The sequence below is a fragment of the Felis catus genome, chromosome B3 (genome assembly GCF_018350175.1).
Source record: "Felis catus isolate Fca126 chromosome B3, F.catus_Fca126_mat1.0, whole genome shotgun sequence".
Lineage (NCBI taxonomy): Eukaryota > Metazoa > Chordata > Mammalia > Carnivora > Felidae > Felis > Felis catus.
This window is the reverse complement of record NC_058373.1, coordinates 19,559,230-19,847,587: the sequence shown is the minus strand read 5'-3', so window position 1 is coordinate 19,847,587 and position 288,358 is coordinate 19,559,230. Positions and strand designations below refer to the sequence as shown.

General features: G+C 45.9%; 1 protein-coding gene and 1 pseudogene across 2 annotated transcripts; both read left to right on the top strand.

Moving 5' to 3' along the window:
- Positions 1–7,057: 7,057 nt before the first annotated feature.
- LOC101084201 lies at positions 7,058–7,818 on the top strand (annotated as a pseudogene).
- Positions 7,819–88,713: 80,895 nt separating this feature from the next.
- PCSK6 (proprotein convertase subtilisin/kexin type 6) lies at positions 88,714–281,320 on the top strand. 2 transcript variants are annotated; one of them, XM_023254992.2, is made up of 22 exons: positions 88,714–89,007; positions 139,121–139,225; positions 154,765–154,875; positions 155,383–155,526; positions 157,134–157,210; positions 159,295–159,383; positions 190,028–190,200; positions 196,130–196,342; positions 200,127–200,227; positions 204,722–204,825; positions 206,752–206,869; positions 219,225–219,413; positions 223,266–223,402; positions 255,040–255,219; positions 255,386–255,424; positions 261,406–261,508; positions 262,468–262,664; positions 264,348–264,435; positions 267,921–268,024; positions 273,352–273,481; positions 278,082–278,194; positions 279,891–281,320. In XM_023254992.2, exons 1-22 carry the CDS (start codon positions 88,729–88,731, stop codon positions 279,986–279,988), a joined length of 2,892 nt encoding a protein of 963 aa, XP_023110760.2. In that variant the 5' UTR covers positions 88,714–88,728; the 3' UTR covers positions 279,989–281,320. The 2 variants fall into 2 exon arrangements, with proteins under 2 accessions (XP_023110760.2, XP_023110759.2); XM_023254991.2 differs by lacking the exon at positions 255,386–255,424.
- The last annotated feature ends 7,038 nt before the right edge of the window (positions 281,321–288,358 follow it).

Below are 288,358 nucleotides of genomic sequence, written 5' to 3'. Positions count from 1 at the left end.
TGGCTTCTTTCACTTATGCTTTCATTCAGCGTAATGTTTTGGAAGTTTATCCACACTGTAGCATGTATCAATGCTTCCTCCTTTTTGACGGCTGAGTAATATCCCATCAAATGTACATACCACATTTTGCTTATTCACTCATCCATTGATGGACATTTGTGTTATTTCTAGCTTCTGGCTATTATGAATAGTGCTGCTATGAACATGAGTGTGCGTGTACATTTTTGAATACCTGTTTTCAATTCTCTTGGGTCTATACCTAGGAGTGGAATTGCTGAGTCACATGGTAACTCTATGTTTAACTTTATGAGGAACTGCCTGCCTGTTTTCCACAATGGCTCCACCAGTTTACATTCTTGCCAGCAGTGCACAGGTGTTCCAATTTCTCCACAACCTTGCCAACACTTATTTTCCTTAAAAAAAAAAAAAAAGTACAACCATCTTAGTGGGTATGAAGTGGTACTTCATAGTGGTTTTGCTCTGCTTTTCTGAGAACTTTTTGAAGTGATAAATAACACTTTGTCCTTGATCCTTGAGGAGAATTCTGCCAAACAAGAGATGGACTAAAAGCTTGGTAGCGAGTAAATGTAATCCCAGTTCTTCAAACAAAGTGAAAGGTGGGTTCCAGAAACTCTAGCCTTCGATTGCCAGCCACATCTGAGAAGCATTAATAATCACATGGAAAACAGGAAGAGCATGGGGATCCTGCTCCCCTAGTGAACATACGGTCCTATCATTGTAATAGTGCATTTTTACTTCAGCATGGTCTGTTACTTAAAGTGTCACATCTTTGTGACAAGGGCAGAGGAATGGGTCATGTTATACCTAGGCAGGTTTACGGCAGGAAGCACAGTCACACCCTAAAACATGTTCACATCTGGAGGGGTCTGTGTAGGAGGTTGTCTGGGGCCAGGGCATTCTGGGGCAAAGATTGGGAAGAGCCAGTGTGCAATGCCCAGTGGCAGATTCAGTGAAGGTGCTCTGGGAGACAGGCTGCCCAGGGGTGGCCTGATTGCATAAGAAAGCAAGGTTGGTTGGGACTGGGTTCTGGGCTGAGTTCAAAACCGGGTGATACATGTCTAAAATGAGTGCCCTTTGAGCAAACGGCAGCGTGGGTGAAAGAAAATTGCCTTTTTAGCGGAGTGCTGATGTACATGAATGGAGGAAGCAATGTGACTCTCAAGGAGGTAATTTAGGTAATGTAGCTGTTAAATGGACAGCTCTCCCAGGGCCAGGACAGCTGCAATGGAAATGCTCTGCACCATCAGACTACCACCTTCTAGGAACAGTGAAAGCCAACCTGTGCTTGCAGATTCAGGGCAATAAATACTAGCCTGTAATGGGCAGGAGGGCAACATGAACCTCCTCTGCTTCTTGCCTCCCATTAATATCACCCATATCATGTACATTGCTCCTTTGCCCCTCCAGCTTACCTAGTGACTGCCTTTTTGGCTTCCACCTTCATTTCTGATTTCATCTTCTTGTTTCTTTGCTATGGAGCCTCCACAGTCTGATCATCAGTTAATGATTCCTCCCTCTGCTCTCCCATTCCCACCCCCTGCTTCCCCATTAAGTGGTGCAGCCCCAGAACTTTTTGCACCCATTCCCTGTTTGCCAAGCAGCTTCTCCAGGCACAGCCTGCACCATGGGAGGGTTTAAATGGGGTTCTCTATGTCACCTGGAAGCCAGAGGTGAAGACATTGGTTGGAGGAGTGGCTTTGCTACTATAAGGGTGGTCACATAACAAGGCCTCCATCTGTCTTCCCTCCCAAACTTCCTGGGGATGTGGGGCCTCCCCCACCCTTCCACCAGCTCTGGTTGGATGCATTGGCCCATCCCTGCTTGCTCAGATGCTCACTCAGCTTGAATGGACCTTGGAGACCAGATCAGCCTCCACATCTTCTAACCAGTAGAATATTTCACAACACTAACCCTTTCACTCCACTAAGTGAAGCACAAAGTGTGTGCAGATCCACTGGAAGTTTAACTCAGGAGTTTTTCCAGTTCTGGACATAAGGAGCTTAGAAGTTGCCATTCCATCCTCACAAGTAAAAAACAAAACAAAACAAAACAAAAATTGAACAGCCTGAAAAATCAACAACACCTCTTAGATCTCTAGGAAAGAACACAGGGAAAACCATTGCTGTCATGACCGGAGAGACAGGTGAATACAGGGAGTCACAGCTTACTTGAGCAAACCCACAGCTGGAAACCACTGAGGGAACCAGTGCCAGGGTAGAAAAACCTGAACATTACATGGTGAAGTGCTGGACAATTCAGTGTGGACAGTATGAGACTTAAACTCTGGAGGACCCAGTCAGGAAGGGTCCTCTGCAATTCTGTGAAATTTAGCTCCAGGATCTCAACCAGGTTCTCATAGTAAATATCAGAGAAGAAAAATTTCTCCATGCTTTTGGCAGGAGGAGGGGGAAAGGAAGCATTTTGATATATGCTACAGCACTCTCTTCTCCTTAACAAAGCCTGCCTTCAGGGAAAACTAGTTAACCAGAGCCTAACCTGCTGGGGTAAGGGAAATATCCAACTCCAGTGAGCTCTAGCTTTCCTATCCTACATAAGGGGGAAGATCATAACTGAGAAACTCTTGTGAACTCCACAGTCCAGAGGCATAGCTTTACTAAAAGACTGAGACCTAATCGTAGGACCATATAACACTTCTGCTCCCACCACACCTTACCACCACATTATTAAAGCCCTGTTTATAGCCATTCCTTTTACCTGGTACATCATGTCTGGCTATCAAGAAAAAAACTACAAGGCATATAAAGAGGTAAACACACACACACACACACACACACACACACACACACATACACCCCAAACCACAATTTGAAGAGACAGAGCGAGCTTGAGAATGAGATATGGCAGCAATGTTGAATTATCAGACCAAGAATTTAAACCAACTGTGATTAACATGCAAAAAGTTCTAATGGATAAAGAAGACAGCATACAAGAATAATTGGGCTTTGAAAGCAGAGAAGTAGAAGGCATTAGAAAGAATCAAAAAGAAATGCTTGAGGTCAAAAACACTAACAGAAATGAAGAATGCCTTTAATGGGCTTGTTAGTACACTAGACGTAGTTGAGGGAAGAATGTCTGAGCTAGAACACATATCAACAGAATCCACAAAAAGCAAAGAGAACTAATACTGAGAAAGGCAAAACAGAATATCCAAGGACTGTGGGACAAATACAATAGGTATAACATATGGTAATACCAGAATGAGAAAGAAGAGAGAGAAGCAAGATTTGAAACAAAAATGACTAAGAATTTCCCTAAATGAATGCCAAATACCAAATCACAGATCTCAGAACCTCAGAGAACCCCAAGCAGGATAAATGCAAACAAAACAAAACAAACAAAAACAAAAAAAAAAGCCTGCTTCTAGGCATATTATTTTTAAACTTTGTAAAATCAAAAATAAAGAAAAAAAAGCCTGCATGAAAGCCTCCAGATGGAAAAAACAAAAAACACCTTGCCTATAGAAGAACAAAGAATTACATCTGACTTCTCCTCAGAAACCACTTAAGCAAGAAGAACATGGAGTGAAATATTTAAAGTGTTGAAAGAAAAAGACTCTCAACCTAGATTTCCATATCCTGAAAAATTATTTTTCAAAAGTGAAAAAAGAAATAAAAATTTTGAAACACAAAAGTTGAAGGAATTTCTTGGCAGTGAATCTGCCTTGAACAAAGCGTGTAAAGTTCTTTAGAAAGAAAGGGGCAGAGGGTCTGAAGTGGGCTCTGTGCTAACGGTGAACAGTGGCAAACTCCATGCAGGGCTGGAACTCACAAACTGCAAGATCATGACTTGAGTCAAAGTTGGAAGCTCAACCGACTGAGCCACCCAGGTGCCTCTGTCTTATTCTTAATTGAACTAACAGATAAGTTTGTTTAATATAATAATAGTAGCAATGTATTTATGTATGCTTGTGTATATATCATGTCTGCTTAAATACAAGTGAAATGAATAACAGCAATAATACAAGGTATGGGAGGGAGGGATTAGGATTATTTTGTTATTATAAAGTATGCACACTACCCATGAAATGGTAGTTTTATTTGAAAGTGAACTTGAATTAGTTGTAAGTCTATATTTCAAATTCTAGGGCAGCCACTAAAAAAAGTTAAACAAAAGTAGTATAACTTGTATGTTAAGAAAGGAGAAAAAATGGAATCATGATAATCATTAAAACCATAAAAGGCATAAAAAGAATGGAAGAAAAAAATAGGAGCAAAGAACAAGCTCAACAAAAATAAAATAGTAATAAATATGGTACATATTAATCCAACTGTATCAATAATCACTTTGAATGTCAATGGTCTAAATGCATCAGCTAAAAGACATTATCAGAGTAGATCAAAACATAAGATCCAACTAGAGAGACAAATACCATGTGATTTCACTCATATGTGGAATTTAAGAAACAAAACAAACAAGCAAAGGGAAAAGAGTGAGAGAGAGAGATGAGCCAAGAAACAGACTCTTAACTACAGAGAACAAACCGATGGTTACCAGAGCGGAGGTGGGCAGGAAGATGGGTTAAATAGGTGATGGGAATTAAGGAGTGCACTTGTCATGAGGAGCACTGGGTGATGTATGGAATTGTTAAGTCACTATATTGTACATCTGAAACTAATATAACACTGTATGTTAACTCTACTGGAATTAAAATAAAATAAAATAAATAAAACATAAGATCCAACAATAGGCTGTCTACAAGAAATCTGCTTTAAATTAAAGACACATATATATTAAAAGTAAATGGATAGAGAAAAAATACTATACTAACACTAATCAAAAGAAAGTGGGAGTACTTACATTAGTTTCAGACACAGCAGATTTCAAATCGAGGAAAGTTATCAGGGATAAATAATAATTAAGGGGTCAGATCTCCAAAAAGACATAGTAATCCTTAACATGTACGTAGCTAACAACAGAGGGTCAAACTATGTGAGGTAACAACTAATAGAACTGCAACAAGAAATAGTTGAATCCATGTTCATAGTGGGAAACTTCAATACTTATCTCTCATAAATGAACAGATCCATCATACAGCAAATCAGTAAAGACACAGCTGAACTCAACAACACCTATAATCAATTGGATATAATCAACATCTGTAGACTATTCCATGTAACAACAGAAATGCACCTTCTTCCCAACTTCAAATGGAACATTCACCAAGACAAACCACATTCTGGGCCATAATACACACCTTAACAAATTTGAAAGAACTGAAATCACAACATCTGACCTCACACCACAGTGGAATTAAACTAGAAATCAATAACAGAAAGTAACTGGAAAATTCTGAAATATATGTAGATCAAATAACACGCTTCAAAATAACACATGGGCCAAAGAAAAAGAAATTTTAAATAGTTTAAGCTAAATGCAAATGAAAACATAACTTTAAAAATTTGTGGGATGCAGTGAAAGCAGTGCTTAGAAGGAAATTTATAGCATTGAATGCATATATTGGAAGAGAAGAAAGATCTAAAATCAATAATCTAAGCTTTCATCTTAGGATACTAGAAAAAGAAGAGCAAATTAAATGCAAAGTAGCCATAAGAAAAGACAGTAGGGAGCCTGGGTGGCTCAGTTGGTTAAGCATCTCACTTGGGCTCAGGTCATGATCTCACAGTTCATGGGTTTGAGTCCCACATCAGGCTCTGTGCTGACAGCTCAGAGCCTGGAGCCTGCTTTGGATTCTATGTCTCCCTCTCTCTCTGCTCTTCCCCCTCTTGTCTTCTGTATCTGTCTCCCAAAAATAAATAAACATCAAAGAAAAGAAAAGAAAAGAAAAGAAAAGAAAAGAAAAGAAAAGAAAAGAAAAGAAAATAATAATGATTTGAACAGAAATCAACAAAATTGAAAACAGGAAATCAATAGAAAAAAAATCAACAAAACCGAAAGCTGGTTATTTGAAAAGATTAATAAAATTAGTAAGCTTCTAGTCAGGCCAACTCTCTTTTATCTAAAAGAGAAGATACAAATTACTAATACCAGAAATGAAAGAAGGGGCATTACTGCAGAGCCTATAGACATTAGAAGAATAATAAAAGAAACACTCTATACTCACTTATGAACCACTCTATACTCACAAATTTGATAACCTAGATGAAATGGACCAATCCTTGAAAGACACAATTTACCAAAACTCACTCAAGAAGAAATAGGTAGTCCAAATAGGCCTCTATCTATTAAATAAATGGAATTAATAACAGATAGGTTCTGTTGGAAACAGATAGGTTCACTGGTGAATTCTACCAAACATTTAAGGAAGAAATGATATCAATTCCCTACAATCTTTTTCAGAGAATACAAGCAGAATAAATACTTCCTAACTTATTATAAGAGGCTGGTGTTACCCTAATACCAAAACCAGACAAACATATTACAAGAAAATAATACTACAGATGAATATCTCTCATGAACATAGATGCAAAATTCCTCAATAAAATATTCACAAATTGAATTCAACAGTGTATTTTAAAAATTATATACCATGATCAAGTGAGATTTATTCCAAGTATTGGAAAGCTACTTCAAAATTTGAAAATCAATCAATGTAATCCACCACATCAACAAACTAAAAAGAAAAAAAATCACATGATTATAACAATAGGTGCAGAGAGAGCATTTGACAAAATCTGACACTCATTCATTAAAAAAACCCTCAGTAAACTAGGAATAGAGGGGAACTTCCTCTACTTAGTAAAAAATATCTACAAAAACCATTATAGCTAATATCATATTTGTGAGAAACTCAAAAGTTTCCTACTAGGATCAGAAACAAGACAAGGATATCCCCTCTCACCACTCCTTTTCAACATTGTACTAGAAGTTAAAATAATGCAATAAGGCAAGAAAAGAAAATAAAGGTATACAAATTGGGAAGGGAGAAACAAAACTATCTTTGTTCACAGATGACATGATCATCTATGTCAAAAATCTCAAAGAATCAACAAAAAAATCCAGGAGCTGATTCACTGCAGAGCCAAAGGAGGAGGGGAGAGGCCTAGAGAACACCAACATGAGCAAGTTGAAATCATCACAGAAGGATAAAATTCATCACTTTATTAGCTTCACACACTCAAGTGAAAAAACAGTAGTAAGTTGTCTGTTTCAAAATGACTGGAGGTTAGATATTGCAACAGACTTTTTTTATCCAAAATCTTGAACTTTATATATGTGAGAGCATAAAAGGATCATTGGACAGGAAGAAGTTAGAACAGCTATACAATAGATACAAAGATCCTCAAGATGAAAATAAAATTGGAATAGATGGTATACAGAACATGTGTGATGACCTCGTACTTGATCCAGCCAGCATCAGTGCATTGATTATTGTGTGAAAGTTCAGAGCAGCAACACAGTGCAAGTTTTCCAAACAGGAGTTCATGAATGATATGACATAGAAAAACTAAATGCCCAGATACCCAAAATGGAACAAGAATTGAAAGAACCAGGATGATTTAAGGACTTTTACAAGCTTACTTTTAATTTTGCAAAGAATCCAACACAAAAAGGATTAGATCTAGAAATGGCAATTGCCTGCTGGAATTTAGTGTTTAAGGGAGATATACATTCTTAGACTTATGGAATAAATTTTTATTGGAACATGATAAATGATCAATACCAAAAAATACTTGGAATCTTCTTTTAGATTTCAGTACAATGATTGCATATAACATGTCTAATTATCACAAAGAAAGAGCATGGCCTGTTCTTATTGATGACTTTGTGGAATTTGCATGCCCTCTAATTGCTGGGACAGAAAGTACAATAGTGTAGCACTAAAGGAACCTTCTAGAATATACACAGTCTGTATAATAAATACAACAGAAAATTGCACAGTCAATTTCTGCTGGCTGGACTGAACTGAAGATCAGTCCTCACAATTCAGACTGAGGGTTGTGTCAAAACTTTAAGGATATATCTTGGACCATATGGTATTTCATTCATCTATTGGTGGTTTGAACTTATATTCTTGTCTGGGCTGATTTGAACATTCATAATTCCAATTTTGCAGATTTCATTTTCTGTCTGTGGATGGTACTAGTTTATTCTCCCATAAGTCTTAGAACATATAAAAGTCAATCACTTTCCTATATACCAGCAATGAACAAGTGGAATTTGAAATTAAAAACACAGTACCATTTATATCCCTTAGCACTCCCCCAAATGAAGTACTCAGGTATAAATATAACAAAATATGTACAAAATATAAGGAAAAATAAAACACTGTGATGAATTAAATTAAATAACAACTAAATAATGGAGAAGTATTCCATGTTCATGGACAAGAAGACTCAATATTGTCAAGATTTAGTTCTTCCCAACTTCATCTCTAGATTCACTGAAATTCCAACCAAAATCCTGGAAAGTTATTTTGTGGACATTGACAAACTGACTCTAAGGTTTATAGGGAGAGGCAAAGGACCCAGAATAATCGACACAATATATAAGGAGAAGAACAAAGTTGAGGGACTGACACTACCTGACTTAAAAGTTAATATAAAGCTACAGTAACCAAGACAGTGTGGTATTAGCAAAATAACAGACAACTAGATCAAAATAACAGAATAGAGAGCCCAGATATATACCCACATAACTATAGTCAACTTATCTTTGACAAAGGAACAAAAGCAATACAATGGAGCAAAGACAGCCTTTTCAACAAATGGCACTGGAACAACTGTACACCCACATGCAGAGTAATAAATTTAGACACATACTTTATAACCTCACAAAAATCAACTCAAAATGAATCATAGACCTAAATGTAAAATTTAAAACTATAAAATTTCTAGAATATAGCTTAGGAGAAAATCTAGATGACCTTGGGTATGGTGATGTCTTTTTAGATACAACACCAAAGATGCAATCCATGAAAGAAACAATTGATGAGCTGGACTTAATGAAAATTAAAATATCTGTATTGTGAAAAATAATTTCAACAGAATGAGAAGACAAGCCATATACTGGGAGAAAATATATACAAAGACCATCTGAAAAAGGACTGTTATCCATGATATACAAAGAACTCTTCAAACTCAAGAATAAGAAAACAAACAACTCAATTAAAAACTGGGCCAAAGACCCTACCAGACATCTCACCAAAGAAGATATACAAATGGTAAATAAGCACATGAAAATGTGCTCCACATCATATATCATCAGGGAAATGCAAATTAAAACAACAATGAAATACTGCTACACACATACTAGATGGCCAAAATTCAAAACATTGACAACACCAAATGCTGGTGAAGATGTGGAGCAACAAGAACTCTCATTCGTTGCTGGTGGGAATGCAAAATGGTATAGCCACTTTGGAAGGCAGTTTGGTGGTTTCTTACCAAAGTAAACATATTCTTGCCACATTATCCAGCAATTGTACTCATTGGTATTAATTTACCCTAGTGAACTGAAAACGTAAGTCTATACAAACACATGCACACAGATGTCTGTAGGAGCTTTATTCATAATTGGTAAAACTTGAAAACAATCAAGATGTCCTTCAAGAGGTGAATGGATAAAGATATTGTGGTTCATCCAGACAATAAAATGTTATTTAGCACTAAAAAGAAAAAGAGCTATCAAGCCATGAAAGGATAGAAGAAACCTAAAAGCATGTTGCTAAGTGAACAAAGCCAATTTGAAAATGCTACATACTATACGACTTCAACTATATGACATTCTGGAAGAGGCAAAACTATGGAGACATTAAAAAGTTCAGTGGTTTCCAGGGGTTGAAGGCATTGGGAGGGATGAATAGGCAGACCACAAAGGAAATTTACGACAATGAAAATAACTCTGTATGATTCTTTAATGGTGAATACATATTATACATTTGTCCAAACCCATAGAATGCGGACCACCAAGAGTAAACCCTATTGTGGACTTTGGATGATAATGATGTGTCAATTTAGGTTCATTAATTGCAATAAATGTACCATTGTGATACAGTGATAGTGGGGAAAGCTGTACAGGTGTGAGGCAAGAGTTAAACAGCAACTCTGTACCTTTTTCTCAAAATTTCTGTGAACCTAAAACTGCCCTAAAAATATAGTCATATTTAAAAAAAAGAAAGTTCAGCTTGTATTCTGGAATCACATTTGCTGGACTTGAAACCAGGCTAATATGGCCTTGTAACCTCCCCGTGCCTTAATTTCCACATCTATAAAGCAGAGATTATACTAATATTTTCCCACGGAGTGGTTGTGTTAATAAGACAATGCATGAAAAGTACGTAACCTCAAGCCTGTTGGAAAAGAGAGACAGATTTGAGTTATTTAAAACAGTTTTGTTGGGGCGCCTGAGTGGCTCAGTTGGCTGGGCGTCCCACTTTGGGTCAGGTCATGATCTTGCAGTTCACGAGTTTGAGCCCCACGTTGGGCTCTGTCCTGACAGCTCAGAGCCTGGATCCTGCTTCAGATTCTGTGTCTCCTTCTCTCTGCCCCTTTCCAGCTCACGCTCTGTCTCTCTCTCTCAACAATAAATGAACAACAACAACAAAAAAAAAACTGTTTTGTTGAACAGACTGAACCAGTGAAGAACAGGAAATGGCTTGATTTTCTTTCCACCCCGGCCTCCAGGTAAGTTCTTTCACATCTTCCTTGCCTTGATGACCTCTTAGTGAGCCAGCCCATCTCAGCTTTCCAGGCATTTTTAATGGTAAGAACTAGCCTCATTTCTGTAAATATGGCTCACTTTCAGGTATTCAGTCCAGTCCAGTCTCAATCAAAATTTGAATCTCATATCCAAGTCAAGCTCTACCCTGGCCCAGCGTCAGTGCAGGCTGGATCTGTGGTGGGGCCAGTGGTGGCAAGAGGCATCATGTGTCCTTTTCCTAGTTTTCTGTCTCCCTTACTCTCCCTCTCTCCTGGCTCTTCTAGGCTTAGGGAAAGTGGAATATTAAAGGGAGGGAGCAAAAAACCTTTTTTCTTTTTCACTGAATTCGTTCTGCTGTCATAATCCTTACATAGCAATGCTCCAAACACTGGCTCCTTCAAGGACTATATTTTGTGGATGCTTTAGAGGCTCTCTGAGGACATATACACTGCATCTGTCTTAATCTGAGAGATAGGGTTTTTGGGCAGTCTCTCGATCCTTCTCTTTGCTGGTTAATCTCCACTGCACTCTCTCCCCTGATCCGTGTCTCCTCCTTCCCTGTCTTCCTCTGTGACCCAGAGGCTGACTCCTGGGGACTGCACCTTTCAGAGCTCCTTGATAACTTCTGGTTTCAGCCAATGGAGGCTGCAGCAGGAGAAGGGAAGGTGGGAGGAGAGGGGGATTGGAAACTTTCTTTCCTGTCCATCCCTGCTAAAGGGCAGCACCTGACAGTGGTGTGGGGCTCATGACCATAGCTCCAGCTGGGCTTCCCCACTTTCCCAGCCCCAGCCCCAGCCCTTGCTTGGCTCAGGTAATACAATTTCATCCCCTTGACCTTCATCCTTAGAGCAGGAATGGCTACCGCTGTTGCCAGACCGAGGTGCTCAACATCCCACCTGAAGTTGTGCTTTCAGGAAAATTCTTCAAAAAACAATACATAGAATGGGATATTGGAAATAGCTGTTGGCAACATAGAAGTATGACAAAAGGCTTTTATGTAGAATACATACTTAACCCCTACACGCCAATAAGAAAAAGACATAACCTAACATAAAAATGAACATAACACTTGAATAGACACTTTATGAAAGAACATAAAATATCCTTTCATGTGTTTCATAAATATATGGAAAGGAGTTCAACCTTGTTAGCAATTAGGAAATTGCAGATGAAAAACTGCAATGTGATACCACTGCATACTCACTAAAATGGCTAAAATGAAAACGGTGGAAAATTCTAAGTGTCGATGACGTTGTGGAGCAATTGGAACTCTCCTATACTGCTGGGGGCCATGTAAAGTGGTATGAGCATTTTGGAACTGTGTTTGACATGTCTGCTAACACTGAACATACACAAAACCTACACACCCACAGTTCCATTCCCAGAAATACACCCAGTTAAAACATGTGTATGTTCACAATCATAAAAGCCCCCACATGGACATTACACACATGAATATTAATGAAAGAATGGATAAATGAATTGCTGTATGGTCATTCAGTGGAATGCAGAGCAACAGTGAGAAACAGTGATCTACAAGAAGAGGCAACAACATGCATGAATCTTACAAATATAATGTTGAGTTAAAGAACACGGATTTAAAAAAAATGTTATATAATCACATTTATACCAAGTTTAAAGATAGGCAAAACTAATCTTAGCTATTGGAAGTCAAGGTAGTGGTTATCAAGGGTAGGGTGAGGCTAGTGAGTAGTGCCTAAAGGGAATAAGAGGGTTTCTAGGGAGCTAGAAATGGTCTGTTTCCTGATCTGGGGTGTGATAACATAGATCTGTTCAGTCTGTGAAAATTCATTGAGCTACACACTTTATGACACACGTGCTCTTCTGCCAGTACTTTATTTTTCAATAGAAAAAGACTCTTTGGGAACACCTGGGTAGCTCAGTGGGTTGAACATTTGACTCCTCATTTCAGCTCGGGTCATGATCCCAGGGTTGTGGGATTGAGCCCCACATGGAGCCTGCTTGGGATACTATCTCCCTCTCTGTGCCTCCCCCAGTCACGAGCTCTCTCTCTCTCTCTTTCTCTTTCTCTTTCTCTTTCTCTTTCTCTTTCTCTTTCTCTTTCTCTTTCTCTTTCTCTCTCTCTCTCTCTCTCTCAAAATAAAATAAAAAATAAACATTTAAAATAAAAGGACTCTTTGCTCTTTTTGGCAAATGGAGTTGTAACAACTGGATATCCATTTGGAATGAACCTCAGCCCTCACCTCACACCATATTTTAGAATTCACTCTAAGTGGATCATGGACCTAAATATAAGAGCTAACATGTGTGTAATGAAACCTTGAGACAGAATGACAGGAAAATACCTGTGTGAATCTGCATCAGACATAGATTTATTAGCTACAACACAAAAAGTATAAAGTACAAAAGAAAAAATTGATAAATCAGACTTCATAAAACTTTGTAAGACTTTTGTTCTTCAAAAGACACTGTTTAAAAAATGAAAAGACAAGGCACAGACGGGGAGCAAATATTTGGAAAGTACTTATCTGACAAACGACTTGTAGTATTCAAATTATGTAAGAATTCTTTAATTCCATAAGAAGATAAGCAACTCAAAAATTGGCAAAATATTTGAATAAATACTTCACCAAAGATATGTAGAGGGCAGTACATGAAAGGATGCTTCACATCACTAGTCTTTAGGGAAATGCAAATTAAAACCTCATGAGATACTATTACACACCTATCAGAATGGCTAAAATTCAAAATACTGACAATGCTAAGTGCTAACTAGCATGGGGAGGAAATGGAACTCTCGTATAACGCTGACCAGAATACAAAATGAGACAACCACTTTGGAAAAAAGTTGGCCAGCTTCTCAGAAAGCTAAACATACACTTACCTCATGATCCAGAATTTCCACTCCTATATATTTATACAAGAGAAATGAAAACATATGTATACACAAAGACTTGCATGTGAATATTTATAGACATGTTATTCATAATTACCAAAAGCAGAGACAATCAAAATGCCATAATTTTTTGCCATTAACAAATGAATGAATAAACAAAGATGCATCCATACAATGGAGTACTATCCTCTGACTAAAAAGGAACAAACTATTTACACATGCAAAAATGTGGATGGATCTCAAAAACATTATGCCAGGTGAAAGAAGCTGGATACAAAAGGCTACATACTCTATGATGGCACTTACATGGTGTTCTAGCAAAGGCAAAACTCTAAGGACAGAAAACCTGTCAGTGGTACCCAGGGACCAGAGGTAAAAGAAGGGATTCTCTGTGGAAGGGCATGAGGACAATATAAATGTTGGACATTTATATTGTTGGACAATATAAATGTTCTATACTGTGTTTATGGTGGTTGTTACACAACTGCAAACATTTAGGAAAACTCATTAAATGATATGTCTAAAAAGGATGAATTTCATTTTACACAAATTTTACCTCAGTAAGCCCAATTTGTACAAACCTTTTCATGCCTATCATCTGGGGTGGATTTCTGCTGGGACCTTGACCAGCAAACACACTTCCCTTACCCCCAACACCTGGCGGGTCCTTCCAAGCTTCTGTTGGAGACTTCTTGTCCCAGCAGACCATTCCCTGGGACAAGGCACCTTTAAGACTGCTAGAGCAGACCACCTTCTGTGGCTACCCGCTACACCCTGCCATATCCAATGGCCTGAGGGCAGACTGCCCCACCACTGCCCACACACTGCAGCCTTGGACTGGTCTAGCTGGTCTCTCAACCTTGGAGTTTACTAAGAGAGAAGTAGGCATCATTCCCTCTGCCCATTTCCATTGTCAAACACCAGGGCACGCTTACCAAATATATCCCAGAAAATCTTCCACTAGGGACAGCTTGGTTAATTGCACCCAGTGGGCAAATGTTTAAACAGAAAATGCAATGGCCGTCTCCCCTTTTGGCAAGCACCCCGATCTCTGAAGATGTCTCTTGGCACCACTTGACATGATTTGAGGGACTCCTCTCAGCACCTCCCACCAGGAGATGACCCCACCACTCCTATCGAATACATCCCTGATTCCGTTCCTCTCAATACTCTGCAGTTTGTTGGCTCATGCCACTGTGGCAAGGGTTGCAAAACCAGTGTAGACTTAGCAAACCCTAGAATGGATTCCTGATAGCTGCTTGGTGCTCTTTTGAAAATAAGGGGGGTGCTTCATTCCTGTTGGCCTTGGTTTTGGGGCATTAGCCCAAGTTTAAACACTCTAGGGAGCACCTGCTGTTAACGGTCGGTCATGTGCCCTCATTTGCTCTCACCTGTTGATGCGTGCACAGAGGCTGATGTTACATAGTCATCGATTGCTAAACAGTTTTCAAAAATAGCTGTCTGGTCGGTTGAATCAGACTGGATGGATTTTTCTGGAGAGCTACAGGGAATACATAACAACCACAGCGCACCTGAAGCAAATCCTAACCATTTCCTGCCCAGCTTGCGAGGCTCGGCGACGATTCAAGAATTTGTGTTTATAATGTCTCAAATGCTCTGAGAGACCCCTGATTCATGCAGAGAATACCCTCCTACGATTATTTATCCTTTGTGGTCACAAGAGTATAATCCTGGAAAAGTTGGCTTTGTATTCCGTGGCAACATTCAGGGAGGATTAACATTTTTAAAGCTGAAGACATCTGACCACTGGTTCCTCAAAAAAGGCTGCTGTAGCTTATTAATGGGCCACTGGGAAGAGAGAATGTAGCAAAAGCTGGACTTTGTCACTTAAAATCTTTGTCCCTTACTTACTGCCAGAACCAATGCTTTCTCGAGTGGGGTGGGGAGGTGATCTATCTTCCAGTCATAAGCCCAAAGAGTGTGGCCAAGCCAGGGAGAAGGCCGAGAACAGATGTGGCCCCTCAAAGAGGCGTCCGTTCAGAACCCAGATGCTGGAGTTAGGGAGTATGAACTGAATGCCTGCATCTCGGGAAGCAGCGAAGGTTTTCCTCAGAACCACACACTGGCAGGGCCACGCAGCTGCCTGGAGAACCCCAGAGGCTATCAAGTGAGTGAGAGAAGTGAATTCACAAAGCGAATGCTGCAGCCACACACGTCCACAGGTCTGCTCCTGTGCACCAGAGTGCTTCCTTCACTGCTGAGCTGGAAGGGTCTGTCCTGTTCTTTCCAGGTCTGATAAGATATACGCAACATCCTCAAATGCTTCTAATGTTCATTGGTAAGCTGATCCATTTTAAAAACCACTCCTATGGAGTGTCTGTGTAGCTCAGTCGGTTAAGCGTCTACCCTCAGCTCAGGTCATCATCTCATGGTTCATAAATTCGAGTCCCTAATTGGGCTCTGTGTCGACAGTTCAGAGCCTGGAGCCTGCTTTGGATTCTGTGTCTCCCTTTCTCTGCCCCTCCCCTGCTCATGCTCTGTCTCTCTCTCTCAAAAATAAACATCAAGGGGCGCCTGGGTGGCTCAGTCGGTCAAGCGTCCGACTTCGGCTCAGGTCATGATCTCACGGTCCATGAGTTCGAGCCCCGCGTCAGGCTCTGTGCTGACAGCTCAGAGCCTGGAGCCTGCTTCAGATTCTGTCTCCCTCTCTCTCTGACCCTCCCCCATTCATGCTCTGTCTCTGTCTCAAAGATAAATAAACATTAAAAAAAATTTTTTAAATAAAAAATAAACATCAAAATATAATAAAAATAAAAACACACTCCTATTTCAAGTATTAATGGAGAGCTCGTAATGACCCAAAATAAAACTTCCTCCTTGGCCAACCCCCAGCTCCTCTCCAGCTCTTCCTGGAATTGGAGGCTGCCTGTTGGCAGATGGGACAGACTCTCTGCCATCATTGCTTGTCCTCGAAATTCCTGCTGCTTCCTCCCAATTAAGACCTGGGCTTGTCCAGTCAACACATTTGTTAGTTAACCAGTTCTTGACAACCTCTTGTACAACCAGCCATTATGACTTAAGACTGAAGTTTCTCTTTCAAGCGTAAATACGTCCTAGTAGGAGAACAATTCCAAATGGCACATAAAATCAAATCATTTAAACCCATAGGGATTTCAGTTCTATTCACTTTAGATTCCTTAGGATTTCCAAAGCTGGGGAAGTGAGGACCACGCCAGGGAGAAAAATGACACACTGCCTCACCGGTGGCTGGACACAAATCTGTCCCAGCAGTCTTCTGCTCAGTTGCTGGAGGTGCTTTCTGTTTGGTTTGTTTGTTTATCACTGGTCCGATCACACCCCGCTGTCCCTTCACTCATAATTTGGGGACTACGTCCAACTATCTCCGCAGGGCATTTGAAGCTGTTCACGACCAAGCTCAGATATGCTGATCCCACCCAACCATTCATCCATACCCCGCTTTCACCCCCACCTTGCTATGCAGGTTGCATGCCCACCAAGGGAATGAAAGCCACCCAGGAGCTGCCTGTGAGGTGAGTGCTTTCCTATGCCCTCTACCTCGTGACCCCCTCATCAGCTCTCTCTATCTCCCTGAGCCCCCTATTAGTTCCTCTGATACCCTGCTTTGGAAGGAATCCCTTCAAATTCCATTGGGGATAGAGCTACGCACTCTTTTGCGTGCCTACAGCAATCTCATTCTTCTGTGAAGCCCGAGTGTCAGCCGAGATCACCCTGTCCTTTGAGGTTCACAAAAATTGCCTTGTGCCTCCATCCCACATTTTATCAGACATTGAATGCTCTCCCCAAGGGGTTGTGTCCACACCTGTTTTATAAAAGGGCTCCAATTTCCTGATCCTGACCTGTGATTCCTCCTGTCACCTGCCGGAACTTCCTTCTGCCCCGCATGGCCCCAGAAGTGAAATACAGCTTCCTCTCTCTGGTTTTCCTCAGTCATAGGGGATCCATGCCATGTAGCTTTCTTTGTTGAAGATGTGGACCAAGCAAAGGTTCACACATCATTGTTTATCTGAAATTCAATCCAAATCAAATTTAGCTGGTGTCCTGTTCCCCCCGCCCCCCTAAATCTGACAACCCTGCTCCCAAGGGATATCAACACACACTCATTTCAGCTCCTCCAAGGAAGAGAAAATTCATCTGCCCTGGAGGCACCAGGAGGCTACCACTCAGACTTGTTCCTTTTATACTTCTTGTATCCCTCTGCTGGATGACGACCCACAGTCTGAGGACATACGATTATTCTCTCTGGAGGCTGTGTTCCAGTCTGTGTTGTGCTGTGGCTAAGCCAATGAACTAAACTCCCATGTCCACAGACTGTAGAGAAACCTTTCAGAAAGCTGAATAAGACCTGTCTCCCTCCAACAGATGGCAGCTAAGTCACTCAACCCCTCACCCCTTTTTAAAAGAAGGCCCAAGTGAAACCTAACAGCTTTCAGAAGCATTATTTGGGGTCTGTAAGTCACACAGAGCCGTGTCTGGTTCCATGGATAATATGCCAGTCTTGGCAAAATGGTGGCCCAAACCCCTGCCTCCGGTCGTGTAAGCTCATGCCTGACCCAGCTCAAAAGCTCCCCCAAAGGAGGAGGATTTTATAACCCTTTACAAACCCCACAGATTAAAAACAGTTGGCCAGGGTCAGGGTTTATAAGCAGAAATTCCCCCAGAAAGTTCTGGGTCTATTTTAAGGTTTTAATGTTGTCTTCAAACAAACAAATAAACAAGGGCGCCTGGGTGGCTCAGTCGGTTCAGCTCAGGTCATGATCTCACGGTTTGTGAGTTTGAGCCCCACGTCGGGCTCTGTGCTGACAGCTCAAAGCCTGGAGCCTGCTTCAGATTCTGTGTGTCCCTCTCTCTCTGCCCCTCCCCCACTCATGCTCTGTCTCTCTCTCTCAAAAATAAATATTAAAAAACATTTTTTTTAAACAAACAAACCAGTAAGTAAATAAATAGAGAAGGCTCACAATTCTCACTGACTTGTGCTCCTCCTGAGAATTAGCCTTGACTTCCAAATCATTATTCTTGGTCTCAGTTTCCTCATCTGTCCAGTGAAGATAAATCATGGCACCTGCCTCATGGGTTAAGTGAGATAAAGTGCTTCATTCAACATTGACAATAGCAATTACTCAACAAATGGCAGTGGTTATCATGGGGTAGGCAGAATAGGGCCCGTCACCACAGAAGATGTCCACACCCTTATCCCAGGAACCCATGAATATGTTAGATCACAGGAAAAAAGAGACGTTGAAGGTGTGATTAAGGTTAAGGACTTTGAGATGAGGAGATTATCCTTGATTTGCCAGGGTAATCACACAAATCTTTAGAACTGAGGAAGCTTTACCAGGTGTGAGCAGAGGAGAGCTGGGCCCTTGGAAGGAGGCACAGAGTGGTGCAATGCTGTTGGCTTTGGAGATAGAGGAATGGGCCAGGAGCTAAGGACTGTGACTGGCCTCTGGATACTGGAAAAGGCTAGGACATGGATTATCCCCTAGACCCTGCAGAAAGGAATGCAGCCTGCCAATTCCTTGGTTTTAATCCATTGATACCAATGTTGGACTTTGGACTTACAAAACTGTAGGTAATAAATGTGTGTTGTTTGAAGCCACTTTGTGGCAATTTGTTACAGTATCAAAATGAAACGAATATAATCAAAATGATTATTAATAGGACTATTGTCTCCTTAGAGATCAGAGCCACACATTTATATGTCTTTTGGGTCCTCCAAGAAATATGAGTGTGTAGTAAATATGTATCTGCTTGAAAGAGAGCAAATGTCATAACACAGTATTAGAGCTACAAGAGGTGCCCCCCCAAATAATGAAATAATCAGAGTGTTCATGACAATTTTTAGAAATATTACAGAAGAGAGTAAAATCATTGGGTGTCAATGGCAAAAGAATTTTCAGAGTAATTTTCAATTTCAATGCCCAACAACAGGATGTTTGCTCAGTTGAAATAATCCAGAAAATAGAATACTGTGCAATCAAAAGTATTGAAGAACATGTAATGATACGGAATTTTCATGAGATTGAGTGAATAAAGCAAAATACATGGCTATATGTTGGAAATAAGCTCAATTTTCTAAAAAAATAAATAAATAAAAGCTAACCATGGGTACATGTATACATAAGAAAATTCTCTGGAAGGCTAAATATCAACAGCATTGGGAGGGATTTAAGTTTTAGCTTGTTGCTTCCCCATGTTTAGAATGTTTTCTACTATGATCACATTTGTTACAAGTGGGCTGTCCCTGAGAGCTACAAATGGACAGGGTGGAGCAAGGTGCCCTGGTACATGGTGGACAGTAGGGGTCCTGCTGTGGGAATGTTGGAAGCTGGTCCAGAAGGGAGGGCCATGGAGCATCTCTCTTCAGGGCCTCTGTCCTGCGTCCCCTGGGTTGGAAAGAGGAATGATGGGATGTCCCTGTGGTGCCATCTTGCTTGAATTGGTTTTACTGATTTTTCTACACCCTGAGCAGAAGAGTCTCTGAGAGAAGGGACATTTCTGCTATTTTGAGGCCAAAATGCTGCAACATGGGTGCCAGGCTTCAGGAGTGTGTACCCGAGGGTCAAAAACAACCCTTGGCTCTCAATCTCAAGGGCCTCACTCTGAAGAACTTAGTTCTGTGATCTATTCCTTAAAAACTGCACATGTCCATTTCCTCTTCTCTTCTCTATATCCACTCTCTCTCCTTCAGCCTACACTTGGGTATTCAGACCATATATGTTCTCCTGGAGATTAAGTTCCCTGTGGAAGCAGCCAGATCTGCCCATTGTCACCATGTTCCTGCTCATGAGCAGGGAGCCCTGTGCCCCTGACACCCAGAGATTGGAGCCACTGCACTGGAGCACTGAATCTGGTCTTCTCAGGCTGTTCTTTGGAGGGAATAAAAGGAACCCAAAGTCCCAAGGCATAGCTTATCCATGGTGAAACTCCCTCTTCCCCTGGTTTCAGAGGGTCTCTGCAGCCAGCAGCCATGGGATTTTATAGTTCCCCCAGCCATGGAACTCAGGGGTGCAACGTGGACTCTGCCTTTATTCAAAAGATGCACAGGCTTTACTTGTCTCTGAGTTGCCTTGCTCCCAACAATTTATCACCAAGGCACGGATTACTGCTCAGGCTCCTGGGGATGCTCTGTGTGGCCACCCCCTGCTGCTGTTGGCTACTGTCTATTACCCCTGCTTGGCCCCACAGCACACCCACGTGGGGATACAGCCTGGCCAGATGCTCAAGCCCTTGGCCCTCACTCAGTCAAGGAGGCTGTGTTGTGTCCAAGCCACCACTTGTACAAGATGTAAACTGCTGAGGTCCTCTTTTGTCCTGGGCCCTGTGCTCCAACAATGTCCTGGAGTTCAGTCACTCTCCACCTCAAAAGGCCAGCTGTGTCAAGCCTGGGGAGAGTCACCACCACCTGCCCAGAGTTCACTCCTTGCATCTTAACCATGTCAAGTCTCCTGACTGCTTCTCAAAGATCTTCTGCACACCCTCCTAGAGCCAAAGCACTCTCCACCACTGACATGCCCCCACGACTTCTGAAGTCTGGAAGAGTCTACCTGACCAAAGGCTGGGTGGGCATCCAGATTGCTCCTCTCTAGTCCAGATGTGCCTCTTGGTCTTAAGGGGATAAACTTGCAATATCTCGTGTTTAAGTTTGATGTTTACAGTAGGAGTTTTTGTAGATACTCTTTCTCTGACAAGAAATTCCCTTCTATTTCAAGCTATATTATAGAGAGTTTTCATTATGAATAGGTGTTCGGTTTTATGAAATGCTTTTAATTTACACAGTGAGATAATTATAGGACTTCCTTCTTTATTCAGTCAACGTGGTGAATTACATTGACTTCTTAAATGGTAAACCAACTCTATATTCTTGGGATATCTTTTTATATATCAAAGACTTGGTTTACAAATATTTTAAGATATTTACACCTATGTTTATAACAATGATTTGTCTGTAGTTTCACCATTCTGTAACAATCTTGTCAGGTTTGAGTATCAGGTTATGCTTGCTTGATGACAAATCAGGTATTATTTCCTTATTTTCTATTCTCTGGAGGAATTTATGTGGGACTGGTATTCTTTCCATCTTAAATATGTTGGAAGAATGCACTGGGGAAGGAAGCCATCTGGACTTGGAGTTTTCTTTATAAGAAGTTTTTCTAATTATGTATTTAATACACTATTATTCATATTTTCCATTTCTTCTCATATCAGTTTTGAAAGTTGCTTTGGGGGAGGACTTGTCAATTTCATCTACATTTCCAAATTGATTGGCATAATTTTGTCTATAAAATCCTCTTTCTTTCTTTTCACAGGATCTTTAGCACTGCTCCCTGTTGCATGCCTTGTAGTGGTAATTTGTGACATTCTTTATTTCTTACTCACAATGTGAAGAGCCACCAAGAATACCCAGGCAGAAATGAATACCCACGCAGCTCGCTCCTGTCAAGCCCTTCTTAGGGTTGCCTTGACTGAAGGCAGGCACCTTACCCAAGACCACACTCCCTTACTAGGGTGGCCTGAAGGCCACAGCTGATCAATATGGGAAAGATAGTTCTCACCTCTGGCTCCAACTTGGGACAACTCTTCCATCATTCAGCTTCAGACTGGCCTGAATGTTTGGCTGAGGCCTGTTTTTAGACTGAATTGCACCTCATCTTCTCCCTCTGTCCAATTGTGCTTTCCTGCCAACCCTTCTTTCCCCAGGCTTGGCTCCCAGGAGCACCCCCTAATAAATCTCCCATGTGCTAATCTTCATCCCAGAATCTGTTTCCTGGGAAATCCAACTTGCTATCAATTTTATTCCTCATTTAAAAAACAAAACAAAACAAAAACTCTAGCTTTGTTAATCACCTGTAGTTGTAAATTTGTTTTCTATGTAGTTAATTTCTGCCATTGCATTTGTTATCCCTTTCTTTTTATTTTCTTTATGTTTACTTTGGTTTTCTTTCTTCAACTCCTTGAGATGGATGCTTAGCTCATTAATTAAATTTTTTTTTAAATTGTGGTAAATACATAGAACATAAAATGTACCGTCTTCATTGCCCTAAGTGCACAGCTGAGTAGCCTTCCAACATTGACACTGTTGTGTGACCATTACCAACAGCCACCGACAGAATTCTTTTCCCCTTGTAAAGCTGAGAGTCTGTACCTGTTAAACAACATCTCTCCCTTCTGCTTCCCCCAGTCCCTGGCAACCACCATGCTACTTTCTGTTTCTGTAATTAGGACTACTCCAGCTCTAGGTGCCTCACAGAGGTAGAATAGTGCAGTATTTGTCCCAGGTCATTAATTTTTAGCCTTTTTCCTTCTCAAACATCCATTTCAGTATAGCTTTAGTTTTGCTTCATAGGTTTTGTTCTGTCCTATTAATTACCATTCCATTCAAATTATTTTCTAATTTTCATTGTGAGTTCCTCTTTGGCCCCTGAGTTATTCAGAAGCATATTATTTAAGGTAAAATCGTTTGGGGATTTCTAGTTATTGATTTTTTTTTTTTTTAGTTATTGATTTCTGGCTTCATTTAATGTGGTTAGGCAATACACCCTGCATGATTCCAGTGACTGGAAATGTGTTGAGATTTACATCATGTCCCAGAATATGGTCATATTTAGCTACTATTTCATGTGCAATTAAAAATAATACACGTGTGCAATTAAAAAGAATACACGTTCTGCAATCTGGGAGTGCAGAGTTCTACATGTATCAGTTGGATCGTTTATTTGTTTTTAATTTTTTAATGTTTATTTATTTTTGAGACAATGCAAGAGACAGAGTGCAAGCAGTGGAGGGGCAGAGAGAGGGAGACACAGAATCCAAAGTGGGCTCCAGGCTCTGAGCTGTCAGCACAGCGCCCGACACGGGGCTCGAACTCAGGAACCGTGAGATCATGACCTGAGCCGAAGTTGGACGCTTAACTGACTGAGCCACTCAGGAGCCCCAGTTGGATCATTTATTAAATGTGTTGCTTTAATCTTGTATATTGTTACTGATTTTTGTTTGTTTGTTTGGTCTATTGTGTTTTCAGTTACTAAGAGAGGTGTGTTTCTCTCCCAGTATCATGGGAGACTTATCTAGTTGCTTTTTTCCTTTCATTTTAGTTCTGTCAATTTTTGCTACACAATTTTAAGGCTAATTTAGAATTGTTATGTCTTCCTGGTGGGTTGATCTTTCATAATTATGAAATGTCCTATAATGTCCCCAAAACATTAATATTGTTTTGTACAATTGGTCTTCTTTTGCCCACATTCTTTCCATTTCTTCTCATTCTTTCCCTGCATCTCTGTTCTTTCATCTATGACCATTTTCTTTCTGCCTCTTAATAGTTACTTTAACTTGTAATAGTTTCTTTAGTGCCAGCGCTTTGGTGAAAAACTCTTAGTTTTCACTTGTCTGAAAATGTCTTCATATCATCTTCACTTTTGAAGAATATTCCTACTGGACATAGAATTCTAGGTTGGCAGAAATTTATTTGCAGTACTTTGAAGGTATGCTTCCATTGTCCATTAGCTTTCATTGATTCCTTTGAAGGAAACAAGACTTTATTTTTTCCTACAGTTTCTTTCGGGATTTTCTTTTTGGTTTTCAAGATTCAACTAGATTGTGTCTAGGTATGGTTCCCTTTTCATTTCTATTGCTTGGACTTTATAGCTCTTCTTAAATATGTGGCTATCTGTCTTTCATCATTTTTAGACAATCCTCAACCCATTATCTCTTCAAATATTATTTCTTGCCCCCATTCTTTCTCTTTTCTCCTTCTGAGACTCAAATTACATATATTTCTCTTAAATTCTTTTCTATATTTAAATTTTTTTCTCTTCTTGCTTTAGTCTATATATATTTTTTCTCATGTACCTTCACTATCACTTATTTTTTTCAACTGTGTCTAATCTTTAAACTTAATTGGTGTCTTAATTTTAGGTACCATATTTTTAGGTTCTAAAATTGTCATTGATTGGTTCCAGGATGCTACTGAAAATATTCATCTCATCACTTAATTTGTAGAACATGTTAATCTCATTTATTTTAGTTTCTCAAAGCTTGACAATAGCAATATCAGAATTTCCAGTGGCTCTGTTTCTCTTGTCCACTTTTTTTTTCTTTTGGTGCAAACTTGTCATTTTCAGACCTGTTTATTTTTTACTGAATGTTGGACATTATGGATGACAATTGCAGAGAAAATTTGAGGCCCCAAGTGACATCTTTCTCCAGAGAAGATTTATTTGTGCCTCTGGCAGGCATATAGGAGGGGAAAAATTAGTTTATCTAATCAGGGACTTAGTCCATTTGAAACTGGACTTCAGTATTAGCTCCAGGGTGAACTGAGGGTGACCAGCCATCCGAGTTTGCCTTGGACTGAATGGCTGCCTGGTACAAGAGACTTTCAGTGCTAAAGCTGGACAGTCCCAGACAAACCAGGATGGTTGGTCCTGCTAGGTCGCTCTTCAGAGCTCCAGAATTAAACCTGGGATATCTACCTGGACTCCTCCTTTGCATACCCTCTACTGCATTTTTCTCCCTGTCCTATGAGACCGCCAGTAGTTCCGCTCAATTTCTCAGCTTCTCAATCTCTGTTAGTTGATCAGCTTCTCAATCTCTCAGCCACTGCTTGTGAGTTGGCAAATGCCTCAAGACAGAAAGAGGCACAAAAATGTCAGGCTTATCATTCTGTGTTTCCTTCTCTCCAGGACCTTCTCCAGGATCTTGAGTACACACTGTCCTGGGGTCACTCCAATGTTTTCAAGTAGGTATTTTGTATATTGTTGTCCATTTTTCTAGTTGTTCTTGATGGAAGGGTTGGTCTGAAACAAGCTAGTCCAACAGCATTAGAAGTACAAATTGATTTCTGTACTTTTAAAGCTTTTAAAAATACTTCCAAAATACCTTCTAGAAAGATGACAACAATCCTTGCTCATAGTTGTGGACAAGAAAGCCTGTTTCTTGGGGCACCTGGGTAGCTCAGTCAGTAAGCATCCAATTCTTGGTTTCGGCACAGGTCGCAATCTCACAGTGAGACTGAGCCCTGCGTCAGGCTCCATGATCACAGTGTGGAGCCTGCTTGGGATTCTCTCTCTTCCTCTCTCTCTGCCCTCCCTTGCGCTCTCTCTCTCTCTCTCTCTCAAAATAAATAAAATTTAAAAAAAAATTTTAACATTTATTATTGAGAGACAGAGACAGAGCGTGAGCAGGGAGGGGCAGAGAGAGAGGGAGACACAGAATCTGAGGCAGGCTCCAGGCTCTGAGCCATCAGCACAGAGCCCGTCACGAGACTCAAACTCACAAACCGTGAGATCATGACTCGAGCTGAAGCCAGACACCCAACCGACTGAGCCACCTAGGCACCCCTCAAAATAAATAAAATTTTTAAAAAAGAAGAAAACCTGTTTCTCCACATCTCACTAACATCGGATGTCACCAGCTATATTAAGGTACCTAATCTTTGACTCTTTTACAATATGCTATTTCTAGAATGACATGGAGTTTTAGGTGCTACCTCTCCTTGACCCCTAGTGAGGTGGAGCCTTATTTCTTATGCTTATTGGCCATTACTCAACAGAATGTTTTTAGTGTAAATGTTCACTTGGGCCATATATATTAAACATTGCCAAACAAAGCTGATGGATGGAAATTGGAAAGCTGTTGATGAATTTACACACAGGGATCCCTCTGTCATAAGTTCACCCACTGACCTGATTAATTAAAACATTTCCAAACCATCAGTGTTCACTCCTTGTTAAGGACTCCAACATCAGTGTCCTGGCTGATGGGAGTCTCTTCCTATTTGAGCTTGTTGGGCTCAACGAAATCCTGACCACAAAGACTGGGTCCTGACATGAGGGGGTGCCAGATTCTGAAGGAATCAAAGACTCTAATAAATGTAGTGGTTAAGGAAGAAGCAGGGTCAACACTCAAAATCCTGTGGAGAAATGACTCAGGCTCAAAATGGGAAGCATTCTGCTTTCCACTGGTTTTCATTTCAGTGGCTATCATCATCACGGACAAAGGAGAATGTTGCTTTTGCAAGATTATTTTGACCTTGACTACATCTTGTGCCAAGCAACCCATCTGGAATATGTAGTCTCAAAACCCCAATCTCTCCTGGCCCCTCTCAAGCAGAGGGCACGTAGACAGCATCTTCTGTAGCAGAGGAGTTTCTGTCTGGGCTTATTTTAGGTGTTTGCTTTCTAAATAATTCCCTTGGCATGTGCCAAAGCAGCTGTACTTGGGCATTTAATTAGTAATTTTTTTTTTTTTTAAATAAGGGGGTGGGTCAAAGCATTCTTAAGTTTCGGAGGAGAGAAAGAAACCTTTCTGTCCTCAATCCCACAGCAATCTCATTGGGTTCCCTTGTGGTCACAAAGGCAGTGGTTCAGGGGCCAGACCTGGGCATCCCACAATGGAAGGTTCTAAGAGGGATTTTCACAGTTAATGACCCCCCAGGTAGCCTCCATATGTTTCTCCAGTAAATGTGTAATTGGGAGTTCCTGCTTGGGGACTGGAGTTTCTGTCGACAAGAACTTGAAGACCAGCTTCCCACTGGTTCTAAATGGGCTTTTATAGCTGAAATTCCAGATACAGGGCTTTTTTCAAAGGCTTTATACAGCAATTAATGGCTTCAAGCAAATACCCAAACCTCAGATCCTGACCGAGTGCCAAATTCTTCACTGCTAGGGGAAATTCTAACAGCAGTGTTTGTTCTCTTAAGTTGCCCTAAACAGGGAATATTTTACAGCCATAAATAACTGCTTTGGGGGAGGGAGGGGGGACAGGTGAGCCACAGTGAGATATATATATTTTTAAGAAGAGGAACAGTAAACTTATTATGCCTCAAGAAATTTCCAAGGATGTCCCATATATTCCTTACAGGAAATAGCCTGTAATTTTCCTTATTTCCCATGCCAATTTTCCTTACTTTTTATTTTAATGAATGAGGCTTGCAGCGATGCCCTGTTTGTGCGTGTCCCTTTAACATTTTTTCCATATTGTTATTTGGAGACTGGCTTTCTCTGCAGACTTCTTTCCACCCACACATATGGTCGCTTGTAACTGGCCGTCCAGACAGTCTCCGTGGGCAGGGGGGGTCCATGACACGGGGATGAGGGGTGCGGGGGGGCAGGCTTCTGGCCACAGTGGCTGAGACGTGCACAGCAGCACAGACTTCTGTGGGCCCGAACACACATGGACGGACATGGGGTGGGGTATCAGACCTTCACAGTCTTGGTTATTAACTAAGGCTTTCTTTTTTTTTTTTTCCTTAAGTTTATTTATTTATTTTGAGAGAGGCAGAGACAGTGCAAGCAGGGGAAGGGCAGAGAGAGGGAGAGAGACAAAATCACAAGCAGGCTCCATGCTGCCAATACAGAACCTGATGTGGGGTTTGAACCCATGAAGCGTCAAGGTCTTAACCTAAACCAAAACCAAGAGTTGGACACTTCACTGACTGAACCACCCAGGCTCCCCAAGGATTTCTTGTCATCTTGCTAGGAAGCAGAGAATGCTCTTTGCCACCCAACCTCAGCCTGTGTGACAGCCACTTAGTCATGCAGGCAGCACTTGGGTAGGTGACAGGGACAGAGGGGAAGTAAAATCTGCCTGGAGAGTCAGTGAAGGGACTCCCCGGCAGGGGCATGTCTATATTAACTGAAAACTTCATAGGAAATCCCATCCCTCCGGCTTCAGGTGCTGCTGTGGACCAAGGAAGTGAACGTGGATGTGAACTTTTGCCAGGACTCAGTGCTTTGGGGCTCCAGATCGTTGTTAGAATCCTCCATTCCTGTTAGGTACCGAATACTCTTGGCTAGACCCCTGCGGGCTCCAGGGGGACATCTACCCAGGACCACAGGAAAATAAAAAGGCTATTTGTCATGGCCTCTAAACCATTTCCTTTTTTGAATTAAATAAGAAATATCCAGCCCCAAGCTCTGGGAAATGTGGGGTCTCGTTATAGCCTGGGGGTTCCAGTCTCTTTGCCTTGGCTATAGGGCTGCTGGCCTTCCTGGACTCGGTGTCCTCACCGGTAAAAGGTGACGTGGCTCTGGTGACACTGTGAGGAGTGAACACACTGAAGGGAAAAGGCCCAGCACACAGTATGTGGCCAACATGCAAAAATCAGGAACACAGCCTTGAGGGGATGAAACTCCTCAGAGGCAGCAGGGGGAGGGAGGTGAGGGTGAAAAGGATGTGGGGAAGTGTGGAGGCAGGACCAACACCGAGGGCCCTGTGAAGAGGCCTCCCCGCCAGGCTGCTCCCCAGGAACAAGAGGAGCCCAGTCCTTCCTGCACAGTTGGTTCTGGTTGCGGTTCTGAGTCCTCGCTCAGGTCTATTCCTTTCTGCCCCTTTTCAGCAACACCTGCCTTTCAGACCTAACCCATCCTGTCCTTCAGCTCCAGGTGGGCAGTGTTGCCCCCCAGCCCCTTCCCTCTGGTGAGCAGAGTCCTTCCAGAACCAACCTGGACTGGCTTGGCAAAGACCTGCCCCTTGGCCCTGGCTGCAGGCTCAGGTGAAGCCCTTCTGTGCAGACCGAGGACCCCAGGCTCTGGCAAGGGGTCCAGTGGCACAGCTGTGAGTATATGAGGTGAAGCTATTGGCACAGAGCGAGTCTGACCTATGACCAGAGCTGTCCCCCTCGGAACACCCATCAGCTCCCAGACATACCTCAGATGCACATGTTCCCTGGCCTGGGCACTGACTGGGGAGAGGGCTGCATTTAGAAGAAGACCGCCTGCCCCTCGGGGAAAGGAGCGGAGCATGGCCAAGGCCAGGGGATGAGCACCCCTCCTTGAGCCTTAAGACTGCCACCACCCAACTGGGTGTTTGCCCCAGTCCTCCCCAGCCCGGGACGCTGGTTTTGGGTGGCCGGCAGTACAGGGGAAGAAGGGAGGAGTGCTGAGGGGTGATGCAGGGTCAGGCCGGGCAGGAGGGGAGTTGGAATGAGGATTCTCTGGGCCCTGTGTGCAGACAGTGACTGTGGTCAGGACTGACACAGCAGAGCAGGGCGCTCTCCCTGCAAACCTGGGGTGGTAGGAAGTGGGGGCTGTGCCCACTTGGTCCTGGACAGAGTACAGCCTTGGGGGTTCAGGCAAAGGCCAAAACCCAGCAGAAGGGGGGGGGCGTCAGGAGGGGCAGGGAGGGTGCCTGGGAGGAGAAGCAGGGAGTAAAGGGGGGCATGAGGGTGTGCAAGGAAACCAGCAGTGGAAGGAAGGAGGCCCAGATAACCCAAAACCTGGCAGCTGGCCTCAGCCTGCCCTATAAGGGCCCCAGGTGTGCATATGCCATTCGCCCACCTCCTTCCTGCCCTTGGAAACCCTACTCAGGATCTCTGTGTGTGGCCCCCTCATGCCCACCCAGAGGCCAATAATTCGGCTGTCTGCAGGACTGACAGGGCTATCACACACACGTGGCACTGAGCCCTTCAGGACTTTTGTGGCCATATGTTATTTGTTACCACATCAGCAGCACCCACCCTGGGGTCTGGGTCACTCACTCATTCACCCTCCCCATGAACACGGGTGGTGTGAGCCCTGCCCAGAAGTGGGCACTGAGCTGGATAAGTGGGCAGTGGCTACGGACAAGAGGTCCCCGTCCCTGCCAAGATGACATCCTAGAGGGGAGATGGATGCTAGCAGACAAGTCCACCAGACAATTTCAGAGCATGGGAGTAGCCATGAGAACAGCAAACAGAACAGTAAACAGGACAGTGGGGTGGGGGTGACCTCCGCCTGAGGTTTGGCCTGGGCTAAGATGAGCATGGTGAGAAGGCAGAGAAGGTGCTCAATAAGGGGACCAAAGGGAACTGGTGACAATGGGCAGGACTTGGAGCCTCAGCCCTTTTACAGGGAAACTGCCTTCTCTACCTGTGCCTGCCTCCTGGTACCCAGCAGACACTCCTCTGCAGGGACTGCCCATCATCCTGGTTCAGGAAACAGTGACCTCAGCCAAAGGGGAATAGCAGACAGTCTCAGGAAAGGATGAAGGGAGGATGCCAGAATCCTCCAGAGAGCCAGTCTCAGACTATACTGCTCCCAGTGGTCTAATCAAGGGGAACTGGAGCAGTAGATAGGCAGTGCTTAAGGCCTCACCCCCTCACTGGGGTCCCCAGTGCCAGATTTCTGGTGCAGGAGAATGCATGACTCTTCACCTGCCTTCCCTGAGGCCGCAGATCTGTGCCCAATGGGGAAGAGAGACTCCAAGAATAGGATGCCAGGCACGGAGGGAACCTCGGGGGGGGGGGGGGGCAGTCATCACAGGATGAGGACATCAAATGTCTTAGGTGACTCAGCACCAGCATGACCAGTCTTCTCCCTGGGGAGGGGCCCAGGTGGTCTTGTCTCAGAGACCCCCAGGCCTGTGCAGGCCTGCCTCTTCCTGTCCTGCTCTCTGCTCCTTGGCCTTGAGGCCCCACAAGGGTCTGATGGTCTCTGTGCATGGGGAGATGCCTGCCCTTCATTAGGTTCTTCTTCCCCAAAAACATCTTGGAACCTTGGTGTTTTTTTTAATTAAAAAAAATTTTTAATGTTTATTTATTTTTGAGAGAAAGAGACAGAGCACGAGTGGGGAGGGGCAGAGAGAGAGGGAGAGACAGAATTTGAAACAGGCTCCAGGTTCTGAGCTGTCAGCACAGAGCCTGACGCAGGGCTCGAACCCATGAACTGTGAGATCATGACCTGAGCCTAATTCTGACGCTTAACCAACTGAGCCACCCAGGCACCCCTTTTAATTTTTTTTAATGTTTATTTATTTTTGAGAAAGAGAGAGAGTGCAAGCAGGAAAGGGACAGAGAAAGAGAGAGGAAGATAACAGAATCTGAAGCAGGCTTCCAGCTCCGAACTGTCAGCACAGAGCCTGACACATGGCGTGAACTCACAAACAGTGAGATCATGACCAGAGCCGAAGTTGGCCGCCCCGCCAACTGAGCCACCCAGGCACCCCGTGGATCCTTGTGTTTTCATCCAGTCTTTCCACAGATACTCTGGGCTACTTTGTTAGGACTGTTGGTGGGCATTTGGGAATGCCCTGGCCGCTCCACCGTCAGAGTCACCAGACTTTTGTGGCGCGTGGAAGGAGGGGGCATGCGGGTCCTGGAATTCCAGTTCTAGGTGGGCAGCCATTGGTGGGCTGCCTCCAATCAGCAATTCCTCCAGCCATCCCTGGAGCCCTTCTCCCCTCCTCACCCTCCCCCCCAGCAGGCCCGTCCTGATCGAGTCCTCGCTGGTTTTCTAGTTTCTGCCCTGGAGCACTACCACCAATGCAGATCCAGACCTACATGGATCTGGATCCCCAGCCCCCAAGCTGGCTCTGGGCCAGTGAGTTCTAGCTCCCTGCTCTCCTGCTGGCTCTCCAATGACCTTGTGCCTCAGCAGGCCTGTGGTCCTGCCCCAGGGTGGTCCTGACTCTGCCCCTTGCTGGAAGAGCTGCGGGGCAGGCTCCACCAGCCCCCTTGCCACAGTTGCTGCCCTCTGCTGGGCAGACATGACCCGTGGCCCTTCCACCTTTCTGCATCGGGGCTCCTGTGAAGAGCCCAGCACTGCTGGCAGCTAGCTGGCTGCCACTTACCTGCACCCAGAGATGGCCATTCTGGTGAGGCTTCCCCTTCAGCCATCACTGCCTTTTCCTCTGTGCCCCCCACCCCATATCAGTCCCTGTAATAAACCTTTGGAGCCACTGTTGGTAGAAACCAATAGTCTGGCAATCCTCTGGACTCCATGTTTCATCAGGTGTGTAGATCAAGAACAAAACCCACCTTGACTGCTTGAGTTTTTTTCAGAGAGTCCTGGTAAGTAAATAATTATGGGTAAAGAAGGAGGGAAAGGCAAGAAAGCCTCAACTCCCCTATTTCTACTGAAGTATGAATCCTAAGCCAAGTGGTCTTCTTCAGTTTAAAAACTTTGAATGAGGGGCTAATTTGAACACTGAACACAGAGGATGTTTTAGGGGAATTTAAGAAACCGGACATAGTGAGAGGGGAATAGGAAGGTATATAAAACGACCTCAGCTTGGGGAAGAAAGGCTTGTTTCTCCAGACACTGCAAGGCAGGCCTGACCTTGATGACGTTATTATTCCATGGCCAGGGATGTGCTGAACCCACTATTTGCAAGAAGGTCTGTTTGTCTCATTATCCGGCAACATACATTCCTACAACTCAGAATGTGGGCGTTTATATGAATATTTTAATACTGTTCTTAGATGCAGCATTTGAGGCAAGTCTCCTTAATTAACTGGATTTCTGGAAGGTGTTTGGGGAGAAAGAGTTTAGCCAGGAAAGCATTATTGGCCCAAAGGGAGCCCCGCCTGCCTTCACGCACGCACGTGCACACCAGCCCCTCCTTTGAAGGCTGAGCCCTGTCCAGCAAGGGCAGGTGTTGAAGCCGCTCCTGCTGGAGCAGAGGCTGCTTTTCCTTTGCCGGAGCTCACTCTACCCTTGGTGGTTGGAGTTGACCCAGTACCAGGAGGGCAGTAGGGCACTGGCTGACCTGGCATAGCACCCTTGAATATTTGTTGCAGCCCTGTTTCCACTTGAGAAATTCATCCATGTTGTTTAAAAATGTTTTATGTTATTTTATTTTTGAAAGAGAGAGAGTGAGTGCAAGCAGGGGAGGGGCAGAGAGAGAGAGAGAGAAAGGATCTGAATCAGACTCTTTGGGGCTGGAACTCACAAACCTGGAAATCATGACTGAGCCCAAGTCAGACGCTTAACCAACTGAGCCACCCAGGCATTCCTTGTTTTAAGTTTTCGTAACATTAATAATACCAGCTTATTAGAGAAACATTAGAAAATATGGGGAAACAATAAGTGAATAACGCTCTCATCCCTCTGTTCAGATATTCAGGAATTTCCTCCAGTTATACACACTTACACATAAACATCCGTTTCTAGTTGTTATGGCCATGGTCTGAAGGCTTGTGTCCACTCAAATTCATATGCTGAGACCTAATCCCCAATGTGATGGTATTTGGAAGTGGGGATTTGGGGAGATCATGCGGATGCGGACCTCATGAATGGGATTTGTGTCCTGACGAAAGAAACTGTGGGGAGCTCCCTCCCTGCTTCCAGCTTCCATCGTGTGAGAACACAGTGAGAAGTCACCGTCTATGAACCAACCAGGAGGTCCTCACCACCCACTGAATCTGCCAGCACCTTGATCTTGAACTTCCCAGACTCCAGAAATGTAAGAAATAGACATTGTTTATAAGCCACCCAGTTTATGCATTTTTTATTACAGCAGTTTGAACAGACTAAAACAGCCATGTAACAAACGATTACCTCAATTTAGTAGCATGAAACAGCCATTTATGAATCTATGGGTCAGGAAAAGAATTTGGACCAGGCACTGTGGGGATGGTACATCTTTGCACCATGATGTCGGGGGCCTCAGGAGGAAAACTGGAGGGCTGGAGGCTGGAAAGTCACAGGAAGGCTCAATCCCTCACATGGCCGGAAATTGGTGCTGGCCAGAAGATGCTTTTGGCCTTTTCAAGTACCCAGAGCTTTGTCACAGCATGGTGGCTGTGTTCCACATGCATGTATCCTGAGAGATAGAGACAGCCAGGTGAGAATAGCTTCTCTGACCTAGCCTCAGGAGTTGCCTGGCATCACTTCCAGTGCATACTATTAATGGAAGCAGTCCCAAAGGCCTGCCAGGTTCAAGGGCAGAGGAGATAAGACTCTAACTCCAGATGGAGTTCTGGAAGAACACACAGGAATATTGCTATTGCCATTTTGGGAAAATACAATCTGCCACATTAAATTTTAAAAATATTCATACTATACATATAATTTTGCGGACCATTTAGTCTGCTACTTTTTTTTATTGACGTATAACATTCACACAGTAAGTGCTCTAATCTCAACTATGCAGCTTAATGATTTTATAAGTGGAGACTTCCATGGACCCAGTACCCAATCAAGATAGAGAACATTCCCAGCAGCTGGAGGCCTCCCAGTGCCCCTTGCTTGTCAATACCACCCCCCCAACACCTCCCCATTATCCTGACATTATTACCAAAGATAAGTTTTTTTTAGTCTGTGTTTTTCCCAAATGTATTATTGGGATTTTTTTAAGTTTATTTATTTATTTTGAGACAGAGAGAAAGCATGAGTTGGGGAGGGGCAGAGAGGGAGAATCCCAAGCAGGCTCTGAACTGTCAGCATGGAGCCCGACACGGCGTTCGAACCACCAACTGTGGGATCATGACTTGAGCTGAAGTTGGATGCTTAACCGACTGAGCCCTCCAGGAGCCCCCCAGATGTATTATTAATGGCTTCCCATGCCAGTCTTCACTTTGGATGGTTACACAGTTCACAAATTTATTGAAATATTATAGTTTATTTAGCCAATAATCTGTGGCTGACCTTTTGGGGTGCTGTGATTTCCACCAAGGAAAATCAAATTATCCTGGGCTGAGGGCCTGCTTAATGCACTATTACTCTTGACCCAACTCATGAAAACAGCTAGATGCCTTCACCCCAGCCCTGGACTTTTTGGGGCAACCAGAAAACACTGTCTATGAACCACAAGGGGCCCTTTAGCCATGTGGATGGACCATCTTCGGGTTGGCCCAAATGACCTGGAAGGAGGATTTATTTGACACCATTTTAACACCTATGGGGTAATGAAGTATGAACAACATGACCCAATGGCTGACCATACGGATTTCCACGGCAGCTTGCTGTTCCCCTTTTCATACACGCTCTCCCGTGTTTCTCTGTTTGCTGATGGCAGATGGCACTTCCCACCTGTCTGTGCCGCCTTCAGAATGCTTTATGCTGAAATATGCTTCATAATTAAGTGGCAGTGATTCTTGCTTTATAGACTCTGATCATCTGATAGCTCTAAGTGTTTCCTGTAAGGTGTCTTATTGCCCACAATCACCAGAAAAGATGAAAGGGAGGAGAGGAGAGCACTGGAAGAAGAGGGAGACAGAGGCGGAGGCTTGGAAGGAGGAAGAGGGGGTCATTGTTCTCATTTTGCTGGGAGGGAAGCGCGGGTTTGTGGAGTCATATATCACCATGTTAGGTTTACAAATAAAGACATCAGAGGCCACTGGTGCTCAAACACAGGATGTAGACTCTCTGTCTGCAAGTCGTTTTTTTTTTTTCCTAAGGAAAATTAAATTCCAAAAATATTTTCACTGACTTAAAAAAAAAAAACTTACTCTCTTCACATCTCCCATTTTTAGCCACATTCCTCATTTGTATTCGAGTTTGAGTTGCTTTTTTAAAAGTTTAAATAAGAACGGAAGCTATCCACTAAAGCCGAAGCCAAAATTAGAGAAAACAACATGCAAATGGAAAGCAAACACTAGATGGGAAGACAGGAAAAATGGAAAGGAAACCCCTTCCCTCATTTGAATGGCCCTGAAGGCAGCCCCTCACAGGCCCCCCTCCCAACAGAGGGGCTCCCCTGGTGAGTGGGAATGAGGACACTGTCTGAGGGGTGCCGCTTCAGGACAGAGGTATAGGGCCAGCAGGAATGGGAAACCCATGGGATAACTCCATAATGGGGTGAGAAAGCCTCACCCATTAGAATGTCTGAGGGGGCAACAAGTGGCCAGTGAGAAAGCGAGTCTACATGTTTCCATCCTGACCCCCGTCCCTGCAGATTTGCAAGAAGGGCATCAGCAGGTAGCACCTTTTAGAAAATGCAGACCAGATCGATCCCAATTAGCAGGGAGAACAGCAGCAGGAGAGAATGCCTTTTGGACCCAAGGACTGGAGCTTTAGAGGGGGGCCTGGGCTCCTGCCTGCCCTTAAAGATATTGTCACATCCATCAGGGGTGGTCGCTGGATTGTGCAGGACCACAGCACCGCTGTGATGGGCCCCACCACCACTTCCGCCACCTCTGTCATGCTGGGCGGTCACCGTATCCCTGTCTTCCTGCAGGAGAGACCCCAATGTGGGCACCACCTGCCACATCACCCTTGGCTCATCACAGGAGAGGTTTGCTTGGCAGTCGCCAACCGGTACCTTTCTGCCATTCATAAGATGGCTCTAGGAAGCCTCCACAGTGGGCAGGAAGAAGGGACAGAGCCAGTGAGGACTGAGAGACATGGGCACTGGGCCTAAACCCCCAGCTCCCGAGTCCTGGGCCCATTGGCTCTGCCTTTCCTTCTGTCCACTCTCCGGGATTCCAACGCCTCTTTCTAGCCCCAGATTCCACTTCCTCGTTGCTCGAGGGCATCCCTCCAGTGGGCTCCCTCTCTGGTCCCAGGTATTTTGAACTCCCTCCTCCATCATGCTCACCAGCTGGAAACACGTGGTTATTTTTTTTTTCTTGTCTTAAAGACCAATGCCAAACAAACAAACAAACAAACAAAATCTTCCCTTGATTCACTTCCCCTTCAGTTACTACTCTCTTTCTCCCTTTTCTTTTCCAGAAAATTCCTCAAGGAGTTGTCTATACCTGTGGTCGTCTGTTCCTCTTCTCCATTCTCTCTAGAAGGCAGTTGGGCTCTCACCCCCCTGCGGCCACCAGCGGCTCTGGGTCAGGTGGATGCTGCCACCCATGCTGCTAACCCACAGGCTGGTGCCATCCTCCTCCTGCCCTCTATGCATCCTCGGACCCAGTGGGTCCTTCTCCCCCTCAAGCTCTTTCCTCATGGCCTTGACCTGACTTTCCTTCTCCGCCTCCCCTGCTGGCCCCTCATGTCCACAGTGAGATGGCCTCAAATGTCATGACCCTGAGTGTCTGTCTCCCACCAGCCGCTTCAATCTCCAGCATCAAGTCTAACCAGCTCGAGCTCAGTGTGTCTGCAACTGGCGCTCTGCAGTGCCCCTGCCCCTCAGTCTTACCCATCTGGGTGGTTAGCATTATGCAAACGACATGTGGGAGTCCTCTCGACTCCCCTTCTTTCAGACCCTATTACTCTGAGGTGCACTCACCCCATGAGAACACTGTCCCCACCATCATTGCCCCCATGCAGGTCCCTTCCATCACTGCCTCCAGCTTCACTCCCTCCTTCCCAGTCCCCATGTGCCTGGCAGTCCTGCTTCAACACACACAAAGAGTGGCCCTTTCACACAGAGGTCAACCTGTCCCACTGCTGTTCCAAGTCCCCTGCAGCTCCCTGGGTCATGCAGAGACAGAGCCAAAGTCCCTACAATCATGTGAGCTGACGTGACCTGGCCTTGCTCCCTTGGTGACATCACCTCCCCTGCTCTGCCTCCCTTGTCCACCCTCCCCCCCAGCCTCGATGGCCTCCTGGCTGTTCTCCACCTCAGCGCCTTGCGGTCCCTCTCAGGGCCCCTTGACACACTTCCTTCAGTGCTCACTCAGATCTCACAATCTTAGGGAGTCCCCACCCACCACCCACCTGCCCACCAAACTGTTTAAATTGTAGCTTCCCAGGGGGCAGGGGCTGGGGTGGGGTGGGGAGCACGTCCTATCCTCTTTTTCTGCTTCATTTCTCCCTTATCACGTATCTCTCTCCGTGTGTCTCTCGCTTAAGTGTCTTGTTTATGCCTGCCTCCCCCGTTAGAGTGTAATAGAATGTCTGCTCCATGAAAACAGGGCGTTGTGTCTGTTCTGTCCACCCCTGCATCCCCAGGGCCCAGATGGGAGCAGACACAAAGCCAGCTCCCTCCACAAGTGAGTGAACAGCAGCCCTCCCACCCTCGCCCTGCCCAGCCAGCAGCACCAGGTCCCCCCCCCCCCCCCCGAGCTCGGGCTCTGGACCATTACAGGGTATCAGACATGGAAGAATACAGCACAGCTCAGGGAGGACCCGCTGAAGAGCGGAAGTGAAGTGTGCGGGGCTCTCGAGTCACACACACAAAATCGTTCAGACTGAAGTCCGTGAGGCAGGCCAGCCAGCACTTACAGAGAGAACAGTTTCAAAGACGCTGTGTTCGAAGAGGCACTTGTGGTTTTGCAAGGCTGACCTTCGTCACAGTCATGTTGGAGAAGTCAAGCAGGAAGTGAAGGGTGCAACTGAGTCCAGGCGGGGGCACGCTGGGACTGCGTCCTCCTACCAGGGGCTGTGCGTGCCGGCAAGTCACTTAACCTCTCTGCGCCTCAGTGTTCTCATCTGTAAAGTGGAGATAGTAAAGGTATTTGTCTCATAGGATTATTCTTTGCATAAATGAGTATATATAGATAATATACATACATGTATATACATACAGTAGGCCAATCCATCTATCATTTACGTATATCCACAGAACATATAGAGCAGTGCTTGGCACATAGTAAATGCCATAGAAGTATTTGCTATTAACACTGTGCAGGCTTACAAAATTATGCCAAAAAATTAATAGATTCCTTCATCATTCATTCTAAGAAGTAGCTCATACTTGCATATCGAGTAATTTTTTTTAAATCTAGGACAAGATAGACTTTTCACTTAGGAATCTTTAGAAATGTTCACAATTGTTTCATTTTGAAAAAATTTTTTTTACATGTATTTATTTTTGAGAGACAGAGAGAGACAGAGCACAAGTGGGGGAGGGGCAGAGAGAGAAGGAGACACAGAATCAGAAGCAGGTTCCAGGCTCTGAGCTGTCCGCACAGGGCCTGATGTGGGGCTCAAATTCACAAGCCGTGAGATCATGACCTGAGCTGAAGTCGGACGCTCAACCAACTGAGCCACCCAGGCACCCCCACAATTGTTTCATTTTTAAAGAAGGTTCCAGCCAAGCCCCCTTTTTTCATTATTGACTGTGGAATGTGGTCTGCCTTTAAGTGGATTCACGTTAGATGACTGTACTCAGATCCAGTCATCCTCTGGCTGGCCAGGTGAGTCAGGACTGCTGGGGGCAATGTTTTCTCAGGAGAGGTCAGAGCCAGGGGTCAGGGAAGGAGGAGGTTAATAGGAGGTCCTCAAATAAGTGCAGAATGTGGGCTCAAAGGGGACTCTGTCTGCCGCTTCATCATATTCATCCAACCACCTTTATGTGTCTTTGCCACAGATGTGGAATCCAGCTGGACTTGGCAGAGGTCCAAGGACGGACAATGGGTTTCTGGGTCCAGACAAGATAGAGACCAAGCATGGGCTGCCCTCGTTCCCCCACCAGCATCAACCTTGGATACTCCTCAGGAGAGGGACGAACCCAAACCTGAGAAGTCCTGAGGAGATGCAAGGCTGATGGGAACTGTGTTGGGGGTGGGAGGTGATGGGGGTGCTGAGGGGCAGGCATAGCCACCAGGGCAGAGGGCAAAAGAGGAGGGGGTTGGGGGAAGCCAGAAGTTCTGTTTCTGTTCCTGCCCCACTTTGTCTTAGAGGGGGTCTGCTCCTCTGAGATAGAGACCATCAAGACCAGCAGCCCAGTCCAGCCACTTCGTACTGGGGAGGGTCTGGTCAAGACTGGCCCCAGTGGAGCCAGGTGAGGAGTTAATGAAAGCCGGGCACTATCAGATCAGCCTCTTCAGACACCTCCTCCTCACCTCCTACTCTGCTCCCCACAACTGGTGGCCACTGACATCTATGAGTTAAAGAAAATTTTGGTAGAGCAACAGCAAATAGGGCTCATGTCTCCCTCCTGTCAACGGCTCCAGGAGGGACACAGACACCCAGATCAGGGCCTGGGTGGCAGGTCCTCCCCATTAGCTGTCCCCAACCCACCCAAAGAACAGGAGCCCAGAAGCTGAAGGCACAAAGAAGCCCAAGAGGTACAGCATCTCTCACTCAGAGACTCTGCACTGACCACCATCGCCTCATGGAGCAGAATCTTCAGGCAGATCCAAAAATTTAAGTATAATAAATATTCTCAGCCCAGGGACGGTATTAATAACATGAAGCAGAAACAAGAAGTCATAAAAAGAAGCAAAGGGTGAGAAATATAAACATGGAAAGAAGGATAATGATAGATGGGATCCGTACACACATGTTTTTGGCAGGACTGCTTGTGGTGGGGAGGGGCTGGCATCCGTTGGCAGCTGTCACAGGGGAAGGGGTGAGTCAACTGTGGAGGTGCACCTGGGAGTCTAGGCCCTGGGCTCCTGTTAGAAGCAAAGGCCTCGGTGGGCACACAGAACAGGAATTAATCTTAAGGTCGAGCTACTGAGCAAAAGAAACCAAGCAAGGCCAGTAGAGGAACATTTCTTACATAAAGTAAAAATACAGAACAATGTTGTGTGTCAGCGGATGGGGAGAAGACCAAACTGTGGTCTAGTTGTACAATGGGATATTATTCAGCCCTAAAAAGGAAGGAAATTCTGACACAAGGTACACGACATGGATAAACCTCAGGGACATTACGCTGAGTGAAATAAGCCAGTCACAGGAGGGCAAGTGCTGTGTGATTCCACTTACGTGAGGTACTAGAGGAGCCCCGCTCCTAGAGACAGAAAGTAGAGTGGTTGTTGCTGAGGGCTGGGGGAGAGGGGAAAAAAGGGACAGGGAATCAGTGTTTAATGGGGACAGAGCTTCAGTCTGGGAAGATGAAAAAATTCTGGATGGGGATGGTGGCGATGGTCGCACAACAGCATGAATGTACTTAATGCCACCGAAACGTACACCTCAAAATGGTTAAGATAGTAAATTTTATGTTAGGTATATTTTACCACAATAAAAACCTAAAATTTAAGGGGCGCCTGGGTGGCTTAGTCAGTTGAGCATCCGACATCGGCTCGAGTCATAATCTTGAGGTCCGTGAGTTGTAGTCCCGCGTCGGGCTCTGGGCTGACAGCTCAGAGCCTGGACCCGTCTTCGGATTCTGTGTCTCCCTCTCCCTCTGTCCCTACCCTGCCTGCTCTCTCTCTCTCTCTCTCTCTCTCTCTCTCTCAAGAAATAAATAAAAACGTTTTTTTTTGTTTTTTTTTTTTTTAAAAAAAACTGAAATTTGGGTGACTCAGACAGGTAGGCATTGGATGTCAGCTCAGGTCATGATCTCATGGTTCGTGGGTTCAAGCCCCATGTCAGGATCTGTGCTGGCAACTCAGAGCCTGGAGCCTGCTTCAGATTCTGTGTCTCCCCCAGATTCTGTGTCTCCCCCTCTCTCTGCCGCTCCCCCACTCATGCTCTGCCTGTCTGTCTCTCCCAAAAATAAATAAACATTAGAAAAAAATTTAAACTAAAATTTAAAGATCTAATAAAGACATCCCATAAAAAACCACTGTGTTATGCATGGACACATGCAAACAGGAGGACATACATGGATCATGCTAAGCTATTGAGGGCATAAAAGGTGACAAGCAGGCAAATGAGCCAAAGGGTTGCAGTGCAGGGCACACAGAAACCCTCTGCCCAGTCCACCTCTCCAGGGAAGGAGCAGCTGGCAGATGGTGGGGGGACAGGATCATCTCAAGAGGCCTCGGGGTGGCTCATGTGAGATAGAAATGGCTCCCCTTTGTCCCAGCACATCACCTCCCACCCCAGCCCTTTCAAACTCAGTTCCCACAAACACCTTGACCTCTGTCTGGGGCTCCCCTTCTCCTCTGTGAGGCCGGGCAGCCAGGAGGAGCCCAAACAGCAGCTGCCCGGGGCCGAGCCAACTGGCCACACCCCCTCCCACACCTCTGTGCACCCTCCGCCTGGGGGACTCCCAGCGGGGCTTGTGCACAGTAGGTGCTGAGCGTGCTTCTGGTGCATGAGTGAAGGATGGGAATCAAAAAGGAGGGGACCTCTGCTGACCTAGAAAAATGACAGGATGTTTTCCATTCTGGGAGTCCCAGTGGATGACACCTCACAAATCCGGTCGGATAAATCTCACTCCCAAACTCAGGAGCATAAGAATTTCCACTTTTGCTATTTTTCAGCGCTTAAACTTGGTTTTGATTTTAAACCTTGATTCCACCTGGTGACGGGGCTTCCTCCCAAACAGTGGCGGCCTTAAGTGTTCGGGCCGATCTAGCCTTCTCTACATTGCCTCCTTCTCTGTTACAGTTTTCTGTTGCAGGAGGTTCGGCCAGGGACAGAGACACCCTGAGTAACCATGTGTGTGCTTAGTTACCCAACTAAGCATGAGGACGGTTGCTTTGGGAGACGTGCAGCCTGGACCTCTGGCCCTGACTCAGCCTTCAGAAAAGCCCTTCTCATACAGTGGCTAAAAACAGAAATTCACTGTGGCCCTTCCAGGTTTGCAATCCCCTTTCCAATCCACTGTGACAGACAGCATGCTGCCGAATTCTTTTTGTTGTTGTTGTGAATGTTTATTATTTATTTGAGAGAGATGGAGGCTGAAAGAGTGGGGTATGGGCAGAGACAGAGAGGGAGAGCGAGAGAATCCCAAGCAGGTTCCGTGCTGCTAGCACAGAGCCTGACTCTGGGCTCGAACTCATGAAACCATGAGATCATGACCTGAGCTGAAAGCAAGAGTTGGACATGTAACCGACTGAGCCACCCAGGAGCCCCCGCATGCTGCCAAATTCCGATTGATGTGTGCAGCTTTTGGAAGTGGATCCATCAGAATTCCCAGGTGGGAGGGGGTGGGAGGCAGTGTCAGACGTTGTGTCTCGCACAGGAAAAGAGATGAGAAGGTGAACATTATATCAAGGAGGCCCCTGGTGGCTTTGAATAAGAAAGCTGCCAGGACAGGAGGGGTCCTCTCCTACCAGCAATACAGGGCGGAACCGTGACTGCTGATAAGGGCTCCTGTCGCAAAACAACTCTGGATAATCATCAGGAGAGGCATTTGTTAAAAGGAGACTGCATAGCTGAAAATCAGTTTGGTGATATGGGCAGGATCCCAGAGGTGCTGGGTGACCACACCGTTTGTCCAAGTCCCTCTCCAGGGCGTGTGATTGGTGCCAAGTACTCTGCTGCTCAGTGGCCCAGGGCACTGCTGGGCATCTGCTGAGTCCGGCTCCTCTTCCAGGGGCTGGGGGGAGCACCTTTCTGGGCTTTTAGGTTTTTGTAAAAAGAAGAAGTGTCTTGCCTCCCACCAAAACGGCTGATTTGCCCAAAGTGAGAAGGCCATCCTGATGCTGGACAACCGTGAAATAAAAATCAACCCCAAGAATGATCGAGACCACTCAGTGACCATAGATGTTTCTAGACTCTGTGGGCCTCTCTTTTGCTGAGACAGAATAATTACTGACTGTGTTGGTATTGTTTTGATGTGTTTTATCCCCTTCCAGTATTCCTACAAATTTCTAGTTTTTAGAAGTAGGCTGTGGGGGCACCTGGGTGACTCAGTTGATTGAAAGGAGCCTGCTTAAGATTCTTTCTCCATCAGGGTGCCTGGGTGGCTCAGTCAGTTAAGCATCTGACTTTGGCTCAGGTCATGATCTCACGGTTGGTGGGTTCGAGCCCTGTGTCAGGCTCTGTGCTGACAGCTCTGAGCCTGGAGCCTGCTTCAGATTCTGTGTCTCCCTCTCTCTCTCTGCCCTTCCCTCACTCATGCTCTGTTTCTTTCTGTCTCAAAAATAAATAAGCATAAAAAAAAAAAAGATTCTCTCTCCGTCTGACCCCTCCCCTACTCACATGTTCTCTCTCTCATTTAAAAAGAGAAAAAAGAAGTAGGTGTTGAACACTGAAAAGATACTTCCAATACCTTAAACAGCCTTGTGCCAATTGTTCTCAGAATATAAAAATATATTTTTGCTGTGAGACCCAGGGCCAAGTATCGACCTAAACATTGGCTCTAATAAACTAAAAGTTATTTTAACAAGGATTAATATGCAGGGCCCCAATTCTTGTCCAGATTTGTAGGAGTGGGACAGTGTTTGGCATTTCATTCTTTATAATAAATGGCCAGGTGTGTAAACAACTGTTTGGAGAGTTGTCCATGGGTCAAAGTCAACTGTGGTTTGGGCAGGATGAGCAGTAACATGCCAGGAGGTGCGCAGGGTTGTGGGTTTATGGTTGGGCAACTTCACAATCGATGCCCTGGATGATGAAACAGGGAGTGTGTTTGTTACAATTACACATGGTCACCACCATGACACCTTGGAGATCAACATGAGAATTCAAGATGGCAGCATTCCTTGATCCTGAACTGGAATTTCACTTCCAGTTGAACCCCAGAGTGACCCATGTATAGGGGATCCATGTGGAAGGGTGTTGGGAATGATCAAATGGTGGGAAAAGAAGTCCAGTGGGAATAAGTCTTGAGGTAGGTGGATGATTTATCCAGACTAGGTAAAGGTAGTTGGGTTCACAAAGTCCTGGCACATGCAAGGTGGAAACTGTCATGAAAAAGACTCCCTGATAACAGGCTAGTTGTCATCTCTGGGAAACAGTCTGACCTGGTGTCCCTGAAGGCTCAAGTATGAACTGGAGGACGTTCAAACAAGCTTGGGATTCTTTCCACAAGTTAGAGCCTCTCCACTTGTGAGCACCTGCTCCTGGCTGTCACATGGTGTCTGCAAGGAGTCCTTCTGGGACAGCGCACGGGGCCAGAGACACAACCTCGCCAGGGGCTGCAGGGTGCAGCTGCCCAAGCGAATGGCCTGGCCAGCTAGCCTGAAGCCACCTCCCAGCCCCAGCTGCAGGGCTGGGTTTCCTGCAAACCACAATTCTGGAGCACGGCAGCCAGCCCCATGATGCGTGTTTATAGTTTTCACCGCACCCCAGGGACGGTCATGGGCCTCCCCGCCCCTGTGGCCTCGAGGCAGAGCGGGCCCAACCTCTAGAGTTGCTCTGATCTAGCAACACCGGCAGCTGCTGGTCCCCTACAGTCTCCCCTCCAGCTTTGAGCAATCTGGGATGTTTGTTAATCTCTCCTATAAACAGTCGTTTTCCCAGTGACGGCCCAGCCTGAGTTAAATATTAACAAAGAACCGCCTCCACAGCGGCTCACAGGGCGTCTGCTTTAAATATTTCAGTAATTGCCGCTCTATCCCTGAGCGACTGTTTGGCTCCAAGGGCTCTGAAACCGCTTTTGCCTCCCTGGCTATGGAGTAGTGTGAAATGTCAAACACTTCTATTTTTTCTTCACGCTGCTTGTGTTCTCTCCCTCTCCGTTTCTCTCTTTCACATTCTCTCTCTCTCTCTCTCTCTCTCTCTCTCTCTCTCTCTCAGTGAATAGGGCTATGAAACATGTGTGGCTGATCTCCCACCTCCAGGAACGCTAAGTGACACGGTTGGATCTAGGGCATTCTGCCGGGAGGTTGTGTGGGCACGCCCCGTGAGCAGAATGCCCTTCGGTGTTGACATCTCTCAGGCGCGTGGCAGATGGGAACAGCCAGGGCGCAGCCCTCTGCACTCTCTCACATCTGGGGGTGCCTGTGTGCCATGTGGGCACACGTGTGTGCTCCTGTGCTCGCGTGCCCAAGTAGGTTATGGAAACACCGTCACTGTGCACACAGGGTACTTGTAAGCCATTCTCATTGTTTGCCCTCTTGATTCCTGTGAGGGTTTGTGTGTGACATGTCAGCGTTCTTCCAAAGAAAAGAGGATTAAGAGCTCAGATTGTCGATGAACCACACAGGGCTGTGTGATCTTGGCCCCACAGCTGGAGAAGCTCAGAGGCCTCCCCACAAGGAGAATGGGTGAGATGGGCTGACCTTGGGTGGGTGGGTGGGAATGGAACACTGGGGGTCCTTGGGTGTTGGGAGTTGGGATCAAACTGGGTGTTTCTGTCCCTGTGTGGCATTGGGTCATAACCAATGACTTTGGAACATTCTCCTTAAAACCACAACTTTACCTGGACTTAGCCATGACAACTTCTGTGGATACAGCCCCAAACTGACACTATGGGGGGTGGGGGTGGGGGGCATGAGACAGTGAGTTTCTTCAGATTTCCACATTAATTGGTTGAGGGTCCACGATGAACACGGCCTTGATGCTCTCTATAGAAATGGGCAGGAAAGGCCCTGAATAGCTCAGGCGATTAAGCATCCGGACTTGATTTCAGCTCAGGTCATGATCTCATAGTTTGTGAGATTGAACCCCACGTTAGGCTCTTTGCTTACAGCAGGGAGCCTACTTGGATTCTCTCTCCCTCTCAAAATAAATAAATAAGCTTTAAAAAATTGGGGGTGGGGCAGGAAAGCCAATGACCTCCCTTTGCCCAGAGGAAGGTGGGCACCCTGAGTTTGCTTTCCCAGCAAGGAGCCTAAGAAAGGCCTCAGGTGGAAGATGGGAAAATGGAAGACAGGGAATCATCTTTCTCCACTTTGGGCCAGAGATTTCTAACCTAGTTTTGTGAGCTCCCAAGACAATTATGCATATCCCGAAAGCTACTGAGATCTTCTCAAAGCTAAACTAATTTAAATTCACTTTAGTTTATCTCAAGAGCTACGGGGAAGCTCTCAGAATAAAATGAACTTCAATTCCCTTTAATTTCCAAAAAAAGATGTTCTTTTTTTTTATATACACACCTTTTTAAAACAAATACCTTTTCGTTAACCCAGGAGAAGGGGTCTCGGTTGCAAAGCTGCAGTTCTAGCTTGACCCAGCTGGGGCACCACCTGCGGCCTGGGGCCGCTTCCTGAGTGAGCAGCCTTGTTCCAAGAGCACAGGTGTCCGGTGGTGCATGAGCCTGCATGGGAGTCCTGGGGTACCAGCTGTGTGACCTCTCGGCATCTCACCTCATTTCGAAAGGGAGAGAATGGCACTGCCTATCTCACAATGCTGTTAAGACGTTGCCCCAGACTGTCCGTGAAGCACGGGGCCTGCACACTGAAGCCAGCAGCATGTATGAAGCTAGAAACAGCCTTGTTTGGGGGGAGCTGGAAGGCATCCGGTACGCACAGGTGGGTCATCGGTGGAGGATGAGCGGGCTTCGTGCAGGCTGGCCTGGAGGCAGGGTCATTAGCAGTCAGAAGATTTGAACATATGATTCTGTGGGCTGGAAAGTGAACGGATGGGTTGTGGACGCAGGAGAAGGAACGGCAGAGCCCTCAGCACAGAACATTGTCAGATGGAGGCTGGGGGCGGACAGGCACCCCATCCCTCCCTGAACCCCAGAGGGGCACAGACTGTGAGCTGGCAGGCTTGGGAGGGTGAGGGAGAGAAGAGCCGGAAAGGGCAAGACTAATTGGAAATCTGTTTATGAAGCTGCTAAGTCAATCGGCCTCCCCACCCCCTCAAAGCACAAAGCAATTATGACCTCAGGCCAAAAAAGGTTTCTTTTTTAGATAAATTGAACAAACTTCCCAAGAACTAGATTTCCAGTACGGGCTGATTAGCCATAAAGCTGTGCTTCTCAAAATGTGTCCCTCCATCAGCTGCATCTGCATCACCTGGGAGCCAATTAGAAATGCAAATTCTTGGGCCCACCTCAGACCTTCTGAATCAGAAAGTCTTTCCATCAGGGCCCATCCATTCCTGTTTTAACAACGCTCCAGGAGACTGAGTTGAGAATCACTGATCCAAATAGAAGCTCTATTCTTGTTTGTCTATTGTTTGTCTACTGTAATCCTGGAAATTTTTTTTTTATGTTTACTATTTATTTTGAGAAAGAGAAAGCATGAGTGGGGGGAGGGGCAGAGACAGAGAGAGAGAAAGAGAGAATCCCAGGCAGGCTCTGCACTGTCTCAGCACAGAGCCTGATGTGGGGCTCGAACTCACAAACTATGAGATCATGACCTGAGCCCAAGTCAGACGCTTAACCCACTGAGCCAGGCGCCCCCTGGGAAAACTTTAAAATCCTGATGTCTGGGCCTCATCCCCACAGAGATTGTGACTTAACGGATTCTACATGTGGTCTGAGCATTAGGATTTTTAAAAAATGGAGAACCACTGGTCTAGAATAAGGCCTTCTTCATTTAGCCCATATCAGCCATCTACCCAACTGCTCATCCCAAAGTGGACCTTCTAGTCCACAAGGCCTATCTACTTATCTACTTATCTACTTATCTACTACCTATCTACTTACAAAGCTCCCTGTCACCTGCCCCAGGCAAGGGAGAGGCCGCATGGGGTACAGACCAACTACAACCCCAGGGGAACCACACACCAGACACCCAGAACTATCAGCCTGGAGCTTCACTCCCAAAGATAAAAGAAGGATCAAGGATCACCAGACACACAAGAGACCAGCAGCGTGAAAGGGAAATATGAACATTTGCAAACAAAACAACCACCCCATAGGAAAAATAAATAACTCAGGGATCAGAAGATAATTCCTAAAAATTCTAATATCCTCAGAGAGACATGAGAAGTTATTGCATCTGTAAAACAAAAACTGGATGCTGTGAAAAAAATAATTACATAATAAAGAAGAAATCTTAGAAATTAAGAATATGATTCTTTAAATAAAACATTCAATAAAATTGGGAAACTTCCCAGATTATAGGACAAAAATAAGAAACCGAAAACATGAGGGAGAAAAAAAGGAGTAGCAAATCAGTCCAAGATGTCCAACAACTGACAGTTGCAGTTCAGAGCAAGCAGTACTCAGAAAAATGAAATAATCTCAGATATTATAGGAAATATTTTCTAAAAGGCGAGGGGTAAAAGTCCTCAGATTGAAAAGGCCTAGCAGGTGCTATTCTGGATCAATAATAAAATGTCCACATCCAGACACAGTGTCTATATAGAAATTTCAGAGTACTAAGAAAAAAAAAGATGCTAAAAGCATCCAGGGAAAAAAATAAATAAATAAAAAAGGACTACCTGTAAAGGAATAAAAACCAAAGTTCCTCCGAGAGAGTGGGTTCTAGAAGACAATGGAGAAGGCCTTCAAAAGTTTGACGGAAAATATTTTGAACATTAATTCTATATCCAGTGAAATAATATTTCAAATTCTGCAAACTCAAATTCTGCAACATTTTCTTAAAATGTTTCTTGGAGAAGTACTTCCAAAACAAAGAGAAAAACTAATATGGAAGACACAGGATCCAAGAAACAGGAACTCTACAGAAAATTGTCAGTGAAGGGAAGTCCCCAGGTGACAAGGATGTGGCAGGACTGGGGAACATGGGGTCCAGATTGAAGCCTGAGTCCGGGAGGCTCTGACGTGGATGTCTCCAGGCAAGGAAGAGTCAGTGCAGTATGACAACATGTGGTCAGTGTCCAGTCAGGAAAACAAAAACTCCTCTAGATACTTCTAACAGAGAGGGTTTGTAATCAGGGAATGGCTCTAAAAAGTATTAAAAGCAACTTACAGTTTCCAGTCTGGCCCATAAGGAGCTTGGAAGTCATCACTTCTATCTTCACAACAAGAAAAAAGCTGAACAAACTGAAAAAACAACAACTCTTCTTAGATCTATAGGACTATTGAGGCCACGGGCAAACCACAAAACTGGAGCGTGGAAGACCAGGAGTGAAAACCTCCATGGAACAAGTACCCTGCCTGAAAAACCAAAACTGTCACTGATGAATTGCTAGAGACTCCATGTGGACAAATTTGAGAATTAAAAACTTCAGGCGCCCCGGTCTTAGGGAGGGTCCCACACTTTTATGAGTTTTACCTCCAGGTTCTTTATAGGTTCTCACAGTGAAGATCAGAGAAAAATTCCCTTATGCTTCCAGCAGGACAATTGGAAAGCAACCATTCTGAGATATTTCCAGAGCATTCTGTTCTTCTTAACAAGGCCTGTCCTCAAGAGAAACGATTTTGCTAGAGCCTAACCAACTGGAGTTTCACCAGAGTCTAACTAACGTGGGGTGAAATACTCAATTCCAGTCCCTTCATCCTTTCTGTTTCACCTAAGGGGGGTAGAGGGACTGAGAGGCACTCATGAAAGTCACAGCTCAGGGGCGTAGGCTTACTAAAAGAAACTTGACTACAGGACTATGGGATGCTTCCCCTCTCCTACACCTTACCACCACATAAGTAGGGCTCTTGGATAATAACCAAGGAATACAATAGAAAGAACAGCACATCTCAGATGGTATTTAAGAAATCTCTGCAGGGAGCGGGGGCAGCCCATTAAGTGTCTGACTCTTGATTTCAGCTTAGGTCATGATCCTAGGATTGTGGGATCAAGCCCCATGTCAGGCTCTGTGCTGACAGCATGGAGCCTGCTTGAGATTCTCTCTCTCCCTCTCTCTCTCTGCCCCTCACTGGCCTGCTTTCTCTCTCAAAAATAAATATTTTAAAAAAAGAAGTCTCTAGGGAGACCCAAAGACAACAAGGGAGACAAAAACAAGGACACCAGAAGACATTTTAGCCTCTGACCCCTATAGCTACAACAAGCAATAAACACAACCTAATTCCAAAATCTCACAGTACAGGCCTACCTACCTCAGTTCCTTTTATCTTATACATCATGCCTGGCTTTCACCAAAAAATTACAAGGCATACTAAAAGACAAAAAATAGAATTCAAAGAAGCTGAGCAAGCATCAGAACCAGACTCAGATATGGAAGACATTTTGGAATTATCAGATGAGGAATTTAAAACTATGATTAATATGAGGAAGGTTCTAATGGAATAGGTGGACACCATGCAAGTCCAGATCGATAATATAAAGCAAAGTGATGGAAAGAAAGTGATTCTAAGAAAGAATCAAAAAGAAATGCTAGAAATCAAAAACACCATAAGAGAAATAAAGAATGCCTTTGATGGGCTCATCAATAGACTGAACATGACCAAGGAAAGAATTAATGAGCTTGAAGAAATGTCAATAGAAACTTCCAAAACTAAGATGTAAAGGGAAAAGAAAATACTGAACAGTAGAGGAACAAAAATGGGCAATTGATATTACTCAATGTATTAGTTTGCTTGGACTGCATAAAAGAAGCTCCACAGACTGGGTGGCTTAACCAGTATTTTCTCAGAGTTAGGGAGGCTGGAAGTCCAAGACCAAGGTGTTGGCAGGTTTGGCTTCTGGTGAGAACTCTCTTCCTGGCTTGCAGACAGCCACGTTCTCACTGGGTCTTCACAAGGACTTTTCTCTATGCATGTGTGCAGAGAGAGAGAGATCTCTGGTGTCTCTTGCTCTTCTTATAGGGACAACAGCCATTTATATAAGGTCTCCACTCTTATGATCTCATTTAACCTTAATTGCCCTTTTAAAGACTCCGCCTCCATATACAGTCACATTGGAGGTTAGAGATTTAACATATCAATTTTGGGGAGACATAATTCAGTCCCTAACACCTAGAGATCAGTAGGTATAAGCCTGAAATAGAAAGTGGGTTTATCTAGAGCTTATGAGCATTGTGAGCACTTCTGCCACTCATCTGGAAGCCAGGAGCTAGCCCTCTGGCTATTGCTATTGCTGTTGCAGAACGTGGAAACCTACAGCTCTACAAATCTACAGGTTGTGGTCACATATGGTTGCTGCCACCAGAGCAGAACAGGGGAAATGCTTTCTCTCATCCAGCCTCTAGTGCCTTTCACTGGCAGAACCGTCCTGGGAAATATAGCTCACAGTCTTCCAGCCCTGGAAGTACAGATGGGAAAATAGAATGACAAGTTTGGAGCCATGCCCATGGACAAATAAACAGTGCAGATGGCAGGATTGAAAAGGTTGAGAATTGGGAGGCAGGTATTCTTTGTTGCCAAGAAAAAAGAAAGGCAATTAGAACATTGAGGGGAAAAAAACATAAAGTTGTCTACAAAAGGTATGGTTTAATCATAATCAAACTAAAAACGTGGCATGATCTTGAGCAAAATGAATGTGTATAAGAAAAAGAATCCATCTGACCTTGATGCTCAAATCATTCTCCTTTTGTGGCCTGGGAAAGCCATCAGGCCTTAGAAGGAAGCAACTTGTCTGCTAGGAATAGCACTTACAGAGTTATAAAAATGCAAATGCCATGTACTTGTTTTGACACACAGATAACACTTAACAAAGAACAGAAAACTTAATTATGGTTGTCAAACAGATTATTCTAAATCTTTGATATTGTAAAAGGAAAACCCAGCTGATGGAGGAAGAGAGGGAAGCAGGAGAGGAAAGATGGGGAACGCTCAGCACGGTCTACAGCCGACAGAAAAGCAGTATGTGTTCAACACTACATTTGTCACTGTCAGTGTCACAAATATGAAAACTGGCAATCATGATTTGGGGGAGGTAGGGTTAGGGTCAATGAATGAAATTCTCCTTTCTTAATAGTGCAGAATCAGAGGAGATTAAAGATGAAAGGGGAAGATGTAAAGATAAAGCATATTACCAGGAGTTATGGTGATGAATAAATGAATTTTTTTTAAGAATGGAAAGAAGGCCAAGAACTCCAGGACTATGTCACAGACTGCTATCGGTCCAGAGTCCCCTAGAGGGGGTTGGCTGCCCCACTGCCACTGAACAATTTTGTGCTCTCTTTTGTTTTTATCCTTTGCCATTTGTTTCCAAAGTTATTTACACAAGTTTTTGTTTCCTTGAGCTGTAAGAGGTTGCTGGGGAGTTTTCTGGGCCTGTTTGTCTTACTATAACCACCACAAGGCTGTGTGTATCTTGACAAATTAGATGTTGTTTGCTTTAGTTCTCAAATTTACACTTTTGGCCAAAGGTACATTTGCCTTCTCTTTCTTGCTTGTTCGGGGCAGGAAAGTGAGCCTGGGTTACAGTTTCAGACGCCCTGAGAAGAGCAAGCTGGTTGTTCCTCAAACCAGTGGCAGCTCTCTCCTGGGCTGTGACTAGTGTGCAGCTGGGTGTCCCTGGGCCTTGTCTAGCTAAGCACAGAAGCAGGAGAGCTGGGGTATGCCCAGTAGCCCATGTCGGGCCTGACAGCACCAGCAGCAAGGCCCAACCATTCCCTGGCACTCACATCCACCATGGCCCATAGCCATGTGACCCTGGACAAGTTTCCCTACCCTGCTAGTATTCACTTCCCATTCTGGTGGGGCTTAATGGTGCCATGCCCTGCACAGGCACCTAGTAGGCAGCAGCCCCTTCACTATCCCTTGTTTAGGGGTTTCCTTAAGCCCTCAACCTCCACCAAGGGCTGCCTTGGTTGTCAAGCACCTCCTGTTTTACCCTTTGCCAGGGAGCTGGCTGCTGGGCTCCACCTCTTTGTGCCTCCAGGTCTTGCTTGTCAGGACTTGCAGGCACCTGTTTTGTCCTCCAATATCTGAGTTCCAACCCATCCACTGGCATTTTCAGTACATTGTGTGTCCTGGTCTTACCCTGTACACACTTTGCTCTTGGCTTTTCTTGTCTAGCTTTGACTCCTGATCTTTTTATGACTCCAGATATGGCCTTGATCTTTCCAGCTATGTGTCCACCCATTTTCACTTTAAAGCAGTCCACTAAGTGACCCACTGGAGCTATGCTGTAAACAAGGGGACAGACAAGACATCTAGGACATGACAACCTTTGTTCTTAGCAAGAACCTACTGTGTGCCAGATACTGTCCTAGACACTTTGCACATGTTAACTCATTTACTCCTCATTACAACCCAATTTTATTTTCTACCTATAGATGGGGCTATTGAGGCACAGGAGAGATTAAGTGACTTACCCAAGGTCACATAGCCAGGACGGAGCAGAGAAGGGGTTTGAATTCAAGCTCCAGAGTCCAGGCTCTTAGCTCCTACACCTTACTGCCTCCTCCTGAGGGTTTCTGGCAATATTGGCTTGGGGTAAAGACAAATTCCACTGCGTTGCTCTCCTACCTGTTTCCTGGAATATGGAGGAGAACACAGACAACACATTGTCCTGCTAAGGTCTGGATATCTAAATATTATTATCTGTGTTGGTTTCTCTCTCTCTTTTTTTTTAATGTTTCTTTACTCTTGAGAGACAGAGACAGAGAGAGAGAGAGAGAGAGAGAGAGAGAGAGAGAGAGAATGAACAGGGGAGGGGCAGAGAGAGAGGGAGACACGGAATCTGAAATAGGCTCCAGGCTCAGAGCTGTCAGCACAGAGCCTGACATGGGTCTCAAACTCATGAACTGCGCGATCGTGACCTGAGCCGAAGTTGGATGCTCAACGGACTGAGCCACCCAGGCGCCCCTATATGTTAGTTTCTGAGTGCTGCTGTAACAAAGTACCACAAACTGGGTGGCTTAAACTGGGTGGCTTAAAACAACAGAAATCTGTTGTCTCAGACTCCTGGAGGCTAGAAGTCCAAAAGCAAGGTGTCTGCAGGGTTATGTTCCCTCTGAAGACACTGGGGAGAATCCCTCCTTCCTTCTTCCAGCTTCTGGTGGCTCCAGCTTCCCTACCTCCGCTGTCCCTTGGCCTTCCCCCTGAATGTGCCTGTCTTCTCCTCTTCTTATAAGGACACCAGTCATGTTGGATAACCACCCCCGCCCCCGCCACCCCAATTCAGTATGCCCTCATCTTGATCACATCTGCAAAGACCCTATTTCCAAATAAGGTCATGTTCACAGGTACTGGGGGTTAGGACTTCAACATATATCTTTTTTGGGGACACAACCCACAGTATGATGATCTTTGTGTTAGATTTTCTTCATGTGTTATAGATAAGTAACAATTTTCAGAACAGGCAGCAATGCCACCTCTGACACATGAGCTATGTTCCTAGTTTTTTTCACAACCTTGTCATTTTTGGAACAAGCTAACAGAGTTCCACTGGGGCATCTCATCTGGGCAGAGGGAACAGAAATTATGGAGCCATGACTTTCATGACTGGGAAGGATTTACTGGTTCTGCTGTCCAGCTGTACCATTGGAATGAAGAGAAGGTCAAGATCTCAAGAGACCTGCTCAAGGATGCACAGCAGTCCTGGACATTGGGCTCCTGTGTTCTTCACTGAGTGAACCACACTGGCTCTTGGAGGCACTGAGACAGTGCACAGAGGCTCTCAGATGTGCCAGCATAGTCTATTCATGTCCCTTTCAGCCCCAAAGATTAGGGAGAATGGCTCTGAAAGCGGTCAGATCCTCCCTTTCTCAACCTCCCTGTAGGTCAGGTGACCATATTTGGCCAATAAGAAATAGGGCGACATTTGCTTTTCCTTCCCTGAAAAAAAGCTGCTGAGGATTTGATGATATGATGAATAGCACCAATAGCTGAGGGGACAGAGTAGGAGAATGGAGAAGAGGCCCTCAGTGACCTTGCTGGGCACTGAACACACCTGGGAACCACCTGCCTCTTCAGTTCTTCTTTGTGTGTGTGTGTGTGAAGTAACATAATGTATTTATTGCCCAAAACCAGTGTTAATTGGATCCTCTGGTAGCTGAAATCCCAGGTAGGTCCGGGAGCCTCATCTTGACCAAAGCTCTTCCTTGAGCACTATCTGTAGTTCAGCTGGCCCCATGGTCACTCAGGCTTTCTGGTCCTTTGATTGGCCACTCGTTTGCAGGTCAACCCAGCCGGCTATCAGGCTTGCTCCCAGTTCAGGGAAGATGGGAGGTGCTTTATGAATTCATTCATTCATTCATTCATTCATGTATTGGTTCACTCAAGAAACGTGTTGAATAGTTATAGTAATACACATGAAGAAGCCCTTGCTGTGGGTTTCTTGCCTGCCCATCACATACGCCCCACCCTGCACTGGGTGGTGTTGACCCCATTGCCCATTTGTCTTCTGAACTTGGTTCTGAGCTTCTAGAGGACAGGACTGCAACCTGTCTAGGAAGTTGCTCACGGTCTGAGGTCAGCAGGGCAATGGGCCATAGTCAGAGCTCATAGGGGTGGTGATGGTGGTGTCAAAGCAAGACATTAATTGCTGTCCAGCTGCTTGGTGAGCCAGGTGGCCGGGGGCAGACTGAGACATGAAACTCTGAGGCTGCCACCTCTACCTGATGTCCCCTCACCCTACCAGGCCCATCTGACCAAGACTTATTTTCCCTCAGGGACTTGACATCGTGTGAAACTCTGCCTCTCCCACACCTCTCCATGTGAGCAGTGGTTACCCATCCCCTCTCACTCCTCTCTTTCTCCCACCACAAAGCCTTCACCCATCCTGGGGGAATGCTGAAAGACATCAGTGGGGACATCCCTGCTAGTCGTGTATGGCATTGTGTCCTCAATTCTAATACATAGGCACAAAGTTGCACTTAATTTACTTCATCTAATTTCCGGAGCTCCAGTTTCCTGTGCAGGAATATATGTAAAAAAGAGGATGCCCAGAGAGTGGTCATCCCTGGAGCCAGGGCAGGTCTTGACTGTAAGGGGACACGAGGAATACACGAGCCTTCTTGGGGGCTGCTAATATTCTACATCTCTGTCTGGGTGCTATTTATAGGGTTGGATTCAGTTTGTGAACATTCATCAGACTGTGCATGTATGATGTGTACACTTTTCTGGATATATGTCACATATCAACAAAAAGTGTTCTGTTTTGGGTTTAAATAAAGAGAACAGCCAGGTTTGCATTTCGCTTGGGCGAACGAGAACACGAATGAGTGATTTCTTTAAGGTCCTGGGTCCTGGGTGCCAATGTCTCTGCCCGAGCTGGGTTCCTGGTGTGGTGGCTAGAGGGAACCTGTGGGGACCTAGATGTCTTTGCCATTGTCCTTGCCTTTCTTCCTGGTGCTGCCTTCAGAGACTGTTGCTGGATCTGCACTCTGCCTGTTTACTGCCCTGGAATTTCCGTTTTGATGATTTTGTGGGGTGGTTGCTGCAGGGCTGTTGGGCGTGGGTTTCATCAAGCACAGTAATGTTAATATCCATCCACAGCTTTGCAACATTTATATGAAGAGAATTAAAACTGAAGTAACTGCCATGATAAACGTCCATACCCTTGGCTCCTACCAGACCTTCTGGTAGAACTGGAGCCTGGATCAGTTCCAAAAAGGATAAACTTAATATTAATGATAATAATACTTTGCACTTGGTCTAGTAAAAATATTTTGAATACAGCAGAGGCAAGGATATGAATGTTTGCTTGGCGCTATTTATCAGGAAGTGCTTCTGCTTGTTTATTATGTTAGGGCTTTGTATACAGAAACTATTTTTTCCTCCCTCACCACCGGGGGCCATATTTCTTGCTGGTTGCTACATCCAAAGTTTAACAGGAAGTTGCTGTTCATATTTAAATGGTATGTTTTTGAAACATATCTGTAAATAGCTGAAGACAGAACAGCTGAAGGTGTGGAGTTGTTTAATATCCTCCCTGACAGATATTTTTGCACTTGAAATTATATCTCAGTAGTTGTGAAACAGGAAATTTAAAAGCACAAAGTTCAGGAGACTGTGACATTTTAATGCGTATCCATCCTTAAATCTGTGGAGGTTCAGAGATACTCAGGGCATGATTTTTTTTTTTTAATTGGACGGTGGTTTGAGGAATTACTCTTACTTATATCTGAACATATTATATGAGATCAGGAGATGACCTGGGAGAAGCAAAGTGAGTATCCATATTCTCTCCTAGTTGATGGGCAGAGGAGGAGAAGACTTTTTATATTCAGCATGGTAGCTATTTTTTCTTCAGTAATTAAAGGAGTTTTCTTGCAGATATTTTATTTCCTCTGGGAGCCATCCCCCTGTTGTGTAATACCTCACCTGTGGGGACTCTGGCATCAGTGCAACCATAGCACCAGGATGATGGGTTGGAAGTGCTTACACCTAAGCAACAGGTCCCTTAGCTATTGCAACAATCCCCCTCCAGCACAGGGCCTCAGATAATGTAATATCTGTGGGATAGAATCACCTAAGGACCAATCTGCTCAGGCTCTACTTCAGTTTGATTCCCAGATGCAGCTTCAGTTTCCTTATGGGGTCTACACTGCAACAATTCAGTATTCTGTAATCCTTGAGAGTTACATATCTTGTTACAGCAAGTCTGGCTTCAGATCCATCCCAGATGACGATGCTTCCCCCCGCCCCCGCCCCCCCCCCCCCCCCATAAATCGGTGGACATAAAGTCCGAGCATCACAGACACACTACACTGGTTGGCTCAAGAACTTGGAAGGTTCATTGACTCCAACTTAGACATTTTCCTGGGGTAAGGAAAAAGCAATTATGTGTTTATTCTGTGGAAGCTTAAGGACTCATAAAACTAGGGGAAAACAGACTTCTGATTTAAGATGGTGGATTTTGCGCATGGATTTTTCTTTTTTCTTCCAAATCCCAATAAAGAGGTACAAAATGAAATAATCTCCCAAAACAGGAAGGGGGGTTGAAGAAGGGGTAATAGGTAAACAAGACATTAAAATGGATACAGGGCATAGATAGCCAATGGGACAGGGCCAAGCATGGACACTCAGAGAACACTGTGGTGGGCTCATAGCAGTGGCCAATCCTCCCAACAGAACATGTAGAGGCTGTGGGATCACAACCAAAAAGTGAAAAAAAGAAATCAAACAGGATGTTTAATTAAAGGTTTGTTAACAAAAACAGTTGTGTCAGTCCCTTCCCCGAACCCTTCCCCACTCCACAAAGAGAGACTGACAATCAGATCTTTAACCCTTAGGCAAACTAACAAACTAACAAAGCAGAAGGCTCTTCCTAAAGACATCTGACCAAGGAGAGCCAAGCTGTTTAGTGTAGGTATTGGTGCTGTCCTATTCTAATATCCAGAGATGATGCCAAGAGCACCAAAATGCTATTTGTGAACCCTAAAACAATGTCTACAGATGCACAGGTCTATCCCTACACATGTTTCCTCCATTCAAGCCTGTCATTAACTCAAGGGTATGGACTATGGAAGAGACACAACATACCAGTGTAAGTATGGTCCTTCATCCTAAAATATGAACAGAAGACCAAAGATAACCAGGCCCATGGGAAAACTGGTCATCTGAAAGAAAAATATCAAGAATACTGAACAGAATAGCTGACCTCATAGAAAAATAGAGATAACCCAGGAAACAGAGAGAACTTGACAAATCTAGTTAGTATCCTCAGAAATTTGGGGGTGATTTTGCATCCACAAAATCAGAAGCTGGGAGATAGCTGGATGAGTGGTAACTGTTAATAGACCCAAGAAAGGTGAAGCCTACATTAATCTCTAGGAAAATCCTGAAACTGAAGAGGACTCAGGACTTGTAAGCATCAGCTCTCAATGAAGGGATTGAGTGAGGCTCAGATGAGGAAGATTGGTTGAAAATCTATACAAGAAGTAGGGAGACTTCCCAGGATCCCCTCCTTCATCCTGTGCATTCAAGTCACCATCACCTTCCCTTTCCAGAAGATCAGAGCTTTCTTCTCCAAGAAGCTGAACCATGGGGACTCTAGACTCGGGAACACCAGGCACCAAGAAGGAAGGGTACCAAAACTAAAATGGGGAGGTTTAGACAGAGTCTACATATTGAAGGCTGAGACCTCTCAGTTTCCTTACTTCCCTCTGCTCTAGAAACACTGACATCCAAGATGATACAACAAATGCAGGGGAATGGAGACTTTTTCCTCCCTCTGGGGTCTCTGAGCAGAAAAAAAAGATAAGCTCTCCAGATATTGACAGTTGGGACTTCCCCAATAAAATAGCTCAACCAGGTCACCCATTGTGAATCCCAATATTTGGCAAGCCCTGTCAGTCAGAAGCTTAGGACCTCCTTCATAATATTATTGCAAGAAAGCAAGGATCACTCAACATATGAGGAAAAGCTCTACCAAGAAGACAAGCAGAAGCAGAAGGAAAAAGGAAACCTGGAAGAGAAACAATGCAATGAGCAGAAGAAATCTTAAAAATAATAAATGAAAACTCAAAAATAAATTCATCCATCAAACAAGATTGCTGTATGTATGTTTTAGTTGATGATAGTATAACAGGAACAAGATTTCTCCATTCTTCTGAAACAACTAAAACTCTGAAAAAATAGATGAAACTGACCTTCAGACGTTAGACATTAGGCAACATTGGGGGTGATAACTGAGAGAGGGGAAACAAAAGAAGTGAGCCCTCAGGTTGGCCCAGAGTACTACCTGCAGAGAGTTTCCAGATCTCAGCACAGGGAGGAGGAACCTAGGTTGGGCCTACTGGTCTCTCTGAGTTGAAGAGACAGAGCTGGAAGCCTATCATGGTCAAAGCAGCTGAGTTCACTGGGAAGATACTGGAGAAGAGAGAGCTGCAGGAGGTACAGAGCTTTGGAGATCTTCAAAGACCCCCAGAGTCTTCAGCTGAGTACTGATAAATGTATGCATATGAGGAAGTGACATGAGGCTAGGGAAGGACTGCCCCAAAAGAGCAGAGAACAACTCTGGAACTTACTTAGGGCTGGGAATAGTTCATATTGTCACCAGCCAGAGTAGAACACCTCATGATTCATGGGGAATTGGGTAGAGTACTCAAAAGGGTATTGCTTTAGTAGTGGGGCAAATGTTGTTCTGGTGCAGCCTAGCAAAGTTTAAAGCAAACCTCAAAAAAATCAAAATGTTTCCAAGTAACTTAAGTGCATCTAAGAATAAAGTTTAAGAATATTAATGCAAATAGGGGCACATGGGTGGCTCAGTTGGCTAAGCATCCAACTTGGGCTCAGGTCATGATCTTACAGTCTGTGAGTTCAAGCCCCACGTTAGGCTCTGTGCTGACAGCTCAGAGCCTGGAGCCTGCTTCGGATTCTGTGTCTCCCTCTCTCTCTGACTCTCCCCCACTCATGCTCTGTCTCTCTCTCAAAAATAAATATTAAAAATAAATAAATAAATAATAGAATAGAATAGAATAGAATATTAACACAAATAGAAAAACATCCATTATCCAATAAGGTACAATTCACAATGTCTGGAATCATCTAAAAATTTATCAAATATACAAGAAAATATAACCCATAATGAAGAGAAAAATCAATATAAAGAAACCCAGAAATTACTATGACGACAGAAGTAGACAATAGTTATTATGGCCATATTCCATATGTTCAACGAGATAGAGGAAAGATGTAACATGCTAAGTAGAGATATCAGAGACAGAAAAGAGAACAAGTCAAAATTCAAAAGATGAATTAGATGAATTCCAAAATATGAATTAGTATATTAGACACTGAAAAAGAAGAAGACAAATATCTAGGTGGCTCAGTCAATTGAATGTTCGACTTCAGCAGGTCATGATCTCACAGTTCATGAATTTGAGCCTTGCATCAGGTTTGCTGCTCAGTGCAGAGCCCACTTCAGATCCTCTGTTCTCCTCTCTCTCTGCATCTCCCCCATTCATCCTTTCTCTCTCAAAAATAAAAAAAAATTTAATTTAAAAAAAGAGGGGCGCCTGGGTGTCTCAGTCAGTTAAGCAACTGACTTGGGCTCAGGTCATGATCTCATGGCTCATGAGTTCAAGCCCTGCATCAGGCTCTAGGCTGACAACTCAGAGTCTGAAGCCTGGTTTGGATTCTGTGTTTCTCTCTCTCCCTGTCCCTCCCCCACTCGTGCTCTATCTCTGTCTCTCAAAAATAAATAAAATGTTGAAAAAAATTAAAATAAATAAATTTTAAGAAAATAAAAGGAAAAGAAGAAGAGTTTGATAACATAACAAAAAAAACTATCCAAATAAAATATAGAGGGGGAAAAAAGCAGAAAAACAAAACAAAAAACCCTGAATATAGCATCAGTGAACTGCAGGACAACTTGAAGAGCCTATTATATATGCAATTCACACTTGACAAGGAGATGATAGCAGGGTGGGGTGGGGGTAAGAGACAGAAAAAATATGTGAAGAAATAATCACCCTAATTCCCCGAAATTTGATGAAAATTATAAATCCATAGATCTAAGGAAGTCGGTAAATCCCAAGAAACCTAAAACTACACAAATGCACATCATAATCAAATTGCTTAAAATCAGAGATAAATTGCATTTAGATGCAACTATTAGCAACTTCTTGTTGGAAACAAAGCAAGCCAGAAGACAGTGGAGCAACATATTTAAGTACTAAAAGAAAAAAAATTGTCCAGTTAGAACTCTATATGTAGTGAAGATATCCTGCAAAAACAAAAGCAAAATGAGGACTTTTTTGGACATGCTAAAGCAGAAAGAATTTGTCATCAACAGACACACTATAGAAGTCTTAAGAGAAGTCATGGATATATAAAGAGAATAGTCCTAGATTCTAGGTCTGGAATAATCCCAAATCTGCACAAAGGAATAAAAAGCATCATAAATGATATATATGTGAAAAAATATAAGACTTATTTTCTTGTTTTAAAAGTATTCTTTAATTTTTAAATATGAAAATGGTAACCATAGGGGTAAAATTTATAACATCTGTAAAATGTAGGAACAATAGCATAAAGTTCAGGGAAGAGAGAATGGAATTATACTCTTGTAAAGTTCTTATTCTAAACATAAATGGTATAATATGGCTTTAAGTTAACTGTGATAAGTTAAAGATGTATGCTATAAATCCTTAAACAACCACTAAAATAAGAAAACTAAAAGCTATAGCTAATAAACCAACAAAGGAAATAAATTAAATAATAAAAATACTCAATCCAAAAGATAGAAGAAGAGAACAGGAACAAAGGAAAGATGGAACAAATAGAAAACAAATATCAAGGTGATATATTGAAGCCCAAACATATCAATGATCATTCTCAATGTAAATGGTATAAACATCCCCGATCAAAAGGCAGAGACAGTCAACATGGATAAAAAAGCAAGATTAACTATATGCTTCCTATAAGAAACCCATTAGACTACAGACATGAACAAGTTAAATATAAAAGTTGAAAGAAGGCATAAAAGGCGAAAAACAGACCTAAAAATACATTACTCTAATGCCAGTACAAAGAAATCGAGTGGCTATCAGATAAATTAGATTTCAGAGCACAAAATATTATCAGAGATAAAGAGGGTAATTTCATAATAATATAGGAGGCAATTTACCAAGAACATACAAAACAAACATAAACATCAATGTACCTCACAACAGAGCTTCAAAATACATAAAGCAAAAGTGGATATAACTGTAAAGAGAAATTGACAAATCCAAATTATAATTAAAAGATTTCAGCATCTTACTCTTAATAATTTGCAGAACAAGTAGATGAAAAATCAGCAAAGATATAGAAGATTTGCACAAGACATTCAACCAACATGACCTAATATATATTTATAGAACATCCCAACTAACAAAAGAATACACTTAATTTTTAGTGCAAAATTTTGCTAATATAGGCTATAGTCTTGGTAAGAAAAAGAATCTCTAGATTTAAGTCTAATAAAGTATATTCTCTGACCACAGTGAAATTAAGTGAAAAGTTAGTAATGCAAAGGTAGCTGGAATATCCCCAAATATTTAGAAAGTAAATAACATATTTTAAAATAACCCATGGCTCAAAAAAGAAATCCAAAGATAACTGAATCAAAATGAATGGAACACATCAAAGTTTGGGAGAGTCAATGAAAGCAGTATGCAGAGAGAAATTTGTAGTACCAGATACTCATATTTAAAAAAAAAAAAAAGTCTTGGGATAACAGGGTGGCTCAGTCAGTTAAGCATCTGACTCTCGATTTTAGCTCAGGTCATTATCTCACAGTTCATGGGTTCGAGCCTCGCATCAGTCTCTGCGTGACAGTGCAGAGTCTGCCTGGGATTCTGGCTCCCTCTCTCTGCCCCTCTGCTGCTTGCTTTCTATTCTCTCTCAAAATAAATAAATAAACATTTTTAAAAAAAGAAAGTCTTGAATAAATCAATTCATATCATAAGAAATAAGAGAAAGAAGAAAATATTAAATGCAAAGCAGAAGAAAAGAAACAATAAAGGTAAGAGCTTAATTAAATGAAATAGAGAATACAAAAACAAAAAAAATCAATGAAAGCAAAAGTTTTTTTTTTTTGATATAGACAAACGAAATTGATAAGCTTCTTGTCAGAAGTATCAGAAAAAAAAAGAGAGAAGATACAAATTACCAATATCAGGAATGGGAGAGGGGACATCACTACAGACTTTATAGATATTAAAAGAAAATTAGAAAATACTATAAACAACTTCATGTGAATCAATTAAAAATTTAAATAAAAGAGACAAATTCTTTGAAAGATAGAAGTTATCAAAACTCTCTCAAAGAGGAAGAGATAGCTATAACAAGAAATAAAATTCTGATAAAAGTTGCATTATGGATAAATCTTGAAAATTATATGCTAAGTGAATAAGCCAAATACAAAAGGACAAATATTGTATAATTCCACATGTATGAGCTACCTAGATTAGGCAAATTCATAGAGAGAAATAGAGATTACCAGAGAATGACAGGAGGTGGGGGAAAAAGGATTTACTATTTAATAGATACAAAGTGTCTATTTAGAATGATTAAAAAAAGATAGATGCATAGACATAGATTGTGATGATGGTTAGAGAACATTGTGAATGTGCTTAATGCCAATTAATTATATACTTAAATGCTTAAAATGGTAAATTGTATGTTATGAATATTTTATCGCAAAATATTTTTTAAAGAAATAATCTGAATCTGAAATAGATCATATGAATCATAAATACATAATCTGAATATGAATAGATCTATTAAAGAAATTTAATTTGTAAGAAAAAACCTTCCCCAAAAGATGACTGCAGGCCCAGATGGCTTCACTGGTATATTATGCCATACATTTAAAGAAGAAATAATACCAATTCTACACAAACTCTTCTAGAAAATTGAAGAAGAGGAAATACTCTCCAAATCTTTCTATGAGGCCAGCATCACCTTCATACCAAAACCAGACAAAGATATTGCAAGAAAATAAAACTACAGACAACTACCCTTTATGAAAATTGATGCAAAAATACTTAACAAAATTTAGCAAACTGAATCTAACAAAAAATTAAAATAATGCATCATTGCCAAATAGGGATTATCCCAGGAATGCAACATTTAACATTTGAGAATCAATGAGTGTAATTCATCATATTAGCAAACTAAAAAAGAGAAATCACATGACCATCTCGATTGATGAAAAAAAAAGTATTTAACAAAATCTAACATCCATTCCTGATAAAAACTCTCAACAAACTAGAAAGAGAAGAGAATTTCCTCAATCTCATAAAAGGCATCTAAGAAAAATCTATAGTTAGGATCAAACTTAATGGTGAAAACTGAATACTTAAAACAATGAGATACTACCACATACCTAGTGGCATCCAAATTTAAAACACTGACAACATCAAATGCTGGCAAGGATGTCAGGCAATAAGAACTCTTATTCATTCCTGGTGGAAAGGCAAAATGGTATAGCCACTTTGGAAGACAGTTTGGCAGTTTCTTACAAAACTAAATATACACTTACCATACAATCTAGCAATTGCACTCCTTGGTATTTATTTACCCAAATGAGTTGAAAAATTATGTCCACACAAAACTTGCACATGGATCTATAACAGCTTTATTTATCATTCAAAACTTGGGAGCAACCAATGTGTCCTTCAGTAGGTGAATGGATAAATAAACTGTGGTATATTCAGACAATGATATATTATTGAACACTAAAAGAAATGAGCTATCAAGCCATGAACAGACACAGATAAACTTAAATGCATATTACTAAATGAAAGAAGCCAATCTGAAGAGGATATTTACCATATGATTCCAACTCTATGACATTCTGGAAAAGGCAAAACAATAGGGACAATAAAAAGGCAGTAACAAATGTACCACTCTGGTGCAGAATGTGTGGACAAGGCTGTGCATGTGTGGGTACAAGAGGTATAGGTGACCCATGTACTTTTTACTCATTTTTGCTGTGGACCTAACACTGCCCTGAAAACTAAAGTCTATTAAAAAAAGAAAGAAGAAAGAAAGAAAGAAAGAAAGAAAGAAAGAAAGAAAGAAAGAAAGAGGAAAGAAAGAAGAAAAAAGGAAGCAAGCACAGTGTTATGTTTCAGTATACTGTGTTCTATTAGAAGACCTCACCTCACCCTCACAAAGTTTCTTTTATGATTATTACTTTGTACTTCCAATTAAATAATCTTTTAAATTAAAGAAAAACTGAATGGGGGCACCTGAGTGGCTCAATCGGTTAGGTGTCCAATTTCGGCTCAGGTCATGATCTCATGGTTTGTGAGTTCGAGCCCCGCGTAGGGTCTGTGCTGACAAGCTCAGAGACTGGAGTCTGCTTCGAATTCTGTGTCTCCCTCTCTCTCTCTGCTCCTCCCCGACTTGTACTCTTTGTCTCTCTCTCTCTCTCTCAAAAATAAATAAACATTAAAAAAAAAACTGAATCCTTTCCCTCTAAAGCTAGGAACAATTCAGGATTTTACTACTTCTGTTCAACCTTGTCCTAGAAGTTTTAGCCCATTTAATAAGGCAAGAAAAAGATAAAAGGCATCCAGATTTGGGGCGGGGGGGGGCGGGGAGGAGGCTGTCTTCTTTTATAAACATCATCATCTATGTAGAAAATCTTCACGAGGCTACAAAAAAACTACTAGAGTTAAGAAGTAATTATACAAGGGGCGCCTGGGTGGCTCAGTTGGTTAGGCGACCGACTTCGGCTCAGGTCATGATCTTACAGTTTGTGAGTTCCAGCCCCGCGTCAGGCTCTGTGCTGACAGCTCAGAGCCTGGAGCCTGCTTCAGATTCTGTGTCTCCCCCTCTCTCTGCCCCCTCCCCTGCTCACACTCTGTGTCTCTCTGTCCATAATAAATAAACGTTAATTTTTTTTAAAAAAAAGAAGTAATTATACAAAATTGTAGAATGTAAGATCAACATACAAAAAAATTAAGTGTCGGTGTGCCTGGTTAGCTCAGATGGTTAAGTGTCTGACTTGATTTTGGTCACGATTAGATCAGGTCACCATCTCATGGTTTGTGAGATTGAGCCCTGTGTCAGGCTCTGTACTGATAGCACAGAGCCTTCTTGGGATTCTCTCTCTCCCTCTCTCTCTGCCCCTCATCCACTCATGCACATGGGCACATGCGTTCATACTCTCTCTCTATAAATAAACATTAAAAAAATTAAATGTTTCCATATACTAACAATGAATAATTAGAAATTGAAACTCCAAAAAACAATACCATTTACAATAGCATCAAGAATACAAACTATTTAGGAATAAGTTTGAGAAAAACTGGGAAAGATCTTTACACCGAAGACAAGAAAACAATGCTGAGAGAAATTAAGAAAGATAGAAACAAATGGAGAGATATGCCTTATCCATGGATCAGAAGACTCAATATTATTAAGATGCAAATCTCCCCAAATTGATATATATTTTTTAACACTATCACAATAAAAATCCCAGAAGATTGTTTTGTAGGTATTGATGAGCTATTTCCAAAATTTATATAGAAATGCAGAGGACCCAGAATAGCCAAAACAACTTTGAAGAGAACAAAGGTCTTTCACTACCTGATTTTAAGGCTCATGATATAGCTACAATGATCAAGCAATGTGTGTTGGTGTAAAGACAGACAAGCAGCTCAATGAAAGAGAATACAGGGTCCAGACAGATGGGCAACTGATTTTTGAAAAGGATGCCAAGACAATTCAGGGGAAAAGGATATCATTTTAACAAGTGGCACTGGAACAATTAAATACACAAATGCAAAAAAATGAAATTGGTTCACATTGGATCCTAGACCTAAATGTAAAACCTAAAACTACAAAGCTAGATGAAGAAAACAGGAGAAAATTTTTGTGAGCTTGAGTCAGGTAAAGATCTCTCAGATAAGGCATCAAAAGCAAAATCCATATAAGAAAAAACTAATCAGTTTAATTGCATTAGAGTCAAAAAAAAGTCTTTTCTTTGAAAGATGTTGTGAAGAGAATAAATTAGACAAGGCACAGACTCAGGGAAAATATTTGGAAGTCCACATCGGATAAAGACTTGTATCCAGAATCTATAAAGCAGCCTCAAAATATGATAATAATCAAACAAACAGTCCATATTTTTTTAAATGGGCAAAAAATTTAAGAAGACATTTCACACACACACACACACACACACACACACACACGAAAAATACATGCACACAGAGATAGAAAATAAGCACATAAAAAGATGTTCAGTAGGGAAATGGATGTTAAAATCCCTGTTAGATGCCACTACACACTTTTTAGAATAGTTAAAATTACAAAGTCTGATGACTCAAAATATTGGTGAGGACAGGAGCAACTAGAATTCTCAGAGCTTCTTTTGGGAATGTAAAATGATACAACCACTTTGGAAAACTGTTTGGCATTATTTTGACAGGGCTCCAAATGATCCCCACCTCCTAGCAGTCTGGCTTTGTATAATTCCCTCTCTTAACCAATGTAATGCAACAGCACTGAAAGGATGTCACTTCCATGACTAGGTTACAAAAGATAGTGATTTCTATCTTGTTAACAGACTCTCTCCTTTGCTGGCCTTGATAAAGCTAGTCACTGTATCAAAGACGCCTATATGGTAAGGAACTGGGAGAGATCTCCAGCCAACAAAGAACTGAGGCCCTCGGTCCAACAGTCCTCAAGAAACTGAATCCTTCCAATAACCATCTGAGTGAGTTTAAAATCTGCTCCTTTCTCAACAACTCTTCAGATGAAACCTCAGGGCTGGCCAGCACCTTGATTGCACTCAGTTAAACTATGCTTGGATTCCTGACCCACAAACTTTCTGAGATAATAAATTATGTTGTTTTAAGCCAGAAAGATTTGGGGTAGTTGGTTACACAGCAATAGATTATGAGTACTGGCAGTTTCTGAAAAAGTTAAACACACACACCTACCATATGGTATAGCCATTCTCCTCTTAAGTATTTACCCAAAAGAAATGAAAGCATATGTCCACATAAAGTCTAGTACATGAATGTTCATGGCAGCTTTATTTGTAATAATAGTCTCAAACTGGAAACAACCCAAATGTCTATCAACAGGTGAGTGGATAAACAAATTGTGGTATAAGCAATATACAATCAAGCACATATCGCAATTAAAAAAAATGAACTATTGATATATAGGGTGCAAGCGAATCTCGATTTTTCTCTTCTGTTGAAGAGTTTGAGGGTGGATTTGTGACAGGCACATTAAACAACTAAACAAGTGCAACCACTCTAGAAAATAGTATGGAGATACCTCAAAAAATTAAAAATAGAACTACCCTACGACCCAGCAATTGCACTACTAGGTATTTATCCAAGGGTTACAGTTGTTCTGTTTCGAAGGGCACATGCACCCCAATGTTTATAGCAGCACTATAAACAATAGCCAAAATATGGACAGAGCCCAAATGTTCATTGACAGATGAATGGATAAAGAAGATGTGGTATATACATACAATGGATATTATTCGACAATCAAAAAGAATGAAATCTTGCCATTTGCAACAACGTGGATGGAACTAGAGGGTATTATGCTAAGCAAAATTAGTCAGCCAGAGAAAGACAAATACCATATAACTTCATTCATATGTGGAATTTAAGATACAAAACAGATGAACATATGGAAAGGGAAGCAAAAATAATATAAAAATGGGGGGGCAAAACATAAGAGACTCTTAAATACAGAGAACAAACTGAGGGTTGCTGGAGGGGTTGAGGGTGGGGGGATGAGCTAAATGGGTAAGTGAATCACTGGAATCTACTCCTGAAATCATTGCACTATATGCTAACTAACTTAGATATTAATTTTTAAAAAAGAAACAAATAGGAGTGCCTGAGTGGCTCAGTCAGTTAAGTGTCTGACTTCGGCTCAGATCATGATCTCACGGTTCATGAGTTCAAGCCTTGCATCAGGCTCTATGCTGACAGCTCAGAGCCTGGAGCCTGCTTCAGATTCTGTGTCTCCCTCTCTCTCTGACCCTCCTCCACTCATGCTGTGTGTCTCTCTCTCTCTCAAAAATTAATTAAAAAAAATTTTAATAAATAAATATGTAAACAAAAAATTGCAACGAGAACTAAAAATGTATAAGAAAGGAAATTTTAATGTGCTACAGGGCTACAGTCTCAAATAATATTTATGTAGTCATAACAGTCATAACAATATAAATTCTAAATATTAATTTGTCCAAAAATTATGATATAATTCTATTAGAAGAATAGGAAGGAAAAATATACTTAAGAGTATGGAAAGCTAAGCCCTTATTGTCCCTTGCCTGAAGTAAATATATTATATTTAAAACAAGCAAACAAAAAAATTAATAAACAGCAGCGTAAGTATGCTATTTAGAAATATGGACATAAATACCAGAAAGCTAAAAGCATTGAAAATAGTGGCTTCTAGGGAGTAGGAAAGAAACTGCTAGCTTCATTGTAAGACTTGTTGAATTACTCAAATTTTTAAATCATGTAAATGTACAGATTTTATTAAAATTAAAAGAATAAAGACATGCTAGGAAAAAGTTTCCCAGAACTGAAGAAAGATAGTTATTTCCAGACTAAAAGATCCTCCAAGTTCCAAGAAGGTGAAGAATAAAAGAGCCATGCCTTGATTCAGACTCAAGATATTTCAGAACATCAAGCATAAAGAGAAATTCCTAAAACTTCCAGAGAAAAGAAAAAGTCACCCTTAAAAGAGCAAAAATAATACTAGCCTCAGATATCTTATCCAGAACTTTGGATAGTAGAATAAAAAATTCTGGGAAATAGAATTAAAAACCCAATATTCTATACCCAGAAAAGTCTTATGTATGTGAGCAACATAGAGTTTTAGGTTTATAATCACTTAGAAAATTTGTACCAAAGCACCCTTTCTATTACTGTAGGATGTAGTCCAATAAAAGGCTTCAAGAAATAGTATGATTAAGAGGTTTATAAATCATGAAGATCAGGTAAAGGCATGTTTCTTTTCTTAACAAACAAAAATTCAGGCAAATAAAAATCCCAAGAAAAATGAAAAGTTGTCAGAAACTCATGTCTAAATACGAAGGAAACAAAAATGCAAAATGATTTTAACAAATGACCCTTCACATGACTTGTAGTTAATGACACAGGACCCACAGAGAAGGGAATAAATTCCTACCATACTGATTGACTTTTGAAGAAACAATATTTACAAAGTCATAATAACATAAACAGTATTTATTCTTTTTTAGAACCATCCTGTGAACAAAACATGAAAAGTTAATTATGTTCATAAAATAGTACATAAAATGATCAACTCTATCAAAGTGAAAGTTGTCATGGTATTGTTGAAAGAAATTAACAGATTGTCTGAAAATAATAGAACAAGAAATGAGATTTAGGTGTGAGATTAAAACTTACAAAGGTAACCAACAGAAAAACGAAAAATAATAACTGTTGGGGTGCCTGGGTGGCTCAGTTGGTTAAGCATCCCACTTCAACTCAGATCATGATCTCGTGGTCCGTGAGTTCAAGCCCCGCATTGGGCTCTGTGCTGACAGCTCGGATCCTGGAGCCTGTTTCAGATTCTGTGTCTCCCTCTCTCTCTGACCCTCCCCCACTTGTACTCTGTCTCCCTCTGTCTCAAAAATAAATAAACATTAAAAATTTTTTTAAAAAAGAAAAGAAAAATAATAACCTAACGTTTAGAGAGGATGTAGTGTGAAGTCCTCATGTTTCCCAGCAACTAGTGACTAGAGTCAGTAGCTAGTGCCTAAGTTGAATATCAAGACAGAGATATAAGTATGCTATTGAGAATTAGAATGCTAACCATCAGAAAAGCCAAATGCAGAAATGGTTCATGGTGGTGGCTTGTGGGACTAGGGGTGACAAAAGGGAATGGAGTGGGCAATTTTTGTTTTTCATCCGATGTCCTCTTCTACTGTGCATATTCAGCAACACATTTTAAAATGCATTAAATTAATAAAATAAACGTTGAATTATGGATACGTCCATGTTCTGAAAACTAGATATAAAAATGTGTTGATAGTGAAGCTCAGTTTCTTAGACCATCAGGACACAAGTAGTATATTTGGTATCTGTTATCAGTCTCCAGGATGGTGGCCTTGCTGTAGGTAGAAGGGACTGTCTCTTCATCATTAGTATTTCCTACCCCCAAATTAAGGATGAGCTTACAGTGGGCATGAGATACTGCCCTGACGGCCATGTGTGTGTGCACATACATGTAGGTACCAGGGGGTTACATGAAAAGTGAAGTGTCTGAGTTGCAAATCAAAATTGCCAAGTTGTTTTTCAATATGCAATGTGATTCAAAAGACCTAAGAAAAAAAGTCTCTGTACAAGTGAAAGTCCATGATTGTGACCTTTTGTGATACAGCCAACTGCCAGCTGGGACCTTCCATTCTGACAGATTTCTACATTGGCCTCTGGTTATAATGAGAGACCCTAAGATCATGTGTGCTGGTCTTAGGAGAGAATCATGTAAGAAAGCCCCATTTAGTCAAGAGACTTGGAGACTCTTTTTGCTTTCTGTTTCCATAACCATCCAGCCACCCCTGAGTCCCAACAGACAAACTCTCAGTTGAGCTGACTTTCCACTTGGCAGGTGCACATGGCCTCCTGTTCTCCCAGTTGTCCCTCCCCTTTAGCTGTGGGAAGAATTTCCTATTTTTGTATGACTTCTTACACACCAAGTAAAACATCCCATGGACCACATCTAACATCCCAGATCATGGGTACGGTGTCCCATAGACTCTGAAACTGGAGGCACATGGGTACAAGCCCTCAGAGAGATCTAACTCCCCCTGATCACACCTACCACCCTGATAGCCGAGTTGCCTAAGGACACTGTGAGCCACCTGGAGGACCCCTGAATGTCAGCATCAGTGAATGCTCTGGCTTTTCAGTCAAATCTGGTGTTTCCAGCTGATGGCAAAATCCTGACGATCACTTACATGTTACACGTGGAAAAATTCTCCCCTGGCCAAAAGTGCAGGCCATCTCACTAACTCCTTCAAGTTATTTTTAGTGTCATTGTCTATTCAACTAACGCTTAGAATCGTACTACAATGGCATTTTTCTTAGTTTTAATGGCCACTTGGCTATTCTTCCCTTTGGGCTGTGCGTTGGACCTTTTGCCTGGCATCTGTAGGAAAAGCCCTGAGTGAAACATCTTCCCAGGCAGGTCAATGAGCCTTGCTGCATCATGTAAAATAAGCGCCAACACTGCCTTCATGCGAAGCATACAGAAAAAATTAAAGCAGGATTGCAACCATGTGAGAGAACTACTGGGGCCAGGATGGGCTATTAATGTTTGATCTAAAAGGTGCCCAGACATCCCCTGACATGACACGTCCTAACTACTCCTCAGGTGCTAGGAATAATTCACCCTGTCAGAAGTTGGTCCTTGTCCCCGACGGTCAGCAAGGAGCCTCCCCTTGCCTGATGGAGCCAGGGAGGGGAGAATGTCACTGCAGATGCACTTGGCTGGAAAAGCATTCAAATGACGGGCTGGTAGCAAAAGTGTGTGACACTTCGATAGTTCCTTGCCTTTAAACATGCTCATTTGGGGATGGCCCTTTTCCCTACTTCTCGGCCCCGATCCATCCCTTTTCTTTGGGCAAAAGCACAAGATAATACAGAATGGAAAGAGTTCTGGGCCCGGTGGTGGCAGGTACAGCCAGGTACCTGTACAGACAGGTACAGTCTCTGTTAACCCGACAAAATGCAGATTATACAGAACGCATGCTTAGCACGTTACTGTGTATGGCAGACACAAACGACTAATTTCCGAGTAATTAGGAAACAGTTTGATAAAATACTCTATCACGGATTCTATTTAATCCATGACTCGGACAGCCCTGGGACTGCTTGCACCCTTGACATCGATGGCCTGAACGTTGTCATTATTCTGTAGACCCTTAAAAGGGCTGGTTCATTTAGAGCTACAGTTAATAGTCCACAACCCCCCCCCTCAAAAAAAAGAAAAATCATCCATAACCCTGACCTTTCCCCCTTTACCTCAACAACCTAACATTTGGAGCTAGAAGACAGTGCTGTTGACATTTTCTCCACTGTGCTGGATTCCTCGTTGCAAAGGGCAATGTGTGTCCCCGTGGCCTCCCGCCCGGTGTCTGCCCTAATGAATCATTTCTCACGTGCTAAGTGTATCTCATGCTGAGGGCAGCTCATGGGTGTTGCAGGGCAGCAGATGGGCATTCTGTTCTTACCTGCTCTATCCCAACACAGTGCACGGAAAAGTTCTGTCTTCCAGGTCAGAAAGGGCGACGGACTGGCAATTCACATTGGGTTACACAGGGAGGACAAGTGTCTCGCTGACCATCAGAAAACTATATTGTGGGGGAGGGGAAATAAGTCATGAGAAAATGGAGGAAAAACATAATGGAAAACTTAAGGAGGGCAGGTAAGATGTTAAGGGAAAGGACAAAATAGAAGAAGAACTGTTTGTTTGGGAGGGGTTCCCCTGACTTGGACAGCTGTCTGTTGTGCTGAGGTGACTGGAGTTGATGGTGAGAGCAGGGCGGGGTGCAGAGAGGAGGGTGAGGGCATTGGTGTTTGGTGCTGCTGACCTGGGCCCTCACAGGTGCTGGAGAACGGGCCCCTCTCAACTCTGCTCTTTCCCACCATGGAGCCCACTGAAGCCAGGGTGGGAAGGCAAAGGAGGTCTTCCCCAGGCCCTCCAAACTCTTCCAGATACGGCTCACAAAGCTTCCCTATAGTGTGCAGGCTTGGAGGGAGCCACCACCTCTCCTATGGATGCTGCTGCCCGCTTATTAAGATAGTCTCAGATGTCCCATTTAGTTGTGATCTCCCCTCCCCTCTGTCTCTTTCTTTGTTCTTATTTATTTTTGTTTTAATCTGTCTAGATGCCTAATGGGCCATACCTGAGCTCAGTGGGACACAGGCCTTGATTCCTAGCCCTGAAAAGTGTTCTGAATTTTAAAATTGAAACCTTAGCCTGACATTTTTCTTTTAAAATGTTAGTGAGATGGGTGTCTGCGTGACTCAGTAGGTAAACATCTGACTCTTGGTTTCGGCTCAGGAAACGATCTTGCGGCTTCATGAGTTTGAGCTCCGCACTGGGCTCTGCGCTGGCAGCGTGGCGCCTGCTTAGGATTCTCTCTCTCCCCCCTCACCCCGCCCCCACTTTCTGCCCCTTCCCTGTTCATGCTGTCTCTGTCTCTCTCAAAATAAATAAATACACTTTAAAAAAATTTTAAAAATAAAATGTTAATGATACATTGTGCTCCCCAATTCCAGTTGGAATATTTCACCCCCATCTAGGGCTGCCAGATTTGGCAAATAAAAGTACAGGAGAGCCAGGCAAGTTCTAATTTTAAATAACTAACAAATCATTGTAGTAGTGTAAGTATATCCCAAACATTGTGTGGGACATATACTCAATTTTTTTTTCATTATTTATCTGAAATTCAAACTCAATTGGGCATCTAGTATCTATCTGGCAACCCTGCCAACGAATCCCTCAACCATTCTCTGAAGACGCTTAACCCTATTTTCACAGACAACAGACACGTGTAGCTACATTCGTTCCCTACCAATTATCCATATTATTTGTTCCTGGTGTGCGTGTCTGTTTGCCTGGATGTATCCAGATATGTCTCAGTGTCGCTTAAAATGCTGCCCTCATAGTAGGGGGCTAATGACGCAGATGCTTTTGGAAGGTGGTGCATCTACTGGAGGGAAGGGAGGATGTGGGACACTCACCAGCTTTGTCAGAGGCGGGCGTGGGGTCCGTGGGAGAGGGATTTGGTGCTGCTCACACTACATTCTGGATTTGTGCAGCTGGCCCTGGGAGGCCCTGGGAGGCCACCTTCTTGGAGGATAGAGGAAGCCCCTCCTCACCGTCTCCAACAGGTCCCCCACGGCCCTCTTTGAGCCCCGCTCAGTTCAGGAGGCAAACCACATCACAGGCAGCAGGCTGCCACGGGTGGACACAGCACTGCCTGTTGGCGACGCCACCTTCCCGCCCAGGAAAGCCCAGCTCTGAGAGGCCGAGGGAGGTGCCCTCCGAGAGGCGAGTTCTGCCGAGGACTTCCCATCTGGAATCTTCCTCCTTTTCCACGCAGCTCCGCTCTTGCTTTCTTGCTCTCTTCCTGTCTGCTAGGAGACCCTAACCCCTTCTTTTCTCGTGTCAAAAAGGACATGTGTCCCGAAGACATGAGTAGAGGCCGTGCCAGGGCCGGGGTGGGGGGTGAGCCCGGAGAAGCCGGGTCGGGCAGCTCTCGCAGGTAATGGGCACATAGTTCCTGACGGCCCGCTCCCTGCAGCCTGCCGGCCTGTCAAGGAAGAGTGCGGTGACTGACAAGAGGCTTTATTTCCACCAGGGAGAGAATGGCTCATAATTTACGGCCCGCTGAGCCAGCTTCCAGCACGTCAGTTGAGCCTTCTTTTTGTAGACAGTAATAAATTGTCTTATCACCAGTGCTGACATAACATGCTCCTCTTTAAGTGCACCATAATTTTTATTTTTAAGAGAATATTCATATTGGATGGCAGAGCTCATGGGCATCTGAATGCCACCCTGGAGAGAAGACTTCTTCTTTTTCTTTTCCTCCTCCTCCTCCTCCTCATCCTCCTTCTTCTTCTCCTTCTCCTTCTTCTTCTTCTTTTTAAGAAGGTGTAATTCAATACCCAAATGCTATTGGCAGGGATAAGCTTGACTTCTAAACAGACATTGGGGGCAGGAAGAAGTTTCTAGATCCTCAGTAGACAGAGTGACTTATCCCTCAGCAGGGAGGTATCAAAAGAATGAAAGCGAGACACTTTTAATGGTTCGCGTTGCCTTGATTCCTGGCTGCATCAGAAAGTAGTCTGAATTTAAATCAAAGCCTCAGTTTGGCACTTCTTTTTAAATTATTAGTGATACATTGCCTTCCTCAATTCCAACTTGAGCATTTGATCCTCAGATTTAGCAAATAAAAGAACAAGACAGCCAGGAAAGTTTGAATTTTAGGTAAATAACAGATCGTTTTATCAGTATAAGTATATCCCAACTATAGTGTGGAGTATACTTATACTTCAACAATTTTTTTTATTGTTTATCTGAAATTCAAATTGAACTGGGCACCTAGTATTTATCTGGCAACCCCACCAGCAAATCCCTCAACCATGCTACGAAGACATTTAACCCCAGGCTCATAGACCATGAATGCCCTCAGATGTGGCAGCATCCCTGCTTCTGGAAGAGGGTGTTGGTGCATCTCGGGTCTTTCTATTCCAAAGGGCTGGTTTTGCCACCATGCAAGGGACTCACTTTCTTGAGTTCTCCCTGACAGAGAGGTCCGGAGAGTGACACAGACAGTCAAGGCAGCTCCTGAGTTGACAGTTCTTATTCCCAGCTCAGGTGCCCTGGCCTCCTTCATGAGCTTAAGGGCCAGCAAGTTCAGGCACACCATCCCCCTCCTTCTGTCTCCTCTAGGAGGCGACAGTGCAGCCTGTTGATCCCCAGGGAGCAGTTCTGGAGGGACTCCAAGGGCCCCAGAAGCACAGCCCTGGGATGAGGATGCCACAGATAGTCCCTGATGATCAGTGACTCTCCCAGGTCTGCCCTCTGTTTCTACTGACCCACGGGTAGATCAGCTTCCCCTTCCCTCAAGGCTTCTCGTGCCTTGATCGGCATCCAAGGATTTCCCTTGCTGTTTGGCAGGAAGAGACAGGGACCTCTGAGCACTGCTTGGCTTCCTCCCTCTGTCTTTTGTCTCAGACTTTCACAACCACCCCCTCCACCCCATCAGAATATTTGCTAGCTCACTTAACCTCAGGGGGTGGGAAGCCTTAGGTAAGGCCCTTCTTCCCTCTGAGTCTTGGCTTTTTTATCTGTAAAAAAAGGGAAAAGATAGCCACTGCACAGGGCAGTTTTAAAACCAAATGAGATGCAGATGCACAAGAAAGCCTTAGGGGGCCTCAGTAAGTGTGAGTGTGTTTCTCTTCCTTGGCCAGTCCTCTCCCTGGTCTTCCCCACCCCCCCCCACCCCCCAGCCCCCACCCCACCCCCACCCCCACCCCCACCTTCCTTGCCTGCTTTCCTCCTTCTTATCACGCACATGCTGGGAGGGAGCTGATGCTGCCTGGGCTGTGTGCTCCTTCTAGGCCTGGGATATGGAGCATCTTTCCCGGTTAGAGATGGGAGGCTAGCCCTCTGGGGACGGCTAGCCCAGAGCATGTCTGTGCTAACACAACTGCACATACACAGACACTTCTAGCACCATCTACATTTACAAGAAGCAGTTGGTTATCACCAAACCTCTGGTCTTATAATCATAGCTTTTACATGAGGCTGTCTAAGTGCAAGGCCCAAGTCAGACCACTTTATCTACACATTGACTCATTCTAGGTGAACACACATATTATGCCCATCTTATGCTCAATTGGGAAAACTGAGGCCCAGAGAGATTAATCGATTTGCCCAAGGTCACACAGCTAGGAAATGGCAGAGCTGGAATGAGAACCCCGATGGTCAGTTCAAGAATCTCTGCTCTAACCGCAGTGAATGCTGCCTCTCATATTCCTGCCTGGGCAATCCTACTCCATTTGGACCATTCCCTGTCTATTCCATGGGACGGTCACCTCCTGTCACGTGGCCTGTGTGCCATGAGCCCTCCATGAGCTTCGAGAGGCACAGTTTGGCCGTGAGTGAGAAGGTTCCCAAGGGTGAGGAATGAATTCGGTTTCCCTCTTAACGATGGCGACCACCTGTGACCCACATTGGCATGCTGCTTCATTTTACTGGTTTCTAGTGAAAGATCAATTTTCCAGGATGGAGGCGCAAAGGGCTTAGAAGGAGGAAGAAAAAGAGTAAGGGACTCAGCTCCAATCCAGAGGGAAAAGAGCCGGACACAAAATCACCCGAGCCACAGAATTGTTGTTTGGTTACCGAATTTTCCACCTTCAAAATTGACTGGGATGGCAGAAACTGGTAGCATTGTTGGAGCGCGTATGTGTGGGAGGAACCGGAGGGTGGTGTCGATCCTGGAAGAGACAGAGTGAGGGGCTTAGAGGGGCCACGGATCATGCAGCTGCCAGTGAGCTTGGGTGGAGAGAAAACACAGCGGGAAGGATTCTGGCGGCACTGGGGATTTGGGAGCGCTTAGACTATAAATAGTGAGGAGGATGTAAAAAGCCTCAAGTGGATTTTGGAAGCCCTAAATCCACCATGTAGATCCAAGCAAGATAACAGGAACCACTTAGGTTTTAGTAACGTCTAAATGTAACTCGGCATGGTGCCCCACCACCCCACGCTTCTGCTGTCACCACAACCCCCGCCAGCGTCTGCCAAACCAAGGACACATATCTTGGGGAGGTTTGATGCCAGCTTACGAGTGGCAAGGGCTGCCCTTATCCCACACGGATGACCTCACTCACTCTTTACAAAGAGGTGCCACTCTAAGTATCATGAACAGCGGAGGAAACTGAGGCACAGGAGCATAAGTGACCTGTCCAAAGTGACACAGCCAGCAAGGGCCAGGCTGGATTCCACGCTCAGCCCAGAGCCCACAGCCCTAACCGCTGCCCTACCCTGCCCCAGAGACTGGGCTGCAGGGCAATCCTGTAGGAAGTTACACCAAAATCAGGAGAAACCAAAGCAGCATGTGCAAAGGAATATGAATGCCTTTGTGTCTTGCTTCCTGGGGCCTTGTGGTCACCAGCCTTCTCTTATCTGCCTGGACCTTGTTTCACTTCATGCGTTGACTTGTCATAAAGCCACTTTGCACACGTGTGGGTCCCAGCTCAGCCAGCCTGAAGCCTGCCCCGATCACAGGCCTGTTCAGCAGAAACCAAGACCCAGATCTTATGGCCCTTGGCCCTATGTCTGCTGCTGGCTCCTGGATATCTACAATCAGCTCTTCTGTTCTTGACTCTCAAGAAAAATCACTGCCACCTAATCGTGAGGGAAAGATAACCTGGAAAGAGTGACATTTAGGATTATAGCTGGCTATCACATTTATGGAAAAGAATCCAGGGCTCTAACTGATTTTTTTTTATGTTTTTAAGTGTTTTTTAAATTTATTTTTGAACGAGAGAGACAGAGAGACAGAGCACAAGCAAGGAAGGGGCAGAGAGAGAGGGAGACACAGAATCGAAAGCAGGCTCCAGGCTCTGAGCTGTCAGCACAGAGCCCGAAGTGGGGCTTGGACCCGTGAACTGTGAGATCATGACCTGAGCCGAAATCAGACACTTAACTGACTGAGCCACCCAGGTGCCCCTCTAACTGATTTTTTTTTTTAACCTATTGCATTCCCTTCACAGCACAGCCTACCCAACATCAGACCAGCCAATCCCTTCCACAAGGTTCTGGAAGAGGAAAATACTAGACCCAGGTCCTATCTTGTTTAAACAAGTGTCAAGCAAGACCACTAGGGCTAAGGCTTCATCTTTCCAGGGAGGAAAGGGGGGCCTAGGGAACCCCACGAGATGAAAAGCGGCTACTGAGACCCAACACCAGTCGGGCACTGAGCTGGGCGTGAGAGATCCCATGACCAGTCATCATGGTTGGGCCACAACGCATAAGGCAATACAGTCAGGGTGAGCAATTCTGCCTGGGGACAAAGACGGGAGGGCTGGCGTGTGGGAGGGGTACTTTCGGTTAAGAAAAGCTTCACAGAGGAGGGGACGTGTGGTGGAGCCTGTGAGCATGAATCTATCTGTGTGTGCAGAGGGCTGAGAAAGGCATGCCCAGGAAGGAAGGTGGTGAAAGTCAAGCTGCCCAGGCCAGAATGGCTAGTCCAGCTGGGAACAGCGTTTGGCCCCATGGTGGGACAGGAAGAGCAAGAAAGATAGCAGCAGCTTGCAAAGGCGGTGAGGGCTGTGTCTCCACCGCTGAGACTCAGGGCTGAGCTTGGTCTCCACCCTATTGGCTGCAAATGATCTAAGGAAACTAAGCCTTGGGTCAGTGGTTGGGGGGGGTGGGGTGGGCAGCGGGTCGGAGCCAGAGATACCACATGGGAAGTGATCACAACACCTCATGTGTGCGTGATGAGGACCTCAACAGGGATGGGGAGGACGAAACAGGAAGAGAGGTCAGAATCAGGCAGAACTACTCGGGGTTGCTGATGTAATGGCACTTCTGTTGATGCCACAGAAGACCTTCAAGGCCAGGAGCTGGGCAGGTTGGAGGTGAAGAGGCTGATGTAGGTCACTGTGGGCTTAAGGGGCCAGAGACAATGAAGATGTTGAGTAAAGAGATAAAGATGTGGGAGCCAAGGTGTGACCTTCTGAAGACTGAGTAAGGCTGTAGACAGATATGGGTTTGAGAGCCACTGAGGAGAGGCTGGTTGGAACAGTGGGAGCGTTCCTCCTCAGCTTTCCATTCCTCTTGGGGTCAAGTCCAAATTCTTGCCAGGGTTGATGAAGCCATCACAGCCTAGCCTCTGGCTGTCCTTCCTGCCCCCTCTTAATCCATTCTTCTTTTAGTATCAATGCTTCCACCCCTCTGCCTCTCTAACTTTTCTACCACACCACCTCCCTCCAGCCTCAGGGCCTTTGCATATGCCGGTCCCACTGCCAGGTGCCCTGCCAACAGGTGGGGAACACCTGGGTAACACCCCCAGGGATGGAGGAGACTGTTAATCTCAGTTTGCTCCTTCACCCACCATCTTAGCTTTTCAATCACCTGTGTGACCAATTCCCTTTGCTCTAAATAACTGGTGTGGTTTCTATTTTCCCACTTAGACCTGACTGATGGTCCACTCATCTGGGTATTTCCTGTTGATTTCTTGGAGCTCAGCTTAAAAGTCACTTCCTTCAAGAAGCCTGAACCACCTCGTTCAACACTTTTCTAGTATCTGGCAGACCCCACAGGGTGTAGTGGGAGTAGATCATATGAGATCTTTGGGGCATCATAAGGACTTTGATTTTGCTGTGTGAGACCCGAGGCCTTGGGAGAAGTCAGAGCCAAGGAGCAGCCTGTCAAACCTTGGTTTTCAGGTGACCCTCTGTGTTGAGGATTATTTCAAGGGGGCAAGGGCAGAATAGGGTAGGTATTTAGGGGGCTGTTGAGTTCCACCAGGTGAGGGATGAGGGTGGTAGCAGTAGAAGTGATGAAAAATAGGATTTCCAAGGTAGAAACAACCAGATTCACTGACAGCCCAAGAGCAGGTTTGAGGAGAGGGGTCGAGAAGGCTTTGGAGTTGCCCTTTACTGTGGCAGGGGAAACAGGGGGTGGAGAGGTGGGGTGGAGAAGATCAGGAGTTCAGTTTTTGTGATGTGCCTTAGATACCCCAGTGGAGAAGTCATCAGCTGTCTGGAGCTCAGGAGCGAGGTCCAAGCCAGGGACACATGATGGGAACCATCAGCATGTACCAGGCACCCCAGTTACGAGAATGGCCAACATCACCCAGGGAGTGAGGGTGGAAAGGAGAGAGAAGAAGATCGAGAACTGGGGCTTGGGTACCCGATGCTAAGAAGAATGTCAGTGGGGGCAGAGAGGCAGCCACAGAGCCGGGAAGAGAAGCAGGCGGGTGGGGAGGGGTATCCTGGAGGCCACATGAGGAAATCTTCAAGGAGAAGAGGCACTCTGCATGTCATATGCTGCGGGGAAGGGCTCCTAGGATGAGGACTCAGAACTGACCACTGGACTTAGCAACTTGGGGGCTGCTGGGGACAGGGACAGGGTGTGGGGGCATGGCCTGATTGGAGTGAGTGTAAGAGATAGCATGAGAGAAACAGAAACAGTGGATGAAGGCAACTGTTGAGCATTTTGTTTTGCTATGATGGGAAGAAAGGAAATTGAAGGGTAGCTTCGGTTTTTTTCCAAGTTTTTTTTTTTAGGCTTATTTATTTATTTTGAGAGAGATAGAGTTCCAAGCAAGCTCTGAACTGTCAACACAGAGACCAATGCAGGGCTTGAACCCACGACACTGGATCATGACCTGAGCCAAAACCGAGAGTCAGACACTTAGCAGACTGAGCCACCCAGGTGCCCCCCAGGTTGTTTTTTAAAGGTGGATGGAAGGACAGCATGTTTGTAATGAAACAGAGATAATCCAGCAGGAGAAACTCATCTAAGTGAAGTGCACAGAGATAAGTCAGCAGTTGCCACAGGGACACCCTTGGTGCCTGAGGTGGGGTGGGGTCAGGCAGGACTGAAGTGGGGGTGTGCCACAGGGGCAGAGGGTGGGCAGAGCCACAGGGCAGGTGCAGGTGGGGGAGGGGAGAGGTCTCTCCTTGGGAAGAGTTTAGAAGGAAGCAAAGCAAGGAGGTGGGGGAGGGCGGGAAGGTAGACACAGTCACTGAGAACAGTGCGTTCTGGGTTTCAGCATGCCCGCAGAGGTGTGTGATGACGAGTGTCAGGGGAGACCCAGGGTGGTTTTGTTTCTTCTCCAACTGCACTGCAGGGTGCAGCTGCTGAGTCAGGAGGAAGCTGGGTCCAGGGCAACACTCAGGTGAAGAGCAAAGTGACCTTTTCCAGGACCTTGCTTGTAAAGGAAGGAGGAGAGGAAGAGAGGTGGTAGGAAGGGGCATGGGGTGGGGGTGGGGGTAAGTGTGCCTCTGTAGGGTGAGGGGCTCTGGGAAATCTGCTGCCGGGGAAGGGTCTGGGGAGAGGAAGCCATGAACTGCTCAGGAGTGTGGGTAACAGGCAAAGCAAGACCCCACAGGGAGAGGGATGCTGTGGGGACCAGCCAACAGGGGAGGGATGGCTTCGGAGAGGGGCAGGGAGACCCCTTTCCCCAGGGGCGGGAGGACAGAAGGGTAACAGTGTCCATGCCTCTGGCCTTTGTTTCTTTGGAGGAAGAGAGAAGCTGGGGCGGGGGGTGGGCACTTCCCAGGTAGAGGAACTTTCCAGGAAGACTCCAAACCGCCAATACTGCCACCCTATGCAGCCAGGTTACTTCATTTACGTCCCCCGGGATGCACTTTCCCCCACTCCCGATTTATACGCTCAGGTTCCCAAAATGATTCTTGTCTAGCTCTTCTCTCCTGGTCTGTGACTGCAAACCGCCCCCCTCCCCCACTCCCACCCCGTCTTCTGCCTCGCTCCGTTTGCCGTGACTATGAAGGGAGCCAACTTCTAATTTATTCTCACTCGGGAAGAGTACTTAGGCAACGAACCCAAAACTCATCCTGGAGTCAGAGTGATGTCTTCACACATACCCTGCTGCTGATATGCCAGACTTCGGTAAGAGGCAATGTGATCCCCAGGGTCTGCATGGTAAGGAGATGGGGGCGTGGCTTGGGAGCAACTCCCCGCCTCTTCCTTCCTTCCCTCCCTCCTTTCGATAAATATTCATTTGCGGCTGCCCTGTGCCCCGGGATCCACAGGAAGGTGATACAATAGAAACAGGAGGAGCCCGTAGACCCGCTGGGCGCCCACCCAACAGCCTTCCTAGAGAAGCCTCTTGCAAACAGATCTCGGATTTTGCTCAATCTGGGGCAGTAATGTTTCGCCAGGAGAGAAATCAAGATTGCTAGGAACCAACCTGGGTAACCCATTCACGTTGTCAATGACGGCTTGGCGGACGGGGTGAGCTTGTGACCCAGTTCTGATCCATAGGGCCTGAGGGGAAATGAGCTGGGTGTCCTGCCCTTCCTTCCTTGGATGCTATCTGGAGACAATAAAATGCTCCAATCTGAGCGCGTGATTTAGGCACAGGAGGAGAAAGCCAGGCAAAGTACAGAAAAGCTATCTTGAGCCCTGATCCCCCCGAGCTGCTGAATTAACATCCCTGGATGCACCTATCACCAAATTCCTGTTTGTGAAATAATGAGCTGTCCTTACTGTTCATGCTCCTTTTGGTTGAGCATTCTAGTACTTAAAACCAAAGGCATTCTAAAACTGCTGCATCAAGGACAAAATTAACAATTGTGATTTTTCTATCACATGTGACTCTGGGCCTCCTGGAAGCCAGGGCAAAAAGGGAAAGCAGATAAATTGCAATGCTCTCATTGTTAGTTGGGAAGAGCTTCTCAGGGAGCTTCTGCTTTTTTGCTCCTAAATTCCTTGTTTGACACTAAATTTCCCCGTGGGAGTTTATGAAAGGAACACTGAGATACATAATTGCAAGATAATTGTTTTGCCGGAGAAGCAGTTTTTACAAGGCTCTTTCTTAAGACAATGAGGACCTAGATATAAAGGGAAAGTCTAACCAGAGAGGGAAAGAGTGGGTGGGATGAGAATGGGCTTGGTGCCGCTCCATGCCCTCCCCACCACAGATGGTCAAACATCCCCCCAGAAAGGAGGAGAGCCCAACATGAGTCAGAGCCCGCACTGAGGAGATGACAAGATACATGGGCTTTAACATGAGTGGAAGGCAGAGCTCAGAAGGATGGAGAGGGAAAGACCCCTGACCCACCACTTAGAGGGAGGAGCTGTGGATGGGGCTTGGGATGGATGGAAAGGAGAGAAAAGAGAAGTGTGAAAGGGAGACAGTGGAACCAGCTGGGGGACCCCTAGTTTGTAGAAACCCAGGGCAGGATGAAGCCTTCTCTGGGACTGGGGTGAAGGGGCTGGAGGTAGGCAGGGGTCTGATCTTTCCCAGGCCCTCCCTTATGAGGGATGTTAAAATCTGAGAAAACATGCACGCAGGCATGGCCGAAGGGTAGAACATGTACATGCCTGTGAACCCCACAGAGGGACAGAATATGCAGCCTTGCCCATCCCATCTCACTACAGGGCTCCCGGGGCCCAGCGTGGTCACCACTGTTACCACTCTTGAGTGCTTACTCGGCATCAGGTGCTGGGCCAGGGGCTCTGCATACAACAGCTCCTGTCGGCCTCCCAGGGCCCTGCACGGGGACAGCATCATTACTGCCCTCTCCAGCAGAAGATGCCGGAGCAACTTGCCTAAGACTTCGCACAACTCGTGGTGAGGCCGAGCTTTGAGTGCATGCTCTTCTCCAATATCCTGAAGGTGGTGCCCATCAGACATTGTTTGATGGATGCCACCCTGGCTCACGTTTCCAACATGCGATTTTTCAATAAAGTGTTTGTTACTTAAACTAGAAACAACTTCTGCATCAAATTCTGCTTCAACACACCTCAGAAGGTTGTGTGCAGTCTTCTGCTATCCAGCGGTCCTGGAAGTACGGGGCGTTGCTTGGCCCCAGCTATGCAATCCTGTACTTGCTGCACAGGGGTCACGTGTGGGCATGAGAACACATAACTCCATAACATCTTCCCAGTGATGGCTCCTCCTCCTATTCTCTGATTTTGGGAGGATTCTAGTATAAATATCACATCTCTGTACTAGCATTTTCTAAAACTTCTGAAATATGGATGACCAGCTTCCAGTCACCTTTCGGTCCATCTCCAGGCCTTCTGACCTAGGGAAGCAGGATCAGCCCTCTTCCCACCCTACCCCAACCCTGGCCCCTGCCCCAAACTGTTGGACCCTCAAGGCCCATCTGGAGGGCTGGAGTTTAAGTGAGGAGTAATCTCCTCTCTTCAGGAAGACCAACCAAGTTTTATTACAGATTCTATCACAATACAAGGGCTGGTCCTTCTGTGATTGAGCTAATCCCGTCACCACATAAATCAATAGGAGACCCACAGTTGGTGATTTGATTTAGGATGTTCATTTGGGGAAGCTAGTCTTCCTAGAACATTGAAGCCAAAATAGTGCCTGGGCACTTCCACAATAAATGCCAAGTGTAGCTCACAAGGACCAGATCTGTTAATAAAATAAATTCAGATCCTTCCAAATAAAAATTCAGACACATTTTAGGCTCCTCAGTTCAGTGGGCTGAATCCCTGAATCTGCTAAATTATTATGGAAAAACTCTTATCTCTGCCTGTCAAAAATCACTGCTGTCTTGGTGGGGGTGTGTGTGTGTGGGCCCTCTGGGGAGGGACGAATTGCTTCATAATAACTTAGATTATGTGCAGTGTAGCATTATCTTGAAGAGCGCCACATACTTGAAGAGGCACAACACAGGATCTGCGACAGAGCCGACCCAGTCCAGGTGACAGGGGCCAGAAGGGAGACGGGTGTCTCCCACATGGATTGCTGAAAAGTGACAGAGTGAGACTTCTAATCCAGCCCCCTGAATCAGTCCAGCGTCCCTTCTCTGTGGACAGCTAGGCGACCTCTGGAAGAGACAGGGTGAGGGTTCTGGGTATGATTTTGGCTAAGAGGGGGGGGGGGTGTGACCTCTAGGATAGCCCGGCTTGCCTCAGGGCCTCCTGTCTCTTAAGTGGGTAGGGGCAGGCTAGCGTCTAGGCCGTCTGTAAGGGGGATGCAAGGGACCTGATTCTGCAGCATGGGGCAGGCCTTGAGTGTCTGCCCAGGGAGCTGATCACACTCAGCCAGGGGGAGTGAGGTGGGAGAAGTTGCATCCAGCGCAGAAAAGAGAAAAATGTGAGGGAAATGAATCCCCAGGTTCCAGGTTCCCTGGCAGAAGCCCTGTGAACAAGGATTTGGTTTGTCCCTGTGGGGCCTCCTACCATACCTCCCGTGCTCTCACCTCCATTCAGGGTGACTCACGCCTGCAGAAAGGATGAATCATGTCAGTTACGAAACCAAAGGGCTCCTGAGAGGGAGGCTGGAAAGGACCCGGGGAAGCCACCTCCACAGATCCTGCTTTCTCCCCACCCCTCCTGCCCCCTATTGCCCCACCTCTATCTGCCAAGCCACAGACTCGAGCGAGCTCTCCATAGGAATTTCTTCTGGAAACGGGACATCGGATCAGTGGTCGTCTTGCCTTCCCACCTCAAGGCCTTCTGGGACCTATGTTTTGTTTTCTCTCCTGTATTCATCCAGGTAAAGGCTTGCTTTCCACGTGTCGCTAATTGGGACCAAGGGGTCCTGAAAGTAATGGGAGAAGAGATCCTGAAGCAGTCCTCACCTCTCCCCACTTGCTTGTTCACAGTGTGAACACTTCCATAATTCTCCAGGGTGCACCAAATAATTACCTGCTGCATTCTAGGCTGCTCCAGGCAGCAGGGGCAAGGATGATTCAACTCACTTTCCCACTGACTGGTACCAGCTCACCGGGAGCTTTTAAGAGTCTACACGAGTGAACACCTACCATGTGGCAGGCCCTGGGCTCATAAAAACAAACGTTTATGGACAGCTTATCGCCCCGCAAGAGCTCATGTCATCCTCAAAACAGCCCTATGGGGTGGATACTGTTGTCATCCCCATTTGCAGGTGGAGCCCTGCGCTCAGCAGGGACAGCGACGTGCCCAAGAATCACACAGAAAACGAAGCAGACAGCTTGGGGATTCACCTGTACCACCTGCTTCTCCAGGGTCGGCTGCGCCTCGGGGTTTCTGCTGTGCACTCCTTGAGTCCGGCTAATCTGTCAGCCGTCTTGGCCCCACTTAACGTGCCTCTCCAATCAGGCCTCGTTCTCCACCGGGCCACGACCCTGTCTTTCCTTGGGGCTTCTTTCCTTTAGAACCCAGAGCCCTTGCAAACCCACCATCTCACACTGAGATGAGCAAGGCCACCCTTCAATGAGATTAAACTCGACACGGTGGGTGAGGCCTCCAGGCTGCCCGACGGGTGGGAGGTCTCGGGCCTTAGCTCCCCGGTCTGGACTCACCTGAGCTGCCCCAGGCGGGGGGGGGGGGGGGGGAGCCTCTCGGGGCTCCTGGTAGAACGTGCGGGGGGCGGACAGGGCCGCCGCTCGGGGCCGCCCTGGGCCTGTGTCCCGAGAGCCCTAAAAGTCTGCGAGAAGTTCCCCGGTGGAGGGCGTCTCGGGCCTCCCCTGCCGCCCGCCCGCACCGCCCGGTGCCCCCCTCCCCCCACCCCCCCGGCTCGCGCTGGTCCCGGTGCGGGCCGCTGGAGCGCGGGCCCAGGGGCGCCACCGGGCCGCGCGGGCGGGAACGCGCCGCGGCCGCCTCCTCCTCCCTCGCTCCCGCCCGCAGCGGCGGCGGCGGCGCTTCCCCGGCGCGGAGCGGCTTTAAAAGGCGGCACCCCACCCCCCGGCGCACTCGCCGCTCGGGCGCCGCGCGAGCCTGCCGCTGCCATGCCTCCGCGCGCGCCGCCTGCGCCCGGGCCCCGGCCGCCTCCCCGGGCCGCCGCCGTGGACGCCGTGGACGCGGGGGGCGCCGGCGGGCCCGGGCTCCGGCCGCTCGCGCCGCGCCCCTGGCGCTGGCTGCTGCTGCTCGCGCTGCCCGCCGCCTGCTCCGCGCCGCCACCGCCGCCGCGCCCCGTCTACACCAACCACTGGGCAGTGCAAGTGCTGGGCGGCCCGGCCGCGGCGGACCGCGTGGCCGCGGCGCACGGCTACCTCAACTTGGGCCAGGTGAGTGCGGCCGGCCCCGCGCGCCCAAAACTTTCCCGGCCGCCGGTGGGCACGGCGCGAGGGGGCGCCTCCTTCCGGCCCGCGGCGCGGCGGCCGCGCGCGGGCAGGGGTCCCGATCGGCTCGGCCCTCGCGGTCGGGGGGCGGCCGCGGCGCCCGGCGGGGAGTCGACTGGGGACGCGGGACGCTCGGCGGGACCCATCGATCCGGTGGCCCCAGGGCGCCCACTCGGGCCTGGAGCGCCGCGGGCAGTTCCGCCGGCCCGGCGGCCCGGCGCGGGCACCTGCCCGGCGGAGCGGGAGAGGGAGCCGGTCTCGGGCGCCGCGCTCTGCCCGCGGGCGCTGTCCTCAGTGCCCACCAAGCTCTCCCTGGCCTCGGATCCCCGCTCCGCCACACCGGACCCGCTGTCCTCGACGGGGGGCGGCGCGGGGCTCCGGACCCTGAGCGCGCCGGGGTGGCCCCGCGGCTCGGTGGTGACACGCGCGTGGCCCAGAGGCTCGGGGACCCGTGCTGACTCGGTGTCCGCGGCTCCAGGAGGGAGGGCGGCCCGGAGCCTGGAAGCAGCCGTCAGAGGCTTTGCAGGCAGCTCAGGACCCCTGCACCCGCGCGGTGGGCTGGAGGCAGGGGTCCTGCGTTTAAGACCCCTTCCGGCACCGGCACCGGGGAGTTGGCTTTGATTCTGAGCTTCTGTCGCTGTTCTCAGGGCTGCTCTCCACACTAGCTGTATGACCTTAGGCGAGTCACTTTCCCATCCCATCTTCAACTGTAGGGACGGTGGCAGTTTGTACTGGCTGCATTTGTTGGGAAGATCAGTGTTGTCGGCAGCAAAACCCCAGGCCGGGCCCTAACCCTGGTCAGTGAGCCCAGAGCCCTCCCAGGGCCTGGGCCATCGCTATCACTGTCAATTAGCAAGAGAGGACAAGCCCTGGGCACGAAGGTGGCATAACCCCAAAGGAGGCTGAGGCAGGTCCCTCCCCCACCTTCCCCCCACTGCGCCAACCCTACAGAATGGCAGCGGGGCAACGGATTGATTTGTGGCCCGTGGAGGGGCAACAGACTGAAGTGTGCGGTCCCACCAGGGGACCTCTCCGTGCAGTTAACAAATCTCCTACAAACTCCACACTTAGAGGGATGAAGCGAAGCGACAGGGAAGTGCCAGCTCATAACTCAAACCCTAGTGCCAGGCGGTGTTAAATTTAGTTTCATCATTATCCGTGACAGAAGCCAGCAAAGTGTGGTGTGGCCCCAATGTAAATGACATTTCTTCTGCATCCTAAGTCCCGCACAGAAGCTGCTAATGTGAGATGTGTGGCCTTCCGGAAAAGTCAATTTCTGCGGCTTGCTCTGTACTTCAGGCGGCAGATCAGAGTGTGTCTGAAAGAATGCCACCGTATCTTTTTGTGTATCTTTTATACAGTTTGCTCAGGTCTCTTCAAACACCCCGTGATGGAAGATGTTGCCTTTGGGTAGCACTGGCTTCATTTCTACCTGTGGTTCCTAAATCTCCCCAGCTGATGGTCCAGCCTGAAGAAGGTGTTCCTCGGGGCGCCATCCCCGTTGGTTGCTAGGGCCCCCCGGCTCCTGCTACACTTCGCTGCTCTGCCCAGGTGGCCTGGCAATTTGTCTTCAGCTCAAAGTGACTCTCAAACTGCACGGTAAATTACAAAGTGCCTGGGTTTCTGGCTCCTATAATTAAAGGAGCAGAGGGGAACTGACGTTGAGCCGTGAAGCTCCTGGACATGGCAATGAGAGGCACACACAGTGCCTCCCCCTCACAGTTCCTGACCCCCACAATAAAAAATGCCAGGGCTTTGAAACAACTTCTGTCAGACTCACTGAGCTGAGTCTCATACGCAGTGTGCTGTTGTCATTTTACCCACGGGGGAGGTTCCTCCAGGTACCTACCTGCCCCGACCTGGGACCTTCTGGGGAGTCTCTCAAGGACCCTCCAGTTCTGTCCAATGCAGCCAGGGTAGACTGCCGTGGTGCCTTCGCTCAGCTTGGGAGGCAGGGTGTCATTGGCAAACGGAGGGATTAGTTGGTTGGGGATCCAAGCAGTCTCAGCGGCTGTGTGTGTGTGTGTGTGTGTGTGTGTGTGTGTGTGTGTGTGTTTACTCAAGGAGAGCCTATTACTCTTTATTCCAAAACCAGCTTTTCTCCCTCCCTCCCCCAAGTGAACTGCTAATGTGGAAAAGGCCTGGAGCATTCCAACCTCTACCTATTCACTAAGAACTCTTTTAAAAACCTTATTTGCCTTTTTCAGCTGGGAGAATTCGTGACTCATAAATAAGATGTAGATATTATTAGGTTTGATTTATGGATAAGTAAACTGAGGGAAAACAAGGGATGGAAGCTGTTTGGGTCCACACAGTGTGTGTCACCTCTGATAACTTTGCTCCCTGCTCTTTGTCTCCTGCTGCATTCTCTGGTCTGTGTCCTTTGTGAGACCCTTTCCCCAAACCCTTAATGGGCAACTAGTGTTATGCTTCCTACCTGCCCTGACTCACAGCCCTGCTATGCTCATGGGTTTTTGTGATGCTCTAACTCCTGGCTCGATTGTTTTACTCTCTTTTATGCAACTGATAACCTGATTCCATGTATTTTAAGTGGTGCAAAAGTAATTCAGAGAGAGAGAGAGAGAGAGAGAGAGAGAGAGAGAGAGAGAGAGAGAGAGAGATGGATGCCTTTCAGACTGATAAAGGCTCTGGATCTTCTCCATTGAAAAATATGCATCAGCAGGAACCAAACTAGCCTCTTTTTTTACCCTTCCGTCCCAGATAATGCACCACAATGTTGAAAGAAAGAAAGAAAGAAAGAAAGAAAGAAAGAAAGAAAGAAAGAAGGAAGGAAGGAAGGAAGGAAGGAAGGAAAGAAAGAAAAGAAGGAAGAAAGAGAGATTTGGAAGAGTCAAATGTCATTATTGACAGGTGGTATAAGTAACTACATGGATAATCCAAGAGAATCTAGAGACTATTAGAATTAGTTATAGAATTGAACAGGGTGCTTCGTCACCGGTAGCTACCTATCCAACAGCAACATCTGAGAAGATAAAAGAAATGATAAAACACTGTAGCATAAAAGCTGTTAGAAACCTAGGAATAAATTTTTGAAAAAATGTGAAACAGGCAGAAAATTATAAAATATTGGAAAGATGTTTTGAAAGAAAGGTCTGAATAATGAAGGGATGAGCCATGTTCATGGATGGGAGGACTGATTATCACATGCCCCCTCCCCTGATTAATCTATAAATTCAGTGTAATTTAGTTGAAGTGCCAACAGGGTTTTATATGGGATATGAAGTCATACAACTGAATGCTAAAATTCACATGGAAGAGTAAGTTCCCAGAATCCCTGAGACGACTCTGAGAAGGGAGAAAAAGGAGGGGAGTGTGCTGTGCCAGGGAGTGGAACTTCCCATAAGGATGGCTTGACATTGGCCCAGGGATGGTCCCACCCATCAATGGGATCAACTCAAACCCGGGCACGTATGGGAACATGTATGTGCGAGTGGAAGAGTTACAAATGGGTGGGGAAGGGTGGACATTTCAGCCAATGGCGCTTCAGATCCTTACCTCACCTTGTACTACACAATAGTAAATTCTAGCTAGAAATAAACAGAGTGGAATACTTTTATGACATTAGGACAGGGAAGGATTTCTTTTTGTTTTTAATTTTTTTTTAACATTTATTCATTTTTTTGAGACAGAGAGAGACAGAGCATGAATGGGGGAAGGTCAGAGAGAGAGGGAGACACAGAATCTGAAACAGGCTCCAGGCTCTGAGCTGTCAGCACAGAGCCCGATGCGGGGCTCGAACTCACGGACCGCGAGATCATGACCTGAGCCGAAGTCGGACGCCCAACCAACTGAGCCACCCAGGCGCTCAGGATTTCTTAAGGATTTCTTAAGGATTTCTTAAGGAAAGGATTTCTTAAGACAGAAAAAGAACAAATAAAGGAAGAGATTGATCCATGAAAAGTTCTGTGTAACAAACACATCACTACAGTTTAAAAGCACATAGTAGACTAGAAAACATATTTATAACATATAGCACACAGGTTGGTGCCAAGATTATTTAAAAAGATATAAATCAATAACAGATAAATGCCACGTAGAAAAATGGGGAAATGTATGAATAGGGAATTCAATGAAGAGGAAGCCCAAACGGCCAATGAACATGAGGAAAGCTGCTGGGCCTCCTGGGAGTTATGAGGACAGTGCAACACGAGGCAGTGACAACATAGCACTTCACACCATCAGATCGGCCGATGTGGAAAAGTGTTAGTATCAAGTGTTGTCAAGGATGTGGAGCCACAGAACTTCCCGAGGCTGCTGGTCGAAGTGGAAATTGGTATAACTACTATGGAGAGCAATTTGGCCCTTGACAATGAGGTAGAATTGCATCAGCAGGTTCATATCTAGGCTTCTACTGGAGAGAAGACCTTACGTAAGTGCACAAGGAGCCTTGCAGAGGAAGGTCACAGAAACATTTTTTAAATGAAAGGAAACACGTCCTAAATATCCATCAGTAGGAGAATGGAGAAATAAATCAAAATGGTCACATGATGGAATATTATACAATAGCTAGAAAGGAACTAACCAGGGACACCTGGGTGCCTCAGTTGGCTTAGCGTCTGACCCTTGATTTTGGCTCAGGTCATGAACGCAGGGTTGTGGGACCAAGCCCCGAGTTGGGCTTCATGCTGAGTATGGAGCTTGCTCAGGATTCTCTCTCTCTCTCTTTCTTTCTCTCTCTCTCTCCCTTTCCCTCTGCCCCTCTCCCCCACTCACACACACACTCTCTCTCTCTCAAAGAAAAAAAGATAAGAAAGGAATTAATCAGATAAGTATCTACAGAGATAAATCTCTACATGTGAAAAGGCACATTGCCAGTGCACAGTGTAGTAGTATTTATGTAAACTTTAAAAAACACACTAAGTAATTCTGTATTATTTGTGAATGCATACACATGTAGGAAGCATCCACATCAAGTTCAGGTTAATAGTAGAAGGGAGGGAGGGGGGAGAAACCGAGAGAGGAATGTCAAACTTTATCTGCAGTGTTATAATTCATAATATACAGATATAGGGGCATACATGTGTGTATATATAACATATAAATTTGTGCTTTTGTGCTTTTCTTTGTATCAAAATTTATATATGGTGATGTGTACACGTGGGTGCAGACATGCACATATACATGCACATATATATATACACTTACGCACACACACGTACACGCATATATGTCGATACACATGAAATGTTAAAGGGGGGGGAAGAAAAGAAAAATGCACCTCACATGCACACATCGTGGTGTTCCTGGATTGTCTGAAGACTGTCTGTGGACACACAGGTGGAGGAAGAAGCCCCTATTTAGGCCTCCTGAGCTGGGCCAGTCTGCTTGTCAAGCAATTGGTGACCTAGAGAACCAGAATGCCTAGCTCAGATCACCAGGCTATTTGGGCAGAGCCAGACCCAGAGCCCTAGAACTCTGCTCTCAGCCATCACCCTCTCTCTTCTACCCTCTCTGTTTCTTTATTTTTTTAATTTTGTAATGTTTATTCGTTTTTTTGAGAGACAGAGTCAAAGCATGAGCTGGGGAGGGGCCGAGGGAGACCCAGAATCTGAAGCAGGGTCCAGGCTCTGAGCTGTCAACACAGAGCCCAACACAGGGCTTGAACTCATGAACCATGAGGTCATGACCTAAGCCGAAGTCGGATGCTTAACTGACTGAGCCACCCACGTTCCCCTCCTCTGCTTCTTTGTCTTTCAAACCATTTGGTGGCCCACATGGCCCTCACTCTAACCTATATACATTGTAACCTTTGACTCCAATGACTCCAGGAAAAGACAGGTTGTGCATGTGAAAGGGATGGCAACAAGATATTCTCACCAACCAAATCACAACATTTCAGCACCTGCAGCTTTTGGAAGTGATATTTATCTTAAAGGTGGTGCTTCGATACCATACTTTCCCTTGCATTTTTTGCTTTGCCTGGGGTATTGAGCTAATTTGTTGGTTCTGAGTCTGAACATAAAAAGGCAGGCTGGCTGCCAGGGCCCCTAAAAGATCTAAGAGCCTTAAATGATTTTGAACTTGCCTTAAATAGTTTTGCTTAAAATAGCTACAGCGCGGGACATACCTGGCCCAGAATTTCAGGTGGGTCTGCTTAATTCACTTGTCAGCAGAGGAAAATTGTCATGCTGCAGACAGCTTGTTCTTACAATCAAAAAAAAAAAAAAAAAAAGCTGAAGCTTTAGCCAGGTGTTAGAATAATGGGCCAGCATTTGTTCCGAGCAGAGTGTTGGGGGCTTGAGGGGGACAAGGGGAGGCCCAGAATAGCAGTCACCTGTGACCTAGTTATCTGGTTTTGATTTTCAGTCTGAGGCTGTCTTGTGTTAATACTCTGAGCCAAGAGCCATGCATGCAGGCTGGCCTGGGAGTAGAAATGGAGAGGTTCTGGGTGTGATGTGGTGGGGTGAGGGTGGAGAGAGAGATAAGATTGGGATTGTGAAGCTCGTGGTATCATATGGTATCATACCCTCTGTTTGACATCTTTCTTCAGATGGTAACAGTGTTAAGTGGACAGGGTTTTATTTGAATAGACTGCCCTCGTAAGTCACGGGGACTGTGGTGGAGAGAGATGACTGAAGCTGAGTGGCTGTGCGTGGAGCCAGGTGGCCAGGAAGAGACTCTGAATCAGGCCAGAGTGGATGCTCAGCCGAACGGTCCCCTGGAAGAGTTTGGGTCTCTCGAGGCAGAAACCAACAGCGCAAGTGAGCAACAGAGCTGTGGACGGGGTGGAGAGCCTGAAGCACCTGTCTGAGGCCTCTGCCTGGCCTTGGGCTTTGGGTGACCCCAGGGCCCTGCAGGACCGTTCACACACTGCAGAACACCCTGGGGCCTTTTGGGTCTTGAGCCTTTGCACAGATTTTTGCCTCTAAGTTGCAGTTCCTCTGAGCCTCCACAGCCCGGGCCAAGGGGGCTGATGCATCTCCCTCTCCTTCCAGGGCCCTGCAGTGGAGAGCTGCCTCTCTCCCTTCTGGCCTTTGGATTGTGGCTTGGCCTTGGCATTGACCAGGAGCCCTGGCACATGCTTGTGTCTAGCCAATGAATGTCTCTTCTGTAGGTGCTCCCACTCATGGAGCCCTCATGCCACCCCTGCAGAGAGGTGTCACCAGTCCTGTTTAATCATGAGGAGCGCTCAGGCCCAGTTCAGTTCTGACTTGTGCAGGTCACAAACCGGTGACTGACAGGCCAGGGTCTAAACCCATATACTCTGACCTGCCTTCCACTGTCATCACCTTTGACTGACTGACCTTGGACCTGTTTCTCAGATACAGGTAAGCCATCGGGCCAGAAAGCCATCAGCTCACTGCTGCCATTGACAAAGAGCCTATGTGGACCCCACTGGCCACTGTTTCTCCTTCTTTCCAACTGGCTCACATGCACACGCACACACAGTGCTGCGTGTCAGCACTGTTCCATCCAGAACACTTGGTGCTGGCTCCTTGTCATCGGTATTGAAACTTACATCTCTCCATTTGGGAGGGAAAAGTATGCCCCAATCCTTTTTGGTCCTTTGAGGACCAAACTCTGCACACTATGAACGGAGGAATCATCCCTCACTGTAAACCTTCTCCTCTCTGTGTGGTCCCTGTCTCCAGAAAGGATTGGCAAACCCGGTGCCTGAGCTTGAGGACCGGAAGTCACCGCCGCCTCCCCCTGCTTCCGTGCCTCCCATCTGGTTTGTAACTCAGCCTGTCTCGTGGGTCTCCTGGATGGCTCTCAGGTCCCCCTGCTTTCCTGCTGCTGTTGCCCAGCACAGGCCGGGGGGCCTCTATCACCTCTCACCTGTCCATCCTGCTACCGGGCCTCCTTCTGCCCTGGCCCCAACTCTCCTGAACCACTTCATGCTCTTGCTTCCCTTCAGGTTCCCTTATGCTATTCTTTCTCCCTGGGATGCCCTTCCCACCCCCTGGCTAGCCTCTTGTCCTTTCCAGACACCTGCAGGCCTGCCCTGATTTCCCCAGCACTCCTAGGCTCCCCAGCCCCCATCACCCCGACATTGCCTGTTAGCTTGTTCATTTCTGTCACCAGGCTCTGGGCTTCCTGGGTAAGTCAATCCATAGTTGGTCCTCTGGCTGCTCTTGAAGATCAGTTCCAATCCTGCCATTTCTCTGATCGTGGAGGGGCCACTCCAGGGTGGCCAGAGGACATGCCCTCACTTATTCTGTGTTTGCTGTGTGCTCTCACTGGTGCTGGGCCCTCAGAGGTAAGAGATGTAGCCTCTGCCTGACCAGAACCTCTTGGTTAGGGGGGAGGATGTGAGCGTTTGTGAAGGAGCAGGTGACACTCGTACATCTCCCTATCTGTTGGCTGAACCATCTCCACCCCTACTTTTTGAATTTTAATCCCTTGTTTTTTGGAGCCACCTGGCAGACGGGCACCTCCCGGGCTTGTGCCTGTGTTCCTGCATGGGGATGACCCCATGATGCCCTAGTTTGCTGCTAGGTGAGGTCAGCTACACAGGGCGCAAGGGCCAGCAGTGCCCCGCCCTGGAGACCACTATGGTGCTTCAGACCCTATGGGCCCTCTCATCCCATCAAATCCCAGCTCTTCCTGATGTCCTTGAGCCTGTACTGTTGGAGGATTTTGAAGACCCAGTGGCAGGCACAAGGCCCTCTGTCCAGTGCTGCGGAGAACAGGGATGAATAGCCATCAACTGTTGGAAGGGAGCCTCATGCTCCATGGGATGGGATCGGCAGCTCAGGTTCCCATGGTAACCAGCCCATCAATGCCCTTAGTGTCAAGACAGTGGCACCGCTGAGAGGAAGAAACAGTCTCATTGTCTCCCCCTTGGTTGCTTGGGTGCAAAGCAGCGATGCTCCGCGGGGCCCCACAGCCTCTGGCCCGACGTGTGTTGCCACCCTGCCGCATATGACCTGCTTGCGGAATTGGGGTCAGAAAGTGGCCATCGGCTTCAGCTTCCTACCCCTCCTTGGGGCCTTTACACTCCTGTCACTGGCTGACATCCAGTCATTTCCGGAGTCCTTGTTGGGTGAATCCGACTTCTCAGTGGGAAGAAACAGCTCAATGGATCAGACTCTTGAAGCTCTGGATGATGAGCCAGACTGCATTTGCCACAGGGGTGGATCAGTTTGCGCCCAGTGTTGGCAGGCGGGTTTCTGGAAGGGTCCTTGATTTCCAGAGGCTCTCCCCTTTGTTTCAAAAACTTGTGAGGATAGCTCTCAGAGATGACCTCCTGTGTTCATTCAACCAGCACCTCCTTCTTGCCCATGGGGGCCCGAGTCTACTCCGGTGACCTTGTCAGACTCTCCAGGGTGGACACAGTCTGGGGAGGTGGCAGAGAGGCAGGCAGGGCCACCCGCTTGCCACGTAAGGGCCTGCATGCAGTTGTCCCTGGCTAGGAGAAGGCAAAGCTGTCCCTTTGCTAGCCCTGTCTCATGCCCTGTTCTCCACGCTGGAAGCCGGGACTTCGCTCTGGATTTCCCTCATGTCCACATCCACTGGCCACGGCCCTGTCCACTCTGCCTCCTGGCTTCTCCCTTGCAGCCCTGCCTGCTCCCGGGACGCTCACACTCTCTGTGGTAATACCTGGGTTACTGCCTCGCTGTTCTCCCTGCCCCCTTCCAGGCCAGTTCCCACACTGCTGACTGGACAGTGCTTCAGGACCAAAATCCTCATGCCGTCCTTTCCCTGCTTTGAACCTGGCCAATGCTCTTGTGCAGCAAAGCCTCACTCCTTTGGCTCTTGGGGAGCCAACTATCCCTCTCTCTTGTTCTGGCCTCAACCCAGAGCCCTTCCCTTTTGCTGTTTTCCAGCCACCCCTTTGCCATTCTGGAAACTTTCCCTATACTTTTTCTTTCTTTTGCACCTGCTATTGGTTGCTATTATTTTAACCCCGGTGCCCATTCCCTGTATGTTCTGCCTGGCCAACACTGCTCTTCAGAATTAGCCAAAGTGGTGTTTCCTGACCTGTCTGCTGCCTGGCAGGCCTGAGCCCTGTGCTCTCAGAGCTCCACAGAGGGCCTCAGCTAGACCCCTGCCGTCCACCACACACACAGACATTGTGTGAGAGCATCTTGTCCTCATCTTTGTGCATTTCTGTTTCTTCAGGCCCTTGTCCCACTCACTGCCCCCACACCACCTCCCAGACATACCTGGTGACTGTGTTGCATTAGAGGGGGCATTTGAGTCACTGACATTATTGTCCCCACTGATTAAGAAGCACTGCTCTGATCATTACCCAAGAACCCTAGGAGTGACCCTGTTATACAGATGAGCAAACTGAGGCTCTGGGTATTTGAGTGACTTACTATAGCTTAGTAAATTTCAGAGCAAGGCTTTCAACTTGGACCACTTTGATTCCAGACCTCACTCACAGACAGTCCATGTTAGGAAAGGTTGCAGAGAGCTGGCGGCAGCTGGACTGGCTATGGAGCTTGAGTTGGGGTCCTCTAACTGGTAAGGTAGAGGGGTACAGTCCAGGCAGATGGAAGCTTGAGGAAGAAGGGACACTTAGGAAGGTGACTATGTAGTCCTATCCAGAAGGAGGATGACTGTAGGACCCTCCCTTCTTATCAGGTCTTGGCCTGGGGCTTCACTTCCAAGGTTTATCTTTGAAGGCGTAAAGGCTGCCTGCAGCATCCTTGACTTTGGAGTCCAAGAGTCCCAAGGGCAGGGAGCTTTCCTTGGACACCACTCCCCCCCCCTCCCCCGCCAAGGCTCCCAGGGACCTGTGTGTTTCCCACCCCAGGAGGAGAGTGGAACACCATGGAGCCAGATCTCTGACAAGAAGGTTGGAACCCCACGAGGAGAGAAGGGGCTTAATGAGGGGACAGCCTAGTTATAAAATTGTGTCATTACTTAAATTTTTTGGTGTAAGAGGAATACACACATGTATATTGAATATTTGAAACACATGAAAAAGAACAAAGAAAACTCCAAAAATCATTTATAATCCTACCACCCAAAGAGAATCACCGTTAATGTCTTGGACCGTGTCCTTTTCATTGTTTTTTTTTTTTAAACTGTGTATGGAGGTGGGGGCACCTGGGTGGTTCATTCGAATGAGTGTCCTACTCTTGATCTCAGCTCAAGTCATGAAGTCATGGTTTGTGGGATTGGAGCCCTGCATCTGACCGCCTAGAACCTGCTTGGGATTCTCTTTCTCCCTCTCTCTCTGCCCCTCTCCTGCCTCAAAATAAATAAACATTAAAAAAAAAAACAACTTTGTGTATGTGCACACTCATGCATGTACATGTGAGTATGTGCATACATATATTTATATATAAGTATGTACATATGCATATATGTATGCACACACACACTCACACATGGGTGTATGTCTTATACAAATAGAGTGTACAGTTTTGCACCCCATACCTCCTAAGCCTAGAACTACTCTATGTGTAATTTTTAAGGGCTGCCTCAGTGTATCATTTAGTGGCTGGCCCATACTTATTTAATCTTTCCCCTGACATTTTAGGTCAGTGGATTCTTTGCGACTTGTTGGGGAGTCTGGTCTGGAAGGTGAGCACCGTGCAGGGAGGCGGAAGGGGTTCCGTCACCGCCTCGCTCCCACTGACATGACTTGCACCCCTGGTCACAGTGGCTCATCACAGTTCCCTGTGTCTCCCCTGTGTCACCGGCCTTGCAGAGGGTCCAGGACTTGATGACATTTGTTCACTTCAACTCATAAAGATTTTATTGAGCATATTTTTTCTTATTTTATGAAGTTACATCTGTATTATGTAAATATTCTTCCATCGTAAAGAATTCAAACCGTGCAGATGTATAACGAGCAAAAATCCAAAATCTTCTTCCCCCTCCTCCCATCTCCAATTTCCTTCTTCCCCTAGATACCATCACACTTTAGCGTATGAGTGTCTGTTTCAGAAACGTACATGCACATAAAAGGTTTTATTTTTTTATATAAATGGGATCATGCTAAACATGTTTTTCTGCACCTTGCTTTTCTGAAGCCTAACCATGTATCCTGGAAAGGTTTCCACTCTAGTGCATAAAGATCTGCTCTGTTATGTGAAATGGTTTTAAGTTATTTTATGGATGTGACATTTTATTACATCATTTACCTATACTAATGCTCATTGATTTGCCTACAGTTTTGTTTTTGATTTTTTTTGGTATTATAAACAGCGTTGTGGTTATCATCCTTATGGATGCCTCTCTGTGTACGTGTATGAGAATTTCTGTACTGTACACAATTGCAAAAACAGTAGTTATAATAATAATGATCACAGACACCCCTCTGGCCCTCGTGTGCCAGGTAATTTTCCACGTGTTTTCCTGGTATTGACTCATTTACTCTTAGAAACTCTGTGAAGTAGGTGTTATTATTATCCTCATTTTACAGGAGGAAACCAAGGCACAGAGAGGTTGAATAACTTGGCCATGGATACACAGCATATACGTGTCAGAGTTAAGATTCGAGTCAAGATGAGGCAAAGTGTATATGCATGTTATATGATACTAGGGATCGGCAGGTGGCTCTCCGGGCAGGTGGTACCAATTGACACCCCCCAGAAGTGTCTGATGGGCCCTCACCAACCTTGGGTGGAGATAGCAGTTGCCGCAGTATTTGCCGGTTCTTACAGGTGAAAATGAGATCTCGTGGTTGTTTTAATTTGCTTTTTTTTTTCTGATTACTGTTAGAGTGAAATGCCTTTTCATAAAGTTATTAGTCATTTTAATTCTCTGAATTGCTTATTTGCATTCTTTGCCCGTTTTTCAATTGGGCTATTTTTCTTCTATCTTAATGATTTGTAGGTGCTGTCTCTATATTGTGGATATTAATCTCTTGTTTGCAACTATATTACAGATATTTCTCCCATCTGTCACTTCTCTTTGAACACTGTTCACAGGGTGTGTTTGCTTGCTTGTTTTCTGAAGTTAAACCTGCGGTCCCATCTGTCTGCAAGGCTTTGGGCTCGTCAGTGGGTATAATTCGGTGATGAACAATCAGGGTCCTTACCTACAGCAGACGGGAACATAAGTGAGGAATACTGAAATTAATATAGTGAAATTAATGGAAGCCAGATGCTTTAGGATAAGAGACGGGAGTGGGGCTGCTTTTCACCTGGGAAGTTCAGGGAAGGCTTTGACCCAGACCTCGAAGGGCCCACCGGATTTTCAGAGGGAGAGAAACAAGAAGTGGGAGTGGTGTTTCTGCAGGTGGATCCTGAGTGAGTGCATCAATCTGCATCCCACTGGGAAACAACTCACCCTGTTGGCTCAGGTAGAGACTCTCATGGGGGCTATTTATAGAGGCGTGAGTGGGGATAAGGGAACCACCAAAAGGTATTGAGGCATCTGAAGACCAGCAGTGGTGGGAGATCTGCTCCTGGCCTTGAGCTAAAGGGACCCAGGGAGAACTCAGGTCAGCAGAGCGCGGGAGGAGGAGGAGCTGCAGAGGAGGCAGCCTCCTTCTGGCCCCGCCCACTGGCCAGACCCTCCGGAAGTGTGGTCCAGGTAGGGTTGTTGGAGGGGCACGGGGCAAGGCAGAGAGGGAACAGTAACCAGCACAGTATGGATAAGGAGACAGACCATTTTTGGCATAGCAAGAGCTCAGCAAACACCCTGATGTCAGTAGAGGAGACAGGAATTCATCTGGGGGCTGGCTCGAAGCCTGGCGCTGCGCAAGATACCGAGTTGCAAGATGCGTCGGGCTGGCTTCGCATCCAGCGATGTGTGCCTCGGCGCCAGTTTTAGCCTTCCACGTGTCCTCTAGGAGGGTCACAGCAGAGGCGTGCGGTTTCGCGGTTGTTAGACCCCACGTACCTGGATCTGTGCCTCCTTGTTCCAGCCGAAGTTTATTTAGGTGTGTCTGTCAGAGGACAGACTTTTAACACGGAAAAATAAGTCCCCTTCTGGCCACCATTGCGTGCCGTCTAACACACATCTTGATCTTCCGCTGTTTTCTTAGACTTGAGCAAACAAACAAAAAAACCCTTTATTTGTGTTCCTCTTGACAAAGCTAATTTCTGTAAAAAGAAAAAGAAACCTTTCTAGCCGGCTATCAAAGTAACTGTTCATGACTGAGCTCATTAACAGTCTTTTGACAAACGTCTTTTAATTTCTCATTTGCAGGAATATGACACTATTAGCCACGGACAAGATTTCAGGGGCTTAAACAAGTTTATGTACCACGGCTTTGCCAATTCAAGACCCCCACAACCCTTCGTTGGAGCACAGGATGCAAAAGCCCATTTGTGGGAATGAATGTTTTCTGTTCCCGCAGAGTTTCGTGTTCTTGTACAAAACGAACTCGTTAGGACTTTCTAGGATTATTTTTGCAGGGCCAGGTGGGGGTGGGGTTTGCTTTTATAAGGACCGTGGTTTTCTACCTTCCTCTGATATCTGACCACACCGGGAACGTTGTAAAACCAAATTGATTCCTTCTCACGCTAAATAGTCTTCAAATCCAAACAAAACCCCAGAGGTAGAGACTTAGCAAAGTCCAGAAGACCATCTTTGTAAGGCTCATGTCGGGGGGGGGGGGGGGGGGCGGGACTGACCACCCCACATCATGATGAGCCACGTCTTTTGTTTTTATAAGTTTATTTTTGAGAGAGAGAGAGGGTGAGTGGGGAGGGGCAGAGAGAGAGGGAGAGTGAGAATCCCAAACAGGCTGTGCACTGTCAGTGCAGAACCCCATGCGGGGCTCGAACTCACGAACCCCGTGAGTTCATGACCTGAGCCCAAACCAAGAGTCGGACATGTAACTGACTGAGCCACCAAGGCGCCCTGTGTGATGAGCTGTGTCTTAACAGCATTCCTATTCTAAGTAAGTACCTATCCAAAACCTAACTGGGAGAACCCCTCTACTTTCCATTTTGGTAGTCACTCACAAAGAGCACTGGACTGGGTTCTGTTTTTCCCTTATGTCAGAAATTCAATGGCTGCATAAAACGACAGAAAATCCTATCTTCAAGCCAGTTGGTTTGGGTGACTGAAAGTTGGTTTTTCTTTCCAACAATTGGTTCCTTTCCTGCAGCTAGTCACTTACAGTGCTTTGTACTTGGTCTGTGCTGAGAGCTGTGCCAGCCTGGCCTCATCTTTCTGACAGGCAGCCACCCAGCCTCCTCCCCAGTTGCTCCTGCATGCTGACCTCCTCAGGGGGGTCTCCCAGTGACCAGCTGCTGCCATCAAGAGATTCCCCCTGACCCCATGCCCGAGGAAACATGTTTGTGCACTTTCTGCCACTTTTCTCCCCTCGTCATCCACATCTTATTTGAATTGTGTGGTCAGGCTGCAGGAATTGAATCGCAAGTCTCAAGGCAGGGCTGTGTTTCTGCATGTACTGTGGGCACAAAAATGAGGCTAAAAGATCACAGGATGATAGATGCAGCTGGATAGGAGCAGACATCTGGCTGAACCTTCCCAGTCCATTTCAAATGGTGTTCCTGTGTCCTGAGGTCTTCTGGGGAGGTTCCTTAGTGTTCAGCCCAGTTTGATTTCTGCATGAGCCTTCCATAGCAGAAGACAAAGGGTTGACTGCTATGACCAGGCCTTTCTGTGGCCAGGAGGAGCCAGTGCTGTGGCTTCCCTGGAAGGTCATGGTGCTTGGATTAGATAATCAAACCAACAAGTACTTGCATTGACCCAAACATGTCCCCAGTTTGTCTATTGCCCTGTTGGTTTTTCTGTAATTGGAAGTGCTGCATCTGTTTGTTTTTTTTCCCCCAGAGAGGATTACAAAGTTCCCTGAAACATTCAGCATGTTTATCATAATTTAAAAAAAATTTTTTTTCAATGTTTATTTATTTTTGGGACAGAGAGAGAGAGAGAGAGAGCACGCACCAGGGAGGAGCAGAGAGAGAGGGAGAGAGAATCCCAAGCAGGTTCCATGCTGACAGCACAGAGCCAGACGTGGGGCTCGATCCTGCAAATCGTGAGATCATGACCTGAGCCAAAATCAAGAGTCAGATGTTTAACTGAGCCACCAGGCGTTCTGTGTTTATCATAATTTTTTAAGTTCTTTAGGTCCATCAGTAGGAGAATGGGTAAATAAATGTGACATACTCATACAATGGGCCCTCTTTACTCAGCAGTGAAGAACAAACAACCATTAATGCCTAACAGCAGGGACAAACTCATAGACATAATATGGAGTAAAAGAAGCCTTGCACAAAAAGCTATCAGATTCCATTTACAGGAAGTTCTGGAACAGGTAAAACCAACTTGTAGCAGAATAAAAACTAATCTATAGGAGTGATGGACTGGGAAGGCACATGGGGAAACATTCTGGGGGTGGTGGCTATGTTGTGTCTCCTGATAGGGCTTTGGATCACATAGGTATCTACATTTATCAAAACTCAACGAATATATAATGAACATTTGTTCATCTCATCATATGTCAACTTTACTTCAAAGGGAGAAATCCATAAGCAAATATTGAACTCTCTGTAATGATGTGTATGTTGAAGCATTTTGGGAGAGAGTATATTGATACTGCCTGCAATTTACTTTGGAATGCACCAGAAATAAGACAGATGGACAGATGGCTAGAGAGACATGGATAGATGAAGAGAAATGTGATAGAGTAATTGCAGTAATTATGTTAATGGTAGAATCAAGGTGGTGGGTATGTGGGTGTCTGCTGTATAGTTCTTTCAACTCTGCTGTATGTTTGAAAAATTGCATAATAAAATGTTAGAAGAAAAAGGTTCTGAGGGTAGTGGTGGAGATAGGAGAGATTTGGGAGAAATCCACTGCCCTTAGAGACATACTTATAAGTTTGTGTTTGGAGGTGAAGATTAAAAACCTAGAGATATAATGGGGCAAATGATGCCATCCAAGAAATCCCCATAGACTCTGACTTGGGGGGGGCAGTAAATGCTTTTGTAAGGTGTGTGTTCTGGTCACACTAGCATCTGAAAGGAGTACTGTGGCTCCCTGAACCCCTAACCTGTTAGTTTTCCAGGGACAGAAAGATTCAGCCCTGGGGAGAAGCAGCCCAGCAAATGTAAATGAGTGGAGTCCCGCAGTTTAAGGACCTTCCTGCAGAGGAAAGATAAGCCTGCAGCAGATACCCCTGGCACAGCCCTGGTAGTCTGGGTTGCTTGCCTGCTAATTATCTTCTCTTCTTGCTCGGCAGTGGTTTTCTAGTTCCAGGATTTGAATTATTGACTTTATGTCGAATTTTCAGCCCCTCTTTATTTTTTTTATTTTTATTTTTTTCAACATTTATTTATTTTTGGGACAGAGAGAGACAGAGCATGAACGGGGGAGGGGCAGAGAGAGAGGGAGACACAGAATCGGAAACAGGCTCCAGGCTCTGAGCCATCAGCCCAGAGCCCGACGTGGGGCTCGAACTCACGGACCGCGAGATCGTGACCTGGCTGAAGTCGGACGCTTAACCGACTGCGCCACCCAGGCGCCCCATCAGCCCCTCTTATGTTGCCGAATGGGAGGGCAGGAATAGCACCCATTCCGTACAGAGTCCTCATGGGTGGGTGTCCTAAGCTAGAGTCTTACCCCTGTGTCACCTAGGGGCTGTCCCAGACCATCTGCAGCAGAGACAACGGCCATCAGAGTTCCTGTGGGAGAAACCCTGCCTGGGAGACGAAGCTCCTGGTCTGCTGGTAAATTTAGGGCATGTGTGAGAAGTTGGGGGTAGGGAGAGAGGAAAAGAATGAAAGCATTATTCTAAGAAGCTGCTTTTATTTATAGATTCTCCTAATTCTATTAAAATGAATGCCAGGGGGATATAAAACTTGGAACACGTAACACATAATAGAAATAAAAGGACGTTAAGCTAAAATAGGGAACAATGGCAAAATAAGAAGAGAGTCTTAGGACTGAGAGGAAGATAAGACATTTTTCTGAAATAAAATCGTCTTCGAGCACACTGTACAGGGAAAGTGAATTAAAATAAGGACTTGGTTAGGAGAGAACTTGGAAGGAAACATAAAATATTTCATAATGAAAAGGAGAAAGTGTTACACTGACTCCAGGGGAAAACAGAGACAGAGATTACACTAATTACATTATAGAGACAAATAAATAAAATGTCACTGTTGTAAAAGGAAATCAAACTAATTAAATACTTAATATGCGTTAAGAAGAGTTGGCAAAATAAAATGTATTAAATATGATAAAATATGTAAATAGACATCATTTGCCTGCTTTGTTCCGGCAGCCAGTACTGTGTCTTCCTGCCTATAAAGAGAGATTTTTGATTCCTGTGATAACACATTAATGGGACAAGACACTAAGTAAATAGACACTTACATTAGAAAGGCAGGAGTTCAAGCTCCGCACTGGGCAGAAAGCCTACTTAAAAGAGAGAGAGAGAAAAAAAAAAGGCTGGACTCAAACAAGCACTTTCAAATGAATGCATTGATGAATGAATGAGGATTCCTTAAAGTAAGGAGTTTAAAAACACACATGCAAAAGAGAGAGCAACAGAACTACCTTCCAAGATGAAAATTGAGTGCATCAAGGCATGAAAGAAGGTGCCAGTAACTGAACTTCTCTGTGCCTCAGCTCTTTCTACTGCAAAATGGAAGTTATCAGCACCTCCAACAATCAAATGCTTGGAACAGCGCCAGGCCCGAAGCAGACACTCAGTGCATATTAATGCTAATAATATTATCATCGTGGTGGTTATTAATACCAAAAGGGAGGGAAATAACACGTCCTTTCAATGTCAGGCATTGGAGACAGACTAGGAAAGCACTGTCTATTTTTAAAGTAGGAAATCAGAGCTAGTCGAAGGTGGGACGTGGAGAAGATTGCAGATAGGGTGTTTGTTTTACCTTTCATCTTTTTTTGCGGGAGAAGATTCACTGATGTGAAAAGTTTAAGATGGAAAGGGCAGAAGTTAAGCCAGGCCAAGAAAGAAGCAATGAACCATGGCTTACAAACCAGGAGATCCCGGGCTGCAGAGCGTGCTCCTGGGCTCCCAGCGAGGTGCCTGGCCCGTAGCCACTGCGGCTGGCAGCACGCGCAAGGTGCCCTCCTCAGCTCTTCCACCTCCCTGGCAAGCTCAGCTGGGCTTGTGCCCACCACCACTGTTGCAAAAGAGAGCCCTCTTGCTTGGAATTAATTCATGATCCTCTCTTGAGGATACATAAAATAAAACTTTGGATTAAGTGCAACTTTGCGTGTCGCTTAGCCTATGTGGGCATCTGGGAGCCACGTAAAGCTTATGAAGGAGTAGTCTGTTGCCCGAACGTGGCCAGATAGAGCCTGGAGCAGCTCTCTACAATGTGCATTTGCCTATTAATTACAGCTGACACATGTCCACGTTCATTCCCAAAGGAGAGCTGTGTGCCTGGAGATGCTGGATTTTTATGCTTTTTCCAAACTTTACTTAGTCTGGGCATCACTCAGGATGGATTGCACAGAACACTGACTCTCCTAATTAAATGAGCCAGAGTCATAATGGGACTCTGGAAACAGGAAGGCAGGAGATGGATTGTTTTTTCTTCTGTTACTCCCCCCATCATAGCCAAATTTCCCCATGATGTACGAAGACATGCATGTTTTTCATTATATAGGGCTATTTTGACCTGGTACCTCCTGCAGACAGAGCCAGTGGCAAAAATACAGACTTAAGAATTAGAAGGGGCGGATTCTAATTCCAATGCTTTTGTATACAAATTGTTCAACGGTTGGCGAGTCCCTTAATGTCTCTGGATGTCAAGTCGTATATTCATCTGTAAAGTATGAATGTAATGATCATTACCCAAATAGTGTTCTCATCTGGCTGTTGTATCACAGTGTAGACTTAAGCCTCTGTGTAACTAAAGGGGTCAGTCATTATTAGGGCAGACGGGAAGTGGGCCTTCCTGCGTGACAGACACTCTGTGCAGGCACCCCCGTGTGGATGTCTAACACCATCCATGCTGTGGCCACCTGCCCACATTTATAAGAACCCCCTACAGCCCTCTCCCTAACATTTTGCCTGGGTTGGTTCCATATTGGATTTTGGTGGACCTGTGGAAGGCTGGGTACTTAGGGAGTCTTGGAGTCACAGCCTGCCTTTGGATGTGAGAACTGAAATTTGGAATGGTCAGATTGCTGCAATCTAATTTAATCAGTAATCTAAAAGCCCCCTTCCCTCCTCTGAGAGTGGATACTTTGCATGCATTCTGCTGGGGAATAATACACCCTGTGCCATCAATTTCAAAGCATTGTCAGAAGGTAGAAAGGAATGCATTCAGATGCAAAACCAAAAGGTGGTGGCCAGGGTCGGTTCTTTCACACAGCAGGTCTGGAAATGGGTCCTCCAGGGTTGGTGCTGTGCCTGGTGACGTCTTTGGCTACTCCACCACACTAAGCAGGAGGTCTCTGCCCTTGTGACCATACAGCATGGTGGTTGATGCCCTTCAGGCTTCATGTTCAAGTTCCAGGCAAGGCTGAGGGTCAAAAGGTAGAAAAGGTCTTTCTACCTTTTTATTCAGGAAGGGTCACCTCCCCCAAAGAGGTGACATTTCATGGGGCAGACCTATGTCTGTGGCTATGCTAGCTTCAAGGCAGTCTGAGATATCAGGATTTTAGATTCTACAACCTCTATAGAAGAGGTGGGCAGCAGAGAAATTGTTGAAAATAGAGGTAGCATCAGCCAACCACACATCACACTGACTGTAGTATGCTTCCACTATCTTATGGATGATCAGGAAGGAGAGGGAGGAGAGCTTTGTGTTATTGCAAGAGAGTCATTGCCTCTTAATGTGGCTCAGCTTAAGCAGCAATTCTGTGAGGGGCAGGCCCTGACCTGGCTGCTGCGGGAAATGCAGAGGAGACCAAGACAGGCCAGCTAGTCCCATCCCCTGCTCTCTAGCAAGGGAGATGCCTGCACCAATAACCATATACCAGCAGAATGTGATGCAAGTGACACTGTAGGACCGGGCAGTGAGAGATCACTTCCATTTCGCAACAGAAAACAGTGAGGAGGAAGAGGAGGAGGAGGAGGAGAATGATGGCAATGAGAATGGTGAGGATGACGATGATAGGTGTAATGATTATGATGATGATAGTGACGGTGAAAAGGATGGTAAACTTTTACTGGGCTAGAAACTCTCATTTACTCCTTATAGCCACCCCACAAAGTAGGTATCTCTCCTTGACTCTCTGTCCCCAGTGACAGATGAGGAAACTGAGGCACATAGAAGTTACGGAGTTACTCAGGTTAGGAATGGCAGAACCGGAGCTGACGACACACGTTATTTCTCCTTCGTTGTCTTTGAAGCATGTTATTTGACACATATAAAATAGTTCCCATATGTGTCAGTTATAAAAAGCACAATAATAGCCCTTGTGAAGCCACCACCCTGTGCAGAAACTAGACAACCATCAATATTACCTATATATTTCTCTTCTGCCTTAACCACTGTTAAAAGATTAATGGAGGCATATTAAAATTTTTAAGAATTTGGGGCGCCTGGGTGGCGCAGTCGGTTAAGCGTCCGACTTCAGCCAGGTCACGATCTCGCGGTCTGTGGGTTCGAGCCCCGCGTCGGGCTCTGGGCTGACGGCTCAGAGCCTGGAGCCTGTTTCCGATTCTGTGTCTCCCTCTCTCTCTGCCCCTCCCCCGTTCATGCTCTGTCTCTCTCTGTCCCAAAAATAAATAAACATTGAAAAAAAAATTAAAAAAAAATTTTAAGAATTTATTTGAGCACAAGTCTGTTTGAATCGGGCAGCATCAAACCGGAAGTGGTTAGGAGTGCCCTGCTGACAGGAGCAAGAGAGAAGAAGGTACCCAGGTAAAGCAAGGAAATGATTTGATTGGCTGTAGCTTAAGTGGTTGCCTTGTTTGGGAAAGCCTTGTTGGCTGTTTGTGATTGGCTGTCCTTGGGTTTTGATTTCTTTGCCTTGAGGCATTTACAGGCTTAGGTCTTGGCTTGCTTATATAGGCTGCTAAGGAATTAGAGCCACCTCAGTCTAATGGCCTGTTGTTTAATTAATACCACCCTGCCACCACCTGTCCTGCTCCCCTGTCCAAATGGAGCATGGATCGCAGGTGTTATAGATACACTTAGATGATGTATTGCTCAGTTTTGTTTTTGAGCTCTATAAAAATGATGTATGTGTGCATGTGGCCTGGGACTTGCTTTTTTGCTCACTTAAAGTCATGTTTCTAAGACTCAGCCACAGTGTAGCCACCCTGTTTAACTTTGGTTCATTTATTTTCACTGCTGTACAATAGTAGTTGGCCAACAAGTCACAATGTATCTGTCCATTCTTCTGGCAATGAATGTGTGTGATTTTTATTAAGAATGTTGTTGCTAAGAATAATCTTGTACATGACCTCTGGGGCACATATACCAGAGTTTCTCTTGGGTACTTGCCTAGAATTGGGATGACTGTGTTTATATATTATGAATACCAACCCTTTGTCAGTTACAAGTATGGAAATAGCATTTTCCAGTTTGTGAATTTTTAAAAAAATTTGTATAGGTGTCTTCTGATTAAATAGGAGAGTTAACCTTTATCTATCTTTTCTCTTTTTTATACTAGTTTTATTAAGTTGTAATTCACATGCCATATGATTTCCCTATTTAAAATATACAATCCAGGGGCACCTGGGTAGTTTAGTCGGTTAAGCATCTGACTTCAGCTCAGGTCATGATCTTGCTGTCCATGAGTTCAAGCCCCACATCGGGCTCTGTGCTGACAGCTTGGAGCCTGGAGACTGCTTCGGATTCTGTGTCTTCCTCTCTCTCTGTTCCTCCCCCACTCACACTCTGCTCTCTCTCTCTCTCTCTCTCTCTCTCTCTCTCTCTCTCAAAAATAAAGATTAAAAAAATTTTTAAATATACAATCCAATGTTTTTTTTTTTTTGTATATTCACAGAGTTGTGCATCCGTCACTACAATCAATTTTAGAGCATTTCATCACCCCAGAAAGAAACCCCAGACCTATTACCAGTCATTCCCCATTCTGCCCCATTCCCCCAGCCCCAGACAACTACTAATCTACTTTCTGTCTCTATAGATTTGCCTATACTGGACATTTCATATTATGGAATCATACAATAGGTGGTCTTTTTTGTGACTGGCTTCTTCCATTTAGTGTGTCTTCAAGGTTCATTCATTTTGTAACTTGTCTAAGGACTTCACTCTTTTTATTTCCAAATAACATTCCACAGCGTGGATGTACCAGTATATAGATGTTTTGTTTGTCCATTGATGGACATTGAGGTTGTTTCCACCTTTTTGGCTATTATGAATTATGCTGCTATGAACATTCATGTATGTATTTACTCCTCTGGGATTATATCTGGGAGTGGAATTGCTGAGTCATATGGTAATTCAATGTTTGAGTTATTGAGAAACTGCCAGGCTGTTTTCCAAGGTGGCTCCACCATTTTACAATCTCACCAGTGGTGTATGGGGGTCTGATTTCCCACATCCTCATGAACACTTATTATTACGTCTTTTTTTATTGTAGCCATCTTAGTGGGTTTGCATTTCTCTGATAGCTAATGTTGCTGAGCATCTTTTCATGTGTTTGTTTCATGTGCCTTTTGTAATTTTTCTTTAGTGAAATATCTGTTCAGATCTTTTGTCCACATATATAATTGGTTTGTGTTTTATTATTATATATTCTAGATGCGAGTCCCTTTTCAACTATGTGATTTGCAAATATTTTCTCCCACTCCGTGGATTGTCTTTCTACTTTCTTGATGGTGCCCTTTGCAGCACAAAAGCTATTGTGTTTTTTTTTTTTGAAATCTATTCTTTCATTCTCTTTTAATTGGTGTACTTAGACATTCACATTTAAAGTGATTATTGATAACATTGAGTTAATATCTACCATGATTTTTTTAGTGTTTATTCATTTTTGAGAGAGAGAGTGTGCGGCAGGGGAGGGGAGGAGAGAGAGGGAGACAGAGGATCCAAAGTGGGCTCTACGCTGACAGCAGAGAGCCCGGTGTGGGGGCTGACAGCAGTGAGCCTGATGCGAGGCTTGAACTCATGAACTGTGAGATCGTGACCTGAGCTGAAGTCAGACACTCAACCGACTGAGCCACTCAGGCACCCCTTCCGCCATGTTTTCTATTTGCAGTTGTTCCCCACTCCTGCTTTTCTACCTTCTCTGATTATAATGGGGCCCTTTAGATACTTACATCTTATCTCCTCACTTAAGCGTATCAATTATATTTAGCATTGCATCCTATTCTCCTTGCCTCTGTCAGTTGTACCTGCCACTGGTCTCTACCTCTTAGGATCCCATGGTTCCCACTGACAGTAGGGAAGGAACCCAGGGCCATTAGAGCATCCCTTGGTTATCCGCAGGATAGAGAGGGCAACCACCGCAGAGCTCTTTGGGAATGCTGCTATGCCTTCCCTGGGCATCCTCAACTTCTTGGTCAAGTTTGTTGGGTTAGCTTAGGAGATTTCACATAGCAGATCCCTCCAACATTCTCATTCTCCCAATTCTCACCTGACCACCACCAGCAGCACCATTTAGGGCCATATTAGAGATGCAAATTCTTGGGCCCTACTACCTACCTACATCATTAAAAACTCTGGGGGTGAGCCCAGAAATAGGGGTTTAAGAGGCCCTCCAGGGCATACAGTGCTTGCTGGAGCTTGGAGAGCCATTGCTTCACAGGGATCAGGAAGTTCCAGCAGGTTGACCTTACCAGCTATTGGTTTTTGTTCCTTCTTGATGTCGGCTAGCCAATCTTGTAGATGGTAAACACCTCCTAGATATTTGAGTTATGCATGAAATAATCTGATTGTGGGGAAAGCACCCACATCCTCAAATTTGGCCAGATCTGGGCTATTTACATAACCTCCTCCTTCCCTGTACATTCATCGAATTTACTCCACATTTTCCAGGCTCCTGCAGGACACACCAGCCCTCTCCTTCCAAAGCTGATGCTGGACTTCTAGGACCCAACTCATTTTGTGGGCTTGGGCAGTGAGAGATGTGGGCTGGGTCCTGTGGAAAAAGGGCCCCAGCTTGTGAGACAGTGGCCCAGTAGCAGCCATTGGAAGGCCTTTTTTTTTTTTTTTTTTTTTTTTTTTTTTTTTTTTTTTTTGCAGAGGTCTCTCTCACATGTGGTGGGAAGGTTGTTTATACAGACAAAAGAGGTCAGAGTTCTCTGTTGCAGCCATTGTCTAGCTGTGCCTGATGGGCCCACTTCTTCCCCACCTTTCCTCATTGTAAGAGACCTGGGACTGTTGAGCATTTCAACAGCTTTTTGACTCCGGAACCTTAAAATCACACCCTGGGGCTGCCATGGGAGCCATCTGGTTCTCCATATGTGTTCTTAGTTGATTGTTTTTAGCTTCTCTTTTCCCCCTATATGTGTTCTGTAGGGCCACACACAGAATCTACCTAACCTTACTACCTTTGCAATTGCTGTTGCCACACTCCCTGTTCTCCCCATGCCTCACCCTCCTCCTGCACCTCATTCCCATGTATCATTATGTGTAATCATGAACGCTCTGGATTTGCATATAATCCACATGCTATGCATTATCTTTATTCACACACACACCCTTGCCCTCAGCAAGGTGATGATCCCAGTGCTCTTGTAATATATGGACAAACCCAGAATCCAATTTTGAGGATCTATTTTAAGACCACTTCCAGTAACAATGGCATTATCAATGAGGGTCTCAATAAGATCGGTAGGACACACTCAAATTAGGGCACTTTGAAGAGGGTTAATAGGTAGATTAACTCTTTTCAAAGGTGTGGGCAGAGTTTGAAGAAATCACCGGGTGTTATTAACAGCAAAGTTTTTCCCATCCTCTGGACCCAAAGGAATAGAGAGAGAAGGAGAGACTGTATTGAGCAGTGATCTCCAGGGAGAGACAAAAGCAGTCTGAAGTAACCCTGTAGGGAGTGTCAGGGGAGTAAATAAGCCAGCTTCACTCTCCTCCGCCTTCCCTCTGATATCTTCCCAGGGTGCTTCATTGCCAAAGCCAATTCACAGCCAGAGATCAAAGGAACCCACTGATGTAGTCCATATTCCTGGGGCAGAGAGCCAGGTAGAGGAAGTTGGAAAGTAGATTTAGAGTGGCAAATAGAGATATCTGGCCCACTTTCCTATGTTCTAAAAGTTTTAGTTTTGTCACACTTAAAAGTACTTATTCTAGCTCACATTTGTTTTTGTGTTTGATGCAAAGTAAGGATTTAATTTTTTTCTCATATGGATTCATCAGGTGATAAGTCCCTCCTTTCACCATTCATGTTTCATCATAGATCAAGTTTGTATCTGCATGGGTTTTGTCTCTCTCTTCTGTTCCATGGGTTTAATTTTTCTGTCTTGGACACAATGTCTCACAAACTTTAGTACAGTGGCTTTATAATAAGGCTTCCTATTATGTAGAGCAAGTATTACTCTCTTTCAGGCATATCTAGGCTATTCTTGGCCCTTTGTTCTTCCATGTTAACACTGAATCAATTTGACAAGCTTCACAAATAAAAACTCTGTTGACTCAACAAAAACTCTGTTGACTAAAATTTTATTTAATATATAAGTCTATTTGATACATCTGTTATATCTTTATGATGTGGGGTCTTCATATCCATGAATATGGTATGTTTATTCGTTTATTGAGGTCTCCTTTAATATAGGTTAGTAAAGTTTAATAATTCACTATGTACAGGACTTATACATCTTTTGTTAAATGTATAGATACCTTAAGCTTTCTAACAGCTATTGCTGGTATATAGAATGCAATTGGCTTTTTTTTATATTGACCTTATATCCAGCCACCCTGCTATAAATGCCATTGTTTTTTCTAATAATTTGTCTATAGATATTATGGTTTCCTATGTAGTCATTTCACCAATGAATAACATTAGCTTTGTTTCTTCCTGAGCAATATTTAAGCTGATTACTTAATTACTGCTGGTGGTGCTGGCTAAGACCTTCAGTATAATGAGCAGTAAAAGCATTGATCATAGATTATGTTCTTGATTTTACAGGGAATGGTTTCAGTATATTAAGCTTAATATTTGCTATGTATTTTTTGCAGATAACTCTTTAACAGGTTAAGGAAGTTCTCTCTTCTTTCTACTTGCTGAGAGTTTTTCATTATATGGGTTTTTAATTTTATCAAAATATTTTCCTATATCTCTAATTTGTTAATATAGTTAATTACATTTATTGATTTTCTAATGTTAAAATACCATTGCATTTCTGGAATAAACTCAACTTGGTCATGGTGGATTATCTTCTTTCATCACTGCTGAGTTTGGTTTTCTAATATTCTAGTTAAGAGTTTTGCTTTTATATTTATGGGCAAAATGAACTTAAAATCTTTTCCTATACTGTCTTTGTCTGGTGCAATATTAAGGATAATCTAGCCTCATTAGATTTTACCATTTCTATTCTCTGGAAGAGTTTATGCAAGACTGGGATTTTCTACACCTTGACATTTTGGTACAGCTTACCTGTAAAATTATCTAGGCCTGTTTTGTGGGAAAGAGAAAAGATATTTAATTAGTGCTTCAGTTTGTTTAATGAAAAGTCTGATTAGTCCTATAAGCATTTCTTCTTTAGTTAGTTTTCTTAAGTTATAATTTCCCGAAGATTTGTTCTTATTGTCTATATTTTCAGATTTGTTAGCTTAACATCATTGATAATGTTTCCTTATTATTATTTTTATCTGCTTTATCTTTAGTTGTATCTCTGTTTTTATTTATAATATTACTTATTTGTGCCTTCTCATTTTACTAATCAGTGTTGTCATGGGTCTGCCTATCTTGCTAGATTGGTTTTTTTTTTTATGTTTTTATTTACTTTTGAGAGAGAGAGTGAGAGAGACAGAGCACGAGTGGGGGAGGGGCAGAGATAGAGGGAGACACAGAATCCGAAGCAGGCTCCAGGCTCTGAGCTGTCAGCACAGAACTTGACATGGGGCTTGAACTTGTGAACCACAAGACAATGACCCAAGCTGAAGTCGGATGCTTAACCCACTGAGCCATCCAGGCGCCCTGCTAGATTGTTAAAGAACTACTATTGGCTTTGTTTAGTCTCATTATTATAAAATTATTTGCTGTTTTATAGAGTTATCCTAACTTTATTATCTCTTTTCTTCTCTATTTTTGTATTGCTTATTTATTTTTAAGAGAGAGAGAGTATGAGCAGGGGAGGGGCAGAGAGAGGGAGACAGAGAATCTGAAGTAGACTCTGTGCTGACAGTGTAAAGCCTGACGTGGGGCTCGAATCCACAAACTGAGATCAGGACCTGAGCTGAAGTTGGACACTCAACCAACTGAGCCACCCAGGTGCCCTCTAATTTATTTTCTTTTTAACTTTTTTGTTAGATACTTAATCTCATGAATGTTCAGCATGTCAACTCTTAATATGAGCACCTAAAGTTGTCACTTCCCTTCCAGTGTCATGGTCATTAATGCTCATGGGTTGTCATATATAGTATTGTCACTCATTCTGTTTGCGCGTACTTTTAAATTTCCAGTATGATATTTTCTTGGATCCATGAGTTATATATACATGTGCTTGCTAATTTCCAAACATGTGGGATTTTTAAACTCCTCTTTATGGTATTCATGTCTCACATCATCACTCCATGATCAGAGACCTATGCTGTCCTGATGAAACCAGTTCTTTGATATTTTGAGAAAATCAGTTATTTGCTTTAGACCTGGTACTAGGTCAGTTTTTGAAAATGTCCCATGTGTCTGGAGAATAGTATTGTCCTCTGATGTTGGATGCAGAGTTCTAAGTCTGCCAGAGCATGCCTCTGGATAGAGCTGCTCAGATCCTGTCCACCACAGTTGACTTTTTGTCTGTATGACCTCTGTTGTTTAAGGATACCCCTGTGCCTTATGGCCTCTGGAGTCCAAGGATTCCTTAAGGAGGAGCAGGTATTTGGGCTGTCCTTGGAGGATGAGGGAGTAGGAGGAGAGTAAGAGGGGGTGGGCAGAGGGAAGAACATAAATACTGGTGAGATAAGGGAATGGTGTAATCTCTGGGGAGAAGGCCAGAGGGAAGGGAGGTGATTGGGGCAAGGACCAGAGACTCTGGGAAAGGCAGTTCTTTAGAAAAGAGGCAGGAGGGAGCTGTCTGGGGGGGGGGGGGGTGAAGACAGAGAGGAGAAGTCTGGGTGGTTTGAGCTGGATGAGCCTTTATACTGACATGGTAATGGTGTGATTGCATGGTAAGGATGTCCTCAGCCATGCCTGGAGATTGGAAGAGCAAGGGTGACCAAAAGTGAAGGGACAAGCAGTCTGGGGTTCTGAAGAGAGCATGGTTGAAACAAACTGCCCCAAAGGCCCAGGACTGGGTGGGGCAGGATGGACCAAGAATCTGGAGTGCTCAAGGCCATCGTAAGTGGGAAGGGAAAATAGTGGTGAGGGAGGAGACTGAAGTCTGGGGGCCTGGCTGGGGCCATGCTCATGGTTGCTGGAATGGAGAGGTCAGAGAGAGGATAAGGGCAGTCAGGAGTATTGAGGCCAGGTGTCAGGAAGGTCATTTACCTGAATGTCAAAGTCATGTCTTGGTGGCAAAATGGTGACAAAGGAGAGGGGTGAGCTCCTTGATAATGGTAATGATGACTATGGCAAGGGACAGGGGTGGTGACAGCAGGTGGCATGGACTTGGGAAGGAGAAACACAGTGAGGCTTGAAAGCCTGGAGATGTCCTTTCCTGGGAGGATGACTATGGCTACAGAACTTACCATCCAGCCTGGATGTTTCTAAAAGTGAAAATGAGAGCCATGAATACTTAGGCAGGAAAACAAGGGTGAGAAAAACTGGACACATGCTATTTGTTAGGGAGAGTTATCAGGTAAATGAGAGCTTTCAACTAAGACAGAAATATATAAGCAAATACCAAAGAGGTATTTTCATTTGTAAAATATCTTAGAAGAGTTTTACATTTGTTTGTTTGAGGCCTTAGGGAAAAAAAAAAAACTGTGGTAAAATACATACAGCACAAAATCTGCCATCTTCTCCATTGTTCATGTACAGCTCAGTGGTGTTGATTACATTCATGTCATTCTGCAAGCCACCACGACAACCCATCTCCAGAACTCTTCATCTTGCAAAACTAAAACTTTGTATTAACTCTCTCCACCCCCAGGCCCCTGGCAACCACCATTCTACTTTCTGTCTCTATGAATTTGACTACTCTACGTGCCTCATATAGGTGGAATCATACAGTATTTGTCTTTTATGACTGGCTCGTTTCGCTCAGCATCATGTCCTCAGAGTTCATCCATGTAGAGGTGTTAGAATTCCCTTCTTTTTTAAAGCAAAATAATATTCCGTTGTATGGATATATCACATTTTGGCTGTTGGTTCATCTGTCAATGAAAACTTGCAGCTTCCACCTTTCAGCTATTGTGAATAAAGACTGCTACACACGTGGGTGTACCTAGATCTCTTTGAGCTCTTGCTTTCAATTCTTTGGGGCATATATGGTACTCAGAAATGGAATTGCTGTATCATATGGTAAACTTATGTTTGCCTCTTTTGATGAAGCATGCTGGTGCACCATTTTACATTGCCACCAGCAGAGCACAGGGCTGTGATTTCTCCACATTCTTGCCAACACTCGTTTTCTGGTTTGTGGATAGTAGCCATCCTAATGTGTGTGACATGGTATCTTACTGTGGTTTTGATTTACATTTCCGTAATGGCTGGTGATGCTGAGAATATTTTTAATGGGCTTATTGGCTATTTATACATCTGCTTTGGGGAAATGTCAAATGGGGACATTCAAATCCTTTGCCCATTTTTATTTTATTATAATTTTTTAAATGTTTATTATCAATTTTTGAGAGAGCGCAAGCGGGGGAGGGGCAGAGAGAGGGGGACAGTGGATCCACAGCGGGCTCTGCACTGACAGCAGCAAGCCCAGTGTGGGGCTCGAACTCACCAACCACGAAATCATGAGCCAAAGTCTGACATGCAACTAACTGAGCCACCCAGGTGCTCCTCCCTTGCCCTTTTTAAAATTGTTGTTGTTGTAGCTGTAGGAGTTGTTTATATATTGTGGGTATTAACCCCTTTCCAGATGAATGATTTGCAATTTTCTTCCATTCCGTTTAATAAAAAATTTAAATAATAGCAATTCTCAAAGGTTCGGCAGGAGGAGCTAGTGGTGGGGCTGGGTGAGGAGATTTGGAGGTGGCAGGTGGGAGAGGTGACCTGAAGGGGGTTTGAGTGTGTGGGATGAGTGAGTAGCGGTTGGTGTCTGAACTTGGGACTCACATGTGGGTAGCTGGAGTGAGGGAGGTTGGGCTGTGACACTGGATGGGCAGATGAGATAGCAGACTGGATGCCACAGGAGCTGTGTGAGCAGTAGCCAGCCTTGGGGCCCCCCAGCATGCTGGTAGGACCTGCAGGACAGTTAAGCTCTGGGATCTCCAGATGCTGGGAACAAGGTAGCAATGGTTTCTTTGACTTGGGGTCAAGATAACTTGTCAAACAAGTTGATTTTTAGTTCCGCGCCCCCCGCCCCCATCTCTTCTTCTATCCCAAAGCATTTCTCCTTGGCTAAGAGAAGCCACATGCATAACTTTTCTGTTTGAAGATGTGGTGTGCAAAACCACAGCAGCGGAACTGCTGGTAGTAAATAGCCAGGCACATAAAAGAATACCTGAGGAAAGATTACATGGGCTTGTAGGGGTAATCAAATGAAATGGAAGGCAATTTGTTCTTTTCCAAGTGAGGCGGATATGTAGGAATTATGTAGAAGCTGACGGAGATATAAGCAAAGCAGCTTAAACTTAGCCTGGATTTGGAAAAGAAAGAGGTTAGAGAGGTGGTGTGCTGAACAGTTAGACCCATTGCAGAGAAATCTGAGTGATCGTTTGACAAAGGTCATGTCTGCAGTTGTCACCAGGGAAAAATAAAACAGAACGGAAGTCTTGGAAAGACTTCTCGATCTACAGCAAATTCTGGAAACTTTGGTGGGGTAAAACACACTGTAGGATGGTGGAGTCCATTTCTGGCAGAGCCGAGACTCTGAGGGGGAATGGGTCATGAAATGCAGAGCATTTCTGGCCCCTGGAGATGGCTGATGGTCTGTAGGTGGGTGAGTCAACACTAGCCAGCAGCCTTGCTCAGGGCCACACTGAGGGCTCTCCAGGGAAGCCAGGTCACATGTGATCCAGGGAGATGTAGAGGCTCGGAGGTGTATTTTATGTTCACTAGAATGTTTGTAGAAAATTGGAATCGGGGGCACCTGGGTGGCTCAGTTGGTTAAGCGACCAACTTCAGCTCAGGTCATGATCTCGCAGTTTGTGGGTTCGAGCCCCGTGTCGGGCTCTGTACTAACAGCTCAGAGCCTGGAGCCTACTTCAGATTCTGTGTCTCCCCCTCTCTCCACCCCTCCCCTGCTCATGCTCTGTGTCTCTCTGTCTCTCAATAATAAATAAAAATGTTAAAAAAAAGAAAAGAAAAGAAAATTGGAATCGCTCTCAACATTTAAAAATTGGGAGATGTCAGATAGGAATTGGAATTTCTAGCTTCTCTTGAAAAACAGGAAGGACTGGCCCCTTCCCAACAGGGCCACAGGCAGGGCAAAGGGGGAAAGTGACCAGACTGCTGGTGTCATGTTGGATTTCATGACACACATTCCCCCTGCCACACCCTTGCTCAACCTCCCAGCAACATCTGATAGAAATAGTGTTGAGTGAAGGTGGGGGCAGGGTGGTGGGAATTTGCCGGTCATTCCCTGGGAGGGAGCAGATAGCAGCCCAGCTGTGTCAGGTCCTCACTGATCACCCAGCTCATAAAGTACAGCCACTAAGCCCTCTGAGAGCAGGTGTGTATCCATTGGGTTGTGAGTCACCAAAAAAAATTGCTGGATCCAGTTCCACCTGTCAAGGAGATGTGTCATCTTGAGTTATCTGTAGGTGAAGGTACACATTAGAAATACCAGTTCTCAGCTTTAGTAAGTGGTGACCATAAATCAGACAGAATCTCATAGAACCTAATGAGCATATCTCTTCATTTGAAGTGAATTTATCTTTGCAGACTTGGGAACATGAATGATGACATAAGGCGTGAATTCGTTTTACAGAATCAGAAGTCTAGAACCTAAAAAACATTTCAGCCTGGAATCGATCATGTATTGGCGGCTGTAGTTTATAACAGTTGATAAAAATGAAAGGGGCGAGAGAGAAGTTAGTTTCAGGGAACTGACAAATGCAGGGGCTGGCAGGCATGAGGCGGGGGTCACGGCCGCCTGTGTGGGGTGCTGCATCCCCGCGCGCCTGTGCCTTCCTGAGCACTCAGGGCACAGCTCCTGTTCCCACATGTCCCACAGGCACAGGCCTGGCCAGCAGGGCGATACTGTGTATACTGACCTTTTTGTTTCTGTTTTCCTCACAGGAACTACCAATAAGGAAGTCCAATATATATATATATATTTTAGTTATTTATTTTTTATTTTTTTAACGTTTATTTATTATTGAGAGCCAGAGAGAGAGAGAACATGAGCAGGGGAGGGGCAGAGAGAGAGGGAGACACAGAATCCAAAGCAGGCTCCAGGCTCTGAGCTGTCAGCACAGAGCCTGATGCGGGGCTCAAACTCACAGACCGCGAGACCATGACCTGAGCTGAAGTCGGATGCTCAACCGACTGAGCCACCCAGGCGCCCCTATATTTTTTAATTAGAATTAAAGATCAAATGGGATTTGTTCTTGAACCAGCTTTGCAACTAGCAAGTGAGATGCATTCGTTTTCTTTTCTTTGAGAAATAATATGAAAAGGGCTACCTGAACAACAGCTTGCCACGTGCCAGGCCCCATTTAGCCTCGTGACAACTGTGAGGGTGAGATACTGTTATTCCCACTGCATGGAAAGGGAAATAGAGGCAAAGAGAAATTAAGGCACTTGCACAGAGCCTCTTTTCTGTTCTTTACTGAACAGTTCTTACAGAACAGTACTGAACTGTTCTGTTTACTGTTCTGTTCTTTTCTGTTCTTTACTTTTTTTTTTAAGTTTATTTCTTTATTTTGAGGGAGAGGGGAAGAGAAAGAGAATCCCAAGCAGGCTGTGCACTATCAGCACAGAGCCCAATGCGGGACTTGATCCCATGACCTGTGAGATCATGACCTGAGCCAAAATCAAGAGCTGGACACTTAACCGACTGAGCCACCCAGACGCCCCCAGAAACTCTTTTCAATTAAACAGAGGGGCTGCAATTCAGATCTGGGCAGCCTGGCCCCAAGACCCAAGATGGCAAAGGGGAGTCCCACCGGAGCGCCCCCTGCAGTTCATGCAAGGGGATGGCTGGGGTCCGTTTGCGACCTCCTGGCTCCGCCTCCCATCCTCCCTCTGCCTGGTCCCACCTTTCCGCGAAAGCCTGGTAGAAAACGTTTGCTCCACCAGCGGGACACCAGCCTCTCAGAATGCAGGCACCGGTTTCTATCTCAGGATGCATTTGGGCAGGTCTCATAGTTTGCTATCCGAGCACCAGCTGGGCACAAGCTTCCCTTGGGCCTCCCTCTGGCCTCTCCCCCGGAGGCAGGTCCTGCACCCTATGGAAGCCCTGCTGGATGCCCTGGGTCTAGAACAGTGCCTGCGTCAAACAGCTGTTCACATACTTGCTGAGAGAAGGAAGGAGTGAATGGGCAGTCGCCCAGCAGTCAGTGTGGGCGTCACTAAGCAGTAAATACTCAGCAAGGTTACTGCAGAAGAGCCGGCGACCGTGGGTGGGTGGGTGGGTGGGTGGGTGTTCATCTGCCCCACGTTCACAAGACACTGTCGCATGCACTGTCTTCTGAATCATGGGCGGAGAGGAGAGGGCAGACTGGTGATGTTTTCTCCTGCTTTCCTTCAAACAAGTACTTCTCGCCTATGAATTAGTGCTTCTGAAGTTTTACTTTGAATACAGAAGTTCTGTCGAAATTTTTTATTGCCAAATATTCCACAAACCATAACGTTAGCATGAAAGGGAGAGAAAAGCTGATCCAGCCCCTCCCTTGCGAGGGGAGAAGCCGGGGCCAGTGAGGGGACAGAGACGGGCAGCCGCCTGGGTCCCCGGACTCCTCAGTGCAGCAGCTTTGCAGGAAAAGTCCCAAATGCCACAGTGAAAGGGCTAACTGAAAATTATCGCACAGAGCCCTGTTTTTCGTTTCCAAACCACGATGTGCTCTGCAACCGGGAAAGGGTGTCCCTCGAGTTGTGTTTTGGTGAAATCATGACAGCTGCCTCATCAGTAGCTTCTTCATTTTTAATTACCGGCTTGGGGTTGAGTCACACAAGCCAAATGATAGAGCGTGTTTCTCTTTACGTCTGTTGTTAATTGGCATTATTGAGTTTGGGCACTAATGCGGTTGGACTCAAGTTTTCCATGTCTTCACTCATGGAAGCTTGTCTCGGTAGGGCAAGCCCCCCAGAGGTCAGCTGATTTAGGCGGCTGGTACGGGGCTGCCTGGTCAGCAGACCTGGACGGCCACACCCCCAGGATGGACATCTGGTAAAAGGAAGCTGGGGTGATGGGGGTCAGGTGGACTTGGCCTGTTGCCAAGAACGTTCCTGCCTCCTCTCTGGTATCCTTTTACCCTGTGAGGGAAACCACATAATAGAGGGACACAGGAGGGGGATAAACTGCCTGGAGCCAAGAGTAGTTAGTAATTACAGCTGGGCAGCATTGCTGTGCTCTGGTTTCTGTTCTCTGCTCCTTGGGGCTGGCTACACCTTCTCCCTTGTAGGGCTCCCTGTCATGGGAGCTGACACCCAGCACCCTAAGTGACATGGGAGAGGAGTGAGTTTTAGGAGAGGTGGGGAGAGAATGTGGAAGAGATATATTTTTACTGTGGTAAAATATTCATTTATTATTGTTTTAATTTAATTTTATTTTTTTAATTTTTTTAACGTTTATTTATTTTTGAGACAGAAAGAGACAAAGCATGAATGGGGGAGGGTCAGAGAGAGAGGGAGACACAGAATCCGAAACAGGCTCCAGGCTCTGAGCTGTCAGCACAGAGCCTGACACGGGGCTCGAACTCACACACCACAAGATCATGACCCGAGCCGAAGTCTGACGCTCAACCGACTGAGCCACCCAGGCACCCCTATTTGTTTTAATTTTAAAGTTAATTTATTTCAAGAGAGAGGGAGAGCGTGAGCAGGGGAGGGGCAGAGAGAGAGGGGAACAGAGGATCCGAAGCAGGCTATGTGCTGACAGCCGAGACCCCGATACGGGCTTGAACTCATGAATGGTGAGATCATGACCTGAGCTGAAGTTGGACACTTAACTGATAGAGCCACCCAGGAGTCCCGTTGTGGTAATATATTCATAATAAAATTTACCATCTTAACCATTTCTAGGTGTAGAGTTTGGGGTCGTTAAATACATTCTCATAGTCACACAACCTTCACCACCACCTGTCTCCAGAACTTTTTCGTCCTCCCAAACTGAAACTCTATACCCATTCAACACTTAACTTCCTCATTCCTCCTCCCTCAGCCCCTGGCAATCCCCCGCAGTCCCCATTCTGCTTTCTGTCTTTATGAATTTGATGATCCTTGGTACCTCATGGAAGTGGAATCATAACAATATTTGTTCCTTTGTGACTGGCTCGTTTCACTCCACATAATGTCCTCAGGGTTCATCCATATTGTAACATGTGTCAAAATGTCCTTGCTTTTTAAGACTCAATGATGCTCCATTGTGTGCATAGACCACATTCATCCATCGATGGACACTTGGGTTGCTTCCTCCTTTTGACTATTGTGAACAGTGCTGATGTGAACGTGGATGTACAAATATCTATTCAAGTCCTTGCTTTTGCTTCTTTGGGGTATAGGAGCTATTTATTTTTAAAGGGAAAAATTTGAAGATTAATTTCTCTAAAATCCTTTTTAATTTCCCTCAGGATAACTGCTCTCTAGTGAGAGTGTTTTAGATATTAAAGTTTGAATTTTAAGCCTATCTTTCATAAGGACAAAAATCCTTTTTTCTTTTTTTCCCCAAATCGTGCAGCCTTTTGACCTTCCTCAGTGAAGTAGCCCCAAATGGCAGCCCATTGCCAGCCTCTCTGGAGATCCCCAGATGGACCCCACCTATTTTCCTGGGGTGCTTACTGTAGCTTTGCTCTTGGGTCTGTGGTGTAACCAGCCTGCCAGGTGTGCTGTGCACGGCCATTGGTGCTGAAGGTCACGGACATGGCTTTACTCCATTCACAAGCTGAGATGCTTTTTGCTAAGAGCACATCTGGGCATGCCCAGAGCTTCTCTGGTGAATTTTCCAGGTGAGACTTTCTAAGGATAAGGCCACATACTTAGGTCTTGCATACTCAGAGACAAGTGAACAGTGTACCTCCTCGAGTGAGGGAAATCTAAACCAAATTGTCTAGATCCCCTTGTTTCAGGGGCCGTGGAATCCCTGTGGTCCATAGGCTGCACCAGTGGTGGTAACATTTTAAAATTAGTTGCTAATGTTAAAAACTTGGGAGATCTCTTATAGAATTGAAGTGTCAACTTCTCTGGAAGAGTTCAGGAGATCTGGCAGAACTGGGTTCCCTGAGTCTCCACCTACCTGCCTCCTCCCCATCATAGGGTCCATGCCTGGGCCTGGAGGGCAGCGAGGGCACTTCTCCCAACTAGATCCAAACAGGGACAAGTGGCATGAACCTATCTGCAGTATCAGGCCACCACGCGGGAGGTGGGGGGCAGCCTTGGGGGCTGGGGTGAGGATCAGGGCCCGGATCCATAGATGGACGGGGCCAGGCCTCGAGCGGCCTCCCGACCCCAGTGGTCATCTACCCTTGAAATAAACCTCATTGGCTTCCTGTCTCTTTTACAAAGTAGTTGTGGGCCTGATGAGTTTCAGGGGAGGGAGGAAGACCGGGTTCCAAGGACCAACTCACCAAAGAGACGGTTGTTGAAGTGATTCAGGTTTTGACCTCAATTCTAGACTAGAAGGTCTTTAGGCTTTATTTGGGAAAGGGGGGCAGTGAGAACTCTAGTTACCCTGTTGTATTGCAATTAAAATATTCTTTATAGGAACACCTGGGTGGCTCTGTCAGTTAGGCGACCGACTTTGGCTCAGGTCATGATCTCTAGGTTAATGAATTCAAGCCCCGTATCGGGTTTTGTGCTGACAGCACGGAGCCTGGAGCCTGCTTCAGATTCTGTGTCTCCCTCTCTCTCTGCCCCTCCCCCACTTTCTTTCTGCCCCTCCCCCACCTCTCTCCCAAAAATAATATTCTTTTTAAAAAATATGATAACAGTCATGAGGTCTCAGAAATAGCTGGGACTGTAGTATACAACTTTTTCTGAACCGTTTGAAAGTACATCGCTGAGCTGACCTTATCACCCCTCATCCTTTACTGTGTCTTTCATAACAAACAGCACCATATTCTACAGAACTGTGGCACCCTGGAAACCAGAGGATTACAGATGGTCATTGCCACCATCTGGCCATCAAACCTCCGACACTGTTGCCAACTTCCCAACAGTAGCCTTCACAGGAAAGGATCCTGTTCAGAGTCAGGTGTTACATACAGCTATGGGGGTCTTTCAACTAAACTATAAGGGGATGGACGCCAGAAAAAAAAACTTAGCGGCCAAGAGAAATATCATTTTAATGCAACGTTTTAAAATTTGAAATTTGCACAGTGAGCAAAATATCAGAAAGTTAAATAAAGGCAAGTTCAGCATTGCTGATTTTTCCTTTGCCTCTGGCTTCAATATGGCTTTGCACAGCGCTGTTCCTTACTCTCTTGGAGTCTAGAATAGTTCCTCACTGTTCTCTTGACTTTCGTGACCTTGGCACTTGCCAGTGTCAAGCCAATTACTCTGTGGAAGGTTCCCCTTCATTGGGGGTTTGTCTGCTGTTTGTTTGCTCACGATGATTTGGGCTCTGCACTTCGGGCGGTGACACGGTGTTCTCGCTGCGTCTGACCCCATGGCCCACGTTTCAATTTGCCTCATTGCTGGTGGCCCACTTGTTGATCACTCTGTTAACAGGCTTTGTCTGCCTGTCAAGTTTCTCTTTTCCCCTTTATAATTAGTAAATATTTTGTGGAGAGGTGCTTTGAAACTATGTAAAAATAGCCGATTCCTATACAACTTAGGATTTGTTCTTAAGTATATCTGTATGGACTCATGGTTTCCTAGTTCATTCTTGGACTGGAACCTCCAAGAGGGATTATTTATTTTGATTTTCAACTGGTCTCGGTTTGGCCTTGTAGGTGCCTTTCAAGTCTGGCTCCCGTGTGCTGGTGATATGTCTCTAGAGTTCTTTGCGTCATTTCTTACTCTCTTCCCAAATGTGGTATTACAGATTCCTCTTGCACTTTCCCTGCCCTGACCCTGGAATCAGCCATTTTTCCAAAAGCCCTGGTTCCTTTTAGTAGAAAATGGTACTTAGAAGCCAAGACCCGGGCTCTGGGTGGGTTTGCCACTGTTTGAGTGTTGCTTCTCACAGGCCTGTCCAGTGAGGGGAGACACATGTGCACACGCTGGTGTGTCTGCCTATCTCTTTGTCTATCTATCTATCTATCTATCTGGAAAACTAAAATCGCATGGCTGTCCAATTCCAATCCCAGCACCACAGAGTTCTTTCTAGTTTTCTTGTCTAACAGTGAGAAATCTCTCCCACTACCCCAGGGTGTTAACTGTATTTGATCATTCTCCTGTGGGTAACCAAGGTGCCATGTGTTCTGTCTACGTCTCACGGTGTGGACAAGCTCCTCACCCACTTGGGCTCTGACACCCAGGCTGGGCTGCTCTCTCCCAGGGCAGACACTCTTGCAACCTGCTCAGGGCCACCCCAGGTCTCCCCTTATACCCTTGGTGCCCTTCCCCCACACACCAGAAGCCGTGCTGTGCCCCACATGGCTTTAGGACCTGCATTTTTTCAGGAGGAGGAGCCTTACTTTTGTATTTTTCAATCAAAATGAAACAAAAATAAATACAAAAGTAGCATTGGGTTTAGAAATCTGATAAAGTGGCTAATTCTAGATGGCTGCAAAGAAATCTTTAACCAGTAAATGGTTTAAAAAGAAGACCTTCAAAGTAAAGATTGTAGAGTTTTTCAGACAGCTCTTTGTGAGTGTTAAAGGTATATGTTGAGGCCAGATATATAATATAATATATATAAGCAATATATAATATATAAACATCCTCATAGGAGGCCAGACCATTCGGTTTGGCAACTTCAGGGAAGAGAAAATGAAGGCTGCTAAGTAAAAATTAATGATTTTTCAGGAATTTGTAGGAAGTTGAGCAGCTTAATTGCATGCTTTGGGTGGATATGTGTTGAAGAAAGTAATTTTAGGAGACTAGGAAATTGTGCAATAATCTTAACTTGGGTCAGAATTGTAATTATTGCAGTAACAGAATGTTGCTATGTGTATATGTGACCGAAATGGGAAGCAGGTTTTTTTCTTCTTTTTTTAATGCTTTAAAAAATAACAACAAAATGTCCATTCTCCCTCTTTGGACTTCCTTAATTATAAATACCAGGTAACTCAGTTCTGGCTAAATATAGGTTCAGTGGCCATCTATATTTATAACTTTCTTCAGGTAGGAGTCACCAGAGCAAGACAGAATTAATTTGGTGTGTAGGTTTTTTTTATAGGCTCTAATTAGTTATGTTTTTCTTAAGCAGACCAACTGGGATCAATACTATTATATAACTGAACTCTGATGCCCGTGACTTTTAAACATAGACTCTTCCCCAGAAGCCAGAGGCCCTCAGAAGAGGCCAGCCCTGAAGACCAGCAGGTCCGGAAGCCGGCATGCTGCAGCTGTGAGCGGACAGGGCTCGAAACATCTGTTTCCAGCCAAGGGCAGGCTTTGGGAGTGATAAAGTGAAGAGTTTTTTGCAAAGTCAGATGTCTCATCTACAGCCCATTCATTTCTGAGACCTTGGATCGTGACATTTCGTGGCTGCTTATCAGCTGTTCCCGTGAGGCAGATTTAACTGTGTGAGCCTGGGGAGGTGGGAGTGGCATTTTTGTGCACTGACCAAAGCGTGCATTAAGCCAACCCCCCAGCCCCCCAACCCAGCGTGCTGACTTGAGAGCTCAGGGAACCGCACCTGCATCTGAGGTCACGTTCATTGGAGGGCTGAGTGGGCGGCTAGACCTTTGGAACGATCCGATGTCATCTCGGGTGGATTTGGCATGCTCCTCAGTGACTTTGCTGCAAATCAAATGTAGTATATTAGATGGGGCTCTTCTCCACCATTCCTTGGGATCTGCAGAAAACAACAAATCATCTTCTTTTTCTTCAGGAAGGCAGGGTGCACCCCAGCCGCCAGCACCCGCAGATCCCTCGGGCCTCACACCTGCCCTGTATGAGCAGGGAGGTGATTTGAAGCTGGAAATACTCAAATTTACAGGAAAAAAAAAAAAAAACCAAAAAGCCAAAACGAGACAAGAGAGGCTCTTCCTGTCAACATCCCCAGCCCAGGCCTCTCCCCCGACACACTTGGCTTCTGCCTCTTCCTTGTTTGGCTTTGCAAGCTGTTTATACTCATCCCACCTGTAGTCCCCAAGAGTCTTCCTCTCCAAGGCCAGTTAGCTTGCCATGAATGAAGGGTGCCAGGCCACTTGGATGGAAGTGCAGAGTCCTGCATGGCCTCTCGCTCAGCCTGCACCCGTGGGAGTGGAGCTCAGAGGAGCTGCATGGGGCCTAGCCCAGGCCACACAGCAGGTAGATGGTTGCCTGACTCCACAGCCTCAGCACCGTCATGAGAGGGGAGGCTTAGAGAGAACCTGAAAGGCAAGACAGCAGTCACTGGGCTGAGAGGCACGGGGTCTTGATTGGCCCCAGGGCCACGCTGGACAACTATATGTAAGGCAGAGAGGGGAAGACGTGTGTGTCCTTCCAGTATCACTTGAAATCTGTTCATTTCACCGAATATGTTTTGAGCTTCTGCCATGCACCAGACACTGCCAGGGCCTGAGGATTTACAGATGACAGTTCCTGCCTTCGAGAGCTTACCGTGGAAGGATGGAGGGAAGGTGGGTTATGATAGCCACATGTGGGCAGACCTGATCCTGGAAGGTCCAGGAGGGCTTCCTGGAGGCAGTGATAGCTCAGGTGATGGTTAAAAATGGAGTGGGAGGTAGTCTTATTGGTGTGAAGGGGCTGACACACAACAGCAGCACCCAAGGACAGAGGTGATGCCACCAGGGCCAGGCCTTTGGCCAGAGAGGTGGCCTGGCCTAGTGGTGGAGATTCTTATGTGCCCCATGAGGGGCCAAGGCTTTGTTGTGGAAGGGAAGGCAGGGCTGGGGTAGGAATGGCAGTACAATGGTGCAGAAGAGGGTCAGAGGCCAGCCAGGGCCCTGCTTTGGTCCTAGTAGAGCAGTGGGGCCACCTACACTGATGTGGGGGTAATGGGGTTCAGCCAGGCTTGAGAAACTTTCAGCAGGTCACTTCCAGAGGGTTTGGTGACACTGGACACCTGTGGAAAGTGTGGCACCATTTACCAAGACAAGGGACTCCTCGAGAGGAGGAACAGATCTGGAAGGAGGTGAGGGTGGCAAGAAGATGCTGACCTCAAGATGGCGGCTCTAGCTGTGGCTCTGGTTGTGGTGGGGAGTCATCTGGGACGTACACATTGGGGGCTGCTCCCCTCTATGCTCAGCCTGGAATAAGGAAACCAAGATGGTGAGGGTGTGACCCTGCCCCCGCAAGACTCAGCCTGTACAGCACAGATGTGCTCCGGACCCAGGTGGGTGGGAGAGGCTTCCCAGAAGAGCTGGTGTGGAGCTAGCCTGGAAGGCCCAGCAAGGGAGGGGCAGCCTCCTGGAAAGGGACTCGACACAGTCCCTGGATACAGCTCAGCGTCTCCTGGGAAGAGGCTTTGGCATACCTGTGTGTGGCAGCAGCCGGGACCCCAGGAGCCAGAACCTTCATCTGGGGGTGGGCCTGGCTCACAGCCAGCATTCATGCTATCAGGTGATTCTGACAAAGGTAGTGGCCTTGGTGGCCCTCAGACCCAGAAGTTCTGAATTAGAGCAATTAATAGCAGCCTCAGGAGATCCTGTTGGATATCAGGGCTGTGGGAAAACCAAAGACTTTCCTGGTTGCATTTCAGAGCCATTTAATTTTTTTTTTTTAACATTTATTTATTTTCTGGGACAGAGAGAGACAGAGCATGAACGGGGGAGGGGCAGAGAGAGAGGGAGACACAGAATCGGAAACAGGCTCCAGGCTCCGAGCCATCAGCCCAGAGCCTGACGCGGGGCTCGAACTCACGGACCACGAGATCGTGACCTGGCTGAAGTCGGACGCTTAACCGACTGCGCCACCCAGGCGCCCCTCAGAGCCATTTATTTGTGAATCTTGCATAAACACCCCAGGCAACTGTATACATACATATACAAACATATCTGAATATGCACATACATGTATATACACACACCCACACATCTCTGTGTACATACATACACACTCATACATGCACACACATATACACACATATCTGAATACATACATATATATACCCACAAACATCCATATACATGTACGCATATATTGCACACTGCACATCCATATACATGTGAACATGCATGTATACACACATGTTTGAATGCGTACATATATACATGCGTGCATATATATGCATAAGCACACATATCCGTGTGTACACATGGGCACATACACTCACATGTGGACATAATGGAATAGATACGTGCATGGAATATATGTCTCTCAGGATTTCTGCTTGAAATGGAGAGTGGACGCCTGTTGAGCCACTTGGCCCTGTGTGAACACACCTGCTATTGAGGATGAGAACCAAGATGACTGGGACCCCCCCATGGCAACCAATGCTGTGAATGTGGCAAGAGGCAGAAGCCATGATGGTTATGAATGGGAACTCCGAGGTCACGTCCTCACTGTGCTACTCACTCAAGATATGGTCTTGAAGTAGTTACTTTACCACTCCGTGCCTCAGTTTCCCCAACTTCAGGGTGAGGATAGCATAAGGACGTCATGACAGTCAAACAAGTGAAGGCATCTAAAACTGCTCTCCTACTGCCTGAGACATGGCATGTGCTCAGCAAGTGCCAGCTGCTCTTGACGTGAGCCAGGAGCCCCCAGTAAATGTTGGGGACCCTCAGTGGCTGGGAGATGGGAAGGACGGAGAATTGCCATTCCCTGCGAACTCTGTGTGCTTTTGTACTATGTATATTTTGTACCATGTGCAGACATTATCTAGACTTTTTATTTATTTATTTACCTATTTATTTTAATGTTTAGTTATTTGGGGGGTGGACAGAGAGACAGGGGGACAGAGGATCTGAAGCAGGTTCTGCACTGTCAGCACAGAGCCAGACCCGGGGCTCAAACTCACAAACCATGAGATCATGACCTGAGCCGAAGTCAGACGCCCAACCGACTGAGCCACCCAGGCGCCCCATCTAGATTTGTTAAAATAGAGTACCCCATTAAAGAGAAACCATGCTTCAACCGTCTTCACTGTGGATTCTTTGATCTCATTTCTCCCAATGCTCTGGCCGAGAACGTTTAGCAGGGTTTTTAATGATGTTTTAATGATGTTACCAATTTTATCAACTAATGTGTATAATTACACATCAGTGTTGAGTAAAGAGACTTGAGTGTTACATATTCAGAAGATTGTTCACATTCTTGGAGGGGGTTACTAACAGACTGGCTCTAATTAATGCATTGTGCAAATACCATGGACAGGAAAGAGAAAAGGCACTGAAATTTTATGTTGTGACTTAAAAAACAAACAAACAAACAAACAAACAAACAAAACACCCTGCACACCAGAGATCAGATTCATTGATGGAGAGCAGATTGAGGTTCTGGAAGGGCTCAGAGCTGAGCAGGACAGGCAGACAGCCTAGGATGCTGGGGGAAGAATTTCTCTTTCATTGTCAAGGAGGAGAAGGAAGAGGAGACTGCCAGCACCCTCAAACAGCGATAGTCTGTGGAAGCCACTCACCCCATGTTTATAAAGGCAGGCTGCTTCGATACTGGCTTGAGAAGCGGTACACAGAGCACGTGAGTGGTGACTCCCAGAGGACAGTGAGGCCTGGTGTAAACACTGTCCCAGGCCGTGGCTGAGGGACAGCAGCACAGGATGGCCCAGACTGCCAAGTTGGGAGGAGCAGCTACTTAATATCAGTGCAGAAGTCATATCAAAATAATGATATTTCCTCACTTAGGAAAGTGAATTCAAGATCACCTTGAATTCAAGTCTTTATGCCGCCCCAGTTTTTCTATTTATCCTTATGGTTCCAGCTCTTGTCAATTTGACCCTGAAGATGTACCAAAAGTGTTGCAATAATCCTAAGCCCTAATTTGTGTGTCTCTTTGTCATTTGGTGTCAGATGTTGTCACCTATTCATCTGTGGCCAGGTGGGGTGGGAGGGATTGTTGGTTCAGGAATTGGGAAACCCTGAGAGTTAACAACTGGGGATAACTCCCTGGGCGGTTTCCCATTTATAAAATGGGACCATTCCCAAGGTTCTTTCCCTTCTCTGTAGGTCAGGACCATGTGACAGGGACACATGGGACATGTCCCTTACGTTTAACCAGGCCAGTGGCCATGTCCCCAATGATGCTGCTAGAGAATGGAGGCTTCCCAGCCATCCTGTCCTCTTAGCTCATGTAGGCACCTGGAGGTCTTAAAAAGCAGCTCCCTAAGCTGGGAGGGGCATTAACTGGGGTCGACACTGCCGTGGCAGGCAAGGTGAGAACCAGAGGAAAATTTAGATGGGGTGGGGGAGGAGAAGGAAGTAGGAAATAGCTCCTAAATCATAAATGCTGCATCAGCCAAGCGAGATGACTTTCGCTTGGCTGTGTTCCATGAGCAGTCAGGTGCACCCATCTCCTGCCCCCTCCTTGATCCTTTCTGACCTTTTGGCCATGATGAAAACCTCATATTCCTGACCCATGCCTGATACCAGGGGAGGGCCATGGTAGAGGGCAGGATAGTGTGAATCAGACAGATGTGAGTGACCTCCTGGGGCATCCGACAAAGAGGACTCCTGGAGAAAGGGCAGCTCAATGGCCACATGAGACGCCACAGGTGATGGGACAGCAGCTGTACCTATGTTTCTAAGCAGAGCCCCTCAGCATATGGACTGGTGGTCCCCAACTTTTGGAGAAGCCATGTTCATCATCAGAGACTTTGCTGGACTCCCAAAGTATGCTCAGCAGCAAATGCCATAAATCACAGGTTGGCAAACATTTTCTGTGAAATGTTTTGGGCTCCTGAGCCAGAGGGTCTCAGTAGCACACAATTCTGTCATTGTAATATGAAAGTGGCCATGGGCACTAGGTCAATGAATGGGTGTGGCTGTGCTCCAATAAAGCTTTATTGATAAAAACACAAGGTGTATATAGCATTGAAAGCAGGTTCATGAACAGGTATTTGCATACACATGCTCATAGCAACATTATTCACAATAGCCAAAGGGAGGAAGTGAAAATCCGTGTGTCCATGAATGGATGGATGGAAAACAGAATGTGGTATACAAATACAAGGGAATATTATTCAGCCTTTAAAAGGAAGAAAGTGTTGACAAATGTCACGACATAGATGAACCTTGAGAACACCATGTTTAGGGAAATAAGCCAGTCACAAAAGGGGAAATGATTCTACTCATATGAGATATCTAAAGCCATCAAACTCACAGAGACAGGAAGTAGCATGGGGTTTGCCAGGGTTTGGCGGGGAGGGGGGAATGGGAGTTCATGAAATGGGTGCAGTTTGGGGAGAGAGAAAAGTTCTGGAGACAGAGGGTGTCGTTGGCCGCACAACGTTGTGAATGTACTCAGTGCCACTGAACTGCACACTGGTAAATGGTAAATGTTATACTATGTATATTTTACCACACACAAAAAAAATAAGCTAAACAGGAGATAGACCAGATTTGGCCTATGGACCATAGTTTTCTGATGCCTACTCTGAATTAATGAGTATTTATTTATTTATTTATTTATTTATTTTTAAATGCTTGTTTTTTACAGAGAGAAAGAGAGAGAGAGAGAGGGAGGGAGAGAATAAGTGGGGGAAGAGCAGGGGGGGGGGGGAGGCAGAGAATCCCAAACAGGCTCTGCACTGTCAATGCAGAGCCTGATGTGGGGCTCAAACCCATGAACCGTGTGATCACGACCTGAGCTGAAATCAAGAGTCAGATGCTTAACTGACTGAGCCACCCAGGTGCCCCATCCTCTCCTTGTCTTACCCTTACAGTAATTCCAGTACTTTCTGTCCTGTGCCACCCTTTCTGTCCTGTGCTGCCCTGAATCACACTATCTGGCCTCAAATCTTTGGCCATGAGGAAGGAATGTGGCTGCTGCCCACCCACTCATGCCAACTCTCCATAAGGACCCAGAAGGTGGAGAGAGGTGTTCAGAATTTCAGGGACCCTTGCAGCTGCTGTCAGATTTATGAACAGCCAGTGATCTGACCCCCTCACTGGTTTCTCTGAAACACATTCCAGCTTATTCTGCAGCTAACCTTGTAGGGGCAGGAGGACAGCCTTGGCTGGTGTCCCCTTCTCCTCTACATTGGGAGTGGTCCTTCCTGAACCCCCCAGTCCCTATGCTGGGCTGGACATACACTTCCAGACAGATGTGGCACTGGTCACCACTGCCACTGGGGTCGGTTTGCCAGGTCAGCCCTGGGGAGCATCTGTTCCTCCCATGGATTGCTCGAGGAGAGCAGTCCTCATTAGCTCAGACCCTGGACACCATTGCTAAGGATGATCATGGTGGCTCAAAGGCAGGGAGCTGGGTGGCGGTGGGGTTGGCTACCTCTGGCCTGGCTTGGCTGCCCTGAGGCCAGGTGCTGCCCTGAATGGCCTCCAGGGCTGCCCTGACACGGGTTTGCTTAAGGTCAGCAGCTCTGCGAGTAATCCACCCCTTTGCCAGCAAATTTGATTCACCTCTTAGTTTCTCCATGTCCCTGGATGGGAATTGACTTGAATGCCCAGAGTTAAAAGGCCAGGAGTTGTGAAACATCTCCCAGGGATGGTGGCAGCTTAGAAGCAAACATGCTGATTAAATACTGCTGTAAGTTAAGACTCCATTATTGCTTATGGCTCTAAATCACAGCTCTGGCATGCGTTAGGAGGAGGCTTGACATATCTAGCAATTAACTCTGTTGAAGAAGTGAGCAAGGTGACTCATCTGTAGGAGAAATAAAAGTGCTTTTGTGCAAAATGGGGCCGAAATAACGAGGTTTATGATGGCAGAAGGGGTGTCTCGTGGTAGAACATGAACTGAGAATCTTAATTGCAGAAAACCATTTATTGAGCACTTACTACCTGCTGGGCACTCTGCTAGATCTTCCTATATTCGTGTAATTTAAGTCTTAGAGCAACCCTGCAAGGCAGTAGTTACTATTTTCACAAGGAAACTAAGACTCAGAGAGGGCCGGAAGCCCAGGTCACCCCGCAGGAAGGGATCGAGTTGGAATGTGGGCCCAGATTGGGCCAAAATCTAAAGCATCCTGGTCCTAGCGAGGGGAATGGAGGAGCCGTGGGGAGGAGCCAGACAGAGAATCCCGACCAGTGTTTGTTGAACACCCATGATACCTATTTAATCCTCACGACTATAATAGTATTCAGTATTCCATAGTTGTAAGCTGTTGCTTACAACTCAGAGCACTCAGGAGCAAGTTTAAGTGAAAAAGGAGGATTTATGTATTTTTTATTTTTTATTTAATTTTTAAAAAATGTTCATTTTTGAGAGAGAGAGAGAGAGCTCACACGCAAGCAGGCAAGGGGCAGAGAACGAGGGACAGAGGATCTGAAGCGGTCTCTGCACGGACAGCAGTGATCCCGATGCAGGTCTGACACTCACAAACCGTGAGATCATGACCCAAGCCAAGGTCAGATGCTCAACTGAGCCACCCAGGTGCCCTGGAAAAGGAGGATTTTTAAATGGGAATCTCCTGACACTTAAGAACAGGAGACAGCCAGGCAGCTGGGATTGCTGGAAACAAGGGCTGGAGGGCTCTCATCTTGTGGAAATGGCCACTCTGAGCATCCACATCCCCCCAGGTCTCTGCCTGGGCCGGTCAAGCCTCATGGGGTTAGGTCACAGCAGACAAAATGGCTTGAGTGAGGCAGGTGTAGCCAAAGGTTGTTGGGCGTTGCTCAGACTTTAGTTGTACTGAACTCCAGTGGCTAAGTAGTTTTGTCCCCATTTTACACATAAGGAATCGAGATTCACAGGGGGCGAATGTCCTTGCCCAAGATCACATGGCTAGTGGTGGTGAAGGGAGAGGGAAGGTTTTGAACCAGGTTCATATCGTAATCACCACACATGTGCCATCCTAGAGGACAAACTGTCTTAAATTCTCCCTTTGATCAGAAGCTGGAAAAGAAACTAGGATGGTTTAGGCTGAGAAGGGCAACTTGAAAGTCTGTATAATGTTCAGTCCAGCCTCTTTTAAGAAGCTCTGCTTTCAAGGATGGTGACCAACAAGCTAGTTTCAACAACCAGTGAAAGTCAGAACAAAAAACAGGTCTTCTGAGAACAATGTCCTGATACTCAAGGGTCACTGAGGCATGAGCGCCTGCCTGTCCTGAAGGCCACATCCATTGCTTCTCTTGGTTCTGTCCAGCCCTCAAGCTGAAATCTGTCTCGACAAACCACCCCTGGCAGAAAATTGGGACACCCTGGGGGTTTGGATGTTCTCATCTGACCTTTCCACAATCCCCAAGCAGATGGACGTGCGTGTTTTCTTTGGCTCCCTTGTTTTGCTTGGGAGTGAATGTTCATTCTTAGATCTTTCAGTTTACCCGTGGGGTGGAGAAGATGGAGTTTGTTTATAAATGAATATTTTGGTATAAGCCTGACTTGACACTAACTTAGCTACTTCAGGGATGCTTGGCCCTAAATGAACATGGATTCTTGTCTACCAAACTTGGCCGAGATAGTACACATTTTAAATGATAGGCACTTAATACAAGATTTGCTTCACTGGAAACACGACCCTGTGTTGTTTATCCCAAAAGGATTGTCTAAATCCACCGTCATGTTTGTAAACACCAACTATATGCCAGAGAGATGAGTGGGAAGGCATAACGGAGGGTATGTTTCCTTTGGGAGCAGAATGAGTCTCTAAGAGAAAGGGAAGATTTTTGTGGGATAGAGGATTTTTGAAGCTGTTTGTAAGGCTGTATTGACTGATAGTGTCCCGCTTCTTGTTTTGCAGATTGGAAACCTGGAAAATTACTACCATTTTTATCATAGCAAAACCTTTAAAAGATCGACTTTGAGCAGCAGAGGCCCTCATACCTTCCTCAGGATGGACCCCCAGGTACAGATCTCTACTCTCTGGACAGGACCCTTTCCTAAGGCCTAGAGCATTGTTTGCTTTTCGTGTGGGTCTGTGCTTCTAAAAAGGGCTGAGCCTTGATTTTAATATGGTTCTACATAGTCGTTAGTTTTCTTTGTCCACTTTGAATAAAACAAGACAGATGTGTAGCAACAAATCAGACCATCTGAATGCTCAGAATATTTGGTCCCTTGTCAGACTGGAGAATTTAAATTGGCTTCAGTTTGAAGCAACAATCAAATGAGTATAGATCTGTTGATATTTTACATCTTTAGAAATCAACAGAATGCACCGTAATTAGAGGAGATAAATATCTGAATATCACCCATAACAGCAAAAAGACCAGGGAATTCAAAGCAGTGTTTTAATGATTAAATTAGAGATTGGGCCGAAAGATGTTTTTGCGGTTGTCATAACACATGTCTTAATGGTTACCATGAATTTTAAAACTTGGGCAGTAAATATAACTTTTTTCCCCTTAAAAGTTCATGTGATCTTTGAGAGTAAGACAAATATAATTTGCAAAGAGGCTGACAGTTTAAGTTTTCATGTAATTCATGTTTATTGGGTGGTTAATGATACTTCCTTTCTGCATAGATTTGAGACTAATGTTTCACAAATGCCAGTCAAAACAGATCCTGGTAAGCTTACAAATTGAAGATGGTCAAGTTAGCTTTTGATGACTCCATTCATTCAGCAGGTGATTCTGGAATCCCAGCAATGTGTCAGGCTCTGTCCATAGTGGTGTCATTGGAGTGGGTGGTCAGGCTGATAGAAAATGAGGCAGTAAGTAGAAAAATATGTGATCTATCACAGGGTGATGAGTGCTATGAGGGAAAATGAAATTCATGTGAGAAGCGGTAGCAGCCCCAAATGAGGCTATTGGTAAATCATAGTTTTAGAACATGGAACTCGCCTTCTCGTGAAAGCAATGTGCTAAAATGTTAGTTTGAGCTTCCAAGCTGGCTCACGATACTATTTCAGCTATTCCCACAGAATATTTATAATAAAGTTTCCATGGAGAAATGGGTTCTTGGTGTTGTCCCAGGCCACCCCCAACTGACAGTCGTAGCTCCTTTTGTATTGGCTGAGCCACGGATGGATGGGAGAGATGGTTTATCCCTGGACACTGTACCCGCCACACCCTTCTCCAGGGCTTACCTTTGTGATGCTCTGATTCCGAGCACATGAGAAAGTGGTCCTCGTGGAACCCATTCATGTAATTGGACTGTGACAAGGCAGACATGTACATATTTCTGAGTTCATTTTATTGGTGTGTAGGTGAACAAATGGGTGGATAGATAGAAGGAAATAGATATGAGGCTCCTGGGTGGCTCAGTCGGTTAAGTGTCTGACTCTTGACTTCGGCCCAGGTCATGATCTCATGGTTTGTGGGTTCGAGCCCCATATCGGGCTCTGTGCTGACAGTGTGGGGCCTGCTTGGGATTTTCTCTCTCTCCCTCTCTCTCTGCCCCTGCCCTGCTCACACATGCATGTGCTCTCTCCCTCAAAATAAATAAACATCTGGGGCGCCTGGGTGGCTCAGTCAGTTAAGCGGCCGACTTCAGCTCAGGTCATGATCTTGTGGTCCGTGAGTTCGAGCCCCACGTCAGGCTCTGTGCTGACAGCTCAGAGCCTGGAGCCTGTTTCAGATTCTGTGTCTCCCTCTCTCTGACCCTCCCCCGTTCATGCTCTATCTCTCTCTGTCTCAAAAATAAACATTAAAAAAAATTTAAAAATAAGTAAATAAACATTTAAAAAATTTTTTAAATGAAGCAAGTAGATATGAAACATTATGCTAATCTCATTATTCCTTCCTAGCAGGGAAGAGAATTTGATGCTTATTAAGGGACTACTATGTGCTTGAGTACTTTAACATACATCCTCTCATCTGATCATAGGGGGCTGTGATTATACCTATGTGTGTTCACACCATGGAACTGGAAGGAATGTTTTTTAAAAAGGGGCTGGTATAGGGGCGCCTGGGTGGCACAGTCGGTTAAGCGTCCGACTTCATCCAGGTCACGATCTCGCGGTCCGTGAGTTCGAGCCCCGCGCCGGGCTCTGGGCTGATGGCTCGGAGCCTGGAGCCTGTTTCCGATTCTGTGTCTCCCTTTCTCTCTGCCCCTCCCCCGTTCATGCTCTGTCTCTCTCTGTCCCAAAAATAAATAAAAACGTGGAAAAAAAATAAATTAAAAAAAAAGGGGGGCTGGTATATATATATATATACATATATATATACATATATATGTATATATATATATATATATATGTATATATATATATTTACATTTACATTTTTTTCCCTCCTGGAAGCAGAGCCAGATTGTAGTTGCCAATTCCCACAGAATGGGCAGTTGGAGAAGGGTGAGCAGACTGGATGCCTCTGTCAGTATTACACTGAGTGGAAGGGGGTTCTCTGTGCTGGTCACCAAAGAAACTGGATTCTTTGAGGCCGCACAGGGGGTGCTGAGATTCACAACAGCATCACCTCTCAAAGCCTTGAGAAACTTCTGAGCTAGAAAGGGAGTTCCTGCCATGGCCCTCCACAATTTCACTTCTAAGCAAATGGTGCTCTGTCTTGTGAAGACGATGTGCTTTTTCTTCATCTGAAGCCTTGAGAGTTTGTGGTAAATTGCTACCACACAGATAGTTACAACAAGGGGCAAGCCATTTGAATAGGGGAGCCCCTGTACCCCAACATAATTATGCAATGAGAAGATACTGGGGCAGCGCCTTTCTTGGCCCCTTTCCACAGGTCCTTCTGAGGATTAAGCTGGTTTCTCAATTGTTAGAGAACTAAGGCAGAGTTGAAATAGGACCTGAGTTTTATAGACATCCTTTTTTTTTTTTTTAAGTGACTAAATTTTAGAACGGCTAAAGATATTCAACTTGGCTGCTCTTCCCTTCCTTCCCAAAAATATTAATTGTGCACCTGCTGGGTACCCCCGTGCCCAAGGGAATGCAGAGATGCCTGAGCGTCCACCTGGGTGAGTCCCCAGCAGAGCAGGGCATGGGAGCTGGTCATGAGATTGTTCGAGGCGTCAGAGAAGGAGTCCAGGCAGGCTTGAGCACCATGGGGTGGGAGTGTCCAGACCTGCCTCTGCTGCATCATCTAAGGTGCTGGGCTCGTTCACTTGAGGTGCACTCAAAGTACTACATTCAGTTTGGGACCGAGGGCAAACCATTCCCAGCGATCAGTTGTGTCCTTGAATGGAAGAGAAAGAAGGATAGACTTTCTCTGAGCAAAGGCTATGGCAGTTACATTTTTTCAAATACAAGTCCTTTTTACACAAGAACTTCTTAATAAGCTTTGCAGGGCTGCTATCAAAGCATCCTGCCGCTAGAGAAGAGAGAGAAAAGGTAAACAGCCTGCACATTCCAGCCCTGCCTATGACTTCCATGCGATTGGCCACTGCTTTCTCACAGCACTAATTAAATTTGTAGCCTCCGGGAAAGCATATAGACATCTGAACCAATTATGAATTCAGAATCGCAAGCGAAATCCCTCTGTTTATATCAGTCTAGTTGAATACAAACCAGATCAATTAGCTGTCAGTCTGGCTAACTAATATTTACTCTGCCTCGTCATTTCTGATTAAATATTGGGCAAAATTAGCTGGCGTAGCCACGTGTGTAGTGTTATCTTTTCCTCCCGGCGCGCCAGAACGCTTTCCTACGTGAGCGAAGCATTTCTGTGACACCTTGGCGTTTGGAGATGGTGTGATTAGTATTAATAAGAAAAGGACAAGATGAGTTAATATTATTCAGAGACACTGGAATGCAGAGTCGCCATTGGGTTCGAATGACCAAACTGGAAATGAATGTTACAGGGCTCGGGTACAGTCCGATCGAATGCAGATGGTATTTTATTTTAATTAGCTCCAGTCCCTATTGTGTAAGAGCACTTTGATAAGTGATGGAATTTACAGTCAACCCCTACCTCACAAAAGAGCTGAGAGAGTGTACATTTGTTAAAGCAAAGCAAAACACAAGCGGGGAGGGAATATTTAAGAGTTCCTTAGCCACCCCTGCGTGAGCACGCACATGCATTTATTAAGTATCTTTTTGCATGGATCGCATACCAGAATTGTACTGTTGTTTTCTTTGCATTCTTAATTACCTTCACTTGATGTTTTGGTGGGGTTTTTTTGCTTTTGTTTTTGTTTTTGTTTTTTTACCACCCTTGAAAAGGGCCATTTTACTCCAAGTGCTTTGTGGATCAGCCCTCTCCTCGGGAGAACAGCCCAACTGTTCTCCGCGTGCAGTATCAGTCACTGGGTTTTTCCAAGGGCTATCATTTAAGCAAACTGAAAGCATTTGTTTTTAACTTGTTCTTGTGCCAAAAGTCTGGAGAAGGGTGGATGTTACAGAAGCATCGGCCAATGGCTGTAAGGGCTCACAAATTTTTTTTAAATTACTTGTTCTGATTTCGTTCCAAGCTGGCTTATAGTTCAGCGTGGCTGCCTACATCTTCCAACCCTTACATTTTAGTGCGATGACTCGGGTACAGCCCTTCCCTTCCCTTCAGTTCTCAGCCAGATTGATGACAGAAATGGAAGGATAAAGATGTTATCAGGCAGGCCCTCAGTGGCTCCTTCCGGGGCGATGGGAACCTTCACTTTGAGGCTTCATTTCAGTGCTTTAAGCTCAGAAGTTGGAAGTGATTTCCATGACCAGAGTAGGCATTCTGTGTTGTCGGATGGGACTTTGCCCCCAGAGTTTAATCAAAGCTCAGGTTTCTTTCCAGCAGTGATGCAACGTTTAAGCAGATCTTTCCATTAACCACAGATGGAATTTTATCTGAGAGTTTTGTGTGCAAGAGCCATTCAAAGTGCAAACAAAAAGTTCCTGGCAAATTCAAGCACATAGACAGCAAATGACCAGATTGATCTCAGGGTTGATGAACTTGTTGTAGGCTGGGGGCAGGGGACAGCTGCCACCCAGGGTCCGATGGATTTGCCCATATGGAGACTAGAGAAATCTCCAGCTGTCTCTTCATATTTTCTTTATTTTTTTTAAACTATTTTATGTTTCTTTATTTTTGAGACAGAGAGAGAGAGAGTGTGAGTGGGGGAGAGGCAGAGAGAGAGGGAGACACAGAATCTGAAGCAGTCTCCAGGCTTTGAGCTGTCAGCACAGAGCCCAATGTGGGGCTTGAACTCATGAACCGCAAGATCATGACCTGACCCGAAGTTGGATGTTTAACCGACTGAGCCACCCAGGCGCTCCTGTCTCTTCACATTTTCTGTACAACCCGAATGGATCGAGTGGGATGGCCACTATGAATTGGTAAAAAGTTAGAATTTCAAAATATACTTTAAAAGATGGTGCTTTATTACTTCACTAGCACATTCAATGCTTCTGCTTTGATGCCTCATAGACATCTCCAAGTCCACAACCCAGCTGACCATCCCTGACTCTGCTCTGTCCCAGAGAAGAGTGTCATTGGCATCCACAGTGTGAGCAGCAGCTTCCCTCACACCACACTGGTTCTACACCCTGTACAGCTCTGTGCTGCCCTTGTCCTGTGTTGCCCCCTGCACCCCCACCCTCTCTCACGTGGACCACTGCACTGCCCTCCTTCCTGGCCTGTCGCAGACTTCCTTGCCTCTCACCAGTCTGCTCTTCACTCTCCCAGGAGGTCTTATGAAACACACATATGATGGTACCACTGTCCCTTAGGATGTACCTTCCAGGACTTTCTTCCTCTGGCCTCCCTGTGACCCCTGGGCCCCAGCCACACTGGCCTTTACAACCCCTCAGACAGCATGGGCTCTTTCCCCCTATAGAGTCTTTGCACAGGCTGCCTTTCCCCACTGTGTCTCTTCCTCACCCGCTTGTCTTGGCTCATGTGTGCCTGCTGCCAGAAGCTGGCTCAGAGTCCTCTGACTTTACTTGCTCTTCCTATAGTTGTATATTTATATTCTAGACTTGCGAGACTATTCCATTAGAATCTATCTTCCTCACTGGATTCCAGGAGCAGAGGCGTCATGTCTGTTTTTCTCATTACTCTTGTCCCAGCTTGACATTTGAGCATAGCAGTGGCAGGGCCATAGAGGGTCTGGGGGGCCTCCACATCCAGCCTTCATTCCGAGCTGACCGCTGTCACAGGAGATGCGCCATCTTGAAAAGTTTAGTGGTCACATAGATGTAGGAGAAATTGCACTGTCTTCCTCTTTGAAGGAAGGAAAGAAACCTGTCTAGCTCGGCAGCTATCGGACTTGTTTGACCACGGCCTCCTCCCTTTTGTTCCTGTAACATCTGTTTCCTGGCCATTTTGGAAATAGTGCCAAGATTGCGGGCCTGGGTGGGAGCACACAGGAGCATACGGCAACGTTTGGTGGGAGTGACGAGTGGTTTAGTGTGCTTGGTGACAGGGATGGGGTTGGTGGGAGCTGCAGATGGTTCCCATGGAGGCAGGGAGGCCTGGAGCATGAGGCTGAGGAGACTGTTAAGTTTTCTGGAACCCAAGGAGAGGCGATGGGGAGGTGAGCTGACCTGAGGTGGAGGAGCTTACAGTTAAAAGCATGTAAGCCCATCTCTTGCCAGTGAATTGTAAAGTTCTTGAGGGCCAAGGCACATCTTAGTTGTATTTATTCCCATGCAGGTCCAGCAGACTACCCAGCAAATAGTAGACAGACACTTCGTAAATGTTTATTGAAACATATCTCAATTTGCACAGAGTAGGTTCACATAAGCAAGTTATATCTGTTTTCATTTGTTTATCAGCTTCTTTTTATGTAACTACTTTAGATGTGACTTGTGCCCTGCCTTGGTAACATTATGACAAAAATCCTGGGGCATCTGGGTGGCTCAGTCAGCTGAGCGCCCGACTTTGGCTCAGGTCATGATCTCGCAGTCTGTGAGTTCAAGCCCCGCATCGGTCTCTGTGCTGACAGCTCAGAGCCTGGAGTCTACTTCGGATTCTGTGTCTCCCTCTCTCTCTGCCCATCCCCTACTCATTCTCTCTCTCTCTCTCTCTCTCTCTCTCTCTCTGTCAAAAATAAACATTAAAAAAAAAATAAAAATCCTAAAAAGGGCCCAGATGAGCTAATTAAGCTGCATCCTGTATCACTAAAGCCTACAATGACAAAAGTACAGACAATACTGGCTGGATACCAGGCGTGCTGACCAGTATCTGGTTGGTGAACGCGGGGGACCTAGGCTTTGGCTACCTGCCCCATTGTCCATGAGTAGAGGCAGGTGATGCTCAAGAGGGTCAGGGAGAACAAGGGTAACTCTCTTTCATTTCAGCCAAGTAAGAACTAACTTATAAATGAAAGAATAGACCCAATTTTCCAAACTACTTTCACACCTACTGGTCTCCAAAATGGGCAGAATGAGTACCATCATCTCTCACCAATATAAAGCAGTCATCCTTTGGCTCATGTAGTTCAGCTCAGATGGCAAGAATTGGAGAGATGGTCTACACATTGTTTCAGTTGTGGCTGTAGAATGAGGAAGTGGGGAAGGGCTAGGTTTCCAGGTGCCTCCACGCCACTGGGGGAGGAAGGAGGTAGGTTTCTACGCCAAGTTAGAATACCCTTTATTTTGTTGGTTCATCTTCCTTCTCCTCTCCCTCTTATGCTGCCCTGGCTGCTGGGTTTCCAGCTGAGCAACTGCCATAGCAGCTCAGCATCCCCTACCCCGCCCCAAGGTGATACCCTCAGGTGGGCTTGGGCATCTCACTGAGACAGGCTATAGTGAGGCTGTCTAATCATTGCTTGCCTGTGGGGCTGGTCCCCTCTGCTCCCCAGGAACATCAGTGCTGCTCTATTTCTCCATTTCTCAAATCCTCACATGGAAAGCCCCGATCCACTTTCTACTCCATGAGCCTAGCTGAGTTTAATGGTTCTTACCCATTTTAGAATCGTAGATCCCTTTTGAAAAGCTGATGAAAGTTCTGGATTCTCTCTCTCTCTCCAGAAGAAGAAAGAAATCATGTGCTCATATCCACACCACTTTGCCAGTAGTTTCTGAGGTTTCGTGGGACCATAGGCTGTCCTTCCATTCTTGAGGGACCCTGGGCCCTGGGGCAAGAAGGCCCACCTTAGCTTCCTGCTCTTGTCAGGTATGCATTAACCATTGCCTATCATGAGAGACGGTGACCTTGAAAACCGTAAGGTCACATGCACTTGTCAGGGAGCAGTGTTTTCCTTTCTTTAAATTCCTCACTCAGTGAGTTGGCTTCTTACTTAACTCTTCACCTGGTTGAAAGTTGGCCCAACAAGTGTTGGGACAAGGTGTTGAGAGGGGTCCAGTGTTGATGAGAATCAAGATCTAAGCATCACAGACCATTGAGTGCCAAAGGGTCTTCAGAGTGGGCTGAGCCGACCCGTTGACTTTGCAGATTGGAGGCAGAAGCTCAGGCAATCTCCCACAGGGGAAGTGAGTCAGAGACTTATCGCCTACTTTACTTCTGCTTCTCCCTGGAAGGAGGTCTTAGGATTTGATGGCACCTGGACCCTCAGGGGTCTGGACTTCTTCCACAGATTTTCCCTGGTCTACATTCAGAGGCTGGCTTACTCAAGGTGAACAGTAGAGGGAATGCCCTGTCCTTTAGCAAACTGTCCTTCCCTTTGATGATGCTAAGGGAGAAAGAGAAAGAAAACAGAGAGCTGGCAAGAATTGGCTCCCACGTTCTGGATACAACTGTGCATGGAAACCAGAACCTGTATAGAATTAACTTTCAACAAACTGAGCATACAAGGCATGTCAAGGATTTTAGCAGCTTGAGTCAAATACGTGCTCTTCCCCTTGAGGTAGTGGGGACATGAGAGGGGGTGGGGTCAAGGATCTCTGCAAATGGCCTTTGTTGCCTTAGCTCCATCTCCCAGAAAAGACTCTGGAGCCCCCTTCTAGGACTTTCCAGCTCCCACCAAGTTCCTGAGACTTCTCAAGCCCTAGAGGGGCCCCTTCTCAAGCCCAAGCTGTTGAGGGCTTTACGGCAGGACACGGGCACATGGTGGCTTCGGGTGGAATGTGGCTGGGTTTTCATGCTCTCCCTGGTGTCATTGGCTTATGGGAGGAAGCTACAAAATAAGCCCCTTTGTCACTTGTCAAACCTACAGCAGATGTGCTAGGCCAGCTTCTGGTCTGGCAGCATGCCTGTGGCCCCAGGGAAGAGAACATGACCAGGTCTGCCCAAGGCACGCCTGCCAAAACGCTTGGCCAATTCACAGCCCAGTAGCACTGATAACCCATGACACCCGCAGGCCATCTAGTGGGATCCTGCTCATTTCTGTTAGCTCTTTATACACATCTTTAAATTTTGTCTTATCTTATCTACAGAATGGCATTCACCAGATGCCTAGTTTTAATTTGACTTCTCCAGAAGAAAGCTGGAGGGGCAGGCCGGCAAAAGGGAGAAGTGCTATTCACATAACCTTGGGAAGATTATGAAGTCTTCTGCATGACTAGAATTCTCTCCCCCAGAGCAAATAACTTTCTATGATAAATATGCTGCATGTTTAGCAAGAAACGTACCAAAAAAAAAAAAATAGATAAAAAGAAAAGGGTCAGTGTGAAGTTCCACCTTCAAATTATGACTTTGAAGAAATCAAGACACTCTATACAGGTCTATACAGGTTTGCTAAGAGAGATGATTTGCGTTTGGGCCAGACGTGGCCTTTGGCAAACATTGCTCTGGCTCCAGATCATTTCCCGTTGATCTTCCACAAATGATCAACCAAGGTCATCGGGTGGTCCTTGAGACTCATCGCATTTTCTCCTCTGAAATATGTTTTTAAAAGTCTACTTGTAGTTATGCTATATTTGTAATCCGTAATGTAGTCACTTAACAGCACTCCTTTGTTCAAGAAAGCATTTAGTGAGCTCCCATTCTGTGCCACGCGTTGCCTGATACACTGAAATACAGGGGTGAGCAAAATCCAGGCCAGTGGGGAGCAGAGGGGCATCAGCCCAACCCCCAGGTATGTCCAATTACAGACTGGCCAGTGTTGGAAGAATGAGGTGCAGGACAAGCCCTTGACCTCTGGCAGATGCACACCTAAGTTTGTATTCAGCCTGCATCCGTTTTTAATCTGCCTTTTCAGTGAGAAGGAGGAGAGTACTTCGGTCCAGCCTATCTTTGCTGAGAAGTACGTGGTACAGGGCATGTATTTGCTAACATGACTGAGGAAATGAGGGCCCCTGAACAGATAATGTCCACATTGTGGGGCAAAGGCGCTGGTAAAGAGACATGCAGGGGAGTCTAGGAGCCCCTCAACAGCCAGCCTGGATGTCAGACAAGGTTTCCAGGGTGCATAATGGTTAAAAGATGAATGCAGAGGTGCCTGGGTGGCTCAGTCCATTAAGTCTCCCACTTCAGCTCAGGTCATGATCTCATGGTTTATGAATTTGAGCCTTGCATTGGGCTCTGCACTGATGGTACAGAACCTGCTTGGGATTCTCTCTCTTCCTCTCTTTCTGCCCTGCCTCAAAATTAATTAAAAAAAAAAAAAAAAAAAAGGTGAATACAGGGAAATGGCCCAGCAAAGGCAGGAAGCACACGCCAGTCAGAAGGCATAGAGCTTGTGGCACAGCTCAGCCTTGGACACTTGCTGCTGGATGTGGAAGACCAGGAGAGAGTGACCTGGGGTAGAGTGAGGGTCAGGGGGTCAGATTTGCATTTCTGCATTGGTCCTGGGGCAGGGACACCCTGACAGTCCTGTGACCACCCAGACACAAGGGGCACTGGCCACGGCCATAAAAAGAGGGGACAGGACCCTGACACCTCTAGCAGACTGAATGTGAGGCCCTCACATTGGGGCGGATTCCAGTTTTGTTCTGATTTGGAGAATGGGTGCGTTTTCATGCCACTGAGCTAGAAGGGAGAAATAGCAGGCCGAGTGGGGCCTGAGTGGGGAGCAGGCTCACTTTGGGGGCAGCTGGAATGTGAGAGGTGGCGGTGGGGAGAGGTGTTGGGTGCCCTGTGGCTTACCGGGGAAGGAGCAGTCGGGGCCAGAGCTCCAGGTCTGTGTGGGAAGTGGTTCTAGCCAGAGCTGGCCTCAGGGGGTGCACCAGGACAGCTGTTCCAGCGTTTAAAATACTGGTCAAGAGCCTCTGCCTTGGAGCATCTCTCCCCGGCCCAGTGCACTCGGCCTCAGCACCCAGCCTCGGCCACTGTGGTCCCTCCTCTGGGGTCCTGTGTGTTCTTGTCACCAGCAGCGAGAGGGGAGGTCTGGCCAAACCTGGGCTCTCAGATCCTCCTTCTGCAGGACAGCCTCATGGATTTTCAAATATTTAAAACTCTCAGCCCTGATTAAGGCCATGATTTAAACCTGTGTTACTCTCTAAGGACAGCCGTAACAAATGATCACAGACCGGGTGGCTTGAAACAATAGAAATTTATCGTCTCACAATCTGGAGTCCAGAAGTCTGAACTCAAGGTATCGACATGGCGGTAGCTCCTCTGAAGGCTCTCGTTGAGAATCTTTTCTTGCCTCTTCCAGCTTCTGGTGGCTCCAGCTGCTCCTGGGCCTGTGGCTGTGTCCCTCCCACCTCTGCCTCTGTCTCTGTCTTCCCAAGGGCTTGTCCTCTTGTGTCTCTAATCTCCCCTGCCATTTTTTTTAATGTTTATTTTATTTTTTTTTTGAAAGAGAGAGAGAGAGCAGGGAAGGGACAGAGGGAGAGGGAGACAGAGGATCTGAAGCAGGCTCTGCGCTAACAGCAGAGACCCTGATGCAGGGCTCAAACTCACGAACCGTGAGATCATGACCTGAGCTGACTAACTGACTGAGCCACCCAGGCGCCTCTCCCCTGTGTTCTTATATGGGGACATTTGTCATTGGAATTTAGGACACATCCAAATAATCCAGGGTGATCTCATCTGGAGCTCCTTAACTTTAATTACTTCTGGGTGGACATACCTTTTGGGAGGCCACCATCAACCCACTGGAAAACCTACAGAGGGTGAATTACAACAAGCAGGTTCTTTCTTGTGTGCAGTATTTCCCCCTTCCTTCAATCCAAAGATCTGAAGATTTAACGATCAGCCTGTTCTCTTCGTAAGGAGGTTGGGCTCAACTCTTACCAGGCATACATAGACACTAAATATATTTTATTGTGCTCCAGGTCCATTCATTTGCAGTCTTACTTGAGTTTAGTTTAGTTCTATGTCTGTGGCCTTGAAAGGTAGATCATGCATGCTACTGTCTCCTCCCCCTGCATCTTTCACCAAGAGAAAGGCGGAACACCTCCCAGGGAAGTTCTGAGGGATCTGGATAGGTGACAAGTGAAGCTTCAATGTAAATGGACAGCCCAGGTACACTACCAGAGAAATATTATGAAAAATACTTGAAACCCCGCAAAGGATCTTAGGTTGCCTTTTCTAATAAAGATAATCATGTGCATAAGGGAAACTAGCCTCAGTCTCCCTCCCAGGCTTGATACTCACCATCATGACCACTTCACTGTTCCACCATATTTGTTCTCGAGATCTGCAGGAGAATCTATTCCGTGAGTGATACCTCCTTGGAGATCCTAAACCATGTATCCCTTTCTCGTGAATCACATCACTCTTCATGGGTAACCCCTTTAGCAAGGACAGGTACAGATACTATTTGAAGGGAGAGCTAATGTTTCAGTCACATGGTTTGGGTCATCGGCACTCTGACCTTCCTAGCCAGGCCATTGGACCCTGGGTTCCAACCTGAGGGCCATCTACAGAACTCTGTATCTGAGCTGGGGGCACAGGGGAGGGTGCTTTGGTCCTGGATGGGACCCAGTGGTACTTATGCATCAGAAACACAGTAAAACTCAATGCAACTTTGTTGAGCAGGCAACTGAATATGCAACCACAGGGAAATCAGGGCAGGTAGACCTGGCAAAGGCAGGATACAGGAATCCAGGATCCTCTTGTACTTCTCTGTGGTTGGCTGAGAAACGAGGCAGTGATTGGAGCCAAGAGAAAGAAAATGGGAAGCCCAGACCAAGTGACTACTGGCTGAATCAGTCTGTGACAGTAGGGTCACCTGTGATTCCATCTGAATAATTTGTTATATTCAGTTCCATTGGCCTGACAGTGCCTCACTGGCTGTCAAAGACTCATAATGACCTGGCACAGGAGAGAGGTCTGTCCCTGAGACCACGCTAAAGAGAGAGCCCCAAACTGTGCCATGGAACCTGTGCCATCACAGCCTACTCTCAGAACTTGTGTTAACATTGGGTTATTACCCAGAGTCCAGTCATGATTCGAGCCAGGATGCCCATGCTCTTTCATCCCACTAGGGGACTGTTTTGTGACTTCTGGCGACATGCTTTCCCATGTCACCTGATTTGGGGAAGTCACCCACTCGGGCTTGGAAGAGAGTTCACTTCCTCCTTTGTAACTGCAGGTGGGGCCTGGTGACTATAGAAGTCAGAAGGTGCTGGGCGGTAGTAAGATGGGTGGTGAGTCAGTGGGGCAAGATGGATGGGAACATCCCAGGGAACTTGGAGCCATCAGTGGGATACATAACACCTTATTGTGTAATGGGATATTTAGCAGATTAGGAAATATTACCTTAGGTATTTTATACCAAGTCAATGTTTCTGGTTCAGGCAGTGATACTTGGGGAAGTTGCAAAATGCCATCAGGGAGTGTTATGAACAAAATATCTTATTGTATAGTTTTCATAGAAGTATCTCTCCATGGGAATTATACATTATCTAGGACTTGGGGTGGGGGTTAGTTTTAGTACCTGGTCTGAAATTGTTTTTGAGCTGCTTGTGGTGTTTCTTTCTTTCTTTTTTTTTAAGTTTATTTGTTTGGAGAGAGGGAGAGTGCAAGCAGGGGAGGGGCAGAGACATAGAGTTAATCCCAAGCAGGCTGTGCACCATCAGCATGGAGCCCCATGTGGGACTCAAACTCACGAACAGTGAGATCATGACCTGAGTGGAAGCCAAGAGTTGGGCACTTAACCAATTGAGGCACCCTGGCACCCCTGTTTGTAGTGTTTCTAAGGAACCTGGTCTACTGGGGTCTCATGGACAGAGCTCATTAGCGGTGGGACAGGCTGTGGTACTTCTTCGTAAGCATTTGGTCCTGTCAACGAAGGCTGCCTTGCAGATCAATCCCCACCCTTAAATATAAGGCTGGGTATGGGACTGTTTCACTTTCCTCCCTCAGGACAGTGTGGGGAAGTCGAGGCCAAGAGAGGTCTGAGGGAAGGTATCTTGCCCCTCTACCCTTGGGTGCTTTTATTCCCTTCAAGAGTTGCCTTGGGTGTGGCTCCCACAGTGGGCTGTGGCAGCCGTGGAGCTGAGCCTGACCATCTTTGCCTGGCCTCCAGGTCACCCTCGGCCTCCACTGCCCCACCCTTGAAGCTCCCAACCCCCCCTTTCCTCCTCTTCTACCTTCCCTGCCCTGTGCCACCATCTGCTACCTCAGAGCCTGCATCACACTCTGGGCTGCTTGATGGGGGGCCCCCAACTAGAGCACAAACTCCCAAGAGCAGGGCCCAGGCACCCTCATCCTGCCTGTCTCCACCCCAGCACCAGATTGAGCCCCAGAGGGAGCCATTACTGAATCAGACCATGGCAGCAGGACCAAGAAAATGCTTCACCTCAGGGCATGGGAATTCTTTTCCCCATGATCTTTTAAAAGTTAAAAAAAAAAAAAAAACCTCTTCTACCTTGAAGAACTCTTAAACACACACACACACACACACACAGATGTGAGCGCTTTATGTACACCAGTTCATATGCCAGTGCCCACTCATGACAACCCATTATGATGCCCATTGTACAGATGAGCAAACTGAGGCCAGAGAGGTTACCAGACCGCTCTAAGTCATACCACTGGTGAATATGGGACTGGGTTTTGAATCTAGGCAAGGAGGCTCCTAGATTCCTGCTCTTAAATACCAAGTATACTCCCTCTCAAACTATTTTCCTTGGTGGTGAAGGCAAGTTATGCCAAATGAAGATTTATAAAACCCTGAAAATAATTTAGAAATTTTAAATTAGCAATAATATCACCAACAAAGATTTGCTGCTATTAATGTTTTACTGTACCTCTTTCTAGATCTTTCTCTGTGCTTGTTTTGGTACCATGTTGCCAGTGGCTGCTAAAAATTCCAAAGTATGGATTACTATAATTTACTTATTCCTGTCCTTTCTGTAGAATATCTTGCTCCCAACTGCCAATAACCATTTGATCAATTGCTCTGCTCTCACCATTCTTATACATGGAGTTCCTTCATATTCTGGACAAGGGTCACCAGACAATTTGCTGGCAATTCCACAAAGTCTTTTTTTGCTTTTTTTTGTTTTTGTTTTTGTTGGATTTTTTTCGTTTTAGTAGAACGATTTCAAAACCTATGAGAGTGGCATTGTTTTCCCCGCCACATACACAGACGAGTTCTCAGATTTAAATATTGTCACTAGGAGTGAAAATGTCTCCTTGGTGTTTACCATCCAAGACCCCTATGCCACAGATATTCATGAAAAAGGACACCTGTAGCACCCACAGAGAAGCTACAGGTGCTCATGAGATCCTCTTTAAAATGAAGAGTAACCTCATTTCTCCCTGCCAGGTGAAATGGCTCCAACAACAAGAAGTTAAACGCAGGGTGAAGAGGCAGGTGCGAGGTGACCCTCAGGCCCTCTATTTCAACGACCCCATTTGGTCCAACATGTGGTACATGGTGAGTAGGGTGTGGGCCTTGCTGCCCCCAGGGCATCGGCAGCGCCGTGTTCCCGAGATGGGTTCAGTTCCCCCAGCAAAGCTAAATTCTCACAACTCGAAACAGACACACTTCATATGGGTGAGAAACCCCTACTTTAATGCTGGGTAGCACAAACTTTCTCATGAAAATTTTTTAGAAATTATGTGAAAGTCTCCAGGGGGTGGTGGTGGAGCCCTTGAGCAGGGGAGTGATTTAAGGCAAACTCAGGACTAATAGTGAAATGAGAGCCCCCCCCCCCAAAAAAAAAGGGAGATAATGCCCTAGGAAAATGGGCAGGTAAATTGCCAGGTGCAGAAAGCATGTGGAGTGCTTCCTGGAAATGCGTGGGAGAGTCTCTCTGCTAAGGCATGGAGAAATGTTTCCTCCCCTGCTGCATTTACATGGTATGGTATATCTATCTCATGCCACAGTATGGGCGCAAGGAGTGCCCATGCTGGGGGGGCTTTGTGTCTTCTGTGCCTACAGCACTGTGGCGACAAGAACAGCCGCTGCCGGTCAGAAATGAACGTCCAGGCAGCGTGGAAGAAGGGCTACACGGGCAAAAACGTGGTGGTCACCATCCTTGATGATGGCATAGAGAGGAATCACCCCGACCTGGCCCCGAATTATGTAAGTCAAACCCAGAAACGTGCAAGGATATTCAACCATGCTAGTCATTAAATAAATCCAGATTTTAAAAACCATAAAGTGCCATTTCTCTCTCCTCACCCACTGTATTAAACAATATAGAGGGACACCTGGGTTAAATGTTGGACTCTTGATTTCAGCTCAGGTCATGATCTCACGGTCATGAGACTGAGCCCTGCATTGAGCTCTGTGCTGAGCATAGAGCCTGCTTAAGATTCTTTCTCTCCCTCTCCCTCTGCCCCTCCCTCATTCATGCTCTAAACAAACAAATAATACAGAAAACCATGTTGAGAAGGATTGACAAACCATACTTCCCTCTGCCTCCTGGAGCCCAGGATTTCACAGAACAATTTTTTTAGATGTTTGAGGAGTCACATGTACTTCTGGGAATAGATCCTAAAGAATTCAGAAACACATGTGTGGATGATCATCATACTAACATGAGCAACAAGGAACAGGACGTGATTAAAGCCTGGGCTCTGGACCCAACTGCCTGAGTTCCTATTCTGGCTCTGCAGCTGATTAGCTCTGAGACCTTGGGCAGGTTGCTTCACTTCTCTGTGCCTCAGTGTCACCGTCTGTAAAATGGTATCTCATCAGGTTATCTTAAGGATTAAATGTCTTCATAAATGTCAAGAAGACAGCCTGGCGCATAGTGAGAATGAGAAATGCATTCAGTATCCTAAGGACACTGAGTACCTAACAATGGTTAAGTCAACCATGTCGTATCTGTTTCATAGACCTCATGCAGCCCTTTAAAATGATAGTTTTGAAGTCAACAACTGAGGACTTTTATGATGTGTTTTAGAAGGAAGATATGAAATTATATGAATACTATGATTATGGGTATATAAACAAAGACATACATATTAAAAGTATACGATGAAGGAAATTCTGATACATACCACAAAATGGATGAACCTTGAGGAATTCAGTGAAATAAGGGGCGCCTGGGTGGGTGGTTCCGTCAGTTAAGCATTTGACTCTTGATTTCAACTCAGGTCATGATCTCACGGTTCATGAGTTTCAGCCCCAAGTGGCCCTGAGGCGCAGAGCCTGCTTGGGATTCTCTCTCTTGCTGTCTCTCTGCCCCTCCCCTGCTTGTTCTAAATAAATAAATAAATACATACATACATACATACTTTAAAAAAATGAAAGAAGCCAGTCACACACACACACACACACACACATACACACGAACCCCAAATACTGTATGATTCTGCTTATCTGAGGCACCTAGAGAAGTCAAATTCATAGAGACAGAAAGTAGGGTGGGGGTTCCCAGGAGCTGGGGGAGGGGGAGGCTAGTGTCTGATGGGTGCAGGGTGTCAGTTTTGTAAGACGAAGATGTCCGGGGATGCGTGGTGGTGATGTTGAGTAACCATTGAAGTCTGATGCTATTGAACTTTATACTTTCAAATGGTTAGGGTGGTACATTTTGTTGTGTGCATTTTACCACAATAAGAATATATGTAAGATGATAATTATACGAGAGCACCAAGTGTGTTTTTCTCTAACTTTCTAATAGTTGCATAAAAACATTTAAAGCATGCTTTAATTTCCCTCAGTCATTAAATTTCATCTCTTAGGATTCCTACGCCAGCTATGATGTCAACGGAAATGATTATGACCCATCCCCACGATATGATGCCAGCAATGAAAATAAGTATGTCACTTTGTCTCCTCTTTCCTTACTTGCCTGTCCCTCTTCCTGCAGAATCACTATTGAACTGGCCCCCAGTAGGGATTCCAGAAGGGTGATGGGGCAGCTTGGCCAGTGTCTGGGACTAACCCGGGAGCCAGAAGCCAGACCCGCACAGCCCTTCAGGCCCAAGACACCTTCTGTGGACTTTGTGTCTTAGGGAAGAAGCAAGAAATGGATGTTCAGCTAGAAATGGATGTTGGCCAACATTGTTCCTGTTTCCAGCCTTTTTGGAATATTGGAAAGGAATAGCCCTTGAATCTAGTGGTCTCCATGACCAATTGTGTTAAGACAGCAGTTGGGCCTATTGGAACACAGAGGTCACATGCTGAGCTTTTTTTGTCGCCACTTGTGACCTTATGAGAGAGGTGGGGCATGCATGAGGGATGTTGGATAAATCTGGGTTCAAACCCCAGCTCTACCATTCCTGGCTGTGTGGCTCCTTCTCAGTCTCTTAGAGACTTTGCAGTGGAGACAGTGCTCCCTACCTCCCAGGGTTGTAGGCAGGGCGAGCGGACAGGCGAAGACCGCATACACATATTGTGAGCGCGCAGCCTCCATGGTTTTTCTCATCACTTTGCAAATGAAGGCGGCAGGATCTGGGGAGCGAGGTGACTTGTGTGCTGTTAGTGACAGTCCTGGGGGTAGCGTCCAGCTTCGCAAACCTGCTCCTGGGAGTTCACTTTGCTGCGTCCTGCTTGTATTCTCTCTGCTAGCGTGCCCCATGCAAGCTCTTACCATCCCTCCAAAAATATTTAGAGGAAAAGAACAAAAGCCCTTTTCTTCCCTCCCTCCTCTAACATGTTGCTTGCCAAGGTGCATTCTCCCTCCATATAGTGTTTTGCTTTTCTGTAGAGTCCCTGGTGAGGTTCAAATACTGGTGCCCTCTCTGTGCTGTGCAGGGAGGCTCGGCCAGGCTGATATGTTCAACACAACAGACACAGAGCTCCCCAGAGCCCGCCAAGGCCCCAGCCCTGAGGGCTGCTTTCCTGCCTCACGTCCCAAGGTGCCCCTTCCTGCTCAGCAGCGAGCACGCCTGGGGCGCAGGGTGCCTCATTTCCCCGCCACACATCCAGGGGGCAGGGAGGAATGATCCAGACGCGATGCAGTGACCCATGAAGGATAGGATTGAATCTGGGCGAGACATGGAGCTCCGTGACACTGTGAACAGCCCTGGCCGTGGGGCCGCATGAGGTCCGCAGAAGGACAAATGACCCCCCCACCAGAGGGTAGCACGCAGACCCAGGACTCTTTTAAAAGACGGTTTTAAATTTGAATCAATGATTCTAATCCCCTGTGGACTCTCCTCAAAGATGTGCTGTTTAAACTCGCCCATATTTTGGCCTCTGCTAGAGGAATTGCCTGGATGCAGCACGTTGGAAAATGGAGTCATTACCGAGGAAAGCAATTTGTTTTTTCTGGTAATTTCTTCATAGTCCCTCCGCTACTGTTGAGTGTCCAATTTCGAGCACTCTTCCTCAGCTCCAGCTTAAATGGCCATGGAGGTGAAGGGGGGGCTCTCTGGAGGTGAGCATGGGGGTGGCAGGTACACAGGGAACACATTTGTTCTTTCTTCCGTCCCATCAGCCGGGCAGATGTTTACACCACACCTGCAGTGTGCCAAAAGCGGTGTGTTGTCAGTCGTGTGAATGCATAGCTCGGGGTGGGGGAGCCCGGGGACCCTGGGTGTTGGGAGCAGGAGCCCCTCACTTCGGCCTGGGGGTTATGGGGAAGAGCCACCCCTGAGCAGGTGCTTGCAGTTTGCGGGGTGGCGGGAAGGTCCTGTTTGCCTGCCTGTCCGTGCCGGTGTGGCAGGGACAGGACCGCCCAGGTCTATGCAAACCCTGGCCTGGTGCCCCCTCCCAGAGGAGCCAGCCATGGGGGGCAGGGTAAGTGGTGTCGAGGAAAGAAGGAGGCAAGACATAGGCTTTCGTGTCCCATCTGGACTTAGGGATAACTGACTGTCCTTGTAGGAGACCCGAGCCTTGCACCGAACCTGCTACAAATCGGGGGGCTGAGCCCTGACTCTGTTTTCTGCTCTGCTTCAGACACGGCACCCGGTGTGCAGGAGAGGTCGCTGCTTCAGCCAACAACTCATACTGCATCGTGGGCATAGCATACAATGCGAAAATAGGAGGTAAGGTCCGGGAGCACACAGCCTGGGAGCTTCAGGGCCCGCTGCAGGGGCGCTGGGGGTCCCTCCCTGCAGGGCTCAGCAGCTGTGCCTCTGGCCTTGGCCTGGCCACAGCCTGAAGCCTCGTGCCCGTGTGCCGCGGCCAGGCAGCCAGCGCTCAGTACCCAGGACCTGGAGGCAGAGGCATCGCTCACTGTTTTGGCTGAAAAGCCATCAGAAAGGCACCCTCTCTCTCTTTTCCGATCCTGCTAGTCTGACTCACCATGGTCAACCAGACCACGTTGGTTCCCTGCTGGTCACAGCCCTATGGCGGCTCCCTGTGACATTCACAACACACTGTACTGTCTTTACCTGGGACCAAGGCCTTTCATTGCCCCAACTCCTGCTCGAGCCTGGTGGCCCACTTCTCCTGCCCCTGCCCCTGCCCCTCAGCATTAGCCAAAGGACATTTGTCATAGTGTCCCCCAGTCACACGTGCTCTTCCCAATTTACGCCTGGACTTGGAACATTCTTCCCATCACCCCAAAGAACTCTCCCCGCCTCTCCCTTTGGCTCAGTCCACTCATGACTTATGGGCAGCCCATGGCAACTCTGCTTCATGAAGTGTCCCCTGAATGTAGCTGTCCTGCCATCTTGTTCACTACAGGCAATGGGGGTCAGCTCTTCCAGGTCCCTGTAAGGAGCAATGTCAAACAGTTACGACATGGTTGACTTAACCGTTGTTAGGTACTCAGGATCCTTAGAATACTGAATGCATTCCTCATACTCACTATGTGCCCAGCTCTCTTCTAGACAGTTATGAAAACCCCAGGTGTTTCTGCTTCCACTTTTGGGCTTCCCCATTTGTGAGTGAAGCCACCCTTGCTAGGAGAAGGCTTGAGAACAGTCTGCCTTCCCCATCTGAGCCTGGCAGTTTGACAATTCAGACTGGCAGTCAGCAAGTACTCCGAGGTAATGAAATGGCTGGGAACTGAGCAGGTACATGCCACGAGTGTGAATGGTCCCTGACCATCCAGATGGTTTGGGGGCACCGCTGTCCTCACATGGGACTCTCAGTTTGGAGGTGCTCATGCTCATTCAACGGCATGCGAGGATGCTGCCTTCCCTGCTGCTTTGCCTTTGCTCAGATGACTTTGCCTTTTGCCTTTGACCCCCTCAGGTCTACTATGAGCCGCATAGGTGGAGAGGTTGGGCCACAGGTTCTCTGGATCACCCAGTCCTTAGGGGACTTCTTGAATTTTGAAAAGAGAGTCCTCAGCTTTTACTTAACTAGTATGCCCTGCCTGCCCTTTCCCTTGGAAATCTTTGAAGTGGCTCGGATTTATCATTTTATGATAGCATTAACCACCAAGGGTATGTCCGGCAGACCAAATCTGGACACTCTGTCACCTGGATGCTCCTTTGTGGACAGATGTTGAGATGTTTTAAGTTCTCCCTGGAGGTTCTAATGCATGAATACTCCTAAGAAGTCTCTCCATGAACTGTAGGACCAGGCTGACCCCACTCCTACTACCCACTAGCTGTGCGTCCTTGGACCTCTCTGAGCCTCGGTTCCTTCACTTGTGGAGGAAGAATGGCAGAGTCAGCTGGCCTGCTGGGTCTGTTACAAGGATGAAGTGAGATGCCATGCATGAAAGCATTGGCTCAGAGCTAAGTCTGCAGGGAGCCTCTGAACAATTCCATTCCTCCTTCTGGAACTCAGAGGCAGAAAAAAAGTGATTTGCGTTGTTGTGAGTGAGAGGTGAACCCCACCTTTGGGGTTGTCTGAGCCCTGCTCCCCCAAAGACCCTGGACTGGTACCACTGACATTCTCTGGGAGCTATTAAAAGTGCAGAATCCTAACCCCCATCCCAGACCTACTGAGTCAGGATCTACATTCTAATAAAATCCCTAGAGGGTGTGACAAAAATGACAGTTTGAGAAGTGCTGGTGTAGAGGGTTCTGGAGTCAGGCAGATAGGTAACACCTATATTGTGGACTGCGATGAGCAGCCAGCAGAGTTAACGGAGATAAAGAACCTCCAGAGAAGTACACATGAATATGGTTTGTTCTTGCTCAAAGAGATTTGCTCCATACTCATTACAAAATTGTATACCCAAGTTGCCCAAATTCTGAAGAGATCACTTCTATGACCAGGGCTGGAGGACAGGAATATATTTTAATAATGCATTTAATATCTTTGAGCATGAACTGTTCACTATGATACCGTGCTCGCCATCGAAGGGGAGAATAAGGATAAGACCGACACAACCCGGGACCCCCAGGAGCTCCACGGGTCTTTGGGATGAACAGCGTGAACACAAAAGACAGTATGGGACCAAGTACTGAAATGACAGAGGCAGACGGGGTCCCAAGCGTGGCAGGGCAAGCACCTAGTGAGGGAAGAATCACAAGGACACGGCACAAGCTCAACACGGTAGAATTCAACTGGGAATGGAGGAAGTGCAGATGACAAAATAGGATCTGCAGCATGGAGTGTGCCACAGAGGGTTAGGGGCCATGATGTGGGGCTGGCCATGGAGGGGCAAGCTGGCATTGACCTGGGGAACTTGTGGCACCTATGTCCCGAAAGATGCTTGTACACGGGCAGCCACCCCTTCTTCCTCCAAGCCCACCCCTGGACAGGGCAACCTTCAGGAACCCCTAACAGACTCCCTCTCTGAGTCTGCATACCACAGAATTTCTGTGAGATGCCCATGGAACTGACCATGAGCTTGGCCCTTTAACTTTTTGTTGTTGTTGTTAGCTGTTGCTCGAGAAATTAAAGTGTATATCCTAACTTATTCCAATCTACCTGGAATTACTAGTATACTACTTCATGTATCATGTATGAGCCTAAAACAGATTATTTGAATTCTGAATTCACACTCACTCTCATCCTTTGTGCTGTTGTTTTTATATTTTACTTCATGTGTTATAAACCCATATGCATTGTTATTCTTGCTTTAAACAGTTGACTTGGAAAATATTAATGGCAAGGAATACATTTACCTACATATTTACCATTCCCAGTGCTCATCCATACTTTCTAGCTTTGGATTTCTATCTGCTTTCAATTTTTCTTTAGCCTGAGAATTTCTTTTCATGTTTTTTGAGGTGCAGGTGTACTGGTAACAATTTACTCTGCATTTATCTGAAAATGTCTTTATTTTGTTCTCATTTTTTAAAGTTTATTTATTTTGAGAAAGAGAGGGAGAGAGAGAGCACACACAGGCCAACAGGGGAAGGGCAGAGAGAGAGGGGGAGAGAGAATCCCAAGCAGGCTCCGTGCTGTTACACAGAGCCTGACTCAAGGCTTGATCTCACAAACTGTGAGGTAATGACCTGAGCCGAAATCAGAATTGGACACTTAACCAACTGAGCCACCCAGGCACCCCCTATTTCATTCTCACCTTTAATTTATTTTTTAATGTTTATTTTTGAAAGAGAGAGAGAGAGACAGAGCACAAGTGGGAGACAGGGGAGCAGGCAGAGAGAGAGGGAGACACAGCTCTGTCAGCACAGAGCCTGACATGGGCCTCAAACCCGTGAACCATGAGATCATGACCAGAGCCAAAGTCAGACGCATAACCAACTGAGCCACCCAAGCACGCTGTATTCTCATTTTTGAAAGAAATTTTTCTGCACATAGAATTCTAATGTGACAGGTTTTTCTTTCAACACTTTAAAAATGTTCTTACATTGTCTTCTGGCATCCATTGTTTCTGATGATGAGCCCATTATAATCCCTGTTGTTGTTCCCCCTTTATGTAATGTGATTTCTTTTTTTTTTTTTTCTTTCTGTGTTTTGCCTGTGACTACAATGCCCTTTGGTATAATTTTCTTCATGTTTATCTAGCTTGGGGTTTGCTTTGCTTCCTAGTGGCTTGTTCTTATTTTTTGGTCTAAATCAAACGTGGAAAAATTTCTGCTATTGTTTAATTTTTTTTCAACCCTATTTTCTCTCTCCTCTCTTTGGGCATGGATTATAGTTGTTAGATTGCTTGATACACCTTACAGGTAATTGAGGCTGTGTTCATTTTTTTAAGTCCTTTTTTTCTCTGTGTGTTGCAAATTATATGATTTCTATTGCACTATCTTCAGGTCCATTAATACTATCTTTTGTTGTGTCTAGTCTGTTGTTAAATCCATCCAGTGATTTTTTTTTTTAACTTTCAGATCTTGTGCCTTCCTTTTGTCAAAGTCCATTTGACATCTTTTTACTGTTTCCAAATCTTTCCTGAGATTCTTCTTCTCTTCACCCATTATTTCTATCTTTTGTTTTAGATTCTTTAACGTATTTAGAAGAGTTACTTTAAAAACTTGTTCTACTAATTCCAATATCTGGGTTATTTGTGGTTATTTCTAATGGATGAGTTAGGAATAGGGTCATATGCTCCTGTTTCTTTGCTCGTGGCTGGTAAATTTTTACTGTGTGCTAGCCATTGTTGTGCTACATTGTAGAGACTACATTCTATGATCTTTGAATGCTGTACAGTTTTTTTCTAGCAGTCAGCTCAACTTGAACTTGTGATGGTTTGATTATTAATTTTTTTTATGGTTGATCTCTTTCTGATTTGCTCTTAGCCTTAGGGAAAATTCTTTATCCCAACCACATGGTCTTTACTCTTAGATTGTGACCCTTTGGGCATTTCAGTGGAAAGACTGAAATGTTTACCAAAACCTCTTACTTGGCGAGACTCAAACGCTAAATTGACTCCCCTGTAATGGGCAGCAGCTGAAGTATCTGCTCAGCTCATTCAGCTTCCAGCTGTTCTTTTCCTCTTGAACTTCTTAGAGTCTTTACCAAACATGTTTAGCTCAGGGGACAGCTAAGTGTTTGAGAGGAGTTTATATGTCCTCTTCTGTAGCTCTCATCTTTCTGAGATTTATCTCAATTTCCAGCTGCTCTAGCAGTCCCAAACTCTATCCCATACTCCCCAGGAGAGCTAGATTGCACTTTCCTGCTTGAGTTCTAGCCTCTCCATATGAAGAGAATTGGGGAGTTCCCCCAGAAGAAAAGTTACGTAAACTTGCATCATACCTCATATGGTTCCCATCTTTCAAGAACTGAATCCCGTGCCTGCCTCTGTCTTCTTCTGGTTGCTTTCCAATGACCTTAAGATGTTGCATTTCTATTTAATAACTATTGTGTTGAGAATTTATAATTATTATTTTTAGAGGAGTTAGCATGATAGAATCTACTCTGCAGTTATTAGAACTAAAACTTGTGATTTATATTTCTTTACCAAATAGATGGTGTATTAGGTATCTATTGCTGCTTGACAGTTACTACAAAATGTAGCTGCTTGAACAACAAACATTTGTTATCTCTGCCCCTCCCCTGCTCATGCTCACTCTCTCTCTCAAAATAAATAAATGAATAGACTTAAAAAACACTCATATATACAGATAGATGGATGGATGGATAGTAGATGGATGGCTATTATTTCATTGGCATTTGATCATTCTCTACTTGTTTTTAGTAAGATATGTACAGCTTAAAATAAATATAGCTTAATCTTACACAAACATAACACAATTAAATCAAACTGAATAATTGCTGGACTCCAGATTTAATTTTATGTTTACATTTTATTTGTTTAATATTTAATTTTATGCTTAATTTGATTGATGTAGATGTAACAGAAGAAAAAGAAACTTAACTTGAAATGAAGACATTGCTGAACTTCACATAAACATTTCATTGTAATGAAATATTTTCCAAATAGCCCTTTTCAGTTAGTAAAAACAAAACAAAACCCAAGATTGTGAAAATCTTTAAGAAGCCAAAGTTACTTTTCTAATGCCTAATTTGACATTATGTGAATTTAATAGAAAAAAACAAACTTAACTTGAAATGAAGGAATTGCTGGACTATACATACATATTTCATTATGATGAAATATTTTCTCAAATAATCCTCTAAGTTTTTTTTTAAAGAAAACCAAGATTATGAAAATCTTTTAAGAGTCTAGGGTTCCTTTTTTTTTAATTACCTGTTTCCCATATTAGATAATTAGTACTTCAGTTTCTTCTCACATTCTCACCCTCATACCTTGATTCAGATTTTTGTCATTGTCCTTACATTGTCAGGGTTTGATTGTAATCATCTGTCACTGTGATTCTCCCACTTGTTCAGTCTTGCCACCATCATTTTCAGCATGGCATCTCCATTCCCGAATTATTTTTTTAAGTTTATTTATTTATTTTGAGAGAGAGAGAGCACACCAATGCATGATACAGGGGAGAGGCAGAGAGAGAGGGAGAGAGAGAATCCCAATTAGGCTCTGTTTTGTCAGCCCAATGCAGGGCTTGGTCCCCCAAACCCTGAGATCATGATCTGGGCCAAAATCAAGAGTCAGACGCTTAACCAACTGAGCCACCCAGGCACCTCTCCATTCCTGAATTATTTCTTTTGATTCATCTCTTAGTTGACTGGATTTCATCACTGAGTGTTTTTCAGGAAAGGCTAACAGGTGCTGTCTCTCCCTAGTTCTTTCATCTTTGAGAATGCCCAAAAGTTGCCTTTACACTTGAATTATATCTGTGTTATCTATTATATCTTTATAGAACTTAGCAAACATCCCCCTGTTTGTCCGCTAGATTCAGTGTTGTTTGGACAAGTTTGAGGTCAGCCTGATTTTTCCCCCGGTAGGTGATTTGACTTTTTGGCTTGTGTAAAATTCTTCCTTTAAACATGAAGTCTAGTAGTTTTGCTGGACCACCTATGGATGAGGATTATTCTCTAGCAGCTGTTCTTGGGAATCAATATTATTGAAAAGATCTGGGTATTTTTTTTTTTATTTCAGGCAAATTTTCTTCTGTTATGGTTTTGAATATTTTGGGCTCTATATATGCAGTTCTACTCTTCATGCATACCATTTATACATATGTTGGATTTCTATTTCTTGGCTTCTATATTTCTTTCTGATCATATTTAACTTTTCGTTTCCTTTCCATTTTATTTATTTATTTATTGTTAATTATTTTTAATGTTTTATTTATTTTTGAGCGAGAGAGGGAGGGAGGGAGATACAGATTTCGAAGCAGGCTCCAGGCTCTGAGCTGTCAGCACAGAGCCCAATGTGGGACTCAAACTCGTGAAGCACGAGATCATAACCTGAGCTGAAGTTGGACGCTTAACTGACTGAGACATATAGACATCCCTACTTATTTATTTTTAATTTTTATTTTTTCAGTTTTTCTCAAGCTTGTCCTCCAGTTCTTTGGGAATTTTGCCAAAGTGTTTTTGCCTAGAGAAAACTCCAATAAAGGCTTTCATTTATTTTTCTTCTTCTTTTTTTAAGTTTATGTATTTATTTGGAGACAGCGGGACAAAGGGAGAGAGAGAGGGAGAGAGAGAATCCCAAGCAGACTCCACACTATCAGGGCAGAACCCAATGTGGGGCTCAAACTCATGAACTGTGAGATCATGACCTGAGCCAAAGTTGGACCCTTAAGCAACTGAGCCACCCAGGCACCCCAAGGCTTTCATTTCTAACATTGTTTAATATTTTCCTTCTATTTCTGTCCTAAGGATGAACACACTTTGGACCCCTTTCTTTTGTCTTGTCATGTCTTCATCGAATCCTTATATATCCTTGATCTCTTGCTTCAGAGAGAAATTACATTTTCCTTAAGTTATGGAGAAATGTTTGTTTATATATTTATCATTTTCTTGCACTTATGCCCCCTTTTTCCTTATTTCTTGCAGCATTGTTGCACAGATGTTATGCTGCTCACTTTCTGGTTATTAATAATGACTAGCTGGAGAGTAGGTGAAGGCTTTCTCTCTAGGTCGGTAAGATGCTAGAATATGGGGGGTGAGGGGTGGGAGGAGCAGAGAAGAGAGCAAGGCTGCAGGTATCGAGAACTTGTGTTTGTGGACCCAGATCCTTCTCTTCTGCCAATCTAGTAGCTGAAGAGCTCTCCTCCCCTCACTAGTGAATTAGCATTAACTCACATTATGCTCACCACAGTGGGGATGGGGCAGAGTTGGCTGTCACTTAACTTTTTCTCCTCCAACAAACCATGTCACAAAAAAAAATGCCTGTTCTTGGAAAGATGGTGTGTGTCTGTGTGGTTCCTGGTTAGACCTCACTGTTTCTAAAATAATAGACTTTTCATTTTTGCTGTGAAAACAATGCAGTGTGACAAAGAAACATCCCCCCTCCACCAGCCACCCCCCCCTCACCCTGCCCCCACCGCCACCCGTGTCCCAGCCACAAGGCCCTCAGGTGCATTACCTACTTTATGGAGAAATGATAAATCCTAGGGAATCACAGAGGCATGTGTCACCTTTATTGTTTTCAGAGAGGAAAGTGGGGGTACTCCAAATTTAATTGGAAGTCCCTTTCATTTCAGAGAAATTTTCACTTTTTTAAGTTTTAAGTTGTACATTGATGATTTGTGCCTTTTTTTCTATATGTAATATTTCAATAAAAATCTGTTTAAAAATTTTTATGTTGTTAGATTAATCATTTTTGTGACTCTTGGGTTTGGGCTGTTGCTTAGAAAAGCCCAAGATAATAGATTGATTGTCCTGTATTTCCTCTAAAACTTAGTTTTAGAAGAATAGTTCATCTTAAAACTTTTATGGTTTTGTCTTTTGCATTTAGCTTTTTAATTCATATGGAATTTATTTCTGTGCATGGTGTGAAGGAGAGATCTAACTTTATTTTTCTCCATAGTTAATATTTACTGATCTCCACATACCACCTTGATCCTCCATTGTCTCATTAGTTTCATTAGCCTATTTGTTCTTAATCCCTAAACAATACCTCACTTTTAAGTATATTATAGTTTAAGAAGATTTTTTTTTGATAACTTATAGGACAAATTTCTTCTTATGGTTCTTTTTCAAAAATTTCTTGGCTATTCTTGCACATTTTCTCTTTCAGATGAACTTGAGAATCTGCTTGTCAAGTTCCATAAAAAAATCCTGTTGGGATTTTGATTGGGATTGCATGGAAATTATAGATTAATTGGGGGAGAATTGACATCTTTACAATATTGAGTCTTCCCACCCAGGAACATGGTATGTTTTTATTTATTCAGGTCTTCTTTGACATCATTTAAAAGTGTTATCGCTATCTTCATATCAATCTGATGCATTTCTTGTTAGGTTTATATCCAGGTTGATTTTTTTAAATTATGTTTTCAATTGGTTATTATTGAAATGAGTATAGGAAAATGACTGATTTGTGTGTGTTGGGTATTTGTATCTGGCCGCCTTAATGAACTCTGTTGGTGCTATTATTTTTTGTTTTCTTGGCTTTTCCAGACAGATGGAAATGAAAGTTCTCTATAAATGTAATGGTAGTTTTTATCTCTTTAATAACTCTCGTTTCTTTTTCATGTCTTATTTCAATGTATAGGGACTCCTGATGAATATTAAATAGTGGTGGTTTGTAGGTTTTGTTGTTTTGTTTTCTGCTTATACAGGAATGTTCCTAGTATTGTGCCATTTGTAGATGTCTTCTGTAGGTTTTCTGTAATTATTTTTTATTAAATTAAGGAAATTTTTATATTCCTAGATTTCTAAGAGGTTTGATCAGGAATGGATCTATTGACTTTTATCACATGCTTTTTAAAAAGCATCTACTGAGGTAATTATATTGCTTTTCAAGTTTACTATTTAATCTGTTTAATTTAGTAAATTACAGTAATAGATTTCCTAACAATGGAAATTTCATTCTTCCATTCTTAGAATAAGTTCTACCTGATTATCAGTATTGTTCTTTTAATACACTGCTTGCCGTGTTCAATTGTTAATGTGTTATACCTGGTTTTTTAATCTTTACTTGTAAGATAGATTGAACTACAGTTACTGTGTTTTGTGATGTCTGTCTCTAGTTTAGGTATCAGAATTATGCTGGTTTTATAGAATGAGTAAGGAAGTTTTCTATCTTTTACTGTGCTCTGAAACAGTTCATATACTGTGGACATTGCCTGCTATCTTAAATGTTGCCAGGGCTGAAAAATCAGTCTGACCAGACAGGGTGACTCTTCAAAGGACTAAGTCTATTCAGGTTTTCTATTTCCCCTGAGGAAATTTTGGTAGTTAAATTTTCCTACAAAATTATTCATTTCCCCAGATTTTCAAATTTATGACCTATAAATTTAATATTGTATTCTTATAATTTAAAAGACATATCCTCCACATTCATACTTGTAATTGTTCTTAATCTTATTTGTGGCATCTTTCCTTTTTTCCTTGATTAGACTAGATAAATTTGCTATTGTATGAAATAGGTTTTTTCCCAAGAGCAAGATTTTGATCCTTATTATTATTATTATTATTTGAGTTTTTGTTTTCTAATTATGAATTCTACTTTTCTTTTCTTATTAATAATTCCTTTGGCTTTTTAATTTTTATTATTGGTGTCTTTTACTAGCTCCTTGAAAAGAATGCATAGTTCTTATTTTCAGGCTTTGATGTGCTCTAATAAGTAAATAAGTGTTCTATATATTTTCTTCTCATTACCTATCTCTGGCTTTAATTTTACAGTGCTCTGTAAAATTTTTTTCAGCTTTGATTTTTCTTTTCAACTCAAGAGTTATTTATAAGGGATTTAAATTTTTTTCCAACTGGATAGATTTTTTTTTGGCACTCCTTTTGTTGCTAATTTTCATTGCAACATGCTATGCTAACTTCATTGCATTGAGATCAGAGACTGTATTCTGTATAATTTCTGCCTTTTGGAATTTGTTGAGTGTTTCTTTGTGGTGTAATGCATGTTCAATTTTTGTAAATATCCCAGTGGGTTTTTGAAGAGTTTTTATTCTATGCTTATTGAGTACAAAAATCTATATAAACTAGATCAGAGGTTGCAACTGGGGGCCCACAGATTGCCTTGGCCTATATGTGTGTTTTGTGTGACCCACACAAATGTTTTTTTGTTTTTGTTTTTTAACGTAAGCGAATATTTACAAATCAAGGGATTTTACATTAAAATACAGATTTGGAGTTTGTCTTGAAAAATTAGAAGCTCTGGGCATGCTGGATCTCATCACTTCATGGCAACAGTTAGCTGGAACAGTGGCTGTTCTTTCAAAGAGCTGTTCATGTATCTCCCTCACTGCTTAGCTTGATAGACCTGTCTACCTCAGCCATTTGTCCTGCCTTCCTGGTGCCTGTAGGAATCTCTGTCACCTGTTTGCCTGATCAAACTCATTCAAAGGTTTGGGAGTCTTGCACTCCATCTGGCTGGTCAGTTTCTGAGAAGGGATGTTTGTCTCCATGGTGACTGTGGATTTGTTGGTTTCTCTCAATCTTTGGTGTATAAATTTCATAGCTATGTTACAAGGCGCACAAATGTTATCATCTCTTGTTGGTGTGATGAATCTTTCTTTAATCACTGTAAAAATCCTCTCTGTTTCATTCTCTTTTTGCCTTTAATTGTTCTTTGGCTTGTAATAATGCTGCCATACCTGCTAAGTTATTTTATGATCATTTTCCTTATATACTTTTCATTCTTTCATTTTTAACCTTAGTTTTGTAAGCGACATGTATCTGGCTTTATTTACATTTTTTGTGTGTGTGCAATCTAAGAATTGCTTCAAAGAGAGAACTTGATATATTCACCCCTGTTCTGATTTCAGATGTATTTAGGTTTATATCTGTTACCACATTTTCCTTTCTCTTAATTAACTTACTTAGTTTCTTTATTTTTTCTGTTTTTTCTTTCTTTCTGTTTCGTTACTTCCCTGCCCTTTGCCAGATAGATAAAGTTTCTTTCTCTCTTCTTTGTTCCCTTTCATCCTGATGGCTTGAAATTTCTGTCTTTCTTGTCACCTGAAGCACACCTACTTGAATTTATATTCTCCTACACTGTTTAGCATTAATCAGTACCTATCCCCCTTCTCCTGAGCAAAACAAGAACCTTACCATAGTTCTCCTTCCTTCTGCCATCTTATCTTCTCCTTCATCACCTCCCCAAATTGGGGACATCCAGGATTTTCACTCCTTATTGTTAAAAATTTTTTTTTCAACGTTTATTTATTTTTGGGACAGAGAGAGACAGAGCATGAATGGGGGAGGGGCAGAGAGAGAGGGAGACACAGAATAGGAAACAGGCTCCCGGCTCTGAGCCATCAGCCCAGCGCCTGACGCGGGGCTCGAACTCCCGGACCGCGAGATCGTGACCTGGCTGAAGTCGGACGCTTAACCGACTGCGCCACCCAGGCGCCCCTCACTCCTTATTGTTATTAACAGGTTTACATTATGCAACAACAGTTATGTCAGCTTAACCATAAAGGTGGACCAGCTTCTTTGGTCACCATTGTCTTGGGTGCTGGGAGAATCCCTAAACTCAGTCTTCCAGCTCTCTGATACCCTATCTATTCAGTTGGTAAATGTTGAAAATAGGTTCCCTTCTAGAACTTCTGGTTGATGTTTTAAATTAAAGTTTTATTTGAAATAATGGTAGATTCACATGCAAGTGTAAGAAATAATACACAGAGATCCAACGTATCCTTTACCCAGTTGTCCATAATGGCAATGTCTTGCAAAACAGCAGTACAATATTACAACCAGGATATTGACACAGATACAGTCAAGATACAGAATAGTTCCACCACCAAAAAGATCCTTCATGTTGTCCTTTTATAGCCACACCTACTCATGCTGTAACCCCATTCCTTAATGCCTTCACAACCAATAATCAGTTTCCCATTTCTATAATTTTGTCATTTCAAGAATATTATATAAATGAAACTATATACTATGTAGCCTTTGGGATTGGTGTTTTCACCTTACTGTAATTCTTTAGAGATTCATCTAGGTTGCTGTGTTTATCAGTCGTTTGTTCCTTTTTGTTGAAAAGTAGTGTTCTGTGATATGGATGTACCACAGTCACCCATTGAAGGACATCTGGATTGTTCCTAGGTTTGGGTTATTAAAATAAAGCATCTAGAAATATTCTTGTATAGGTTATGTGAAATTAGTCTTCATTTCTTTGGGATAAATACCCAGGAGTGCAATTACTGGGTTGTATAAGTTACAGGTTTATTTTTTCAAGAAACTGGCAAATTATTTTCCAGAGAAGCTGTAGCATTTTACATTTCCACTAGCAATATATGAATGGTACAGTTTCTTTGCATGCTTGCCAGTAATTGGTAACATCACTTTTTAATTATAGCCCTTCTGATAAGTATGTAGTGATATTAATTTTCATTTCCCCAAGGCTAGTTATATTGGAAATCTTTTCATGTGTTTGTCATATATATATATATATATATATATATATATATATATATATATATATGAAATGTCTCTTCAATATCTTTTGTTCATTTTCTAATTGTAATGTTTGATTTTTTTTAACTGTTTAGTGTTGATGGTTTTTTACATATCCTACCTACTAGTCCTTTGATGATTATGTTGCTTGTGAATATTTTCTCCCATTGTGTAGCTTGTGTCTTCATTCTCTTTAACAGGGTCTTTTGCAGAGTAAAAGTTTTAATTTTGATGAAATCCACTTAGCAATTTTTCCTTTTATAGATCGAGGTCTTTGATATCAAAGAACTCCTTGCCTTGTCTTAGATTCCAAAGATATTCTATTTTTTTTTGATAAAGGTTTTATGGTTTTATGTTTTACATTTGAATTCCATCTTTGAAGATCCACTGTGAGTTGATTTTGTATAAGGTGTAAGACAGGTCATGCTTTCTTGTTTTGTTTGCCTATGGATGTCCAATTTTTCCAGCACCTTTTGTTGCAATGCCTGTCTTTTTTCCATTGAGTTACTTTTGCACTTTTGTCAAAATTCAGATGGGCATGTTTGTGTGTCTTTCTGGGTTCTATGTTCAGTCCATTGATCTATGTGTCTGTCCCTCTGCCAGTGCAGCACAGTCTCGATTACTGTGGCAATATATAAGTTTTGAAACACGGTAAACTGATTGCTCCCACTTTCTTTTTGAAAATTATTTTAGTTGTTCTAGTTCTTTTGCCTTTCCATACAGGTTTTATCATTATCTTGTCAATATGTACAGAAAAATCTTGCTAGGCTTTTGGTAAGGATTGTGTTAAACCTATACATCAGTTGGGATAATTGACATCTTTACTAAGCTGAGTCTTTTAACTCATCCACTATGTCTCTCCATTTGTTTAGGTCTTTAGTTTCTTTTATCAGTACTGTGTGGCTTTCAGTGTACAAGTCCTATACATTTTTTGTTTATATTTACACCTAAAAGTTGCATTTTATTTTTAGTAATGATAAAGAGCATTGCATTTTGAATTTTGATATCCATGTGTTCATTGTTAATGTATAAAAATGTAATTGTTTTTGGTATGTTGATCTTGTATCCTGCGATCTTTCTGAACTCACTAACTTGTTCTAAGAGTAGATTCCTTGAGGTGTTATACTTGATAATGTCATCTGCAAATAGGGGTAATTTTATTTCTTCTTTCTGATCTACATGCCTTTTATCCTTTCTTGACTTATTGCCCTGGCTTGAACTTCCAACCTAGAGTAAACATCCTTAACTTGTTCCTGATTTTAGGAAGAAAGCATTAAGACTTTCACTGTTATGTATGATGTTACCTATAGGTTTTGTAGATGCCCTTTAGCAAGCTGACAATGTTTCCTTCCGTTTCTAGTTTTTGACAATTTTTTTAAAAAATGAATGAGTGTTGAATTTTGTCACTGCTTTTTCTTTAGTGAGTGATATGATTATGTGATTTTTCTTCTTTAGCTTGTTAATATGGTAGGTTATATTGGTTCATTTTTGGATATTGATCTAGCATAGAATCTATGGAATAAATCCCATTTGGTAATGGTATTTTCTTTTTATATGTTATTGAAATCTGTTTACCATTATTTTATTAAGGATATTTGTGTGTATATTCATGAGGAGTTTTGGTCTATTATTTTCTTTTTCTTCCTCTTTCTTTCTTTCTTTCTTTCTTTCTTTCTTTCACCACCTTTGTCTAGTCTTTTTGTTTTTGTTTTTTTAATCAGGGTGATGCTAGCTTCAGTAAAAGAATTGGCAAGCATTCCCTCATCTTTTATGTTCTGAGAGTGATTGTGTAGAATTGGTATTAATTCTTTAAACTTTTGGTAGAATCTTCCAGTGAAACCATAGAGACCTAGAGATCTTTGGGGGAGATTTTTTTTTTAATTACAAATTCAATTTCTTGAAAAGTTATAGGGCTATTCAAATTATCCATTTCATATTGAGTGAGTTGTACTAGTTTGCATTTTTTGAGGATGTGGTCCATTTGTCTAAGTTGTCGAATTTATGTGTGTAGAGTTGTTTGTAGTATTACCTTACATACACTTTTGATGTTTGTAGAGTCTGTGGTGATATCCTCTTTCATTCCTGAAACTGTTAATTTGTGTCTTTTTTTTTCTTTGTCATTCTCATTCTTGCTAGAAGATTATCAATTTTGTTGATCTTTTCATAAAACCAGCTCTTTGTTACACTTATTCCAGTGTTTTTGCTTTCAATGTCATTGTCTTGTGCTCTTATCTACACTGTTTCCTTCCTTCATCTTACTTTGGGCTTGCTTAGTTAGCTTTTCTTTTTCTAGGATCTTAAAGTGAATGCTTAGGTTATTCATTTAAGACTTTTCCTCTTTTCTAACATAAACAATAATGCTATAAATTTCCCTCTCAGCAGTTTAGCTGTGTCTCCCATATTTTTTAACTTTTTTTTAAGTTTATTCATTTATTTTGAGAGAGATAGAGACAGTGTGAGTGGGGGAGGGGCAGAGAAAGAAAGAAAGAGAGAAAGAATCCCAAGCAGGCTCTGCACTGTCAGCGCAGAATCCGAGTGGGGCTCAAACTCACAAAACCATGACATCATGACCTGAGCCAAAATCAAGAGTCAGAGCTTAACCGAGGAAGCCACTCAGGTGCCCCTCCCATATGTTGATACATTGTATTTTCAATTTTGTTAAGTTCAGTGTTTTTTTTTTTCATTGAGACTTCTTGCACCCATCAATTATTTAGAAGTATTTTGTTTCCAAGTGTTTGGAGATTTTTCTGTTATCTTTCTGTTACTGATTACTAGTTTGATTCCACTGTGGTTGGAGAACACATTCTGTGTTAGTTCCATTCTTTTGAATTTCATGAGATTTGTTTTATGACACAGGATCTAATTGATTTTGGTATAAGTTTTGTTGGCACTTGTAAAGAATGTGTATTCTCCTGTTGTTGAGTGGAGTGTTTTAAAAACATTGATGAGAACCTTTTTGATGATGGTGTTGATGAATTCATCTATATCCTTACTGATTATATGTTTAGTTGTCCTCTTAATTGTTGTGAGAAGAGTGTTGAAGTCTTCAACTATAACTGTGGATTTGTATATTTCTCCTTTAGGTTCTATCAGTTTTTGTTCAAACATTTTGCAGCTTATTGTTTGGTGCTTATACATTTGGATTACTACGTCTTTTGGTGAATTAGTCCTTTTATCATTATAAAATGTCTGTTTCTGTCTATAATAATTTCCTTTGCTCTATAGTCTGTCTCATATTAATATAGCTAGATTGGTTTTGATTTAAGTTTTGATATTAATGATCTATAATGACATATTTTTTTCTATCCTTTACTTTCATCCTACCTGTATTGCTATATTTGTTTTTTTTTTTTAACATTTATTTATTTTTGAGAGAGAGAGAGAGAGAGAGGCACAGAATCTGAAACAGGCTCCAGGCTCTGAGCTGTCAGCACAGAGCCCGACGCAGGGCTCGAACCCACAAACTGTGAGATCGTGACCTGAGCCGAAGTCGGACGCTTAGCCGACTGAGCCACCCAGGCGCCCCTGTATTGTTATATTTGAAGTGAGTTTCTTGTAGACAGCATATATTTGAGCCATGTTTTTTAATCCATCCTGCCAATCTCTGTCTTCTAATTGCCATATTTAGACCATTTATACTTAATGTAATTACTAGTGTGTTAGGACTTAAGTCTGCTATTTTATCTTTTGTTTTCTGTTTGTTCTTTCTGTTTTTAGTTTCTTTTGTTTTCTTGCCTTCATATGGGTAACTTGAATGCTTTTTAGAATCCATTTTGTTTATCTATAGCCTTTTAAAGTTTATCTTCTTGTATAGCTTTCTTAGTGATTGCTCGTGGTATTACATTATATATACATATCACAGTCTTTGAGTGTTATCATTTTACCAGTTTGAGTGAGGTATGGAAACCTTACCTCTCTTACATCCTATTACCCTCTCCTCTTTGTAATTGTCTGAAATATTTCTCTATATACATCTAGAACCACATCAGACAGTATTATAATATTTGTTCTATTCATCAAACATAATTTAGAAAACTCAAGAGAAGGAAAGCCTATTGTAGCTGAAGGTTTATGTGTCTTGCCAGACTTGGATAGAGTTTAGTCATTATATCTTCTAGTACTTCTTCAGCCCTTCCCTACTTCTCCTCTCCTTCTGGGACTCCAATGACATGAATGTTAGATCTTTTGTTATAGTTCCAGAAGTCTCTCAGACTCTGTTTACTTTTATTGAGTTTGTTGTTATTATTTTGTTTTATTTTTTAGTCTGTTTTCTCTTTGTTGTCAGGCTGGACAATTTCTATTTTCTGTCTTCCAATTCACTCTGTCTTTCTTCTATCCACTGCATTCTGTTGTCAAACTCATTCATTTCATTTTTTACTTTATTATATTTTCAATTCTAAAATTTCAACTTTCATATTATTTCATATTGCTGTCTTCTATTTCTTTGCTGAGACTTTCTATTTCTTTATTGAGGTTTTATATATTTGTTCATTTGTTTCAAGCATATTTGTAATTGCTCATAGAAATGTTTTCATTATGGCTGCTTTAAAATCTTTATCATATTATTCTGACATTCCCTGTTACCTCAGTGTTGGCATCTATTGATTGTCTTTTATCATTCTGTCTGAGGTGTTGCTAGTTCTTGGTATGATGTATGATTTTCAGTTGAAACCTGTACATATTTGTATTATGTTATGAAGCTCTGGATCTTATTTATTTATTTGTTTGTTTGTTTGTTTGTTTGTTTGTTTAATGTTTATTATTTTGAGAGAGAGAGACAGAGTACAAGCAGGGGAGGAGCAGAGAGAGAGGGAAACACAGAATCCGAAGCAGGCTTCAGGCTCTGAGCTATCAGCACAGAGTCTGACGTGGGTCTCAAACTCACAGACTGCAAGATCATAACCTGAGCCGAAGTCAGACCCTTAACCAACTGAGCCATCCAGGCGCCTCTCTGGATCTTATTTAAACCTTCTGTTTTAGATGGCTTTCTCTGACACTACAAGGTTGCTGAAGGGGGCCCCACTGCTTCATCATTGCCAGGTGTAGGTAGACATCCAAGTCCACTCACTTACCCACTGTTGGCATCTGAGAATGGGAGAGCTCCTCCTCAGTGCTGAGCAGGGTGTGAGTTCCAGCTTTCCATGTGGTCTCTATTGACACTGCAGGGGTTCACCTCGTTACTGTGGTTGATGATGAAAATTCTGACTCACCACCAGGCCTCCTGATATGACTCCAGTGGGGAGGGAGAGACATCTTCTCACTGCCAGGTAGGGTGGAAGGCCAAGCTTCCCCACAAGATCTTTACTGACACTATGGGAATGAGCCCCTTTTTTGGTTGGCAAGGGAAAAGACCTGCTCCTTAATTGCCCTTTTCTGACATCAACTAGGAGGGATGTTGAGGTTCCTCATTACAGCCTTGCAGGGGTAAAGGTCTAGGCTCCCCACTTGGTCTTTGCTGCTGTGGGTAGAGGTAGTACCACAATGTCGTCTGTGGCGTTTGGCTAGAGTAGAGTGGTTCTTGTGTGAAAAGTTTCTCTCTTGCTGTGTTGCCCTTCCTTGGTGCTTTGGCTAGAGGGAACAGGCTTTGGGGGATTCTTTTTTGGTCTGTTCCCATTGACGCTTCCAGGCTGCCAGCATATCCATTTCCAAGTCCCCAGATATGTGAGACAAAAAGAATCCCAGGGAACTTACCACCATGTTGTTCCTTGGGTCCTGAGATCTCTGGATAGTCTGCCTTCTCTCTACCTTTCAGAGTCTTATGTCTCATTCTTACACAGTGTCCAGAGTTTTGGCTTTTCTTAGGAGGAAGAATGGGGAGAAGTGCTTCTACTCCCATGTTCCTGGAAGCAGAAGTCTTCTAGTTGATTTTTTTCAAAGACGCACTACTTTCTTGCATCATTTTAAAGATATTAACAATACTTGCTTTGGGAATTTTTTCCCATTTGCTGCATTAACCATTATCTCCTTGGCTTCCTCTTATTGATGCCATTCTGTTTAGCTTTTTCATTTGGGGGTTCTCTTTCTTGATGTTGGTTTTCCTCCTAATTGCTGATTATTGGTTGTGTGCACTTGTGTTTGTGCTCACAGATCCTTGTCTGCTTGTGGTGTTTGTCAGTCCTGATGGCAGCAGTCTGTCTATGATGTGGGCGGGGGTGGGACCTTCTGCTGGATCATATTACTTCTGGCAGGGTGGTAGATGGCCTCCCTGTCCCACCTTCTCTGGCCTCAGTGTTGGCATCTGAATAAAGCCTGCTGCTGCTCACTGCTCAGCCTGGAGGAGGTGGAGGCTAACCTGCTTCTTTAGCTCCCCACACTGACGCCTGCTCAGGGACCCCTCCTGTGTTTGCACACCAGGCCTCTGGATCCCGGGATTTCAAACCCTTCTGAAACTTCCTGCTGGTTAATCCCATCTGCTTGCTGTCTTTCCACAGTTCCTTGAAAGATCTCATCTTCTGATCTTGTTTTCCAAGGCTTTTACTGATTTTTTTTTTCCTTCTCTTTTTCATGTTATCTCTGAGGATTTGGGCCCCAAGGAGAGGTAGACTGATCACTGTTTTCCTGCATGGTCAAATCTGCTTAGTGTTTTTATTGTGATGATGGTAACAGCTCTCTCCACTTGCTGTTGGCATCTCATCCTCAGACCGATCCTGAGTTGGAATTACTACAGCAGTTTTCTACCAGGGGAAACCAATAATCAGAGAGGTTACCCACCATGCCCAGGCTCACACAGCCGCTAGGAGGCAGAGCCAAGATGTGAACTCAGACCCGTTGACTTGAAGCCTGGATTGTCCCTTTGCGGTGGTATCTCTTTAATGCTGGGACATAGCGGGGATGGGGTGAGGACAGCTGCCACCAAGCCCTGTGAGCAGGAACAGAAGCAAAAAAGAAGGTTCCGTAGTGTGCATGTGTATTCTTATCCTTGACTGAATTCATATTCTTTCCAAACATAATTTCGACCTTGTTTCCTTATTCTAGCCTAAAATAGAATAAGCTAGATTTTTCAACCTCCTCTCATGGTGGGAATAACATAGGAGGGTACAGATGGGTCATTCTTGGCCTCTCTTCTCACTTAACCTTTTGTTTTATGCCCATCTCAGCCTATTGATAGTAATGCTATCCTTTGCTATTGGCTAGAAATGCCGGTGTCGCTGACCGGAACCCCAGGTGAGCCTGACGCAGACATCTCCCCTTTCCAAACCAGTGTTACAACTGGATGGCCCCTTGTGGTTCTTTTGATTGCAAAACACCCTTTAGCAAAACCATCAGGAAACAGAAAAATAGACGTTTATTACCAATGACCTGGAATTGACACAGCACACCTGGGGGCCACATAGCAGGGTTGGAGATACAGAGAGTGAGAGAGAGAGAGAGAGAGAGAGAGAAAGAGAGAGAGAGAGAGAGAGAGCATGCACAGGTGGGATGTATTGGGGTGTCTGCTCTCACTGGGGCTGAGGGTGGGAACCTAGGGCTTCATGGGCTCACTCTATTGGTCAATTTAAAATATGGGCAGGGCGCCTGGCTGGCTCAGTCAGTAGAGCATGCGACTCTTGATCTTGGGGTTGTGAGTTCGAGCCCCAAGGTGGCCTGCAGACATTACTTAAAAATAAAATGTTTAACAAAATAAACTAATAAAATGTGAGAGCGAGAATTTAAAGTGCTAGGAAAAGACAAGTGGCCCAAATGGTCAGTTATCAAAATCAATTGAGATCTCTAAAACAAAGGCACCTCAGTGGAGGAGGGAAGTGGCCTGGCCCTTTATCTAGGGTGGCTGGCAATGTTTACTCAGGAAAAATAGTCTTTGAAGACTTTGAGGGCTCTTTGAAATGGATGCCTTAAGCAATTAAAGCTTAAGTCAAGCACTTGCATTTCAAAAAAAAAAAAAAAACAAAGGAAGGACAACAACAAAAACCTTCAAGGGCTTTAAAATACACCTTTCTTCACTCTCACTCAGTTAACCTTTAAAAAAAAAAATTCAGCCCTATGGATAGTTTCCCTTCTCGTTGCTCTGCTCCCCATAATGTTCTGGCCCTTCTGCTTCAGGTTGGCATTGGTGGTGGGCAAACTCTCAGACTTGGCCGTGTCCACCAGTCATCAGCTCAGCAGCCACAGAGGCTCACCTACAAGGTGCGCTCCCTGGGACAGAGCCTTCCCTACCATCCTGGGAGGCATCTGAGCCTGGCCACTGCATTAGGGCTTCTTGGCTTCAGGGCCTCTCCCAGCATCCCATGGGGCAGGTGAGTGAAGCTCTCGCCCTTGAACTTTAGGAAGAGCCTAGCTTTTGGTAAGCTTCTCACCTGTCCTGATGCTTAATGTGACTCAGACATTTTCCTGAGCCAGGACAAGTGTTGCCTGGAACACAGCATTTTTTGACCCCAGCGCGCCCTGGTTCTGGATGTGAAGAAACATGACCAGCAGATCCCAAGGCTGCTGGGGTGCGGGCAGCAAGGGAGCAAGGGAGCTGGAGGCTGCCAGGACACCCCCTACCTCGGGGGACCTGGCAGACACTTGGAAACAGAAAATCTCCCCTGCTCAGGCCTCAAGAAGTCCGAGCATCTTTTTAGCCTGTGTTTACTCGGTTTCTGGGAAGGAAAGTGACACAGCCAACAGCCAAATTTCCGTTGGTGTTTTTGTTCCATATTTTGCTCGGGGAACTGAATCATGTTTTTCCTTTCATACACATGAAAATGTTAAGTACATAACAGCTAAATTAATCCACGCTCATAAATTAGTTAATTATGTTAATTCAGAGTCACAGAACTCTCAAGTCTCATTAGCGTTTCCATTAAACAGTTTAGGCTTGTGAGCATTTTAAGAGGACAGTTGAACCTACAGATTAATCTTCAAAGGCTCCAAGTATATTTTCAACGGCAGTAGGATTTAACGTGCTTTGGAAGTTATGGGGGGGATTTTGTGAATGTGCGCAGCTCCTACTTCAGAGCTGAGCTCTCAAGGAGCTGGGGTTCCCCACCTCCCTAATCTTCACCCCACATTCTCATCAAAGGCCCCTGCCTGCTGGGTCTGAATATCCCTAAGTGAAGCAGGATCCCTGGGAAGGAGGAGATGGACAAGAACCGGCCATAGCTGCTTCACCCTCACCAGCCTTGGGATCTGCTGGTCAGAAGACAGTTAAGACTGGCTCTCGAATGCCCTGGGGTGCACAATCCAGTTCCCAGCTTGCCCTCACAAACACTGGATGAAGGGTAGCTGCTTCTGGGTGTATGTGAGACAGATAGATAAGGGCACGTTCAAATCTAAGTGACAAGCTGAGCCTAAGATGGCCTTTGTTCGAGGCCATGTGAGTGTCTTGGTGTTGCCATGTGCTGGTCTCCTTCAGGAGCCAGTTCAGGGCCTGTGCTCGCTGTCACAGGTGCACATCCTGTCAGGGTCCCTCACTGTCGCCACACGCAGAGCGGATATGTGGGTGCCCCAGCTGGCTTGGAAGCATGCTGTTGTGCCCAGTGTCCCCAGCCGCCGACCCCGCTGACTCTCTGTGGGCCCCTGTGTGATCCACTGTTGCTCTCTGGCCCCTGATCCCTGGTGGGGAGACCATGAGAGCCAGTCTAGATGTCAAATCTCAAGGTAGCGACTGAGGCTCTTCTGGTTTTTACCATTCTTTGAGAAATCAGCAGAACCTGATTATGAACGACTGACCTGTTTTAAGCTGTAGTCGTTATTATTTAAGCACGGCGAGGCCAACAGATCAGGAGACAATGGCATCGAACAAAGTTTGTTACTCACAGTTCCTAAGATGAGAGAGTGCTCCACACGGTGGAGGCCAGGAAGGGAAGCCTCAGAAGCTGGTCTGGAGACAGAGGGAGCCAGGAAAGTAGTGGCTTATAGTGGTTTCTGCAGAAAGAAGTGGGCATGGCAGAGTCAACAGAGTGAGGATGGCTCATTTGAATCATTTCGGTGGGCTCTGGGGCTTAGGGGCTGTCCTTAGTGGTCTGGTACTTGGTCGTGCGGGGATTAGGGCAAATGGAGGGGCCCCAGAGCACAAGAGGCTGTTGGAAGTGTGGGCTCTGGATTTGATTAATTTGCACATGGAAGACATGCCTCCTGGAAGAGTTCTTTACTATTTTGAGGAATTGGCCAGCCCTGGGGTGTGGATCCCTCCAGGGTCCACAAGGCCCCAAGATGTCAAAGCATCAGAATAACAGAAAATAAAAGGCATGGTTAATGCTAGACCCTACCTAGCATGGGCCTCATCTCATTGACCCCGGGCTCCAGGGTAGGACATGCCCATGAGTTTCCTGGCACGCCAGTGGCCACTGCTGCATTTCCACTCTGGAAAGAAATGGTGTGGCTCTATCAGGAGATCAAAAACGGAGTAGGAGACCAAGAGAAACTTGGCGTGAGCGTCAACCACTGGTCTGTAAGAATTTCCTGTGACAATGGTGAATGTAGATGTGTCCCGACAACTTAGCAGACCACAGCTCCCTGGTGTTTGTTGAACAAGGCTGTCATGTATGGCCATATTTAGAGATTTGAGAGCCCTGTTACTGTCTTAGGCAATAAGGAGAGTTGACAGAAACCTTTTCGGTTTGTAACAATTCCAAACAACTTTTGAAACCTCACTTGGCCCAGAATGTCTGCTCATAGAACAGAATGTACTGTGGGTTTATTGGGGGGGGGGGAGGACCCCAAAAACCAATTTTCTGTGGATTTACTAAAATAAACTCAGGACTAATGAACAAAATTTGTTGGGGAGACCTATTTGTCACACTTAGGAAGCTACAATCTAATTTTACTTGCTGCTGTTCATTGCTCTTGCATTGCCATTCACTTGCTGAAGGCAAAATATATTACTTCTCAATAAACAAAAGTGGGCCCAGCTCATCCTGCTCCCCTGCCTTCCTCTAGACATTAACAAGCTGGGCTGATCACTGACTTCTTGCATTGGGGTGTGTGCGTGTGTGTGTGTGTGTGTTCTTCTCCTTGCCCCCATTTTTTGTTACCATCTTCTTGTCCCCTTCAGAAGCCAAAAGATTTAAAATCTAAATACATTTAGTTGGTGCCTCCTTGCTCACCAGCTGAAATTTATTTTCTGTCCATTATGGAGGCTTGAAGTCCAAGATCAAGCTTTTGGCAAGTTTGGTTTCTACTGAGGCCTCTCTCCTTGGCTTGCAGATGGCTGCTTCTCACTGTGTCCTCCTATGGTCACCACTTGGTCTCTGCATTGCCCATATCTGGATTTCCTCTTCTTTTTTTTTTAAGTTTATTTTTTTTTTGAGAGAGAGAGACACAGAGAGAGAGAACATACACATGGCAGAGAAGAGAGGGAGAGAGAGAATTCCAAGCAGGATCCACACAGTCAATGCAGAGCTTGATGCGGGGCTGGAACTCACAAACTGTGAGATCATGATGTGAGCCAAAATCAAGAGTTGGATGCTTAACCGACTGAGCCACCCAGGTGCCCCCTGAATTTCCTCTTCTTATAAGGGCACCGGGCATAGGGAATTAGGACCCACCCAGATGGCCTCATTTTAGCTTAAATACCTCTTTATAGCCTGTCTCCAAATCTGGTCACACTGACCTTGCCATGCCTTTTAACATGGAGATTCTTCAGAAAGTTCAGGGGAACTGCTGTGTCTCATGCCACTTCACAGGGTCAACAGCACGTTGCTAGGCCGGTAATTTGGAAAGTCACACTATAAATTCGTAGCAGGGAGAGGGGAGGAAGGACAGGTCACTATGGAAAAAGTGCTGTTGGTTATTTACACTTGACCAAGAGACTTGTACAGTCCTTCATTTCAGCAGGTTCTGCAGGGCACGTAAAATATTATTGGGTCCAGGCAGTTTTATAGGAAAGCACACCTTGTTTAAAGTGAGGCCAGCCTGTGTGATTCGCTCCTGGACACAGCTTCTGTGCACACCAGAACGCATAAGCACCATCTTCCTTCTCTTCAGTGATCCTCCCACAGACCGGTCCTCAGGGTGGACCCGTCAGCACATTCGCCCTGTCACCGTGAGCTCTGAAGCCTGCAACGCTGCCGCACCTGTGAGCACGCCCACCACCTGGAGCTCACTGGCCGTCCACACGATTGGTCCAAATTTTGTTGTTGTTGTTCCGGACAATGTACAGTAAATGGATGGGTCTTTCATTTCCATTAGAGAAACAATTACTGTTTTTCTTCATGTTGGCATTTCCAGAGAACCATTCACATTTAAAGCTAATATTGGAGCTCTGAAAATATTTACCTTTTCTTTGTTGGCAACTTCTCAGCGTGGGGGAAAATAGATGCTTCATTAAAATCTAAATACATTATGCTTCCTTCCTCACACATCTGTCAGTCTTCTTCTGAGATGAAAAGCATCGGGAGAGGTATTGAGAAATCATCCTGGTTGTCTGCTTTTACAGATCTGTGATGTCTTCCGGCATCTCGTTCTTCGTGTTCAAGACGAGGCACCGAGCACTGAGTAATGCATAGAACTGTTGAATCACCATATTGTATACTGAAATTAATACAATGCTGTATGCTAGTTATACTGAAATTTTTAAAAAGTAGGCATTCAGGGGCCTCTGGGTGGCTCATTCGGTTGAGCATCCCAACTCTTTTTTTTTTTTAATTTTTTTTAATGTTTTATTTATTTTTGAGACAGAGAGAGACAGAGCATGAACGGGGGAGGGGCAGAGAGAGGGGGAGACACAGAATGGAAGCAGGCTCCAGGCTCTGAGCCATCAGCCCAGAGCCCGACGCGGGGCTCGAACTCACGGACCGTGAGATCATGACCTGAGCTGAAGTCAGACGCTCGACCGACTGAGCCACCCAGGCGCCCCAGCATCCCAACTCTTGATTTCAGCTCAGGTCATGATCTCCTGGTTTGTGGGATTGAGCCCCACTTGGGATTCTCCCTCTGCCCCTCCCCGTGCTCTCTCTCTTTCTGTCTCTCTCTCTCTCTCTCTCTCAAAATAAATACATATTTGTTTAAAGGTAGGCATTCCAACACCTCTAACTTGCATGGAGAAGTCTAGAATAACAGGTTGCATTTCGGCACTAGAACAGCAGAATTGATTTTGGCTGCCTGTGTGGCTGTCAAGGCCTTCTGCTGCCCTCGAAAGCCTGTTGTGGAACATAAGGATATAAAGAAAAAGCGACCATTTCTCGAACAGCACCAGGCACTATGGCCTCAACATATATTTAACTCTCTCAGCTATTCCGCCAGGTAAATATTGGGGAAGACAAGGGCTCAGAGAGGTTGAGATCCTGGTCTGAGGTTAGACAGAGCTGGGATCCCACCCCAGGACTCTCTGACCCCTGTTCTCTTTCCCCCACTGTGAGCTGCTCTTTAATCTTGCCAGAGGCCACACCGTTGCCACAGCACACTGCCAACATCCTGTACTACTGGTATGGCCCCTCTCTTTGGGCCGGTGGCTAAGTAAGCACCTGGGCTCAGTGTCTCTGACAGAGGGAAGCCCTGAGCACAGAGACCAGTGACTGAAGAAGGGTAACCTTTCAGATCACCCGGACTCATCGTGTCCACCCAGAAATCAGAAAGAAAGAAAGTACACTGAGCTGATGTAAAAAGTGGATCTGCCCCACCTATAAAAGGGAGAAAGGAACCCCGCAATAGATCCCAATGAACTCACATAAATTTGGCTTCCGTTATAACTCCCTTGATCCTCAAAGGGAAGTTGTTCTTACTCCTTTGAAATTAAGTATCTCTGTCTAGCAAAAGATACTATAAATAAAGTTGAGAAGACAAGGCTTCAACTGAAAGAAGATAGTGGTAATGTGTCTAACCAATGAAGGATTAATTCCCAGTAAAGCAAAAGGAAGCAATATGTTATTTAAGCATGCATACAATTGTGTTAAAACACTAGTTTTTAAAAGGCAATGAGGACGCCTAGGTGGCTCAGTCCGTTAAGCATCTGACTTCAGCTCAGGTCATGATCTGGCAGTTCATGAGTTCAAGCCCTGTATCAGGCTCTGTGCTGAGAGCTCAGAGCCTAGAACCTACTTTGGATTCTCTTTCTCCCTCTCTCTCTGCCTCTCCCCTGCTCATGCTCTGTCTCTCTCTCTTTCCCAAAAATAAACATTAAAACTATATAATAAGCATCCCTTTATTTGAAAAAAAAAAAAGTTATGAAAAGACAGTCCAAAATTCTGAGTAATTTCCTCTGTGAGGGGCAGGGCATAGGTAGAGACCCCAGTGGGTCATGTTTATATTTACATTGAATGGATGGAGGGCTTGTGAGTGTCAGTTTCCTTAGGCTTTACCACTAACATGTATGTAACTTATGATCCTTCATACATTATCAAATAGCATATGTTTTTAAAACAAAGGTAAAAAACTGAGGCGCCTGGGTGGCTCAGTCGGTTAAGCGTCCGACTTCATCTCAGGTCATGATCTCACAGTTGGTGAGCCCACGTCGGGCTCTGCGCTGACAGCTCAGTGCCTGGAGCCTGCTTCGGAATCTGTGTCTCTTTGGATCTCTGCGTCTCTGTCCAGGCACCCCTCTTTTTTAGCTTTTATGGCACCTTTGTAGATATGATAACTTTCATCAATGCAATCTATAAGAAATGGAGGCTCAGTGACATGGGGTAATTCCCAGAGTCACTAGTTGGTGGTCACGGCAGGACTGTCACCTGTGGCATGCCCCACCTCCCTCCTGCCGGTCCCATGGCACACTGTCCGTAGAGAGCTCTGCTCCATGGGCCACTCCTCGGGAGTGGTGACAGGAGTCCACATCTACTGGCCATGTGGTGCCATCTTAGTGTGTGAACAGTGGTGGCTTCCTGGCCCATCCTAAGCCAGGCAGCTGAGGTCCTGTCTGCATCAGCTGGGGCCACCATAACAAAATTCCAGACTGGGAGCTTACACAACAGACTTCTCACAGTTCTGGAGGCTGGAAGTCCAAGGTCATGGTGCTTGTTCATTCTGCTCCTCTGTGAGGGCCCACTTGGTGGTTCACAGATGGCTAACTTCTCTGTGTCCTCATGCGGTAGAGAGAGACAGAAGAAGCAAGCTGTCTGCGGACTCTTTTTATAAGGGCACTAAGCCCATCGTGGGGGCCCCACCCTCATGACCTCATCCAAAGCTAATTACCTCCTAAAACTCCTGTCTTCACCACACGGGTGGGGTGGGGCTTCAACGTGTGAATGTGGGTGGGGGAACACAAACATTCAGTCCATAACAGGTAGTAAAGAGAGGAAGGGAAATAGATAGCGAGCCAGAAGATAGAACAGACAGGGTTGAAGTTAGAATTTATTTCTGCTTCTCATTTTTAAGATCTTTCCGCCATAAAGACATGGTTCTTCTGATGACTCCAGCACCACCCTCTGTCACTGCCTGTGCCGTAACACTCCCAAATGGCTCTTGGCCCTGTCACTGAACTCCTGATGTCTCCCAGACCACTGTTGTTTTGCTATAAATTTCTCTGACATTGATTTTGAGTGTGATTTCCAGGCTTCTGGAGTAAGCGGTTCCAGTTTGCTTTGTGTCCCACGTAAGCACAGGGCCAAGATAGTGTGCCCTATGGTGGCCCTCCCTCCTCCTATCAGCACAACTGTCCTACTTGGCTTCCCAGGGACCCTGCACGGTGCCTCTTACCTTCTCTCTCAACTCACAACCAGAATTGTTAGGACGGGCCTGAAAGAGAACACTTCAGGACAACCTGAACCTTCAAAAACCAGGCAGGACAAGTTGATAGGGTGGAAGAATTTACTGCATTTAAATCATCTTCACATTCTCTGTAGGTAGGAAGTTTCTCACCCTGACAAATCATAAAGTACTGTTAGTTGTTCGTCTACGATCCCTGTGTTACTGGGTGAGAGATTAGGTATCATTCGAAATTTATGTGTTAGGGATCTCTGCCTCTCAACTATCCATCAAAAGGGACAGCAAGGCATCTCCACAATTCCAGTTAAAATGGGTGGGACAGGAAGGTTTAATCCACATCCCACATCTGTCCCTGAGCCCCTGGGGAGGGTGTCCCCTCAAAGAGTCTCTTTCTTGTGGTTCTTCCTGCCTGAGCCCTGTACCATTTCTTTTCATCCTGGGGAAAAGTCACCGTTCCGTCTTTTAAAGTCATTTGTATTCCGCGTTTCTATTTTTGGCATATGTGCTCTCTTGTCGACGCAGATTCTGGGATATTGCATGAGTAGATCCAGCCCAGTCTGGGGGAGGTGGGGGCCTCTCTGCTCAGTGAGGCAAACCTCGGGGAAAGTGCCGCCTGGGCTGGGGTGCACGGGAGGGTAAGCTGCGGCCATTAACAATCGAGTCTTAGAAGAGTCTTTAATGGCGCAGGGAAATGTTCTGTATGAGGTTCTGTGGTAAAAAAAGAACTTGGAGAGAAAGTGCATGCTGTGGCCAAAGAAAAATACTGGAAGAAAATAACCAAAATATTATCACTAGTTATTTCTCTATTTTCCAAACTTTCTGCAAAGAGCATATGTGATGCTTATAATCAGAAAAAGTCCTCTTTCCTGTTATGTCTTAAATAGCTCAAGATTTAAAATTCGTTGGCATGGCCACCACACACATGGAGCTGGGCCTGGTGGAGGAGGGGTTTCTGGGGACCTTTGAGCGGAGTGGCTGTGGTCCCCGAGGAGTCACCTAGAGAGCGCTGATCCAGGGTGAGAGGGCACAGGTTTTCTGAGCCTCAGAGAGGTCCCATTCTGCGTCCAGGCAGGACATGCTGGTGGCCATCATTACCCTTGCTTTCCAGTCACATCCCAGCATCGCTAAGACCCCCTCTCTGGGTGAGGCACGGGGGTACCACACTTGCTGGGTGCAGAGTGTAATCATTAATGGAGGCAAATGCTGGGCCCAGGGCGGGCAGGGGACCCCTGGCCGAGGAGGCAGGCTTTGGAAGAGGTTCCTGGCTCACCCCCTCTCCTTTTGAGGTGCTCTTGAGGAATCTGTACTCCCCAGCACCTAAAGAGCCCTCTGGGGAACCCGGAACCAGAACATACACTGAGATAAGATGCCCCCCACCCCCCGCCTTGATATGCTAGGGGGAGGCCTTCCGTCTTTCAGGTTAAAAACTCCTAATTACAAATTAGAGATGGAGTCATGTTTTTTAAAAAGGAGAAATAAACTGTTGACAGCAGGGAAAGTTGAAAATGACCCCAGAGTTCTGTTCTAGAAATAATAATCATAATACGTCTAATATGTTCTGTTGTTAAATACCAGAATGATATCGTGCTACTGAGGAAATTGCTTAAATCCTATATTTTCCAAACACTTATGTTTCCTTTGCTGCTGTCCTGTGTCGGGGACGCCACAGCGTGGCCCCAGATGGTATTTGAAGTCCTTCACCTCGGCCAGCACAGGATGGGGGGAAAGCTTTCCAGAATGACACTGGAAGGCTCCAGAACTGTGTGGGGCTCCCTGGCCGTACCCCTGTGCCCTGGGGTCACGGTCTCTGCCGCCCTCCCAAGTGCAGAGTAGGCGTGCATGGAGCCCCCTTGTGTGCTTGCAGGCATCCGCATGCTGGATGGCGACGTGACGGATGTGGTTGAGGCCAAGTCTCTGGGCATCAGACCCAACTACATCGACATTTACAGCGCGAGCTGGGGGCCGGACGACGACGGGAAGACCGTGGATGGGCCTGGCCGCCTGGCTAAACAAGCCTTCGAGTATGGCATTAAAAAGGTGTGAGTTGTTCAGGGCTTCGGTGGATCTCTCAGGGGCGGGGCGGGGGGAAGGGTAAAAAAAAGTTTTAAGCAATTAAAAACAGAGTGACACAAGCCAGAGCCCCAAAAGAGGACCAGGATGGCCCTGCTGTGCCAGGACCAGTGTGAGGGAGAAGTCATTTAGGGGCTCAGGGAGGTGGCTCTCTACCATCCAGAGCAGAAGAATTTCACCTTGTCATAGAACGGCTATTTCAGCAGGTGCCAGCTGATCACCCACCAAGCCCAGGACTCTGTGCCTTGAAGCCTGACAGCCCCCAGCCAAGGGGTATGTGAAGATGGGCAGCCGGGCTCTTAGTCCAACTACCTGGCCTGTTAACCTGGAATGTGCAGGTGGAAGGGGTGTCCTGAGCCTCGGACCACCTGCCCATGGAAACACCCAGCTGTGGAGCTTCCTGTGTCCGTCACGAGCGTGTGCTAATCTAGGGCCTCCAAAGCAGGAAGGCCTGGCCTTTTTGCCCTCAGTGCCAGCACACAGCCTAATGTGTTTAGGATTTCTTGGGTGGAGCCTCACCAGGGACTAAACAGAGCCAGCATCCAAGCACTGGTTCTCCACTGACCAGCTGAGGGGAAGCAGAGGAAGCTGGCAGCCTTCTTCTCCTCCACCCACCGGGAGGCCCACCCACAGTCACTCTGTGATCATTAGTTCTGGGTCCTTGGGAGTCAAAAATGCAGGGGGAAGGGAAGGAGGGACTGGAGATGACCCAGTTCTTGTAAGCCAGGTGGTGCGGCAGATTTCTGGGTGAGGACAGCTTCTTGGAGCAGGCAGACAGAGTTGTGGTCAGTGTCCGGGTGGCTTTGGGTGGCCCAACAAGGCCCAGCCCAGAGTATAGGGTATGGCCTGGCGATGCTGGCAGGGGTTTGGGCAGGAAGTCCAAGCGTCCCTGGGTCAGCATTCATACTTCTGACTTCTATTGGAGATGGGGGAGAAGGGCTGGGGAGGAGGGTGGTTCAAGTCCATTTTATTACTTGTGCTTTATAAATCTTTTTTTTTGAAGTTTATTTATTTGTTTTGAGAGAGACAAAGAGAGTGCAAGTGGGTGAGGGGCAGAGAAAGAGGGAGAACCCCAAGCAGGCTCCACACCATCAGCACAGAGCCCGATGCGGGGCTTGAACTCATGAAACTGTGAGATCATGACCTGAGCCTAAATCAAGAGTCAGAGGCTTAACCAACTGAGCCACCCAGTGCCCCTTATTGTTTATGCTTTAAAACATTTTTTTAAAGTCCTTACTTATTGTAACCTATGCACCATGATTAAAATGTGATTAATAAATAGTTAATGAATAAATCAAATATTATCAGAAGATTGTGTTAAAGGCAATCTTTCTTTGTCTACCCTCTGCCCAACCCCTGGCCCTGCCCCATAGAGGAGCCATCTTTTTTAAACCCTGTTCATCATTTCTTTATTCTAAATAATATGACTTGATTGCTTTTCTGGATGTATTGAGTTTGGCCATTTTCTATTACTTTTTTGTGGAGTTTGAGCATTTATGTGTTAGAATGCTCCCAACCTGGCATTTGACCTTATGGTCATGCCTGCGACACCACACAGCCTCCTTTGCCTGCCCCCACCCCTCACCCCCATAACTCCAAGAAAATGCAAAGGCTGCTTCTGTCAGGTTGCTGAGCACCTGAGCTGTGCCAGGTGCCGGAAGGTTCTGTGACCAAGTCAGCTGCTGCCTACAAGGGGCTGCTGCCCGGTAAAAATATCTTATCTTCCCAGTACTCAGCTCCTACCACCCACTAGATCACATGGATCTCACTCTTGGTGACAAGTGGAACATCCTAAAAGTTAAGCTTAATTTAAGCTATAAACTAGAGATCACATTTTCTGTGTGGAAGACACTGCTTTGAATGGCATTAATCCTAAACATGTGTTATTCTAGAAGATGATTTCTAAAGATCTGATGTCTTAGGACAGGGCCTCCCATTTCCTGGATAAGTAAATGATTGTTTTCTTTCTTTTTTTTTTAAGTTTTTTAAATTTATTTATTTTTGAAACAGTGTGTATGTGTGAGTGGGGGAGGAGCAGAGAGAGAGAGAGAGAGAGAGAGAGAGAGAGAATCCCAAGCAGGTTCTATGGTGTCAGCACAAAGCCCAACATGGGGTTTAATCCCACGAACCATGATGTTACGACCTGAGCCGAAATCAAGAGTCCAACACTTAACTGACTGAGCCACCCAGGTGCCCCAAATTGTTTTCAAACAATTTTTTGGTATCTCAGTTTACTTGGGTTTGTGTAGACGAACCCATGGAGGACTTTGGAAAGCCTGGAGCTGCAGAGAGGGGCTCTTTGCGTGCCGAATTCCGAGCAGCGTCAGCTTTATCAGGCTGTCGGGGGGGTGAGGAAGCTGCAGAAGGGACCATGTGGTTCCCCGTCATTCTTGTCACAGTTGCTTGAAATACTGAGGTCATTTCATTTTTTTTCAGTCATTCTGAAGTAAAATATATCATATAGGGAGCCTTAAATCGTAGCCGTCTAAAGTTGTCACTGAAAATCCTCCTAGAAATTTGGTGATCTCAAACCAGACCACATTCCCCCATCTGTTTTTCCTCCTCGGTGCCCCATTTGTCACCTACAGTCTTTTTCTGTCAAGTCTGACTTCATTTCTGGTGGACGATGTGGTTTGGAGACTTCAGAGACCATAATTTGGCATAGGGATGTGCCTAATGTCGGTCCTTAGGAAGCTTTACCCCTCACGTAGCTTGTCATCCCAAAGGGGACATGCAACATGGCTGAGACTGGAAAGGCTGGCCTTGCCCAGATGCCGGGCATTTGCTAGCCCTCAGGAACGGTGCTTCGGAGTTCAGAGATGAACCCTTCACCTCCCAGGCAGGACGCTGAAATAGGTTTTGATCCAGTTGAGGTTGTGACTGTCCTGAACAGAAATACAAGTTCCTTGCTGGGGTTAAACTGTCGTCTCCTATAACTTCTGCCCTGTGGCTTCCATGACCTGGGAAATGAACATGAAAGAGACAGCGAACACATCTCCCACACCTCAGATCTGGGTATTTTCTCCACCTCACTTTCACATTCTTTTTAGGAGACTTTTCAGGAAGGAGAAAGGTTTTTGATGCCTTGACACCTGAGAGAATGGATTGGTCTAGGAGTAACTGTGTGGTGTAAGGTGGCATATATATGCCTTTGGCACTTTAGGCCCTTGTTACCCGAAGTGGAGTCCAGAAGCAACCACGCGGGCATCACCTGGGAGCTCATTAGAAATACAGAATCTTGGGGGAGCCTGGGTGGCTCAGTCAGCTAAGCATCTGACTCATGATTTTGGCTCAGTCCTGATCTCGTGGTTTGTGAGTTCAAGCCCCACACCGGGTTCTGTACTAACAGAGTGGAGCCTGCTTGGAATTCTCTGTCTCCCTCTCTCTCTCTGCCCCTCCCCTGCTCACTGTCTGGCTCTCTCTTTCTCAAAATAAACAAGCATTTTTTAAAAATAAAAAAAAGTAAACTATTTTAAAGAAATACAGAATCTCGGGGCTCCCCCTAGACCTGCCAAGTCTGAGTCTGCCATGGAGCAAAGCCCCCAGTGACCTGTGTGCATGCTCCGGTACGAGGAATGCTGTGTGGAGGCATCGTCTGTGCTTCTGGAACAATAAGATTATAGGCCCCACTTAGCAAAATGACAGTGTTTCATAAATAAATAATCCGCATGGAATAAAGATCGGCTCTGATGGGTTAAATACCTTTTTATTTGGATTTCCGTTTCTTTGAACTAGTTTCAAAGAGAATTACATACAGACACACCCATTTCTAAGGTACTTTGTGCCTTTCTTCCAGAAGGTTGACCTTTTGGCTAAATGTGAGTAACCTTTCTGTGGAGCTCATGGCCATGTGGACAGTCCCCCCTGGGACATGTGGAAAGTGGAGTGAGTGAGGCAGCTTTGAGCAGCGGGATTGCGTAGGCGTGAGGGACCTTCTGTGGACTGTGTTGAGAGCCTCAGGTTGGAAACTGGAGGAAATATCAGAGTCATGACAAATAGGCACAAAAGGGCAAAGAACTATAGTCCATTTGGTCTACAAAGTGGAACGTCATGGGGCTTTCAGAGTAGTTGGATCTACTCAGCCTGGGATGGACTTGAACTCAGAGTGAGCGTAATGCCCCCTGAGTCAGCAGCAAGGCTTCAGTTGGACTCTGTGGGGATCGCAGAATTCTGTTGCAGGTTTTCTTTGAATTGGCCAGTTGTTGGGCATAAGTATCAATTTCCTCCCACTTATTTGGAAAGAAGGGTCCCCGGCAAGGACACCAACGTTACCAGCCCTGTGGGTCCAGTTTCACCCACATGGGTGTTGGCACTGCTCTCTGGGGCTGGCAGTGCACCACCAATGGGTCCAGCCACTTGGGCAGAATGGTGAGCTCTGTCTTGGATTAGTTCATCTTTAGCTGGTGTTTGTGACTTGGTTGGATCAGAAATCATTGCTTCTGTGGATGTGGGATGGAACAGAGCTGCAGGAAGCTACCCTGACCACCACTGCCTCTCAAACACTTGCTCTCCTGTGTGCATTCCTAAAAATAAAAACCTAGGTACAGGTGAAGCTCTGGCCTTGGCTGGCATTGACCATCTGACTGCTTTAATGCGGACCCATGGCAGGGACACTGGGAAGCCCTCATAAGATGGCCATGAGCAGCCAGGGCATTCTGGACCATGACCCTTTTTACCTGTTCAGTCCTCACCCAGAATTCAGAGTCCCACCCCCTCTTCTCAAAAATTAGCTTGCTCTGGAGCACCATGAAGTATCTAACTTCAGCACAGGTCATGATCTCATGGTTCATGGGTTTGAGCCCCACATCAGGCTCTGTGCTGACAGCTCAGAGCCTGGAGCCTGCTTCGGATTCTGTGTGTCCTCCTTTCTCTGCCTCTCCCCTACTCATGTTCTGTCTCTCAAAAATAAATAAACATTAAACAATTTTTAAAAATTAGCTTGCTCTCCAAGACATGTGCCTTTTCCACTGGGTTTTTAAGCAAATTCACCCTCTGCCTCACAGGACCAGCTCTTTCAGTCCAGAAAAATTAATGTTATAAATTCAGCCATCAATTTTTCATCTCAGTAATACTGCTCTTTGTGATGATCGGACATTACGATGGAAATTACAGGCATGGCTCTGGAATAGAACAGCTTGTTTGAAGGCCCTTGATTTTCCCATGAAGAACAGAGAGGTCTTTCTGGGCCATCTCCTCAGTGCAATCTGTGATTCTGCAGCATTAAGCTGTCACCACAGGCAGAAGTGCTCTATTAAAATAAAACAGGAGGGGTGCCTGGGTGGCTCAGTCAGTTAAGCATCCTATTTTGGCTCAGGTCATGATCTCAAGCTTTGTGGGTTCAAGCCCCACATCAGGCTCTGCGCTGAATGGCTCAGAGACTGGAGCCTGCTTCAGATTCTGTGTCTCCCTCTCTCTCTCTGCTCCTCCCCTACTCATGTTCTCTCTCTCTCAAAAATAAATAAACATTAAAAAAGTAAAAGAATCCTTTAAAATAAAACAGGGGCCCACAGAACCATGTCCTTGGTAGCATCATACAATCTGAATGCATCTTTTTTTTTTAATGTTTATTTACTGTTAAGAGAGAAAGAGAGAGAGAGAGCACGAGTGGGGGAGGGGCAGAGACAGAAGAAGGAGACACAGAATCTGAAGCAGGCTCCAGGTTCTGAGCTGTCAGCACAGAGCCCGACGTGGGGCTCAAACTCGTGAACCGTGAGATCATGACCTGAGCCGAAGTTGGATGCTCAACCGACTGAGCCACTCAGGCACCCCTGAATGCATCCTTCTTATACCCTTGGAAGGGACATTCCGAGGGAAGGACTCCGGCCTGGTATGAGACCCACTCTTCGAAGTTGTAGCTGCCGGGGCTGACTGACACCTTGTTGTCCTTCCTGTCTAGGGTCGGCAGGGCCTGGGCTCCATTTTCGTCTGGGCATCTGGGAATGGCGGGAGAGAGGGGGACCACTGTTCCTGTGATGGCTACACCAACAGCATCTACACCATCTCCGTGAGCAGCACCACCGAGAACGGCTACAAGCCGTGGTACCTGGAAGAGTGTGCGTCCACCCTGGCCACCACCTACAGCAGCGGGGCGTTCTACGAGCGGAAAATTGTGAGTCCTCTTGGCCAGGTGGAGAGCTTAGGATCTGCTCCTCCAGCCCTTTGGGGACAAGTTTCTTTTCCCTGAGGCCAGTTTGTACTGGCTCCCAGGGTACCAACCTCCCCCATCAGCGAACTGGTTGTACCTCGAGGGAAACCCCAGTCCCTTGGCAACCTCCCCAGGCCCTGCCTTTCTAATTTTTGCACAAAATACCGATTAAAACCCTCTCTGGCTTCAGAGATCTAAAAATAGCATTTAAGAATGGGGTGCATTCTCAGCACTGTGCCTCCTTTTAGCTCTCTAAATTTCTGTGGTCACATCGCTTGGGATCCAGCTGACCGGTTCAGTTTCAATGTGCCAAAGAGAGGAAGGGAAAGTCTTGGTTTTATACTGAAACATTTTAGAGATCTAAAATGTTAGAGTTCTTCCAGGCCATCCTCTCCCTAACAAAAGGACTTGCCCCAGACCCTTCAAATTGAGCACTGGTTTTTCTGTCTGTTACTTTCACTTCGATGGACATCCGTATGATTTCTCTTTTAAAAAGTGTTTCCGTTTAGCATATGGGTGGAATCCTTGTTTCTTTTTTCCTTGCAGGCTTTCCTGCTTTAAGAAAAGTAAAGAGGGGGAGGATTTTGAACTGAAATTAATGCAGAATTCAAATGCACAGTCATTAAGTTGCTTTTTAGACGTTTAAAAAATGAGACCGTGGAGCTGGCCAGACACGGTTTAATTTGAAAGCAAGCTCACTAGCATCTTTTTTATTTCTCCTGCTGCTTCATCGCATCTCGAGAAATTATTTGCAAATTTATTTTTAGGTTTTTCTGCGGGAGCATACAGGCTCCCTGTTCCCCACTTTGCTCTGTACCAGTTGAAAGGTCAGCCACGGCTGTTCCGCCACCAGCCTGGCAGCGGCCCGGGCTAGTTAACGAAGGTATTAATTTATTTTCCTTTTCTACTGGAGCACGTGCCCCTGGGACAGGCGGCCGAGATTCTGTACGGTGTCCTGTTCGTTTAGGAATCCAGCTTCATTTGAACACGAACTTGCCGGAGTCTTGTTAAACAGGCCTGCTGGCTGGAGGCGTGTGGGGTGGAGACTGGGTCATTGAACGCTTTGTACCAGAGGCTTCCTACGGGACGACCCTGTCTCTCAACCCTGGGAGCAGGGCTTGCAGCTTTATTTGCTTAATTAATCATACTGCGTGTGCACACACCTTAGCTACAAAACGCCTTGATTCTTTTTTCTTTCTTAATTCCCTTCTCTGAGCCATAACATGGGTCAGAAGGGTGTAGTTAAGAGGATGGTAAAAGAGAGCGTGAGTCAGTTCTTGCTCTGGACTGGAATTCTTCTCTGAGAGTATGGACGGCATTTTTTGTTTGTTGTTATTATTGTTTTCAGCTCAACTAGAGCCAAGTGTTTGCTCTGAGTCCCCTTAGAGAACCTCCAAGCTCTGGACTTTTGGCAGCTTGCTGTCAGCTGGAAATCAAGGCTCTGTCCCATCCATGCCCTCTAGTGAATGCCAGGCAGCATTTGCCTGGAGCGTGGGATTGCCTGGTGCTGACACGTGACTCTTTATAAATGGAGTGACACCTAACGTGAGCATCTCTTACTCAATTATTCCTTGGCTCTTTCATTCGCTGAACATGAGCAGACCATGCACGACATTTGGTCTCAGAAAGGGGGACCTTCCTGACTTGGTTGAGCCATCTCCTTCCTGTATGGAGGACCCACTGCTCGCTCCCCAGTAGCCCTTTCTCATGGGCCTCACCTGCTCTTGGGAGCTTGGCCTCCTGCCCAGATGCCCTCAGTTTCCCTCACGGGCCACCATTGTAAGTATGTTTCAGGTGCCAGCTGTGACTTTCACCAGAAACCTTATAAAGGATGTGGCATTGTGCCCATTTGCAGAGGAAGATCCTGGGGTCAGGGAGGTTGCATCCTTGTCCCAACTTCCCTACCCTCAGCTGCCCTTCCTAACATTAGGTTGCCTCAGTCCTGCTGAACAGGGAGGGAGGAGCAGGCTGGTCTCTGCCAGTGTTCCTGTCCAATCCTTCCTGTGTGTGAGAGAGAGACAGGCTAGATCCTGTCTGGGTGATTGCAGCCCAGCCGGAACGTGAAGAAGGAAGATACTCTGTTTGGGAGAGGATCTGGATTGTTAGCACTAGGGCAATTCATGCTTCAGGGCTATGCAGATCAGCTACTAGAGGCTTGCAGTTGGTGAGGCTATCAGTTTCCTATTGCTGTCGTAACCAACTATCCCAAACTTAGCTTAAACAGCACAGATTTATTATCTCATAGTTCGGGAGGTCAGAAGTGCAGCAGCCTCCACGGAGTCTCTGTTCTGAGTCCCCTGAGGCTGAAATCCACGTGCCTGCCGGGCCGTGTTCCCTTCCCAAGGCTCTAGTGGGGAGTCCATTCTGTACTCGTTCAGGTTGTTGGCGGCATTTACTTTCTTGTGGTTATAGGACTGAGCTCCTGTTTCCTGGTGGGCTGTCTGCTAAGGGCTGTTCTCAGCATCTCCTGGCCGCCCACATTCCTTGGCTTATGTTTCTCCATTTCTGTGTTCAAAGCCAGCAATGATGGCTTGGGCCTCTCTTCTGCCTCATTTCTCTGACACATTTTTCTGCCTCCTTCCACTTCTGGGGGCCCTTGTGATTACATTGGGCCCACTGGCTAATCCAGGATATTCTCACTGATTTAAGGTCTGCTGATCAGCAACCTTAGTCCCATCTGCAGAGCCCGTGGGGAATAGCTTGAGGGCCAGAATCCCATCTAGTGCAGCAGGTGTGGCACAGCCCAACCCAAATCGGGTGATTCCCTGGTGCTGCTTCCTCATTTCAGCTCAAAGGCAAGGGGCAAATCAGGCTGTGTGCTACTGGGGCCCAGAATCAATTTCCCCACCCAGCTGGGAGTCAGTGCCTCAGAGGAAGGCATGCGGGGGGCCCCCACAGTTTGCTGAGTCAGCTTTGCCTCCCCAAGGAGAAGGGCCAGCTTTGTGGTCCCGTACAGCAGGCGCTGTGAAGGTGGAGAACTCGCCGGGTTCGTCTGCTGCTACAGATGGAATTGGGTGCTTTGGGACACAGTCAATGATCTAAGGAGGACGTCCTGGTGGAGAGTGATCTGTGACCTTCTATGACCTCTGATCTTCTGACTAAAGGCAGAGATGCTGTCTGGGCCACCTGGGCACCCCCCGCATGTTTCCAGCTGCTCTGAGGTCAGGGGTGACTTGGGGGTCATTCCTGTGGGCTAGCGCAGGTGGTCTCGCCATGGGGACTCTGCCATGGAAGGCCCTCTTTGTTTCATTTTGTCTTACCTTTGTGTCTCAGCACCTGCAGCAAGGAGGTTATGCGGCTTCCAGCTGTTTGTCTTGCTTCCAGCTGTTTGTATTCCATCTCCCTTGTCTCCTGGTTCTCAGGCTGTGATTAGCTCATCCCTGCAGTGGGTCGGTGTTTTACATATGCCAGCAAAGCAGATTAGCAGGGAGTATCTGACACAAAGCTTGACTGCAGAGGGGCGCCTGGGTGGCTCAGTCAGTTAAGCATCTGACTCTTGGTTTCGGCTCAGGTCACCATCTCACGGTTCCGAGTTTAAGCCCCATGTCGGGCTCTGCGCTGGTAGCACAGAGCCTGCTTGGGATTCTCTCTCTCCCTCTCTCTCTCTGCCCTCCTGCCTCTCTCAAAATAAACAAACATAAAAAAAAAAAAAAAAAAAAAAAAAAGCTTGGCTGCAGAGATATGAATGCATAGTGCCTCTTGAGTAGCTTCCGACATCTGGGAGCTGACTTAGCCTCTTATCACCCAGGTCACCACGGATCTGCGCCAGCGCTGTACCGACGGCCACACTGGGACCTCGGTGTCAGCCCCCATGGTGGCGGGCATCATCGCCTTGGCTTTAGAAGCAAAGTAAGTTCCCACTTGTCTTCTCCTCTTTTCCTTTGTTTTCTGTAAATTTTTAACACAGTAAAACACTCATAAAATTTACCATTTTAACCATTTTTTTAAGTTTATTTTGAGAGAGTCAGAAACGTTGCAAGTGGGGGAGGGGCAGAGAAAATGGGAGACTCCGCCTTCTCCCCCGTGTACTCAGGCGGTCTTCCCTCCATCTATGTGTGTATCTAGGTCCCAGTCGTACTGGATTAGGGACCCCAATCGTATAAGGGACCCCAGTCGAATTGGATTAGGGCCCACCCTAATGATCCCGTTTTACCTTAATTACCTCTTTAAAGACCCTGTGTCTCCAAATACAGTCACATTCTGAGTATTGGAGGGAGGGCTTCGATATATGAGTTTGGGAGGACACGATTCAGCCCGTAGTACTGCCTATAACCCCTCCCCCAAGCTCTGGCAATCACCATTCTACTTTTCCTCTCTATAAGTTTGACTGCTAAGCAGCTCACATAAGTGGAATCATACAGGAATTGACTTTTTGTGACTGGCACACATGGCACAATGTCCTCAGAGTGTATCCATGTTGTAGCATGGGTCAGGATTTCCTTCCATTTCAAGGCCATCCTTAAGGGACGTGAAGAGATCCCTTCCCTTCTTTCCTTTTTAAAATTTTTTTAGTATGTATTTTTAAGTTTTTTTATTTTTATTTTTTTTGAGTGGGGTACAGAGAGAGCAGGAGAGAGAGAATCCCAAGCAGGCTCCATGCTATCAGCACAGAGCCTGATGCAGAACTCGGTCTCATGACACTTGAGATCATGACCTGAGCCGAAATCAAGAGTCGGATGCTTAACGGACTGAGCCACCCAGGTGCCCCTCCTTCATTTCCTGGTTAAAGCTCACCACCCCCTGCCCTTTGTAGGGCCACAGAGAGCTGGGTGGGCCAGAACCCCAAGTCTACCTCCCATGCTGCGTCACATACCAGAATCCCCCTTCAGGCGGCCACAGGCTGATCTTTATAAACTTTAGTTGATAAATTGATAATGCAATGGTGACATTTCATCTGTCATAAGCCAAATAAAAACTCTAGGTTGTTAGTGTCTGGATGGGTCAGAAAGAACATGCAATTATGGTGTCAAAAACAGATTCAGTTAAGGCATCAAAACTGGCTCGGAACATGCCAGCCATTTGAAATTGCCAGTTGTAGATGAGATTTTAAATTATTCAAAAAATCACATTTGGGTTGCTTCAATCCTCACAATTGTGTATGTTTGCATGTGATTCCTACGAGGCAAAAGGGCATACAACTCAAATGCTACCAGTTTAACAGAGGAATAACTAAATATTTTCGATTTGCAGGCCAAAGCACTGGCTTCTGTGTCCTGAGGCTCTTTAAAAAAAAAAAAAAAAAAAAAAAAGCAAACAACTCTAAATAATTACTTACTTGTGTGGAAAGTGGCATTCACATACTTAGCAATTCATTGTTTTATATTTCCTTCCATTCTTTATTGGAAACATGCAAGGAATTTTGTTAGTCAAAACTAAATAGAAAGCAAGCTTCATTTCATGCCAGCTTGTCCCATTAAACTTGGCCTGTGGACACATGAAAACTCTCATCTTCCTCAGTATTTTAGATGCTCCTCAGAAGAGTACAGGTGGCGAGTCAAGCAACTTGAAAACAGCATCTGCTTAAGGGTGCCTGGGTGGCTCAGTGAGTTAAGTGTCTGAGTTCAGCTTGGGTCATGATCTCATTTTGTGAGTTCAAGCCCCACATCGGGCTCTGCTAACAGCTCAGAGCCTGGAGCCTGGTTCAGATTCTGTGTCTCCCTCTCTCTCTGTCCCTCCCCCACTTACACTCCATCTCTCTCTCAAAAATAAATAAATATTTTTAAAAATTTTTTAAAAAGAATTTTATTGAACTGAAAACAGTGTCAGCTTTGAGCATTTAAGCCTGCAGGACCGGTCAAGGCAGGGACGGGTTGTAACAAGGGACCCTGCAAGCCTGAGGTGAGGAGATTGGAGATGAGGCCAGCTCACGTGTCCAGGGAGCAGGCCTGCTGCTCACCTGCCTGGCATTGCCTTCAAACACTGTTCACTTGTAGGTAGAAGGCGTCAGGGCAAAGCCAGATCGTCCCAGGTGGAAAAGGCCTCAGGGGGTCAGGGAGGGCCTGTGGACAGCATGTAACAAAAATGAAGAAAGACCCGCATGTGTAAGAATTGTGCATGGGTCATCCTGGTTTGTGGCAGTCTTGGGACTTTCCATCAATCCCTTCTTTGTTGAAAAACATTTTCAATGCCATTTCTTAGCTATATTTTTCAGATGACTATATTTGTGATTTTGGTACCAGAGTCCGAATAAAATGGAAGTCCTTATAATGAGATGGTTTCCTTTTTTTTTTTTAAGTTTATTTATTTATTTTGAGAGAGAGAGACAGCATGAGAGCAACAGAGGGGAAGAAAGAGAAAGAGAGAGAGAGAGAGAGAGAGAGAGAGAGAGAGAATCCCAACCAGACTCCACACAGGCAGTGCAGAGCCTGATTTGGGGCTTGAACTCTCAAACCATGAGAGCCAAAATCAAGAGTCAGAAGCTTAACCGATTGAGCCACCCAGGCACCCCATGATCGTTTCCAATAATGTCCTTTTCTGCACCCATTCTGTGCTGCCCTGAACTCTGAAGTCCATGCTTCCTGGCTATGCTGAACTCCTGGGTGGACTGGCTTTAGCCATCCTTGATAGGATGCCGACATGAGTAGTAACATGTCAGGCCACACAGGTAACAAAGGCTGTGGCCCCACCCCTGGCTGAACTCTAAAGCCTGTGCCTGTATGAAGCCTTGGGCCACATGGAGCCTCAGAAACCCCCTTGAACTATGAGGTTGGCCACGGGGCCTCAGGAGGGGGAGTGGATATGGGGCAGGGAGCCGAGCGAAGACCTAGAAACTGGACTAATGGACATGGCTGGGGGAACATGGCCAGGAGGCCAGTGAGGTCATTGGCACAGTGGCAAGAACATGCTGGAGAAATCCCAGAAGCCTGGGGCTAGTGCCTGGAGAGTGAGCCCCAACGGAGGAATCTACTTGTGCCCCAAGACTCAAACCACAGTGAGGTCCCAGTGGACAACAGACAAAGAGGTGGAAAAATAGAATGGTTCAGCCACTGTAGAAACCAGTGTGGTGGTTCCTCAAAAACTTAAAGATTTACCATGTGATCCTATAATTCTGCGGGTGGGTATCTACCCAAAGAACTGAAAGCAGAGACTTGAAGAGCTCTTTGTACACCCATGTTCATAGCAGTGTGACTCACAATAGCCAAAAGGAGGAAGCAAGTCAAGTGCCTACTCAATAGATGTATAGATAAACAAAATGTGGTCTATGCAAACAATGGAGTATTATTCATCCTTAAGAAGGAAGGAAATTCTGACACCTGCCACAACATGGATGAGCCTGGAGGACATTATTCTGAGTGAAATCCGCCAGTCACAAAACGACAAGTACTGTAGGATCCCATTTATATAAGGTTCCCAGAGTCGTCACGTACATAGAGACAGAAAGTAGAATGGTGGTTGCCAGAGGACTGGGGGGAAGAGGAAACGGGGAGTTAGTGTCTCATGGGGACAGAATTCCAATTGGGGAAGATGAAAAAGCTCTGGAGATGGATGGTTTGTGATGTATGTACAGCAATGGGAAGGTACCAAGGACATGCACTGTACAGAGAAAAATGGTTAAGAGGGTAAATTTTATGTTATGTATATTTTTAAGCACGCACAAAGAGTGGGTGATTGGGAAGACCATTGTAACCACTGTGGGCTAGGGCAGGCACTGGTCAAGAGGAGAGGGTGCAGACTGTATTTAAGACAGTGTCTGTCTGCGACCTGGTCTTAATGCTGTGGACAGAGGGGGTTATGAGAGAGTATCATCTATCATCGTAAGATGGATCCTGGTTACGGAGGCGTTAAAAAGGTGGGACCATGTATCTTAGACTCAAAAAATTCTGATCTGTGCATTTTTATTAGTGGGCATGTGTTCTTTCAATGAGATGTTTCCACTTTGCACCAAAACAAATATATTATAGATTGGGAATTACTAAACTCTCAAATTATAATTGGTAGCAGGTGGATCTAAACAACGACAGGGTCTGGGAAGATGATGGCTTCAGCATGCTGTCATGCACCACAGCCATTTACTTGTTATGATGAAGAAGGAGGTCCCTCTCTCCGCTGCCACAATTTCCTCTCTAGGCCTTGAGCACTCAGGCACACCTTGGTAGCAGGGCTGGGTTTTTAACGCTAGGGATTTTAGGTCACCCGTTGCCCTATTTTATCTTGGGATTTAATCCCTGGAAACCATTCTTTACAAAGAGGTTATAAAATAAGCCCTTGCTGAGGAATGGAGTCTTCGGGAATTCCTTAAGTCCCCACTCGGGGCTGGCTCCCGTCGTGCCACAGTGGATGGTCCTGTGAAGCCATTGTTTTGACCTGTGTGGACTTCAGCGGTCTGTCATTGTGTCATTGCAGCAGCCAGTTAACCTGGAGGGACGTCCAGCACCTGCTGGTGAAGACATCCAGGCCGGCGCACCTGAAAGCAAATGATTGGAAAGTCAACGGTGCTGGTCATAAAGGTGCGGTGGTGGCTCCTGTTGGGCTGGGCGGGGACCAGTCAGCCGGTCCTGGGGGGCCCACTGGGTCACCTGCTGGAATCTCTATTAAAGGGTTGACAGGAGCTTCTCAAAAAGAATCCCCAAATGACCTTGATTGTGTGTCACAAGAGTGAGACGTATGTAGCTAGAGATTTAAGGATGGTATTCTGGGACCTCACACTGACTTTAAGGAAAAAAACCGAAGATCGGTAGAATTCAGGGTTCCCTAAACATCATGACTTTTCCCACATCCAGGGACCACCCGTACCAGTATTGGTATAATAGTTCTCTTTAAATTGACTTGCATTTTTTTTTTTTACATAAAGAAATATATTTTAGGGGCGCCTGGGTGGTTCAGTCAGTTAAGCCTCCGACTCTTGATTTTGACTCAGGTCACCATCTCATGTGAGCTTGAGCCCCGGTCAAGCTCCAAGCTGGATGTAGAGCCCACTTAAGATTCTTTCTCTCCTTCTGCCCCTCCCCTGCTTGTGCTCTTTCTCTCTCACTCTCTCTTTCAAAAAAATATATTTTTTAAAAGGAAACTTTATTACATCTAGTTAAACACAGGTTTGGTGTGTACTTTTATTTCTTCCTAATGCACATCCAAACAAATCCATGACCATTAAGATAAACAAATAATATTTATTTGTGTGCCACCTAAGGGCAGCTTGCATTCTTAGTCCTGAGTAGCAATACGATTTTGAAACTGGCCCTCAGTTTCCTTATGTGTACATTGAGGACCCTGAGATAGCTATGTAAGTTACTTTCTAACTATAAAACTTCTGTCTGTGTTATAAAAGTAACTCCTAGAACAGCAAGGCTTCTTCCCCCGATCCAGCCTGGGACAGACATAGGTTCCATGAAATCAACCTGCAGTCAGGGTTTGTAACCCAGATACATGGAGCCTCTTAAGCAGATAATTATAGGACTGTGCCATTGGCTTTGTTTGTATGGCTTCTTACCAGAGATGCTTGAAAAAGATTTCCATTCAGCCATGGTATGTTAGGGAGGACTTCTTCTCCTTTCCTGAAGCTGAGGCCCAACTATTTCGACACCAAGCCTGATACTACTAGTATGTGTAAAATATAGGGCAAGTGGTGTTATTGTGAGTTCCAAGGGACATTCCTTTCAATAAGAAAGCCATTGATCAGGCAGGCCTAATGCATCTTTGTTTTGCAGGAATGCTGGTGGTAGTCGTGTGCTGTAACAAGAGCTGACCTACATTTCAATGTTGGCCTAATTAAATAGGAAAATAGATTGTATCTGGTTCTTGACCTTGCCTCTTAATTAAACTTTGAAACTCTCCTGCCACGGCCAAATTAAACACTGGCTCAGGCCAACTCACAAGTGCGCACACCGTGCCCCTCTCCCCAAATGCCGTGGGAGGTTAGCAGGCCAAGAAGATAGCAAAAAAGATGAGCGTGGCCCTGCTTTCTTGTTTATTGCACATCATGGTCGCGTGAACCAACGGGTTTAAGGCTTTGTTTCTCTTGTCTGGTTCATGACTCAGGGAGCCCAGATGCCGATGAGTCCCTTCACTATACAGAAACCCAAACTCGTCTCCCAGAAAGAAAGTAATAGGTCCGAGTAGGAAACACTTCTTTTCCTACTCAGCACTGGAGTGGGCCACATTGGCTGGCCCGCACCCCTGACCTGAAGGAGTACAGACCAGGGAGAGGGTAAAGTGGCTGGGATCTTGGAGCAGTCCTCAGAAGGGCTGGTCCTGCGGCCCGGGACTTCCAGGTGATGGCCCGCACCCTTGCAGCCACGGAGTGACACAAGTGGTCTGTCCCGTGGCAGTTGTGGATCAGGTGCCCTTCGTGGGAGCCAAGTGGAGTGTGAGTGCGGAGCCTCGCTCCGTTCCTGGGGGGCAGGATGAGGCGGGGTCTGAAGGCTCTGTCTTTCCAGTTAGCCATCTCTATGGATTTGGCTTGGTGGACGCGGAAGCCCTCGTCACGGAGGCGAAGAAGTGGACGGCGGTGCCCTCCCAGCACATGTGTGTCGCCACCACAGACAAGAGGCCCAGGTGAGGCTCAGCGCAGGCACCGCGTGGCTTTTCAGGAACGTCAGTGCCGACCTGACTCTGCTGCCAGGTTCCGCAGGGGGAGGTGTTCACACACGCAGTCCCGTGCACATCGGTGGGCATAGACCGTGCATAGACGTGTCTGCGTTTTCTCATGCGGATTGTTGAGCTGGAAAGGAGTCACTTAACTCATGACCGTTTGGAGGTATTTTGCTGTCAGTTATGGTTTCTCCTCTTGCTGCAGATTGCCCCATGGTGGGGAGCCAGACCCATGGCCCCTCGTGTTAGAAATTCTTACCCAGGATACTTAGCAGAGCTGACCGGCCCAGTGATCAGCCCTGCCCACTGGAGCAGCTGTGATGGGGGTCGTCTCTGTCACCTGGGAGCCCTAGCTGCAGCCCAGCCCACAGTGCGACTTCCCCAGCCCAGAGCAGGAGTGGCCGTATCTCCCGCTTCTCTGTTGCAGAAGGGGACTTATTATCCAAAGCGCAGAGCGCTTTTCCTCTGCTTCACTTTTATCTGGCCTTGATAACTAACCTTCCTAAGGTTTAAGCACCAGGATTTTTTTTTAAATTTTTTAACACTTATTTATTTTTGAGAAACAGAGTAAGACAGAGCACAAGTGGGGGAGGGGCAGAGAGAGAGGGAGACACAGAATCCAAAGCAGGCTCCAGGCTCCCAGCTGTCAGCACAAAGCCTGACTCTGGGCTTGAACCCACTGACCGCGAGATCATGACCTGAGCCAAAGTTGGACTCTCAAACCAACTGAGCCACCCAGGTGCCCCAAAGCACCAGGATTTTTTAACAAGCCTTGAGCTGTAGGACCCTGGCTTTGTCTCTCTTGCACGGTTAGGACACTCCTGGTGCCGCCCTTTGTAGTGACTTGCTCTAAATCAGATGCATTCATTCATTGGAATTTTTGTTTAAAAAAAAAAAAAAAAAACAGCCACAGAGTAAATCAGATAGCAAGAACCCTACTCCATCAGGAGAATAAATCAGATGATTCTTCTGAATTCTGCCATAGCCACTCTACTTTTTAAGGAGGAAAATGGTGTTTCTCTAGGCCTCAGTATCTGATAAAGAATGGAATGCTTTTTCTTTCTTTTTTTTTTTTTTTTTTTGTTCTTAGCTGTAACTATTTTATTACCTTTGGGAAAATGCGTGTTTGGAAAAAGACATGTTGGAGTAATCAGAAGTGACCCTTCCTTTATCAACAAATACAGATCACTCCCTTTGATACTGCCTCTTCTTTGAATGCACCTACCTCTCAAAAAAAAAAAAAAAAGAATGCATCTACCTCTCATAATGTGTTCCTCTGCTAGAAAATGTTGAGGAAAACATTTCTCGCTGCTGCCTGGCATACGGGAGGAATTCAGAAAGTATTTGTTGGATGAATAGCCATGGAAGGCTCTTTTGAGAAATTACATCTGCGTCCTGCTGCTAACTGTGGACACAGCTTGGGTGACCCCTCCCAGGCCTGATAGGCCAGGTGGCCAGCGGCAGGTCTCAATCTTGACATCTTAAAGCATAATTTTCCAGATCTGGGCAGCCTTAGCCTGTCAATTCAGAAGAAAGCGAGAGGTTCTCTGAGATAAAGAAGGCCTTTTGCTTTCTTTTGTTTTGCCTGTTGGAAAATGCCCGGCACGTGGGGAATCAGACTCCAGGTCAGGTGACGCTGGGCACCTGGGAGCTGGGTCCTGCTCCGCGAGGCCACTGCATCCAGGCTTACTTCTCTCCCACGGGTCTCCCCATCAGGGCGGCTCCTGAATGAAGCATTCTTCTCCTGCCAGAAATAGTTTTAAGATGGTAGAGTGGTGCCTAGGTGGCGAAGGGTTGTTTTTATTTTTATTTTATTTTGTTTTTTAAATGAAAGCACACAGAGTCTAGACAGCATAGGTTGAGGGAAACAGCCAAAACATACAGTGTGACATTGTTCCTGTCCTTTGAGGGAAGAAAGGACTCTGCGAATTCCAACAGAGGGGAAGAATCAGACTTCTGTTTCTGAAGAAAGGTCATCTTTACGTATAGCGGTTTCAGGCTCTTTCTAGACTTTTCAGCCAACTGGCGATCCCAAAGCACTTGCTTAACTGCACTCTCAACTGTTCCCAAGGAGATAAGGGCCTCCAGATAGAGAAAGAGAGAAGAGAGAGGGAGAGGGGGAGATTTAGAGAGAAGGAGAGAGAGAGAGAAATATTACTATGTGGAAGGGACCTTTGGGCTTTGTCTCCTGGCAGAGAGCTCCAGCTTACCTCTCAGGGTCTCTTGAATCAGGGCCACTAAGCACCCCTGAAGGTTATGGCCAACTTCTCTCATGAGGGTTCTTGTCTAGCTTTGCCCAAGCTGCTGGAATCACTTGGCTTACAAATGAAAGGGAAATGTTCCCACATGCCTATGTTTCCCTCTCCCTGTCAGTCCCCTTTCTCCATGGTCCGGCTGTCCACCAAGAAAGCCGTCCACTCTTGTGGCCTCATTCTGGTTTCTCCTTCTCGTGGTGGAATCCAGGACTCTCTGAATGTCCCAAAGTTGGCTTTAGCTGCTTCCCATGGAGAAAAGCAGAAAGCGAGAGAGAAAGAGAGAGAGAGAGAAAGAGAGAGAGCCTCTTTATCTGGCCATCCCATGCATACCTGGGTGCAACGTAAGTGATACGTTTACCTCTTTCCTTTCGGGTAGAAGGGAAAGGCTGCCCTAGTGTGATGAAATTCAAAGAACTGTATTCATTAGGAGCAAATATGGATGTCCCAGTGGGGGCTGTGGCCACATCTGCCATTCTACAGTACTGTCGTATGGGGTGCTGAGTCAGAGGGCCTGGGTGTAGATGGTCACATACTGGGGCAGGAATGAAGTGCATCTAGGGACTGTGGGGTTGGGAATTTAGCCTGTCTCTGTCTATATCCCCCTCCTGAGAGAGAATAAGAAGTCCCCAGGAGCATGGAGAAGGTCAGGGAGCCTGCCTGGAGACGCCAGGAGAGAGGGGACCGCAGGGGTGGGGGTGGTAAGAACCGAGAGGGGCCAGGCCTCCTGCTCCAAGGCACAGCCAGATTTCACTGAGCCATCTCTTTACAGCCTGTCACCCCCCCACCCCAAAACAGACTGAGCCCCCCCTGAAACAGACACCATGGTGTCTGACTTAGCTCTCCAGCACCCACAGAGCATCATAAAAGCTGTCAATGAATGCTAAATCTAAATGCAAGGACAAGGGGAAAATCACTTGAACTTGACAGCTACTTTTGCAAAAGAGAATGACTTTTGACATTCGAACACATTCAGGAGAGATCCTTGCTTAGTCTTGGGCACAAATGGTTAGGACTTTTCTTCCGTTAAAGGAAGGTACAGAGGACCATGACCTGTGACATTGCCCATGCAAAATTATTTAACAGTCTTTGTGTCTGGGGCACCTGCACGGCACAGTCAGTTAAGTGTCTGACTCTTGATTTAGGCTCAGGTCATGATCTCACAGTTCGTGGGATCTAGCCCTGAATCAAGCTCTGCGCTGACAGTGCTAAGCCTGCTTGGGATTCTCTATCTCTGTCTCTCTCTCTGCCTCTCTCTCTCTGCCCCTTCCCTGCTTGCGCTCTTTCCCCCTCTCTCTCTCAATAAGTAAATAAAAACATTTTTAAAAATCTGTGTGTCAGATTAGAGTAGGACAAAATTGATATTTTTATAACCTTTCTAAAAGCAAAAAAGAAAATCAAGTTCAGTATAATTCCTGTGAATGAAACACAAAAATAAAAAGCCCAGTTAGTTAATATCTTATTTGACCCTTAGGATGTTTCTAAGCCAGCACTTCTTTGTGTCTTTAAAACTCAGGGCTGCTATGAAACATTTTATGCCATCCCTGACTCTCTACTCCTTCTGGAAAGACGGCAAAAATAGCAGAATCTCTTAAAGCACTAAGATGTTATCTACTCATCTTTTGTTTTAATAGGTTTGGAAGGTTACCATCTAGAGTTTACTGTGTAGTGTGGCTTGTCTTTTTTTTTTTTTTTAATTTTTTTTTCAACGTTTTTATTTATTTTTGGGACAGAGAGAGACACAGCATGAACGGGGGAGGGGCAGAGAGAGAGGGAGACACAGAATCGGAAACAGGCTCCAGGCTCTGAGCCATCAGCCCAGAGCCCGACGCGGGGCTCGAACTCCCGGACCGCGAGATCGTGACCTGGCTGAAGTCGGACGCTTAACCGACTGTGCCACCCAGGCGCCCCGTGTGGCTTGTCTTTTATCGAAAGAACTCACACACCCAAAAATATATTTCAGTCCCAAAGGCTTTGCATATTAAGGATTATCTATAGACCAGACCATATATTTATAGATGTTTGAGAATTAACTATGGATGGGGGCGCCTGGGTGGCTCAGTTAGTTGAGTGTCTGACTCTCCATTTCGGCTCAGATCATGATCTCACAGTTTGTGAGTGTGAGCCCCACATCAGGCTGTGTGCTAATAGCGCAGAGTCTGCTTAGGATTCTCTCTCTCTCTCTCTCTCTCTCTCTCTCTGCCCCTCCCCCCTGCTCACGCTCTTTCTCTCTTTCGAAATAAATAAAAATTAAAAAAAAAAAACAAAACCTGGGGCGCCTGGGTGGCTCAGTTGGTAAGGAGTCCGACTTTGGATCAGGTCATGATCTCGCGGTTTGTAAGTTCGAGCCCCACGTCCGGCTCTGTGCTGACAGCTCAGAGCCTGGAGCCTGCTTCAGATTCTGTGTCTCCCTCTCTCTCTGCCCCTCCCATGCTCACGCTCTGTCTCTCAATAATAAATAAATGTTAAAAAATTTAAAACAAAAACAAAAAAAACCTTATGTTAAAAAACAATTAACTGGATTAACCACATACTATTTCTCCTCGTATTTCATGAAACCAGACCACACGGGTTGGTTACTTTATCACAACTCTACCTATAAATACATAGATAAGCATAATGGATAATGATCAGGACCTTACTGTGTGCCAGGCATTGGCCTAAGTTCTCTGTGTGAGCTCACACATTCAAAACAGCCAACAAGGGTGTGAAGTGTGGGGACTATTTTTATCCCCATTTATATATTGAAAGCACTGAGGCCCTAAGGAGTTGAGGAGTAGCCTGGGGCTGAGAGGTGGAGGGGCTGAGTTGCCACCCCAGGCTGCCTGTCTCCGGAGTCCACCTTGTCCCCCTGGGAAGGGGCACATCACAAGGACTCAGGCGGGACCAAAGCAAGAGTGATCTGCATGTTCTCCAGGAGAGAGCTTGCTTCTCTTCCTTCTGCATCCCCAACTGGCTGGGCACACTGGCCCTGAGGACAGAAGGCACCTTGGCCCTGGCCAGTAGGAGGTTCCTCCAGCCCTGAGCAGTTGCCAGCACCCCAGAGGCCAGGCCCAGTTGTCTTGTCGGCAGCAGCTTAGCTAGGCGAGTAGGCAAGGCCACACAGCCACTATGTCCTGATGAAGTACCCGTGTGGCCATGACCCACATCGGCCCAACTTCAGGACCCTTCTGTGCTGTGGTGCACAGCCTGGTTTGGCATCTTTTTTAAAGCTAAAAACCCCTCTTACTCTGACCTTTGGTCTGCCCTGTCTATACTGTGCAGGTTGCCCACACGCCCCGCGTGGCACTTCTCTCCAGGGCATCTAATTGTGTGCACTCCTAGATGCTATATGAGGCCCCTGCTTCTGGCTTCTTCCATCAGGGCATGGCTGGTATCCTAGGAAAACTCGTGCTCTGCTGTCCTTCCCTGGTGGGTGACCATACCTGGGTCCTCATATTTGTCCTGGTTCCTGACACCCCTTGAGACACTGGTGAATATTCGTAAGCTGCCTATTATCCTACAGCCCTTGACATTCCAAGCTTATTTTTTGCCACAAACCTGTTACCCCCAAATTATAAATGCAACTTACTTCAAAAATTAGTATTTGAGGGCACCTGGGTGGCTCAGCCAGTTGAGCAGCTGACTCTTGATGTCGGCTCAGGTCATGATCCCAGGGTTGTGGGATCAAGCCCCACTTTAGGCTCTGCACTGAGTGTGGAGCCTGCTTTAGATTCTGTCTCTCTCACCCCCTCTGCCCCTCCTCCACTCACACTCTGTCTCTCCCTCTCTCTCTCTAAAATAAAATAATGAATAGTTTTTTTAAAAATTAGTATTTGAATTCAAATAATACAGCCAGTTCTCAGTTAATGTTCTATGAAGTCACCACAAACACTGACTTTGCAAATATAGAACCATCGCTTCTAAGAGAAATACAGGGTTAGGTTTGTGCAAGCCTCTGGCCACAGCATTTTTGTCAACTGATCCATACATCACCTTGTTTTATGTGTGTTTCTGTTTAAAAACATTTTATTTACTATGTATTACTGATTCATTAACACTGGACTCAAGGCCAACAGCACTGTAACTCCTTCTTCAATGAAGCTCACCCAGCACACGTGTTTTCTCTGCAAGGCACATCACAGCTGTCCAATGCTTAGGAACCAGACAGCACCTCAGCACTCTGCTTGGGGGCCATTTTAAGCCATGAAGCCACCAACCAAAGGCACAAAAATATGAAAAACATGGCACTAAAAATAGATCACAAGAAGGACATTTGTTCACAGTATGAGAACTGAAAACAAAAGACAGAGTGTCGCCTTTGTTTGGCCTCAACTGGGAACGTGTGTATCTGGGCAGCTCAAACATTTTGCTGTTCTGCATATATCCTCAAATGATCACAAAAGCACAAGTATTGATTTAGGCAAATTTCACGGAATTGTGAATAATGGGAAGTGACTGTATATCTTATTGTCTTTTTCACTCCCCATCAGACTGAATCTTAGAGCTGGAAGGAATGTTTAAAGCCAGCTAATTTAGCCCCTTGTTTCATATGGGGGAGGGGGAGAAAAATAAACGTAAATTTAAACACTGTGTATTAAAGCACCTTACAACTTAATCATGAACAGCATGTCTAGATTAATGTACTGGATTAGTCTCTTTTTCTTTTCAAATTGTATTTCCAGCCTAAGTGATGTGCTGTGGTTTCATAATCAAAAGCAATTTCATCTAAGGAAGACCTGAAATGTAAGCTAATATGAAAGAATCTATGTATTTGGGATTCTGTGACCATCCTGCCAAGAACGTTCATCCTAGAACATATCATAGATCTAAAAAGTGACCCAGAAGCTTTTTACTGTCTACGTTCAGATCCCTCTGTGCCCTTCAACAGACCAATTTGCTTTCCCACAGTTTAGTCTAACAGGAATGTCCCAATTAACCCCCCTCCACTCCACTATTACCCTTTAGAAGGTCTGTGAAAGGGTTACTGGTTGACCTTCCTTTTTTTTGAGAGAGAGAGAGAGAAAGAGTGTGTGCGAAAGTCAAAGCAGGGTAGGGGTAGGGGGGTGGGAGGCACAGAGAATCTCAAGCAGATTTCACGCTGACAGCAGCCAACCTGATGAGGGGCTCAAACTCATGAACCCTGAGACCATGACCTGAGCCAAAGTCAGACGCTCAACTGACTGAGCCATCCAGGTGCTCCTGGTTGACCTTCCATTGTAATGGTCGTCAGCCCAAGACAGATTCCAAATACAACACGGGGAAGGACCAGTCTGCCTTCCGATTCTGGTAGGTCTCCCACTCAGCATGATCTCAGAATTGTCTAGTGAGGAGCTGGGCCCAGCTCGCTTTGCCCACCCCGCCTCCAGCCCTGCAGCTTGGTAAGGCAGCATTGCTCTGGAAATGCTCTGCACCAGAGCACAGATCTGCCCTTGTAGCTGAGCTGGAGAGAGGTCTTCAAGGTGGGAGTTAGAAATATTGGCTTGGGGACACCTGGGTGGCTCAGTCGATTAAGCATCCTACTCTTGGTTTCAGCTCGGGCCATGATCTTACTGTTCATGAGATCGAGCCCGGTGTCCAGCTCTGTACTGACAGTGGAATTCTCTTTCTCCCTCTCTCTGTCCCTCCCCCACTCATTCTCTTTCTCTCTCTCTCTCTCTCTCTTTCTCAAAAATAAATAAATAAACTTAAAAAAACAACATTTAAAAAAGAAAAAAGGAAGAAAGAAAAAGAAGAGGAAAAAAAGGAAAGAAGAAAAAAAAAGAGAGGAAAAGAAAAGAGAAAAAAGAAAAGAAAAGAAAAAAGAAAGACATACTAGCTTGTAGTATGCTCCCAGCCAGGGCAGAAAGACAAGTAGAACAATGCAGGGTTTCCACTGGTAGCTACCAACCTCCCCCTCTCCTTGCTTTCCCTGGCCATTTGGTGTGTAGGTATCCCCCACTTTTCAAAAGTTCACCTTACACCACTTGGCTTTTATGAAAGTCTTAGACCTGGAAGAAATAGGCAGAGGATTTCTGCTTTTCCCAAAGAAAGGGCAGAGAGCAAAAATAGCATTCAGTATTGGTTTTGCAGTGAGCTGCTAGAAAGTCATTGCACACCCTAAGCAGCAATAGTGGTGCCCCCAAACTCCTTCCCCGGGGAACTACACCCAGCATCTCAGCATCAAGCAGCCACAGCTTCGAACTGTATCTGTGAGCATCTGTGCTTTGTCTACATTTATTTTGGGCATCCATTAGCAGGACATTTCTTAAGGTATCAGAAAAACCTAAGAGAGGTGATTTGGGGGTGGATGGGGTGGGGCATCTGGGAGTCTGGGAGTCCTCACATATTTTTCCCATATAAATTAATGGTAATTGCTTCTTTGCTTAATGCCTTTGCTCTCAGCTTGAGAAAGGTTTCATAGGAACACTCTACTTTCAGACAGCAGGGAAAACCCATACTTGAAAATATTTATCTTTGGCTCTGAATTTTACTGTGATGCTATCGGAGTCCAAGCATTGTGATTTGGTGAGTGCCTTGAATTTATTAAAGCGGATCTTGTTTCTACACATTTACAAGATGTTAGATGCTATTATACACTGGAGACAAGTTCAGAGGTCAAAGGTCAGGAGGTACTAGGAAGTTATTGTCAAGACCGCTCCACCCTCAAGAGAAGGGAGCTGTTCACGAGACTTTAGGATAAAAGGAGAACATCTGGAGTATCAGTAATTAAGTCTGAAATGTGGTTCAACAGGAAGTGACAAGTCTGTCCTCAGAGATCTTTTCAAAGTAGGACAGTCTCCATATTTTAAATATCTATCGCTGGGTCTGGAGCTAGGTCTCGTGGGATTTTTTTAACTCCTTGGGTTCCTTTAGGGCCCTTGGGGGATGGCCTTGCATACACAGACAACAATTACAGAATTTAATCACAGTGGGACGTTTTTAGTTATCTTGGGAACTTTAAGACCTTTCTAAATCAGTTTTCATGGTTAAAATACAATTTAGCTGTGTTCGTGTGACAAAGATAACGCCCCCGCACCGTTTAAACTAAAAAATACGCGGCTTTGCAGTCCACTTGCATTTTCTGTGTTATCTTTGAAATAACTGTACGATGGGGAATAACTTCCTTTTTTCTACCCATCAATGATTTCGCCTTCTGCATAGGAGTTAATTCTTTTTTTTTTCTAGTACACTATGAATTTTTAATATAATGACAATAAATATATCTTTTCCCAATTTATCTGTTAATTTTCCCTCTTCAAATTACAAATCAAATAAATTTATGTTTGAGTTTTTAAGTTTTTACAATGTTTACACCTACAAATAATTATAATAAAATATCTTCTGTTTTTGTTTTTTTTTTAATATATGAAATTTATTGTCAAATTGGTTTCCATACAACACTCAGTGCTCATCCCAAAAGGTGCCCTCCTCAATACCCATCACCCAGCCTCTCCTCCCTCCCACCCCCCATCAACCCTCAGTTTGTTCTCAGTTTTTAACAGTCTCTTATGCTTTGGCTCTCTTGCATAGGAGTTAATTCTTACAGAGTGATGGCTTTTGATTTTCAGCTTCCCCATTTCTACTTGGAGTTTCTATCTGAAATACAGAAAAACTTCAACTTGACTATCCTGAAACATTTTAAAGCCTCCCCCTCACCTCCCTTCTCTTTATAGGAAATGTAAAAACCCCTGATTTGGAATATTAGGTTATTTGTTCCAACAGGAACAATAAAAGGTGGGGAAGGTTAACTTCAAGTAAGGAGGGTAATGCCTCGTTGTCTTTGAGTGGATGTCCTGGGCTCCCCACCCTTCCCTAGAACTTGCAGAAATGAGGAGGTCTGGTGGCCTGTGACAGTGTGGGTTCATACAAACTGTTATAATTAGCCTTGTTCCCCAGAGAAAGGGACTCCTTGCCCCACCCCCCCCCCCAGGCGGGGGGTAATGTCTTAAGTTTGAAAATCTAATCAGACTGGGCTTTAATTTCCAAAGGAAGGAGTTGTGGGCTGCCCACCCCCAGCCAGCCACCCTGCAGGCAGGGGCAAGGTGGCCTCTGGGCATTAGAGCAACCAAGCTTTCTGACCTCTGGGGTGGCCTAGCAGCTAGAGTCCAGTGGCAAGGATAAAATTGTCAAATGCAAGAAGCTTGCATAATCTCACTATTTAACACTACTTGAGATGGTTTTTGTTGTTGTTGTTGTTGTTGTTTTGTTGTTGTTTTTCTCTAGATGTCAACACTGTGGCTGGGGCACAGGGGAAGGGGGCAGGTGATGGTGGGGTCTGTTTGCCATATCTTATACCCCTTCCTGTTCTCTGAAATCCTGTGCCTTATCTTTAGGATTAAGAATGCCTCAGTGGGCAGGTGCCTGGGTGGCTGGGTTGAGCATCAGACTTCATTCGGCTCAGGTCATGATCTCACTCATGATCTCATGAGTTTGAGCCTGGCTTCAGGCTCTCTGCTGTCAGCATGGAGCCTGCTTCGGATCCTCTGTCCCCGTCTCTCTCTGCCCCTCCCCCATTTGCGCTCTCTCTTTCAAAAATAAATAAAACATTAAAAAAAAAAAAAAAAAAAAGGAATTCCCTGGTGGGATTTCAGGTCTATTTCTAGGTCGGAGTGATCATTCTATCTCCCGAATGGCCAAAGGTTGGAGGGATAGCGCAGGTTTTTAAACTTTCTTATGGCTTTTGTTTCTGCTTTAGCTTGACCTTCCTCTTGGGCCCAGGAAAGGCTCTGCATCTGGCACAGCGGGGGGCTTGCTGACCTGTAAACACAGACAGGAAAATTTGGGAGAAGGCAGTGAAAGAAGTCAGCATCTCTAAATCAATTTATGATGCATGCAAATCATGTTTTCAAATATTTACAGAGTCTCTGAGGGAATTACATCACTGTTTATAACTGTTTTGATTGTTTTTTATGACTCAGGCCCTGTAGAGTCAAGCGATGTAATTCCTGAGAGATGCTGAGACTACGCTGCGAGCCTCCCCTCCTGAGTGGAAAGTCGGGGTGTAATGAGAAAAGCGCTCCCCTTAATAGACGGAGCTTGGCTGAGCACTGGGGGATTATTAATGTGCTGCTGGGTGGCAGGAGATCTTTCCTCAGTTTACAAGTGGTGGGGGCGGTGGGGGCAACCGTGGTAGCCCAGAATGGGCACGAGCGCCTGGCCTGGATGTGGCAGGGCACGTGCAGGTGCGAGCTTTGTGTCTGCCTCCTCTGGGGAGTCTTAGAAGATTCTGGTGGAAATAAGCCATGAATGATTGGGGTTTGATGCTTGTCCTCAGATCCCATCCCATATGGCAAAACTTCCCTGACTTCATAAAGAGAACTGTCATCCATTCCTATTAGAGGACAGGGGAGGGAGAGGCCCCCAGTCTCCATGCACAGCAGTAGGGACTGGACCAGTTCCTGTCCATCTTCCATGACTCTGGTCCAGTCACTACGGCCTTGACCAGTGCAGGTAGCACAAGAGCACAATTCCAGCCCTTGACCATATCTCCTCATCCCCAGTGTCTTAAACACAAGTGTGGGTCCACACAGCATCCTTGCGGAACAGTGTGGAACAGAGGTGGGAGCACTGAACTCCGGCCTCACATCCCAGCTCTGCTCCTCAGTAGCTGTGTGACCTTCAGCATGATCCTTGACCTCTTTCTGGATTTAATGGATTAATCCTTGTAAATTCTCAGTGCCATGTCTAGCTTCTGGCATGCAGTCAGTTCCGGAAATGTTTGCTGTTATTAGTCAGCATGGTGACTTATATTATCAAGGCTGGTCTTTGAAACAAAGTAGTGGGGTTCTAAAGCCTGGCTTACCCCAGCAGTTGAGGAAATGAGGTGGCCAAAGGCTACTTAGAGAGAAGCCAGCTTGTGGGCACTGAGGGGGCCAATCACTGGGTCTGTATGAGAAGCCATTCTTTGTGTCTCTAAGCAAATTCCAGGACAGCAAACATCTTCTGGGCCAGCAAGATAGCTCCACTGGGAGCACCCAAGAGTGGGACATCCAAGAGGGGCTAGAGCTCTCCTCTCTGGGAGTTCCTGGGAAGACCTGAGTCCATGGCCCTCACTCGAGACTTGGAGCTTCTGGTGTCACGTCCTGAGTCCCTCCCTCCTCTCCCAGGAGCATCCCTGTGGTGCAGATGCTTCGGACCACCGCCCTGACCACTGCCTGTGCGGACCACTCAGACCAGCGTGTGGGTTACCTGGAGCATGTGGTGGCTCGCATCTCTATTTCCCACCCACGCAGGGGAGACCTCCAGATCCACCTCATTTCTCCCTCGGGAACCAAGTCTCAACTCTTGGCAAAGAGGTAAGGCCAGGCTGGCCTAGTGGGGCAAAGGCTGGGGATTGTCAGGAGGGCCTATCCAGCCCCAGGTCACAGTGTCCCTGCAGGGCCCTCCTCCCCAGGGCAGGTTGGTTCTTCAGCAGCTTCCTCTTGGAGATACTCAGATGTATACTCCACCAACCTGAAACCTGGCCTTCAAAACCATCCTTCCTGGAAAACTTTTGTTTCCAGGCAGGAGAGATAACGTTTGGAGAGATTTATGGAATTCTGGCTATGACTTAATTGCTCTTCAAAGTGCACCAGAGATCATTTTTCTCACATTCACTCGGCATCTGGAGTAAAAGCTTGTATTAAGGAAGGACTGCTTGGCCCACTGAAGCTTCTGCACGGTTCTCCAGTTGTGGGGTGTGCTCTTGAACTTGTGTGGGCAGGAGGCTCTGCTCCATGGGAGACTGGCTCACTTGGGGCGCTCGGTGGCTGCCCTCTACAGCCTTCTCACCCATGTGCCTGAGAGGGTCCCACTCAGGACTAATAAACAGCCTCTGAACTCTGGGGTCTCACATAAGCTTTGTGGAGAGCCATGGAGCCATTTCTTCCACAAAGTCAGAAACAAGAAAGAAGTACTTTGATGCATTTGTGTTGCTTGCAGGTAACTGGAGTGAGGGGATTAATGGGAGGTTGGGGGAGGGGGCAAGGGGGACTGGGGCTTCCTTCCAGCCCCTTCTAGCTAAGAGGCAGAGGGAAAAAGAAAGGTTTCAGGACAAACCAGCACTTCCAGCTTCTCTTGAAAAACAGCTGGCAACTGTGTGTCCCCCCCCCCCCCCCACCTCAGGAAGCACCCTGCCACTACCTGTCCCCTGGGCTGTGGCCCCACTGCCTGCTTGCCCACACTGGGCCCACATGACCCATTTGGGTTCCCTGCCTGGGGCTGCAGCCATATTTGGGCTGTAGGATTCAGAAAATGGGGGTTGAGTGAAGACCTCCATTCAGGACCAGGTAGGAGTTGCCGTTTCTCTTAGCCCCCTTCCACCCCACCCCTACTTTGCATAAGACAGAGAGATTGCCTGCAGAGATGAAAGGCTGAATGCTCTTGCCAGCCAGTTGTCTGAAGGAGTGGGGAGTTTGTCCTCTGGAACCAGCCCTGAGACCAGATCCTGGCTTCATGGGTTCCAAGGGCTTGGCCATCAGACTCAGTCCCCACCAGGTTAGGTTCCACCCTCGTAGAACGAGAGCGACAGGGGGCATCTCTCCCTCCTGAAGGTAGGCCTGGGCCACACTCTGCCTCTGCCCTTGGGAGACCAGCAAGGCTGTGAGCAGTTTGAGAGTGCCAGCTGGCAAGCCAATGCTTTATTTATGCTATTTTGCAACCCGAGTTATTATTATTATTACTGGAACTTTTAGAGATTTCATCTAAAAGTCCAAATTTCTAGCATTCCTTGAAACATTGAAGTTCTCTGATAAGGGCCCTCATTCCCTGTTCAAACACCAGACTGGAGCTGGGCGGATGGGCGGGGCCACTTCAAGGCACCTTAGGTCCCCGTCCTTACAGTAGCACGGAGGCCAGGCACAGGCTCCACTTCTCTGGGCTCTCATGAAGTCACCTCCCTAGAGCCCCCTTTGCTCCATGCTGCACACCAGGAGGCATCCAAGGTGGTGAGGCCTGACTTCGAGGCAGGAACTGGATCCAGGCACCAAATGGTGACCTGGGTTGACCAAGAGCCACAGTGAGGCTTAGGGGTTGGGGCGGCAGGTCAGAGGCCAGCAGGGCAGCAGTGACCTGCGAGGACCCACGCCGAGATGGGCTGTGGGCCCAGAGACATGAGATTATACCCTGCTCCTTCACCTCCTGGCTGGGCACCCAGGAGTCACCCATTTCTCCTCCCTTTATCCCTCACCTCTAGAAATATCATTTCACTCCCATCACAGTCCAGAATGCTACAAGCACTGGATGCTGATGATGTAGATGAAAATGCCCGGCACATGCAGCTGGCCTCCCTCCCTGTCCTGCTTACATCCACCTGACCTGGAAGAACCTTCCAGCGCCCCAGCAACCCCACCGCCTGGCCTCTGTGCACTCTGATCTCCTCCCCTTCTAACCTCCATCCTGTTCAAGCCCAGTGTGTGCCCCTCAGATGGGAAAGAGCGAGTCCTGCCAAGTTCATTCGCTTCAAGACTACCCATTAGCTAGGAGGTGCTGTACCTGTGCCATCAAGCACTTGAAACCTGCCTCGAGGCCATTTGGCAGTCATCTGAGTCTTGGGAATTTGTTTTTTTCCAAGGCACAGATTTTGTGATTATATCAAGAGTTTGTATTTGGGTGATCTATTGCTTCTACTTTATTTCGCATCTTGCTCAATACGGCAGCTTTTTCAGGTTGCCAGATTTTTTTTCACCAAGAGTTAAGTTGACATTTCGTTAAGTATTTCAGCCCTTAGAAGACAGTTTGTCTTTGTTCTGTCCAGGCGGGTCGGGTTCAGTTTGGCACCGTGTGTGAAAATCAGCCTTGACCTTTGCAGTTTCTTAGAAGAATGTACAGGGTGTGGCCCTCCCCCTCACTATTCGCCAAGCGAAGAACATTCTTCCGATAAAGGTTTTTATACATTCGTTGGATGTTCGGAGAACACCCAAATCAGGCATCCAGTCTTACATCACACCAAATATGTATCTGAACTTCTGATGACAAATAAAGAGCTCTTGGGTAAAGACAGTGTTCCACAATAGAGCTAGAAAATTAGACTGGGAAGGAAGAGTAAGGGAGAAGAACCTGAGATTGTTTCTTCCAAGGAGAGGAGACTAAGCAGGGCACAGGGTGTGGGAAGAAAGAGGGTGCCCATAACTTGCTTCCTGTTTCCTGCTCAAGTCAAAGAAGAAGAAATGGATCTGGGTTGAAGTCCAGAAGGACCTTGGGGTAGCAAAGGACCAAGGGAGGCTCATCAGAACCTACAAGGGGAGGCTGGCTGAGGGGTGGGAGCTCCTGTGCCTCCCCGTGCTGCACCCAGGGGTGCCTCCCACCCACACTGGAGAACAACCAGGCCCCTTATGTCATCTCTTCCAAATGCACCTGTTGAAGCCTGTTAAGCCCTGGAGAGTTGCACGTTTCTCCTTCTTTGTGTCTCCTGGAGAACAGCACGTAAGAGCTGGGTCCATGACAGATGTGAAGGTTTCATTCGTTCCATAAGCCAGCATTTTAGAAAGGTTTCCTCTGTGATGCCCTTGGTGCTTAAGTCAAAGAATCATGTGGCCTAGCCTCTTTCTGCCTTTGTGCACCCAGGCATTGGTCCAGATCCTCTGTAGGAGGGAAAGGGTAGGAAGGAACCAAACACCTGAAGGAACATGGGGTGGGGGGTGGGGGGTTTGAGGACCTTCTTTGGTAACCTCTTACACACCTCCCTGTGCTGGAAAGAACAAAGACAGGAGTCCGAATGCCATTGGGTGAGTCCCAGCTCAGCTTGTTCCTGGCTGTTGGACCTGCCATGAATCACTACCCTTGGGATCTCTCCATCGGCAAACTAGGATGGCAGGAAGAGACCATCGCTGGCTGAGTCCGTCTCATGTTGGGCACCTGTAAGTCCTGCCAGCCTGCCTGCCTCTCAGAATGTTCAGGGGACCCGATGGGATAATGAAGGTGAAGCTGCTGTCCAGGGCTGTGTCATAATGCAAGGGTTTGAAAGCGGTCACCATTGTACCTGCACCTGCGCCTGTGCTGAGGGCCAGGCTCTTTTTCCTTCCGTTCTCAGACCTGCTGCCCTGGAGGTGCCACTCAGCTGAATAGTACTGTCACCTAAGTAATTCTGAGCTGGGAGAAAGCCCTCCTTGGCCTGCCCCACCCCCTCCTTTCCAGATCCTCGTGTTCTCACCCCGAGTCTCCAATTGCAGATTGCTGGATCATTCCAATGAAGGGTTTACAAACTGGGAATTCATGACCGTGCACTGCTGGGGAGAAAAGGCCGAGGGGGAATGGACCTTGGAAATCCAAGACATGCCGTCCCAGGTCCGCAACCCTGAGAAGCAAGGTCAGTGGTTCTCAGGAATTTCCAGACCACTTTTGTTATTTCTACCTTTTTGTTAACTCAGACTTTTATTTAACTTGTGTCTCTCATAATTCTTTCTTTTCTTTTCTTTTTCTTCTTCTTTTTCTTTTTTTTTTTTTTATGGAGGTAAAATTCACCATTTAAATCCTTTTAAAGTGTGTAACTAGGGGAGCCTGGGTGGCTCAGTCAGTTAAGCGTCCGACGTGGGCTCAGGCGATGATCTCACGGTTCGTGAGTTCAAGCTCCACGTCAGGCTCTGTGCTGACAGCTCAGAGCCTGGAGCCTGCTTGGGATCTGTGTCTCCCTCTCTCTGCCCCTCCCCTGCTCACGCTCTGTCTCTCCTTCTCTCTCAAAAATAAATACACATTAAAAAAATAAATAAAATGTGTAACTAAATGGCCTTCAGTACATTCACAGTCTTGTACAACTTACTGCTTAACTAAATCCAGAACTTTGTCATCACCCCAAAGAGATACCCCATATCCACTAAGGAGACACTCCCCGTTCTCCCAGCCCCCAGCAACCCCTAATCTACTTGCTGTATCCATGGATTTGCCTCTTCTGGATGTTTCATGTAAATGGAATCACACAATATGTCACCTTTCGTGTCCAGTTAGCATAATGTTTATAGTATGTATCATACTTCATGCCCTTTCATGAATAATACAATTTAATTGTGTGTAAATAATTGCATCTATAACATTTTGTTTATCCTTTCATGAGTTGGTGGACAGCTGGGTTCTTTCTACTTAATGACTGTTAGGAATAATGCTGCTTTGAACATCCACATGTAAGTCTTTATGTGGGCATACATTTTCAGTTCTCTTGGTTGTATACGTAAGAATGGAATTGCTGGGTTATATAGTAATTCTATGTTTGACTTTTTGGAGAACCATCAAACTGTTCTCTGCAGTGCTGTACCATTTTATATTCCTATCATCACTATATGAGGATTTTAGTTTCTCTCTGTCATCATCAGCTCTTGTTTTATCATATCCATTTTCTTATTATAGACATCCTAGTGGGTGTGAAGTATATCTCATTACGGTTTTGATTTGCACTAATTCCCCTAATGACTAACAATGCTGAGCATCTTTTCGTGGGCTTATTGCCCACTTTTATCTTCTTTGGAGAAATGTGTATTCATATCTTTTGCTTATTTTAAAACTGGGTTGTCTTTTATTATGGAGTTGTAACAGGTTTTTTTTAATGTTTGTATTTATTTTTGAGAGAGAGACAGAGCACAAGCGGGGGAGGGGCAGAGAGAGAAGGAGACCCAGAATCCAAAGCAGGCTCCAGGCTCTGAGCTGTTGGCACAGAGCCTGACACGGGGCTCAAACTCGCGAACAGCGAGATCATGACCTGAGCAGAAGTCAGACACTTAACCGACCCAGCCACCCAGGCGCCCCAGTGGTTGGAATTTTGATAGAGATTTCACCGAATCTAGTTCAGTTTGGGGAGAATTGCCATCTTTACAAAATTGAGTTCTCCCATCCGTGAACACAATTTATTTATTTATTTTGACTTATCTCGATCTTCTTTCATTTCTATCAGCATTGTTTTGTGGTTGTCAGTCCACATGCCTTGTACATCCTTGGTGACATTTGTTCCTAAGTATTTTGTTCTCTTTGATGCTATTGTAAATGGAATGGTTTTCTTACTTTTGCTTTCAGATTGTTTTTTTTCCTCTGGGATGGTAGCCTTTCCTAACTCTCCTTTTGGGTCATAATCATTTCTTGAACTGATCTGTATTGAATTCCTACTTTGGGCCAGGCACTGATGGAGGTGATGAGGCTACACCAGGAGAGAAAATGAGGATAATTATTACGTCTTCTGCCATAGTCACCAACCTCAGTCTCTGATGTCTTCACATATCTCTCTGTTGGATTGGGATTTGTAGTAAAGGGACAGGGACTATGCTGTCTGTGGAGACAGTTCCCTGAAGTTTGCTTTCACCGTTTTGTTGTCCCTAGGGGCCTGCTTCTTGATCACCCTAGAACCTTCCCCTGCCCTGGTCCTTTTCTGAGTTTTCATGAAGCACAGTTTCAGAGAATTTTTTTTTTTAACCAGGAAGAACAGAAGAGCATTGACTTGCCTCATGCAGAAAATTGACTTTTTTTTTAATTTTTTTTTGTGAGAGAGAGAGAGAACGACCGAGAGAGAACAAGAGGGGGAGGGGCAGACAGAGAGGGAGACAGAATCTGAAGTAGGCTCCAGGCTCTGAGCTGTCAGCACAGAGCCCGATGCGGGGCTCAAACTCACGAGTCACAAGATCATGACCTGAGACGAAGTCAAATGCTTAACTGACTGAGCCACCCAGATGCCCCCAGAAAGTTGACTTAAAAATTTTTTTTAATCTTTATTTATTTTTGAGAGAGAGACAGAATGTGAGCAAGGGAGGAGCAGAGAGAGAGGGAGACACAGAATCTGAAGCAGGCTCCAGGCCCTGAGCTGTCAGCACAGAGCCTGATGTGGGGCTCAAACTCACGAATCGTGTGATCATGACCTGAGCCGAAGTCAGACACCCAACCGACTGAGCCACCCAGGCACCCCGAAAATTGACTTTAAATGATCAAATCATCTATAAGACCCTGCCTGCCCCCAGTCACTTTCTTTCTGCCTTTAGGATAATAACTATTTTGAAAAAAGTTACTATAACAGTCTAAAAATACAAAGATGCAAAATTTTACATCACTTGAAATTCAAATTAAATCACTTGAAATTGAAAGTTTATTTATTTTGAGAGAAAGAGACAGAGAGAGAGAGAGAGAGAGAGAGAGAGAGAGAGAAAGGAGGGGAGGGACATAGAGAGGGAGAGAGAGAATCCCAAGCAGACTTTGCGCTGCCAGCACAGAGCCCGATTGGGGGCTCAAACCCGTGAACCATGAGAACATGACCTGAGCCGAAACCAAGAGTCGGATGCTCAACCCACTGAACCACCCAGGCACCTGAAATTCACATATTTTAAAAGTAGAAGTTCCTGAACTCTTTTAAAACCCTAAAGTGCACTGACCTACCATTGAAAGTCGAGGATCAGCGTCTCATGTCAGCTGCAGCCACAAGCATCGCTTGCTCCTCGGGTACAAGGTGTTGTTCCTGTGCCACCAGCACTGCCACTTGCACCCAGATGGATGCGTCTGTGGAGCTGTGTGTTCACACAGCACAGCTTGTCAGTCAGAAGCTGAGGCCCATGTCTATCGCGGGGAAGAGCATGCACACCGTTGTGATTCTGGTAGATGTTTATTCACACTTCTAAGAACTTTGCAAATCAGGGTCCCTGTCTGGACCTCAGTGTCCTGGGCTGTGAAACAGAGCTGAGCTAGATGTTCTCTGAGCCCTCATAGAGGACCTGCCTGTCTCTGAAGCAGTGGCTCGTGTGGCACGTCCACATCCTGGAGGGGGCTCTGCTGGCCTGAGGTTACCCCTCCCCTCTCTCCAGCCTGCCCACATCCCAGTCCTCTTTAGGACCAGCTGGAGACATCCTCTTCCTGCAGGGGTGGGTGGGCGGCAAGATGGGCAGGCACCTAGGAGATCCCCACACCCCCTGGACCGGCACTGCCTGCGGGCGGCTTTATCAGCATGCAGGTGCTGATGTGGTGTGTCCAGTGGTGCCCGAGATCCTGCAAGACCACATTGCACCCGGCGCTGTAGGCCACTGCAAGGATTGGTGGGAAGCCACTGGGGGCTTTTAGGCAGAGGAGAGAGACGGTGTGAACTTCTCTGTTACTAGGTTCACCCCTGCCAGTTTGGTCGGACTACTCTGAACTGTGGTTGGAGTAGAGGAGAGGCACAGTTAAGGGGTCATCACGATGGGAGAGGAAAGTGACTCAGACCAGGGTGGTGGCAGTGGAGTGGTCAGATTCCCAAAGCCGTGTTGAGAGGGCCTGCTGACAGGTAAGATACGGGCTGTGAGGGCAGAGAGGGGACATGGACGACTCCAGAAGATGGGTTTTGTTCTGGGCAAGAACGGACCCGCAGTTTCCTGGATCTGGAACGCTGCAGGGGAGGGGGTGCTGGAGAGAAAATTGGGAGCTTAGTTTAGGGCAGGGGGTTCCATGGAAGATTCCTATGACAAATCCAGGTAGAGATGTGTACCTGGATGCCAGGGTGGAGGTCTGGGCTGGAAGTACACATTTGGCAAGTAGCTGGTAGTGAAAGCCACAAGTGTGCACCCAGGGGGTGAGTGGGGATACCCTGCCGCCCTGCAGGGGTGGGCACTGGAGGGAAATCTACTTACGTAATGATGATTCTCGCAAGTGCAAGTACTGAGCTGTGGGGTTGCTTCGGTGCCCAGCACAGAACTATGCGCCACGCACCCCCTACGCCCCTTCCCACCGCCTCTGCTCCCTGTCTCCTGCCTGCACAGCACTCTCCAGCCCTGCCCTCATCTTTCACCCTGATCTCTGGAACCTTGTCTGCTGGCTTCCCCGTGTTGCCAGTGCCTCCTGCCGTGCGGATCATCATAGGTGCGCAGTGGTTGTTTGGTGAATGAGCGAGTACAGTTGGAATCTTTTGTGATCACCACATGACCAGCTGCTTTACATACTACAGTGGACACAGGCTTAGAGATGCAGGGGATACCTCCCGAGGACGGCCCCACAGTAAGTCCTGAAACAGGCCAATGTGCTTCCTTGGGCATCGTTAGAACCTGCATCTTTGGCTGGTTGAGACAGGAACAGAATAAGCTCTCTTAGCTCTGACCTTCTGTGGCTTATTGGAATTTGGGGGACCGGGGCACACTAAGCGCCTGTGCGTTCCTGAGCAGTTCCCATGGCGGTTCATCCACACAAGCTTTGCCCTGCAGGGAGGTGCCGCTCCTGAGATGGCCTTTGCAGAAACAAGCAGCAGGCAAGTGGCCTGCCGCTGGTGCCTTACGGCCCTCCCTTCTTTCTGTGTGTGAGGAGGATGGGTTCCTCTTTCCGGGCTGTGCACGCTCAGCACATCCAGGCATTAGCGCCTCCTCCCTGTGCACAGGTGGACTCAGTCTTGGTTCCAACAGCATCTCTCCAGAGTACAGGGGAGAAGAGAAAAAAGAATGAGAAGGGTCTTTCAACCAGTCTGGCTTTCAAAGCAGGGCTATCCTCTGGGGCGCCTGGGTGGCTCAGTCAGTTCAGCGTCCAACTTCGGCTCGGGTCATGATCTCAGTTTGTGGGTTTGAGCCCCGCTCTGACAGCTCGGAGCCTGGATATTGCTTCAGATTCTGTGTCTCCCTCTCTCTCTCTCTCTCTCTCTCTGTCCCTCCCACTCTCACGCTGTGTCTGTCTCTCTCTCAAAAATAAAAAAAAAAATTTAAAAAGCGCATTATTAACAAAGCAGGGCTGTCCCCAACAGTTACAAGTTTAGGTCAGTCTGGCAGTGTCTGTCGGGGACCTCAGCCATAGAAGGTGACACCAGTTAACGAAAGTTTCCTACTGACTGCAGCGTTCTGGGGCCCAAGAGAAATGCAGGCCTGGGAGCTGCCTATGGGTGTTGTCCGTTGGTGCCCAGGGTGTGATTGATCCCAAAGCACATGTCTTTCCCTCCCTGGTTTTCCAGTCACCGCCAGCCTCAGTGCCAAGATTGATGCAGCAAACGCAAAGACTGGCTGGCCTGAAAGAGCAGCACTGTTCTCATTTCTCTACAGTGCTCCTGAGACCCTGTTTCGGGAGCAAGGTGCTGGGTTCTGTATCGTTCACTTCAATACCCCTCAAATCTCTGCAACTTACAAAATTGCTTAAAAAAAAAAAAGAAAAAAGAAAACAGCTCCATTTCAATGGTGTGCTATGCGATAGTACTATAAAATCTCAGCTAAGACCACAGCTTATTAAATAACTGAGTCTTCTGAATATGCTAGCTCAAAGAATACTCACCCCTGTCAGATTGAACCTGGTTTGTGTCATTCGTTTTAAAACTATTTCTTAGAAACTGAGTAGCTGATGAGTTCATTCATTGTCCTCTTCAGTTCCTGGGCCAGGGGAAGGGTGTGTCTTCTCCCAAGATCAGTCTCCTCTGGGAGACAAGGGAGGAAGGGAATTGAGAGCACATCCTGATTCACAGCTGTGTTGTGTTTACAAAAGTGGCTTTTCATTCATTCCTGTGTTGAGCACACCTTTACTGAACTTTACTGAGTGCCGGATCTGGACTCGCTAGGACCTCAGCACCCTCACTGGGGAAGCAGGTGTGGGAGAGTAGGCTCCCTGAGGCATCCGGGGTGGGCGTGCAAGCCGAGCACTACGCAGGCCACCCCAGTTACCATCCAGAGCCTGCAAGGCCTGAGACAGGGCGCTGGCTGGTGATGATGCAGCCAGAGCAGAAGTCCCTCCTTGCAGACTATCTTTCAGAGAAGCACGGCTGCGTTTTAGAATGTTTGCATCTGGAATGCTCAAAATTTTAAGTTTGGGCCTTCCTGAATGCAGAAAGTTCCAGTCCTCTGAGAAATGTGTGCACTTCCTTCTCCCGCATCTGGTTTGGAACAGGCTTGGGGTCGGATCCTCATGTTCCCACTTTCCCCAAATCTCTGATGTCTTGGTCAATTCAGAGTGCTCTACCAAAGTGCCGTAGACCGGGTGGCTCATAAACCACAGAAGTTCTTTCTTCACAGTTCTGGAAGCTGGGAAGTCTGAGATCAGGCTGCCAGCACGATTGGGTTCCGGGGACGTCTCTCTTCCCAGCCGCCTCCTTTTTATATCCTTGCACGGCGGAAGCTCAGCAAGCTAACTTTCTGGGGTCACTTTTGGTAGGACACTAATCCCATTCATGAGGGCTCCACCCTCCTGACCTAATCACCTCCCTACCGCCCCACCACCTGATACTATCACGTTGGGGTCAGGTTCCAACATATGAATTTTGGGGAACACACGCATTCAGTCCATAATGGCACCTGGCCTCACCACTGCCTTTCCTCCTACCAGATGAGGATGAACACATCTTGATGAGGATTTGCATAAAAGGTGATGATCCAGGCCAGGTAACTAAGGATAGGGGTCCCCCTATCCTGCCCTCCTCACCTCAGAGCCCACATTGGTGGTCACACCTGGTGCACGAGGCAAAGCCCGTGCACCTGCACCACCGGGGCCAGCCTCCCTGCTCAGGTAGGCATCCTGCTTAGTACCCTCGGGCACGGGGATGCCCCACCACCTCCTCGCGACCTGAGGCTCCTGCAAGCCCTCCGATGCCCACGGCTCTGCTCAGCTGGAAATGAGTTTGGCCCTGAGCAGCACTAGGGATGTCTTTGCTTGTTTCTTCTCTCATTCATTGGGCACACCCTTACTGAGACTGCCTGTGGGCAACACGCCAGATCTGCTGGGCACGCAGAGGCAGAAGCCTGCTTCTTCACGCTTCACCTCTGCACGCTGTTCCACCCTGCGGTTTCGGCTCTGTGCCCGGCACAGAGAGCCCAAGCAGGGCTGTGGTTTGTTTCCATCCTGGGCTCACACTTACTTTATAACCACGAACCCACCTGAAGAGCTTGGGTGCCTCCCGTTGTCTTCGCCTGTGAGGGGGGTTGTAAGGCATCAACCTGAAATGGAAAAAAAATTCAAGCACGCTTTCCAATCCCCCTTCTCTAATGGACACCATGTATCGTATTCCATGGCTCCAATGGGTTTTCGTTTTACATGGTGTTCACATAGTAATACACAGGCAGAAACAATTGATGGCGTCTTGAAAATTTCTATGTCATTTCTCTTGAATGCAGAGAATTCACTTTTTCTCCCTGATGAAAATTTCTTTTTTTTTTTTTCTCTCTCTCTCTCTCTAGTCTTCCCTCTGATTCCAAAAGAGCAGCAACCCGCATGGGCCAGGTTTCTCTCTGTTTCACCAGCATTTCCAGATGCCCATTGAGCTAGGGAAGCAGTAAAATGTATCAAAAAGAGGAATGGAATGATAGTGCTTATGTACTATCAGGTACTGGTGTTATTTCACCTCATTGCTAAAAATCGGTATATAGGGGGGCGTGGGTGGCTCAGTCGGTTAAGCCTCCAACTCTTGATTTCAGTTCAGGTCATGATCTCATGGTTTGTGAGTTCCAGCCCCGCATCGGACTCCATGCTAAGCATGGAGCCTGCATGGGATTCTATCCCTCCTTGTCCCTCTGCGTCTCCCTTGCTTTTGTGCACTCTTTCTCTCTCTCAAAGATAAATAAAATAAAATAAAATAAAATAAAAGTAAAGTAAAGTAAAGTAAAATAAAACAAAATAAAATAAAAATCAGTGTAGAATCAGAGCATCTGAAACAAAGTCCTAAATGACAAGGAGTTAAGGTTTATGAAAAAAAAAGTTCTTATTGCTAGTGATATATACAATAGTATTTACAAGTAAGATATTAATGAGATCTAGTATTTGCCTGAAAATACTTTGGGGGTGCCTGGATGGCTCAGTGGGTTAAATATCTGACTCTTGATTTTTGGCTCAGTCATGATCTCATGGTTTGTGAGTTCAAGCCCTGCATCAGGCTCTGCACTGACATCATGGAGTCTGCTCAGTATTCTCTCTCTTTCTCTCTCTCTCTCTCTCTCTCTTTCTCTCTCTCTCCCTCTCTCTCTCTCCCCTTCCCCTGTTTGTGCTCTCTCTTTCTTTCTCAAAATAAATAAATAAACATTAAAACAAACACACACACACACACAAATACTTCAAGGAGGGGTGCCTGGCTGGCTCAGTTGGTAGAGCGTGTGCCTCTTGATCTTGGGGTCAAGCCCCACGTTGGGTGTAGAGCTTACCTAAAAAAATAAAAATAAATAAAAAATAAATACTTCAGGAAGTGTGGGATGGGAAAGCAAGGAGGGGGTAGACAAAGCAAAATTGGTGGAATGTTGCTGATTGCTGGCACTGTGTGATGGGAACATAGAAACTCACTATTGCTTTCTCTATTTTGATTTGAAAATTTCCATCATGAAATTAAAAATATATATACCCATGTGTAACATTTCTTCCTAAGAGGTAAAAATGAAAGACTATCATAGAACTTTAGATTGCACAATTAAGGTAACATAAAGATATAGTTGCTTGAAAACAAATATACTTTAATTCTCCATATGTATGTGAGAAAAAAAGGTTCAGTATACGATGGGAGAACTCGTTTCTTTGGACTAGTTTATTTGGACTTTCTTATCCCCAGAGAGTCAGTCTTAAATCTGTCTAGGACTAAGGCAGGGCAGCAAACTCTGTGTGTGTGCATGGACTGGAGTGGGTATCATGTGTGTGTATGTGTGTGTGTATATATATATATATGTATATGTATATATATATACACGTATATATATGTGTGTGTGTGTGTGTGCATGTGGGTATGTTATGTGTCTATATGCATATGTACATGTGGGTATGTATGTACGCATGAATGTATGTATGTATTATGTGTGTGGGGTGTGAGTGTAGGTGGGTACATATATATGTATGAATGTGTGTGTGTGTGTGTGTGTGCACGCGTGCATATTTGTTTGTTATTGAAGAACCAGCATACCATAGAGGTTGAGTCTGGAGCCAGCTTGCTCACCAGACTCATATTCTGCCCCTCACCAACAGCGGCCCTAGACAGGTCATCATCATTCTCTGAGCCTCAGGTCCCTCTTCTGCATAAAGCTGTTGGAAGGATTAAATTTCCATCCATGTCAAGTGCTTGGTGTTATACTATTAACATGACCCCTCATGGCAATCTTGCTGTGAGTGTTTTTGTCCTCGTTTTGTGGGAAAGGAGGCTAGTTCCAAGCTCTAGGAAGAGGCTGACAGAACCCACACAGCCATAAGGACAGTCTGGACGTGGTGTGCCCCTTCTGACTGCAGGCAGCCTTTAGCTGATGTTATGCCCTTTTAAGACATGTGGCCAGTGGTTTTCCTGTGTCCGGCTTTGGGAAAGCTTTGGTTGGGTTTTTTATTCCAAGTGTCATAAGATAAAAACCAAATAAAATATTGAAGTCTAACAGGTGCCTTGTATGAGGAGCATTTGCTGGATACTGTAGTCATGACTTCTGGAAAATGTTTCTCCTGAGAGGCTGCTTCACCAGGACTGAGAGTCAAGTGAGAGTTGATGTGGCAGAGACCTTTATTTTTTTAACCGACCAGAACACTTGAAATACAATAGGCACTTAGAATAGATGGTTATTGATTTTTAAGGGTTTTTCCTTTGTACGGTGTTCCTGGCTTCAACATCACTGACATGGCCATTCTTCACAAATCTCCCATTTTAAGGCAATACCAATCAATCTCACCACGAAATTAAGGGGGTAGGAGGAATCTAACTGAATGATTATAAAACTGATCTGGAAGAGTAAACACAGAGAATAGCGAGAGAAATTTAAAAAATAAATAAATGCAGTATTCAGACATACAGTTGACCCTTGAACAACACAGGGATGAGGGGCGCCAGCCCACCCCTCAGTCGAAAAATCCACATATTACTTCTGACTCCCCAGAAACTTAACTACTAATGACCTGCTGTTGACCATAAGCCTTACTGATAACACAATTAATACATATCCTGTATGTGTTAATGTATATGTTATATGTGTTATATACCATATTCTTACAATAAAGTAAGCTTGAGTAAATAAAATGTCATTACCTGGGGCGCCAGGGTGGCTCCATTGGTTAAGCATCCGACCACTGGTCAGGTTGTGATCTCACGGTTTGTGAGTTTGAGCCCCACTTCAGGCTCTGTGCTGACAGCTCAGAGCCTGGAGCCTGCTTGGATTCTGTGTCTCCCTCTCTCTCTGCCCCTCCCCCGCTCATGCTTTGTCTGTCTCTCCCTCTCAAAAATAAACCTTAAAAAAATCTTTCTTAATGTCATAAGGAAAATGATAAAGGAGAGGAAATACTTTTATAGTACTAAACTGTATTTATTTAAAAAACAAACAAACAAACAAAACAACCGTGTATAAGTGGACCTGTGTAGTTCAAACCCATGTTGCTCAACGGGTCAACTGAATTTTTTTTTTTAATGTTTATTTACCTTTGAGAGACAGAGTGAGACAGAGCATGAGTGAAGGAGGAGCAGAGAGAGAGGCAGACACAGAATTCGAAGCAGGCTCCCAGCTCTGAGCTGTCAGCACAGAGCCCAACGTGGGGCTTGAACTCACGAACCGTGAGATCGTGACCTGAGCCAAAGTCGGACGCTTAACTGACTGAACCACCCAGACACCCCACGGGTCAACTGGATTTTTATAATATAATAATAATTAAAATGGTATGGCCGGTGCTAATACAGACAGATAAGGGGAACAGAACAGAGAGTCCACTGGTACAGCCACAGGGGTGCACTAAGTCTAGCATTTCATATTGGTGTGTGGGGGCTGGGCTGGGGAGAATGAGGTATTGAATAAAAGCCCTCAACAATTAGCTAACCATTTGGAGAGGAGATTATTATTTTAGTAGATTTATACACATAAAATTAGAAACTTCTGCTTGGCAAAAAGAACCATAAAATTAAAATTAGAAAAATATTTCTAAAATATTTTGGATGAACTCTAGTAATTCACAGATGGTCTTTTTCGCTTCACTCAAGCCTGATGGTTGCTAACTTTTTCTGTGAAAGGCCAGATAGTAAATATATTAGGCTTTCTGGTCTCTGTGGCAACGGCTCAGCTCTTCCATTATAGTATGAAAAGAGCCATAGAAAATATGTAAATGAATGCATATGCTGTGTTTCAGCATAACTATTCAAAATCAGGTGGTGGGTCTGTGGCCACAGTTTGCAGCCCTCTGCTCTAGCCCATTTACAAATTGCAGTTGAATTGAGGACTCTGTCACCTGGTAATTAAGAGGCTTGTTTATTTGGGTGTTATTTGGGGACTCTCATCCCTTCCCCATTTACTCACCCGTGGACCCACATTGTTCTATGTGCTGGTAAACACTATGTGCTGGTAAACAACTAGCACTCCAGGGGCAAGTATGTACAGATACATATATATACTTACGCATATGCGTGTGCAATATTATAAATGTTACTGATACAAAGTATGTGTAGCAAGCAGTTTACAAATAATAATAAGGATACACTGTGCTCATTGTAAATTACATATAGCTCTTGATTCTCAGAGAATACATTCAAAGATTTTTGCCAGACTCCTGTATCTCTAGCCAATCTGTCGTTGCAATTGCAAGGAACAACTCCTTTGGCATAAATAGAAGTTGGAACCTGATTCATTTGCCAAGGGCATGGACAACTTCATTTCTGAATTGGATGATAGTTTTCAAACACTAGAATATTTCCTCAATTCTTTAATGGCTACAGATATAATGCCCTTTGAAGCTTAATCTACATTATGAATATTTCCTCCTCCTCCTTCACTTTCATATGTCCAGAAAATCCACAGTAAATCAAGCCCTTTTTTGTAATGTTTATCTATTTCCACAAGTAAATGCTCCCACCATGGCTGAATTCAAGCCACCAACATGATGTCGCTGAGAGCAGAATTCAGAGGAGATGCACAGTAGCCATCAGTAGATAGTGATGAGGTTTGGGGGGAAAGAATTCTTGAAGACATCTTTGGTGCAAGAAGGTGATTTTATTAAAGCACGGGAACAGGATCTGTGGGCAGAAAGAGCTGCACTGGGGTTGTGAAGAGTGGCCAGTTATATACTATGAAGTTGGGGAAGTAAAGTCTAAAGGGAGGCCTCCAGAGGGACTTTGCTATGCTAAAGAGGACTCCTAAGATACCCGAGGCCTTGCTATTGTCAAGCTAAGGTTGTTTTTCCCTCTAGTAAGGCATTAACATTAGAACGGTAGGGGGTTCCTGGAAAAATGTCATACTCTGTATTTGCCTCAAGTATTTGTCAATGGGCTGCAGGTTATAAGGAAATTTAATTTTACCTGCCTTTTCCTTCTTGCCTTTGTTCTCCATAGCATTAAGCAGGGGAATATTGGGGCTCCAGTCTACAGGTTTCTGGAGATTAGGCTGTTGATAAGATTGCCTTTTTCTTATAATTTACTAAGATATTTGTAAACTAATGGAGACCCATGTCCTGTATGACTGTGATCTCTATCAGTTAACCATTTATTTTCTTTCCTTTCCTTTGTCCTTGGGCAGCCAGGAGTGCCTGGGGAATATCACACGCAGCACACCTGGGATGTTGGGGGAGGGAGGGCAGTAGCTTGTATTTTGCCCTCAGCCTGCCCCACGCTCCCTCATCATATAGTATTTCCATGGGATCCATAGTATATAGGTAATCTCCCCAAAGCATAGATAATGACAAAATACAGTAAAATGATTAGGAAGTGATGACTTTTGAGTATTTCTTACCTTTGTTCTCAATATAATTTAACTATAAGCTTTTATCATTTAATTTTTAATAATGGCTAGGTTTAACAACCATTTCACAAAGTCCCTGAAAATGTTTTCAATCAATACACCAAGGCAAAGTGGTCCTAGCACACCACTGCTTATTGGGAATCATATAGGTCAAGGACTCTCTTTTGGGATGGGTATACTTTAGGCAGATGCATTCAATCAGGATATGACCAAGGCTCAGACCTTATAATGTGCTCTGTCCTCCACCCTGCAACTCCTCTTCATCCCAACAGAGCAAAACCATCTCTGAGTAGAGCCTTGGTCCCCCTCCCCACCTCGGGCAGGACTAGACATCACAATCAGGGACTCTTACAAATCATTGGTTTATTTCTTCTCAAGGCCCACTCAGAAGAGTAAACATGTAATTGTCATCAGTTTAACTGCTTAATTAAGAAACCAAACTCCTTTTCTGACTGTTGCTAACCAGCAAGCAGTTATCATTCGGATTCTCAATATGCTAAAAAGTCATTTATCCAAGAGATAGAGTTAAAAAACAATGTCAGGTATAAAAAAGTTCCAATACACAGGCAGACACCTTCTTTATCTCTAACATCTCAACCCCCATAATTAGGTGATGGCAAACAGGGCTTTACATTATGATAGCCTTAATATATAAAGAGTGTTTAAAAATCTAAAAAATATGCAAAGCACCCTAGCAGAAAAATCAGCAAAGAGCCTAAAAAAGGCAATTCATAAAGAAAAGATATAAATAACCAGTGAACAACAAAAGATATTCAGTCTTCATAGTAACCGAACAAAATATAAATTAAAACATGGAAGGGAAGGGGCGCCTGGGTGGCTCAGTCGGTTAAGCATCTGGCTTCAGCTCAGGTCATGATCTCGCAGTCTGTGAGTTCGAGCCCCGCGTTGGGCTCTGTGCTGGTAGCTCAGAGCCTGGAGCCTGCTTCAGATTCTGTGTCCCCCTCTCTCTCTGCCCCTCCCCCACTCATGCTGTCTCTCTGTCTCAGAAATAAGCATTAAAAAAAAATTAAAAAACAAACAAACAAACAAACAAAAAACATGGGAGGGTAAATGTCCTGAGAGCAAGCCAACAAGCAGAAGTTCCCGAGATTTCAACCAGGTATTCTGCACCCGGGACCACAGTGTGATTTGGTGAAAAGAACATGAATGTAGTAGTAAGGCCTGGGTCCCAATACTGGCCGTACCAGCTACAGACACTGGCTGGAAGACCTTGTGACCAATAATATTCTCTCATAGGAGTGTTGTGAGCACCGGATGGGAGTGAACATTTTGAACACAACCTGGCATATAGTGGGTTGCCATGGAAACTCGGGTCCCTGTCTCCCCCACTCCTCCCTCCCCCTTCTCACTCACCTGCAGTAGTTCTAACCACAGCCTTTAGGAATGGATCCATTTGCCCTCCGGGAAAGTTCCAGCCCAGAGGTAACTGGCAGAGACCTGCCCTACTGCCTTTGAGAAAAATTAAAGAGGCTCTGCTTATAGAGAACCCAGGGATCTGGAAACAACAAAATTCAGGGTTGCTGTACTGAGGGCAAGCTGGATCACCGGCCAGTCAACAGACCGAATGGAAAAACTCTCTCCCAAGTCTTGAACTCAGCAGGTACATTTCTATTCTTTCGTCTTCTTAAGCAATGTTTTTTTTCCCAAACAAAAGAAACCAAAACTTGCTAACCAACAGCTTGCTTTTGAAACTTCTGTGAGGAGTTAACTACACCACAAACTGACTGGCTTTTCAGGGGCCTTTGTGTCTGTGCTCGGTGTGCTCTCTGGGGTCAGAGCCACTTTAGAAGTTCTCACACATCTTGGCTTTCTTTGGAGCTCAGCCCAGGACACCCGACTCCACCTGCTCTCGCTTCTGCAGAATCCCATCTTTGGTTCTCTTTTTAGCACAAACGTGAAAGTTGAAGCCGGGGCGAGATCAAAGAAGCTCAGGAAGAATTTGAGTGCATTTGCCGGAACCTGCAGAGTTAGCTGTAGGGGGCACAGACAGACACGCCATAAAGATCAACCCTGAACCACAGTCAAGTTGACAGGGTGGTGGTAGGAGGAAGACCAGGCTGCCACATGAACTGGGGTCCTGGGCACAGGAAATGGGTGTTGGGACCTGTTTGGGGTGAGCCCAGGGCAGAGTCTCTGGTGGGTGTGGCCTGAGTTCCAACTGGGCCACTTGCTGGCCTGGTCACAGACCCTCTCTCCTCTCAGCCCCCATCACTGCACGTGCATGATGGGAATCATAGTATGTACTTCACAGGCCTGGAGGAGATTCAAATGTAGGAAGATTTTATATGAAAAAAAAATGCTTCGTGAGATTTTTTAAGGGTTTTGATTGGTGTTTGACCATAGTGCCTGAAATATTAAAAGTACCATTTCTTGATGTTAAGCCATGTTGGAACCTATCACATGTGTCACATGTCACCAGTTCTGCAACTCTGCCTCATACTCTTATACAGTATCTTACCAAGATGCTGTGCTCACTTGGATGGAAGACCAAAGGAAGGCCAGGGGTAAAAGGTTCTTTTCAAATATTACTCGTGCTAGTTCATGCCTTCTACCTCCAAGCACATGTAATGATTACAATTTACTCCATCAGTGTCACCTGGACCTGTTCTATGCCTCTCCAGGTTGGCTCAGCCCCTCTGCCCTTGGGCCCCCCTCTTGCCCGGTGAAGAGGTTTGGCCCCCAGTTTATCTCCTGAGCAACCCCCCTGCACCCCCTCCCCCCCACCCCCCGCTGTGAAGGCTGGACTGGGGCACAGTTGTTCCCACACAGGGAAGAGCTGCAGGGGCTCTGGGGAGTCAGGTACTTCCCAGCAGGACTTGGGGAGGCTGTGACTTTTCTTTCCACTTCCAGAAGAAGTGTGACATCTGGGCTCCCCAGGATTGAGCTTCCTGGAGGGGGCAGGTGACGCATCAGGAAGTGCACAGCAGGTTTGCCCAAAAGACAGAGGGGCGGGGTGGGGAGCTTTTGCCCTTCCCTGCGTCCCACAAAGCCTCTTTGAAGGATGTCTCCTGGCCAAGGGCCCTGCTGTTTTGTTGTGAAGCTGCAGCCTGCTGGGGGGTTGTCCCCTGCCCCCTCCCCTGTCTTCCTCCACCCACCCATCCCCCACTCTTGTTGCCCTGGGATCCTACCTCCCAATAAAGCCTCAGTCCCCAGGCTTTGCCTCAGATTCCCATTTTCTAGGGAACCTGGGCTAAAACACATGTTCAGGTGGCTGATCTAATGTGAGTTTCAATAATGTGGATGAAATATTGCAGAGGCAGAGGTGATCAAAAGTGTCATAGGTAGAACTGGTCCAATGTGACTCTGCTGTGGGCGGACAAAGCTTGGCTTCTGAAGCACCGTGCTCAGGCTTTCGTCTCTCCCGCCCCCAGTGCCAGGCACTTTGAGCACAGTCCGTGAATAGTTGTTGGATGACTGAATGTGCGTGCACCCATGAACCTTGTTTAAATCAAGAGCTCATAGAATTTTAATCAGTTCTCTTTTCGGCTGTGCACACTCAGTAAAAACATTTAATAATCGGTTAAAAGTGGAAGAAATTAGTCTCTCCTATGTGACTGCAATTTTCCTGTTTTCACCATCTAAAGTTCCATGGTTTTCTGATTTCCTTTCAGTCAGTTAGCTCTTTCAGGCATTTCTTCCTAAGAGGAGAGCTGTTCTCGTTTTATTGTTGTTTTACTGACTGCTGTTTAATTGACATCTGTTTTGGGCTCATCTCCGCTTCCAAGAGGAGTTGAAATTTTGCAATCTGCGATCCAGGGCTCAATCTATCTTGTCCTGACGGCTAGGAAGAAAGTCAGATTTCAAAGCATGTGCCTTCTGTGCCGGCTTTCAAGTTTGTCACTGAACTCTCATTTCTGGAAAGTACGATTCTAGAGTATCACTCCTGCTTCTCTTGAAACAGAACTGAAAGGGGCGCCTGGGTGGCGCAGTCGGTTAAGCGTCCGACTTCAGCCAGGTCACGATCTCGCCGTCCAGGAGTTCGAGCCCCGCGTCAGGCTCTGGGCTGATGTCTCAGAGCCTGGAGCCTGTTTCCGATTCTGTGTCTCCCTCTCTCTCTGCCCCTCCCCTGTTCATGCTCTGTCTCTCTCTGCCCCAAAAATAAATAAACAAACGTTGAAAAAAAAAATTTAAAAAAAAAAAAAAAAGAAACAGAACTGAAGAGGGGCGCCTGCGTGGCTCCCTCAGTTAAGCGTCTGACTTGATCTCAGCTCAGGTCTTGATCTCAGGGGCTTGAGTTCAAGCCCAGTGTTGGACTCCACACTAGTCAAGAAGCCTACTTAAAAGAAAGTCAGTCAGTTAAGTGACCTTTTGTTCAGGTAGTGGTCTTGCAGTTTGAGCCCCCCATGGGGCTCCACACTGACAGTACAGAGCCTGCTTGGAATTCTTTCTCTCTCCCATTTTCTCTCTGCCCCTCCCCTGCTTGAGCTCTCTCCCTAAATTAAGTAATTAATTAATTAAAAAAAACACACACACAAAAAAAAACCAGGGGCGTCTGGGTGGCTCAGTTGATTAAGCGTCCAACTTCGTCTCAGGTCATGATCTCATGGTTTGTGAGTTCGAGCCCCATGTCGGGCTCTGGGCTGATAGCTCAGAGCCTGGAGCCTGTTTTCAGATTCTGTGTCTCCCTCTCTCTGCCCCTCCCTTGTTCACACTCTGTCTCTGTCTCTCTCAAAAATAAATAAATATTAAAAAATTAAAAAAAAAAACAACCAGAACTGAAGATTTCAGTAAAGTTTCCAAACAGTCACTATACACACAGCTATCCAAAAGTCCCACTTCTAACCCCATTTGCTTTGCTATGTTTCAGTTGGTCTTTTTGCCTCCCTTCTCCTCGCCATCCCCCAGGTCTCCTAGTGCAAGAAAAAAACAAACATTCCTACTTCAGATAGGTGAGGGGACAATCCAACCGCCATTGTGCATGGTTATGAGTCATGGCATTGCCAGTTGGTTTCATATCTCCTGATGGTGAACGTAACAAAAAGATGAGATTTTTTTTCTTTAATATTTCATTTTTGCATATAGTCTATGCATTTTTGCAATAGTCTAAATGTGGTTGAAAATGAAAAATCAATTGTCATGGAGAAGAGAAAGAGCTTCCCCGAAACTCCTCTGTCACATTCCTGTACCATCAATCAGCCTTTAGGTACAAAGATGTACCTGGAGGGGTGCCTGCATGGCTCAGTCGGTTGGGCATCCGACTTCAGCTCAGGTCATGATCTCGCAGTTGGTGGGTTCAAGCCCCACATCAGGCTCTGTGCTGACAGCTCAGAGCCTCAAGCCTGCTTCAAATTCTGTGTCTCCTCCTCTCTCTGCCCCTCCCATGCTCATGCTCTGTCTCTCTCTGTCTCTCAATAATAAACAAACGTAAAAAAAAAGATGTACCTGGAGGTCCATGCTGCCCACACTGGGCAATATTCTGGCAGCCAGAGCCACGACCAAATATATAAGTGCATTTAATTTTTGAACATTTGCCTTTTTTTCCCCCAGAAACATGTCATGTTCAAAAATACATCTATATTTCTATTTGGTGTTCTGTTTCCTGACATTTTATAGAGTTCTAACCAGGCTGCATTCATAACTTTGGATTTCTTTGTATGACTTGCATATCAAGCATCTTTTAATATCATTATACATCCTTTGTAAGCAGCATTTTTTTTTATAAAACTTTACCAAGTAGAAACACCATAATTTATTTGAGCCATGCATCTATTGTTGGACATGCAGGCTATTTTCCTTTTTTTTTTTTTTTTTTTTTTTTTTTTTGCTATTATAAATAGACAGCTTAGTGCAAAAGGCTTTCTCCTAAATTTAAAATTATTTCCTGGGGACCGTTCACCAGACAAGTAAGAGATGGAAGCATATCTACTTTTGAAACCTATTACGGATTTGCTTTTCAAAATAGTTGAACCAATTTGTAATCTCATCAGGCACACTCACTGGCCAGCTCTAGAGGAAATAAATGATATCTCTCCTTAATTTGCATTGTGATAATTACTAATGAGGATGAACACTTTTTTCCAAATACTTGTGTACAGAGTGTGTTTTTTCTTTGGAAAATTGCCATTTCTGTTTTTGTCCCAAGACGTCTCACTGCTGTTGTTATTATTATTTTTTAATGTTTATTTTTGAGAAAGAGAAAGGACAAGCAGGGGAGAGGCAGAGAGAGGGGGACAGAGGATCTGAAGCGGGCTCTGTACTGACAGCAGAGCTCCCCATGCAGGGCTCCAACACAGGAACCATGAGATCACGACCTGAGCCAAAGTCAGATGCTCAACCTACTGAGCCACCCAGGCTCCCCTCACTGCTGAGAAAGTACTCCATGTAAAATACAGATGTAATAGCCCATCATGTGTCATAGTTCCTATAAATATTTTTCCTCATGTGCTATTTGACCTTTAGTTTTTTGAAGATAATCTGAAGATTTTCCTCCAGAGTTTTGATAATTTTTTTTTTTTCCATTCCAGGTTGTTTATGATTTGGTTTTCTCCACAATGGTTTTGGTTTTGTTTTTGTTATAGTATAAGGTAAATCATGGGGCACCTGGGTGGCTCAGTCGGTTAAGTGGCCGACTTCGGCTCAGGTCATGATCTTGCGGTTTGTGCGTTCGAGCCCCGCGTCGGGCTCTGTGCTGATGGCTCGGAGCCTGGAGTCTGCTTCTGTTTCTGTGTCTCCCTCTCTCTCTGCCCCTCCCCCATTCGCGCTGTGTCTCTCTCTGCCTTTCAAAAATGAATAAATGTTAAAAAAAATTTTTTTTAAGGTAAATCTTTTTTCTAAATTGCTAACAAACGACCAAATCAAAGACGGAATTGAAATGTTAAAAGTTGTTACAGACTCCTAGTCCTTGCTTGCTCACAGAAAACAATTTTAAATGCTGATTGACATGTTGACAGTCAGGTCAATGGAGGATTGATGGTGGCTTGTGCCTTAGGGTATTCGCTGAATCTGGGGAGCCCACCTAGAGAGTTTTATAGCACCTGCATAAAGCTGGGACCTCAGGGCATGAAAGGAAAAACAAGAGAAAAGAACCCTATGGCAGAACACATAAAACAAGTGGTTCAAATAAGTCCTAGTTTCAGTAAAGGTAAATAGACTAATTGCTTCATTTTAGATGACAAAAATTGTCATATTAGATTTTTAAAAAATATATTTTCTCTCGTGCCAAGTGTGTTTCTGGTGTCTACCAGCCCCATTGTCTAGTTTTCTACACCCCACTCTGCCTTAGGAGGCTGGCATCATCTCAGACTCTTTGCCTATGGCTTACGGTTAAGTTCAGCCAAGGCGAAACTCCAGAGGAAAATGGAGGGAGAAAAAAAATTTATTTATGAGTTTATTTTCTTTTTTCCTCCAGCTGCCCTCAGCAGCCAGAGTTCCCCAGGGTCACAGTCCTGCCCCCCACCCTAGCCAGTAGAATAAAGTAACCTAAGGTCTTAACACCAGTTCTGTTACTAGCCCCAGGGAACTCCACTATCCAAAGTTGTAACTTTGTTTTGCTCTGCTCACACCTTTGTAAACAGTCTCTTTATTAAAGCCTCCTTGGATTATCCCCGTTTAATTATGCTGTCTGCTTCCTGCTGGGACTGACCGAAAGAACTATGAAGAAGGGTCTCTAAAACAGAAAAACAACAAATAAACAAACAACCAGAAAAATTAAAAAATAAAGCAGATGGAGAAAGACATACCAAGAAAATACCAACCCAAAGAAAGCTGGTGTACTTATATTAACATCAGACAAGCAGAAATGTCAGCACAGAAAGCATCATTAGCTCTAAAGAGTATTACCACACATTGATAAAAGATTTGGTTCAGTTCTAACACTGGCCTCAAAACATAGAAAGCAAAAAACTGTTACAAGTACAAAGGGAAAAAGACAAACTCACACACTAAGTAGGAGATTTAACATGCTCGAATATATTTGATAGATAAAACAGGATTCAAGAATATAGGATTCAAACATCACAACTGACAAGTTATATCTAATGGGTCTGTCTAATGGGTCTATTGGTGGGTCTATACCCACCAACCGAAGAATAAAATTTCTTTTCAAGCATAAATGGAATATTTATGAAAATCAGCCACGTAGTGGGCTGGTTGGCAAGCTTCAGCATATTTCTAAAGATTGGTAGCATATAAACCCTGTTCTCTGACATTACACTTAAGTTAAAAATCAAAAGAAAAAGATGACTTAGAAAAAGCCCATACATTTGAAAATTGAAAAATGCTTCCGAATAACCCATGTGTCAAAAGAAAAAGATTATAATGTAAATTAGAAAATATATAGAACTACATGATAATAAAAATAGTACATATCCCAATGAGTGGAATGCCAGGAAAGTTGTGGAGTGAGGGAAATTTATGCATTAGGAAAGACAAAAGGCTAAAAATGAATGTGCTAAGCATCCAGCTTGAGATGGTAGAGAAAGACCAAAAACATCAATGCAAAGAAAGAGGAAAGAAAGAATTTTTTTAATAGAGGGAATTAGTGAACTAGAAAACAGAAATATGAAAGAGAGAATCAAGAAAACCGTAAGTTAGTTTTTTGAGGAGACGAATAAAATTGATAAACCTCTAGGAGGATCAGTCAAGGAAAAAACTGAGACTATATCATTTCAGGAATGAAAATGAGGAACATTATTATAAATCCTGTATACATTAAAATTGTTGTAAGAAGGTATTATAAACTTGTGACCAAAAGAAAAAAAGAAAGAAAAGAAATTTTAAGTGGAATGAGCAAATTCCAAGAAAAAAATACAACTTAGTAAAATTGACACAAGAAAACAAAGATTGAAACTATCCTATTAAATTGATTATATAATTTAAAAGAAAACTCGGTTGTCTCAGTTGGTCAAGTGTCCGACTTTGGCTCAGGTCATGATTTTACTCTCGCGGTTTGTGGGTTCAAGCCTGGCGTTGGGCTCTGTGCTGACAGCTCAGAGCCTGGAGCCTGCTTCAAATTCTGTGTCTCCCTCTCTCTCTGCTCCTCCCCTGTTCACTCTCTGTCTCTCTCTCAAAACTAAATAAACATTAAAAAAAATTAATTAAAAAAAAAAAGAAAAGAAAACTCAAGGATAACAATTCACCAGATAGATGAACCGGCAAATTCTACTAAACATTCAAATGGAAGAAATAATATCAATATTCTGTAAACTCTTTGAGACAGTTGAAAAAGGGGAAATGATCCCCAGTGGTTTAATGAAACCTGTATATCCTTGGTGCCAAATCCCAACAGCACAGTATGAGAATGGAGAATTTTCAGCCAGTCTCACTCAGGAGCATTAATACGAAAATTCCAAGCACCATGTTAACAAACTAAATCCAACAATATTAAAAAGGTTTCTCTTCTTGTGCCTTTTTTTGGGAGGGAGGGTATTAAATAATTTTGAATATTACATTTATTTCCTTTTTGGCTTTTTAGCAATATTTGTGTGTTCACTCTAAGGGTTACGATATGTAGCCTTAATATATTACAGTTTACTTAGAATTAATATCGCACGGACTTCACCCTTCACAAATTTAAGAGCCTAACGACAGTGTCATTCTATTCTCCCACTCCCCACTTTGTGCTATAATTATGTCATATATTTTACTTCTCTCTATATTACCATCTCCATCAGACAGTGATATTTTTGCTTTACGGGGTCTTTGTCTTTTAAAGAAAGGAAGAGAAGGGGTCGCCTGGGTAACTCAGTCAGTTAAGTGTCCGACTTCGGTTCAGGTCATGATCACAACTGTCGGTGAGTTCGAGCCCCACATCAGGCTCTGTGCTGACAGTTCAGAACCTGGAGCCTGCTTTGGATTTTGTGTCTCCCTCTCTCTTTCTGCACTTCCCCTGCTCGTTCTCTCTCTCTCAGAAATAAACATTGAAAATTTTTTTAATAAACATTTTTAAAAAAAGAAAGTAAGAGAAGGAAAAAAGCTACTCTTTTTGTTTATCCACATACTTACCATTTCTGGTGTTCTTTATTCTTTCCTATAGATACAGTTTTTTATCTGGTATCATTTTCCTTCTGCCTGAAGAATTTCCTTTATCATTTCTTATCATGTTGGCCTGCTGGCCATGAGTTTTCTCAGCTTAGGTTTATTTCAAAAAAAGTCTTTATTTCAACCAATTTTATTTGTTTTGAAAAATGTGTGTGTTTGCTCCTTTGTTGACACATTGACTTTGTGCTTTGAGGAAATCATTGTGATGTTTCCATGTATCCACCTAGTCGTAAATAGTATTTTCATTTTATGGAATTCTGAGTCGGCAGTGTTTTTTGTTTTGTTTTTTTTTTAATTTCAGCAGTGTAAAGATATGCTTTGCTCTGACCTCCATTGTTTCTGATGGGAAGTGTTCACATTTACTATGTAAATGTTGTGTACATCTGAGCCACCTCATACACTGTGATGGCATTTCCTTTCTCATATTGCACAAGCCAGCAAGTTGGCCGTGTACAAAGTGAATAAACAAACAAAAAAATACGTTTCCATATTCCAGCACACAGAACTGTCAATCAGCTTTGTAGTGCCTCACTACTGAGGCACACCTCAGTACAAGGACCACCAGACATTTGAGGAAATTATCTGACATTAAAACAGAAACAAACTCGAACAGAGAAGAAACTTGGAGGGGAAGGAGCAAGGCAGAAAACTTCAGAAAACTATAATTGTTTTTTTTTTTAATGTTTATCTTATTTTTAAGAGAGAGAGTGCTAGCCTGGGAGGGGCAGAGAGAGAGAGAGGGAGAGAGAGAATCCCAAGTAGGCTCCACACTGACAGCAGCGAGCCTGATTTGGGGCTTGAACTCATGAACAGTGATGCCGAGCCAAAGTCAGACACTCAACTGACTTTAATTGGTATTACAAAATAGAAAAATTTAGTTCCCCTGTGTAGGGAGAACACCAGTTATTCCCTAGTCTGTGTTCCTCCTGTGTGTCTACTATTCACACAAAACACTTCACCTCTGACACCTCTGGTCACCAAATGTGTGTTTTTTTTTCCCCCACAACAAGCAATTCTCAGTCACACCAGTTGGACGTCCTACAATTTAACTTGGTTCTGACACCATCAGAGATAGCGTTAGATCCCACAGCTTAAGGGCTCAGTCCCACAAAACTGCCCCTGGCTCCCCCTTACACACTCACATACACTTCAGAAGCCAGTAACAAGTCTGGGTTACCACCTGTGCTTTTGACCTACCAGCCAGAGATGGGTGCTCTAAAGACCTCCTCTTGGGATGCATTTAATTTGGGAGAATGACTCCCAAAACTCAGGGAAGCTCTTACTTACACTTATCCGTTTGTTAAAGGAAATGGTAAAGGATACAGATAAATAGCCAGATGAAGAGATACACAAGGCGAGGTCTGGCAGGGCCCTGAGAGTAGGAGCTTCCATCTGTGCAGAGTTGGGGTGCGCCATTCTCCTGGTGTGTGTTTGCCGACCTAGAAGTTCACCAAACCATATACTGTTGGGATATTAAGGAGGCTTTCTCATATAGGCATAGTCCGTTACTATCTTTATTTTTAGCCCCTCCCTAGAGAAGTTGGGGGCAGGGCTGAAGATTCCAAGCTACTAATCTTAGTTTAGTCTTTTTGGTGACCAACCCCCATCAGGAGCTCACCCAGAGTCACTTCCAGAGAACAAAGGATGCTCCTTATTATCACTTAGGAGTTTGCAAGGGTTTTAGGAGTCCTGAGTTAGGGACAGGGTCAAAGACAAATGTTTTAACAAGAGATGTTCCTATTGTCCTTATCACTTAGGAAATAACAAGGGTCTCAGGAGCTCTGTACCAGGAACTAGGGCAGAGACCAATATATAAATTCCGTTATCTCATAGGTGTCCTCAGGGAAGAGAAGAGAAAATATTTCATCTATAAACCAAGAACAGGATTCTGTACTATAAAAAAAGAACATTGGGAGAACCAGATAAATACTTTGAAAATTTTAAGCGTGAGGCAAAACTTAGGAAGTCAATAGATAGGTTAGAAGCCCTGAGGAAATATCCCACAAAATGAAATGGGAGGAAAGTGGGGGAGAAGACACTGAATACTGACCCAGTAAGAAATCATGTCAACAGAGTGTTGGGTATATGGGGAAGGATGTGAGTATATGAGGGATGGCGTGAAAGTGGGGCTTCTTCTCCATATCCTAGGTAGGATGTCACTGGATGGTGTCTAAAACTGAGAAACCAACGGCGCCGGGTGGCTCAGTTGGTTAAGCATCTGACTCTTGATTTCAGCTCAGGTCTTGATCTGACATTCGTGAGATGGAGCTTCGCATTGGGCTCTCCACTGACAGTGTGCATCCTGTTGGATTCTCTTCCCTCTCTCTTTCTCTCTTTCTCTCTCAAAATAAATAAATGAACTTAAAAAAAAAAACATGAGAAACCAAGACATAGCATACACACATTTAATCAAGCAATGAGGTACTAAGTGCTAGAATAGACACTCTGAGTGTGAAAAGATACCGTGTCCCAAAAAAGGACTCAGAGAGGGAGGGGGCGGTAACAGAAAGACTAGACTGTGTACCATTGGTCTAGACTGTGTACCATTGCTTGACTTTTCAAACTGTGAATTCATTACTTTGAAAAAAGCAAAAAAAAAAAAAAAAAAAAAAAAAAAACGTTAAAAAGATGGTATCCTACCTAACCTTAGGGTACCATTAAGGAAAATGCTATTTTGTGCATTGCCGTACAGGACCACTATTGTTCTTTACTGAATTCGTACTTGTTCTACCTTCACCTAAATGAACACTAGCACTTAGGATTCTTAGATCCTTTTCCGGGTACTGAAAACACCATCTTTAATGGTTTTTATGACTACAAGATTGTAGGGAAGATTCTCTCATCCCCCCTGTCTTGCACTGGGCTCTGAGGGAAACATGCACAGGTGTGCGTGTGTGTGTGCCTACATGCGCGCACATGGTGGCCCACATGTGTGGACACTCTTCCTTGTCCTTTCCACGTTGTTTCCTGAATTCCCTTTATTCCCCTCCCTCTTAGTTGCCATAATGTGGACTTAAAGTGCATTTTTAATTATGTGTTAAATTTATTGAGTAAATGTTGGGGTTTTTTTTCTGTCTATAATACACACATGTGTATGTGTGTGTGTATACATATATATATATACATATACAGTATTTCATATAATAGCTTTATTGAAATATAGTGAACTATAATCCACATACCATAAAATCCTCCCTTTAAAGTGTTTTTGTATATTTTTATAAACAGATGGAGGTGAGCCTTTTTTATTCCTCCTACCAAAACCTCTTCATTAAACTTCATAAACTTTGTAAGTCAGGTTCACTGGCCCTTATGTGGAAAAAACTTCCACTGGGTTGGGGCTGGAGGGAGGGCAGAGACTGAAATGTATTTCTTTCTTAATTTTTTTTTTTAGGTCTCTCTTTCTTTACTATGTTTTGACTAAAGAATTTCTCCCTGCATGTTTTCAATATAAGGGCGGGGGAGGATTAATAAATTCTTTATTGTTAATAACTTCTTATGCCCAAAGAAAACCCAAGAATTCAAAAGTATTAGCTCAGAGTTCTTAGCCTAACAAAAACTTTCCCCCACTTCTACCCTCTTTGTCTCCAATTGTAAAGTCCCCTCTCTAGGATTTTTAATGCTTCACTCAAAATATGAGGCAAAGAAAAGCTTTATTACTGCTGGTACTTTCCTATTGGCAAATTCAACCGTAGTCTTCCTTAATTCTGGTTCTTCCTTTGAATAATAGGAATAATCCTGTTTGTTCATTACCAATTCAATTCATCAAGGGGAAATGCTGCACTGAAGATAGTGAATGATGATAAAGCCATTTATTGGCATTAGCCAGGATTATCGTGTGCCTGGGACACAATTACTGTTGCCTGGGCTTTGCTGGTGACATCTGGAGGCAGAGTCCTGACAGTGCTGGCCCCAAGCAGCTAAGCAGGTGGATTTGTTGTTCTTTCTTTACAATCTCAGGAGGCTGATGGAAAGAAAAACCAAAGAATTTGGATTTGGATGTCTTTTAAGACCTCCCTGCTGGAAATTAAGGAATTAATGGAACTGCTTGGTTTTTGTCCCAGTAAACTTGAACAGGCATGCTGAGTGTCCTGAATAGTAAATAATACATTCTGGCTAAATGCTTTGTCCAAAGCAGGCCAACGTTTTTCAATCATCCTGTGCCTGGACGGCAGTTCTGTCGAGTGTGGACCCAGTCTCTGGTCTGGGGTAGCCCCAGCTTTGTTCTCCTTCTACTTTTCTGTGGTTCTTCCACATTCACATGTCTCATCTCCCCCAGAGCAAGGGCAGACTCTGGGGATGGTTAGCGTGGAGGGAGCTGACACTGGGGACTGGGCCACACACTAGGACCTCTTTCTACTTCTCCAGGCCCCTCCTCATGTGACCAAGTTATAGCACTGTTCATAATTGCAAGTTGGAAACAACCTAAATGCCCACCAATAGGGGACTGTTAAATGATTCAACGTCTCTCTGCTGCAGGGATGGGAAGGTCATCAAGATGCCTTGCTAATGGAAGAAGCAAGGTTCAGAAGGTGTAGCAGGTGTGTTGATAAAGGGGACAGGACAAAATATATATGCTCATATCTGCTTGGTAAAGAATAAAAAGAATAAAATGCTTCTGGAAGGGTACATAAGAAACAAGTAATGGGGTCACTTGTGATGAGAAAGATGGTGGCCAGGGGACAGGGCTAGAGGAAGACTTCCACCATATTCCCTTTTATACTTTTGGATTTTTAGCTATTCATATTCATTCATATTTATTACTTATTCAGAAACATAAACCCAAAGCCCCAAGTATCCCGTTTTTTTAATGTTTTTTTCTTTGAGTATACAACCTCCCCCTTTTTTTCATTAAACTTAGATTTCTTCTCAAATTGTATATGTGAGGGTCACCTGCGTGGCTCAGTCGGTTAAGCATCCAACTTCGGCTCAGGTCATGATCTCACAGTTTGTAGATTCAAGCCCCTGTGCTGCCAGCTCAGAGCCTGGAGCCTGCTTTGGATTCGGTGTGTCTCTCTCTCTCAAAAATAAGTAAACATTAAAAAACAAATTTTTAATTATATATCTGAAAGGTAACATATGCTGTGGCTTAAAAACAAAACAGAACAAAAATCCGACAGTCCCTAAGGGAATACAGTAAAAATGAAGTCTCTTTCCTATTCCTGAACTGCAGCCTCCCCTCCTACCATCCCAAGGCAGCTCCTCCTGCTGGTTTCTTAATATTTTTTTTTCCTTTCAGTTTTATTGAGATATGACTGGCACTCAGCATTGTAGAAGTTTATGATGTACAGGGGTACCTGGGTGGCTCATTCGGTTAAGGGTCTGACATGATCTTGCACAATGAATTCAAGCCCAGCATCGGCTCTCTGCTGTCAGCACAGAGCCCTCTGCGGAAACTCTGTCCCCCTCTCTCTCATTGCCCCTCCGCCCCCCAAATGAATAAACATTTAAAAAAAGAAAAGAAACTATTTTTTAAAAAAAATTTTATGTTTATTTACTTCTGAGACAGAGACAGAGCATGAGTGGGGGAGGGGCAGAGAGAATCAGAAGCAGGCTCCAGGCTCCAACCGGTCAACACAGAGCCCGACGCGGGGCTTGAACTCACAAACCGTGAGATCATGACCTGAGCCGAAGTTCGTCGCTCAACCGACTGAGCCACCCAGGCTTCCCGAAAAGAAACTATTTTAAAAAAAGAAGAAGAAGTTTATGATGTATAGCATAATGACCTGACTTACCTAGATTGTGTGTAGTTACCACAATGAGTCAATATCCATTGTCTCATACACACACACACACACACACACACAGAAAAAAAATGATTTTTCTCCTTGTGCTGAGAACTTTGAGGATCTACTGTCTTGGTTTCTTTGAATTCCTCCTGCTCCCCCTCCCTCCGCTGGGTGCTTGCTGATCCTGAGCTCAGAGCAGCCTCTTTTGTTTGTCCTACCAAAGCCCTATCTGAAAATACAAGTCTAATTTTAGTGGTGAGGGCTTTCGTGGGTGTTTTGGGAGACACGATACAGGGCGGAAACAGGTCTTGACTCAAATGACAGCTTACAGAGCCTTGTTCCCTGTCGTGTGGTCCTCGTGCTCCCCCTTAATCGGTTCCTCACCCTGCAGTTAACGTGCCCGGCTCCTCTGTGGTTTTGAAATCTGGCTCTAATTTGGTCTTCAGAAGTTGAGAACAGATGACAGTTCATAATCAGGGACTGTGTTTTCTGCACCTGCACCCGGGTGAAGTGCTTCTCATGGTGTTAGGGAAATGGTCACGGAGTGTGTAAAAGAACCAGGCCCTTTGGAAGTCCATGTACTGGGAAATAGCTCAGGAATATTTTTGCAAATTCAAGGACCTGCATCCTCTAGCCCTGACCAGGCCGGGAAAGGCCCAGGTGACGTGGGGCCTGACTTGGAACAGCTTGAGGGTGGCAGGCTTTTGGGGCCTGGGACCTTGGTTGGCTAGAGTGTGGCTCTGTGCTGCATTGTGTAACTGAATCAAAATCAGACACCATTTAGAAGATCACAATAAGGGGCACCTGGGTGGCTCAGTCCATTAAGTCTGCTCAGGTCATGATCTCACCGTTGATGGGGTTGAGCCCCGTGTCGGGCTCTGTGCAGACACCTCAGAGCCTGGAGCCTGCTTCAGATTCTGTGTTTCCCTCTCTCTCTGCCCCTCCCCTGCTTGCACTCTGTCTCTCTCTCAAAAATAATTAAACATTAAAAATTTAAAAAAAAAAGGGGGGGGTACAACACAGTAAGTTTTAAGTGTGGCCTGGTATTTGCAGGCCAGTCCTGCCTCTGTCCTCCTAGGACAGTATGGGTTTTAGCCCACAGGCTTCTGGGGTATGTGGACAAGCAGGAGCCCGTGTTGTAGAATTTAGGGAGTCCAAGGGATTCCTGGAACTGGAATAAAAGATAAAGTTATACTGGCAGAGCTGACCATGTGGCAAAAATAGTGTATAGACAGATATCTAAAGACAGATGGCCTGCCATTCAGAGGAAAGAAGTGGAATAGTGTGAATAGAAGTGACAATAAAAACACAAATCACTTAGGGACTAATCAGAGCAATAATTCCCGTCACCTAAAGCATTCCGATTGCCAAGAAACCCAATGATAGAAAATGAAGAGGAAGCCAGAGATTTTTCCCAGCTGACACAGACGCGAAGCTGGCAAAGACACTGTCCCTAGCTTGGGTCACTGTGGCCTGTCATGAGGGTTCATTGAGGTGGCTCACAGCTGCATGGTTGCTGGGGTGGAGAGGCAGTGAGTCCTTCAGCATGAGCAGTGTGTCCCCTGCTGGCCACATTGGACCTTGGCCTCTCATTTGCACAAGAATAACAGCAATGACCTCCTCAATATGGTCTCACCTCCCTGAATGCTGGGAACACATAGTTAGGAAGGGAAGCTCAGACCCGTGGTGCGTGTAGCTGGGCCACCCCCAGGCATATCTAACTTGGCTTCTACTGTGTTTTATAAGATCAGGGATTTCACCTACAAATTGCAGGCCAGATTTCCACTTCTCTGTACCCCTGGGAAGACTTAGCAGCATGGGCCATCATTCCCACATGGAAGTAGACGGTGGGGTCCCCACCCCTGTTCACTCATGGCTGGGCACACTGCCCTTACCCCTCCTCCCCAAGCTTCTCACTTCCCCATGCACAATCCAGCCTCTGTGCCATTCATCCTGGCTTTTTTTTTTTTTAAGTTTATTTATTTTGAGAAAGAGAAGAGAGAAAGTGTGCAAGCATGAGCAGGGGAGGGGCAGAGAGAGAGAATCCCAAGCAGACTCCACACTGCCAGCACAGAGCCTGAAGTGGGGGTTGAACTTACGAACCGAGAGATCGTGACCCAAGCCGAAATCAAGAGTTAGATGCCCAACTGACTGAACCACCCAGGTGCCCCCATCCTGCCATTTTTGAGGACATCCTCTCTACACCCAGCATCTGGGGACATTTGGGTTTGCACTGCTATTCCCACCCTACCACACTTCCCACCCACCTTGGCGGGCTACATAGGAAGGATCCCAAGACCAATCTTCGTGTGATCCAGGGTCAAGGATGCAAATAGCAGGACTCCTCGGTATATGGAATCCAGCTTTCACATTTGGAAGCAAATGGGAAAAGGCTCAGGGCCACGCCCCAGGTCCACCCACTGGATAGTCCAAGAGGGCAAGGAAGCCAATCAGCAGAGCCATGGTGAGACTGGGGGACAGAGAACATGGCCTGGGCAGTTGGCACGTCCTTGGTTCTCGGGTGACTAGATGGTGGGTGAAGAGCCCCCCAGGAGGAGCCCTGCGCCTGGCTCTTCTGTGAGTGATGGCGGCCTCGGGCCAGGTGCCTCAAGGACTTTCTGAGGGACGTTTCATGGCTGTCCGGTAACTCTGGGCTTGGTGTCTTCCAGGGAAATTGAAAGAATGGAGCCTCATCTTGTACGGCACAGCGGAGCACCCATACAACACTTTCATTTCCCATCAGTCTCGCTCTCGGATGCTGGAGCTTTCGACCCCGGAGCTGGAGCCACCCAAGGCCGCTCTGTCACCGCCCCAGGCCGAGGTTCCTGAGGACGAAGAAGACTACACAGGTAATGAACCCGAAGCCGAGGGAGATGGCAAACCTCAGCGAGTTTTGGTTTTCCACTGTTGGCTCTTAAAACGTGGGGCTATACCTGGCAAAGGCGGGGATTGTGATGGTAGGTCTTCCTCCCTTCCTGGAAGTTGTAATAATGATGGCAATTTACACCCACACAGCTCCTTCCACCCACGGCTCTCCTAATATCTTACAGACCAGTAAGTATGCTTCGAACCAGTAAGTATTCTCCAACCTTAAAGGCTGGGAAACAGAAGGTTCTATATGCCCAACCAGAACTGGGACTTGCCTCCTGGTTAATGAGCCCCCTCCTGGGGCACCCACTTATTTCAGAGTCCCTCGTCTCATGCCTCAACCTCCTGACCCTCTCAAATCCATCCACTTTCTGTCCCTATGGCCAGAATGTGGGAAGGACGAGGGTTGAAATGGGCCCAGAAAGGTTGGGTTGAATGAGCATAGCCAGATAGCCAGGAGAGGAACTTACAGTGCTGGTCTTGACTGGCCTTGAGAGCTGGGATGAAGACTCCAGGAGAGAGTCTTAGCTCTGAATGTCAATAGATAACTGATGCCACTGGAAGGGACTTAAGAATCTCACAGGAGAGGCACCTGGGTGGCTCCGTCGGTTGAGCATCCGACTCTTGATCTTAGCTCAGGTCTTGATCTCAGGGTCATGAGTTCAAGCCATGCATTGGTGTGGAGCCTACTTAAACAACAACAACAAAAAAATCTCACAGAAAGTAAAGATGCCTCGTGCAAATGCTTCTTCTCCAGACATACCATTGCTGGGAGGTGGGAGGTGCCCCTGGCTCTGGACCTCCAGCGCCCGCGTGGAGGCAGCAGCCTGGAGAGGGCTTTCGGCATATCTAGCCTCTGGGCTGGGCGCAGTCATGATTAGCACATTAGGTAGAAAGCTGTTCCTTTCCCTCTGCACCAACCCACAGTGATTTGTGAGAAGCTGAGTGTTTCTGGTTGGGCATATTTTGCTTAGCTAAATATTACAGCTGTTTGATAAATGATGGGTGATATCTAAGGATATTGATGTTTTGAATTATCTAATAGCTTCTGAAAAAAGAAAAGTAACAAAATGGAGAATTCCACTGATACATATCAAGCATAAATTACGGTTGATTCCATTTTAAATTTCTTCTACCATTCCTTTAAAATGGAGCATTGAATTATGTATGGATTAATCTGCTCTGTTTCCCCCTGCGATTTATAAATGGTGGCAAGATTCAGTAATTATTAATAAAGGACTGATTTTTTTTTCCTTAAAATCTGCTACTGACTCTACCCTTACACTGTCCTGGAATCTCACAATATGACTGCCCTGTAGCCCAAGTCACTTAGTCTTTCCCAAGTATGGCCTAGATGGATAGAGGATGTCTCTGTGGGAATGGAAAGTGTTCCTGACTCTCAGGGAAGGTCCCTACAATCTTGGGGCAAGTGGGATGGGCAGGCCAGTAACAGCAGGTAGAGACAGAGATGGGGAGAGAGCAAGAGTGGGGTGATGTGGAGGGCAATGGGAGAGGAGGGGAAAAGGAGGAGGAGGAGCGGGGGAGGAGGAAGCAGCCATGTTAGATTCCATAGTCAAGGGGCGCCTGGGTGGCTCAGTGGGTTAAGTGTCTGACTCTCAGCTTCAGCTTAGATCATGATCTCACAATTTCATGATTTCAAGCTCCTCATCGGGCTGTGTGCTCACAGTGCAGAGTCTGCTTGAGATTCTCTCTGTCTCTCCCTCTCTACCCCTCCCCCACTCATGTTGTCTCTGCCTGTCTCAAATAAATAAACTTAAAAAAGATCTTTTATAATATATAAAAAATAAAAAAGATTCCACTTTCAAGGGCTTGTCCATGCCTCTTCCAGAAGCTCAGTCACAGATAAGCCTCAGGGCAGAAACTCAGGGAAAGAGACAGGGTGGAGGGAAGGGTGATTTTGAGGTAGGCCCATGATTATTATCAGCTTTCTGCAGTTTTAGCACAGAGGTGCAACAGGTTGAAGCAGGGATTTTCCGGGGTGCTTATACTAGGAAGAAGGTTCTTAAGAATTTGGAGAACTGGCATGGGCAGAGGTGCACAGGGGTGATGAGTGCAGCCTGGTGGTACTCCACCTGGGCCCTGTGCGCCAGAGAGCGGTTACCGCGTCAGGAAGGGGTAGAGAGGTCTGATGGAACAGTGGTCCCAGGGGCCAGCAGCAGGGGGCACAGGACAGCACTGCGTCCAAGGTAGTGGTGGAGTCTGGGGTCCCCAAAGTAAAAGAGTATGTGGAAATCCAACTTAGAGAGGAGGGCTTGGAGATCGGGGGGCTGGTGAGTCCAGCAGGAAGTGGGGGGCAGTAGCCACATGGGCTGGGTGAGGTACCAGGGAAACTGGGGTCGATGGCCTACCTGCTGGGACAGAGCCGCCTGGTGGCTGAGGAGCAGCGGGAGGTCCCTGGAGAGCAAGCACCAGACATGGCAGAGAGCAAGGCTGCCCCAGTGACCCACCTAGGATGCTTGGTTGAAGAGCAGGCCCAGGGCTGGGCCCCACCTCAGAGGTGGATTCAGCAGGTCTGGGGATGCTCAGTGGCTGTCCTGGGTGATTCCAGGTAGTTTGATGATGATGGCAGGACATAGGGTGGTGCTCAGGCTGCTATGAGAGAGTGGCCTCCAGGGAAGGACAGAATGTCATGAGGATGAAGGGAAGCTAAAGTCAGTGCGGGACAGTGTGGTCAGCCCCACGGGACTGAGGGAAGCCAAGAGCCCATGCAGCCTTTGCCTGGATGCATTCCAGGACAGCTCAACAGGCACAGGGGAATTGATTCGCAGGACACGTGGCATGTCCAGTGCAGGACATTGTCAGGTCATGGACTTTGGGCACATTAGCACTCACCCAGCAGAATAGAGCCATCAGGGAAGAGACCAGACCTGCAGTGAAAGTGGTCTGTTGTTCTCTTCCGTACCTCTCGTCTGCAGTCAGCCACCTTTGTCCCTGCCACTCCACTTCATGTCTGCTGGTGTGCCAGTGACATGCCAGCACACTCTTCCTGGACAGCATGAATGGCAGGGGAAAGATCGTGATACTTAGGCAGTCCTCCTAAGTATCTAAGCGTCTTCAGAAACTGGTCTAAGCGTCTTATGACAAAGGCCATTGAGAATTCCCAAGTTGCTTTCTAACATTTGTTTGTGGGGTTTTTTTTAAGTTAATTTATTTATTTTGAGAGAGAGAGAGAGAGAGGAAGAGAGAGAGAGAGAGAGCACTTGCAAGCATACAAGCAGGGGAGAGGCAGGGGCGGGGTGGGGGGGGGAGAGAGAGAGAATACCAAGCAGGCTCTGCAGATGCTTACCCAACTGAGCCACCCAGGTGCCCCTGTTTGTGGGTTGTTGTTTTTTTTAATCCTGGATTTTCTCCACAAAAGATTTAAGGTAGAGATTTCAAATAAGCCTGTGTCATTCTAACACCCAGTAGGTGGGAGTTGGCAGACTGTCAGCACATGAATCACACTCCCCCTTGTATCTGGAACCTTGGGAAATGACACAGGATGGCAGTGGGTCTTTGAAGAATTTTCATGCTAATTGAGGAAAGAGGAAAAACAAATACAAATGGCAACAAAAATAACATATGCTTACCCAGAGAATGTGTTACAGCTATGCCAGAAAACACACACACACACACACACACACACACACACACACACACAATCTTAGGAGTGATGGAGTAAGCAGGATAAGTGGTAAATCTACCAACCAGGTAGATTTAATCCAAGAACAATTCATCGAGAGGCGAATTTTGACATTGGGCTTTTGGAGACAACTCAAGTAGACAGCTGTAGGAGAGGTGCTTACAGACGCTCATCTAAGCGTCCTGCCTTGGACAATATCTTACCACGCTCTTCACTGGGGCTGGACATGGCTGGTTAGCCAGATGCCCTGATGGGGTTTTGCTGTTACTGTTAGGGGGACCCCAGCCTTGTGTGGAGCTCCCTTGGGGTTATTAACTAACTTCTCCACCACAAAGAGGCCCCAGGAGGGAGGAGGAAGGTGAAGTCCACATGCCATGAACCAGGCCTTCTCCCAAGGCTATCCCTCTCTTGGTACATCCTAGACTGTTCTGTTTGTGGATGGTGAGGTTACCTGCACTTTCCCAATTTCCACCCATATTTCTTTCATCCATTCTCTCACCCTTCAGCTTCTCAGCAAATATTTAGTTGGCGCCTGCCCTATGCCAGACACCTTTCTAGGTGCTGGGAATATAGCAATAAACACCCTAGTCCAGATCCAGCCTCTTGAAGCTTCTGTCTCCCGTGCTGGGAGAGAGTAGGGAAATTGGTCTGTCTCTTCCCTGTCCCCCCCCCAAACCTCCTTAAGATTGAAGAAACTGTTTACTTTATCAAGTAAGACAGACCTCCTGACTCCATTGGCCTTGGGAGAAACCACTACAGAAGGCAGATGGTCCTCATGGTGGTGTATCCTGAGGCCCCCACGGCTCGGGCTGGGTCAGAGCCCAGTGGCCAAACTCATAGGTGTCTTCTGCGCAGTGGGTAATTGAAAAACAATGTGCCAGGAAGCAAGGATTTGCTTGGAAATCTGAAAATGGCCTGGAATGAGGTGGACAAGAATCAAATCAAACGAGAACTGACTGCAAAATAGCCCGACAGTCTGGAGCTGGGGAAGGGGGCGGGGTGAGGGTAGCCTCCATGATAAGCTTTGTGCATGTCAGGCCGTGCACTAGAACTCTACCCGCAGCAGAGCCCTCCCCAGCCCAGACCAGTGCATTCCCAGGGACAAGCTCAGCTTTGAAAGGGGTTCACAGTGGGACCCACAATGAAAACTTTGGAAATATCAACAACAGTAAACCTTCAGGGAGGGAAGCAAAATAAACCGGGTCTAACACTAGGAAGGTCCGCAGGCCCTTTAAGGACGAATGAAGAGGGCTTTGTGTACCTCAGCAAAGACCCATTGTGGGCAACAGAGAATGGGGACTTTTGTCTGTGCCTGCATCCCCATGAAATGCTGGTGGCCAGCAAATCTCCTCTTCTTTGCTTCTGAACTCACTCCCCACCCCTTCCAACAACTCAAACCTTACAGAAGGCTTTTTTCTTCTAAAGACTCCAAAGCCTTTGTAATACCCCACTGGGCACCTCCCCACATGGGGCAGTTTTCTGGAACCATTGCCCAGAGTAGGAGGGTGAGGGATGAGGCGGGCAGGCGGTCCCACCATAGTGCTGGTCTTCAGCATGATGTGGTCATGTCCTTCAGGCCAGGTGAAGGGGACATCTGTGGACCTGCCCCACCCTGGCCTGAGGGCACTAGACATTTCTAACTGGGCTCATCTGTGTGGCCCACCTGCAGGGCAGACCACCTGCAAGAGTGAGGCTTGCTAGAGTCCACTGAGCTCCCTACATTTCTCTCCAACACTTTTCCAACAACACACAGGCCCCCAGAGTCAGAATTTGGGGATGGCAGGGGACTTGGAGGAGAGGGAGGGAAGCAGAAAGGTTTGCAGAGAAAGGCCCAGCCCAACCCAGGCCCACACAGGGGCAGCCCCACCCAGACCAGCTCCACCCAGGGACAGCCCCACCCAGACCAGCTCCACCCAGGGACAGCCCCACCCAGCTCAGCCCTGCCCAGGAACAGCCCAGCCCAGCTCAGCCCCACCCCGGGACAGCCCCACACAGCGGTCCTGGGCTTGCAGATCCATCCTATTCCCACCAGTGCATGTAGTGAATCGTCTCTCCCATCCTTTCCATGATCCTCACCGCTTGGCAGCAGTTTCCCTGATGCCTTTGATGCCCCATATTGCCTTGCTGTGTCCTTCACGTCAGGAATCTAGAGAGATGGCTGGTGCCAGCATCATGACCCTGTTGCAGAGGAATGCCCCGAAGAAGGCACCACCAGCCTCTCTCCTGGTATCTCACAGTGCTCGTCTTTTTGTGGGTCTGGGTCCCCACCTACCGCTGGCTGTTTTCCTTCTCAGGCTGCCCCATTTGAGAGCTAGGCTCAGCTCTCAGCCATAGCCAGATTGCCATGGGGGTGGGCACTCTGTCCAGCTGAGGTCCTGCCGTCCAGCCCCAGCAGATCCACCACTCTCTAGGGAAGCTAATCCCGACCCACCTAGGCTGTGACAACCTGACTCAGGGTCTTAGGGGACTGCATTTGGTTGACAAAGCATCTCTCTGGGTGAAAGGAAATGCTTATGTCTTTAAGGTGTGTGCCATCCGGAGTGTGGTGACAAAGGCTGTGATGGCCCCAATGCAGACCAGTGCTTGAACTGTGTCCACTTCAGCCTGGGGAGTGCCAAGACCAGCAGGTAATGGGCTGGGACTTCTGATCACATGTCCTGGAGTTCCTCGGCACACCGCTAAGGTGACCTGATTCAAGCTGTCTCAGCCCCCGGCAGCCTAGTACCCTACTTATGAATCAATGTAAAACCCCAAAAAGGAAATCACATTGAGGTTTACTGCTTTGGAATTTCGTACGTATTAGTAACTTCGGGTCCTCATCACAAAGTAATTCATGAAATCAGAAGCTGTGTCATTGTGGTATCTGTGCTTATAAACCGTTTTGTACCCATTTTGTTAAACAAAGATTGGTCAGACTGAGCATCCCAAGACTGACCACTTGGGAACTATAGACAAATGCCATGTTAGAGGCCAGCACTGTTCTGAAAGTCAGCCCTGTGGGCCGCGCCTGGAGAGCTCCCAGCCCCAGGTGTCCAGTCAGCGGTGCAACCACACAAGGTGGGACACACGGCCACCAGGGGCCCCAGCAATGGTGCAGCCATGCAGGGCTGCGAGCGTGTCTCTCCTGGTGTGCTTGAGCTCCCAGACACAGCCACACGTGCCCTGCACAGTACACAGGCAGCCAGCCTGATGCTTTTATGCACTGTCCAGTGAGTCTAGCTCTCGAAGGGCACCATCGGTGACATTCTGGCAGAGCTCAAAATTCCAAAAGTCGAATACCATCATCCAGGTGCCACTGAGACTTTGAAACAAAGGATTCCTGGGTTCTTGTCCAAGTCCTGGATCCTCTCCTGGGTACTTAGGAATCTCTCAGCTGTGTTCACCAGGATGATGGGCATTAATGGTTTAACCTTCACCCCCAGGCCTTGGCTCCCTGAGAGTTTTGCTAAGCTGGGGGTGCAGAGGGGTGGCTGGAATTTGCTCCCCAGCTAGCTATCCTGCCTCAGCAGGACCTGGCTGTGCTGCAGGCTCCAAGGGCCATGCGGGGCTGAGTTGCAAAGGCCCTCTGTGGCTTCTGCTCCCACAGGAAATGCGTGAACACGTGCCCTCCAGGCTACTTTGGGGACACAGCAGCGAGACGCTGTCGCCGCTGCTACAAGGGGTGTGAGACCTGCTCGGGCAGGAGCCCAACCCAGTGCCTGTCCTGCCGCCGTGGGTTCTATCACCATCAGGAGATGAACACCTGTGTGACATTCTGTCCTGCCGGATTTTATGCCGATGAAAGTAAGTGCATGTCTGTGTGCGTAGAAGTGATGAGTCAGTCCCTCTCCCCCTCCCCTCACCCCCGCTCAGGGCTGGGTTCCCTTCTCCTGGGAGAATTTTCCCAGGGAATCCAGCACCAGCTTAGGGACTGGGTAGTCAAAATTGGGGGAAAGCCCCTCCTCGGAAGAACTGCTGAGCTGAAATCAGGATTCAAGTTTGGGCAGAAGGTTTTCAGTCCTCCAAAAACCCAGAGGAGCCTACTGGCCAGTGTTAATTGGGCCCAGAAGAAACGGGTTAGTCTTGGTGGCCCATTTTACAGGTAGTGACCACACCCCTAAGAGGTCGGGGTGCTCTCCTGGTCTTGAGGATGGGGAAACAAAGCTGAGAGGTGGCAAAACGCTCACAGCTAGTAATGGCACAGGTGGAACTTGAACTCAGCAGTGAGTGGGGGTGCTCTCCTGGTCTTGCAGATGGGTGGAGGAGATCTGGGGCTCGTGACCCATGCCAGTGTGTCACCAACTCACCTTGCCCCAGAAGAGACAAAAGACAGGGTCTGGGTTAAATTGATGGAGGATAATCCTCAAGTTCAAAGAAGCTACTGTTTTGACATTGGCAATTTGCAGGTGGAAGCCTTCCCACAGAGGCCCTTGCCAGGCAGGAGGGTTCACTGATCCAGCCTGTGACGGCATTAGTGTTCCTCCTATGGAGAAGGAGCCAGGAAATCTTTAAAGACAAATAAAGCCATCGAATAACCAGAATCTCTTTAGAGGAAAAACAAATAGTCTTGCAAGATGTGTTTCACAGCCTTTACAAACACCTGCCCTGGGCTGCCAGCCAGACCTGCTTTCAGGGTGGAGTTTCCTTCATCCCCACCCTGCTTCCAGGACAAGAATCAGCCACCCTTAGTGACCCAGAATCTCCCCTGAACACCTGCTACTGCTGCGCGTGCACACGTGCGTGCGTGCGTGCGTGTGTGTCTCTGAGTGAGTGTGTAATACCACGTGCGGGGCCCTGAGGAGGAGGCACAGAGGGCAGCAAGCAGCCCTTAGTGTCCAGGCACAACGCCAGGTGGCGTTGATGAGATGCCAGAGGGAAAGACCAGATAATAGGGAAAAGCACATTGGAGTCATGGAGACCCAGCGTTTCCCCAGGAGGTGGGATGGGCATCGTAGATTTATTTCTTGGTGTACGTAACTGCCAAGTTTCAATAAAGTCCCCTGTGAAGGCACCAGCAGGGCTCCCAGGCCTCTTCAGGCTCCATCCTGTCACTTTCTTATATATATACATAGATATAGATAGATATAGATATAGATATAGATATAGATATAGATATAGATATAGATATAGATGATATAGATATAGATAAAGACTGGCACCTAATTAATCTCAAGCTTGGTCAGCCAGGAACTGGCTCTAGTCCTTGTTGAAATAGACAGAAGCAGACGATGTCTCCTCTGCCAAGGGCCCACTCCAAAGCCTCAGAATGGTGTAAGGACTTTAATTTACTCCAGAAAGGAGAGGTGAGAGGCCTCTGATACCACACCTGGGCCTGCCCTGGCTATTTTATTACTCCATCATCCCTCCTGGAAGCTGACACCGGTGACGAGCTATGCCAGCAACCCTGCTTTGAAATGCCAGAGTCCTCTTTGCCCAGATTCGATTCACATCTATTTTTCTCCTTCTCTTCTCCTCATTTTTCTCCAGGTCAGAAAAATTGCCTTAAATGCCACCCAAGCTGTAGGAAGTGTGTTGATGAACCAGAGAAATGTACTGTCTGTAAAGAAGGATTCAGGTAAAACCCTCCCTTCAAACCTGAAGAATGGCAAAGGGTTTATGCTGTTTTTCGTTTTCTTGGTTTACCAAGTTTGGCCAACTTTTTCCAAAAAGCAGAGGCCCAAAGCCTTTCAGGGTGAAGATTCTGAGTCTGTAGAAATCAGAATTCCACTTGGAGATTGATGTTTAAAATAGGAAGTTAGAAGACAGGCAAGGCAAAATCTCTATCCTTTATGCTGCACTGGGGAACTGATAAACACAGGAATCGATGCTACCGTAAAAAGCAGGGCTGGCTGCTGGAAAGGTGAGATTCTAACAGAGCTCCCGTTTTTAGGCACTAGTAACACCACCTACTCCCCCCGTGTCCCTCCTGTCCACGTGAGGGGAGGTGGGGCATTGGGAAGCCCAGCCTCCCTCCTCTCCATCCTCTGCCTTCTCTCTCTTCTTTTCCAGCTCAGATACCTCCTTCCAGCTCTGGGAGCTTGCTGCCTGGGAATGCTCTTTAGATTCCTGGTGTTCCCTGTCCCACCAAGCTCAGTACACATCTGCTTTAAAAACCTTTTACTGGGTTAAGGATTTTTATTAGAATACTTGGGAATGTTTGTGTAGCCCATTTAATGCAACTAAATTGCATTTAATGCAAAAGCAAATATATATTACCTGTTCCTCTAAGTTACCGTTTAGAGCTTAGGAAACGTTCTATTTGAAACTACCTTCTCTGCACGTTGCCATAGTCCAGGGACTAGAGCCAGGGTCTACATGTTAAGGAAGAAATGGAAGGGTCAGTGAGAGCAGCGCTCCCCCCCCCCCACACCCCCGCTGCAGTGTGAGCAAGGAAATTTCCAGGATTCTTGTTAAAATGCAGATCCTGGGGGTTCCTGGGTGGCTCAACCAGTTAAGCATCCCACCCTTGATTTCAGCTCAGGTCGTGATCTCACAGTTTGTGACATCGAGCCCTGCATTGGACTCTGCGCCAACAGCTCAGAGCCCGCTTGGGATTCTGTCTCCCTCTCTGCCCCTCCTCCCCAACTCTCTCTCTTACAACTAAATAAAAGCATTTTTTTTAAAAATGCAGACCCTGGTCCAGCAGCTCTGGGCAGGCTCCCAAATGATGAGATGCTGCCGGTCCAGGTGAGAACGGCCCGTGCATGGTGAGGTACCAGAGGGTCCGCAGCCCCCCTACCCCACCCCAGCCTCCCTTCCACCCAGTTCCAGCCAGGGCTGGAATTCACCAGTAGAGGTGGAATGCCTTTGGAGTAGGTTGTGATGAAAACCTTTAACAAGCGCTGTTCCAGGTGTTTTCACCAATATTACCTCATTTAAATCCTCACAGCAATCTGTGACCGTGATATTACTGCTCCCATTTACTCACTGGGGAGAGAAACTGTTTCCCCAGGGAGCGTGGTGTCGCTGCTTTCATGAGGTTCCCCTGAGCCCGCCCTTCTCTGCCAGCTCAGGGAGAAGAAGATCAGGAGAGAAGAGGGCCCACCGCCCAAGCACCCAGGAGTCTGGGAAAAGAAAAGGAAGCAGGACCCATCAGAGTCGCACATCATGCCTGCGGTCATTTAAACCCATTAGGTGGACAAGGCAGGATCAACAGTTAAAGGATGATGTGGTCAAGGAAGTAGGTCCCCAAGGGGAAAGAAGGCATTGAGCTGATGGCCACAGCAGGTGGCCTGGGACGGGCAGCTGTGATGGCACCTTTCACCTGGGCTCCCAAACCCCAGTCTGGTGACTTCAGGTGTCGGGAGCAGGGGGAGGCTCTGTGGTTCCAACTCACTGTAGCCTGTTTCCCACCCCGGAAGCACTGGTGAGTCCCAGGGAGCTGGTTTCTGTGTCGTGTGGGTCCAGTGGGAGAAAGGAGGTCAGCTGCTCAGGTCAGGAATAGTGTCACAGACAGAAAATGCCTGTCAGGCAGAAGCCACACAGCCGGACGCAGCGGTTCCAGCCACGACAAGCATTCAGAGAGACACAGAAACTCGGAAAACATCGTCAGCCATAATCCACAGAAAGCTTCCTTTTATTGCCCAATATCCTTTTAAGCTGTGGCTTCAAATCATCGCTGTCACGTTAAAGCAGTGAGAGCAGCCGAGCCGCTGACGCGCAGCCATCCATCTCTTTAGGGGGATAAACGCAGGAAGGGTTCGAGGGGGAACATCAGTTATCGAAGACTTGATTTAACTGCCAGTCTCGGTGGCCCCGGAGCCATGACGAGGAGGAGCCCTGGGCGGGCAGCCACCATCGATGAGAAGAGGCTTTCGGACCCACCGACCTCTCCCCACTAAATGCAGGATTCTCTGGATCTTGCAGACACACTTTCCGTGTGTCTAGTGGCAGACAGCTTACAACATGTGCCTCCAACGCTGTAATCTTGCACACGGAAGCAATCACCGTAGCAGACACACCCCTGTGTGCCAGATACCATTGCAGTGATTCACTAGTATTTGCTCACTGAGTCCTCAAAACAACCTTACAATGCGGGAGCCGTGATTGTCCCAGCGGACAGGAAAGGAGACAGGTGCAGAGAGGTTAGCCGGCTGGCCTGGGACCAGGGTTGCACAGCTAGGAAGTGCCAGAGGCAGGATCCTGGAGTGGGCAGTCCAGCCCCAGAGACCACTCTAGAATCCACACACTCAGCTGCATGGGCAAGACAGGTGAGGGCAGGTGCCCACCAGGTGAGACAGGAAGGCAGGAACCACGTCAGGCAGGGCATGTGAGGCTCCAGGGGTGAATTTTATTTCAAGGTCATTGTGAAGCACCGAAGATTTCAAGCAAGGCAGAGGCAGCAGTGGGTCCAGCTTTTGGGATCTGTCCTGCCACTGCCACCCCAGCTCACACATCATAAATGCTAACACTTTGCCGAAGGCTTGGGCCAGCCAGCCTGCCACCAGGGGTAACCTACACGTGCTCCATTTCTCCTCTTGAGGTTTGGTTTCGAGTTTGATTAATGTCAATGAAAAGAAGTCATCACAGCCCAAGAGAGCCTGAGAACTTGGCCTCCTGAACCAGGACCAAGTCCACAGGGATCTGAGGATGAAACCTGGGGCTGCTGGCCACCTGGGCACAGAGGCTTTGCTCCCAGGGCCAGGGCATCCCTTCCTGGGGCCCTCCAGCTGGCCGCAGGACTCCTTTTCCTGCTTTCATTAGCTTGGAACCTCAAGTGACACAAAGAGCAACTTCCTTTGCCTTTCATGAAAGGCAATTAAGGGCAAATCATAATTAAAAAAAAAATTTTTATGTTTATTTATTTTTGAGAGATAGAGAGGGAGCGTAAGCAGGGGAGGGGCAGAGAGAAGTAGACACAGAGTCCAAAGCAGGCTCCAGGCTCTGAGCTGTCAGCACAGAGCCCGATGTGGGGCTCGAACCCACAAACTGTGAGATCATGACCTGAACCAAAGGACGCTCAACTGACTGAGCCACCCAGGCACCCCAGGGGCAAATCATAATTTGATTAGAATTTTGAAAGAGATATGAAAACATGGCTTTTTTTTTTTTTTCCAACAGCTTTGCACGGGGCAGCTGCATTCCAGACTGTGAGCCGGGCACCTACTTTGATTCTGAGCTGATCAAATGTGGGGAGTGCCATCACAGCTGCCAAACCTGCGTGGGTGAGTTCATCGCCTGCAGAGGCGTTGGCTTCATGACGCCAGACACTTGGAACCTGGGTCACTGACTGTAGGCTAATGGTCTTGAAGCTCAGGAAGGCTGGGGGCGGGGGGCGGGGGGAGGGAGCAAGGGGAGGGAGTGTGGGATTCATGGGGAACAGACTTTCATGGGGAACAGACTTTCAGTCTGGGAAGATGAAAAAGTTTTGGAGATGGATGGGTGGTTGCATGACCGTGTGAATATATATCTTTTTAATTTTTAAAATGTTTATTCATTTTTGAGAGAGAGAGACAGAGACAGAGCATGAGCAGGGGAAGGGCAAAGAGAGAGGGAGACCCAGAATCTGAAGCAGGCTCCAGGCTCTGAGCTGTCAGCACAGAGCCTGAATCAGGGCTCGAACTCGTGAGCTGAGCCGTGAGATCATGACCTGAGCCAAAGTCGAATGCTTAAACCGACTGAGCCACCCAGGCGCCCCTTGTATTTAATGCCCCTGAACCAGACACTTAAAACTGGTTATACGGTCCATTTTATGTGATGTTCCTTTCATCACAATTTTACAAATTCAAAATAAGGAAAAACCATAAGGCCTCACTTTCCATGAGCAGTCTGGGCTTCCCTGCATTAGAAGCGCAGCCAGGCAGTGGATGCTGTCAGCTGCGTAGGGAAGCTAATCGCTCCCGCGGAAAAGGCACTGCCTGAGACACAAGCTATAAAGATGCAGAGAGACGGGGGCTGATTGTGGTGGTAAAGGGAAGAAGGCGTTTTAAAACACAGCCTTCTTTCTTTGTACCCATCTTTAGTTCACTTCGAACATTTTATTCAAAGAGGAAAGACTTCTATAAACAATTTTATGTGTATTATAATTCCCCACGAAGATGATAGCACAGATGTCTTCCAGGCACAGTTTTTACGCACAACAGCAGAGAATGCGCTCATTTTATTGGGTTTCCGGTGACAGAGTTATTCGCCCTAGACGGTGAAGTGCATTGTGAGTTTGTGGGCTCAGATACATTTCGGGAACAGTCTTCTCCTCTTGACTCACCTTCCCTACCCGGCACCTGACAGGGACAGCACAGCCGTCGCCATATGGCCATGTGAGCCCCGGGTGGCCACGGCTGTGCTTTCCGGGAGTGGACGTGCCAGAGAAAGCAGGGCTGTGGCCAAGGCCGGAGCCCCCAAATCCTGAAAGAGATGTGCCTTCCCAGGACACGTCCCTCCTGGGACAAACCCCAAAGGAGCGAGAGCTCGACGTTTGGAAGCCTTCTCAGCCGCTGACAGCTGAGCTCTTTTTTCTAGCCATTTGCCCGGTTAATTTTTTGCTGTCATTTTTATTCTTTGTTTCTTTGTCTCCTTGTTTAGCCCAGGTTGATTAAGGAGCATCACCGATGTTCCTTATTTAAATTTCATAGCTGCTCAAATCCATAAAATTCGGATATGTGCCTTTACAACGCTTTAGATTTCAATAATTCAATTTACTTTTCTTCCTCCGCATCCCCAGACTGCCGGTTGGCAAACTGCTTGATGGAGTTGCTCCCTAGTTTTCTCCTCTCAACCCAGTGATTCCTCTGTCACTTCGGGCATGTCACTCTATGAAGTCTGAGGCCATCTGGGGGGGTCTTCCTTCCTCCATGTGCCTGCCTGCCTGGGTTCTTTCTAGGCTCCTGAGATGCATGCATCCACTCCCTGGCAGCTGCTGGGGAGAGGACCCTGTTTCTCTGCTCTGAGTTGCCTGGAGGATTTTTTGTTCCATGTCAAATGTGAGTCTGTGTCAGAAATAGCTGTTCTCAGCTGCCAGCTCCCCACGCCCTTGAGGCCCAGGCCCACCTCGCCTTCCCATCCCTGCTCCCACTCAGTGGTTGCTGCTGCTCCTCTCCTGGATGTGGGCCTGGGCATGGTCATGGGCAGGGTTGTGGTCAGACACAAGTGCAGGGTGAGGCACGGTGGCCTCTGTCCCCACCCTGGGCTGGCAGTGCCCCAGGGCATTTGATGGGCCACTGGATGGGAACAAGCCTCTTGCCCATTCCCAGTCCAGACACCCAGAGTCTTGGCACAGAGGCATGTGACCCCTTGGGGTTGCCCAACAGCTGTGGGTTGGTGCAGGGGACCCATGGGACAGGGAGGTGCCTGGCTGAACTTGTCCCCGGCTGGGACATGACACACTGGTCAGCACTGGGCAGCTGGTAGAACATATGCAAGACGAGTCGAAGGGTGGTGCCCCAGGTCCCCGTGAGAGTCAGCCCTCACCCACTGTAGCCTCCTCAGGCCTCTAACTAACGGAGAGAGGCTCGAAATGGCAGATAAAAAGCACCATGACAGCTGAAGAGAGAGATTGCAGAAGCAAGAAAAGCACTTTATATCTTAATACCCTTAATGGCACATTTCTCCTGCATTTTGAACAAGGACTCCGTGTGTTCACTTTGTAGTAGGGCCCTACATGTGACGGATTGGGTCCCGTATAAGCAAACCCCATTTTGCTATTATTGTTATGATCTGTGGGTGCTTTTCAAGCATCTGAGGCCTGCAAAGACTGGTGACTTAATGGGATTCTTAAGAGACTTCTGGTTATAAAGTTCATAGTTTGTGGTAATTGTGAAAATAGTTTGTCCTGAAAATGTGTGTTTAACCAGCTTCTTTTATTGCAGCAAAATATCCATAACATAAAATTTACCGTCTTAACCATTTTTAAGTGAACACTTCAGTGGCATTAAGTACAGTCACATTGTACCTTACCACCATCCGTCTCCAGAACTTTCCCATCTAACCCAGCTGGGTGTTTCACCAGCTTTGAAGTTTAGCAAATTGGACATTAAACTAAGTACACTTGGCCCTTGAACAATATAGGTTTGAACTGCACGGGTCCACTTGTACGTTGATTTTTTTCAATACATACAGTACAGTAAATATACTTTCTTCTTTATGATTTTCTTAACATTTTCTTTTCTCTAGCTGACTTTATGGTAAGAATATAGCATATGATACATGTAACATACAAAATGTATGTTGACTGAGTGTTTGTGTTATCAGAAAGGCTTCTGGGGACGTCTGGGTGGCTCAGTTGGGTAAGCGTCCGACTCTTGATTTCAGCTCAGGTCATGAGCTTTTGGTTTGTGAGACTGAGCCCCGCATTGGGCTCTGTGCCGAATGTGGAGCCTGCTTAAGACTCTCTCCCTTTCCCTCTGCCCCTTCCTAACTTATGTGCATGCACATACACGCATGTGCTCTCTCTCTCTCTGTCTCTCAAAAAAATAAAATAAAAAAGAGGGGCTCCTGGGTGGCTCAGTCAGTTGGGCGTCCAACTTCAGCTCAGGTCATGATCTCACAGTCCGTGGGTTCGAGCCCCGCATCGGGCTCTGTGCTGACAGCTCAGAGCCTGGAGCCTGCTTTGGATTCTGTGTCTCCCTCTCTCTGTGCCCCTCCCCTGCTCATGCTCTGTCTCTCTCTGTCTCAAAAATAAATAAAAACATTTAAAAAATTTAAAAAAAAGAAAAAGAAAGACTTCTGGTCAATAGTAGACTACTAATAGTTAAGTTTTAGGAGAATCAAAATCCACATTTGGGGGAATGTGGATTTTCAACTTCGTGGGAGATTGGCGCCCCAACCCCTATGTTCGTCAAGGGTCAAGTGTACAAATATGAATGAGTGTTCTTTTGCACCACAGAAGCTCTTCAGGCATTAAGGACCCTAATGGCTGAGACAGAACAATGTGGGTAACAGGGTTCAGCAGAGGAGGCCCAAAGGGTACAGCCACAAGGACCACACAGCTCTGGAGGCCCAGGGCTTTCCAAGGGCCAAGTGGCCAATGCCAGATGCTCCCTGGAGATACATGATGGAGGGGTGGCCAAAGCACAAGACCAGTCTTCCATCTGGAATGACATAAACTGGGCAGGAACCCTACATGTTTGTGGGGCATTGCAGCGAAGGAAAGAGGACATCCCATGTGGAGACTACAAGTGGGTGGGCCGTTGCTCATTATGGAGGCCCAGTGACCCCAAAGGGTTCCTGCTTCTGCCTCCCACTCACAATCCTGAATGAGCTCAGAATTTCCTTCCAGGTTGCAAGCTGTGGTTCTGAGAGATGGAACCAGCTACCAGAGCACCAAGCCTTGGGGCTGGTGGAACCACCCTGCATACCCCTGTCTTCAAGGGGGTCTTCCCTTGACAAGGCCAAGAGGCGCCCTCTTAGTCCAGATGCTACTCTGGGAAGAGAGCCAGATATTACTGCTTTAGCTGCCAGGCCTCCATCTAAGACCACAGTGAAATTAAAGGAAGATGTTTAACAAGGGACTGTTATCACCATAAGCATCTGAGATGACTTCTTTCCCGTGTTCAACCCCCTAAGCTATCAGCCAGAGGCCACCTCGCTGCCTCTCTCTGATGTCCCATCAGGTGCTCCTCAGGGACATTTGGCACAGAGTAGGCTCCAGCCTGCTTGATGTTCAGTGGATGAATGAACAAATGGACAGGCAGACAGGCAGACACATGGACAGGTGGAGAGGTGAACAGCACTCTTTCTTCGTTCTAGACCAAAGTTTGCTGCAGGCTGATGAGTCCAAGCTGAGCTGAAGATTCTCCCTCCTGACTCTTGGTCCTTCATTCTGAGCTTTTGTCTCTTCAGGCCTCCATCCCCCACTCTATAAGCCCTTAGTTGTTTGTTCTCTGTGGTTGAAAATGTCCTGGTTGTCCACACCAAATACCTGTCAACACCATCCCCTGAAAATCTCTTCCTTCACTTTTCCCACATCTTACATGCTGTTCTGTCCAAAAGAAATACGCAAGCCACAAATGGGAGCCGCTGAACCAATTTTAAATTTCCTAGAGAAACAGGCAAAAATAAGTATAATAACATCTTATTTAACCCACTGTGTCTAAAATACTATCATCTCAACATATAATCAACATTGAAAAATGAACAAGGACTTTCTTATTCTGTTTTTATGCGAAGTGTTTGGAATCCAGTGTGTCTGTATTTTGCACTTGCAGTATGTCTCAGTTTGGTCCAGCCACATTTCAAGCGCTCCAAGCCACACGTGGCTACCTCTAGCAAAAAGAAGTGGGACCAAGGCTTGTTGGCAAGGAAGCATTTGGAATGGGGGCCATCAAACACGGCACAGGCAGTGGGAGGGGTGCTGGGCCTGGCTCATGCCTCCATGTCCCTCCCTGGGTGCAGGGAGGCCCGGTGCAGACACAGGGTGGGCACTTGGGAAACCTGGCTGTGGTGGTGGACAGGGGCATCCAAACAAGACCCCAGATCCCCAGGGCACCGTGACAGACCTGGAACATGGTAATGGGCAGGCATCCCTGACATCTGCTTCTGTCCCTGCACTCCTCAGGGCCCAGCAGAGAAGAATGTATTCACTGTGCAGCAAACTTCCACTTCCAAGACTGGAAATGTGTGCCAGCCTGTGGTGAAGGTTTCTACCCAGAGGAGATGCCAGGCTTGCCCCACAAAGTGTGCCGAAGGTACGCAATTCTTTCAGTCTTCCTGGCTCAGACCAAGATTGCTAGGGAATGGCATTGCCTGGGGCAGCAAGGGAAGAGCTGGAGGGCCAAGTCTGGTGGCCTCTTCCCTGGGCCTGGGGGAGGGTGCCACATCACACAGCTGCAGAGGGTGCGGGAGCTACAGTGGGGGTGCCAGACCCCATTTACAGAGGAGGGACCCCCTGTGGTTGGCGATTGCCAAGGTCACAAGTTCGTTGGTGGCTTTCATTCCTTGGTTCATTTAACAAGTGTCTGTTGTGTGCCAGGCACTGTAGCTGGGAGGGGGCAGGAAGCAGGATAACAAGGTGCCTGCCTGGCGGTACTCACATCACCACAGCAGACTCCATGGGAGCAGCTCCCTGCTGCAGCCCAAGATGCACCCATGCTAGTAGTAACAAAGGAATCCATGTGTTGGGGATTTCTTTCATTTTAAATTAGAGAAAATTTAGGTACAGACAATGTCCTCATTCTAAAACCACTTGCCATGCGGTCAATGAACATATACTGTAACCCTTCTCATTCTCCTGTGTGTCCGCACGGTGTGCCATTCTTATTTGGTGGCTTCCAACCCAGTCTGGTTCTTTCTCTTTGTCATTGGACATGGGCAATGAAAGAAGTTTGCTTGGGTATCCTCTTGTCTTGCCGCTGAATAGTTATTGCCTTACACCAGGACTTCATAACCTAGATCCCAGGACAGGCAGGGCAGCCGATAATGAGGTGTTGGAAGGTGGCCTTGCTGATAATGATGGTGGGGGTGAGGGAGGGGCCTCCTTCTGAAACAGCCTCAAAACAAGGGAGCCCTGGGGGACCCTGTTAGAGCAGCCCTGTCTTCCAGGTCACAGCTGAGCCCACATTGGGGTTGCCTCCGCAGTCTGTGTTTGAACACTGCTCTGGGTTCTAATCTGTTCTCACAAAACCGGAAAACCCCACAGTTGCCCGAGAGAGACCACCAAATCCTTGCACTTTTTTGACTCACAAAAGAAGGTCCCCACAGGGGGTTATGTATCTGTGCAGGCATCAGCCCCCTCTTTTGAGCTGATTTGAAACAGGAAACTTGGCACCAGCCTTGTTGAGTTCTGTGGGGCCCTCGGATGGGTGCCTGAAGTGTTTCATTTGTACCAGCCCATTGGTTCAAGGGTGATTACACTAAGTACAGCAGCCAGGGAGCACATGGAATTAAACAGTGATACTCTCTTTTATTTAATGGTTATTGTTATTTATTTATTTTTTTGAGAGAGAGAGAGAGAGAGAGAGAGAGAGAGAGTGGGGGAGGGGCAGAGAGACAGGGAGACACAGAATCTGAAGCAGGTTCCAGGCTCTGAACTGTCAGCACAGAGCCCGACACAGGGCTTGAACTCACCAACTGCAAGATCATGACCTGAGCCAAAGTCAGACACTTAACTGACTGAGTCACCCAGACACCCCAGTGATAATCACTTTTGTTTGTCAGATGCCCAGGATCCCACAGGATGCTGGGCATCCCCATGAGTGTGGTAACCAGCCCCCCTGGTTTTTCTGGTAACCCAGAAACTATGGTGTCCCCAGCCCAGGAAGCAAGAGGTAGGCAGCCTCCTAAGCCCCTTTTCAACAGTGGGGGACAGCATCTTCCTGGGTGCTCACCTCCACAGGAGGGGAAGCTTCCAGTCCAGTGCTAGGGCTCCCACAGCAGATCTTGGAGATACACCCCTAGGAGGAGCCCTGCATAAGGCGTTGAGGTGGTGAAATGCCAGCCCTTCAGGAAGCTTCTGTCTTTCGAGTGCCCTGGCTCTGAAGACCCCTTTGATGTGGATTCCTCCTGAAGGAAGAATAGTCTTGGTCTGCTTTGTTGTGCAGGGCCTCTCCCCACTCAGGCAGCAGCAGCTTTTAGGGTTTGGCTTCCTCCAGGCCCCAGGATGCTGAGAAGCACTGTGGCTGGCCCCTGCTGGTAGGCCTGGGGCAGCTCTGGGCCACACAGCCATATGGGGGGGGCTTATGTGGAAAAGCCAGCCCAGAACATAGGCCTGCTGGGTTGGCAACCAGGATGCCAGGAAGACCAGTGAACCTGAGGCCCAAAGTGGAGAACAGTCCGTGGTAAGGATCTCAAAAGAGGCCCTGGACACCCCCAAGGCTTAGTAAGAGAACCCAGAAGAGCGAGCAAGGACCTCTCTGGAGAGCAATTCAGTGGGGTACTTGCCTGAGGGGTAGCTAGCCCCTCAGGCCCCCAGTCTTCCCCACTGTTCTCCGCTCCCTTGGCCCCTCCTGGGTGCTCAGGGGGGCAGAGACTTCAGGCATTTCTTCTGCTGTATTCTGTGCCCACACTGGAGGATGACAAGACTTGCTGTCTGACTCTCGCCTGGAACAGCCTGAAGGCAAAAGGAAGGCGAGGACACGTGGCCCGTGCAACAGAGCACGGAAAAGGGGCTGCGGTGCACATGCCTGTCCTTCCAGAGTCTGGCAGGGCAAAGTTGCCATGGCGTTTTGTGGGGAAGTGGGTGCCATAGAAAGTGACAGAACCAGAGGTGTTTTGAAAACCCCCTGCCTGAGAGGGCTACCTGCTGGGCAGGTAATCCTGACAGAGAGGAGTCAAGAGGGTCTTTCAGAGAAGCAGGGACCTCAAGGCAGCTGGGGGTGGGGGTGCGGTGTTACCGGGGTGATGGGGGGCATCATCCTTCCCTGGGGGCGGCGTGATGCTGGATTCTCTCCCTGAGCTGGGGCCTCCAGATCTAAGCCCCGGCCCAGCTGACCCCTTGACCTGGGCCTTGTGACACCCTGAGCAGGGAGCAGGTCGGAGCCTGCCCAGGATTTCACCTGCAGACCTGGGAGATGGTGAATGAGGCTGTTCTAAGCTGCTGGGTTTGTAGTAGCTTGTTACACAGCCATAGAAAACTGACTCACCTTCAGTGCCACTGGGGGCTGGCAGGGAGACCCCTGACGTGGCCAGCTTATATCTGGAGAAGGTAAGCCATGCACAGGTGGCCCTCCACCTTAGCACGCTCCACCCATGGTTTCATTAAAGCTGCCCTCAGCCAGGGCCTGGGAAAGCTGGCCCAGGGCCTTTGAAGCATCTTCATGAAACAGGCTAGGCCCTAGTTCCGGTCCCACAGGGGTGGTCTGTATAAGAAACCAAGGGTCCCCAGGGGAAGTCATCCCTTGTGCTGTGGCATCAAGGGTCTGTGGCTGGGCCACCAGAAGGTGCAGCAGGACAGAGTCCAGACCTTAGTGGCTTCCCCAGAGTGCACAGAAACAGGGTCCCACATGGCAGGGCCCACTCTCCCTCCAGGTTGTAGGGCAGGGAGGTGTGGTGGGAGGGAAAGCTCTTGCTACAGGAGGAGGAAGTCAGAAGAGCAAGTTTGCCTGTGGGATTTACACATTTATAAATATAGACTACGGGCCTGAACTCCAGTCTGGGGGCATCCTGCACTGGAAGAGCAGGCCGAGGGCATGACCCACCAGGGCTCCATGTAGTCAGAATCAATGGTGAAATGAGAACCCAGTGGATGGCTGCTTTGGAAAGAGGCCTATAGGAGCCTTTGTTGATAGCATCTAGTCCCTGACTGGGAGGGTGGCATCTGTCCTAAGCAAAGAACTGGCCACACAGGGCAGATGCAGGAGCCATCTGAGCCAGGCTCCTGTCCCAGATGCCCCACCCGCCCTGCCTGAGCTCCACCTCTGGGGCCTGTTCCACCTGCAGCTGGCATCCGTGGGGAAGCCGGGTGGCAGACTGGAGCACTGGGAGACCCACTCACCAAAGTGGCCCCAGAAAAGGTGGCAGGTACAGCCCCAGTCCGCACGTAGTCCGGAGTAGGTGAGGTGCACATTCAAGCCCCAGGGACGGGTTGGCAAGCTCTTTCTGTAGAGGGCCCCGTGGTGAGTAGTTTGGGCTTGGCTGGCCACATGGTCTCTGTCCCAGCTACTCAGTCCTGCCGCTGTGAAAGCAGCCACGGATGATACATAGATGAGCAGTGACTGCCTTCCAGTAAAACTGCTGGATGTGGCTTGAGGGCCACGGTGTGCCAACCCTCCCCTGAGGTCACGGTACTCTGCATTAGAAAGAGCCCTGGGTCCCATATCAGGGCAAGAACTGGAAGATCTTCACCTTGCCTGCCTGCCTGCCCTGGAGGGAGGCTGGCATCACCGCAAAGAAAACTCAGCCTCATGGGCAACAGCAGTCCCCAGGCCAGCTCCAGGGTCGCTTTGCCACGCCCCTGTCCCTGCATCCCAACCCTGTAGCCATCAGAGCTGGGCAGCTGCCCAAGGGTGCATGTGCCGATGCCGCTTGAGGAGCCACCTGGTGGCGGGGAGGGGGGGGGCGGGGCGGGGGGCACAGTATCCAAGAAGGTGTCCAGGTGAGCCACAGGGAGTCTCAGAGACCTGGGCCTGTCTGCCACTCCAGGCATGCTCCTGCTGACTTCACCCTCCTAGGGCGATAGTGCAGTCAGACAGGAGGTAGGATGTGCAGATGCTTGGCTGGGGTTTCAGGCCATCATGGTGGCCACAGCTGCAGGTGGAGACAGTGCAAGAGGGTAGGGGGGCTCCAGGAGGGGGTCCTGGAGTGGCTGGGCCCATTCCCCAAGCAGCGTCATGAACCCGTGTCCTCCCACAGGTGTGACGAGAGCTGCCTGAGCTGTGAAGGCTCCAGCAGGAACTGTAGCAGGTGTAAGACAGGCTTCACGCTGCTGGGGACCACGTGCATCACCAACCATACGTGCAGCAACGGTGAGCACCAGTGAGGGAATGGGGGGACGTGAGTTACCCTCGGGGCTGCCCTTGGAGGAGCTCAGCTCACTGAGCTGAGAAGAAGAGAAGGAGAAGAGGCAGGAACAGTAGCCCTTCTGAATGTGTGTGCTGGCCCCAGTATCAGGGATGCCTCATAGCCTCCTACTGTCCCTTTGGGCTCCTCACATTGACCAGGGAGGCATCCTGGCCACCAAGCTACTGCCGGTCCATTTGCCAAGTGACTCTTAAAGCTGATTTTGTTCTGGTACCGTTCCCACTCTTGTGCCATAAGCCCGGTGGCCTGGGTGCGGTGAGTCCTGTTAGAAGAGGCCTGACCTTGGGGGTCGAAGCCAGGAGGCCTGGAGGGTGTCAGCCTCAGAGCCCAGACTCGGGGCCCCCCAGGTCCCACAGGGAAGCCCCACATCTGCTGTGGGAGAGCTCTGGATCTCTAGGCCCACTGGAGACCAGAATGAGCTGTGAAGACAGGAACTCTGAGGGAGACCAAAGACCAGCTTGGGGTTCCAGGCAGAGGACTCTGGCCCGGGGACCAGGTGCAGGAGTAGTGAGCCAGAAGACTCCATGCTCAACGAGCCACTGGGAGGAGCATCACAGGCCAGCTCTGGGCACCTCAAACCGGTGTGCGGGGGAGAAAGCTGGTAGCCCCACGGCATCCCTGGGCTTGGAGCTGTAACTGGCCCTGCCATGGCAGAGCACAAACCAGCATGTCCTGCACACTTTAGTGTGGCCTCCTTGCCTTGGTGTTTGGTCTTTTTTTGTTTTTTCTTTTTGTTTTTTCTTTTTGGTTTGCAGAATTGTGTGCTTTCAGAGTAGGAAGCTCCCTCTGTAGGATGTCACCTACTCAGGTTATAGATACAGCCCAAGAAAGTGGGGCAGTCTCGGGAGGGGCTCCCAGGTCCCATCAAGGACGAGGCCTCTTCAAAAACTCAGCAGCCAGCTGGGATGGGCTGGTCTCCATCCCTCCTCCCCTCCCCCTTTCCATTCGCCTTGACGACTCTCTCCCTCCCATCCCATTCAGTTTGGGGAGCCCCCTGGGCACAAGAGCAGCCGCCAGACAGAACACAGCCACAGGACACAGACCTGTCCCAGGCCTGTCCTCCTACCCTAGCCCCACCCCCCAGAGTCTTCCTACGAAGTCCTGCACCACCACAGTTGTCTGGGAAGATAGATGCACAGGAGCACTGAGGCCTGGCTGGTACAGCTGGCTTCATCCTCCACCCTGCCTCAGTTTCCCCCCATCCCCTATACCCAGCGTGAGCCCCTGCATGCTAGGTGCCACTTCTTTTTTTTTTTTTAATGTTTATGTATTTTTGAGAGAGCACAAGCGGAGAAGGGGCAGAGAGAGGGAGACAGAGGATCCGAGGTGGGCTCTGTGCTGACAGCAGCGAGCCCCATGTGGGGTTCGAACTCACGAACCTTGAGATCATGGCCAGAGCTTAAGTCGGACGCTCAACCGACTGAGCCACCCAGGCGCTCCCTAGGCCACATGTCCCCTCTGCCACACCAGGCTTGCCACATGTCCCAGGAAGACCGTGACGGCCACCCCGGCTGCCGCCCCCAGCTTCTTCCGTGACCCTTGCCCAGCCCATCGCTGGGGCCTGGTGAAATGCGATGGTTGGAACATGTCAGTCCCAAAGTCTGACACATCCCTCCTTTCTCTTTCCTGGTGGGACCCCAGCTGACGAGATGTTCTGCGAGATGGTGAAGTCCAACCGGCTCTGTGAACGGAAGCTGTTCATTCAGTTCTGCTGCCGCACGTGCCTCCTGGCTGGGTAGGGGCACCCAGCTGACTGCAGGGGGCAGGGCCCCTCCTGTCCGTCCGTCCGTCCGTTCAGCAGCCTTTCTCCAGACCGTCAGCCACAGCCTGTTTGGGGGGTGCCCTGCGTCTGACAGCTTTATCTCCCCAGGAGCAAGGTCCTTCTGCAACATCTCTGAGCACCCAGCCCAGATGGGTGGTGGGCCATAAGGGGGTGTTCTTCAAACAGTGACAGGCTCTCAAACTCTGCTTGCTGGCTACATTCTTCTGGCAAACTTAAGATGGAAACACAAAGAATTCTGGGAATCCATAGCTCCAGCTTCGGGGCAGCCTCTGGGACCCTAAGTTTACTGAATCTTCAAGACCAAAGCAGAAAGGCAAGATGCTTGGCTTCACACACCACTCTTCTCCCCGTGCTTTTGTGCAGCCTCACAGTGAATCTCACCCACCAGGCCTGGGACATCCCCACGCGTGATGCCCGGCCGAGCACGCACCTACTCCCCCACCTGCCATGGAGCAGCCTGGGGACGGTTTGGTCAGACTGTAAATAAAATAGACTTGGGGGGCATAAAATATATGACCACTGGGGATGGAGCATCCATTCCTACACAGTCAGCTACTTCTGGAACTGCAGCGATGTCTTAGAACGTCCCAGTTCCAAATCTGGACGGGAAGACCCTTCGTTTCTCTGCCGCACTGTCCCGTAGGTGAGCTGAGCGCCCCTTGTCACCACGTCTCTGGGAGCCTCCTGGCCCGAATGATCACCTCTACTTGATGCAGAGCCTTCTGGGGAGGGTCCCCAGGAAGCATCCCAGGGACCAGCCAAGAGGAGCCCCATTGACTAAGCAATTCCTCTTGCCAAAATGTAAACCCAACCCGTGAATCATTAATCTTATCACCGCCCATTTCGTGGAATTGCTTTTGAAATACACTTGGCCTCTGCTCTTCAGGAAACTTGTTCTTAAGGTAGATGCTCCTGTGTCTGTGTACTATGAGCCTAATGACACGGTTGGATTTATTTCTGCCAAACCTGTGTAGGCATTTTATAAGCTACATGTTCTAATTTTTACCGATGTTAATTATTTTGACAGATATTTCATATATTTTCATTGAAATGCACAGATATGCTTGATCAATTCCCTTTAATATGGGAGTGACATTTGCCTTAAATTTTTTCAAGCTTGTTCTCCATTTTGTCCTGCTCCCCTCTTTGACTATAATGCGTTTGCCTTGTCCCCTAGGAGCTGGGGGAAACCCAGCTGTTGTTTATTGAATCCACAACTTTAAAAAAGAAATCCACAGAGCAAATACAATGTTAACCCTAAGTTAATAAAAGAGTTAACATCCCATGACCAAGACGCCTGTATTTCTTTCCAAGACACAACGATTAAATGTAGGTGTTGACCAATGTGTGAAATGGCTTTCTTTGTGGTTTTGGGTCTATCTGATGTCATTAAGTAGAAGGTCTTTGAGCTTTAGCAAATGTTCATGTAACGACGTCATGGGGGAAATCCTAGAGCTCCAAGGTGTCCTTTGGTAACAGACCTTCTTCAGGCCACAACAGCCTGGCTGGGTGGAGGGGCTTGGTGCAGGGATACCTGCCATCTATCGAGGGAGTGCCCTCCACAGTCTGGACTGCAAGCCTCTTCACCTACAGCTGCCCAGTGTGACTTAATTAGGTCACAGCTTATCTTTCGAAGTGACTGAAATCCCTGCACCCATGGGTTTTGTGTTCCATGGGACTGTTACCATGGCCTCTCTTTGAGGTCAGAAGCTTGTATTTGTTGGGAATCCAGCAATTTTTTTTAACGTTTATTTATTTATTTTGAGGGGGGGGGGACAGAAGCGGGGGAGGGGCAGAGAGACAGGGAGAGAGAGAAAGAATCCCAAGTGGGGCTCGAGCTCACATAACCGTGAGATCATGAACTGAGCCAAAACCAAGAGTCAGACACTTAACCAACTGAGCCACCCAGGCGCCCCAGATTTTTGGTTTTTATTTACAATTATGGCTAGGAAAAAAACAAAAGTGGGTGAGGGGCATTGTTTTAGGAATCTGGGGTTGACTCCGAGTTCCAGGAAGGGTGCAGCTGGGCCTTGGGAACTCTGGTGCCAGCATTAAATGTCACCAGGACCTCCATTCCACCATAGCATGTCCTCCTCACTCTCCAATTGGGGCAAATGAGACCACTGACATCTCCAAGCAAAACTGGTGCAACTCAAACTCCCTAAGCACGCTTTCTGAATCTGCTGCTTGGCCCTGGTTACTCTGCTTTGTATCAGTGTTCATCCAGCCCCATCAGCTGTGCCACGGACACAGGTTTGCATAGCAGAACACGGCTGCAGGAACTTTCCGGCGACCTCAGAGCCGGAGGAGGGGAGAGATGTGCAGCTCTTAGAACGTAGGGGTAGGTAGGCCACACAACCCGATAGCTGCCCACCATAAGCATCAACCGACTGGAGCTGTCAAGGTGAGGCAACGAAGGAATGAGTGTGTTTGGGAGACAGTAGCCAGAGCTGGGCAGAATATTGATAAGGGTTCAACTTCCCCCATAAGACTAACATCTCATTGAAACCAGCAATTGCTGGGACGCTTGGGTGGCTCAGTTGGTTAAGTGTCCAACTTTTGGTCATGATCTCATGGTTTTGTGGGTTTGAGCCCCGAGTAGGGCTCTGTGCTGACAGTGCGGAACCTGCTTGAGATTCTCTCTCTCTCTCTCTCTCTCTGCCCCTCCCCCACTCATGCTGTCTCTCTCTCAAAATTAATAAACTTTAAAAAAAATTTAAAACCAAAGATTGCTAGGTGCTTCTTGTGCAAGGCACCATTTTTGCTCCTAGAGCTCTTTGAACATGGAGAACTATGGTCTAACATGTTTGGAGCTGAATCAGAAATTCCTTTTATTCCCAAAGCAGACCAGCTACAAAAAGCCAACCAAGCAGCCCCAGAGCACATGTACCCTCCTCACAGTGGGTGGACCAGCTGGTCCTGGGGGTGATGAGGGTGGTGGCAAGCTGAGAAGCTGTTCACAAAATCCTAAGGACAAAACACCACCTTGTTAAAAAGGACTGACCCCATCAAATGCCTGTTCACAAATCACCCAACCTCAAGGATATTTGGACTCAGTAGGGGCAGGACATGTTTATGGATTTTGTTTTACGTGGTAAAGTCATGGATCACCTCCTCTAAATCTGTTGTTTCACAGACTGAGGCTCATGGAGATGAAGTGACTTGTGTTAGGCCACACACTGGCAAGGTGGCTCCCTCATCCCCAGGTAGGGAGGCTGGCTCTCTGCCAGAGGGGAAGTTGATTCTGCAGTTGGCCAAATTCAGCCATGACCCATTTGTTTCAAACTGGCTCTATTTCCAGGAGGTGATAGTTTTCTGACCTTGTCCCCAAATTCTTTGGCACTTCACAGTGGTCCCCATGTGCTCATCTGTATCCCGCCCAGGCCACTACAAAGTATACTTTGTAACTCTTCAAAGGGCTGGGGAAAATTGCACTTTTTACAGAAGATACACCTACGATAGAAAGGGGATGGGGATGGGGGCATAATTGAACTTTAAAGAAACCAAAAGGGCAACACGGTCTAAATATGGCCAGCACTAGAGCGCTCTTGAATTTGGGGAGACTACCATCCACTGCATTTGAATCACCATAATATGGCTGAAGAGAGCCTTAACCTTGAATGCTTAAGGTATGCTGGGGCCCCTGCGAGCAGGTGGGGGGGTAGAGGTCCAGATCAGAGGATGGAAAGGGGAGGAAGTGGAGAAGTAAAGTAGAAAGAAAGTCATCTGAATGGGAACAAGCAGGGATAATGGGAAACCAAGGCCGTTCTCCAGCATCTTAAGGTTCTGCCTGTAGAGCTAGGAGGCATTGGGGTTCTGGCTGCTGTGGGAAAGAAGTCTGCCTCCTACCCCAGCCTTCTCTGCCGCTTTCCCTCCTTGAACCCAGGTCTTATCCTTTATGACTGGTTGCCCAAGGCCTTTCCCGACACACCAGTCTCTGTGGCTTGTCTGTGCACAGAACAGTACCGCTAGGTGATACAGCACTGAGCACCTACCAGAACTCCAGGTCCTGGGGTTCAGTTCCCACCACTCAATGCTTCCTCCTGCCCCGACACGCACACACTATGTACCAGCCACATTAGGCATGATCAGATACCTCCTAGGCTCCCTGCTGAGCACAGAGGAACCAAAGTGCTCAGAGCAGAGAACATTCTGTTGCCAAAAACAGTGGTTCGCAACCTGTTGATTTTTGTCTCCTAGGGAATACATGTCAATGTCTAGAGACATTTTTGGTTGTCACAATTGGAGGTATGTACTGACATGAGTAGAAGCCAGGGATACTGTTAAACATCTTATAGTGCACAGGTAGCTCCACGATAAAGAAGTATTTAGCCCCAAAATGTCAACAGTGCTGAGGTTAAGAAACCCTACCCAAAAGAAATGAAATAAAAAAAGGTACTCTATTCTCAACTTCATAGGGATATCCTAAAATGAATAAAACCACCTACAGTTTATATCCCTGTTCATGTGCTGAAGCAAAGGAAACCCATACAACTTTCCTTTATTTATTTATTTTTTTAAAGCACTTATTAGTATTTAATGAACCTCCCTCCAAGTGGCTTCAAGCTACCAGGACAGGCTCCTCCCACACTCTGAATCTCCTCAGCTCTTCCACTGAAGAATTTGCCCGTCAGGTGACAAGCTGCTTTGGGAACTTTCCCTTTCCCAAAACTTTGTAGTTGCGCAATCGCAACACATCAACGACAGGAGCAGCTCCTGTTTTGTTTCTGGCAGTATTTTTTTATTTTTATTTATTTTTAATTTTTTTTTCAACTTTTATTTATTTTTGGGACAGAGAGAGACAGAGCATGAACGGGGGAGGGGCAGAGAGAGAGGGAGACACAGAATCGGAAACAGGCTCCAGGCTCCGAGCCATCAGCCCAGAGCCCGACGCGGGGCTCGAACTCACGGACCGCGAGATCGTGACCTGGCTGAAGTCGGACGCTTAACCGACTGCGCCACCCAGGCGCCCTGTGGCAGTATTTTTTTAAATGTTTATTTATTTTTGAGAGAGAAAGATAAAGTGTGAGCAGGGTAGGGTCAAAGAGAGAGGGAGACACAGAATCTGAAGCAGGCTCCAGGCTGTCAGCCCAGAGCCCCACGCAGGGCTGGAACCCACAAACTGTGATCATCATGACCTGAGCCGAAGTCGGACACTAACCGACTGAGTCACCCAGGTGCCCCTTCTTTCTGCAGCATTTACCCATGTCTGCTCACTGACTGAGGTCCAGTTTATCAAGGTTGACAGTTCAGCAGAGCTCTGGTTCCTCTTCACGTGGTAATGCCTCATACCAGCTTTTCCAAAGTAACCTGGCTGGTATTTGTTTGAAGTTGATTCCATGGTGATACATACCACCAGCATTACCCTGGCCTCCTGGGTGCTTCCGGTGCTTGCTGATGTGGCCGTGGCTGTGGCTTAAGTGGCCCCGAAGTTCCTGGGTCTTCCTCAGTCTGGATGGCATGTCGGCAGCCCAGATGAAAGAGCTTTCTTTCCCTTATCAAAGAACCCCCTTCTTTTAATCCAGAACTGAAGAGCCAAGTAAAACTGGCTCTCTGGTCTAAGGACTCCACCTGGTGGTCCTCTCTGGAATTAAGTGTTTGGGATTGTTTTGTTTTGACTTCTCTATTTTGAGACAATCTCAAAGCAAAATTATAAGAAAGTTGCGAGTAAAGAACCAAGAAATGTTTTCCTGAACAATTTGAGAGTAGGTTACTGATATGATACCCTATTACCTCCAAAATACTTCAGAAAATACTTTATTTTCCTATAAACAAGGATCTTAGACATAGCCATCAGGATCAGGAAGTTAACATTGATGTATTACTACCGTCTAATCCTCTGACTGGATTCAAATTTTGCAAATTGTCCCAATAATGAATGCTCTTGGCAAAAGGATCCACTTTAGGTCACTCTTTGCATTTAGTCATCATGTCTCTATAATCTAGAACTTCTAGTCTTCTTCAATCTAGAACAATTCATCAGTTCCCTGACTTTCATGACCTTGAACCTTTCAAAGACTGCAGGCTAGTTATTTGTAGGCTGTCCCTCAGTTTGTGTTTATCTGAGGTCTCCTCACATTTCCATTCAGGTCATGCATCTTCAGTAGGAATCTCACAGAAGTGATGCCATGTTCTTCTAATTGCATTCTAGTAACTGAATCATGATTTTGATTTGTTCCATTATTGGTGATATTTACATGGATTGCTTGGTTAGGGGTCCCGCCCATACCTATGATGTGAGGCCTGCCAAAGGATGTCTGCTTTTACCACTGTCCAACAGTGTGCTGAAGCTCTCAGCCAGTGAAAACAAGGCAAGAAATAAAGAACAAGTGTAAGAATTGGAAAGCAATAAAGCTATCATTATTGTCACATAGTGTGGTTACGTACATAGAAAATCCAAAAGAATGGTTCTAAACTATTAAAATATTACAACTAGTAAGTGAATTTAGCAAGACTGTCAGACACAATGCTAGTATTAATTGTATTTCAACTATAAATCAACTATATTTCAATGTACCAGAAACTAATGATTACAACATTGGATTTTGTTTTAGCAGAAGATACTATTTACAACAGCATCAAAAACTATCATATACTGGGGTACTTGGGTAGCTTAGATGCTTAGGCGTCTGACTCTTGGTTTCAGCTCAGGTCATGATCTCATGGTTCATGGGATCAAGCCCTGCATCAGGCTTCTGCACCGATAGCATGGAACCTGGTTGGAATTCTCTCTCCCTCACTATGCCTCTCCCCTGTTTGTGCTCTCCCTCTCCCTCTCTCAAAATAAATGAATAAACTTAAAAAAAAATTTTTTTAACTACCATATACCTAGAATAGATCTAGTAGAAGAAGTGTAAGATCTCTACACCAAAAAATTATAAAACACTAAGAGAAATTAAAAAAAAAATTTTAACGTTTGTTTATTATTGAGAGACAGAGAGAGACAGAGCATGAGCATGGGAGGGGCAGAGAGAGGAGGAGACACAGAATCTGAAGGAGGCTCCAGGCTCTGAGCTGTTAGCACAGAGCCTGACGCGGGGCTCAAACTCACAAACCCAGCGAGATCATGACCTGAGCCAAAGTCAGACGCTCAACCAACTGAGCCACCCAGGCACCCCAACACTAAGAGAAATTAAATACAATCTAAATATATGTAAGGTTATACCATGTCCATGGATTGGAATGCCCAATATTGTAAATATATTAATTCTCCAAGCTTATCTATGGAGCCAATACAACATAAATCAAAGCATAATTTCTTTCTTAGATGCAAGATGTACCTAAAATTTATACCAAAATGCAAAGTGCAAGAATAACCACGACAATCTTGGAAAAAAGTAACCCCTTTTTAAAGGCAAATATCAAGTTTTTAAGTGACAGTATGATATTATGCAAGAATAGTTGGTAGGCAACTAAACCCACACAACAGAATAGCCAGTCCACAAGACCTTCACATATTTGGACACTTAATTTATGATAAAGCTGGCAGTGCAGAGCATTTACGATAAATGATACTGGGTCAAATGAATCTCCATATGGGGAAAAATATATCTTGATCCCTCCCTCAGACCATAGACAAAAATCTATTCTAGATGGATTACAAATCTAAATGTGAAAGGTGAAACAACAAAATTTCCATAAGGAAATATTCATGATTTGGGGGTGGAAAAATTACTTAAAAAGGACTCAAAAGAACATTTAACCACATAAGGGAAAAGTTCATAAATTACACTATATTAAAATTAAGAACTTCTGTTCATCAAAAGACACCATTAAGAGAGTGAAAGGCAAGCCACAAAAAAAGGGAACACATTCACTATACATGTATCTCACAAGAACTCATATCCAAAAAATATAAAAATCTACAAATCAGCAAAAAAGAACAGCCCAATAGAAAAATGTGCAAAACACTTACCAGACACTTCACAAAAGAAGTGATCCAAATGGACAATATATTTTTAAAAATATATTTAATATATTTTTTAAATACTAACTGTGTTAGTACTTAGGCAAATACAATTAAAACCACATTGCAATACCACTATTAGCCCACTAGAATGTCTAAAATTAAAAAGACAGACAATACCCGGTTAAGTATCCAGCTCAGGTCATGATCTCATGGTTCATGAGTTTGAGCCTGGTGGGGCTTTATGCTGACAGCCCAGAGCCTGGAGCATGCTTCTGATTCTGTCTCCCTCTCTCTCTGCCCCTCCCCCGCTCACATTCACTCTCTCTCTCTCTCAAAAATAAATAAGATAAACATTAAAAAAGTATAAAAATAAACAAACATTAAAATAAATTCTAAAAATAAAAAGACTGACAATAC

Bases quoted from the DNA above. Each gene is read 5' to 3' on its own strand.
- PCSK6 (XM_023254992.2), top strand. From the start codon at position 88,729: ATGCCTCCGCGCGCGCCGCCTGCGCCCGGGCCCCGGCCGCCTCCCCGG. The intron at 200,228-204,721 runs GTAAGTTCCCAC...GTGTCATTGCAG, and splicing joins GCCTTGGCTTTAGAAGCAAA to CAGCCAGTTAACCTGGAGGG. The intron at 273,482-278,081 runs GTACGCAATTCT...GTCCTCCCACAG, and splicing joins CCCCACAAAGTGTGCCGAAG to GTGTGACGAGAGCTGCCTGA.